The sequence below is a fragment of the Schistocerca serialis genome, chromosome 1, assembly GCF_023864345.2.
Source record: "Schistocerca serialis cubense isolate TAMUIC-IGC-003099 chromosome 1, iqSchSeri2.2, whole genome shotgun sequence".
NCBI lineage: Eukaryota > Metazoa > Arthropoda > Insecta > Orthoptera > Acrididae > Schistocerca > Schistocerca serialis.
The window spans coordinates 240,842,766-241,084,123 of NC_064638.1; the positions used below are offsets into that span (position 1 = coordinate 240,842,766).

Consider the following 241,358-nt stretch of genomic DNA (forward strand, 5'->3'; position numbering starts at 1 on the left):
CACTGGCCAGACATTACAGCGTGATTTTCTGACTACACTACGTTTACTCACTGTGGCGCTGTGAGGCAGCATCTGCAGTTTCATTTGTATCTACGCATGGCAATATGTTAGTGGTATATCATTTGCAAAATGAGGTGGCTTAAATGGTAAATCTCTCTGCAGTGGCTGACGAGATCAGGATTTGTAATACACCCATTTGGCTTAGTCGGTTTGTTCTCTCGGGACTTCACTGTTCCTACCTTGTGTCATAGTCAATAACAACGTAAGTACGATCCTGAACCTAAAAGTACTCTTTACCGCCATGTAAGCTAAGCAATTACATGTACGACGCAATAGCCATATTTGCGATTAAAATACACGCATCGATATCTAAATCAACAAATTCCCCGATCCCTTACAAATATCCAGTGCAATACACAGCTAACGTTGCTTCAGGATATTAATTCAATTGAGTAAACAACAGCGAGAGAAAGCACTTTGTGTCAGTGGTGGATACAGAAAAACTTCAAGGAGAGGGCGCTCAAGACATTTTGAGCGACCTTTACTTTTACCGTTATAAAAAAATAATGTATTAAGTCACATGCAAAGTCTAAGAAAATTTTGTTTAAACTGAATAAATACATACGCAAGGCAATGCCATCTTATGATATAAAAAAGTTACAATTGTGGTTCTCTTCCTCAAATGATGAATTCTATGCACCTATTCTTCCTGGCAAATTGTCTAATTACATCGTCAATAGGACAATCAATGTCAGGGTGAGTGTTCAACAGAGCTAAGCCGTTCCTTTCTAATGCCTTTGACAGAGAGTCTATATAGTAACCATGCGGTTTTAAGAATCTTCTCGAAAGTCACTCTTACTGGAGATATATGCATCAGTAGTTTTCCATACCTAACTCGTATACAAGTTAGGTATGGGAAACTATTGTTACGACATTAGTAAAAATATTGTTATGAGTCTCGTAACAATATTTTTACTGAGATATTACTATGAATTACTGTTATTAATATCACACAATCGCCGGCCGGAGTGGCCGTGCGGTTCTAGGCGCTGCAGTCTGGAACCGAGCGACCGCTACGGTCGCAGGTTCCATTCCTGCCTCGGGCATTGATGTTTGTGATGTCCTTAGGTTAGTTAGGTTGAATTAGTTCTAACTTCTAGGCGACTGATAACCTCAGAAGTTAAGTCGCATAGTGCTCAGAGCCATTTGAACCATTTGATTTTGAACTATACAATCAACTGATCGCTCTCACTCTTGACTAATCTTCACACTAGCAATTGCAGCAACTAGGACATTTTACTTATTCATAATCAGTCTTAATATTTCTACTTCTGAATGTAAACTAGCTTCGTATTCGGCGAATAGTCCTTATTTGTAACGCTACATATCGCAGGTTCTATGACACAGGTAAACAGCAGAATATTCGTAACTTTTCTCGAACGAATGCCAGACAGAATAACGTATCGAGATCACTAGAATGGCCTGAGTTTTCTCATAGGCATGTGTTAACTACTGTATCTATGTGCCAGACAGAAACGTATAAGATACGATGACGGGAGCGCGCGTGCTACATGGGAAAGTATAACTACTCGATAACTCGATTCAGTCGAGTCGACTGACAAAAGAAACGAACGAACAGCGTGTGGGCTGACTGGCCGGGGCGTCACGGTTGCCAACGCTGTTGGGCCCGCAGGGCGGTGAGGGACTGGTGGGGGGAGCGTTTGGAAGGCCGCGCCCCGCACGCCACCCATATGTATCCGCCACTGCCTTTCCTGCGGTGCTATTTCTATTCAGTACGACTCTACACAACTGGAACGAGTTCCCAACGAGTCTCTTTCTTCACAGACGGCATAAAATTACAGAAATACGAACCTGCAATGTTCACAGACAATATGTATGTTTAATTAAGAGAGAAAGATCGGTGGCACCATTGTAGCTGTGAAACGAAGCAATCAGTTTGATTATACGTGATGAAAGCACATGAATATCTTCAAAACCTATGTCAAGAGATCTGCCTCTACAAGAGAAGCACACAATTTTTGAAATCACATGGGAAGAGAAAACGATGAACTATTTCACGTGGCATCCTGTAACTAACTACATGTCTCCAAAATTACATCACGCTCGCTAATACATCCCAGTCATTTAAAATCTTGTAGTTACGTGCGATTCATTATGGTAAATGACTGGGTGAAAGTTTGGGCAGTGTGGTTTATATCTGTTTCGGGTATGTTGCACCTCGCCTTGAAAGTGGGTATTCGGTTCTTTAAAAGCTTTGAAAGCTCCCCAAGAACTTCAGAATGTTTCGTTAGTTGTACTCAAACACAAAATCCAACACTGCGATACTTCGATCAAAAGTGAGCCTCCTTTTACTCGGAAAGTATTCGTAACGATGCTTCAAGTACACGAGAGAATTCGGAAGTAACTGCTACGCAACGAAGCGCAAGGCGACATAGCATTGTTGTTCGCGTGGCCGGAAATCGACATTAAACAGCAACACGAATAGTTACTGTGTCAATAACTAATTAGCACGACGATAGCAAAGCCTAAACGAGCACTGAAGTAAAATTTAAATAATTGAAACGTTCGTTCGACGAAATATACATGTTTCGTGATTGAAAGATATCGAGCAGTATCTAAATGACGAAAACAATCGAGTACCTAATAAAACCGTATGATTTTAACAGCTAACGGTACGGCTGAAGGTGGCAGGGGTAAAATACAGGGAGCGAAAGTTTATTTACAATTTGTACCGAAAGCAGAAGGCAGTTATAAGAGTCAAGGCGTATGAAAGGGAAGCAATGGTTGGGAAGGGAGTGAGACTGATGATGGTCGAAGTAGAGAGGATATAAAATGTAGACTGGCAATGGCAAGGAAAGCGTTTCTGAAGAAGAAAAATTTGTTGACATCGAGTATAGATTTAAATGTCAGGAAGTCGTTTCTGTAAGTATTTGTATGGAATGTAGCCATGTACGGAAGTGAAACGTGAACGATAAATAGTTTAGACAAGAAGAGAATAGAAGCTTTCGAAATGTGGTGCTACAGAAGAATGCTGAAGATTAGATGGGTAGATCACGTAACTAATGAGGAGGTATTGAATAGAATTGCGGAGAAGAGGAGCTTGTGACACAACTTGATTAGAAGAAGGGATCGGTTGGTATAGGACATGTTCTGACACATCGAGGGATAACCATTTCAGTATTGGAGGGCAGCGTGGAGGGTAAAAATCGAAGAGGGAGACCAAGAGATGTATACACTTAGCAGATTCAGAAGGAGGTACTGGGAGATGAAGAAGCTTGCACAGGATAGAGTAGCATGGAGAGCTGCATCAAATCAGTCTCAGGACTGAAGACCACAACAACAACAACAACAACAACGGTACTCCAGGATATTAATTCAATTTCCTTAAGCAATAGGACAGGGAAATTTCCTTTCATACTGTGCCAGCGCTGCTAAACATGGTTCTACGCAGATTGCACCAATTTTCAAAGTGTTTTCTCTTTTACAGACGGAAGATAAACCAGATAGGACTCTACTGTGGTGCCGTACAGTATCGATACCACACCAGGCAGAACGCATCCCAAGGTTAGCAGTGGACCATGTGACAGCCTCGACAGTCCATGGCCGTCTTGAAGCTCCACCTGCGGCTGTAGGCGCACGTGGTGCCGCCGTCAACGTGGCTTACGAAGACTCCGCAACGAGGCCACCCAGTCTACTAGCGGTCTCCGAAGTTAGCCGAAGCCTCAGCAATTTATAGTAGTGTTTCTGTGTCGCGTTCCGTTACGACGACTAAGCTCCAATTAACGGACTCTCTCTCGAATCTGCAGTTCAAGTTAAGTTATTGTGCCATTCAGTTTACGTGTGCTGCTTATGGTTTTTGCATTCTCTCTAAGCCTCGACCTATTTCTCAGCACCCACCTCTAGAGGAGCCAACACTAAATGATCGCAGACAGTATGTAATTTTAATCGACAAGCGAGATAGATCGGTGACATCGCTGACAATGTAACTGTGAAACTAAGCAATTAAATCAGAATGTACTATGAAAGGATGTGACCATCGACAAAAACTAAGTAAAGAGGTCTGCCTCTACAAGTCAAACGGCTAATCTTCGAAACTGTACGAAAAATGAAGACAATACCCTGTTTCACGTGTCATGCTGTTATTAAGTACATGTACCAAATTCGCGTCACACTTATCAGTTTGAAAGTACTTCTCCACTCAACACGCAGTTACTTAAAATGCTATACGATATTCTTATTGCAGATTAATCTATATAGTAAATGAACAGGTCATAGTTTAGTCAATGTAGCTCGTACTTCTGGCAGGTATGATGCACCTCGTTCTTTAGCAGCGTGTCCGCTTCGTTCAAAGATTTTAAAACTCCATAAGAACATTCGATCGTTTCGTTAGCTCTACTCTCAACAAGAAATGCAATAACACACAACCTGAATCAAAACTGAAGTTTCTCTTACTCTGCGGCACAAATACAATATTCGAATCGATTCTTCGAGTAGTCGAGAGGATACAGAAGTAATTGCGAGCCAACACAGCACGAGAATTTAGACGAAGTAGCATTGTTGTTAGCATGGCCTGGGACCGAAGACAAACTGCAACGACAGTGACAATAGAGTCCATCACAGTTTAGCAACTTCGATAGCAATCTTTAAACCAGAACTTCAACAAACTAAATGCATGTACGACGAAATAATCTTGTTTTGCGACTGAAAGATATGCTCCAGTATCTAAATGCCGCAAACATGCGAACGGCTTGTACAATCCTAATGGATTTAACAAAATGTTTCAAATGGCTCTAAGCACTATGGGACTTAACATCTGAGGTCATCAGTCCCCTAGACTTAGAACTACGTAAACCTAACTATCCTAAGGACATCACAGACATCCATGCCCGAGGCAGGATTCGAGCCTGCGACCGTAGCAGACGCGTGGTTCCAGTCTGAAGCGCCTAGAACCGCTCGGCCACAGCGGCCGGCGGATTTAACAGCTAACGATACTCCAATACATTAATTTACTTTCATTGCTCAACAGGGGAGGAAAATTGTTTTCTTACGGTGCCTCCTCGACTCAACAAGATTATATGCAGTTGGCACCAGTTTCTAAAGTGTCTTCTCCTTCGCAGGCAGAAGAAAATTCCAAAAACACAACCCTACAATGATTACAAACAATATACGTGTGTAATAGACACGCAAGGATGTTCGTTGACTCTGTTGTCACTGTGAGACTAAGTAATTAGTCTGAGAATAGACGATAAAAGCACACTACCATCGTCAAAAATTAAGTAAAGGCATGTGCCTCTGCACATCAAGCATCTAATCTTTGAAGCTACACGAAAAATGAAAGCAGAGAATTCTTTCACGTGGCATGTTTTTGCTAACTTCATATTCTAAAATCAGTCTACCACACGCATTATTTTGGAGATACTCACCACTAAATGCACAGTCATTTAAAATCTTATACGATATTCTAGCTGCAGATGATTCTACATGGTAAATAAATAAATGACAGTTAAGTCAATGGCTCGTACCTCCAGCGGGTACAACGCACTTCCTCTGTGAAGTCGTATGTCCGCTTGTTTCAAAGCTTAAGGAAATTAAGATCTTTAGAATTTCTCGTTAGTTGGACTGAAAGCCAGCACTGCAGTACTTGAAACAAAACTGAAGTTTCTTTCACTCAAGAACACAGAACACGTATTCGTATGGATACTTCAAGTACTCGAGAGAATACAGAAGTACTTGCTACGCAACGGAGAACGGTGCTTTATTCGATGTAGCATTCATTGTTGGACATTCAACAGCATCGCCTGTAACTACAGAACCAATCACAGTTTAGCAACGTCGTCAGCAATGCGACCAGTTACTGAAATCCATGCCTCTTATAATAAAGTCGATGTTCATATGTATTATTGTGTACACTAAACTCTCGCCAATCCGACCCTCAGTACTCCGGCCTCTCAATAATCCGGTCCACATCAGCCTCCAGTCGCTCAAGCAGAAATGACGCACACAATAACGAATTCTCGCGTGCAGCATTGTAGTTAGTTAACTATAATGTTAAACAATGCTATACATGTTCTTTGCGGTTCGGTATCATGGCTTCTAAAAGGAAGCTTCTTATGCTATGTCTCAAGCAGAAACTCTAAATTCGAGATAAGCTGAACTAAGGTTCTTCAGAGAAAGCCATTGCTACTGAGTGCAATGCTGAACGAACATCAGTTTATGACCAAACTTTAACAGACGAACAGATAATCAAAAGCGTACAGGAAAGTTACGATGAAAGTGATGAAGAAGATGGCATAGGAGGAGACAACATGAAGATATCTCGCGCTGCTGGTGCTGAAGCTGCAGACTTCTTTCTGAAGTACTTTATGCAACAATCATAAACAAGTAGTACCGACGTAATGCTTGCAAAGCTGTTGTGTGTTGCAACATACTGCCATCGCGTATCGTCATTCCGACAACCAAAAATTTTGAAGTCTTCCATAGTGGAATAAATTTGAGACACTCTCCATAACCTGACAGTCTCGCTAATCCGGCACCCATACGCACAAGGAATGGCCGGATTAGCAAGAGTCTAGCGTATATTTATGTTTGTATATTCCGTATCTCCTTCTAACCCACTGGAACGACTTGAACAAAACTTGTTAGCCACGTTACTTGATGTTTGAAAAGAATCGCTGTGGGGATAAGAACCATGAACCAACTACATGTCAAAGGGATGTGGATAGAAGAAGTATAAAAACTCACGAGGCTCAAATAGCCACGATTATATTCATCAATTGGTTCAAATGGCTCTGAGCACTATGGGACTTAACATCGGAAGTCATCAGTCCCCTAGAACTTAGAACTACTTAGAACTAATTAACCTAACGACATCACATACATCCATGCCCGAGGCAGGATTCGAACCTGCGACCGTAGCGGTCGCGCGGTTCCAGGCTGTAGCGCCTAGAACCGCTCGGCCACTCCGGTCGGCTATTCATCAGTTATTTTATACTCTGCGCATTTAGTGAACTGCAGCAAACTTACGCACTTCAAACACTTAGGAAACTTTTTCTCACAAACAACCACACAAAATGATGAAACGAAAAAAGTTTAATGTTTACTAAATTTTGGCTGCTCAATCAGTAAAACTGCCTCATGAAGCATGACGTTTTCTTACTTCTTTACTACTAGCTTTGTTCCCGAGACGTTTGTGGATAGTATTCACATATACTATTAACGTTACTAAAAGAATTATATCATTGGATCGCACATATTGCAGGGGATATGATGCCATAAACACTAAGATGCGTGATAAACTGCCGCATCAGGTATGGCATATTAATTTATTACTTCAGCACTTATGACTAGTTGCGACACATTTCGCTGATAGTGTCCACATATGTCGTTAATTGTAGCTGCAAAAAAATATCATTGTATGACACATAGGCTATGAAACATGACGTCAAACACTGACATGCACGAAAAACAGTGGCATCTTGAATGACGTTTTAATTTAGTACCTCTATTCTTATAACTTTATTCACAATACTTTTCGCGTACAGTTACCACATATACCACTGGATGCGCCTGAAAAATTATATCATCGTGCAGCACATACACTCCTGGAAATGGAAAAAAGAACACATTGACACCGGTGTGTCAGACCCACCATACTTGCTCCGGACACTGCGAGAGGGCTGTACAAGCAATGATCACACGGACGGCACAGCGAACACACCAGGAACCGCGGTGTTGGCCGTCGAATGGCGCTAGCTGCGCAGCATTTGTGCACCGCCGCCGTCAGTGTCAGCCAGTTTGCCGTGGCATACGGAGCTCCATCGCAGTCTTTAACACTGGTAGCATTCCGCGACAGCGTGGACGTGAACCGTATGTGCAGTTGACGGACTTTGAGCGAGGGCGTATAGTGGGCATGCGGGAGGCCGGGTGGACGTACCGCCGAATTGCTCAACACGTGGGGCGTGAGGTCTCCACAGTACATCGATGTTGTCGCCAGTGGTCGGCGGAAGGTGCACGTGCCCGTCGACCTGGGACCGGTCCGCAGCGACGCACGGATGCACGCCAAGACCGTAGGATCCTACGCAGAGCCGTAGGGGACCGTACCGCCACTTCCCAGCAAATTAGGGACACTGTTGCTCCTGGGGTATCGGCGAGGACCATTCGCAACCGTCTCCATGAAGCTGGGCTACGGTCCCGCACACCATTAGGCCGTCTTCCGCTCACGCTCCAACATTGTGCAGCCCGCCTCCAGTGGTGTCGCGGCAGGCGTGAATGGAGGGACGAATGGAGACGTGTCGTCTTCAGCGATGAGAGTCGCTTCTGCCTTGGTGCCAATGATGGTCGTATGCGTGTTTGGCGCCGTGCAGGTGAGCGCCACAATCAGGACTGCATACGACCGAGGCACACAGGGCCAACACCCGGCATCATGGTGTGGGGAGCGATCTCCTACACTGGCCGTACACCACTAGTGATCGTCGAGGGGACACTGAATAGTGCACGGTACATCCAAACCGTCATCGAACCCATCGTTCTACCATTCCTAGACCGGCAAGGGAACTTGCTGTTCCAACAGGACAATGCACGTCCGCGTGTATCCCGTGCCACCCAACGTGCTATAGAAGGTGTAAGTCAACTACCCTGGCCAGCAAGATCTCCGGATCTGTCCCCCATTGAGCATGTTTGGGACGTCTCACGCGGTCTGCACGACCAGCACGAACGCTGGTCCAACTGAGGCGCCAGGTGGAAATGGCATGGCAAGCCGTTCCACAGGACTACATCCAGCATCTCTACGATCGTCTCCATGGGAGAATAGCAGCCTGCATTGCTGCGAAAGTTGGATATACACTGTACTAGTGCCGACATTGTGCATGCTCTGTTGCCTGTGTCTATGTGCCTGTGGTTCTGTCAGTGTGATCATGTGATGTATCTGACCCCAGGAATGTGTCAATAAAGTTTCCCCTTCCTGGGACAATGAATTCACGGTGTTCTTCTTTCAATTTCCAGGAGTGTAGTTCAGTGCATACGTCGTCATAGACATAGTTCGTCATGGTGAAGTTCGATACAGATACGAGTTAAAGTACAGTTCATTTCGGTCCTCCGGTCCTTCTCTTTTGGTGGATGATTTCATGGATTTCAATAATCGCGCGATATTCTGTGTATGGACGGACATATACTCAAAAGACACGAATTCGACAGCATGGTTTACAGACTCGTAGTGAAATGCCTCTTACTTCGAAGTGTATGGCGATTTCCATCCATCTGTAATGACTTTGGAGCCGTGCAAGATGAAGCTCTTAATAAGAGACGCTATTGTTTCTTTAGTCCTGGAATACACCTTCGCAAAGAAACATTCTCTTGGATCCCTTTCTGTGCCTCCGAATACTCAAATCCGTTCAGTTTCGTTCTTGAGTAGTCATCGTTTGTCATATTTTCGAGTGGTTATGTGCGACTCGTCTATTAACACAATCTTATTGACACATAAGTCGAGTGACATTAGTCACAATTATGTAACACACTTCTCTGTGGAAACCGTAACAGTCACAAACAGTATTAATCAACAGTCCAGTTTCCGAGGCTGTGTTTTCCAGTGCGTAATCTCTAATCCAGCAGGAAACCAAGATGATGTTCTGCTGTATTTTCTGTTTAGAATTATCAAACCGTGTTTTTCATCATATTTGTTCTTTACCGACATTTACTGCAATATAACTGAATGGGAACTCATAATATCTAATTTTTGAATCAAGTTTGACGTAGTTCTCTCCATAACAATTCATACAATTTCTAGAATCGTGTCTCGGCAGCTGATGGTATTCTCAACAGAAGTCCAAACAATTTTTAACGGCAATCAACCTGGGACTCAAATCACGCCACGTGAGATTAACGCTACTGCTGCTTCGGTCATCTCTACGAAACTACTGAAAACAAAGTTCTTAAACACTTATTATGTGTAAATGATATCGCTCGAAGTGAGATTCTTTGCCGCACATTACGTGTCATCGCTGTAACCACAGTCGATATATTGCTCCGTTACAGTTGCGTATTTGATATACTCATATATCGCTTGCAATCGTTCTTGTAAATTACCTAAATTTGAGATGCACAATGAAAGCGCATGAACATCGTCAAAAACTAAGTAAGGCAGTCTGCCTCTACAACTCAGGCACCAAACAACTGAGACTACACGAAAAATGAAAATAGTGCCCTCTCTCATACGATGTGGTTACTAATTACGTGAGCTACACCACATTACACTCCACCATACGTATCAATATGAAAAAAAATTCTCCACTACACACACAGTTATTTAAAATTTTATACGTCTTTCTAACTACAGATGATTCTCTATGGTAAATAAACAGATGACAGGTAAGTCAATGTGGCTCATACCCTTGAGGTTGCGATGCACCTACTCTGAAGCTGGATGTCCGCTTCTTTCAAAGTTTTTAAAGCTCAACAAGAGCTTTAGATTGTTTCGCTGGTTGTACTCTAAACACAAAATCCAACAAAAAATACTTAAAACAGAACTGAAGCTTCTTTCAACTGTAACACAGAGAGCGTATTCGTAACGATACTTCAAGTAATCGTGAGAATACGGAAGTAATTGCTAGGCAACGGAACATGTCACTTCAGACGATATAGCATTGTTGTAAGCGCTGCCAGAGATCGTCATTAAACAAAACAGCAACGCCACTAACTATAGAGCAGTATGCTGTTTTGCTACTACGTGGTTTCTCCCTCAGGGTACCCCTTGTAATGTCGAAGCTTTCCCAAAATTTTTACTCCACGTGATCTCCTCGAACTGGACAGAATTACGAACACGTTATTAAATATAGGGAAATACGGTGTAGAAAGTAATGTAAACTGAAGAAAGCTTCAAAGAGACAGTATGAGCGGCCGTCTACGCAGCAGGAGCAGAGAATGAGCAGACGATAGAGAAAGGAAGTCTCCATGTCACGGTGCCCTGCCTACCCCGTCGCCGTCCCAGGGCACCAGTTTCAAAGGGGCAACAACTGATCACAGCTGGGGCCTCTCGCAGTAGCTTACGTAAATCTGATTGTGAGAAAGTCTCATGTTTCAGTAGTGGATGTAGACACTGCTTTCTGTTATGTTATCTGAAATGGCCTTTTTTCCGGTTGAAACTAGAAATCGATGTTCCTTACTTGCGATCTCGGCAAATAAAAAGTTATCATAAAGGAGACTACAACACTAACATACTTACCACAAACATGAATTCCGTGTTTAATTTTAAACAGCATTTAGAGAACAGGAATTGAGATTTGCGTTCGCTAATCAGATCATACAGTCTGACACTATCTTCAAGAGACGTGCTTTGAAATTTACATTTTGTGCTATTTTTCAACCAGCGTTAAAAGACGTCCTCCCAGTGTGAACGATGTTTGATTATATCATTCATGATGCAAAATTATTATTCATGATACATAGTGCGTACACAAATCATTATTTACATGAAAAACAATGCCCATCAGTTAAAGTTTTCTCTGCGCAGGCTGTGTTGAATAGTATAATTTACAGTACGGCACTTACTTGATTCATACTAAACAGCAACTAAGATCTGTCAGTGCCCACAACTGTTAAAAAAATTTGGAATTTTGGCAGTAATAAAGGGCAGCACCTGGATATTCTCCTGTCATTGCAGCAGTGGGACCACGATTTCGTCAGCGCTCGTGACCACGACCTCAAGCTTGCAAAATAGGTCTACAAAAGAGACCAAGGGGCTGTGAGGACATTAGTTGACATATCTGTTTATCGTTCTGGTTTTTCTCTGTTTGTGCGATTCCAATTTTTTTCAGCTAAAAACAAGATGATCAATAATACTTGCAAACTTTTTTACTGGTTTTGCACTTGCCTAACACTTCAGCGGTTCAGATCAAGTATTTTTGTTTATCTACCAGTGACAAGACATTTTACAACATCTCTTCATCAGCGCTAATACGGGGAAATATATTCACGTAACATACCGTTACTTTGCGTACGGAATCATAATGTATGAGGAATGCACTGTCGAATTGCGGGGGCAGCAGTGGTGCTGCACAGTAATGCGATAACATATTACTCTTATCACCTCCACAATGAAGTGGCAGTCTGCTGTGGAATACATTAAATTGGGTACAGAAAGGTGTCAGCACACATCGTAACGCTGCGATTAACAAGCGTGAGTATCGGTTGCGGCATAAAGGCGCGCAGGAACTGTGCAGCTATCTGTATACTGAAAACTACTTTCTCACCACGTTATTAGCTAGCTAACAACGACACTGCATTTGCCAAACATTTATTTGTTCACGCGTATCCGGCATAGTCCACCATCAGAACGTCATATAGAAGGACTTGTGCCTTGTCACATGATTTCAGTCTTATCGTTGGTGCTTAATTAAGATTGAAATGACGTGACACGAACTTATGGTTTGTGATTAAAACCATCTGGATCATTCTATACATCGGACATTCGACAGTTAAAGAGACACATAGATGTAGAAAAAATTGTGCATTTTTTTACAAAACGAGGCTTTTTCTGCTTCTACACATAATGTTAATACACTTCTCCTAACGCTGAACTATTTTTATATACCTGATGCAAAGACGTTTAGGTTTTTTTTAGTCACTTTCCATAAATCATTGTTTCATGCTTTCTCTTTTGGACCCTGGTTCGAAATGGTGAACCGCAGTTTCAGCACACGCTAAAATTCTGTTTAGAGAAGGGTCACATTACCTTTGATAGCTTTCTTCTAAGTCTCTATGGTTCAAGCCTTGATTCCTTGTGTTTTATTCATTCTATCAGGCCCGCCTTGCACGTCTTTCGCTTTACTTAAGTTTGTTTCTTGTGACGTTAGGAACTGTGCCAACCCCTACTGTCACGGTTTTGGCTGTATGTTCAACCTCAGCACGTCAGTATTCACGAATAATGCCGTCAGGGCAGGTTTCATAATAAGGAGTTGACACTTCTACTGACCAGTCGGGATAGGACGTTGCTAGTAAGTCACTGAGATTAGACCGTTTGTAAGCTGTTACGCCAACTTACAATAATTACCGCAGTACATACAACTTTCATCATAATATAAAAGCATTTGAGTACAGATTTAACCCAGTTTTCTTTTTTTTTTCAAAAAGTAAACAAAACGAATCATTGAACGTTACTCACGTAATGTGAAAAGTTTTACGTCCACGCCATCGTTAAATGCAATATTGGGGTTAAAACAAAACAATTTTCAACGGTCAGCTGTTTTTAGCTCATCTCCCTGATGAAAATCGACACCCATGGAAGTAAAAAAAAAAAATTCCTTTCTACATCAATTTTTCTCTTTAATTATTGAATGTCCCTCGTTCACGAGGATCACATCATTATTCAGCATATCTTTTCGGCTATTGCCGTCGTGAAAACAAAAACTGTATATGAAGCTCTTTTAAATGATGTTTTGATGATGGGCTACCTCCTAACTGCGTAAACAAACAAATTTTTAACAACTAGTAGACAGTCATCATTACCCACCGAATAAAGCAGTTAAATCCAACTCTTTAATTACTTTTCTTATTAAACAATGACCTACAGGATTCTCCCTGGCAAAGACAACTCAAACTTAACGTATTCATTTATTACCCACAAGATACAAGCCCTACGCAATCTGACTGCTACACATTGACAACATGACTTACAATAATTAACACAAAAATGACCCTGAATTTCAAGAAATCTTAACAATAATGCAGATCCAAAAAATATGAAATTTAAGAAATATGCGACTGTGCGTGTGCACATTCACAACTGAAGAGTCTTGAGGATAAATAGCAAGTCATTGCTATGCTACCAATGTGTAGTCAATATTGATGCATATTTAAAGTCCTGAGCCTCCACTTGTGCACTCACAATTTTTTTTTTGCAATGACCTTATAACCAGTCATGCTTTTAACCAGATCCTTGCTAAATTGTCAACAGACGTGCAAGAACTAACACAATCATATAATCTCTAAGATTTGGTACATATGATATGACCAACAGACAAATATCTGCAGTAAAAAGAATCCCTACTAGTTACCTAACTTGGAAAACTGGAGTCTATACAATTGCAATTTCACAGCATAAGAATACAATTACAAATGTAAATAAAACATCAGTATAGTAAAGAACATGATAATACAAATAACATTTGTAGTAATACAGGCTTCTCAAAAAGAATAGAAATAAGCATCTATCTGAGTATTACAGGAATTATGACATAAGTAAACAGGTAAAAAATGAGAATATCAGTACAAAAATTAACTTGACACATGAATATTAAAAGAAAATATAACAGAATAAATAATGTCATCCTAAAGTAAATAACATGGTACAAAACCAGAGATTAGGTTTGAGGATAACAGTAACCTCATTATAGTGAATGCAGCCTAGTAGTAGGAAAAGAATTCTACCAAATTTATCTTATCAGTTAAACACAGACAGATAGGAAGAACACAGACACACACACGTACACAAAAACATATCAAAATAACACAAAAGGAAAGGTCACTATCCTTTTCAAGTGATAATGTGTCAAAGTGTAAGTGTAAATTTAACATTTGATACTATAATACGTATAATGTGCATTTTGTAACTCTTTTTCATTTTTCTCTTTTTAATAATATTCTTCATGCTCATACCGGCTTTACTTTCAACCAAAACTACGTCATTTCCAACCAAAACTTTGTTTACTTCTCGCAGATCTCTCTTACTTCAACATTTGTTTCCACAAAAAATACTATCTAAAAGCATGCTATCTGTATTTATATTTTCAACCAGTGCTTCTACTTATATATTTTCCAAGAAAATCCTATCTAAACCTGTTGTCACTATACCCTACTTACATCTGTTGATGTCCTCTTTCAAAATAATTGTTCTTCACTATACAATACTCTTTGGCCAGAGCTTTTCCTTACAGTTCTCAATGCATTTCTTCCCAACACATCACAACCCATTTTCTTATACAGCACACCCACTCCTAAGCTACCTTAAACCTACTGAGCTCAGATATGTAAACTAGACAATGAGGCAATGCAGCATCACAAAAAATTGAGACAAACAACAATGACAACAAAAGCAAACTGGCAAAGCAAGCAGCAGCATATCTAAATTTGCAAGGCAAATGCAACATTACAACTAATATAAGACAATATGCAGAAAACAATAAAAATAAATCAATGGTCAAACTGGCTTAGCGTAGTAATACAAAGTAAAATTCAGTAGAATACTGCCTGACAAATGGCAGCAGCAAATACAATAACTTATACCAAAACATGACAAAGCACAAGCAGAAAAAATATTACAGTAAATACAGCAATGCAGATAAGGGAAATATATGTGTAAGGTTACAATAGCGTGTGTGCATCTGCAATCATCAAAACTATGCAAGGCGCCAGCACAAGAGACAAGATCTATAGTATCTCTCATGTGACATGCAATGGTTCTATTTCACATCTTAATAGTGAAGTGGTGTCCACAACGAGGTCAACGGCCTGTCTTTTTTACAGCTGTGCAAGCGCTTGCGGGTGTGCGGTGAGCTTCAAAGCGGCTGAAGCGGCACCAGTAAAGTTGAAACGGAACACAACAATGCGTATATTTCAACGCGGATAGCGCACAGCCCAGCACAATAGAACATTAAGTGAAGGTCACATATACTCTTTAACAAAATATTTACGACAGCAGTTTCTGCTACAATGACAGTTTCATACAAATAAAAGAATTTCACAGGTTGGAAAATTACAGGAGAAATTTGTAGAAACGAAATCTCATCAATAACAGCGTCCAAAAATTTCCGTCGGAATTCTAGTACTCACATTCATGCATGTGTTCATGTTTCATAACTATTAAAGTACAATTCTTGGCTTTCAACATTCTTTTCCACAAACCAGAGTCCCTGACCCTTACTCATTACTCATTACCTCATTACACATATACATACTCGTCGATACTTCTTCAATATTTCATCATAATAAACGTGTATGTAGCATAATCATATCCCTCATATAGTATTACCTTATTGATCATAGCAGTATCTCAACATCATAATAGACACTGTCGTCGTAATATCATCATAACACATCAATCAAATCTCAGAAACGTCGTAGGTTCCTTCAGTAACCTCAAATCCTCTAAAACATGCTCTCTGCTCGTTTCAAAAGTGTCATCTGCCTCAAACATACTTCAAAAATCATGATCCCATACAATATACTTCACTCAAAGCTCTTGCAGTATCAAAATGGTTCCGAAAATATATGTGAACAATTCACAAAATGAAGACAAAGTACAATTTCATAAATGCAAAGTAATCCACCTGCGTAATTATGTAGACATGTGTCAGTGACGTAGTAAAAATGTTCATTTCTCTCTATGAAATGACCAGAAAGCTATGAATTCTATGTTAGAGAAATATGGTACCGATGTGTAAAACTGTATAAGCAAATATCATATTAGTTAAAGCTCCATGAGCTTGTCAAACGCATGATACACACAGTAGGTGTACCCCCTTGAAGGATAATGTAAATAGATCTTATAGGCTAAAACTACGGAATGAAATGTATCACCGAAAACCTTCTCTGTATCATTGTAGGTCAAAAATGTTTCTAATAATGTCTCAATTAACAAAGTAATCACTCAAATACGTGTAATGTAGTTCTAAACTGTACTTCTTGTTGTAAGAAAATTACTGTCATTACGTAATGGTAAAAATGTGCCAACTGTCGCAGTTATCGTCGTTCATAAGCAAAGTTCTCCAAAAATCAATGTACAGTAGAACCCCTCTAATCCGTCACCTTCGGGACCGGGACCATGGCCGGAACGAAAAAAAGGTCGAATTATCCGAAAAATCTAATACTTATTGCAAAAAATATGAAAGACATTTAGTACAAAAATTAAACTATTTAAGAACTAAAAGACGTCTACTGTAATATAAAAAGATGTTTTTTTACAAAGTGTTAAACAATATATTAAATAAAAAACGTCTACACAGACTATAATATGTATTGGTTTTAAAAGGAAAAACGACAAACAAATTACAGTCCTGTACTGTACTTAATAACGTATAAACGATATTAACTGTAAACTAAGAAATGTTTGTAGCACTGTATATAAAGAAGAAATTTTTTACAAAGATATAAACTACTTTATGTATGAACTAAGAAATGATTATACTGTATGCATTGTTTTTACAGTAAAAACGAAAACAAATTGCTTGGAAAAAAAGTCAGTGATACATTTTTGTTTAGCAGATGTTATTCTAGATTTAGCTGCAGTGTACCTCCATTTTTTCATCCACAAAACGTCCATTGGAGATGAAGCTCGATTCTGCTCGATGTATTGAAGGGCGATGTCAAAAGCATTTTTTGCATCTTTGTGTGGTGGGTTTGTCTTCGCCGTCCGTGTCCCCATTCACAGTTTCCCAGCTAACAGCGGCAACAATCTGGTCGTCATTGAGCTCTTCAAAAGTGTCACAGTCTTTGTCACATTCGTTGATCTACTTTTCAACTTCATTGGCAGGGACGTTCGGCTTTAGAGTTTGTAGATCTTTAACGATTTCCAGTGTGTCGTTGTTTTGCTCATTTTCGGTATGTTCATTTTCAGTCTTAACTTGAGGCCAAGGCTTACGCCACGATTTCCGCAGTGTGTCAGGTTTCGATTCATCTCATGCTGCAGCGATTGTGTAGATAGCATCTTTGATGTTCAGGGATTTCATTGCCTCAAATAAGTTATGACCTCCTTCAGATTTTTCGAAGATTGAGCTGATATACTATCTGCGATATAGCCTTTTTAACCATTCGATAACGCCCTGATCCATGGTTGGATGAGTGAAGTCACATTAGGAGGCAGACAGAAAGCTTTTATGTCCCCTTTCACTACATCTTCTTCGGTTGAATTTGATGGTACGTTATCCAACATCAGTAGAGCACGAACAGGCAGATTTTTTTGCTTCAAGTCTTTTTCGGCCGATGGGACAAACTCGTCGAAAAATCAGGATTTAAAAAGGTTGCAGTCCATCCAAGCAGATTTTTGATTGCGGTAATAAACCAGGCAAGGAAGATAAGTTTATATTTTTGAATGCCCTTGGCTCCTTAAATTTGCCAATGACGAACAAGGGGACCTTGTGGGTACCATCTGCGTTGCTACAAGGAATGACTGTTATTCTATCTTTTATAAGTTTCGTTCCTACAACAGATTTATTTGAGGCTGCGAGCGTTTTTGTTGCCAATATTTTAAGTTCAGCCCTGTCTCGTCGATGTTATACACTCTGCAGGGTAACAGTTCATTTTCTTCTACAATTTCTTAAAACTTAAGAGAAAAATCCCTTAGCAGCTGCGGCATCGGCAGATAGTTTTTCACCGGAAATAGAAACAAATCGGACACCATGACGAGTTTTCCAACGATCAATCCAGCATCACTGGCAGGAAATTTGCTTTCGGCTTCCAGTTATTTTCTTTGAGAATTGACCTGGATATTGCAGTTCCTTTCCTTTTTTCTTGACAAAACCATATCCACAATCCGTTATCAAGTAGTTCAAGTTTAGGCTTTTTTAATGTTTTGCGATTCTTCAGCGTGTTTTCACCATCAATTGTAACTGTATGGGATTCAATGTCTTTCCGATTCTTCCTCCAATCCTTAATTGTCGTAACACCTACATTCAGATCCTTTGCAATTTTTTGTAGCGTTTCTTCTTCGTACAGTTTTTGTTGCACTGCTAATTTTTCAATTAGTGAAAGAGTTACATGTTTACATTTGAATCCAGACATGTTGAAAAACAGACAACTGTACACACAATGAATCTACAGTAATAAGTAATATAGGGAACACGGAATAAAGCAAATAACGACGTTTTTTAATCCCAACAAAGTATAAAACTGCACAATAACGTACAGTATAATAATATGCGCAGCGATAGACACCGCAACAATGGCCCGACAAACGTCCAATCAGTGACAAGTCGACACAGGCTCGCGAGTAGAGATGGGCAAACTCGTTCATCCTTGGGAACTAGTTCATTGTTGATCGTTCTTTTTTGGGAACCGTTCATTTTTACTCGTTCACCGTTCATTTGTGCTTGGTATATGGTTCTTATGAAGAACTGAAAACTAGTAGTGTAGATGACTGAACGATGGAGGGCACCAAGTGGGGGTACTTGCCTCCCCCTGGGAGTATAGAGTTTTTATTCATTACAGAATTCTTACACAATTTTAGAAGTAATTTCTGTGATTCTGCAGAACCTCTAGTTTAGCCAACTGTAGCGTTGTGTGGCTGATCGCAGGGAGATAATGTAGGGTGGCGCACGGATAACCGGCCCCGAGTACAGGCTGCTCACCAATTACGGACGATGTGTTGCCCGTTATGAGCAGATACAACAAACAAACAAACATGTAATAATTAGGCAGTGAAGAAATAAAAAGCTAATGCAAGCAACAATGGCTAAACAATCGATGACGATATGTAGAGAGCTGGAGAAGAGAACATGAAAATCTCACGCGACGCACATGGGCTATAGCACATGTAGTCTTGTAAGCCTGTTGGTGGCTGTTTCCTAACTTAATAGACCACAAGTGTCTTGTACAAAATTCTTCGTTTCGACTTCCATTACATAGCTATCCTACGTTGTAAACAATAATCGTTTACATTCTATATATACTTCACGTTGACTCAGAGTTCGTAGGCGAAGTAGACTTTGTGGAAGTATAAAATAAAATGTGATTTTCTCATCATACTTGCCTCACACGCTTAGTAAAAATTGGGTTTTTATGTTGCATTATTAAAGTTAATGCAGCAATAATAATAATAAATAGCAGTAATAAAGTTTTTGGTTTGAAAGCTCCTTCTGAACAAATTTTTTTGAGATAATAAGTATATACGATTTTATGGCAATCTATGTCTTTTCAAATGGAGAAGCACCGCTTTTGCTACTGAGCCAAAATGACCCACAACCTACTCTTTTTTTCTTCAAAGAAAACAAACTAGCAGGTAATGCAAATTGGAAACAACCAAACTTAAAAATAATTAGAACCTTCCTAAATGTAATGTTTTGCATATGGAAGATACACGAAAATCGTTTTATATGAATTTTCTTACACTAAAAATTAAGCAAATTATTGAAAGTTAGTCGCTGAATCAAGTCGATGAAACCAAAAAATATATGAATAACAAAAACCTTGCCTTGTTATAAGTAAGTCTTCTGCTGTTCATCGATATAATGAAGTGAGCTTATATGCCCTTTTGTTGCCTGAAAAGACATGCCTATTACATACAACATGATTTATATGTAATTTATGTAACTATAAAATACTTTTTGATTATCGGTCGTGGACGCTGAATAGCCAGACCCAAGTGGAAGAACAGTTTGGAACACATGTAAAATGGGCGAGCGCAGTGAACGAAACGAACAAATGGATACTGAACTAACTAGGAGCAGTCGGCAGTGGAATTGAGACAGGTGGTCATGCGAAAAACGACGAGTGCGGCCGAGGGAGAGCGAGACTGAGACGAGCACGCGACCGAGGCTGGAACGAGAACTGCCGAAGTGACCACCGCGACCGAAGTGAACTAGTGAACTATGAATCGATCGTTCCTCGTTCCCGGGAACTATAAGTAGAACGCCGCGACCGAAGTGAACTATGAACCGATCGTTCCTTGGAATTCCTTCCTCGGTCCTTTCGTTCATCTTGGTGAACCGTTCCTTTGCACCCGTTCGTTCGCTAATTACCCATCTCTACTCGCGAGCCTGAGCATGTTCGGACTAACCTGAGTGACGGACCATCCAAGGTCGGATTAGAGGGGTTCTACTGTACTTACCTCGTCATACAAAAAAGTGAAGTGCTATGCGAATTAATGTTGTAGTTATTACGTTCATTACCATGACCTTGAAGGTACTGTACTGTAACATATATTGTGTTACGAAAATAACTGCCTCATTGTAGCCATGCCACAAAAGTCATTACCAGAACAAGTTTTACCTTCCAGAAGAAGGTAGAAAAACTGTGCAGACATAAAACAGGTACAGCTTAAAAGCAATCACGAAAATTGTGTCACTCATTAGTAGCGTCGTAATTTCATCGTGTAGCTGTCAAACTAACCAGATACTGTGTCATCTGTGACCTCTCAGAAAGTACTTCAAATAAAAAAATATTTTTTCTCAAGTTAACCAAAATGCTGCAGTAAAATCTCATTTGCAGTGTAGGTTACAGGAATGTAGGCATTATAGTCGTGACGTAATCGTGCAACTAACAAGCGAAAATGTACTCACAGTAAGATAGTGTCATCCGTTTAGTATCTAATACGTCATATCATCCCTGTTAGTACTTGTAACGTGATCATTAGTATCAAATTCCGTCGAAAGCTGCAAACTGTGATCTGACAAAAGATAAAGTCAAATGATTTCCTTGTCATGGTTTGAAAGTCAATCTTCAAATTTCAAAGCTATTGACTTACGTCCTTTCTCTAAACTTATTCCAGCATCGTGAAAGTTTAAAATTGCTTTATACTCATTCAAAAAATCTACAACTAATATGATCTCCGTCGACAATAATGGAACAATAAGAAAATTAGTAATAAATCTGTGCTTTGACAAAAGAATTCTGAGTTAGTTTGCTGGTGTACATCTACACTTTTTCCTAAAATTGCACCTTGTAGTTTAATTTTACGCAAAGGAAATGTGTGACAATCATTCGATTTGTTGCATTTACTGAAAGCTGTTTCACTAATTACCGAAATAGGACTGCTGGAGTCGAGCACTGCCGAAAATTTTATGTTATCTGTTGTGATGTGAAATGCAGGATATACAGTATTGTTCTGTTTCATGTGATGTTCCTGGAGTAAAATGTCCCTTATGTCTTCCGTTTTCACATAACTGAAAGCCATGACAGCTATGTGGTCAGCCTCATAAGTATGTTTTGTAGTTAACTACAGTGTGAGTCATTGTCTATTATCTCTTTGTTGTCGCACGTCTTTACTGGGATTTGGAGATATAATTTCTACAATGTAAACTTGTAGAGAGTGCCCTGCCCAATTTGAATCACGCCAGTTCTGATTAAATTCATGTCTGTTATCATGGCTATAGCATCTGCCGTCTTGTCGGTAATTTCTGTGGTTTCTTTCTTGTCGATTAAGTGGTGGAGAATTTCTCCTGGAATCTTAATTATAGGGTGGACTCTTGTGTCTGAAGTTATTTTGTCTCCCTTGTTAATAATTATTCTGGTTCTCATATTGTCTCTGTTATAGTCATTAGCACGGAAATGTTATCTGTCTCTGTAATTATTGTTTTCTATTGGTTGTCATATGTGAGATGTCTGTTTTGGCCACGATTTGCGTTATAATGGTGAACTTGTGTGTATGGTTATTGTTTCTGTCATCACGAAATTCTGCGGAATATAACCTGTAACTGTCGTTATCTTCTTGTTTTCATGCCATTGTTCATGTCGATTTCCAGTTCTTGCAAAAGTCCCTGAAAAGCTTCGATATCTTCTTTACAACGTCCAGCCAAAATAATATGTCTTAAGTGTTCAGGCAGTTTAATTAAGCAAATGTGAATAAGTTCCGAGGGGCTGTAAAGGTTTGACAGATACTGAATCTTGTGTGATGTCTTCAAACTATTTCACAGGGCTGTAAACTTGAGACTTTTCGTAATGCTTCTTCATTATAATACTGTGTTTCGCTCGATCTTGTGTAGCCTGAGACCAATAAGCAGAAAAGAAGGCATGATAAAAATCTCCTTCACTGTGACAGTCGCGAATAACCGATAGCATTCATACAGCTGGTTGATTTTCTAAATAACCACACATAAAGCACACAAATTCTAAACTATGTTCTAATGACCGATTAGGAGGGAAACAAAGAGAAAATTAATGAAGTCAAGCTTGCGGATGTATGTCATTACTAGAATTCTTCAATTTTTGAAACGTACGTGCCGTGATGAAGACCTTATAGTCAATGTCATCGTGTCGGCAAGTCATTGTTACGTCGTGTCGGCGGTTCCATGTCAAGGTGCATCTTGCCGACTCCTTTCAAGATCTCGAAAATACCATGTATTATTACTGTGTGACTTTCCGTATTTCTAAATCCCTTTTCTCATGCCGGTGCGTGAGTATCCTCTGGAATATGTAATTCTTGTATCACCTATGCCTAGTGATCTTGTACTTAACGGTACTTCTCTTTTGTGTTGCGTATTAATTTGTTTCTGACTCTCTTTAAATTTCCTCATTTCCTCGTACTCCTCTGCGTCAGTAAAGGCTACCTGTCTTGTATCATTAAAGGCATCATCTACCTTCGTAGATAAATTGGTTAACTGATAGTAAAGTTCGTCAATTTTTTTAATTAACGTGCTGATTTCCTCCGTGTGTTTTTCTGAACCACGTTTTAGCGTGTCTATTTCTCATAATCTTATATACTGTATCCTTTTAAGTTTTCCTGATTTTTTACTAGCTGTGCAACCAGATCGGTAGATGCAACAGAGTCAGTTTTAGCCTGCAAGGTGTCATGATTTTTGTGTACAATGGTCTTCGTTTGTTTTATTGCTGCTTCGTGGTTCTATAATGTGTCTTCCTGTTGAGAAAAAATAGGCTGAAAATGCTCACAAATTTGTATTTTTAGGTCTTCATAAATGTTTTTATATTTCGATTCAGCTTTGTGTATCTCAGAGGTTAAATCTTCACGTTGTTTGTTCAAGTTTTTGTTTAATTTCGTCAGTTGTGTCTAGCTTTTGAAGTTGTTACTCTGTTTCTTATTTTGTTCCATTGTGTCTATCTTTTGAAGCTTTTGGTCTGTTTGACCAAGTTTCTGAAGTAATTGAAATAACAATGAATTAGTGACTTAAACATGTTCCATTGCGGTTTTCGTCATTGATTTTGCACCGGCAATATTCGGATTTTGAAAAGCAGAGAGTGAGTCTTGACTTAATTGAGAAAAGCGTATTGATGCAAAACCGGAATCTACGGTATTTGCAAGATTTTGTTCTATTATTTTGTATTCCTGAGGCGAACTGTTACCGACCGATCGATCATCAATAGTTCCCTGTTCACTGATTGTTTCAATTCCTACCCCACTATTTACTGTCTGGTCCATGTCCCTATGCAATATTACCAAATTACTGTCTTAAACAACAGTCAGTTCGTTACTAGGTGGTACTAACAAGCTACGCTCCCCTGTCACTGTGATTTCTCAATTTGCTTTGCAGTGCCGGCCGGAGTGGCCGAGCGGTTCTATGCGCTACAGTCTGGAGCCGCGCGACCGCTACGGTCGCAGGTTCGAATCCTGCCTCGGGCATAGATGTGTGTGATGTCCTTAGGTTAGTTAGGTTTAAGTAGTTCTAAGTTCTAGGGGACTGATGACCTCAGAAGTTAAGTCCCATAGTGCTCAGAGCCATTTGAACCATTTGCTTTGCAGTCTACTGTTACGCTTCCCACTAACCATGATTATCACACTATTTAACACAATAACACATAAAAAACAATTTGAAAAGCAAAAATAAGAAGAAACACTAATATTGCACGGAAAATAATAAATATCTAATCTGTTACAAAAGGGACTGCAAGATACTTAATGCAATCCCACATGTGTGACACAACTACTTTGCTCATGACAATACAGTACAACAATAAGAAACTACAACTACAAAGGAAATTCCATACATACAATTACATGCTATTAGTAAACTGTAACTAATTTCTTATCAGGCACTAATTATTCAAACTACAAAGAAATCAGATGAGTAAAGTATCCTCGGCTAAGGGTCGCCAGGTGAAAGTAACTCTTCAGTTATTGTTATCATTTAAACACTGACCTACATAATTTTCCCTGACAAAGACAACTCAACTTAACCTATTCATTTATTACCCACAATACACTGACGGCAGTGGAATCGTTGTGCAACCTCCTGCACATGCCTATTCTTTAAATTTTTTCAATAGCATTTCGCAGAAAGAACATCGTCTAGCCTCGGGATTCCCGTCCTAGTTTACGAAACATCTCTGTAACACTCTGTTATTTATCAAACATACCATTAACAAGAGGCTACACCCGTGGTCTAGGGGCAGATTCTTTGATTACTAATCAAAACATCCTTGATTCCGAGTTAGAAACCCGCCCCCGCTTAAATTTAGATTAATAATCGGCATTGGCGGCCGGAAGACTTCAGACATGAGAAGTCACCCTCACTCTGCCAACGGCCTTGTCAAAGAGGGTGGAGGAGCGGACAGAGATTCGGGGAACTCTCTGGTCCTTGTCGTGGAAAACTGCCCCTGAAGGCGGAATAATCAGCAATGATCAACAGCGTGAGGACGCAGAAAGCAATGGAAACCACAGCATTAAAGACACGTAACGTGTATCCAAAGGGCATGTGGCCTGAAACTGAATCTCTCCATTGGCAAAAGAATGAGGGATAGCCCCCATTCGATCTTCGGGAGGGTACTGCCAAGGGAGAAGGTGACCATAAGAAAAAGATTGAACAGCCGACGAAAGTATAATGTTCTACGAGAAGGGGCATATAAAGTCAGAGCCTATGGAAGCTAAAAAATCTGAAAATGGAAATGCAAAGGCTCAATCTAGATACGGTAGGGGTCAGTGAAGTGAAGTGGGAAAGAAGACAGGAACTTCTGGTCAGATGAGTATAGGGTAATATCAACAGCAGCAGAAAATGATATAATGGGAGTCGGATTCCTTATGAAAAGGAAGGTAGGGCAGAGAGTGTGTTACTGTAAACAGTTCAGTGATAGGGTGGTTCGTATCAGAATCGACAGCAAACCAACACCGACAACAGGACACACACGTCGACGACGCAAGCTGAAGATGAAGAGACAGAAAAACTGTATGAGGGTAACACAGTACGTAAAGGGGTATGAAAATCTAATAGTAATGGGAGAATGGAATTCAGTTGGAGGGGAAGGAGTAGAAGAAAAGATTACAGGAGAATATGGGCTTGGGACAATCAGTGAGAGAGAAGAAAGAATAACTGAGCTCTGTAATAAATTTCAGCTAGTAATAGCGAATAATCTGTTTAAGAATCACAAGAGGAGGAGGTATACTTGGAAATGGCCGGGCGATGCGGGAAGATTTCAGTTAGATTACCTCATGGTCAGACAGATATTCCGAAATCAGATACTGGTTTAAAAGGCGAATCCAGGAGCATATACGGGATGGTCCATTGATAGTGACCGGGCCAAATATCTCACGAAATAAGCGTCAAACGAAAAAACTACAAAGAACGAAACTCATCTAGCTAGAAGGGGAGAAACCAGATGGCACAATGGTTGGCCCACTAGATGGCGCTGCCATAGGTCAAACGGAAATCAACTCCGTTTCTTTTTTTAATAGGAACTCCCATTTTTTATTACACATTCGTGTAGTACGTAAAGTAATATGAATGTTTTAGTTGGACCACATATTTCGCATTGTGATAGATGGCACTGTAATAGTCACAAACGTATAAGTACGTGTTATCACGTAACATTCCGCCAGTGCGGACGGTATTTGCATCGTGATACATTACCCGTGTTAAAAGGGACCGTTTACCACTTGCGGAAAAGATCGATATCGTGTTGATGTATGGTTATTGTGATCAAAATGCCCAACGGGCGTGCGCTATGTATGCTGCTCGGTATCCTGGACGACATCATCGAAGTGTCCGGACCGATCGCCGGATAGATGGCAATCTAAATGGTGCAATGCTGATTTCCTACGTATTGTCCTACCGATGTTACTACAAGATGTTTCACTGCATGACAGAATGGCAATGTACTTCCAACATGATGGGTGTCCGGCACATAGCTCGCGTGCGGTTGAAGAGGTATTGAATAGCATATTTCATGACAGGTGGATTGTTCGTCGAAGCACCATACCATGGCCTTTCAACTTCCTCACAGAAAGTGGTTAGCACACTGGACTCGCATTTGGGAGGGCGACGGTTCAAACCAGCGTCCGTCCATCCTGATTTAGGTTTTCCGCGATTTCCCTAAATCTTTCCAGGCAAATGCCGGAATGGTTCCTTTGAAAGGGCACGGCCGACTTCCTTCCCCGTCCTACCCTAATCCGATAACACCGATGACTTCGCTGTTTGGTCTCTTCCCCCAAACAACCCAAACCGAACCAACGAAGACAGTGGTGATAAGTAGGCGCGGCCCCCTTGTAAGTGCGATGTAAACCGGCGTCTCTGCGCTGTTTAACGTTTGCGCGTCGCTGTGCCTCTAAGCTTTCAGTATCACATACAAGACACCAGAAGTCAGTAGAAGGCGATGTTTAGGTCCAGAATTCTACAATAAAACAATAAGGTCGTGTGACGGAAGTATCTGAAAAGTGTCTCAGAGGATTTTTAAGTAACGGCGGTGAGATTGTAATTACTGAATTCCTCCGTCTCATCAATCTTTTGTCCCGAATAATCTGATTTTCATTTTACATCAGGAGTTGGACGAAGAAGTTAAAATTAATTTAGGAAAGTAGTTGCCACTTCCAGTCCACAGGTATAACATTAGCCGTAGAATACAAGATGAGAGAAATTAGAAAGTTTTAATGAATAAAATGGTTCTTAGCACTATGGGACTTAACATCTGAGGTCATCAGTCCCCTAGAACTTAGAACTCCTTAAACCTAACTAACCTGAGGACATCACACACATCCATGCCCGAGGCAGGATTCGAACCTACGACCGTAGCAGTCGCGTGGTTCCAGACTGAAGCGCCTAGAACCGCTCGGCCACCGAGACTGGCTAGAAAGTTTTAGACTGTACCATATGTGACTGTCTTTTTGTTAATAGTCTGGGAACCTATGATATACTCAAGAATCATCAGCAAGTAAATATGCTAGTTTATGGTGCATCACATATGTTCCACATCAGAGTGTCTGCAAGGATTGAAACTTCTTGCCTAGTTTCTGTCTTGTATATAAATTCGCCATTGAAGCGTTACTAAGACCTGAAATAGACACTACTGACCATCAAAATTGCTACACCATGAAGATGACATTCTACCGACGCGAAATTTAAGCGACAGGAAGAAGAGGCTGTGACATGCAAATGAATAGTTTTTCAGAGCATTCACACAAGGTTGGCGCCAGTCTCGACACCTACAACGTGCTCTCATGAGGAAAGGTTCTCACCGATTTCTCATACACAAACAGAAGTTGACCGGAGTTGCCTGGTGAAACGTTGTTGCGATGCCTTGTGTAAGGAGGAGAAATACGTACGTACCATCACGTTTGCGACTTTGATAAATGTCGGAATGTAGCTTATCGCGATTGCGGTTTATCGTATCGCGACATTGCTGCTCGCGTTGGTGGATATCCAGTGACTGTTAGCAGAATATGGAATCGATGGGTTCAGGAGGGTAATACGGAACGCCGTGCTGGATCCCAACGGCCTCGTATCACTATTAGTCGAGATGACAGGCATCTTATCCACATGGCTGTAACGGATCGTGCAGCCACGTCTCGATCCCTGAGTCGACAGATGGGGACGTTTGCAAGACAACAACCATCTGCACGAACAGTTCGACGACATTTGCAGCAGCATGGACTATCAGCTCGGAGACCAGGGCTATAGTTACCCTTGAAGCTACTTCACAGACAGGATGGTGTACTCAACGACAAACCTGGTTGCACGAATGGCAAAACGTCATTTTTTCGGATGAATCCAGGTTCTGTTTACAGCGTCATGATGGTCGCATCCGTGTTTGGCGACATCGCGGTGAACGCACATTGGAAGCGTGTATTCGTCATCGCCATACTGGCGTCTCACCCGGCGTAATGGTATGGGGTGCCATTGGTTACACGTCTCGGTAACCTCTTGTTCGCATTGACGGCACTTTGAACAGTGGACGTTACATTTCAGATGTGTTACGACCCGTGGCTCTACCCTTCATTCGATCCCTGCGAAACCCTACAGTTCAACAAGATAACGCACGACCGCATGTTGCAGGTCCTGTACGGGTCTTTCTCTATACAGAAAATGTTCGACTGCTATCCTGGCCAGCACATTCTCCAGATCTCTCACCAATTGAAAATGTCTGGTCAATGGTGGCCGAGCAACTGGCTCGTCACAATACGCCAGTCACTACTCTTGATGAACTGTGGTATCGTGTTGAAGCTGCATGGGCAGCTCTACCTGCACAAGCCATCCAAGCTCTGTTTGACTCAATGCCCAGGCGTATCAAAGCCGTTATTACGGCCAGAGGTGGTTGTTCTGGGTACTGATTTCTCAAGATCTATGCACCCAAATTGCGTGAAAATGTAATCACATGTCAGTTCTAGTATAATATATTTGTCCAATGAATACCCGTTTATCATCTGCATTTCTTCTTGGTGTAGCAATTTTAATGGCCAGTAGTGTAGATTCAACAGAAAGTAACATGGTATTACTAAACAAACAAAAGTGTTAAAAACAAGATGAATCTATCTACGCAAGGGTCTAACAATTAGACAAGTCAGAAACACGCACTTTGAATGCTTATTCTACACATTGGGCTTGGCAGGCATCAAATTTAACTTATGGCTTATAGTATGTAGAACAACAAACTATTTGTAGATTTGCGACTACCTCATTCGAAAATTTTGAGAAATATAGTTTTAACAGTGAATTAACACTGCTGTGCTGCTCAAATAGTTAACCCATTACTGAAAAAATGTTACAACTGAATAAATAAGATACAAAACAGAAACTCATTTTACCGCATCCGATGAGGAAATCGCTCCCTGCACGACTATTGTGAGTTGTTCGGTTCACACATTGCCTCCCTGGTACTCCCAACTGTATCTAATGGTTTCAACGACCATGTCGAACAAAATAAACGATGTTCTTATTTCCCACATTTATATTATTAAATTAATATACATGTATATGTAGCCTACATTATTTTGAGAAGGCGATGATTTACAGCTTTTCAAAAAGAATTCAAAACTCATGAAAATTGGAAATTTGTGGTAAGTACTATGGGTCCCTAGGCTTACGCACTACTTAATCTAACTTTAACTAACTTACCATAAGGACACCACAGACACCCATGCCCGAGGGAGGACTCGAACCTCCGACGGGGAGAGCCCCGCAACCATGATAAGACGCCTCAGATCGCACAGCAAACCCGCGCGGTTCAAAACTCATGATTGTACATAGTTATATAGTTCCAAAATTTATTATACAACCGGTTTTAGTAGTTAACAGACCGCCGGCCGGGGTGGCCGAGCGGTTCTAGGCGCTGCAGTCTGGAACCTCGCGTCCGCTACTGTCGCAGGTTCGAATCCTGCCACGGGCATGGATGTGTGTGATGTCCTTATGTTAGTTAGGTTTAAGTAGTTCTAAGTTCTAGGGGACTGATGACCTCAGAAGCTAAGTCCAATAGTGGTCAGAGCCATTTGTAGTTAACAGACCATTCTCTTCAGTAGTACTCAGATGTGGTACAACAAGCCGGCCGAAGTGGCCGTGCGGTTAAAGGCGCTGCAGTCTGGAACCGCAAGACCGCTACGGTCGCAGGTTCGAATTCTGCCTCGGGCATGGATGTTTGTGATGTCCTTAGGTTAGTTAGGTTCAACTAGTTCTAAGTTCTAGGGGACTAATGACATCAGCAGTCGAGTCCCATAGTGCTCAGAGCCATTTGAACCTTTTTTTTTTGTGGTGCAACACATAAACATAAACATAAACATAAACATCATTAAGCGTCATAGCACAAAATAAATCTCTCTGTTTAACTCAATAACAAAAGTAGACATAGCATCGCGTAATTTCATGATGAAGCATAAGACACATGCAGAAGATGACTATTGCCATTATTATTTATGATGATTATCAGTTTCGTCACATCTGCTTATGATTTCAACATCCACAAGAAGATAGTTTATTAACGACTGAAATCGGTTGTATAACAGATTCTGGAGTAATAGAGGCGTGTGCAATCATCATTTTTCAACTAAGATTCTGCCTGAAACAATGTCCTTTGTCCTTCTGAAACAGTAATCGTTTCTTTACCTGTCACGGCAGACTTCTAACAAGCTGCAATACTGTCTTTACACACGCATACATTTGATCCCAAATAGCAGGTACGTCAACTTTCGCAATGATATTCCATTTTGTTTAAATACTGAGGCACTTCCAAATATATTTGGCTACAGACAACCGCAAAATTAAACAACGCGATAATGTGAACCGTCTATTGTCACAGATTACAGATTACTTGTGCGATTATCGTATACCTGAGGTATTATTGTATTGACATTTACTGAGCCACGCATAACTGAAGTTCTTCAGTTTCAGCAAGTGTTGGCAAACGGCTGGCACTCCGCACTCATTCCTACTGTTGACAACAGAAAGGAATAAAAATCGACTTAGGCACATGTAAACATATTTTGTATGAAGTGCTTATCCACACAAATCTTAAAAATTACTATGTGTATACAGGTGGCAGACGGCAGATTTAGTGTTACAGGGCTCTATAATTGTAAAACAAAAATTTGGAAAAAATAATTCGAAAGCACTTGAACAACGGAAAAAAAATCGACAAGTCATCAAAACGATGAAAATAAATAATTATGGTACTCTCAAAAGATCTGCCCTATCACGCGAAGTCGTGTGCTGCGAACTGGTTATTGCAACTACAGTAGACGGATTTAATTTTTTGTTGCCCTTGTCTTCAGACACAACGAAAACTGGTATGTGGATCATCATCAGGAGTGTCGTATAGCATAAATGTCATGGACTGAAGTTTCTAGTGTATACTGATTCCATCTGTCGCTAGTAACAAGAGACTTACCATACATAGAGTCTGTACCATTTCTTCACGAATCAGAGAGTTGTTTTCCCCATGCTGATGCGTGTTAAAGAGACGTTTGTAACCTGAAATCTGGATCTCAGGCAGCTGTCTACAGCAAGCCAATCTTTGGACTGTAGACTACAACAGCAATATTGTTGGGAGTATGGCAGCGCGGCCATTACGATGTTGGTAGGAAACCAGCACTAGACTGCTTCCGGAACTATTGCCGATGGAGCACATATACGTAGCAGTTACCTCACCATCTGCTGCGCTTGCAGTCTCCCCCTCCCCCCCCCCCCCCTATCCGAACACATGGCCGAAGCAAAGAGACTTCCTGTGTTGCAGAAAGACGACGATTTCACCCTTGTATCCATCTGAATCAACTTGAGGACCTCACAAATTATTTGGGTTTGGGTGGTTGGATTGTGACTTGAACATCTCCTCCATCCAAATGACAGTCCACAGTCGTAAACATTGAGCCACCTCGTTCGATAGTGAACGAACAGTATTGCAAGTTAGAATATTTGTTGATTGTGCCTCAGAATGTGATACAGAACTTATTAAAAGGAACACAAATTTCATGATTTCTCGATTTAAGAAATATATTATCCTTAATTAGCTACGTAGCTTGTAGAAATGGATGTAGCTTTTTCCGAAGTCTGCTATTTTTTAATGTTTCCTTGACTTCGAAGTTGCCAGGAACGGAGCACTATTACAGTAAAAAAATACCCGAGCATATACAGAAAATGGTCATCTATTGTTGAAAAAAAATTTCTGAATTAGCACGAAACGAGTTGAAGAAAATCGCAAGAAAATGAAAACCATATTTGCTTCAGAGCGATTCGTAGCCTGCACCTCCTGAAAAGGCAATACAATGCCTCTCGACATAAAACGCCACATTCTTATGCGACCTAGAAAAATGCATGCGCACAATACATTCAATTATTTATTCATCTTCGCTTTGAACCCCCACTTCTATCTTGCGGTTGCAAGTAACAGGCTGTCCACACACGCTGACTAAAAATTATTTGCCCGACACAACAGTGTTCAAGATAAAAACCAACACAGCAGTCATACATCTCAGCAGCAATGACAAATACGTTCAATTTACACGCTATACATTGAGGTATATCGTATCGGACATCCTTTTTTCCGGCACAATGCAGTAGCTCAATGTGGAATGGACGTAACAAGTCGTTGGAAGTGCCCTGCAGGAATATTGAGCCATGGGACCTCTACAGCCGTCCGTAATTGCGAATGAGCAGTGGGAGCTCATTTCTCCTTCTCACTATCGATAACTCTTAGCTAGCGTTATCGATGACTCGCTAGTCTTCAAAAGCAGTCGCTTTAAGTCACGTCTAGCAAAGACGTCCGAAAAGCGCGGCCCAGGCAGTAGACGGGTTGTTTTGGCACAGTGTGGAACCAGGGGCAGCAGCAGTGCTATGAGCATGGACGCGCGGAGCAGATTGGCAAGACGTCTTTCCGGGTCGTCCTACACTCTTCTTCGCCAGGACTGGGCAGAAGGCAAAGATCTGGTTCGCTTACGTTGTGCCCAACTAGCTGCTCAGCCTTGTGAGCCGATTTCCCGCTCCACATACTGTCTGTACACATGCTCATATTTATGTTCACTGAGTCATCGGCACGCGTTGTTATTTGGCCCCTACGCCTAATCTAGTTTGTTTGTTTTATTTTTGTGGTGTCACCGCCAGACACCACACTTGCTAGGTGGTAGCCTTTAAATCGGCCGCGGTCCATTAGTATACGTCGGACCCGCGTGTCGCCACTGTCAGTGATTGCAGACCGAGCGCCACCACACGGCAGGTCTAGAGAGACGTACTAGCACTCGCCCCAGTTGTACAGCCGACTTTGCTAGCGATGCTACACTGACAAATACGCTCTCATTTGCCGATACGATAGCTAGCATAGCCTTCAGCTACGTCATTTGCTACGACCTAGCAAGGCGCTATTATCAATAGATATTTATCATGTGAAACATGTAAACAAGAGCGATGTTCTCCAATTGTGGATTAAAGTTAAGTATTCCAAGAACTACGTTCTTTTCTTTATAGGATAATTTCTTTACCTTGTTCCAGACCTCACGCCAATGTACGTGAGCTTAAAAGCTTGCATTTCGGCCTCCTCTAGCAACACGGTGTTGGCTCTTCTGCCAACAATTCAATTTTTAAATTTGGTTGTTTTTCACGTTGTTTTAGAACCTGGTGGGCTCTCTGCTATCACTATTATCCAGCCCTTTTAAGCATGTTGTGACCTCCAGCCGATGGTAAGACCCTCGCGAGTTGTTTATTGTATTCTATCCTGGAAGAAATTACAGCTCCCTTTCTGTAGTTCTCTGTCAACGAAACTTATTTCCTAGGGCATATCAACTTACTGAAAACCCTCTACAAGTGCAATCGTGATTAAATTATAACTTTACTCGTAGTATAATCCAGTCAGACACTTATCTTTCTCTTTTGTTAACACCCTTACTGAGTTGCTGGAAGAGTGTTCGGTGTCGGGAGCTTCTTGCCGCGTGGGCCTGGCTGGTCTGGTCTCACACGGAGCAAGGTTCGCCGCAAGTTGGCGAGATGGCGTGCATGCCTGCCGGCTTGCAGGGAAGGAGCCGACTATCTTCCATGCCGAAGATCTCCCACGGTGCAAGATCGGCAGCTAGTTGTGTTGTGATCGGCTGCATGTTGTATCGAACGAAGATGGCTGCTTCCGGTACAGATGTTCAGAGCAAACTGTCGTTATTAGCTGTTTTGGTGCTAAACGATGCAGAAATGCATGCTAATGAGAGAAGAAGAAAGAAAGAATGGACGAAAAACTGGATTAAGAGGAGAAACGCTGGAAAAGGAGTGCTCTCCATGCTTCATAAAGAGTTGAGGTTAGTTCGTATAACACCTACTTTTGTTTAAAAAGTATCACCATTTCATTACTGTTTGACTTTATAAATATGACTATTATATACGACTTTATTTTATAGGATAGAAGATCGTACATCCTTTGCAAAGTGTATACGAATGGATGTATTGCTATTTGAAAAACTGCTTTTCGATAATTTTACTTTGGCGTACTCCACTTTAAATGGAGTACGCAGATTGTGCATTTTGCTATAGCACTCCTTGCTCGTCGTGTATGGTCGAACAAGACACACCGCACTTGCAACTCTTTCGAGTGCTTCTGCACGAAAGAGTTTATTATATTAGTTTGCACTTTTCACTACGTACAGACACTGTTCTTCCCTGTAAGTACATATCAATGCTTCAATCGCTTCCTTGGACCACTGCGGTGCCATTGTTTGATAATTATAAGAACATCCTACCGCTCCTCACAACAGCAGAAAGGCGACATCAACAAAGGCTTCCCGCCCAAGCTTTCCGCGTCTGACGTCACAAACGAAACGTCCCATGATTCGCCAACGTACGCACAAGAAAAACAGCACCGGACGTATCCTGTAAATCTTACAAGGTTCCCAGCAAGGGTAGCCCGCTAGCAGACGACGGAGCCCGCAAGGTAGCCGTCGCGCGAGCCAGCAAGGAAACTTAGAGCGAATCTTGCTCCGTGTGAGAAGGGCTTTACTTGCGGCCCTGCGCGCGGCCCTCGGCATTTCCTAGCGCGCCGGCCGAGATGGCCGAGCGGTTCTAGGCGCTACAGTCTGGAGCCGCGTGACCGCTACGGTCGCAGGTTGGAATCCTGCCTCGGGCATGGATGTGTGTGATGCTCTTAGGTTAGTTAGGTTTAAGTAGTTCTAAGTTCTAGGGGCCTGATGACCTCTGAAGTTAAGTCTGGTCAAAGCCATTTCCTAGCGCTGCTTGCTGATTGTTTTCAGTCGCGCGCCGTGGCTGTCTGCGCTCAAACTTAGTATCTTTTATTATCTGACTTGCACTGTAAACGACATTTTGCTGTGGGCCGAAAGGCATTTGATTAACTGGCTTTGCACAAGAAGCTTTCCCTTTAATGTTTAGTATATATTATATCCTTGTGCTAAGCTTTATTGTAAGTTTTTTGATGTAAACCTATGGGTGGTCTGCTTAATGTTTTGAAGAAATTTATTTAGAAACTGTTTTAATTAGTTTAATTGACTGTTTTTTAAGTATTATTTAATTTAAAATTTTTAAAAAGGCTGATATTGTTAAGGTCTTATTTCTTGAATTTGTTTGTTATTATTATTATTGTAATTCAACAGCTGCCTCTTTCACCATTTTGAACGAATTCATCCTTGTAATGGCACATTAAATTCAAGTTTACCTAACTGTTTTTCAAATGGGACCTGTTGTTATCTTCCCTCCCACCCAAAAAGGTATAAAAGTAAATGTTCTTGTCCAAGAATAAATGATGACAGCTAAAGCGGCCTAGTCCTTTCATGTATGTGATTTCCCTGATTCTGGTAATTCCGGATTTCAGCGAAAGTGTTGCCAGTGCAGGATTTTGTGCACGAACATGCCTCTCGATTACGTTCTGAGTGGCCACATCGTTAGCTCGAATTGTCCAGAATCTTCTTCAAACCAATAGTGAACGATTATGGCTCGATGACTTGTCGCATTGTCATCCGTAAAAATTCCACTGTTGTTTAGGGAATGAAGTTCAGATGGTCTCCAAGTAGCCAGAGATGACCATATCCAGTCACTGATCGGTTCAGTCGGACCAGAGGACCCGGTCTACTCCAAGTAAACGAAGCCCAGACCATTATGAAACCACCACCAGCTTACACAGTGCCTTGCTGGCATCATCGATCTATCGCTTCAGAGGGTCTGCGCCACACTGGAAACCTCCCATTTGCTCTTACAAACTGAAATCGGGACTCATCTGACGAGACCACAGATTTCCAGTCGCCTATGCTATAACGGATATGGTCACGAGCCCAGGAAAGGCGCTACAGGCGATGTTGTATTAGCAAAGATACTCGCGTCAGTTGTCTGCTGCCTTAAGCTCATTAACGCCAAATTTCGCGGCACTGTGCTAACGCATACGTTCGTCGTACGTGCCACATTGCTTTCTGAAGGTATGTCACGCAGTTACTTGTCTGTTATCATTGTCAGCTCCACGCAAACGCCGCTGCACTCGGTCGTTGAGTGAAGGCTGCCGGCCAGTGTGTTGTCCATGGTGAGAGGCAATGCCTTAAATTTGCTGTTCTCGGCACTCTCTTGACACCGTGGATCCCCAAACATTGAATTCCTTAACGATTTCCGAAACAGAATATTCCATGCATCTAGCTCCAACTGCCATTGCCCGTTCAGAGTATGTTAATTGCCATCGTGGGGCCATAATCGCGGCGTAAACCCTTTCACATGAATCAACTGAGTGCCAATGACAGCTCTGCCAATGCGTTGTCCTTTAATGACTTGTGTACGCGAAACTATTACCACCTGCATATGTTCATATCGCTATCCCATGACTTTCGTCACCTCAGTGCAATACTACAGTGTGCTACATGTAGGGTCCTAAATTTCTAGATTCGATTATCGTAAGTTCTATATTGGTCGATCACAGAGAATTATGGCAGCTTACGTGACGCAAATGCGGGTAACTGCTGATAACTTATTTCTGACTCTTAGTTTGTTGCGCATGCATAGACTGGAGGTCACTGCTGCATAACACAGTCTCATATCAGCCATCTAGGAAAAAAGCGTGAAAACTAAACCTGCCGGAAGACTCTGACGACAATAAACATGCTGTACAACATTGACTCTTGATATTAAATGAACAAACTGTGGCTGTCCCACCAACTCTCTTAATCACTTATTTTACTTCAGTGTTTCAATGTCTTCTAAATTAATAGCTCATAAGTTTTAGCGTACACGCATCTGTACTACTGTCCTGCGTTTCTTCTTGCGTAAAGGCTTCTAGGGACCATGTTCCATTTTCAGTTCCTTATCCTATTTTGTTCTGTCCTCCGCTTCGATTATTCCTTTATTATTTCACTGTGTTTCTTTTCCGGTCTTCAGACTACTTTTTGACATTTCTTTTTCGTCCAGCCTTGGAATCCTTCCAGTTTTAAAGCTTATTCCTTAAGTCTCTCTTTCCAATACTACTTCTAACCTCTTGAATCCATATAGTTGTTAATGTCCCTTCCCTGATGCACCTGAAGACTTGTTTGATGAGTCTATTGCAGTCGGTCATCATTTGGATCGATTCACTCGTAGTTCGATTGAAACGTATATTTTAATTGTTCTCAAGTGAGATTGACGTCCTGCCTTCTCTTTACATTTATGCGCTGTTCAGTTTTAACGTTATTTATTGTACCAAGCTTTCACTGTATGGGATAATTTTAACTGCGCAAGTTGTCACCAGTTCGCTTCGGCTGTTGTATCTTCGACAACACTGTTCACCAACATATTATCTTAGTCGGCGATAGTCGTTGTCTCATAATGGAATTGTAAGGAGAAGACAGATTAACAGGATATATTACTGTAAAACAACAGCGATTTCTTTTTCATTAATATTTATAGCAGAAAAGTTTAAAAACTAACTTCCAGGCTATAAATAAAACAAATGTTCAGAAGCAGGGGACCAAGATTTGGTGCGGTTACAAACCAAAATCTGTCTCCTTTTTTTTTAACAAAAATGGCTAAAAATCATTCCAGAATTAGCAAGGATTGCATTTATGAAATTAACAGAAAGTGACAGCTTTTTACTGGTAAGAAAATGACTCACCAAAAGTACATTACATGAAACGGTGTGTAATCAACGAATGCGATGTGAGCGGTTTTAGACTCGTTGCAATAAAGAACAAAGTGTACTCTGTAGAGAGAATTAATATTTTATTATCAGTAAAAACGATTGTGAACTACACGTGACAATGAGAGTATTTAATTTTTACGCAGTGTTGCCAAGTACAGTGTACAGTTGTGGAGCATGCTGCATTGTTTGAACTCGTCACAATCGTCATACGTGTGTCTGGCTTTCGACAGTTGTATAGCTTTCTCTTGCGTTCCTTACTGCAGCAGCGGAGCTACTGTAGATTTGCTGTCACCTTCCATGTGAGCGGTTGTCTTCTTTCGCCAGGCCGCTATACCATAGACTGGTCATGGAACTGCAGTGGTGTGAGGACAACATACGCCGAGGAAACTGGAGAAAAAGGAAATACTGTTTCAGACACATCTTAGAGATACATATCTACAAACGGCTCAGGCTACAGCTTGCAATACTGAAAATCTAAGACAGATAACACTCTTTCCGTGGCCTGTGGCAAGGGCGCCCATATGATAGTTTATTGGAGGGGCGGGAGCAAGACCTGTGGCAATGGAGTATTTTTAATTTTTTGGAAGACAAATCTAATTTGCAAGTAGGCACAAAAAGTTCCATTTCCGACCATGTTAAAAACCTGCGTAATACCGACTTTTCAGCCATTTTCTTGGCAGAAAACACCTGTCTACACGGTATTTTTTTCTGTTCCTCGAGAGCTAGGAGGGGGGGGGGGGGGAGGCTACGGGAGAAATCTTTGCCCTGGGTGTGGGCGCCCTTGCCTGTTGGTCTTACCATTTTTCACTTCAGATCACACAAACTACTTTTAAGAAATCAAAAACCCTCAAACGTAAAATAATTTCTTCTTTGTTATTTGTTTCATTTTGACAGAGAGAATATATCATGGGGCTGTAACAAAGAAGGAATAATATAAATTGACAGCGTTACCAGTGCCCATGGACAGAACAGTTCCGAAATTTGTGTGATTTACAAAGGCTGGAGTTAGATATCTAGCGGGCTGAAGTTTCCACCTACCAGTACACACAAATAGTAGCGGTTCTGGCTGTGTCTGCTCCCACTGTGTCAACACTTCTGCTGTGCAAAGCATAATGACTACCGAGCGAGGTGGCGCAGTGGTTAGCACACTGGACTCGCATTCGGGAGGACGACGGTTCAATCCCGTCTCCGGCCATCCTGGTTTAGGTTTTCCATGATTTCCCTAAATCGTTTCAGGCAAATGCCGGGATGGTTCCTTTGAAAGGGCACGGCCGATTTCCTTCCCAATCCTTCCCTAACCCGAGCTTGCGCTCCGTCTCTAATGACCTCGTTGTCGACGGGACGTTAAACACTAACCACCACCACCACCAAATGACTGCGACTTTTCATCGAGCGGTTGCAGTAGGACATTCATGCAACGTGTAGTAACGTGCGGATTGCTATGTGAGAAGAAGAGTTGAAAGAGGGGCATATGGAGACACTATAGTGATCTACACCAACAGTGAATTTCAGGATTTTTACTTGCTTAGCCGAGAGCGCTAATGCGCTGCTTCCTAGACTCGGGTAGGCGCGCCGGCCCGGATCGAACCCACCCGTCAGATTAACGACTATGGCCGGTGTGTCAGCCAGCCTGGATGTGGTTTTTAGGAGGTTTTCCACATCCTTTTTGGTGAATACCGGGCTGGTCCCCACGTCCCGCCTCAGTTATACGACTCACAGACATTTGAAACACATCCGCACCTTTCAATGATTTACTCTGGACGCAGACAGATGGGGTACTCTGATTCCGTCCCTGGGGGTACAGGGTGGCGGCCACCCCTTCACATTAACATGCCAATTCCGATTTAACCTCGCCAACCCCAGGCAAAATGCGGGACAAAGGCGCAAGCGATAGAATAGACTTGAAACTTCATACTTGTTACAAGAAGTTAATTTCGGACAAAACGGTCAAAACAAGCTGTTACCCGACATAGAAAATACAAAATACGAAATTTTGTAAATGTCCATTGCCGAGCATGCTATTTTGCTATTCCACGAAAATATATAGCTTTCAGTGAGTTCGATAGTTTCCGAGGTAGAGCCGTAATTCTGAGGCTGTTTCCCCGTCGGTAATATTTCACTACTTTCAAAATAAATTAACTTCACTCTATCTCAGATTAAGATCAAGAACAGATTCAGACATACTTAGAGGCGCTATAAAGACCTGTACCAGTCGTTATTTGCTGACTTTTTACATGATTTTAGCTTCTCTAACACCAACGAGGGTCGAGTGCCTTGGCGGCGCATTTCAAACAGTAACCGTGAGGGCGTTGCAGCTTTGAAACTTAAGGACCTGCTGTCAAATTACACTCCTGGAAACTGAAATAAGAACACCGTGAATTCATTCTCCCAGGAAGGGGAAACTTTATTGACACATTCCTGGGGTCAGATACATCACATGATCACACTGACAGAACCACAGGCACATAGACACAGGCAACAGAGCATGCACAATGTCGGCACTAGTACAGTGTATATCCACCTTTCGCAGCAATGCAGGCTGCTATTCTCCCATGGAGACGATCATAGAGATGCTGGATGTAGTCCTGTGGAACGGCTTGCCATGCCATTTCCATCTGGCGCCTCAGTTGGACCAGCGTTCGTGCTGGACGTGCAGACCGCGGGAGACGACGCTTCATTCAGTCCCAAACATGCTCAATGGGGGACAGATCCGGAGATCTTGCTGTCCAGGGTAGTTGACTTACACCTTCTAGAGCACGTTGGGTGGCACGGGATACATGCGGACGTGCATTGTCCTGTTGGAACAGCAAGTTCCCTTGCCGGTCTAGGAATGGTAGAACGATGGGTTCGATGACGGTTTGGATGTACCGTGCACTATTCAGTGTCCCCTCGACGATCACCAGTGGTGTACGGCCAGTGTAGGAGATCGCTCCCCACACCATGATGCCGGGTGTTGGCCCTGTGTGCCTCGGTCGTATGCAGTCCTGATTGTGGCGCTCACCTGCACGGCGCCAAACACGCATACGACCATCATTGGCACCAAGGCAGAAGCGACTCTCATCGCTGAAGACGACACGTCTCCATTCGTCCCTCCATTCACGCCTGTCGCGACACCACTGGAGGCGGACTGCACGATGTTGGGGCGTGAGCGGAAGACGGCCTAACGGTGTGCGGGACCGTAGCCCAGCTTCATGGAGACGGTTGCGAATGGTCCTCGCCGATACCCCAGGAGCAACAGTGTCCCTAATTTGCTGGGAAGTGGCGGTGCGGTCCCCTACGGCACTGCGTAGGATCCTACGGTCTTGGCGTGCATCCGTGCGTCGCTGCGGTCCGGTCCCAGGTCGACGGGCACGTGCACCTTCCGCCGACCACTGGCGACAACATCGATGTACTGTGGAGACCTCACGCCCCACGTGTTGAGCAATTCGGCGGTACGTCCACCCGGCCTCCCGCATGCCCACTATACGCCCTCGCTCAAAGTCCGTCAACTGCACATACGGTTCACGTCCACGCTGTCGCGGCATGCTACCAGTGTTAAAGACTGCGATGGAGCTCCGTATGCCACGGCAAACTGGCTGCCACTGACGGCGGCGGTGCACAAATGCTGCGCAGCTAGCGCCATTCGACGGCCAACACCGCGGTTCCTGGTGTGTCCGCTGTGCCGTGCGTGTGATCATTGCTTGTACAGCCCTCTCGCAGTGTCCGGAGCAAGTATGGTGGGTCTGACACACCGGTGTCAATGTGTTCTTTTTTTCCATTTCCAGGAGTGTATATCAGACTCTTGTATCTTAGATGAGTGTTAAGGATCTCTGAGAAAGCGAGCACCTAGTTATCAGGTCTTTAATGAGCTGCAGGTAAGACGCAGGTGTATAACACATATGCCAAAATACAATTTGCCTTTGAAGGGGACATTTTAATATTTTTGATTTATGTATTATAATACACAATTTAATTAACACATTCGTATAACTGAAACATAAAGGCACTATTAAACGTAAAATCTGTATTATAGTTCATTATGAGGAATCTTCAACAAATTACCACTGCAACTTTTATAAACAAACGCTCTGTTAAATAGAATATGTAAAAGTGACATATTTTTTGGAGGTGTGTACCAGTATTGTTAACTATAATGAACATGCACAAAAATAACTACGGAGTCAGTGACCTGCCATGAGATGAGTCTGGCATGTCTGCCTGTGCAGTGTCAAGTTGTCGAAATTATGATATCAGTATTTTTCACTGCCGATTAATACCATTCGATGAGGTTGCGATCATTAATCTGAACGCATGGGGCATTTCTTTGGGCGACGATGAGAGCGCTTGTCATGATGTAAACGCGGCACCGGAGCTAAAATAGCGCCGATTACACTAATTCCGGTAAAACTGTAACAGCCTGTAATTCATTCACCTCAAAGCAATTACGTTAGTTCTGTATCGCAAAATGTTTTTGCCCACTAAATCATTTTTTCATTCATATTTTACACTGATATTTTATAATACACAGTTGAACACTGCTAAAATTTCACACATAGAAAATATCAGCAAAAATAAACTCTCTAAGAGAACTGATATTTGACTACCTGAATTGTAAAACTACTGTGTATTTCATTTAAAACATGTAAATAGATACTATAATTGTTAGTTGAAACTGTTGGTTGCTGTTAAATAGATGTATTTGATTAATGTTGTAACATGTAATTGTTAAGCATGAATGAGGTACGAAACTACTATTTAAATGTACACACGTCATGGTGATTCCTGGTTAATGATAGCCGTTGCTGCCGTGACCAGCTCGTGACAGGTATCGTAATCATCGTGGAAATGCCTTGGTATTCTCTCATACCAAACACTGCTTTTGTTTCAAAATCGTGTTTATGTTTTAAAGTTCCCCGATAGTTAACTTCGGTTCTTTAATTGTCAGTGGGGACGAATTTAATTTAATGAGGCCATTTGTGAACATTTCGACAACATATGAAAGACCAAATCCGATTGTCGCAAATAAATTGCGTGCTGAAAAGTAATGCCTCCGAATTTCTTCAGCGCAAAAGTCTTAAAGCTTTGATAAATAAAACTAACGTTATTAAGAGTCTACATCTTTATTCTACACGTCTAAATATTTACTTTTGAAAATAAGTCACCGTTGTGACGAACGCATTTCTCCCAACCAGTCTGTTGATAACGTCACTGCTGAATGTTTAATTTTGTTGACGGAGACACAACCTCATCTCTGCCTCAGTCACTGTCAAAGTGAAGTCTTCGAACATATTCTTTATGTTTTGGAAATACATGAAAATCCGTTGGAGCAAGGCGAGACGGTATAAACGATAATCGAAGACAGTGAACTCTCAAGGCGTCGGGTTGTCGTAGATATTGTAGCGCTCGAGTGTTATCTGGACCGGACGGAGTGGCCGAGCGGTTCTAGGCGCTACAGTCTGGAGCCGCGTGACCGCAACGGTCGCAGGTTCCAAATCCTGCCTCGGGCATGGATGTGTGTGATGTCCTTAGGTTAGTTATGTTTAAGTAGTTCTAAGTTCTAGGGGACTGATGACCACAGATGTTAAGTCCCATAGTGCTCAGAGCCATTTGAACCATTTTTTTGTGATCTGGCACTGTCCTGCTCCACGCATGGACGAATTCTTTGAGTAAGAAACTCGATTACAGCAAGCCGTTTCTTGTGCACCAACACATTTATGTTTCGTACCAGCACGATACACGCTACAGTTAGGAGATCTCAAGCGGCGGAGGGCTGCCAACGTGTTCACACGAAGAAGATACATGTAGAATGTTAATAACGTTTGTTTCATTTAAAAAGCTTTAAGAATGTTGAGATAAGAAATCCGGAGGCATTATTTTTCAGCACGACCTAGTATATTGAGTCGTTTACATTAAATATCCGAACCGGTATGTTATACTGGGACGAAATGTTGAGCTTAAATCAGACTGATACATTGTATTCCAATGTGCTGCCTTTGGAAAGGACGTTCAACAATTAACTACTGTTTTGTTGCTTAGATAAGACAATATTAATGGCAATGCCATGCCTTTCGTTTCAGTATAATCATTTAGAATCTTATCTGGCAGTTGATAAAATAATACTGTTGGAAGTTTCACGAGAGAGAGAGAGAGTCCTGTTTATTTTCTTGTTTCCACCCGTGATTACTGTCGTGTTCATTTCCTCCAGTATCGTGTAGCTGTATCCAACTTGTAACAGCACCGAAGTGTACCTGGAGTACACATGCATGCATGTCCGAAGGAACAATACACGTACTGCAATATCGTATTTACCCGCCGATACCAGGCACCGACTGTCAGTTAAAATGGCCTAACCTTTATGGCAATTGCAAACTGTGTGTACAAGGTGTGACGTAGGACCGACGAGATAAGGAAATTTAGGTCTGGCCGTGAGTAGTGCTGCCGGCACGGTAGCTCAGCGTGTTCGGTCAGAGGGTGAGCTACCTTCTATAATAAAAAAAAAGAGTGAACGGATCAACAAAGAACCTGAACGGGTGTCATCGGACGACGGCACCGAACAAATTCAACGAGCAATATAGAAAAAAATGAGATAAAAAAAAAGTGCGTGGACAGCCAAAGCCGTTAGGGCGAGCGCTCGCGTAACATGGAAAATTCGGGTTCGAGTCCCGCTTGGGGCACAAATTTTCATTACTGTCCTTCCGTTCTACAATTGAGGGTTTTTTTCATTAGCAACATCCATGCTCTCTGATAAAATGGTGATGTGGGTAGAGACTGTGGTTTAGGAGGGTCGCCTATTGAGAATGAGAGGTATCAGAGCTGTGGTTGTCATTTCCTTGAGATCTGTTAAGACAATCCTGTATGCTGACGTGAAAGTGCGATAAGTGCTCTCCAGGTGGGCGCCATGAATTCTGGAGGGCGACTTCAAGGTTGCGCACGTGGCAGCTTAAAATCAAAATGGTTCAAATGGCTCTGGACACTATGGGACTTGACATCTGAGGTCATCAGTACCCTAGAACTTAGAACTACTTAAACCTAACTAGCCTAAGGACATCACACACATCCATGCCTGAGGTAGGATTCGAACCTGCGACCATAGCGGTCGCGCGGTTCCAGACTGAAGGGCCTAGAACCGCTCGGCCACACCGGCCGGCCCGTGGCAGCTTACGAGGCGATGTTGGCACATGATGAAATCATGACTGGGACTTCCTTTTCGACACTGTGACAATGGATGAGGCATGGATGACGTTTATAACTCCTGAAACGAGGAAACGTTAGCTCTGTGGAAGCACACAGATTCGCCACCACCAAACGAGACACTGTTGAAGAAATGAAGATTGCATGTCATAGAAAAGTGTTGGCATGATCTTTATACATAGTGTTTCTCAAAGGACAGTACGATGACAGGTACGAGCTACTAAGGGGTTTTGAAGAAGAATCTCTTAGAAACATTTCGAGAAAAATGTTCTGAAAGTGCTGTTTCACTAAGACAATGCACCAGCGTATCGGGCGCTCGTGATGCAGTAATTTCTTCATGAAAACGACTTAGAGATGGTTTCTCATGCTACTTACTCAAGTGACCTGGCTCCTAGCTATTTTGTGACTTATTACAACGCTGACACATAACCCGCGGTCGCGCATTCTCCAGCCGTGTTGTTGTCATAGTACCAACTTCCCAGTGGTAAAAATATACTCCGAAAGAACCATAGTGTCGATTTTGTGAAGGTATGTGCATTTGCCGGGAGATTACTTCGGGAAATGACACAAGTTTCAAATGTTTTGTGTGACTAGTTTGTGAAGAGAAAGTCAGAGGACTTAGAACTTGAACTCTCCTTCTATGGGGAATCTAACACAGCAGACACTCGCTTAATCACTTTCATATTTGAGATAATAGCCAGTCAGATGGTAAGCATGACACTGTTTCCCATTTTACATAAATTAAGCTTAAAGTTTTGCCGGCCGCTGTGGCCGAGCGGTTCTAGGCGCTTCAGTCTGGAACCGCGCAACCACTACGGTCGCAGGTTCGAATCCTGCCTCGGGCATGGATGTGTGTGATGTCCTTAGGTTAGTTAGGTTTAAGTAGTTCTAAGTTCTAGGGGACTGCCGGCCGTAGTGGCCGTGCGGGTCTAGGCGCTACAGTCTGGAACCGGGTGACCGCTACGGTAGCAGGTTCGAATCCGGCCTCGGGCATGGATGAGTGTGATGTCCTTAGGTTAGTTAGGTTTAATTAGTTCTAAGTTCTAGGCGACTGATGACCACAGAAGTTAAGTCCCATAGTGCTCAGAGCCATTTGAACCATTTTTCTAGGGGACTGATGACCTCAGATGTAAAGTCCCATTGTGCTCAGACCCATTTGAATTTTGCAACGACACGAAGGGACTCGAAATTCAATACAACTACGTATTGTACGTTTACCCCAAGACATATTCGAAACAATGTCCATGTAGACGAAGACAGTGACGTGCTCGATATCTTTGTGCTCTCGGCATGTTGCAAGCTACGTTCATCTCTTTCTGCACAACGGAGCACAACGAAGTCAATTAAACAAAGGTGTTTCTTGCCAGAATCAACCGAGGAGTGCAGAGAGGTGTACAAAGCAACATCAGTCGATATGGAGGCGATTGCGATACGCCAAAAACATGTGCTGGCCCACGATGTAATGCGTACCATAAATGACATTGTGCGTCGTAATTCGGAAATAAAGCAGTTTCAGACAAAACTTTACTTAATATTTTACTCTTATTTCGATCCATACATCAGACCTACTACGTTTGTACAGTTACTTTTGAATCATACTGTAGACAAGTTCTGTTCCAATGTCGTCAGTTGCACATTACTACGATGTTATCTTACGCAACTTTACATTATTAATAAATGTTATCTAAAATCGTTTGTTATCATACGACCGAACCAAACGACGTAGGGTGCTCAGAGAATACTCTCATACTCTGACAAATTTTGTTTGAATTAAGATTAACAACAAGCTTGCTCACGTATAATTAATGTTCTTGCGAACTTATTTTACGTTCCTTCAACTAATTTTAAGTTAAAGAGTAGTATGTCTTTGTAATATGTTTGTCTACCAAGTTCACAGCATTTCTGTAAAATTTTCGTGCATGCCAGAATGAATTTTCACTCTGTAGCAGTGTTTGCGCTGATTTGAAACTTATTAGCAGATTAGCACGTGTGCCGGACCAGGACTCGAACTTCCGAACTTTGCCTGTGCTATCAAAGCGTAATCCAGAGTTCAAGAGCTACAGAAGTAAAGCTGTAGGGGTAGCTCGTGAATCGTGTTGTGGTTGTCAGACGTTCGAGTCCCAGCCCGGTACACGGTTTTAATCAGCCAGAAGGTTTCTGGTTATCGTGTACGCTTTAAAGCTCAACCCTTTCGAACAGGACAGTACGCTTATCCTCATCAACCGAATGTTGTACTGTTAGGTGAGCAGCTTCCACTGCTAAGCCCAATGTGTGTCGTGACTTTTTACTGTGTATCATAGTCCTATGGCGTGCGTTGTTAAATTTTGTATTCCCAAGACGCCTAAACAGGTTTCTAATACTACCTCGAGACAGTGTACATGAGTCAGCATCTGCAGTTGTCCTTGCCGGTGATTCTAGTGGTGCTAGAAATCTCCATTAGTGCTTCTCTTATTCTTCCCACGTTGTGAAAGCATGAGTAAGGACACACAAGTGATTTGTCCAGTTTTCGCTGTACACGTGGCCTCAGTAGGGAGAGGTATTAAAATTTTATTTCCAAATGATGAAGGGAGCAATTATTCCTTGCGATGTGTACGAAACTAATAAGAGTCGACTGTACGTTTTGTTTCAGTGGCTTCAAACATTTTCCTTTCATTGCTAGGTTAATCAATATACAATATAAACTATAAAAGTGTACAATGTACGTGACGCTACAACTCCGAAACGATTCTCGGTGCCATCAAAGAGTCAAATGGTGTGTTAGCCGTTTAAACCCCCCCCCCCCCCTTCCCTCTCCATCCATGAATGAAGTCCTGTTTTTACCTGAAGGGCGGGCTTATGAAAATGTAAGAGCCGAAAGTTTCGCTCTCCAGAACATTCGAGAGTATTGAGAACATTCGAGAGAATTAGAGAACATTCTGCTACATTCCAGAATCGCTGCGGTAGTATTAGTCTTTAAAGTTAGTCGTAAGAAAGCTGAATTTTGTTAAAATTCAGTAAAGGCGCGATTGGGCGATGAATTTTGGGGCCGCTGGCAGTGTGTGGTAAGTCGGCCGCCACTAGGCCAGCCGGAGTAAACAGGGCCCGGAGATGCGACGGCGTATTGCACTTACGATTTGTTTGGAGCGAAGAAACAGCAAGGCAGGGAACTGCAGCGTTGCTTGAAGTTATTGCGATGTATGAGGCGAAGCAGTAGGCCAGAGCCGGGAGTGACGATGTGTAAATTGCTGACGTATGGGAATTTACCCCTGTCATAGTTTGTCTCTCTCTGACACTACGTCAGAAGCGAAGGGAAAAGCAGTATAAATAGTCAGGCACTTTTAGCTTGAGGGGTGTGTCAAGTCAGTCGAGAGTCAGGTCGGACCTGTGCTGGTCTACACTTATAGGGGCCAGCTTGGCAGCGATTTTATAAATACTCTGTGTAAACGTGTACTTTGTTTCTAAGTACTTGTTCGGGTTGTATTCCGTCCCTGGGGACACAACACCAGGGCGGGACGGAACGGCAGCCGGGTACTTGGGGATTGCACGGTCTGCCTGAAGGTGGGCGGTGACAGTGGTCTGCAGCGGGTCCAGGACACGGCCACGTTCGCTTCCCACCTGGTGTACCGGGGTCCAGGCGCCGCGTACGCTGCGGGGAAGGGGGGGGGGAGGCGGAGAAGGGGGGTCGGCAGCGCTGCAGCTGCGCCAGAGGCGGCGGTGGGTGTTGCCATCCAGCAAGCACCACTAGCAGCAAGTTGTGGCACAGCATCCAGGAGAGTGTGGATTCGAGTCCGGTCTTGTCCTGGGACCAGCAGTGGCCGAGAGCCATGGGTGACCAGTGCAACCACCTTCGTTCCATGATCGGACAGAGCAGACCAAACGGGGCGGAAGGCGGCGGGGACCAGGGACTGTAACAGTCTCCGGAAACGCGAGCAGTTACGCGGCGCAAGATGCGACACTTCGATGGGCGGCGACCGGGCAGGGCGCAGCCGACTACCTGCTGAGCGGCCTTGATGACCGAGCAGTGGCGTTGGCATACCAGGAGCTGCTGAGCCAGCCGGACTCTCGGGACAACGCTGCGGGCTGCACGCCGGCACTATGCTGCACCCATCATAGTACTGTAAATTATGTTTCTAAAGCAATGCTACCGAATTCCGCTGTATGATTCTGCTCTGCCCCTTGACGCTATTGAACTTGCTTGGCCTCCTGACGAGATACGGCGCGGTGGGTGCTGGCTTCAGCTCTACCATCTGGAGTCCCGGGTTCGACCATCGACACCCCACAACAGAATGTTCTGGAATGTTTCGCAATGATCCGGGATGTTCTAGAATATTCGGAAATAGTCTGGAACATTCGAGAAAATTCCAAAATGTTCGGGAACATCCCGTAACGTCCCAGATCATTGTGGAACTTTCTCAAATGTTGTGGAATGCTCTTGAACTTTGTGGACCACTAGAAGCCTTTTTGGTATGTTCTGGAATTGGTCACTGGTGGGGCTAATCATTGGTAGGCGTCTAGAAAGCAAGACCTATCGTGGTTTCAAACATCAGTTTTTTATCAGAGATGAAGGGAGGAACGGAAAAAGTAGTGCAGTGAGTGCATAAAAACAAACAGTGAAGTGTCATTAGTTAAAAGTGATACAGTGACTGAATATAAACCGAAAGCAAAGTGTGAAAAAAGTATAGAATATGTTTAGTGTATTGGTTACTAAAAAGTTGCTTTGATTAATATTTTAGACAATGTCCAAACGTAAAACAGGCTGAGATCTTGACAGTTCTGAAGCAAAAGGGGCGAAAACAAAAAGAACACCGAAAAACGAAACAGACGACGAGCGCGAACACGTTTAAGTTCCCAACGAAGAAGAATCAGCACCATGAGAAACAGAGAAATCGAAGAACAGCGAAATGAACGGACTGAAGGATCAAGAATTGTGACGCAATCTTATAATAAAAGACTGTGAACTCAAGCCAGCCATGAAAATATCACCCTGCGAGAAGTGCGGACGAGGACAAGTAAACAGTACAATCTAACAAATGAAGCATCCCACCGCGACCTGACGAAAGAATATAACAAACGCAAGCACTTAGTGATCGGAAAAATAGATAACATCAGGCATTTTTGAAACGCCAAAAATTCAGTAGAGAAACACCAGGATTCTGTTGCATGAGTGGAAAAATTCGATTACTAACTTCTTGAGCGATGCTGGGTACCCCAGCTAGTTGTTTTATAAATCCAGGAACATGGTTTCTAATAGTGGTCAAATTAGTGAAATAAAATTTTATGATATGTCACTTCCGATCTTATACGGATGTCAAGTTATACATCTAGTAATACAGTTAAATAGATCCCAACAGTTTATCAGTGTTACGGGTTCACCCGACCTTAAACCGGCCCTGAACACAATAGGTGTACAAAGCCAGTCTCACCTTCCCGCGACGACGCACATCCAACCGGAGAGGAAGATGTGCAGCTTCTCCTTGAAGTCGCGCAGAACACAGGCGGCCAGGTGTCGGCAAATGCCAGACCCGCCGGGGGGCGTGGTGCAGTTCTGGAAGCTGCCCTCCGTCTGGAACACACAGCCCAGGCTGCAGTCAGTCAGCCGCCACGTCTTGCACGAGTGTGTATCTGAGCAATTCTAGTATGGTGGTCAATTTGGGCTATTTTAGCATGATATAGAGACGGAAATGGTAAGCATTGGAAGAAATGCCGATGTAGACACAATTTGAAACACATATACAGGGTGTAAAAGGTACAAGTGCAAATGTCTCTGTTGATGACTGGGAATGGCGTACTGAACATTACATCAGTATTTTCGTAATTTGCAGACTAATAACTACTGATATTACAAGTCCTATATTTTTAGGTTCAGTAGTGCCTCCAAGAAAATGTGGCAAGAGCTAGCCATTAATGCTTCCCCCCCCCCCCCCCCCCCCCGAATCCCCAGGCAGCAGGTCAGGTGTTGCAGTGCGGATGCATAGACGCGGAACGGCTAGTTAATACTGGCAGGCATACGCCACTTAGTGGTGCTGTAACGACCATGCGGAAAACATCACGTCATAAACTTTTTGAGGTGTTTGTGGGAAGACTGTTAGGTGCAGAGGAAAAACGAACAACGCACTGATGTGTGCACGTATCAATGTGTCACGTATAAAAATATCTACAGTTGTACCCGTCACACCCTGAATGAGAGTTTCACTTTGCAGCGGAGTGTGCGCTGACGAGGTACTGGCAGAATTGAAGCTGTGAGGATGGGTCGTGAGTCGTGCTTGGGTAGCTCAGATGGTAGAACACTTGCCCGCGAAAGGCAAAGGTCCTGAGTTCGAGTGTTGGTCAGGCACAGAGTTTTAATCTGCCAGGAAGTTCTGTTACACCATGTATACAAACAGTGGATGCGTCAGTGCTTAGGGTTGTAGTGATCTGTGGCAGTTACAATGGCCACCTCACTGGATTAATATAGTCATCATATGATCATGTTATCATGCCTTAAAAGATAATCACTGCTGGCCATTAAAATTGCAACATCATTAAGACAGGGTTGAACAAACATAAAACTGGCATGCAGTGTAATAGATACTTGCATATCCCAATGGTTAGCATCTCAATGAAAACTCACAAAGTAGGTTGCAATAAAGGTGGAAAAGATTCCGGTCAACACGCTCCTGATGTTTTTCCTTTCAAACATATTCTTGTTCACTAGCAGAACTGTGGTCACTGGCGATTGCAAAATCATCGTCTACATCTTCATCTATATCACTCACATCTTATTCTATCCGCTGCCTAACAATTTTATCGAATTTAGGAGCGTTAAAATTGACAAGCTCCTGCGAACACATTTTGTAGTGCGCTGCACAAAACAGGTTCGTAGACCATGAAGCGCGTTCTAAGAAACATCAACACGTGTCAACAATAATCGAAGGAAACAGCAATGCAACCGACGGTAAAACATTGTTGGGCTTGTGATTTAAAGAAGGTAGGGATGACACAGCAGCATTCCCTCAAAACTCTATGCGCGGAAGCGCCGTCCTACGTGACGTGGGCTTTAACCTTGCGCAGTGAGTTAGAAAATTCTCCCGCGGTCTGAAAGACCACGCCTCGTGTGTTAAAGGTTAAAAACGCGAAGATTGACCAGTACTGCAGGAGCGACAGCACTGCCCTGGTCATTGCTGGCTGCTAGCGCCACACAGCAGCGCAAATCAGTTGGTGGTGGAGTATTTGTTAGCCTTGGTTTTTAGTGCGTCTGTGAGTATGTATCAATAAAACGAATGTCGCAGTAGACTAATTGCCGGGCGCTCTATCCAATGGGCACGTAAAATTCTTCTGTAAGAGAAACGTTCTTTGTAATGGGAAATAAACCAGCGCTTTCCGTCCACACTGGTTGTGCTAATGAAAGACGTGATCAGCAGAATTTGTTTGGGCTGAAACCAGCTACTTAAAAAGAAACACTAGCTGCTTCCATAACACTAAGTTCAACAGATGTGGTGTCACCGCCAGACATCACACTTGCTAGGTGGTAGCCTTTAAATCGGCCGCGGTCCGTCAGTATACGTCGAACCCGCGTGTCGCCACTATCAGTGATTGCAGACAGAGCGCCGCCACACGGCAGGTCTAGTCTAGAGAGACTCCCTAGCACTCGCCTAGTTGTACAGCCGACTTTGCTAGCGAGGGTTCACTGTCTACATACGCTCTCATTTGCAGAGACGACAGTTTAGCATAGCCTTCAGCTACGTCATTTGCTACGACCTAGCAAGGCGCCATATTCGGTTACTGAATGTATTCTGAACAGATAATATTGTGACTCATTTACCGTCAAGAGCGACGTTCCTCATTAATGGATTAAAGTTAAGTATCAGACTAATTATGTCCGCTTTCTGAACTCTCATTCCTTGTCATGTTCCACACCTCACGTCAGTATAGTTCTTCCCTTCTCACGCCAGCCTGAGTGAGCTAAAACGCATGCATTTCGGCTTCCATTCTTTGGCTAAGACAACAACAGAGATGCCGACCAGACAGCATAATTGTATGAGGCATTCAATAACAGTTGGAATACTTTTTTTCTCGGCCAATATCTGTTTAAAAAATGCGGAATCAGTTGTGAGACATCGTGTAACAAGCCCCTTTAGCCCCTTTAGTTTCATGAAGTTCCGATAGGTGTGACGCTGCTTCTGTAATGGAGATGCGTCCAAAGCAGAGAGCTGTCATGTAGTTTCTTTTGACAGTAAACGAAAGCACCGCAGATATTCGTAAGTAGAATGTCTCAGAGACCTGGCAATGAATAAAATCACGGTGAGTCGTTGAGTGAGACAATTGGCATCATCGCAACAAGGTCGCGCAAACCTGTGCGATCTCCTGCCTGCTGGCCGGGCTCCCACACAACTGACTTCTGCAGTGTTGGGATGTGTGGACACTCTCATTCGAGGCGATCGACGGATCACAATCAATCGCCTCACTACGCAGTTCGGCATCTCTGTCGGTAGTACTGATATACTCGTACACCATTTGCGTTATTCATACATGTGTGCCCGCTGAATTCCTCTCCATCTAACATAAGACCACAAAGAGCAATGAAGGACCTCCTGTGCGGAATTGTTTGTGTCTTATAACGCTGATGGTGACAATTTTTGTCGAACATAGTTACAGACGATGAAACATGAGTTCGTCACTTCGAACCGGAAATAAAACGGCAATCCATGTAGTGGCGGAAATCCACCTCTCCTCCGAAGAAAAAGTTCCAAGACGCACCCTCCCCCGGTAAAGTCATGGCGACGTCCTTCTGGAACTCTGAATGGGTTACTCTGCTCGATGTCCCCCCTCATGGTTCTTTGTGCTACTATCAGGAAATTGAAGAAACGACTTCAGCGTGTTCGTGTCCACAAATATACAAACGAACTTGTCCTTCTCCATGACAACGCAAAGCCTCACAGAATTCTGCGCACTCGAGAGGTGGTCACAAAACTATATTGGACTCTTCTTTCTCGCTCACACTACAGCGCGGATCTCGCAGCTTCCGACCTCCATCTGTCTTGCTCTATGGCGCAATGACGGTCAAAGTTGGCGGGAAGCAGTACGTGGATAACTGGGAGATTATTGATGCAGCAAGATGATGGCTCGGACGTCGACTGGTAGAGTGGTACCATGCCTGCATACAGGCCCTTCTTGTAAGTTGTCGTAAGGTCGTCGCATTGAAAGGAGATTTTGTTGAAAAATGGGTTTGTATATCTAAGAGGGTGGCAAATAATGTGGTATATTGGAAACCTGAATAAAGCAAAACTGCTTTTAGAAAAATGTGTTGTATTACTTATTGAACTCCTTCGTATGTGCCCCTCTGGGTACTATCGTTTACCGGAAACTTCGTTTCGATGTCTTGAACCCTTTGCGAAATAAAAATGATGCTGTATAACAGGTGCTTTCAGTGAGCACACTGTGGGGACAAAAGTACAGTAGACGAAACGCAGCATAACTGGTCAACTTATGATTCACGTACTTATGAGAGGGGACACTATATGGAACACTGTGGACAGGTCCCATAAATCACTGTGCCACTAGTGCCTATTTAAGCCTTCCATGAGGTTGGCAACGAAGCGTCCACTGAATGATATTGAAACACGTCGTGGTATTGCACACAGAAGGTGCACTATTATAGCGTCGAGTGCTAAAAAAACTGGCACTTTTGGCTCTCTCTACGACAGCCACGGTGTGTGCCGTGGCAGTGTACTACACGGAAAGAAGGAAACTGTTACTACGGGTGATAAAACGAGTGAGCGAAAGGGAAAAGAAGGAAAAAATTAGGAAATTTGTGGTAAGCACTATGGCCTCAAATTGCTGAGGTCATCGGTCCCTAGGCTTACTCACTATTTAATCTAACCCAAAGTAACTTACGCCAAGGACAACAAACACACCCATGCCCTAGGGAGGACTCGAACCTCCGACGGGGGGAGCCGCGCGAACGGTGAAAGACGCCTCAGATCGCACGGCTACCCCGTGCGGCAGGAAAAGAATGGAAGCTGCACGTCTCTTCGATGAAAACTTCTTCTAGAAAACGAATATTCATTTGCGAAATTATTTGAGGATGGGCGAAGAGATTTTCAATTTCTACTGGATATTGTGCAATAAAAATTAACGAAACTGGTCGTCGTGCTGATAAAAAGTTTTAATCTAGTAGAAGTTGGCTCTTACTCTCTCACTGTCATATTTTTGGCACGTAAACATCCTTTCCAGAACCATTTCTCTTTCAGACTTTAACAGAAAATTTTTCTCGGCAGCTCTGGACCTCAGAGGTTTTCTTTTCTTTTCAACTTCATCCATTGCTGATTGTAGCCTACACACTTTTAAAGCAATGCAGACTTCGTTTAGCGCTTACTACAGTTGTGACAAAGTTAATTTTTTGTATAAAAATATACGGCTTCAGTTAATGCTGTTCAATTAAAACTTCCACTTGATCTTTGCACTAGGTTGCCATAATCTTCTTCCTCTTCCTTTGAAATTAGTTTGTCAGTGAATCCGCAAGCTGTGAAGGCACAGTTGCTGACTGTCTTTCCTCTCCATTCTACTAGAAAGGAAACATATCAGGCAAAGCTTGCATTGGTGTATCATCGCATGTAAGTTCAAACTCATATGTACAAGGTGATTTAGGTGCCCCTCAGTGTGGGTTTAGTGCAACCCGTAGTGCGTTCAAAGAAATACACATGGAATGTTTGTATCTCCCGCTCGCTGCTGACAGACAGTTGATCCTAAAGAGAAAATGAACAAGAACTTTTTATAGGAACTTTAATGTAGTTAAATTTTGTACAGAGATACGTTCTCACTAGAGGCCACTGTTTTCAAATTAATCAAGAAAAACATACATAAATGACTTCCAAACGCGTTTTTCTTGAATGTCTCGAAAACCGTTGCCTCTACCGAAAACGTGTCCCAGTACAAAGTTTAACTAAATTAAATTTACTACAAAAAAGACCTGTCTTTTTTCTGTAGGACTAACAGTCTGCACGTAGCAAGCGAGAAAATGTGATAATTTGGCACGTGGTTTCTGAAGGCGTCGTGGGTTGCATAAAACGCGTGGGTAGGGGCACATGAACCATCTTGTCCTGTATATCTGCTTTCAATTCCGTACAACGGGCGCAAACAGGCTGGGATTAGCAAGTTTAAACTGCCTATGCAACTGTATATCCTCTGTCGTCAGCTAAGAGGAACATGTTTATATGCACATAGTTTTCTCAGTACATGCTGTTACGCATGTCCATTCTCTGTGTAGCAGCCGTAAATTTATGTATGTGCCATCAACATTGGAATGTTGCCCGTTTTAGTCACAAAATACTCTCTATTCACGTAAATCCCAAAAGAAAGGAAAGGTCACCAGCGGCATTTGGAAGGATTAAAAGGAACCCGCCATTCATCAACATCAATGAACATTTCACCAAGTACAGCTATCGTTGTCTTCACAAAATTGTTTGTACACTAACATGCCACAGCACTATCAGAGAACACCGAAACGATTGAATCAGTAAGTAGTGCAGCAGGAGTATTGGTATGGAGACGATCACAGGTTTCATCCTTTGAAAACTCGTCGTCGTATTCACAATTGGGCACTTTTATTCACTGCAGAGGGATTATGCATCAACATCAGCGTTGGCAGTCTTGCTAAGACAGCACGCTGTAAGCGAGGACTTACCTGGCTGAGAGCGAGCTGGAAGTGTTGGTCGGTGCCGTTAATATTCAGTGTGACCTGAGGTCCGTTCCGCAATGGGCCCAGCCACGATATATCAGCCAGAGTAGGGAGTGCCTCTGGAAAACAAAGACCACAAAGCGAATTCAACTAGTCAGCTCTCTAGCTACACACATAATATATATAATGTCATGCATATCTCAATGTTATTCCATTTCCTATACATGACGTCGTTTCAGTGTTGCTGAGTGACAAGAAATGAATTTTTTCTTTTACTGTTGCTTCGACCACTCGCATCATAGACGTAGGGGATGAGCTTTCAGCGACATAACCATCCTGCTCTTAAGCCAAACGCATTAAAAATACATGGTGTTTCAAAAAGATTCACTGCCTTGCACAAGACTGTCTCTTCAAATTAATAAAGATAGAAACTCGAGGTAAATTTTAAATTACACAGCGAAAACTAACAGTTTACCTGATTGCCAGTAGGGATCTCCCTGTGTTGACTACCTCCCTCACTTCTTCATTACAGAATTACGAGAGCACGACGAAAATATCATTTCTCCACAATAGGGAGCAAAACCTCACTGTCACCTGTATACAAGAGCAATAATTCGAGAGGCTCGCTGGGTAGGGGCATGACTTTCAAGTACCACCACATTGGGACATTGCGTGGCCATAATCTATCCCAGTTATCCACGTATCGTGTCTGGCGACTGCTGACATTGTTGACAGGCGAATGCTAGATTGAAAGTGGACTGAAAGTATTCGCCGGTTGCACCATTGGGCTACAAGATGGCCTGACCTCGAGATATGCCACTTTTTTTGGGGGGGGGGGTTGTGAAAGACCCCGATGGTATGCCTACCGTTGTAATTTTGAGGAAGTGCATCACAGCATAACAACAGCAATGATTACATTAACGCCAGACCTGCGAAGAAAAGTGTGGGAGTTTACATCCGATTGGATGTTTGTTGTACATCTGGTGGAGGACGCATTGAATACACTCTAAAGACAAAGAAGAAGCGTTTAACAAAAACGAATTATACCACTGGAACGGAAATGAGTATATGTGTAGATGTGATCCACATTAAAGACAAACGACTACAATTTCAGGAAAATTAGGTAACCTGTTCAAGAGTAAAGGCGTCAAAAATTGACCAAGTCAATAAAGTGTTGGCCCACCTCTGAAACTTTTGCAAGCGGTTATTCGACTTGGCATTCATTAATAGAGCCGTTGGATATCCTTTTGAGGGATATCGTGCCAAATTCCGTCTGCAGGTATCCAGTAATCTGCTAGGAGTGAGATGTCCGTTCCTTTTAGCTACCAGGACTACTTATCGATGCTCGTCGGTATGATGTTCCGTCTGCAATCTGTGGCATGCTTTCGCATTGCATTTCCACCTTCAGCGACCTGTTTTAATAGCCAGATGACACTTCTGGACGCACACATTACTGTGATCACAGTAGCGACACTTGGGCGGACCGCGAACCGTTCAACTGCTCGTCCACGATCTGAAACACTCAAACTCTTGCAGACATGTTGCCGCACCACACGGAATGTCACACTAATCGGTTCCACAACAACCATCATCGCACACCGAACTGCATGAACTGTCGTGTGGATATAGAGCTTTCGTGCACAGGCGTCGTTGCAGTTAACACGTCCCCCCCCCCCCCCCCCCGCTCTACATTTCCTTTCACTACTAATGGTCGGGCGTGCCAATTGTCGGCTGTTCTGTAGCAATTGATCGTAGTACTTTAGCAAGTGTCAGTTGTTCCTTGGTAGTGGTCAAGCAATGTGGGTAAGGTAACGAGACATTAAAGATAGCAGACGAGATTTGTTATTCGAGCGACGAGATAACTGACGATGGCCGAAACAGACTTGCATTAGCTGGAAAACGATTTCTCACAGAGATAAATTTGCTAACGTAGAATATAAATTTAAGTATCAGGAAGTTTTTTCTGAAGGTATTTGTAGAGAGAGTAGCTTTGTACGGAAGAGAAATGTGGACAATAAGTAGTTCAAACAAGAAGAGAATGGAAGATCTGCAAATATGGTACAACAGGAGAACGTTGAAAATCGGGATAGTTTGTGCAAAGTATGTAGAAGCATGTATAAAGACAATTTCGATGACACAGAACAAAATCTATTGAAAGACTGGTGAAGAAATAAGCCATATCAGGCGAGAAGAAAAGCCAACAGTCGGAATGTCTTGTGACTAGCGAACAGGACAGACACGCTCTCTCGATAGATAGGGTGGACAGAGACTGTCAGAGCTGATTCTCGAATGTGTGAAAGAGAGCCAGTGCAGGACTTCCTTAATTCCGTGCCGGCCGCGGTGGCCGGGCGGTTCTAGGCGCTCCAGTCCGTAGCCGCGCTGCTGCTACGGTCGCAGGTTCGAATCCTGCCTCGGGCATGGGTGTGTGTGATGCCCTTAGGTTAGTTAGGTTTAAGTAGTTCTAAGTTCTAGGGGACTGATGACCACAGCAGTTGAGTCCCATAGTGCTCAGAGCCATTTGAACCATAATTCCGTGGACAGTCGTGAAAATGTGTCCGACGCATTATTGTAAACGGTTGACAAACAGTGAGTGAAGAAGGATCGGTAACCTGTAAGCCCGAAACGTAAGGCCTAACACGGAGTTGCATTCGGAAGAACTGTAGTTCCCTTAACAGATATCGGTTCTAAACGATTTCTAAGATAACCATGAAAGGTACGTGGCAGTGTTAGGTGGCAAAACATAAAGCGAAGACGTTCATTAAATCAGCATCCGGCTCACTTCGTCACACTGACCATTAGATATTGTTTATGTATTGATGGGAACTGCGAAAGGGAGCAATATATTTGCTTCGAAACTCTGAAACCACTTGAATCTTTATCATTGCTGAATCTGTCATTAAAATAACTATTGACTTTGCCATTCAGAAGTGATTTACTGACGTGTTTCGGGTTCTGTTCATAATCAGAAATATCAAATATAAGAACAGTATATGGACTCCTGTGTATGATCCCTCATTATCGGAACTAAACAATTTTTCACTTACCATAAATCTTACTCCTACGTCGTCCAAAAATTTCCAACTGCATTTCCGTCACCGAAACAGCTCAGAACACCTTTAAGACATCGATCTTGTGGAAGTCAGCTACCGATATCGAGAGGACGTCACTTGCCAGATCTTCGAAAAGTGAGTAACCACAAAAAGACTTCCCAGTGGCAATGAGTCCACACATAGTACATTAGATTCTTAAGAATAAAATGTAACCTTTAATCGACGTGACTATCAGAACAGCAGCTCAAGTTACTTTCTAAATGATGAGCTAAAAACCACCTGTTACGAGGGGTATTCGAAAAGTAAGGAACGATCGGTCGCGAAATGGAAACCACAGTGAAAATCTTCTGAAGCGTTGAACAGATGTGCTGGGCAGTGTCTATTATACCTGTAGATCGCGCCATTTCGCTCTTCACAGTTCTGAGCGCACAATGAGCGCGTAAAGATGTCTAGAAAACAGTGACTGCCGCCAAGTATGGGTACTTTCCGTGAGAATTTGCTGGGTTTTATGCAACCCCACATAACCTAACTGTCATAGATTTTCTTTTTCATGACATTTCTCGCCCACACACTGCAGGGGCAAAGAAGACTTCCTTGCAGGGTTTTCGTGTTTGATCACCCACCACATATCTCGGACTTGGCTCCCTCTGATTTTCATCTCTCCAGTGGATCGCTGGTACTGAAGACGTTTTGGCACAGGCAAGGAGTTGCAGTCCAGTGTAGAAAATTGTCGCAAAGCACAGGAGGCAGCCCTAAGACAAGGGTATGGAAAAGTTGCAACAAAGCTACGACAGATGTCCGAGTTGGGGCGGCGACTATGTGGAGAAGTAACTGGAAGGTGTAGGTAACTGTTTCCAAACAAAACAGTTTTGATTTTCCCTGCGGTTTCCATTTCGCGACCGATCGTTCCTTACCATCCGAATACCCCTCGTATATTTAAAAACTCCTGACGACAGAAGCAGTTTGTAGTTTACTATATCTTAGTATTCTTAATATGCAGGGTGTCCTACAACTGTGACAAACTTCGAGGGATTTCGGAGCGTGACTTGAGGAACAAATCGGGGATAGGAACTCGTCTACAAACGTCATCCAACGACACTACAGAGCGTCGAAGTCATAGACGTCGTCGTCTGCCACTTCACCACCCATTCGACAGCAAGCGTGACTTTGTACGCTGACGAACCATACGCGGAAAATCTCGTAGCATTGTTTGTTAGTCACTGATTGCAACTGGTGCCACGATCGCCAGTGGAGAAGATGGAAATAGCAGGAGCGTGTCCTATGAATGCGATGCTCTGTTGCCTCGGTGAATGACGGTTTCGGGCGCGGGTGTCAACCCTTTCATTCCCAACTGAAGCCATTATCAAGGTGAGCACGAAATAAGCGAAGTTTAGGAATTCTGGTACCTTGGAAGTAAAATCGCACATAAAATAACACACAGCAGATGAGGCTTCCTTTACTTTACGTCTGTGGTCACAAAATTTTTTTGTCATGAGACTACCGGTTTCGGTCTATAATGACGATCTTCAGATCTGTTCTATGAAAACATGTCCTAATGTACTGCAGCCATAGTGGCATCGTCAAATGTTAAACACAAAATCAGCCGCCGACAAGATGACTCTTGCATATGCTGCCGTTTATATATATTTAACGGTGCTGGTGCTAATTTTGTGTTTACCATTTGACGATGCCACTATGGCTGCAGTACGTTAGGACATGTTTTTGTAGAACAGATCTGAAGATGGTCATTATAGACCGAACTGCCGACCGGTGTGGCCGTGCGATTCTAGGCACTTCAGTCTGGAACGGCGTGACCGCTACGGTCGCCGGTTCGAATCCTGCTTCGGGCATGGATGTGCGTGATGTCCTTAGGTTAGTTAGGTTTAAGTAGTTCTAAGTTCTAGGGACTGATGACCACAGATGTTAAATCCCATAGTGCTCAGAGCCATTTGAACCATAGACTGAACTGGTAGTCTCGTGACAAAGAATCTCTGACCACAGACGTGAAGTAAAGGAAATTTATTGTGTATTCGAGTCTGTTTTATTCGCGACCATGTCGCAGCTTGTGAGACATAGTAGATGTATCATGGAAGGCATGAAAGGTTAACTAGCAGAGACAAAGCGTGAATGCCTGTACAAGAGAGTTAGTTTCATATTTCATAGATCATTTTGCACAATAAACGGTCATTTTACATTCACATTACAGGTTAATTAGTAAATATACCTGCATACTCCTTGCAAAGTATCTTTCAGTCTACCGTGTACGACGACGCCTTTAATTTTGTTTGTGTGAACCTTCGACAGGAAATAATGCAGCACCACATGTTATTACAAATCCTCATCTCTAGACATTGAGTAACAGTCAGTACAGCAAACAGCGTCGCAGACGAAGCAAATACACTGCATAAAATGTTGTCGCCAGTGTGGAGAGAGAGAAAAGAAAAAACCAGAAACATGTTCCAATACAACGCAGGAAACATTTACAATTGAAACAAGTTTCCAGTGTATATGCACCTTTTAAAAAAATACAAATGTTAGTTAGTAATTCGTACCCACCGCCTTTTAACATTACAGTAATTCAAATTCTTCTACAGAAGAGAAGGAGTTGTTAAGGAGAAACTTCTCAGTTTCTTTTGAAAGTTTACTTTGCTGCCTATCAGACGTTTTCTATCTCCGGGTAAGTGATCAAAATGTTTTAGTTACAGCAATGTGCTTCTCTTTTTATGCTAAATATAATCTTAATGTGGAATAATGAATGCCTTTTTCATTCTGGTATTGTAATTTGAACGGAAGTGGATTATTTGCAACGAACTTCATGTGGAAATAAATACACTGTTAAGCTGTAGTCAGGACGACCAACTCCTTAAAAAGACAATTACAAGATTATCGTGGGTGAGAACGACAATTATTCTTAAGCATATTTTTGAGCTTTGAAGACATTCTGCCTTGCCCCCAGAATAGTATTTCATATGACATTATTGAATGTAAATATGCAAAGTATGTCATCATAGCTACTTATCTCTCCCCAAAATTTGCAATGATTAAAAGTAGGAATGTGGCTGAACTACGTTGTTCTAGGGGTTCCAAAATATGATTTTTACAGTTTAAAATCTCAGCAAGAAGGGCACCTATAATTCTGTAGATTCCACCCTGTTTATCATTGCATAACCATGTGTTACACTTACCATTGGTTTAGTACTCCTGGACGTGCAGAACTGAGCATATCGTGTCTCTTTGAAAGTGAGAGTGAGACAATTCGCAGAAAACCAATCAATGACAATTTTAAGAACACTGTTTACCATTTCTTCTGTTTCTATTACTATAAAACACTGACACTGATTTGAGGAAAAATATTCCGAGTATGTGTATTTAGTAAACAGCACTGTAGATAGTGAATTGTGGACTATGAGAAAACCATAGCACTAGAGAATTACCTGTTGTGACTTCAACTGCCTGAGGACTGTGCACTGAAACACATGGAATTGTCATTAGCATCAAATCGAAATTAATATGTTCTAATACACATCATGCACTGAACTACAATATTGCTTAACTATGTTACACCTAACTTTCTCGTCGCTTTTCAGAACACATACTTTTTACTGTTTTTAGTACAGAAAGCAGACTGCAGTTATAAGAGTCGAAGGACGTTAATGGGAACCGGTTGTAGCGAAGTAAGTGAGAATAGTTCGTAGTCTATCATCAGCGTTATTCACTTTGTGCAATTAGCAAATAGTAAAGGATGCAAAGGATAACGAGGAGAAATTTGGGAAAGTTCAGGGAGAAGAAATAAAAGTTTCCAGTTTTCTGGTGACACAGTATTTCTGCCAGAGGCTTGTACGAGCAGCTGAACTATAGGGATACTGACTTGAAGAGAGGTTATATGATGACTATCAACAAAACTCGGATCCAGTGGAATTAAATTAGCTTATGTTGACAGGGCTGATGTAGAAACTGAGCCTCCTAAAAGTAGTAAACGAGTCTTGTTATTTGTGTAGCGAAACAAATGACAATAGTAGAAGTGGAGAGGATATAAAATGCTGGCTGGCTATAGCTAGAACAGTGTTTCTGAAAAAGAGCCACTTGTTCACGTAGAATATATATTTAAAAGTTACGAAGTTTTCTCTGATAATATTCACGGAGGACTTTTGGACAACAGACGAGAAGAGAGTAGAAGTTCCTGAAATGTGGTCTACGAAAGAAGTAAATGGACACACCAATTAACTAACGGGGAAGAGCTCGAGCGAGTACGGGATGAAAGAAAAGTGAAGCAGAACTTGATTAATAGAAGTTATCGGTTGATAGGACACACAATGAGGCATCAAGAAAATTTTCGGTTTGGTACTGGAAGGAAGTGTGCCTGACAAAAATTCTAGAGGGAAACCAAGACAGTAAGAAAGGTTCAAATATATCTTCGTTTCATTAGTTATACTAAGGTGCACTGGATAGAGATGCAAGGAGAGCTGCAACAAATTAGTCTGCGGAGTAAAGACAACAGATAAAAAAAAACGGAAATTTGTCGTAAGGTCTTATGGGACCCAACTGCCGAGGTCATCGGTCCCTAAGCTTACACACTACTTAAACTAACTTACGCTAAGGACACCACACACACCCATGACCGAGGGAGGATTCGAATCTCCGACGGGGGAAGCCGCGCGGACCGTGACAAGGCAGCCTAGACAACAGATGAAACAATTTATAATCATAAACTTATAACGTGTATGTGTGTCGCGCCTGTTCTGTCGGACATATCCGACAGAAGAACCACTACTGTTTTTTCCTACACATCTGACGTAAATATCAATATTTTGAGAGAGATGCCAACGTTAGCCGCAGTTGGGCATAGAGATTACTCAGTGGCAAAAGTTGAAAATTTCTGCAGTACCGGAACTCGAATCCAGATTTCCCGCTTTACACGAGCAGTCATTTTAAGCACTTCGCCTATCCGTTCACACTCTCTGCCAGGCCCCAGATTTCACGTCATCGCATACTACCAAGCATCGACCCCGTCGATTTACCTATTTGCCTCATCTGCTTGCAGAGTTTCTCGTATTTCCATAAGAGTTCCAAACTCTATTGTGTATCTGTACTGAGGATAATACAGCAGTTAACAGTTATACTATATGTGTGTGTGGGGTCTGTTCAGTCGAACATGTCCAACATAAAAGATACCACGTTACCTCCCTCGAAATACTCATGTTTCGCGATCTCTGTAGAGTGATCATGGAGGACGGGTGTGCAACATTGAGACAATCGTGAATAAAATAACCTCTTCCCCTCCCCCCCCCCCCCCCCCCCCACACTCTGGCAACGCCGTCAGCGACATATGTGCATGTTTGTTGAACATTTTAAAAATCTATCTGTACTGTGACAGCCCTTGACCGATTCTTAGGTGCCAGCAGGTAGTCAGCCCCTCGACTGCCTTCAGTTAAGTGGCACTACGCTGCTGCTCTATACCTGCTTGCAGGGTTAGATGTTCGCAGGCGTCTAGCAATCGGTCATGGCCTGTCTCCATAAAGGCACATTTTTAAAGCGCTCAACAAAAGTGTGTGCGTGGGACCGAGATTGTTACTAAACTGGGAAGGTGAGAGGGCTCTTTTCCAAGCACGCGTCAATGTCATAACCCCCTTTCCCGCCCCTCCCTCCCTCGTGATCACACCACAGGAAGACACAATACAGGAGACGTGGAAAAGCCTCAATGTCCTTTGATTCTTCACATAGTGTTCAAATTTTGTTAATGTTTTTGAACCGTCCTTAATGACTTAGTTGCTGTTGTGCCACACTCCAAAAAGGTTTGGTCACATCCATTGGTGCTGCAGCTCCTCAATGTTCTTAGAGGAGTGCTGAACCGTCCATAAGGTGTCAGCAGTGACAAACGTTGTCACGATCGTCGTTCTGTTGCACATCGCGCTGTATTCTGTATTATTTGACGACGGATATGTGTGAATGGACGTCTCAAGAAAAGTGGTGGTCTCAGTGACACCCTGTGTACCATCTGCTGAGGCCTTTTCGTGTCGATTATGAGCGATGGTATGTCTGAGATGTCAGACACCCATAAAAATTGCATGGTTTGAATGCTGACCTCCATCGCAGAGGCGCCAGGAGAAGGGCTGAGATGTGAGTAAGGAAGGTTTGTGGACCTTCCCATTGTGAGATACCTCCACGGTGGCACTGACCAGATACGTGGGGTAATTTGGTGGCAATGTCACATCATCAATTCACCTTACAGCTTCCATGAACTTCTGATCTCTGGCCTTCTAATTGCATGTGTCGACACCTCGCCGACCGCAATGCGCGACGTCGCAGGACAGGATTTATTCCGAATCTCGTTTAGCTGAACATTATCTCTACTGTTTAACTGAAAGAATTTCTATACATTTTATATACAATGTATTGTATTTCAGGCTATAATCTATAAAAAGAAATTAATTTGTTACACTCAGTACGTATGAACGGTTAAAATTATTCTCCTTTTAGAAATATTTGAAATTAGAAATTCTGGCATATTTAAATTCATATTATTAATTGCACAATCTAATGTGAATTATTAAGTTTATTTCTGGACTCATTTATAAAATAATGATATAACTAGACGATTCTGCTTTTGTCTTGAAAGTATTTAAACTCTTTCGCTTTGTAAATTCTTTGGAATACAGTGTGTTTCAAAGAGAATATACGTATTAAAAAGTATTATTTTGTCCAAACTATCGCTCGCTGCGCCTCGGCTCGGCTATTGGAGAAACGAATACATAATCTAGTTTATATATATTGGAATTTGCGCAGCTGAATAAGTATTAAGGAGAAAAAAAGGACATTTTACTAATAACTATATTTACACATTCAAGAACAAATAAAAATTTACAGCGAACACAACAGAATAATTAGCGCACACAAAGAGTGTTAGACAATGCCAAAGAGGTCTATTTTACACAGTGCGCTTTGCACCGTCACACACGAAATATATTGTTCACACAATTCCAACACCCCTCCTTGAACTTATTTTGTGTGTTGCTTCCACAAGATAAACCAAATAGTCCCACAATCTTCTCAAACTTCTCCCTTTCCAAGGGTTTGGTCAGAAGGTCAGCTAACATGTCTTCTGTGCGCAGATAGTCCACGGCAATGTTCTGTCGCTCTATGTGGTCCCGAATGAAATGGTGCCGTATATCAATATGCTTTGTCCTAGCACTAGTAACATCATTTTTAGCTAGGTTTATGGCTCCCTTATTGTCACAGAAGATGGTTGTAGGTTCCTCAATTAAACTGGGTTCTATTTCACTTATTAATGTTCGTAGCCATAATGCTTCCTGTGTTGTGTAAGATAGTGCCATATACTCGGCCTCTACGGTGCTCAATGCAACAGTTTTTTGCTTTTGACAGGACCATGATGTGGGGCCCCCCAGTAATTTAAAACAGCAGCCAGTGGTGGAGTATCTGTCTCCCAATTCACTTCCCCATTCCGCATCGCTATATCCCTCTAGTTTTGCATTACCATCTCTATGCTATTTTAACTCATAGTTTGAGGTTCCTCTTAGGTATCGGAATATCCTCTTTACAGCTCTCCAGTGCTTTTCCTTTGGGTCTCTGCAATATCTGCTCACTGCATTGGTGGCAAAAGCAATGTCGGGTAGTGACGTTTGAGACAAATATGACAGACTCCCTACTGCTTCTAAATAAGGAACATTCTTGTCACATTCCACATCAGTCTCATTTACACTTAACTTCACTCCTACTTCCATTGGAGTACTTATGGGTTTGCAATCACTCATGCCAAATTTCTTTAATATTTTTTCCGTGTATGATGATTGATTTATGCTCAATTCTTGTCTTTCTTCATCCTTAGTAATATGCATACCTAAATAACGTTTGACTTCTCCCAAATCATGCACCTTAAACTTGGTTTGCAGCTGTTTCTTGAAAATTCTCATTTGGCCTTCACTTTCAGTCAGGATAAAGAAATCGTCCACCCATATCGCCATTATTATTATTTCTTCTTTTCTCCCATTATAGTAAATGCTGGGATCTGCCTTGGATTGCTTCATATTCATATTTATTACAGTTTCATGTAGACATCGATTCCAGCAACGTCCACTTTGTTTAAGTCCATAAATACTTTTTCTCAAACGCCAGATCTTTTTACTTTCTGATCTGGTTTTTATGGCTTCCCTTGGTGGAATGACATATACGTATCTCCTCCTCCAATTTCCCATTTAAATATGCCGTTTTAACATCCATATGATGAATTATTAAATTTAGTTTTACTGCCAAGGCTAATAGATATCTCAATGATGCATACTTGACTACAGGTGAAAAAGTTTCTTCGTAATCTACACCTTGTTTTTGTGAATATCCTTTTACCACAACTCTTGCTTTGTATTTTGGTGATGAGCTTTCAGGGTTCTTCAAATTGAATACCCATCTTGCCTGCAGTGGTTTCTTATCTCCTGGCATATCTACCCATTCAAAGGTTTCGTTCTGATATAAAGATTCTAATTCTCTCTTCATCGCTTCTTTCCATTCTTGAGAGTTTAGGCCACTCATTGCTTCTTCTGCTGTTCTTGGCTCATCGTTAAAAGACTGTGCTGTATACATCTCAAAATCCGGATATTCCTTTTGTTTTGGTACACGAGAAGAACGCCTTACATTGTTTTCTTCATTTTTTCATCCTCTAACTTATTGTCATCATAAATTTTATCCATTTGTCCTTGGCTGTCGTCTTCCTCTTCTTCACTTTCTATTTCCTCACACAAGGTTTCACCTTCTGAACTAGGTGCTGTTGACTTAGTGGTTTTGCTCTCTTTTGAGTCCTTTCTGTTTTAAAAGAATATTACATCTCTACTTGTGACAATCTTTTTAGTCAATGGATCCATTAATCGGTAGCCCTTTGAATTTTCACAATAGCCTATAAAAATATACTTTTTAGCTTTCGGATCCCATTTTCCTCTTAGCTGTTATGGAATATGTGCCATTGCATCACACCCAAAAACCCTTGTATTGCTTAGATCAGGCTTCTTTCCTATCCATATCTCATCAGGGGTTCTATTCTTTAATGCTTTTGTAGGTGATCTATTGTTCAAATATACAGCTGTTGACACTGCCTCTGCCCAAAAATCTTTGGATAATTCAGCGTCAGTCATCATGCTCCTTGCTTTCTCAACAATGATCCTATTAGCCCTCTCAGCAACCCCATTTTGAGATGAGCTGTACCTTATGGTAGTTTGATGCCTGATTCCCTTTTCTGCCAGAAGTTTCTTCAATTTCTGGTAAATATATTCTCTCCCATTATCAGACCTGATGATCTTGATCTTCTTTCCCGTCCACCTTTCAACCATATTGCAATATTCCTCAAAGATATCTCTCACTTGGTCTTTAGAACTAAGAAAATAAACACGAGTATATCGAGAGTAATCATCAATAAACGTAATAAAATAATTACTCCCACATATGGATTCACACTTCATCGGGCCACATACATCTGTGTGGATTAACTGTAAGACTTCTGTGGATTTACTCTTACTAGTCTTGAAGGGTAACCTTGCTTGTTTTCCCTTCACGTCTCACAAGGATCCTCGGACACACTAAAATTCTGTATTCCCTTTACCATATCCTTTATTATAGACATACTCTTTCTATTTAGATGTCCAAGCCTCTGGTGCCATAAAAACCTTCTGCTGAATATACTGAATCACTAACATTTTTATGTTTACTGTCAATGGTATCCAACTTGAAAATACCCCTTTCGTTACTTGCTGTAGCTATAACTTCACCACTTTCACTGATTACTCTTGCACCCTGCATGTCAAAAGTGACTGTATTTCCTTTCTTGACAATTTCCCCTACAGACAGCAGGTTAGTTGCCACATTTTTCACATAATGAACATTGTGTGCTGTAACCATATCTGATTCACCATTTACACTTACATGTAGATCTAGTTTCCCAGCCAGGTGACACTGGAGCGTGTTGCCATCAACAGTAGATATTCCCATATGAGTCTTATCTTTGATGTCATAAAGAAGTGATTTATCTTTAACAATATGCACAGATGCACCTGAGTCTAAAATCCATTCCATATCACGATTACTCATCCCACCAAAAGAATAAAAACATGAGAGTGCCTTACCTTTGTTATTGGTCCTTCTCTCTGGGCTATCAGTAACATACCTCTTTTGCTGAGTGTCTGATCTTGGGCTTACTTTTTCCTTGCACTGAGACGCAATATGTCCCATCTTCTGACATTTGTAGCACCTCACCGGTTTCTCCTTTGTGTTTTTTGAGTAGAGAGCAGACGCACCTTCCTTCTCCAATGTACAACAGCTTGGAGCACTCTTTACGTCCTGCAGGATTTTCACCTTAACACTGTCGCCTGTGATTGGTATACCCGAGCTTTCAAGTCCCATAATCACAGGTGCATACCTTTCGGGCAGTCCTGCCAACAGCAATGTTCCTATCCATTCGTCAGAGATCTCGAATCTGATGTTTCTCAGTCAGTTCGACGTGGTTATTATTTTGTTAACGTATTCGTCTACACTCTTACATTTGTCCAGACGAGTGGTAATTCACTCGCGTAATAATCCTACTTTTCTCGTAAGACCACCATCCTCGAATGCACTTCGTAAATTGTCCCAGACTTCTTTCGCTGTAGCAGCTTTTTCAACGTGAACATAATTCACCGAATCAATCAGTAATTTCAATTTTGATTTTGCTTTCCTATCCTTATTTGAATAATTCTGATCTGTGTATTTCATTGTCCCATCTACCACGTCCCATAGGTCGTCTAAATGTAAATACGCTTCTACTGCGAACTTCCAGGTTGCATAGTTTTCGCGACCTATGAGTCTTTCAATCTGTGGAATTTGTGCCGCACTCATTCTTAACGGTAACTTGCTTTTTATTGCCGTAAAGAACACCGAAAAATAATGCGGAAAAAAAATTGCGATCGTCTTGTAAGGATAACTCGCACTTCACGTAAATTGGAACTTTTCCAATACTTTCTCCCTACTATTTTATTGATATACTTATTCCAAATGCAGCCTGGGCCCATAACCTATTGGAATTTGCGCAGCTGAATAAGTATTAAGGAGAAAAAAATAACTATATTGGCACATTCAAGAACAAATAAAAATTTACAGCGAACACAACAGAATAATGAGCGGACACAAAGAGTGTTAGACAATGCCAAAGAGGTCTATTTTACACAGTGCACTTTGCGCCGTCACACACGAAATATATTGTTCACACAATTCCAACAATATAAATAATCGCTAGATGTCAGCTGTCTTCTGTTTCGATTGGTAACCGTCATATGATTAAAATGGCTACTCCACAGCACAAATTATTTTGTGTTCTCGAGTTTGCGAAGTGAAATTCCGTGGTTACAGTGCAGAGACGTTCCTGGTTGAGGTACCAAATTGATACTCCGAATGGGTGGAACATTCCCTGATGGTATCGACAGTTTCTAGATACAGGATGTGTATGTAAAGGAAAGAGTACTGCCCACCCTCGTATTCCTGAAAAAAAATGTTGCACGAATTCAAATTGCTTTACAAGGTAGTCCTTCAAAATAAATCATCGTGCCAGTCGGGAGTTACAACAGCCTACAACAACAATTTGCCATATTTTGAGACGTCGGTTGGTTATGAAGCCGTACAAGTTACAGCTGTTTCAAGGTCTGCGTCCTGATGACGAACGCAAACGTATGGCATTTTGTAACGAGATTCTTGATGCTACTGACAATATCATCAGTTTCACACAACGCAACATATTCAGTAATGAAGCGACTTCCATATTAGTGGTGAGGTAAAAAAACATATTTGAGGCCTACAGAGCCCACATGCAGCCACTGAACATGTACGAGATTCGCTCAAAGTCAATGTGTTTTGTGTGATATCGCGATCATCTATTTACGGCTCAATATTTTTTGATGGAAACACGGTTAACAGTCAGCAGTATCTCGCTATGTTACAAAACCGGTTGTTTCTGAGGCTGCAAGAAGACAACTTCATTTTTCAATAAGACGGGGCACCCCCCCCCTCACTGGAATCACCAAGTGCGTGAATATCTGAATGATACTCTAACGAACTGTTGGATTGTTCATCAAAGACCTGGCGACTTAGCATGTCTCAGCTGGGCTGGACGGTCACGGGATTTGACACCTTCTGACTTCTTCCTGTGGGGTTTCGTTATAGACAACAGTTATGGACCACCTCACCCACAGAACCTGGAAGAGTTGAAGAATCGTATCCGTAGTGCCATAACATCAGTGTCGAACGACATGCTGGGGGTGATATTATTCGTGTCTTTGATGGAGGACATATTGAACATCTGTAATCTGAACTTGAGAAGTTCGTAAATACGTGGGTAAAGTTTCATATTGGTTTTTCTTAAAGTTTAATAAATATAAGCATTCGAAATACATACATTCTTTTTGAAGCACCCTGTATTGTGAGTAACACAGGATGTGAGTAGTGGTGGGCATGCCTCTGATGGAAGCGCACGTGTTTTTTAATTTTGTCTACAACAATGTAAAAAAATTGTGCAAATGGCTCTGAGCACTTCGGGACTTAACATCTGAGGTCATCAGTCCCCTAGAACTTAGAACTACTTAAACCTAACTAACCTAAGGACATCACACACATCCATGCCCGAGGCAGGATTCGAACCTGCGACCGTAGCGATTGCGCGGTTCCAGTCAGTAGCGCCTAGAACCGCTCGGCCACCTCGGCCGGCTACAACAATGTAATTGACGGCTTTATGAAATTAGAGATTGTGAAGTCTGTGTGGTATAGAAGAATGGGATAAAATAATACGATATTATAGCAGCAGAAAGAATTTCATCATTTCTACAGTTCAACAACAACCTACAAAATTAAAATTTCAGCTGCAAGAGTGTACCCCTAGCCTCAAGATTTGCAGCCGACAACAAGAGAAAATGAAGATAAGTAAAAAGTTTCTCTTTTGTATATTTTACGCCTCTTGAAGCTTTCAAAACTTGTGCAGAGACAGAGAATTTTAATATGATGTGTGGGAGGGAAAGATTACAAGTGGAACGATTTAGGCAGGTGTGAGCCAAATGTCAAACATTTGCGCCGCAATGGGGGTAAATGGGATTTAAAAAAAGTGACCATTTAATTATATTGCACAGTGTTTTCATAATATGACTGCACACTCAGAATAAGCGTACTGGAGAAAATATTAGTTGCTGTTCTACTGCACACAGCAATGTAACTCGGCTGAGGACAGTGTAGCCGACAGGGAACTCAGACAGAAGCCATCCGTCGTCAATGACAATCGGTTTCAAACCAGAAAGGAATTGTTGTCAGCGACTACAAGTCCACATCAGTAAGTTTCCGAGCGAACATTGCGAAGGGAACTGTTCGCAGTTGATGGTTGCTTAGCAAAATGTCTTTTGTGACAGCGGCATAAAAAGATGCACGTATTGAGTGGGTCAAATAACACAGATATTGGACAGTAGCTGGAGGCGTGTTCTGCCAGCTTGCCTCTTCTCGAATGTCATAACTCATAAGGCATCGAGCGCACCTAGGGTCCAATGGGGCGCTTAAGTTCCGCTATGTGAAGGACGTAGCTCAACTCCGAGGAGGTTCTGTGATGTTTTGTGAGTGCGTCTTCTATAATGGCTACGTCCATCCTTTCAGGTTACTATGGGCAAGTATAAGAATTTTTTTTTCGTATTGTCGGTGACTACGAGTTGCCCTTTATCTCACATTTTCATGTCGAGTATAAAATAGCTAGCCGAACTGAATCCGTTACCAAAGCTAGAGATGCGCTATACCAAAACTGTAGTAAGGCAGTTTTGATACAGTACATAAATGACGTAGCAAGAATTACCGATAGTATTGACAGCATTGGTAGGAAAAGAAAGACAAATGAATCTGTGCGAGAGAATCTAGGAGAGGACGACATCTGTGATTTTTGTTTGTTTTCTTACACATAATTAGAACCGCACATCGTTCAGTGTTAGTGCAATGTGTATTTTATGTCCTTACAAAACATTTTATAAGTAATATGAATTAGTTGACCAAGTAACTTTTGCAAACTCCCCCTCCATGAACCATGGACCTTACCGATGGTGGTGAGGCTTGCGTACCTCAGCGACATAGATAGCTGTACCGTAGGTGCAACCACAATGGAGATGTATCTGTTGAGAGGCCAGACAAACATGTGGTTCCTGAAGAGGGGCAGCAGCCTTTTCAGTACTAGCAGCGGCAACAGTCTGGATGACTAACTGATCTAGCCTTGTAATATTAACCAAAACGGCCTTGCTGTGCTGGTTCTGCGAACGGCTGAAAGCAAGGGAAAACTACTGCCGTAGTTTTGCCCGAGGGCATGCAGCTTAAATGTATGGTTAAATGATGGTGGCGTCCCCTTGTGTAAAATATTCCGGAGTTGAAATAGTCCCGAGTACGTCGTTATAAGGAGAAAGAAAACTGCCGTTCTACGGATCGGAGTGTGGAATGTCAGATCCCTTAATCCGACAGGTTGGTTAGAAAATTTAAAAAGAGAAATGGATAGGTTAAAGTTAGATATAGTGGGAATTAGTGACGTTCGGTGACAGGAGGAGCAAGACTTCTGGTCAGGTGAATACAGGGTTATAAATACAAAATCAAATAGGGGTAATGCAGTAGTAGGTTTAATAATGAATAAAAAATAGGAGTGCGGGAAAGTTACTACAAACAACGTAGTGAACGCATTATTATGGCCAAGATAGACATAAAGCCCACACTTACTGCAGTAGTACAAGTTTATATGCCAACTAGCTCCGCAGATGACGAAGAGATTGATGAAATTATTCAGATAGTGAAGAGAGACGAAAATTTAATAGTCATGGGTGACTGGAATTCGGAAGTAGGAAAAGGGAGAGAAGGAAACGTAGTAGGTGAATATGGGTTGGGGGTAAGAAATAAAAGAGGAAGCCGCCTGGTAGAATTTTGCACAGAGCACAACTTGATCATTGCTAACACTTGGTTCAAGAATCATAAAAGAAGGTTGTATACATGGAAGAAGCCTGGAGATACTGGCAGATTTCAGATAGATTATATAATGGTAAGACAGAGATTTAGGAACCAGGTTTGAAATTGTAAGACATTTCCAGGGGCAGATGTGGACTCTGACCACAATCTATTGGTTATGAACTGTAGATTGAAACTCAAGAAACTGCAAAAAGGTGGGAATTTAAGGAGATGGGACCTGGATAAACTGACTAAACCAGAGGTTGTAGAGAGTTTCAGGGAGAGCGTAAGGGAACAAATGGCAGGAATGGGGGAAAGAAATACAGTAGAAGAAGAATGGGTAGCTTTGAGGGATGAAGTAGGGAAGGCAGCAGACGATCAAGTAGGTAAAAAGACTAGGGCTATTAGAAATCCTTGGGTAACAGAAAAAATATTGAATTTAATTGATGAAAGGAGAAAATATAAAAATGCAGTAAATGAAGCAGGCAAAAAGGAATACAAACGTCTCAAAAATGAGATCGACAGGAAGTGCAAAATGGCTTAGCAGGGATGGCTAGAGGATAAATGTAAGGATGTAGAGGATTATCTCACTAGGGGTAAGATAGATACTGCCTACAGGAAAATTAAAGAGACCTTTGGAGAAAGGAGAACCACTTCCATGAATATCAAGAGCTTTGATGGAAGCCCAGTTCTAAGCAAAGAAAGGAAAGCAGAAAGGTGGAAGGAGTATATAGAGGGTCTATACAAGGGCGATGTACTTGAGGACAATATTATGGAAATGGAAGAGGATGTAGATGAAGATGAAATGCGAGATATGATACTGCGTGAAGAGTTTGACAGAGCACCAAGACCTGAGTCGAAACGAGGCCCCAGGAGTAGACAACATTCCATTAGAACTACTGACAGCCTTGGGAGAGCCAGTCCTGACAAAACTCTACCATATGGTGAGCAAGATGTATGAGACAGGCGAAATATCCTCACACTTCAAGAAGAATATAATAATTTCAATCCCAAAGAAAGCAGGTGTTGACAGATGTGAAAATTACCGAAGTATCAGTTTAAGAAGTCACGGCTGCAAAATACTAACGCGAATTCTTTACAGATGAATGGAAAAACTGGTAGAAGCCGACCTCGGGGAAGATCAGTTTGGATTCCGTAGAAATATTGGAACACGTGAGGCAATACTGACCCTATGACTTATCTTAGATTAAGAAAAGGCAAACCTACGATTCTAGCATTTGTAGACTTAGAGAAAACTTTTGACAATGTTGACTGGAACACTCTCTTTCAAATTCTGAATGTGGCAGGGGTAAAATACAGGGAGCGAAAGACTATTTACAATTTGTATAGAAACCAGATGGTAGTCATAAACAGTCGAGGGGCGTGAAAGGGAATCTGTGGTTGGGAAGGGAGTGAGACAGGGTTGTAGCCTATCCCCGATGTTATTCAATCTGTATATTGAGCAAGCAGTAAAGGAAACAAAAGAAAAATCGGAGAAGGAATTAAAATCCATGGAGAAGAAATAAAAACTTTGAGATTCTCCGATGACACTGTAATTTGTCAGAGACAGCAAAGGACGTGGAAGAGTAGTTTAACGGAATGGACAATGTCTTGGAAGGAGGATATAAGATGAACATCAAAAAAAGCAAAACGAGGATAATGGAACATAGTCGAATTAAATCGGGTGATGCTGAGGGAATTAGATTAGGAAATGAGACACTTAAAGTAGAAAATGACTTTTGCTATTTGGGAAGCAAAATAAGTGATGATGGTCGAAGTGGAGAGGATATAAAATGTACACTGGCAATGGCAAGGGAAGCGTTTCTGAAGAAGAGAAATTTGTTAACATCGAGTATAGATTTAAGTGTCAGGAAGTCGTTTCTGAAAGTATTTGTATGGAGTGTAGACATGTATGAAAGTGAAACGTGTACGATAAATAGTTTAGACGAGAATAGTATAAAAGCTTTCGAAATGTGGTGCTACAGAAGAATGCTGAAGATTAGATGGGTATATCACGTAACTAATGACGAGATATTGAACAGAATTGGAAAGAAGCGAAATTTGTGGCACAACTTGACTAGAAGAAGGTACCGGTTGGTAGGACATGTTCTGAGGCATCAAGGGATCACCAATTTAGTATTGGAGGGCAGCGTGGAGGGTAAAAATCGTAGAGGGAGACCAAGAGATGCATACTCTAAGCAGATTCAGAAGCATGTAGGTTGCAGTAGGTACTGGGAGATGAAAAAGCTTGCACAGGATAGAGTAGCATGGAGAGCTACATCAAACCACTCTATGGACTGAAGACCACAACAACAACAACATGGAACTAAAGCAATTCCAATCAATCAACGTTATTTTGTACTCACTATAACGTTCTCCATCATGAACAGTGGCAGGAGTTTCCTGTTATTACTGATAAGTATGAAAGTTGTATATTTCATATGAACTCGACAACGTACTGCAGCGATGTGTGATTTGGCTTTGTTTTGCGATTTTAGTTTTTAGTTTTATCTCATTTTGAGAAAATTGGGTTTTCTAACGCTAATGTTAAATCTATACGTTTCTATTAGAACATCCGTTTGTTTCTATTTACAACAGTTTTAGAATAAAACCTGAATTAAAGATTGACAATTTCAGTTTTGCTGTAAATATTATTTGCTTTTAAGAAACAGACAGGAGGATAGCTTTGTAGAACAAAGATATTCCTTAGGCTGCGGCAGCTCTTTGTATATCGGTTTCTAGACGGCTCACCGCTTCCAGTCTCTAGGGATATCTAGTGAGGCACTAATCGCATACACAAACAACGGAATCGTAGATAGACATGCAATGCAGCTAACTTACACATAATGTGATTAATGTCTTAATTGACCAAAGTTATTAGGAAAACTGCGATAGACTAGCTAGCTTATGGTAGTGTTCTGTACCATACGCTACGTTTACTACTGTAGGTATCTGTCTGCCCGGAATCACTAATTGTATATGGGGTGCATAATTTTAGTGAATGCTAATAATGTTCTACTATAATGTAACACCTTCAGTGGAAGTAGTCTATGCTGCAGCTAGTATTAGCAATACTTGTATCGCGTTTTATCCTACTCGCAGGACGTCATACTGTTAATAAAAAAGAACTCCTTCTGTAAGTTTGATTTAAGCTCCCCAGTGCTTGAATAGGCATTCTGTTATAGGAGGTGGAGTGTTTATGCCCTTCGTTGGGCCTTTGAACTGGCTTGCTCATTCAGATATACGACAAGATACAATTTAACATGCACTCTGGACTATGAGATGATGCGTGCTACGGCGAAACACTTACCTGTTGTGGCTTCCTTGGTTGACATACGCCTGCGTGCTGAAACATATAGAACTGGAATTAGAGTCACATCGAGAGTACTTTGTTCTAAGGCATATCATACACTGAAATGCAATTGCTGCTTAACGATATTGTAGCTGACAGTTTCGTCACTTTTCATAATACGGACTCTTTTCTTTTCGTCTCCTAGGATAGCCATCTTACTTTTTTATTTTTTTAACAGTAGATGTAGAGAAAATACCTGAAAATGAGGCGAGAGCAGGGTAGGGGACTTCTATTCGAGCATCATTTTGCCACATAACCACAGGTCTAAATGCACCAGCGTGGAGCTAACGATATAAAACGACAGTTAATCAGCGTCGATAGAGCGCAAGTGTGTGGATTTAAACCAACCTAAACCGGCCCAGCAAATGCATGTTATCTTAAAGAGCGCAGGGACTGGTCGAATTAACTTAAGTTTTCAAGCTAAACTGTCAAAGCGAGGCAAACTTTAAATTCGTACCTACGGTTGGTTTCCTACCTACTGTTGGTTTTGTTAGACGGGACTTTGTTGTTGTCTTTACTGGAGAATGCCTACCTATTATGTCAATTACAACATAAGTACTGCAACCCTATTCAATTGTTAAGGTGAATTTTTGCTTCTCATAACGTGGAGTTGTGAGATGCAATTCTACGCCCATTGTATCATATAGAGAATAAATCTAAAATTGTATATAATGAAAAATAAACTTTTATATTTCCCAAGTCTCTGTTTCGAGTGTTCTTAAATTTTTTGTTAGTGATTGACTACAATGAATTTGGTAGGTTCTGTTTTAAAAGTCAGAAACAAGTAATTTTAGTGAGATGTGCATGTAGGTGACATCACGGCATGAATCGTAGTAATGAAAATTTTTAATTATTCTTAAGTTTTAGAAAAAAGTCACTCTTTCATTTTTAATTTAAAGCCCATTAATTCATAATAATATGCATTCCTGTATTTACATATATCCTTTATTTCATATATATTCTATTTTATTTTCAACAACTGAGACGCAGTCCGAGAACAATGACCGGTAAGACTGCGGGAATTGATGCTACTCAACGATAACACTTACCCACATTGACAAACCTACCTTATGCACCTGATCATGCGCCCTCAGATTTTCACCTTTTCCACTCTCTATCGGAAACTCTTAAAGGAACTTCCTTTCCGGATGAAAATGTGTTCCGAACTCGGCTCGACGGGTTATTCGCCTCAAAACCATGTGGTTCTTATAGTTACGAAATCGAGAAGTTACCCCAGCGTTTGCAGACTGTTGTAAATAGTAAAGGAGAATATATTATTCATGACCAGAGTCTCTGTTATGTGTGTTTGTTGTGTTTATCAAACTTATGGAAAAACGTTACAAACTTAAGCACCAACCTAATATTACCGTTTTGTGTGTGTGTGTGTGTGTGTGTGTGTGTATGGACTGTAGGATGGAAGTGAAAAATGGACGATAAACGGTTTATATTGAGAACAGAGGCTTTCGAAATGTGGTGCTACAGAACAATGCTGAAGATTGGATGGGTCAATCAAGTAACTAATGAGGAAGTACCGAATAGAATTAGAGAAACAAGAAACTTGTGGCGCAACTTGACATTATGAGACATTAAGGGATCACCAATTTAGTATTGGTGAGATTTGTGTGTGTGTGTGTGTGTGTGTGTGTGTGTGTGTGTGTGTGTGTGTGTGTGTGTGTGTGTGTAGGAGGGGAGGTGGGGCGGGGGTATAAAACGTAGAGGGAGACCAAGAGAAGAAATCAGTAATCAGATTCAGAAAGATGTGGTTACACTAGTTATTTGGAGATAAAGCTTCCACAGGATAGAGTAGTATGGAGAGATGCATCTAACCAGTCTGGGGACTGAAGACCATAACAATTCCAGTAAATGACGACCCTTCCATCTGAATATGGTTATTTATCAAAATCAGATCAGTAAGGACTCAGCTTCCAGAAATATGGCTTTTATTTAATGCGAAAAATAGTGTTTACACCCCGCATATTTTATATTGTGGCCATCGAGAACACAGAAGTGAACGATATATTAGCACTGGAAATTGTTCAGTTTCATATTACAGCTAATTTCTCCGAGGATCTGGATGTATACTATATAGTTAGAATTGGCAGATGTAGTGCAGCTGTTAGACATAAAAGTTCTGACAGTATATTCGCTTACACTTAGCACTTCGACAGTCAATAGAAATTGTAGTTATTATTGAACATACTTGAAGGTATTAAAGGTACATGGTAGGTAGTGGATGACCCATGTTAGGAGAGTGTATCCAGAGTGTGGCAAAAAGTTTCAGATGTTTTTGTCGGAGGTGTAGACTGAGCTGGCAGGTCCACCTGGCTAGTTGGGCTAGCCAGTGGCCTGTACATGTCCGCAGAGCCCGGGACACAATCTGGATGGACTGGAACCTGCCACCTGCATGACTCTGACCAACACTCTCAACAACTTTACACGAGACTCAATTCTGTTAGCTGAGCGTACCGGCTACTGTGAAGAAAACTGTAGTCTCCTTTTGACAAGCACCATAATCAATGTCTTATTAAATCTAGAATTTTATTGAGGTGGGCATGTAGAGTATATGTGCAATACTCACGTGGTCGCAGCCATGAGGGTCTTGGTCTCAGCCTCGATGACGACATCCTGTGACGTCCGCGTATATGGTGGAACCCTAGAGGCAGTGATGCTGCAACACAAGATCAAATGTTAGATCGCAACAAGTACTGATACCTTGCGTCCTACTCACGAGATGTTCAGTCACACGTGGCAACCAGGACCTATCACTAGTTCTGTTGGAGACAAAGATGAGGAAGGCCTCAATGTTCAGTTATTGTTGCAAAAGCAGCTGTGTCCATCAGATCCCTATTCAACGGCTTTTGAAAGGGATTGCTTTTGATGGAGTAACTATCATACTTTGACCATACTTAATCATAATTATCTACCGACCTTAGATAAAAATCTTTGGCCTGCAGCCTCGGAACATGGACCATAATGATACAATTAGGTCGCGAAGCAAAATGCAAGCCTTCTCATAGTGATTTTCTCCAGTTTCATCTTGATGATGACAGAAATATGTACAGCTCATAATGTAATATTAGACGGTCGGCTTTAATTATGAATTGGAATAACTCCAGTCTTTATAACGAATAACTAAATCTTAATAGATACTCAGACCTTCCACCACCTCCAACACTCACGCCCCTAATAAGTACCATAGTACATGAAGAATAAGGCAGCACAACACCTACCGTCAGATCTGCTAGTTTTCTGGAAATATGTTAATCTCCTATCTAGCTGAAGGCCTAAATAAATCGTAGTGTCACTTTGCTCAAAGTAACGGATGCCAATAGATATATGGCTGACATCAGTCTAAGTTTCTAACTGACTCAACATCATCTAATCCAAACACATTATAAAAATGGATGTACATATGTACACTCTAAGGCAAAAAAAGGCTCACCACGAAGGAACTTTCCAAATGGGGTGAAAATCGCTAGATGGGATGTACGTCTACAGAAAAACGAACCATTACACTTTCAGAAAAACTGAATGATTTATTCAAGATTAAGAACTATACAAGCAGAGCAGGTCAGTAACGCGCTGATGAAACCTCTGGCCTTTATGAAAGCATTTACAGACGTGACACTGATTGACAGAGTTTATGCATGTCTTCCTAAGGGTTATCATGTAACATTCAGTCCAACTGGCAAGTTAGATCGTCAAAATCGCGAGATGGTTGGCGGGTCCTGCCCATAAGTCTTCAGATACTCTCATGGAAAGAGATCCAGCGCTCTTGCTGATCAAATAAGGGTTTGCTAAGCACGAAGACAAGCAGTAGCAACTCTCGCCGTCTTTGGGCAGGCATTATAATGCTGAGATTAAGTCCAGTGTGGTTTTCCATGAAGCGCAACAATGCGGAGCGTACAATAACATCGACCTTCCGCTGTGTGTATGAGTGCCGCGGATGACAACCAAAGGGGTCCTGCTATGTAATGAAATGGCAACCCCAGACGACCACACGTAGCTGTCGGGACGTACAACTGACGACAGTGAGGTTGGTATCCCACTACTGTTTGGGTTGTCTCCAGACACGTCTTCCCTTGTCATCGGGGCTAAAGACGATTCTTCTCCGGTCAAAGAGATTGCAGATCGAAAACGTGTATGGAGAAACTCCGGACAGAGGGGGGATACCAGTCTGAATGTTACCCGCCGTACGGCCTGTCGACTGGGAGTGGTGGTGTGGGATGCCGTTTCTTTTCATAGCAGGACCGCTTTGATTGTCATCCGCACCTCCCTTACAACACAGCGGTACGTTGACGATATTCTACGCTTCGTTTTGTTGCCCTTCATGGGAAGCTGTCCTGGGATTACATTTCAGTATGATAATGCCCGCCCACACACGGCGAGAGTTTCTACTGCTTGCCTTCGTACTTACCAAACGGTACCTTGGCCAGCAAGATCGCTAGATTTCTCCTCAGTTGAGAGCGTTTGGGGAATTGTGAGCAGTGCCTTCCAACCAGTTCTCGACTTTGACTCTCTAACGTTCGAATAAAATGTGGCACTGTATCCCTTAGGAGGACATCCAACAACTCTACTAATTAGTTCCAAGCCATTAATTACTTTTATAAAGGCCAGAGGTGGGCTAACGCGTTATTGACTTGCTCAGCTTGTGAAACTCTTTCTCTTCAATAAGTCATACAGTTTTTCTGGAAATGTAATCATTTGTTTGTCTCTACGTGTCTACCGATTTCAGCTACATTCGGATAATTCCTTCGTGGTGCGCCCTTTTTTTTTGCCTTAGAGTGTACGTACGAATATGTGTTATCTATGTTTGTACGTTCCACATCTCCTCCTAAACTAGTTGACCGATTCTCACCAAAATTGGTGGAAATATCTTATTGTCCAGAAAGAAGTTGGAGTTAAAAACCACATTCCTATCAAAGAGGTTGAGTGTGGGTGAAAAAGTAATGCAACTCAAGAAGGGCAAATAGTCAGGCTATATTCATCCAGTATTTGAGACTGAGAGAACTTAATTACTGACAACATACTTGACACATAATTTCAAACTTTACAATCGCCAACAAAAGATGGAAGGCAAAAAGTTAGCTGTTCATGCAGTTAAACTGCCGCATCAGGTATTTCCTTTAATTTACCACTTCCTTACCACTAACTCTGTTCGGAACATACTTCGCATACACTATTTACCTGTACCGCTGAATTGACCAGTAAAATTATATCAATGTACAACACACGGCTCAGGAGATATGATTTAATGAACACTGAAATGCTTGAAAAACTGCCGCATCATGCATGAGGTTCAAATGTATTATTTTTTTGTTATTAACTCCATTCGCAATACATTTCGCAGAAAATATCCATTAATGCCGCTGAATGTACGTACAAAAATATATCTTTGTATGAAACGTAATTGAGGAGGCATGACGCCATGAACATTGAGATGTGTGAAAAACTGCAAAATCGTGCACAACTTTTTAATTTAGTATTTCGTTACTACTAATTCTGTTCGCAACAAATATCACATGCCGTATGTAGATATACTACTGGATGTACATGCACATTATATCATAGCAAGGCTCTCAGTTCTTGAGATATGACGTCATAAATTGGGCTGCGTGGAAACGAAATTGCAATTTCCATACAGACACAGGTGAGATATATGTATAAATAAGCGTGAAATATGTTAAATACATGAGACATCTGCGTACGCTGGTAAAACCACAGGAAAAAGCTCTTCATATTCCTCTGGCTCAAGTTCAACCAAATTTGGAATACATATTACTCACTATCTGGAAAGAATTACTGTGGCGGTAAGAATCAGCACCTTCCTGTTGGGATAGGGGAGACAACATGAAGAGAGAAGGGAGGACGTCGACAGACGCAGAGAGCTAACAAGGAGATGGAGAGAGAAAGGGAGAGGAGGTAATGGGCAGTGAAAAGAGGGAGGAGGAAATGCACAGAGAAAGGGAAGAGGAGATGGATAGAAGAGGGGATAAACAATGGGAGGAAGAGGAGTCAGAAAGTGAGATGAGGGAGGAGGAGATGGATGGATGGAGAGAGGAGGAGGAGAAGATGGACGGAGAAAGGTTTGGGAGGAAATAGATGGGAAGTTGGGAGGTGGATGAGGTGGACAGAGAGAGAGGGTGGAGGATATGGACAGAGTGGAGGGGAAGGAGGAGATTTAGTGCGAATTTTACTTACTATGTATAAAAAATGCTATGTGACTTGGACACCTCTAGTATTCCAAGGGGTTAGTGGAAATAGGGTAGTATAGGTGACAACATAGCATAACTCCGGAACATGTGGAGGGATTTCAACCAAACGTAGAGTACATATGCATTAGTATCTAGGAAAGATATTGTATTGTAAGACAACTACACGACACCTGTTAATGGGGACATGAATGATATGGAAGACAAGGCGAGGGTATAAGTGCGGGTAGAGAGGTGACAGTCAGAGAGTATTGGGAAATGCCAAGTGTGAATGTATACTTGAGTACCCCTCAATGCTCTAGATCTTTATTTATTGTCTGTCAGGTGTTCACGATGCATCACAAATGAAGTATAATCATAGAAATTGTGCTTAGTACAGATGTACAACAAAGTATTACAGAAAATCTGTACTAACTATAACTAAAACATACACATATGCTCGTCAAAGCTAAGCACAAGCAGAGATTTAGGCAACGTGTTGTTAGAGTCGGAAAAATAAATGGCAAAGAAAAAGCAATAGGTTTACAAACGTAGCTTGAAAGTGTTCCATAGTTTCTGCATAAATGACCTTAAGGCCTGGAAACATTGTCAATTGCCCTAAGTCACTCTGATCATGTACGTAGCGCCTCATCTACGTCCCAAGAATAAACAGTTCCCGTTCTTAAAGGACCCCATATTTTCTACATGCATTTTATAGGCATCATAATAATTTGCATTCGATATCTCTATTGGGTTTAGAGCTTTGCGAGGGCGTTTCTCTTCGTGGCGACAAGAGCCACACTTCAGTTGCCGCTCACAGCCATACTATTTGTATGTTTTGGACATCATTTTATCGTGTTCTCACGTATTATTCTACGTTGGCATCACTAAATGGCTTCCTACTACGTCAGACAGAAGGTGTGTCGAAAAATATTGAATGTGGAGCTATGGAATGCAACGGTTTAGCGATTTATCACACTCTGTAATTGCTTAGTGACGAAATTCTTAGCATTATACTTCTCGGTTCCATATGTTTGATCTTCGTTCATCCTCAAGAAAACTATGACATTTATCGCAAGTACTTACTCTGCACTTCAGAAGCACTAGTAATATCATACCGTTCACTACTTTAAAAACGAGCCCAATGGTTTGGAAATATGTACAATCAAGATATAAATATTAACTGCAGGTGAAAGCTGTTCGAAATCTTTATACATTCAACGGATTGATTGGTAGCGCACACCCACATTTCCGAAATTATCTTGTACTTGTGCCATACAAATGTTGTCACAGTCACATAAATTAGTCTCGATGTTTTATAACACACAATGCGCCTTCTACTGTTATGACTACGTTGACTAGGTGTCTGTGGCAGTTACTTACGATAAGTAACTTTTCCTATTTTTACGTATCTTCGGTTTCCGTTCGCGGCAGCAACAATAATTGTTTTCATCATTATTGTCACTAATAATGTGTGAAAACAGCTATACTCCAAAATGTAGACCAGGCGTCTCCAAACGTTTTAGTCCGCAGGCCACATTGACTCCTCCACGAAGTCATAAGGGCCAAGATCTACCTAGTGGGATTAAAGCAACCTAGCACTCCATGATCATCATAATGTAAGGCTAAAGGAAAGATGAAATCGCAAAAATCTAAGGTTGTGGGAATAGCTAGCACTGAAACGAACTACGTTTTTTATTTAATTACATAATTTTAATTGGTGGACGCACCTGATCGAAATTCTGGCGTATTGTATTCTGGCGAATTTCACCGACAAAGAAGCATGTCACTGCACATTCTTCACGAAAGCGTCCTGCAAAGTTAACGAAATCTCAAAATCATTGTTAGCAACACTATTACTGCAAGACGTAACAGAGGTAGAGAATATCAACACATTGTTATTTCAAGCGGCGCAACAATAAGTTTGGTTATGTGGTCTTGTAGCGCGCAGCAGAGCCAGAGCATATATCTGATAGTTCTTTTGCGTGATTGTTTCTATGCTGCGAATGTCTCACGAGTTTTCTAGTGTTTTATGCGCTGTACTAGTAGGTGAGACGACTAAGTGTTCCATTACTTAAAAAAGTTAAAAAAATTTATTTATTATTTATTATTTAAAAAAGTTTGATTTCGTAGAGACAATGAAAATCTGAAAATCGAAATACGTATAGCACGACTTGAGTATTTTTTCACTGTATTTTTTAGTGAAACTACAGTGTAATTGTGAGTATTTAATTTAGTAACCTTAAAAATAAATTCATTGCATTTTGTTTAGGCAAACTAATCCCCAGTTTTATTAGTATTAAATAGCACAATTTTATTTTCAGGTTACAATCTTTTGTGAAGTTCTGCACAAATATGGAAAAGAAACGAAAGGTTGACAGTGAATGTAGAATTTTTAAAGAGCAGTGGGGATGTCAATATTTCGTGGTGGAGTCAAGCAACAAACCAATGTGTATTATTTGCGATGAAGCATCAGTCTTCAAAGAATATAATATAAAACTTCATTATGAGACTAAGCACTCTCAGAATTACTCAAAGTTTGCAGGATGCGAACGATTATAAATGTATGAGTCGCTGAAACGCCAGCTAAAAACCCAGCAGTCGCTGTTTAAGAAAGTAAATGCTGAACAACATGCAGCAACTCGTGCTAGTTTTCGTGTGGCTCATTTAGTAGCGAAACAGTGTAAGTCATTTACCGACGGTGAATTAATTAAGAATTGCATTAGTGCAACAGCAGAAGAAATGTGACCAGAAAGAGTTAATTTATTTAAAAACATAAGTTTGTCGGCAAACACTGTGGCTCGTAGAATAGATGACATTGCACAAAATATATCAGCACAATTGCGTGACAAAAATCAAGACTTAGACTGGTTCTCTTTGGCCGTGGATGAGTCAACAGATGTATCAGATACTGCTCAAGTACTACTATTTATTCGAGGGATTGACAAAAATTATGAAGTGTATGAAGAGCTCCTTGATATTCACGGGACGACCACTGGCGAAGATATTTTTAAAGGAGTTGAAAGGGCAGTTCAGAAAAACAATCTTCAGTGGAAGAAATTAAAATGTATTACAACTGATGGTGGCAAAAAGATATGGGAAAAATAAAGGTGTTGTTACTCTCCTTTCTAAGGCCGCAGAAAATGACGGTGGCTCAAAACCATTAGTAGTGCATTGTATTATTCACCAACAGTTTTGTGTGGAAACATTTAGATATGTCAGAAGTTTTAAAGCCAGTTATTTCAGTTGTTAATTTTATCAGGTCCCATGCACTCAGTCATTGCCAGTTCCGCGAGTTTCTTGAAGATATTGAGGAAAGCGACTTGTCATATTATACTGCAGTGCGCTGGCTTAGCTGCGGTAAGGTTCTGACCCGTTTTTTTGAACCCCGAACAGTAACTGAAATTTTTTTGAACGAAAGGAATCGCCCTCTGGCTGAGTTACGGAACGGTGAGTGGTTATGAGAGCTAGCATTTTATACAGACTTAACTAAACATGTGAATGACCTTAGTTTAAAATTGCAAGGTGAAAACAAGCTTCTGCCTGATTGATACACGCGTGTTAAGTCCTTTCGACAAAAGATTGCTTTGTTTCAATCTCAGTTGAACAGAGTGTGCATCACGCATTTTAATACATGCCAAACATTCAGTCAGCAAACTGAGATTCCGTTTCCTGTAACTTTCGCAGTTGAAGCTTTGGGCGCTTTAAAAATTAGTTTTGAATCACGTTTCTCATATATCGATGCAAATTTAAACGAGATCAAGATATTTCAAAATCCCTTTGACGTCGATATAGAAGCGTTACCCGCAGAACTTCAGTTTGAAATTATTGATTTGCAATGTAGAGACTTTTTTCAAGAAAAACATTCAAAGTCAACATTACTGGAATTTTATAAGCGTCTTCCATCCACACACATTACAAATTTACATAAATCTGCCCGTGGCTTTTTTTTTCGCTTTTGGCACTACTTATTTGTGTGAAAAAACTTTCTCCAAAATGAACATGCAAAAAGTGTTTACAGATCAAAATTAAGTGATGAGCATTTGAAGTCACTGATGATTATCTGTACCAGTAAACTTGATCCACAACTGGAGGTAATTATGAAAGGAAAGTTACAGCTACACAAAAGTCACTAATTATCACTAAGATGTTAAATTTTGTTAAATTTCTTTACGTGACTACTTTAACACTGTGAGTGTTCAAGATATAAATTAATTACAGTTATTTTTATCCATCAGTTACAACTAAAATATCCAATATCATTATGTACACCAGGTATTGTATTTTCCTTAAACTGCCTTTAAATAAAAATATTTTATACGATTTACTTGCTATGTGTATTTTACAACGTAATCAAAAGAAAGTGAAACCTCACTTAAGAAGCATCTTCCATAATGATTGATTACTAAGGCTAGTCGCCGAAGTGTCGTCTATTTTTTTTACTTAAAATGTTTTCGCCAAACTAGTCTGTTAACCGTTCTTTTTTTTCCACTATCGCACGGAGTCTGTCTGTTTATTGTGGATAGCCACAAGTTTAACCATGACCTTCCGCTTTGTAAAGATAAGAGCTCCGACAATGTCGCGGTGTATTGGTCGCGATAGGCCTCGAAACTCAATTGTTGGCAGTATAGGTACCACATCAAATATTTGGCGGGCCGGACACCCCCAAACGAGGGCCGGCTTGCAAGCCCTCGCGGGCCGCTTTCGGCCCGCGGGCCGTAGTTTCGAGACCCCTGATGCAGACAAACAACGATGTTCGCAAGTCACGTGCCAATACCGGTTTCGTACTGGCGACACGCGCAGTACGTACTCTGTCCACACTCCATAGACATTCCTTTTCTATGATTGACACACTGTGTATTACAACGAAGACAATGGACAGTTTAACCGTTCCACACAATTGTTTCACAGAAGAATGCTACATTACGCTTGACTTTTCACATTAGTGTTTCAAGTAAGTCATTGAATAAGTTTAAGACATAGTGACGATCGAAGTAGGCTAAAGGAGTAACAGGGAATTATACATTACTAGAAAAAATCGGATAGCATTTATTCCGTTACAAACACCAGAGATCAATGGGTGATCATTACCTAGTCTTGGGGCAGCAGATCCATCGAGGTTGACTGCAGACGTAGCGTTTGGCTTGACTACCAACAGTGACGTAACAGGTGTCACGTAGGAGTACTGTAAGAAAGAAAATAAGAACTAAGCGACTTACTTACATAAGAGATCAAAAGATTACTTGGATACATTGTAGAGATGATGTGCTATTCTTACTGCTTACCTAGTCATTCGTAGGAAACTACATGTTGTAACCTACGTTTATAGATAATCAGGCATGAGAAACGTGTACATGTACGTCATTCCAATCTTCTTTATCCATCCAATTGCACGGATGGCTATGATAAGAGCTCGGACAGTGGTATTGTGTTTGTAGTTGTGTATGCAAATCAAAAAGTGCAGCCGCGCTGTCAGGGGCGTTCTGTTACGGTTCGCGCTGCTCTCCCCGTCTGAGGTTCGAGTCCTTCCTCCGGCATGGATGTGTGTGTTGTCCTTAGTGTAAGTTAGTTTACGCTTGATTAAGTAGTGTGTAAGCCTAGGGACCGATGACCTCAGCCGTTTGGTCTCATAAGATCTTACCACAAATTTCCATGTTTCCAAAAAGTGGAACGAACCCAGTCTCGAATACCACTAAGGATGATACCGACCTTCACGTCGCCTTTCCACAGATGAATCATCCTTGTAACATGCCATCACTCCCAGACATTTGAGGCGTCCGCCCCAGTAGCTGAGTGGTCAGCGTGACGGATTGCCGTCCTCTGGGCCCGGGTTCGATTCCCGGCTGGGTCGGAGATTTTCTCCGCTCAGGGACTGGGTGTTGTGTTGTGTTCATCATCATTTCATCCCCATCCGGCGTGCAGGTCGCCCAATGTGGCGCCGAATGTAATAAGACCTGCGATATGGCGGCCGGACCTGCCCCGCGAGGGGCCTCCCGGCCAATGACGCCAAACGCTCATCATCATCATTTGAGGTGAGATTTATCTCAGAGCGCTGTGGCATAATCTGGTGATGAGGCGCCTCCTCCGCTACTACTGGTGGAAGAATAGTGTTGATGGAAATGTCTTTTGCCACCAGGATCAACAGGCGCTACTGCACTATCGTGCGTCAGTGGCATCAGCTACGAAGGACTGTGAACACTTACCAATACATTTCAGAATATCGTATTGCAAATAGAAATAATTTTTGTCTACTAGTGACGTAATCTTGTATCCTATTTTCTCACAATACACCTCTGTCCGTCATATTTTCTCAAATAATAATCCACATGTATTCAAAATGGCAATATCATTCAGTGTCACATCCTCCTCATGTAGGGTCTCAGAAAAATTTCTGATCTGAAACGCAATGAGTCATGTCCAAAGGAATGACCACCTCAATGCCAACTAGTATGGATTTTTAAAACATAGTTCATGCGAACCACAACTCGCGCTTTTCTCGCGTCACATCCTGAAAGCCAGGGATCAAAACAGTCAGTTTACTGAAAAGGAACTTGCGAAAAGTACGATTGGAGCAGATAAGAAACAAAAATTGAAGTGGGTTGCGGATGTCTTGCTGAGGACGATGCTTCGGCTATATAAATACAGCTCATCAGCCGTGCGTTGCAACGATGATTCTCTTCCAGCATAAACAAGCGCCAGGGAGAATATTTCACGGTATTAGAGAAACTTTCGCTGTGCAGTCAGTCAGTATTGACCACTCTGCGAATTGGAAACGCCACTGAAAATCAGTAGCGACAGTGGGTGAATCCAAACCGGACAGTTGTCGACGGCAATGTAAGGTTTATATCAATTTAGCTCAAACACGTAGCTAGTGATTGAATCACGAGACAGACACTTTAACAATTTCGGCAACAAATAAATTGCGTGAATTTGTACTCACAGTAACCAACTAATGAACAGCCTTGCCATTGAATAAGTAGTAGGCCATTTGGAACGAATTAGCAACACCCAGCAACTAGGGGAGTTAATACCAACAGTCTTTAAATGTCTTGCTCCCCATTAAATAAACAAACTTACAACAATTAAATGAATAACAAATCAAACACACTACGCTTCACTCAAACTCTTCATTGGAAGCCAAGCCAAAATGAAGATTCTATTAACTGACTAACATTGAAGTCACACTAAAGCTCATCTCTGTGTTCCCAGACACATGGCGCAAACTTAACCAAGACAAGATTTGGAAGGGAACACATCACTAAAATCGGTAGTGGAGCTAACTCGTGCCACTGAAAATTAAGGTACTAGACCGGGGCACAAGGTGGTATACAATGAGGTTGCCTTAGTGCTATACTGCGCTCCAAAATATTAATTCACATGGCCAATTCAAAATTAAGTACACATAAACCAGCATTAATTAACGAGGAGTGACACCAGGTCGCTCGAAGCGATGGCAACACTTAATTGAAAAGACGAATACCGGAGGCGGCAGTAACATCAAATACCTTGTAACCTCCCCCTCACTTATCGACCTTAATGACAGTGAAAAATGAAACCGCGTGTACCTAATGGGAATTTTGGAAAAGCAATCGTCACCGAAGTTAACCTGTCGATAAAGAGGGAGGAAAGGGTTACATCTAAATGAAAGGAAAAATGCAAGTGAAACTGGTGGAAATTAATTTTGAAGTAGGGATAAAGTTAATAAAGAAAGTAAATGTGCGGCCGTTACGTTAACAATCAACTAGCGGTAATTAGATATTTGAGATTTGGGGGAAATTACGGTCGCCAGTCCTATGGACAGTTACTATAATAACTAAAAAAAGAAAGGTTATTACACATATAATTAGCACTAGAAGCGTGGCAACTGAAGGTTGACACGTGTAGTGTGAAAACTGAAAGTTTGTCAGAAGTAATAAATTTCGCCACACTTAATTTAGCAAAAGAATTAATGAAACCGGAAAATCGAAAGTTAATTTAGTGACTGAAGTTAATAGTGAGCTTTCTTTCTGAAGCACATCGAAATACAGTTAGTCTTGGACTACCTCAACAATCATTTCTAAAGCTACTTGAATCTACGCAATTTAGAAAGAAGAGATTGAACTTTGAACTTGAATTAAACGATTCTGAACAATTAACAATAGTAAAATTTAGTACGTACCAAGCTGAGCTGCAGTCACAGGTAAGCTAAAATACGGTAACAAAACTCGCACTCTTAATTTGTGCTTGTGTAATCTAACTATTGTAGCCAGCTATGAATACTTAAATTGAACTTTGAAATTAAAGCAGTGAAATGGAATTATGCTAGCGTTTGAATTTCAACGACACTCTGGTTCATTTCGGAAAAGGAAGGGACCCTGCTTGGCAATGCAATTGGGACAATGAGCAACAAAGGTTCATGCTAAGTTACTGTAATTTTGCGAGGCAAATGGAACAATTTCAAAAGCTGAGGTCTGCCATACAGTTCTGAAACTTTACGTGCTTTTAGTCTTCCTTGTTGGTTGATTGAAGGTATGAAGCCGTCGATCGAGGAGGTGGCGACAGTCACTCATTGTCGGCCGTCGCTGTTGCAGAAGCTGGATGTTGGCGCGCCTTCTTCTCGACACGGTCACCAGGCGAAACGGGCTCTTGATGTGCGCCAGCTAATGCTTCCCGTCCGCGACACCATGTCAGAAACTATCATCGCGAGTCGAGCGCAACTACATGCTGCCAAACCCCGAAAGCGCGGCAACTCGCGGGAGCGTCACACAACACACCTGCTCCACTCGCTACTCCAGCCAGACTCTTTGTGCCCGCGCTCCACGCGGCAGAGTTAACACTACCAAAGATCCTACACACTTTGATTCTTCACACGACCCATCGATGTAATCGTTCGATAGCAGTTTTCCCTAGGCAAGACCCAGCGTAAAAATACAAATAATATTTACGAAACAAACCAATTATACATCGACATAAGTGCATAAATATATATATACAAACAGTACAACAATTACAATATATAAAGAGACAGAAATGTCATATCTTGAGGTAACAAAACAAGGAAAAAAATAATAGTACAATAGATGGAAATAGGAGGATATGCATTTCCGGCGTTACAACCTTCTCCGAGTTTTAACCAGGAGTCACTTCCCGCTAGACAAGTAAACATCTAACCAAGCACAAGGAAGGAACCCCAAAGAGAAAATTCAAATAAAACCCCCAAAAGATTATAAAGGGCAGGGAACCCCAACTATTTAAATTTAAAAGAATTAGCTCTCCCTAAAGGCAGTGTAAACGCTAAGGCTACACTTAAGTGGCGACCAAAATTGGTTACAAAAGGTCTTATACATTTGCTCCTATTCTTTAAAAGAAACACAAGGCTGCTTAACTTCTGCTGGACGTCCGGTTTGGCTCGTGTAGGATACACCAGGCAGCAACCCAAGCTAGGCGGTCGCAAGGCACGGAGAATCAGGAGAGCAGACAGGCAGGTAGCCAACACATATCCTCCATCCTGAACCGGCAGACCGCGTACAACCAACTCCACATATACGTGGTTGCTTCCCACCTCGTACCTCGCGGCGTCTCAGTAGGTAGCTCGAGCAAACGTCAATTGCCCCTCGCCCCGCGAATGCGGAAAACAACAAGGCAAGCAAAGATAAGAAACATCGAAGGATCGACAATGCACATCCAAGAGACTGGAGCGCCAGTAACGAGCACCACGGCTGAGTACCTTTCGTGAAAACACACTCTTTTTAAAAGTAACAATGCCTATTGACACTAAGAAGGTAAAAGTAGGGTAAATTAGAGTGTCATTGGTGTTTGTTGCAGGATTCTAGTGCAAGTCGTTTACGAATTATCGTATTTTGAAAAGTTCCTACAACATCACCTGAACGATACCTGTCGTAGCACACTCTAAAGAATAACACAAGTGCATACATTAGTTATTTGAATTCTGACCGGTAAGTAGAAAACCATCCATCACAGGTTGTATTCAAAATGACGATCAGCAGAGGGCAATACATACTTTCAATCTGGTATGGTACGACTGTTGCTAGCATTTCAGCGGAGGTGTTCGAGCAGGCTGCAGTAATACGTCGTTGCATACCATCGAGTGTAGTTGGTAAGTTGGTATGCACTTCTAGATAGCATCTTTCAGCTTCATCCGCAGAAACAGTCTACAGGCGTCAAATCTGGGGAATGGGCCAGCTGAGGTACAGGTGCTCAGCGTCCAGCCCAACGAATTGGAAACTATTCGTGAATACGTGCTGTAGTACTTCGTGCACTAATAGTTGGGCAGGTTCCTTCTAGTCCGCAAAGGCACGTTTTCTAACATCCATGGAAGATGGTCTATTAGCAGGCTGTGATAATTGTGTGCGTTCAATGTTCCGTCTATGAGCTGATGGTTCACTATCCCACACCGCTCATTTTCACTCCATAGACATCTCCGTTCCACCTGAAGAAGCCAACGGGGATGGTCAACAGACGAACAGTGTATGTTTTGGCGGTTTATCTGGCCATGATTGATAAATGTGTTTTCATCACTACACAGGATACATAATGATCTGGAGTACCTCCTTTTAATTCCCGTGTACAGAAGTTCACACGATTCTCATAATCGTTTCAATGCAGCTCTTGATAGAGAGAGATGTGATACCGATGAAATCTATGTCGATGGAGAATGCGTAGGACAACTGCCTGGCTCATGCCACTTTCCCGTGCGGATCAACTGCAGCAGCAGCAACAACATTGATTCTGTTGTGGCGTAACAAGACAGCTACGCCACACTGAAGTAGCCGAAAGGCACGCGTAATCTCAAGTAGGCTAGGTAGAGGTCTGAAACAGGATACTTATTAATGTTATAAAGAAAAGTACGTAGCTGCTATTACTTAACTTTTAATCCTTGTTGTATACATTGTTCTTGATGACACATTTCATACGATAACTATCAAACTATGTAAGGCTAATGGCGCCTTGCTAGGTCGTAGCCATGGACTTAGCTGAAGGCTATTCTGTCTCTCGGCAAATGAGAGAAAGGCTTCGTCAGTGTAGTCGCTAGCAAAGTCGTCGTACAACTGGGGCGAGTGCTAGTCCGTATCTCGAGACCTGCCTTGTGGTGGCGCTCGGTCTGCGATCACACAGTGGCGACACGCGGGTCCGACATGTACTAAATGGACCGCGGCCGATTTAAGCTACCACAGATTCCCCTTCTTCTGTCGTCATATGTTTCCTTCCGTTACATTGTCTAGGTGTCCGCCCCGACAGCTGAATGGTCAGCGTGACGGACTGCCGTCCTAAGGGGCCAGGGTTCGATTCCCGATTGGGTCGGGATTTTCTCCGGTCAGGGACTGGGTGTTGTCTTCCTCATCATTTCATCCCCATCCGGCGCGCAGGTCGCCCAGTGTGGCGTCGAATGTAATGAGACCTGCACCAAGGCGGCCGGATCTGACCCGTAAGGGGCCTCCCGGCCAATGATGCCAAACGCTCATTTCCATTTCCATTGTCCACGTTTTCACATAACTGGTTGAAGAGGTTGATAAATAACTGCCGGCATGGTTGACGTGTATTGGGATATCTTGCCGCATACACCGCACGAGAACGAACTGTATTCTTCCTCTTCATACAGCACAAACGTGTCGGCTTTTTCTGCATTGCTAATTCCTATAGTCCACTCACGACCAGCTGCTCAGACTATTACACGCTAACTAATTAGCAAGTCGCAAAGCACCGAAAGAACACACAAGCACACTGTAAACAAATGCCGGCCGAATGGCCGAGCGGTTCTAGGCGCTACAATCTGGAACCGCACGACCGCTACGGTCGCAGGTTCGAATCCTGCCTCGGGCATGGATGTTTGTGATGTCCTTAGGTTAGTTAGGTTTAAGTAGTTCTAAGTTCTAACGACAGCAGTTAAGTTCCATAGTGCTGAGAGCCATTTGAACCATTTTGTAATCAAACGTAACAATATCGTAGCTAGCAACTACGCAGGCTGAATGGCACAAGCAAGTGTCGGTGAGGAAGCTTTCCAAACTACGATAACATCTCGTAAACTACTCGGACGAGAATCCTACAAAAACACAACTGACATTCTAATTAACTCTGCTTTTGTTCGTTAAAAACGTGTATGTTCCACAAAAAATACATTTTTAAGTATTATTACAACCTGTTTATCGTCTAATGATGCGAGCCCCTGACTACCAACCCTTTCTGTAAAACTGCACATCTATAGCTCTTTCCATTTCCGCAGTATTTGCGATGCTGCTTTTAGACAATTCACCCTATATAGGCCATGTAGAAGGGATCATAGACTATCACATGACGCTGGCTTAGAGACAAACTCTGGTAGTACAAACATTCTCACGTGAATTTGACACCTTCCTCTTACAGATCGCATTGGCAAAGTGTCGGGCAAGAATGCAGTTGAAACTGTTTCAGGAAGGTAAAAGAATATTAATAGCGTTAAAAGATACACGCATTCTGTGGCGATACCGGGTGTATATGTTATTGAAAAAGTAAGATAATTGTAAATTCTAGAATTTACAAGTAAAACCTAACATTCACCACCACCGTATGGTAACATTCTGAAATTTCTTATTGTATGTGTTGCGTTGGCAGAAATGTACGCGTTTTAGCTCACGCAGGCTGGTGTGAGGAGGGAATAACTATACTGACGTGAGGTCTGGAACATGACATGGAATTATAATTCAGAAAGCGGACGTAATTAGTTTGATACTTAACTTTAATCCATTAATGATGAACGTCGCTCTTGACGGTACATGATTCGCAATATTATCTGTTCAGGATACATTCTTGAAGATAGTAATTATAGTGACTGAAGATGGCGCCTTGCTAGGTTGTAGCAAATGACGTAGCTGAAGGCTATGCTAAACTGTCGTCTCTGCAAATGAGAGCGTATGTAGACAGTGAACCATCGCTAGCAAAGTCGGCTGTACAACTGGGGCGAGTGCTAGGGAGTCTCTCTAGACTAGACCTGCCGTGTGGCGGCGCTCGGTCTGCAATCACTGATAGTGGCGACACGCGGGTCCGACGTATACTAACGGACCGCGGCCGGTTTAAAGGCCTAACAAGTGTGGTGTTTGGCGGTGTCACCACTGTATGCATAGATTTCAAACTTCTACCAAGAGTTGCTGGTAACTCTTAAGATCTTCACATGCAAACTGGTAAACCTACATCGAAAATTACCACCTCCATGGTGCAAGTTGAGACATGTTTCTTTGTTGGCAATTTATTGTTCTCAGTCCGCCCACCGCTGTGTAGCTTCAGTCTGTGTCAGGCTCTCACGTTTGGTCATCTTCGCGACTCGTTTTAATGATGTTGTTTCTTGTGCAGCTTTGAATCAGAATGACTGATGTTACGTGTAACGGATTTTATGAAATGTTAAGTGAATCTATGAATAAAAAGGAGGACAACAACTAACTATTGAGTAATATAATGCTGCGTTAAATGAAATGAAAAATTAAAAAACCATTGTCAATAAAAACTCTTTTCACCACAATCGTTAGAAGCGTTATGATGTTTTCAGCGTCGGAGGTGAAGGTGAGCTCACAGCATCAGTGTTTCTTGTAAAAGAAGAAATTCGTTACTACGTTTGTTTTGATGAACTTTTTCACATAATACAGGAGATCCACATTGCTAAACGTCATGGTGGCCGAACTCGGATGATTATGGAAGTAAAACCGTGACTGTTGAATCAAACGTTACTTGTCTGAGGTAATACCATGTCAGAAAAAAAAAATACTTTGTAAAGGGGTGTTGTAGTGAAACACGTCGTACATACTGAAATGAATTCCCGATGCCAAATTGACTTAATCGACGTGCTGGCGAATCCAGACGATAATTCGAAGTTCATAATTATATACCTACCACGCTCATTTGACAAAATTTGTTATTTATTGACTACTAATTTTGAAAAGAGCCGTTGAAGCATCATTTCACCTTTTGGATATTTTAACCATCTTTGGTGCCCCAAATACCCTTCATTGCAATAATGGTATAGAGTTTTGCAACCAAGCCATCCAAAGTTAATGTGTATTGTGAACTGACGTCCATGGGAAGCCGAGGCATAGCCAGTTCCATGAAACTGTCGACAGAGTAAACCAGGACTTTGTATATACGTTATCAATGTGACTTGAAACAAATAAAACTGCAAAATTGTCTGAAGGGTTAAGATTTGTACACACAATGAAAAATAGGGCTTATCATGATGGAATACGACGGTCACTATATGAAGACATGTTCGGTGTTCCAATGAAAATGGGCATTGGCAGCTCAATTGTTACATGTTACTTAATAAAAAAAATGCCAACGCTGGAGAAGATTTGGAAACGACGTTAAACATTGCAACAACTGACTCACAAGAACAGGAAGACCACGTTCAAAGAATTGATTCAAGTGAATCAAATATTGGAACAGAAGGAACGCAGGTAGAAACTGCAGTTGTACTGGGTCAAGAAGCACCAGAAACACTTGATTTGACAACAGTTAATATCGAAACACTGGCTCTAATTGATGGTTCTGACGAGACGCTGACAAACTCCAGCAGTCCTAATAAAATTATGCGGATCCAAGAGGCTACCAAAGCTCCTGTGATGTATGTCAATTTGACATAAGACATGGCTGCCACTATTCTAAGACATACTGTTTCTACAATGTCACTGAATAATTTCGATATTGTTCACCTTCAAAGAATAGGGGGTGCTTTTAATTAATCTGTTGTGCCCTACATCCTGGATGGTGGTTAATAACCGTAACCTGTAGATGACTAATAGAACAAATAAACAGCTGAGGCTTAAAATACGTTTTATAAAATACCAAAAAAGGTCTACATTTGCAAATAAAGAAATGAAAGCTGCCTCATGTATCCAAATTCCAAAATCTTCAGCTGAACAGAATCTGAGAATTAAAGTACTGTATGTAGACCAGGCAAAAACAGATGCAAAATCAATAATAGCGGTGCTGATAAATATTCAGAATGACGGATTTTATCACCTTGGTACCAAAGTTGGCAAACTGAAGTCATTATAAACTAAGAACCAATTTACATTTTGCAAGGAATATTTCATCAGCATTGAAGAAGTAGGAAGAGAAGAATTTAGTGTATGGGAAGTGATTGCCAAGCTATCTTCCGTTGGAGAACAAGGTTTCAGATTAGATTAGATTAGATTAGTACCTGTTCCATAGATTACGAATACGACGCTTCGTAATGATGTGGAACGTGTCAGGTTAATAAAAGGTGTCTATACAAAATATTACATTACACAAAATATTACACGACACTTAATTTTTTTATGGGGATGGGGAAATTACCCACTTACTATAACCAAAAATTCATCTAATGAGTAGAAGGAGTTGCCATTAAGAATTTTTTTTAATTTCCTTTTAAATGCTATATGGCTATCTGTCAGACTTTTGATGCTATTAGGTAAGTGACCAAAGACTTTTGTGGCAGCATAATTTAACCCTTGTGAGCCAAAGTTAGATTTAACCTTGAGTAGTGAAGATCATCCTTTCTTCTAGTGTTGTAGCTATGTACACTGCTGTTACTTTTGAATTCCTTCAGATTGTTAATAACAGATTTCATAAGTGAATTCATATATCGTGAGGTTACAGTGATGATTTTAAGCTCTTTAAATAAGTGTCTGCAGGATTATCTTGGATGAGCTCCACCAATTATTCTGATTACACGCTTTTGTGCAATGAACACTCTTTTACTCATTGATGAGTTACCCCAGAATATGATGCCAAACGGAAGCAGAGAATGAAAATTGGCGTGGTAAGCTAATTTACTCAGATGTCTATCGCCAAAATTCGCAATGACCCTAATAGCATAAGAATCTGAACTCAAACGTTTCAGCAGATCCTCAGTGTGTTTCTTGCAGTTCAACCCCTCATCAATGCATACACCTACAAATTTTGAGTATTCTACCTTAGCTACCGATTTCTGATAGAAGTCTATATTTATTAATGATTTCATCCCATTTACTGTGTGGAACTGTATATACTGTGTTTTGTCAAAGTTTAATGAGAGCCCATTTGCAGAGAACCACTTACTGATTTTTTGAAAAACGTCATTTACAATTTCACCAGTTAATTCTTGACTGTTGAGTGTGATAGCTATACTTATATCATCGGCAAAAAGTACCGGCTTTGCATCTTCGTGAATATAGAATGGCAAGTCATTAATATGTATGAAGAACAGCAGAGGACCCATGACTGAATCTTGCGGCACCCCATTCTTGATTGTTCCCCAGTTTGAGAAATCACCAGTTTTTTGCGTATTATGTGAACTGTTTATTTAAACTTTCTGCACTCTTCCAGTTAGGTATGATTTAAACCATTTGAGCACTGTCCCATTCATACCACAGTACTTGAGCTTATCTAGAAGTATTCCGTGATTTACACAATCTAAAGCCTTTTATAGATCACAAAAATCCCAACGAGTGACTTCCGGTTACTCAGAGCATTTAATATTTCATTAGTGAAAGTATATATAGCATTTTCCGTTGAAAAACCTCTTCTGAAAACCAAACTGACTTTTTGTTAAAACTTCATTTTTACAAAGGTGTGAAGCTACTCTACAATACATTACTTTTTCAAGAATTTTGGATAAGGCTGTCAGAAGAGAGATTGGGCAGTAGTTGTTGACATCAGACGTATCCCCTTTTTTATGCAGTGATTTAACAATGGCATACTTCAGTCTATCTGCGAAAATATCCTGCTTCAGTGAGCTATTACATATGTGGCTAAGAATCCCACTTATTTCTTGGGAACAAGCTTTTATTATCCTGCTGGAAACGCCAGCAATTCAATGTGACCTTTTATTCTTGAGAGAGTTTTTATTTTTCTAATTTCAGAAGGAGAGGTGGGTGGAATTGCAATTGTATCAAATGGTGTGGGTAAGGCCTCTTCCATTAAGTGCCTTGCTCCTTCTAATGATCATTTAGATCCTATTTTCTCTACAACATTTAAAAAATGATTATTCAAAATGTTTTCGACTTCCAGCTGGTTGTTTATCAAGTTTCCATTCTCTTTGATGGTGATGCCATCATCCTGTACTCTTGGTTGCCCTGTCTCCCTTGTAATAATATTCCAAATTGTTTTCATTTTGTTATCAGAGGTATTAATCTCAGACATGATGCACATGCTTTTGGGCTATTTAATAACCTTTCTTCATGCAGGACAGTAGTTTTTATAATATTTGGCTGTTCCTGGGTCATTACTCTTTCTTGTTGTTAGATAAAGTTCCCTTTTGTGGTTACAAGATATTTTTATTCCTGTAGTGAGCCAAGGTTTTTTGCATGGTTTCTTATAATTAGATGTAAATAATTTCTTGGGGAAACAGTTTTCAAATTCTCTTACAAGTGTATCATGAAATATGCTATATTTTAAATTAGCATCGGGTTCCTTGTACACCTCATCCCAGTCTAATTGCTGAAGATTTTCTATTAAATTTCTAATTGTTGAGTCATTAATTGAACGCACAACTTTGGAGGGTAGTTTTGAATTACTGAATGGAGCTATGTCATATACTGTAACTAGCTAAGCATAGTGATCAGAAAGGCCATTCTCAACAGGACAAGAATTTATGCTTTTAAACCTATCTTGGTCTATAAAAGTGTTATCTGAAGTGCAATTGTTTAAAAAGTGTTAAACCAAGCAATGCTTGCGCAGATCATCTTTCATATTATGGAATTCTAAAGGCCACAACAGTGAAACTTATTGTAACCAAAATATCTTTCTCACTAATTTCTCACTAATTTCAGTGTGGGATATTGTTCATTATAATCACGTTGGAATGGAAGAATGTTTAAATAACGTAATTTTACAATCAGTACAAACTATTTCAGTAACTGCTAAGGTGATTTTTTTAAATGGATACTGTTTCACCAGTTCCCATGGATAAAGCCTATGTTTTAGCAACGTCTCTCGGTAAAAGTTATAAATCTTGGTATATAATAAGAAATTTCGGACTATTGTCTTACTTTTACAGTAACTTATATAAAATTCGTTGTAGTTGTGGTCTAGCACATAATGTTGCCACGAAAAGAAATGTAAACATCTGTTTACACTGAAGTGCCAAAGAAACTGGTATAGGCGTACGTATTCAAATACGACATCCGTAAACAGGCAGAATACGCCGCTGCGGTCGGAGACGCCTGTATGAGACAACAAGTGTCTGGCGCATTTGTTAGATCGGTTACTACTGCTACAATAGCAGGTTACCAAGATTTACGAGAAAGTGAGTTTGAACGTAGTGTAGTAGTCGGCGCACGAGCGATAGTACAGAGCATCTTCGAGGTAGCGATGAAGTTAGGATTTTCCCGTGCGACCATTTCACGAGTGTACTGAATATCAGGAATCCGGAAGAATATCAAATCTCCGACATCGCGGCGGCTGGAAAATATCCAGCAAGAACGGAACCAACGACGACTGATGGGAATCGTTCAACGTGACAGACGTGCAACCCTTCCGCAGATTGTTGCATATTCCAGTGCTGGGCGAACTATTCAACGTAACATCATCGATATGAGCTTTTGCAGCCGAAGGCCCACTCGTTTACCCTTGATAACTGCACGAAACAAAGCTTTACGCCTCGTCTAGACCAGTCAACACCGACATTGGACTCTTGGTGATTGGAAGCATGTTGCTTGGTCGGCGAGTCTTGTTTCAAATTGTATCGAGCGAATGGATGTGTAGGGATATCGAGATAACCTCACGAATCCATGGGCCCTGCATGTCAGCAGGGGACTGTCCAAGCTGGTGTGGGGCGTGTGCAGTTGGAGAGATATAGACCCCCTGTACGTCTAGATACGACTCTGACAGGTGACACGTACGTAACTATCCTGTCGATCACCGGCACGCATTCATGTCCCTTGTGCATTCCGATGGATTTGGGCAATCCCAGCAGGACAATGCGACACCCCACACGTTCAGAATTGCTACAGAGTGGCTCCAGGAACACTGAGAGTGGGCCATCCAACTCCCCAGACATGAACATTATTGAGTATATCTCTGATGCCTTGTAACGTGCTGCTCAGAAGAGATCTCCACCTCCCTCGTACTCCTACGAACTTATGGAAAGCCCTGCAGAATTCACGGTGTCAGTTACCTCCAGCACTACTTCAGACATTAGTAGAGTCCATGCCACGTCGTGTTGTGGCACTTCCAGGTGCTCACGGAGGATGAAGACGATGTTAGGCAGGAGTAACTGTTTCTTTGACTCTACAATTTAGTTGAAGATGAATCTCTATCTGGAACACATTGATAAATCGGACGTAGCGGAACACGTGTATCAGGAGCGTCATATCGAGAACATCGCACTGTCGTGCGCGCTTGTGGAGAGAGGCTATTGAGATTTATAAACAGCATCATAATTTTAGCAGAGAAGAGATAGGCGACAAATTAGGTAAAATATGGACGTCGACTTTGAAGCGACGATCGGTAACTTTCTATCGAGACTGTTGGCGCTGTCAGAGATAGTCTCGTAGTCAGCGTCATGTGATGATGGACTGTGGCGCCCTCTATAATGCCTATATATTCGGCGCTCGCACGAGTTCTATTTCAGTTAACTGCTTCGCCTCTGAGGATGTTTCCCGCAGCCGTCGATGAAACTTACTGGAAAAAATTTTACACATCGACCACACACTGTCAATCCGGAAGCTTTTAGTGACGTCGTCGACTGCTCATAACAGAGCACTCCACCAAGCTGCAGCTCCTGTGTGGTTCACGTGCTGATGTCAAAGTGAGCCCTTCTTTTCGTCTTTCGCAGCGCAAATCCGATGGCAGTCATATGTATGCCACAAATGAATGTTCGAAGCCGTACAGCCATGTCACTTTGCAACTCAACTTCAATCATCGACGTGAATTCGTATAGAGACTCATTGTCTCCGACGTGCTATGCCCGACCGCTGGAGTTCTATCTATGGCGTTTCACCATACAATGACTTCTTTCGTCAGTTCCTGAAGTCGCCCATCCGTCACCACTCCAGCACCAGGATGACACTCAACTGTACTTCATATTATCACCACGCCAGCACCACCATGTCGTGTACAGCCTCGTCGTCTGCCTCCAGTTACAACTGCTTCTGCCCGACAAGCACGATTCAACACCAAATATCGTTGACACTTGTCAAGGAACATCGTTGACACATGGGAGGGAACAGAGGGATTAATGTGGAAACGTAACTGCCTATTATATTTTATGTACAATGTAGATTCTTTGCTTCTACATGTTGTCTGAGGACTTTGCACAAATAAACAACATATGGCGTCATTTGCAGCTGACTTTCGTACAGTGCAACTAACTGTTACTTGCTGTGTCGAATACATTGTATTTTCATACGATACTTACAACAGATTGCTTGCGCATCGCTTGGTATCACGAAAGTGTGTCTGGTCTAATAGCGGATGGCTGTAATTTATGTGTAGCAACTCACAGAGATCCAGAGTGGGCTTTAATTATTGCATTGCAGCGAAATTTGGTAGATATTATAATACGTTAATACAGAACCGATTTAGCTAGGAATAAAGTTTATTTCCAATATTACCCAACAGGTGCAAATCTGTCTGTGAATGCAAGAAAAACGTATAGAAATGTTTCCGTATATAATGGATTATGAATGGGACTTGGGCAGAAAATACCAAGTAAGTGAGGAAGGCATAATGTTGATTTTATTACTAAACGCAGATTACACAATTTGTTCAATATGAACACCGATTGCGTCGAGGAGAAGCCACATCCATACAACGACATGATCAACAGTTTCCCAAAGGAGTTCCAATGGAATTTAAGCAACTTGTTCCTGTATGCTGGTCTTCAGATCAGGTAGAGACAGAACGTCTTCCTTGTAAAAGTCACACTGATTCAGACCAGGTGGTCTTGGAAGCCATAAATCTGGGAAACCTCTGTGGAGATAAAACGTTGTTGGAAGGTTGCATTTAGAACATCTCTCACTGAGCGAGTGACATGTGTTGCATCCTGCATGAAAACAGTGCTTTCCACACACATACTCTCTTCCAAAGGAGCGATGACATGCTGCACTAGTAGGCCTCGATAACGTACAACTGTCAAGGAACACTTGACGGAGTGTGATGTTTTCAAGAAGAACGGACCGAGGATAAGGTGCTTATGATTCCAGACCACACAGTCACATACGGAGAGTGCAATGGTTCTTCGCGCGCAGTACCCCCAAATGAGGCAGCTCTGTGTATTCACAGCATCCTGTAGCGTAAAATATGCGTCGTCACTCCTTAAAATATTTCCCGGCCACATGCCATCTACAGACCGTGGCAGAAACCGAAGAGAACGTTGCTGCTGATCATGAGCTTTCAGTTCCTGCACCGTCTAGGTCTTGTACAGGTACCAGTATAAAATAGACCGCAAAACTTTCCGTACTACTGACCAAGAGATGGACACTTCTCGTCCAACTGCACGAGCACTAACGCTACCCAAGGCACGTGCTGCATGGTCAGTTACAGCAACAGCAACCTCGTCAGTAACTTCCACCGGAATAGGACGCCTTCTTCTAAAAGGTATCACACCAAACTCAGCGTTTCTTCGAATTTCATTACCATCTTCATTAAACCATATAATATTGGGCTTCTCCTCAGATATTTCCGTCGGCGACAATCTCTCAGTGCAGCACTGGAATTTCTGCCGTTCACGTAAAAGAGTTTCACAGACAGCTCATGGTTTTTCTTCTTGATAGCCTTACTGTTCACTCACGTTATGGCTTGTCAGATGATAGCAAGGATGCCATGTCGTCAAACAAAAAGTCTGCACCTCGTAGCCACAAGTTGAACTAATTTGTTTCCCAGCGTAAATCGGTTCCGCATTAGGATATTATCATATTTACCAAATTTCGCTGCCTTACGTTAATTGCAGTTCACACTGGACCTCCGTGAGTTACTCCGGTTTTTATTTATAATGTAATCTCTCTTTATATTTTACTATTTATCCCTGCACAACTCTATGAGTGAATTACGTTTCCTACTTGACCTTCTATATACTCGCAGAATCCATGCGCAAAGTAGTACAGGACTATTACAATTCCATGAGTGCATAATTACTCTTTGTAATATTCTCTCTGGTGTGTTGAATGGGCTTCTAGGATCTTCTCCGTGTCGAATAGCCGCATTAAATAATTGTAATTTTGCTATCGAGATTACTGGAAGAAAGAGATTGAAAATATGTTGTATGCTACTCAAGAAAATATATACTGACCATTTACATCAAAGGTGTGTAAGGAATTTCATTATATATGTATTCTCTAATTGGAAATTTGCACGGAGGTGTCGTTTCGTTGGTACTCAGAAGGGAACTTCCGATGAATTGGAAACGAACCTGCAATTATTAGACCCAAGACCTCCATTATTGCATCGGATAATTAAACTCCATCAAAGCAAACTTTCCGCTTGATCTGAGGTTTCCCGACTGATTACGCAGCGCAAGAAAACCAAGACATTTTATTTACACAGGATTGCCGATCGCTTCGAATCATCGAGACTGCGGACTAGGAGAGTCATCGTCCGATTCTGATTAAACAAGTAAAGCTTAATTATAACTTTCTTGAGCGACTGTGATGACTGTGATATTGATGCTTATGAATGAGAGCATTAATAAAATACTAATAACCTAACTTTCCTCCTCACCAGCAACCAGTATAAACACAATATTAATTAAGATTATAATAATCACCCGTTACTTGGGAAGATTGCTGTAATTAATATTTTATACAAAGCAGGATACCAAGTAGGAGCGCGTAAGTAGGATGCTGCAGTGCCAGTTAGGTATTCAGCTCGCATTGCCGGGAAATACCAGTCACGTTTGTAGATTAAAAAGTTGATGCTCTAGACCAGTGGTTCCCAACAGCTAGTCCGCGGACCCCTTGGGGTCCGCGAGCTATGCCAGAGGGGTCCGCAAGATTCTATTAGAATAAAAAATATATTAAATACATTTCGTATGATACTCAACTGTTATTTTTTAAGGAGTCTGTTACACTAAACACCCAGATTTGAAGCAAAGATTTTGAGCAAAAATCAAAAATTTAACAATAACAATGACGGCTAAATTGGAAAAGTTTTAAGCTCAATATTTTTTCAATGACTGTCTTAATTTTTTTCTACTTACCAAAACGACAAAACGTGTAAAAAGAATCTTAATTTGGCTTTTTTAGGTACCTGATACTGTGATGTGACAAGGTACCAATCATGCTCGATGAGGGGGTCCTCGAGAAAATTTTGTTGGGAACCCCTGCTCAATACTATTGACCGGCGTGTTACCCTGAGAGCGATGTCCTTGGCCCTGGTGCGGAGTTTCGATGGGTGTGGCGGCGTCCTGGTCCAGCAGCTGGCGCACCGTCAGGTAGGCCCACAGCCTCTCTGCTGAAGCCACGTTGACGGCAGCTGGCTCTGGTACGCGGTCCGTCGTGTTACGGGACGTGCTCAAAACGACACAGATCAGCCGTCTGGCCCAGGGGGCAGGCGGCCCGCCACCACCAACTCCCCGTCGTCGAACAGGGTCGAGAACTTCACCTTCGTCAGTGCGTCCTCATCCACCTGTTAAAAAACTCATTTTGTTAACCAACTTACGTACACTTCTACGTGTTGGGAATTTTATATACCGATTCTGACGTTGAGTACGGGAATAGTCATAACATTTAATTTTAACCTCCAATATCTGCACCAACATGTCTATACACTTGGAACTCACTGAAATCCTTGTGTTTCAGTATCATAGCACGCCACTAGAGGAGGCTAAACTAAATGGTGCAGCCCGTCTATAATTTACCAAAAAACTGGGCCATTTTCTTTTGGCTCTTGTAACTGCTTGCTACGGTTCTGTGGTGCGGGTAGCCGGCCGATGTGGCCGAGCGGTTCTAGGCGCTACAGTCTGGTACCGCGCGACTGCTACGGTCGCAGGTTCGAATCCTGCCTCGAGCATGAATGTGTGTGATGTCCTTAGGTTAGTTAGGTTTAAGTAGTTCTAAGTTCTAGGGGACTGATGACCTCAGAAGTTAAGTCCCATAGTGCTCAGAGCCATTTGAACCATTTTTTGTGGTATGCGGATTTCAGTGCGTACCAGGACTACAACAAGTAGCTGAAATCCAACAAAAATTTGATTGCATAACTTTATATACGTACCAGCTACGTTGCCAGTTTAATGATACAGTCTAATGATATTGATTATTCATTTTAACAAAAGAACTCCTTTCATCAGCTATCGCTCTCAGTACTCATGTGGTTATTGTGGCGTATGTTGACGGATAGCAGAAAATCTTAGCACCAAGAAAGAGTTGAGGAACAAAAAGGAAAGTTGGTAGGCGTCTTTTTATATCTCAAAGACGAAGTCTATTCAAATTTCGCGCCATTCGCACAAGACTGGTGTTAGTACCTTACTACGACGATACAAAACAGTTTTGCGATGCAAATCATTTCTGCTTGAAATACACGCTGTAATTGTCGTGAGTGTTATTACCTTTGATTAGTGGGTTGAAGTCAGTGAAGAATGCCTTTGCCGCGCGGGATTAGCCGAGTGGACTAAGGCACTGCAGTCATGGACTGAGAGACTGGTCCCAGAGGAGGTTCGAGTCCTGCCTCGGGCATGGCTGTCTGTGTTTGTCCTTAGGATAATTTAGGTTAAGTAGTGTGTAAGCTTAGGGACTGATGACGTTAGCAATTAAGTCCCATAAGATTTCACACACATCTGAACATGTTTTTGAAGAATGTCTTTAAGGCGACAAAGACACCATTACCAACATCTCTCCGAGATTGAAAAAGTCGCATAACAGGGCTACGAGAAGCTGAATGTTGTTTCTGCGATATTGCAGAATGACTTGGCAGGGACTCAACCCACGGTACATGACTGCTAGCGGTGGTGCTCGGCTTACGGCTCTGGCGCGTCGTATTGCAACTGCAGCAGCAGTTTGAGCAGCAGTTGACACCACATTGACACGACGGACTGTTACAGATCGATTACTTCAATGGCAGCTCCGAGACAGACGCTTTAGCATACATTCCACTGACCCTAAACCACCACCACTTGCAATTTCAGTGGTGTCAAGTGAGAGCTCGTTGGAGGGCAGGTTGGAGGACTGTTGTGTTTTCTGGTAAGAGCTGGTTCTGCCTCGGTGGCAGTGATGGTCGTGTGTTGGCTAGGCGGAGTCCAGTTGAGCGTCTGGAACAACCTGTCTGCATGCTAGATGCACTGGAACTACGACTGGAGCTATGGTCTGGTCTGTGAATTTAGTATGACAGCAGGAGCACTCTCGTTGTCATCCCACGCACCCTAACTGCAAATTTGTACGTCAGTCTGGTGATTCGACCTGTTGAGCTGCCATTCGTGAACAGCATTCCAGTGAGTGTTTTCCAGCAGGATAACACTCATCAGCATATCGTTGTTGTAACCCAACGTGCTCTACAGGGTGTCGACATGTTGCCCTGGCCTTCTCGATCATGAGATCTGTCTCCGAATTAACACATGTGGGACGTAATCGGACGCCAACTCAGTGTCATCCACAAATAGCATTAATCGTCCCTGTATTGAATGACTAAGTGCAACAGCCATGGAACTCTACTCCACAAACTGACATCCGCACATGTACAACACAATAGATGCACGTTTGCATGCTTCCATTCAACGTTCTGGATTCTATACCAGTTATTAATGTATCAGCTTTCCGCATTTGCAATTTCTTATCTTGCGCTTACATTAACTTGTGATCTTCCATTGTTAATCACTGACATATTTTACCCAGCTAATTTACTTACTTAATAACACCAAAAGCTCTCTAGCACTTTATTGTTACACAATGTCATGAGACGATTCAAGCTTCCCAGAGTGGAAAGCTAGCAACAATGCTCAGGTGGCAACAAAATCCTTGAAGATTACATTTACCCTTCCATTCTTTGTACTTAGTGAGCACAGGGGCAGAAATTAGCCAAAACATATTGTGCTCATTTATTGACAGGCTAATGTCAGATCACGGCCATTGGGCACCACTACTAGCTATGGTTAGTGTGGATCGGAACAAGTCCAATCTAGAATCTTCCAACGCATTAAAATATGTAAAATATTCTCGCTCCTGACCACACATCAACAAACATTATGCTTCAAACTCCCACATCGACCGCTGCAAAGGACTGAGTTCGGTTTTCATGCTCTTTTATCAGTGAATTCGACGTGCACCTCTCTCTTCAACTTACGCCAAAGCATGTATTGTGTCTTACTGAAAAAATATCGTGACATCAATGTTCATATCGTGAAGTCTGGTTTGTATAAAGTAGGCTTTTCTTCCTGCACGATTATTGAGCGCTTTATGGATATAATGCAATCTGCCATTCCACAGCTATGCAGTCAGAAACAATGCCTTTGAAGCATGGATCTGGAGACATCAATATCCCAAATTCTGTTCGTAACTCTTGAACTCCATAATCTGCATCTGACATCCTCTGTGGACTCTTGGAGTACACTCTCAGAAGCACGTGGAAGTTTAAAGAAAGTGCATAGCGTTATTAGCTTCCAGAAATAGCGCTGAGATAGGGTGTGGAGGGGTCACATCCTTTAAAACACTTTCTACAATTATCGTTCCATAGCTTTCTTTTATTTCCGATGTTAGGAGACTCTCATCCACTACACAAATAGTTCTGGTTCCATTAGCGACGTATATTTCCTCATTCCTTGTGCTGTATAAGTTGGGAAAAGTTTTCTATTCAGCCAAACTGCAGTGTGTAAATTGGTTTTGCATTTTGGCAGCATCTGAATCTTGTGGCATTAGAGGAAACTGCCACCTCAAAACTGGAGAGCTGGGACGCATGCACCATCGACTGTGTGCTGAAACTGCATCCTGTATACACTGTTGAAAAGCACAGATGTAGCACCTTGCGTTGCATATCAGCACCATGCGTTTTCTTGCTGACATGGTAGTCAAGTGCAGCATCAACCATGCCTCCTTCTCGTTCCCCTCCTCTCCCGTCCCTTCCCTTCCCTCCCCTCCCCTCTCATCCCCACTCATCGCTCTCTGAAAGTATGACTGTGGCACCATGCTGGCAAGGACACTTTTCCTGCCACATCTCGTAGCTCATGTGTCTTAAAGGCTGTGCCAGTCTCAGCGCTAATTACAGTTTGTAACCGCTACTCTTTTATAACGTCCCCACACCAATGACTGTGATACTGGTCTGCTATGAAGCTATGCTTATCTCTCATTTGTATGATATCACATTAACTGACAGTGGATTACTGTTCGACAGCTCGCAGTGTGACAAAATCACGCCTACTACTAAGTTTTCTAAGTTTATTCTAAAGATAAGGCTAGGTCAGGCTGTTTCACATATTGCCAGCTTATGTCACTAACAGACTATGCTTACAGTAACGCTTCGAATTTCTGTTTCTACCCTCTTGATCATCTTTCTTTTAGGCATGACTGCGGAATTTCTATGCAAACAATGCTTCTTGTTCTTCTCCTTCTTCGTCTTCTCCTCCTCCTCCTTTAGCATTTGTTCCAATAGGCGGCAGGGTGCACTCAGTGGAGCCGTTGTCTCAATTTTGTTTGATCGTGGGCCATGTTTGAATGAATCGGGCCATCAGTGTCTTGATTGCCCCTTGGGTCTCTTTCTCATGAGCTACACTGTGTAGGCTGCCTTTGCTACAGTATCGTCCTGTGTGTGCACCACATGTCTGAACGATCATGGTACGCTTTTTCATATTTTCTTCTGGATCAATCTGGCTCCAAAACGTTTCCTGATACTGTCGTTCGAAACGTGATCCAGGTGTATGTCGTCACCTGGACATCTAAACATCCTCTTCTCCATGACTCCCAGTCGTCGTTCTGATTCTATTGTAGTTGGCCAGAAATCAGTGCTATAGAGAGCGATAGGGTGGATGATGGCAGATCTCTGAATTCACATAATGCTGCATCTGATAATAGCAGGCGATTTTTGTTGTTATTTGTCGCTTAATGCAGTTCAGACAAGAAGAGAATAGAAGCCTTCGGAACGTGGTGTTACAGAAGAATACACAAGAAGATATACAGAGATGAAGTGGCTAATGGGGCTTACTGAAACGAATTTGGGAGGAAACAAATGTGTGCCACAACTAGCTAAAATGGTTCAAATGGCTCTAAGCATTATGGGACTTAACATCTGAGGTCATCGGTCTCCTAGACTTAGAACCACTTAAACCTAGCTAACCTAAGGACAGCACACACATCCATAGGCAGGATTCGAACCTGCGACCGTAGCAGCAGCGCGGTTCCAGATTGATGCGCCTAGAACCGCTCGGCCACAACGGCCGGCAACTGTATAAAAGGAAGGATCAGTTGGTAAGATAGACGCTGAGTCATGAAGGATTTCATGAATTTCATAAAGGAGGGAGACATATGGAAGTACTAAGTAAGAAGTTTCAAGTAGTTGTGTATTGCAGTAGAAGTTAGGAGAGGAAGAGACTTGCAAACGACAGATTATCTGGAGGGCTGCATCAAACCAGCCTTCCAACAGCCTTACAACCTGAGTAACAATAGTGACGAAACGTCCGCAGAGAGTGCGCAAGCCTACCTGCTCGCCGTCGTAGTTGAACGTGACGTCTGTGAGCAGCGGCGAGGCGATCTGGCGGTAGAAGTTTCGCAGCTGCAGGTGGGCGTCGGCGGCCTCGTAGATCCTGCGGCCAACGCCGCTGTTGCGCACTGCGAGGCGGCGCAGGAAGCCGTAGTCGGCGCCGGTGCCGAAGGCCAGCGTGAAGATCGCGGCCTTGGTCTTCGAGTTGCACTCGGTGATGCGGTCCACGAAATTGTCCCCGATCCTCACCCTGCCATTCGGCACGCCGTCCGTCAGCAGCAGCAGCATGGGCGCGTGCCGAAGTCGGCCTGACGTCGAGCTGCCGCCCCCGCTGGTCGACCTCGCTTCCAACACTCGCAGCGCCGTCTTCAATGCGTTGAACATGTACGTGGCTGCCCAGCACACACGTGAGTCAACTTTTAGCATATAGGTTCCTAATCACTGGCAGCTAAAGAACTACACTACTGGCTATTACTATTGCTACACCAAGAAGAAATGCAGGTGATAAACGGGCACTCATTGGACATATATATTATACTAGAACCGACATGTGATTACATTGTCACGCAATTTGGGGGTATAGACCCTGAGCAATCAGTACCCAGAACAACCACCTCTGGCCGTAATAACGGCCTTGATACGCCTGGGCATTGGGTCAAACAGAGCTCGGATGGCGTGTACAGGAACAGCTGCCCATGCAGTTTCAACACGATACAACAGTTCATCAAGAGTAGTGACTGGGGTATTGTGACGAGCCAGTTGCTCAGCCACCATTGACCAGACGTTTTCAGTTGGTGAGAGATCTGGACAATGAGCTGGCCAGGGCAGCAGTCGAACATTTGCTCTATCCAGAAAGGCCCATACAGGACCTGCAACATGCGGTCGTGAATTATCCTGCTGAAATGTAGGGTTTCGCAGGGATCGAATGAAGGGTAGAGCCATGGGTCGTAACACATTTGAAATGTAACGTCCACTGTTCAAAGTGCCGCCAATGCGAACAAGAGGTGACCGAGACGTGTAACGAATGGCACCCCATACCATGACGAAGGGTGATACGCCAGTATGGCTATGACGAATACACGCTTCCGTCGTGCTTTCACCGCGATGTCGCCAAACACAGATGTGACTATCATGATGCTGTAAACAGAACCTGGATTCATCCGAAAAAGTGACGTTTTGCCATTCGTGCACCCAGGTTCATCGTTAGGTACACCATCGCATGCACTCCTGTCTGTGATGCAGCGTCAAGAGTAACCGCAGCCATTCTCCGAGCTGATAGTCCATGCTGCTGCAAACGTCGTCGAACTGTAAGTGCAGATGGTTGTTGTCTTGCAAACGTCCCCATCTGTTGACTCAGGGATCGAGACGTGGCTGTACGATCCGTTACAACCAAGCGAATAAGATGCGTGTCATCTCGACTGCTAGTGATACGAGGCCGTTGGGATCCAGCACGGCGTTCCGTATTACCCTCCTGAAGCCACCGATTCCATATTCTGCTAAGTCATTGGATGTCGGCCAACGCGAGCAACAGTGTCGCGATACGATAAACCGCAATCGCGATAGGCTACAATCCGACCTTTATCCAAAGTCGGAAACGTGATGGTACGCATTTCTCCTCCTTACACGAGGCATCACAACAACGTTTTACCAGTCAACGCCGATCATCTGCTGTTTGTGTATGAGAAATCGGTTGGAAACTTTCCTCTTGTCAGCACGTTGTAGGTGTCGCCACCGGCGCCAACCTTGTGTGAATGCTCTGAAAAGCTAATCATTGCATATCACAGCATCGTCTTCCTGTCGGTTAAATTTCGCGTCTGTGGCACGTCGTCTTCGTGGTGTAGCAATTTTAATGGTCAGTAATGTAATTAATCAGTTTATAACGTAATACAGGGTGCTCTATAATTCCCCTTATAAACTTCTAGGGCTTGTGGAGGAGACTTATTTGATAATATTTTGATCTGGAACACCTAAAACGTACCATTTCTGGGTTACAACTTTCCGAAAAGAAGTTAGTAGTGCGACTATTTTTACGAGTAATTTATTAGGCGTCACCAAGTACATCACTTTTTTTACAGTTCCACTCATTAGAACCAAAGAAGAAAAAAAGTAAACTTAATAGGTTTTCTCAAACACTATTGTTTATAGTAAAATTTAAATCGGTTTTGTCCTTCTCAAAGAAAGATTAGCATTCAGATCCGCTGTAGGTAAGGCTCGATTTGGTGACCACAAAGTACTGTGCACATGCTGTACCTACGAATTATTTTGTGACACACACGTTCCATCACAACTGATTTCTCTGGAATCCGTCCTGCACTGACCACAACTCAGTCCACCAGTTTTTTCTGTCTCTACAGGAGTCTAATAAACCAAACTCTTCATTCAGTCCCATAGGAAATAGTCCTGTAGAGCCAAATCCAGTGATCATGGTGGCCATATGATTGGACCTCCTTGGCCTATCCAACTGTGCAGATCGTTGGTCCCGATATTCCCGAACATGACTAGAAAAGTGAACAGATGCGCTGTCATGCTGAAGCCACACGTCGTGACCGACGTTCAGTCTCACAGCAACCATCAACACGCCCAGTAAATATTGAAGGAAGTACATAGGACCTGTTAGCTTGGATGGAAGCAGGTACAATACAGCCACAATACCTGCCCACACGTTGATACCAAATCTGTGTAGGATCCCTGGATATGTGTGGAATGTGGGTTTCCGACTGCCCAGACCGGGATATTTCGAGAATCGAGGGCACAATCCCTAGTAAATTTACGTTCATCCGTGCACCGTGAAAATACTAGGGACTCATTGATACAGCGGCGCAGAAACTACATACAGTACTCAATGAGTCATGGAAAATCGGCTGTCATTATTGATTGTACCCTTTGGAGGCGGTATGGATGTAGTTATTGGTCATACATACATACCAGACGCTCACAAACTATTTTATATTCCGGGCAACCGCAGCTGTTGAAAGGCATGATGTTAGGAAGAACTCCGCTTACAGCTGGTAAAATTGTTGTTACTTAAAACACGACCGGTTTCGCAGCTACAATCCGCTTCATCAGGGGAACCTACATACTAAAATTAGTAAAGAAATGTCTGAAAAATACTCACAAAGTATAGAGATACTAGGCACACCCATTGGTCCTAATCAAAATTTACTATTCAGAGAACATCATCAATACTATGCATTCTGGCTAATTTTCATTGTTTGTATGATTAGGTGGTAGTATCTAATAAAATTCTGTACTATTCTCTGTGGTAAAAGTAACGGCCTAGTCATATGATGTCACACTGTCCACATGGATAGCTTCCCTTCCGCCAGCCAGCTAGTCTCTCTTTGTCGTTCATGCAGCCGCTTTTACTTTTCCCTGTAATGAGCTGTCACACTGTAGGGAAGCAGCCTACTCACGCTGTTGTAAATTCACATCAGTTTCCATTGTGTGCCAGCCAGTCTGCTGTAACTAGCTCTGACGTCATAAATGTTGCGCAATACCTTAAAAATCAAGCAAATGAACTAAAACTTTTCTAGCAGGTCAGAAATAATACTAAATTAATGTGTGTTAAATATCAGTTCGATAACTTCAGCCATTTCCGAGATTTGGACGTTTTTCTGGAAAAATCATTGGCGCAACAGAACAGAGCTAGAGACTTCAAAATTTATATTTAGATTCATCTTTCATAATGATTTAATAAAAACAGTACTTTGGATTTCACAAATTAAGACTTTAGTGGAAATTCATGATTTTCTGGTTTTCGTCTCAAAACTGAAGGAAGCAAGATAGATTAAGTAGGCTAGTAAATAAGGCTAGGATGTTTAGATTTAAATAGGTTGGAGGTCCGCTATGATTATGAAAATATGTAAAGTTTCTTTTTAATACCTATAAAATTATAGCGATAGCGGATCTCAACAGGGCCAGTTCAGAGCTCATCTAGTGCGTGCAGGGCAATTAAATTAATTCTCTCGCCTAAAGTATTTAACTTAGCCACGTTAAAATTTTATTATCAATACTTACCTGCGTGCTGAATGCACGTTTAAATTAAGAGCTTCCGCGGCCATCAGCCAAAGAAGCTATAAATTATTATGTAACTTGAAGTGGTGCGTTACTAGCCCAGCGGCTAGTCGAGAGAGCCGGAAAGATCAGGCGATCCCTCAGCCGTCCGCACCGCGGCTTTATATATAAGAACACTGCGCGAGGAAGCAAGGCCCCAGTTCTCTCCAGACACTGAATGACACGCCATCTGTGTCGGTAGTCGCGTCGCATCAGTGTATCTGCTACAAACAGCCTCGGGTGCCGTATTAAGTTACTAGAGATACGCGGAACTATGAAAACATTTTATGTGAAGTGTTAATTCTGGAATGATTTTCATTATCTAGCTTCAGTTTGCGTAGTGTCGTATTTTTCACGTGCCGTCGCGGGACAGACATTCTACCAAAAATTTAGCGTGGCGTTTGATGAAATATTTTCATCAAATTATGGCGAGCATTTCTTTTTAACATTTGATTCGGACATTTATAGTTGCATCAGCGCATTAGACTCTGAACTGTTCTGTTAGTTAGGTTGTAGGGATACTTGTGGTTTTTATTAGTGAATTTCAGAATATACTCAACTATTTTGGAAAACCGTTTTTGATTAGAAATCCCGGACAATCTCCTAATTCCTCAGAACTATAAGCTGCAGCTATAATAACATTCTCAGGGAAAGTGGGCACTAGGATATCTATTTACTGGCTCCAAGTTTTATTAAATCACTTTCTGGGGGTCACGGAGTAAATAGAGAGCCAGTGTTGAGAACGGCAAAAGACAGCAGTAACAACATTCTAAAAGCTAGAAACTGATTCGACACGCAAGAGTTTATACAGTAGATTAATTTTACAAAACTCATCCGCCGCCCCACATATGGTGCATCGGCCGGGAAATCAACTAAGTGAAAGTGATTTTTAACTATTCGGATTCGCGAGTGAAATGAGACACGCAACTGAGTATAAAACAGTGAATGTGTTACGTGTGCATGTGGACGACGCAATTGGATTAACAACGCATCTGGATTGACGGAGCTGGCACTGAGTCTAGCGGTGCTGCCGGCATCGCGAGAAGCCAGTCTTGCCGCACCGCAGTCGTCTGCTGAAGCAGCCGGCGCAGAGCCTGCAATTGCGGGCCACGCAAACACACAACAGCCGTCGGAGAGCCGTCCGCAGCTCAACGTGCCACGTCGCATCAGGAATCCTGGTACGCCACGCCGGCAACGCCATACGTCGTGCAGAAGGAACTAAGTTAAGTGAAAAGCTGTTAAAAGTTTTACTAACCTGCACTAAAAGACTGTTGGCGATGGAACCGCCAAAAGAAACTGAGGTTAAACTTAAATTAGAACCTATGTCTGTTGAGGGAACTGTAAATACAGACAACGGTTCGAGTGTAAATATGCATGAAAGTAGTAATGTTAAAGTGAAATATGAAGTGTTGTCTCCTGACAGTAGTGTGGGAAGGGGCAATGATTCAATAATAGAGACCCCTGTAGTAAAGCGGAAAGTAGAAATTGTAAATTTATTGGATGATAGTTTCTCTGATGAATTAAAAACGAAACAGTCATCAGAAATGGTAGAGTTTAAGAAGGAGAAGTTAGAAATGACTAACCAATCAGAAGTTTCATTTGATTTTGATGATTCTGGTATTGGAGCTAGTTTTTCGTCACCTGAGTGTGATAAAAAGCCAGCTCGTGAGCAACCCAAAGATGCTGGGGCTGTGGATCTAAATGTTATATTACAAGCAATAGCTGCCAGTCAAACAAATTTTAATATGCGGTTTGAGGCAATGAACAATAAATTAGAATCCAATAATGCTGAAATGTCAGCCAGTAATGCTAGAATGAATTCTGAATTAAAATCTAATATAATTGAGGTAAATAACAGGATTGTGGCCAGTGAAACTAATTTTAATAAACGATTGGAGGTAATGGACGATACCTTCAAGGCTGGTTGCAACAAGTTGAAAGAGGATCTAGACAGTTTGAATTATAAAATTGTTTGCAATCATGAGGATATTAAGAAAAAGGTTGCTCAACAGTTTTCTGAAATGTATAAAACAGTTAAATCCGAAGTTGCTGAGGTTCGCAAAGACTTCCAAATGGAAGATGCGAAGCTGGAGCACAAGTTAACAGAAAAGATCGAGGCGGAATCTGAACTGTGCTCAGATAGATTTAAAGATGTTAATATAAAAGTAAACATATGTCAAGCAGAAGTAGATGCAATCAAAAGTGATACTACTCATATTGTGCAAAGAGTAGATAATGTTGAAATGAAAGTAGAAAATATTAGTACTAACATTGCTAACATTGAGAGTAAAGTAGCTTCAGTAACTTCTGGTAATGGTAGTATACAACAAGTTGTAGCTGCAAATGCCGCTTTTATCGGGTGTCGGCAGTTCTTGCGGTTTGATCCAGATAAAAATATCCATCCGCTAGATTTCTGGAACGATTTTGAAGATGTGATTCCACCAACTTGGTCTGAGCGGGAGAAAATCTCATTTATTAGAAGCCATTTAGCAGGTGACGCCATGCGTTGGTCAGCTGATGTTATGTTGAAATGTAAAACATTAGCGGAATTTAAAACAGCTTTTATTAATGAATATTGGTCTAGCAATAAGCAAAATGAAGTGTTGAGAGAATTTTGGAGTGGAAAACGCTTCAATGCAGGAAAGGAGTCCATTAAAGAGTTTGCTAGGTCATGGATTTCACGTTTGTCACATTTGGCGGAAAAGCTAAAACCAGAAATGATTATACTAGGTCTGGAAGCCAAACTGCCATGGTACTGGCAAACTAGAATTATATCAGCCCCTAGAGACAATCTGGATCGTTTCATTGAGTATTTGGAACGTGTAGAACGTGTTGCTGCCAATGAGGAGCAAGCACGTAATAACAGAAATGTCAATTACAGTAATAGTAGTAATTTTAGGAACGAGCAAAATGGCAATGTAAACATCAGAACAGTAGGTGTTCGTGATCCTAAGAGAGGTAGGAATTGGGGAAATAATTATCAGACCCAACAATGGCATCCAAGGGATAATAATTTTGTTCCAAACAGAAATATGCATGTAAACAACAGTACGGAAAGTAATGCTGTGCCAGTCAACTATAATGAAAATAAAGGAAACAGTAGTAGACCTAGGCAGGAAAACTAGTTCCCGTCTATGAGGACACTGGCGCTCACCAGGCGGTTACTTTTCCTAAGCCAGTAGTTAATGGAATTGGTAAGACAGATCAGAATACTCAAACTGAACATGTGGATGAAGAGTCGGTAGCACCTAAGGATACAACAGAAATATTAGATCACTCACAATATTTGATAGATACCGTGTTAGAGACGCTTTCTAAGTGGGAAGAGAAAGAGAAGGCGCAGCAGTGTAACAGTAGGGATGAGCTGCAAAATACTGAGTTGACAGGTGAAGAAGCAGAAGAAATTCATGCTTATATTTACGATGAGGATGATGTGCTCTTATCTAAAGTGCCTGTGCAGGATGTTGATAATGTACTAATAGGTTTAGGACAGGAGATAAGTAGGAATGTAGAGGGTAGGCTGTTTGGGGTCGATGAACCCAGTAGCTGTGACCAGTTGTCACTTGAGAAGGAAACCGACGATAATGGTGAAAGTTGTTTAGCTGTAACTAGTGTTATGCCCGGTCTGGAGACGCAGAATCGCTCAGACTACAGTAATTTGGGTCATGTTCAGCAAACCAAATGTAATGAAGTCGTGCGGTGTTTCGATTTAAAATTAATAGACCGACTGGAAAAGGCAGCTGAAAATGTAATTCAGGAAACCCCTACTCACTGTGACCTAAATGTAATGAAGACAGATGTCGATCACTTTAGTTGGAGACAAATCCAAAAGGAACTACTAGATGAATGTGAGGAACCACCTGTACAACCTAGAATAAGCCACCCTATAATAATAGTGAATATGTTGGGTATCAATGTACGTTGTCTCTTAGATAGTGGAAGTGAGGTGAGTGCAATATCTCAGTCCTTCTTTGATGCATTACCTGGTAAAGACAAGCTTACTGTAATGAGGGTATCAGGACTAAGAATAATTGGTGCTACTGGCAAGGTGTCAAAAACGGTAAAGCAAGAAGCTTTACTACCCTTTAACATTAATGGTAATTTAATTGATCATCCATGTTTAATTGTAAACAATCTCAGTATTGAGGTTTTAATTGGCATAGATTTCTTGTCAAAATATCAGAGTGTTGTTGACTTTGAAAGAAGCCAGTTAAAAATGGTCTTGCCAATAACCGGAGTAATTATAGTACCTTTTAGTGATAAACATGTAGTAACTGATCATGAAACTTGGGAGCTGCCTATACGAGTTCTGAAAAACAGGAGATATTGGGACGAAGGTGTTAATCTTAATAACAATAAGCTGAACACAGAAGAAGAAGAAGAAGCAATTATTTTAGACAAAATAGAAGCTAAATTGCAGGAAATCGATAGGATTTCAGGCAATCAAAAGGAAGAACTGAGACAGGTTCTAAAAAGGCATCATAAGGTATTTTCGGATCGACCTGGCATAGTCAAGGGTTATGAATGTCAATTATAAGTGAAACCCGGCCAAGTGTTCTTCAGGAAGCCATACCAAATACATGTAGCTAGGAAGGAGGCAGTTCGGAAGGAGATACAGAGAATGCTAGAGTGGGGTGTGATTGAAAAAGCGGTCAGTGAGTACAATAATCCTCTTGTTGTTGTACCAAAAAGAGACGGGAGTGTCAGATTGGTCTTGGACGCTCGTTGGTTGAATGAAATTGTGGTTAGGGAAAGTGATAGACCGCAGAACATGGACGAGTTACTGCAAAAATTCCGGGGAGTAAAATTCTTAACGTCCATGGACATCACGTGTGGGTATTGGAATTTGCCACTGGCGGAAAGTTCAAGGAAGTACACAGCTTTCTTGTACGAAGGAGTTTGTTACCAATACCGTGTGGTACCTTTCGGACTTAATATCTCTGTTTGTGCCTTCGTACGTGTGATGTGCCATGTTTTAGGACCAGCTTTAAGCAATAAAATAACAGTTTACGTAGATGATCTATTAATAGCAACTCCTACCTGGGAAGAACACATAGCTTTATTAGGGGAAGTGTTAGAGGCTATTGAGAGAGGTGGCATGAAACTAAAGATTGAAAAGACAGAGTGCGTTAAAGAAGAAATAGGTTTCTTGGGATATAGGATAAGTGGAAAAGGTATTCTGCCTGACCCAGGCAAGCTAGCAGTCATTGAAAAATTTGAGGCTCCCAGAAACAAGAAGCAATTGAGATCAATGTTCGGTCTTTTCGGCTTCTATAGACGTTTTGTTAGTGATCAGGCTTTTAATGCTCCCTGTCTTCACCTCCTGCTGAAAAAGAATACCCCTTGGGTTTGGACAGCAGAATGCCAACAGGCGTTTGAGGTACTTAAACAATCTTTAATTAATAGTCCAATTTTGCATCATCCTGACTTTGAAAAACCATTCTGTATGTCTGTTGATGCTAGTGGCTATGGTATAGCTGTGGAGATATTCCAAGTAGAAATAGAGAACGAACGAGAAGTGCACAAGACTATAGCTTTCGCAAGTCGATCTTTACAGGCAGCAGAGAGAAATTATGGCATCTCAGAACTAGAAGCGTTGGCAATTGTATTTGGGGTACAGAAGTTTGAGCAGTATTTATTAGGTCACAAGATAATAGTTTACAGTGACCATAAGGCATTGACCTTTTTAAAGACCTGTAAATTGAGGAATGCTCGGTTGGTAAGATGGTCATTGTATCTCCAGCAGTTTGACCTTGAGGTTAGATATATTCAAGGGAAAGACAATCTGGTAGCTGATGGGTTATCTAGAAGTGCGGAGCTCTGTGATGACGCAGGAATTACAGCAACAGACCCAAATGAAATTCGAATGTTTGCATTGCACGAAGTAAAGGAAGAAAGTGCATTAAAGAGAGTGATTAAGAACTTGAGACGTGAGCAGAATGCAGATGACCAATTGAAATTAGTGAAGAGCTATTTAGGAAATGCGAACTATCCTAAGGTTTCACAATACTATTGTCTGCATAAAGGTATTCTGTTTAGAAGGAAAAAGGTAGGTGTTTCTGAGTGGAAGCTGTGCTTTCCCTCACAACATGTAGACTTGCTAATCGACTATGTACACCTGAGGTATGGGCACTACGGTGCAAAGAAGTGCATTGCAAAATTACAAGAGAAGGTTGTATTTGACAACATGTACCGCCGTGTGGCCAAGCGTCTAGCATCGTGTGTAGTGTGCCAGAAAGTCCGTGCTGCCAACACGAGAATACAAGGGGATATGCATTCAGTAGAGCCAACTGAAACCCTAGAATTACTGGCTTGTGATTTGTTTGGCCCTCTTCCTGTTTCGAGAGGTGGTTGCACCCATGTTTTTGTTGTGGTGGATGGATTCAGTAAATATGTTAAGCTATACCCAATTAAAAGAGCAAATGCAAAAACATTGGTTGAAAAGTTGGAAAAAGATTTCTTCGTGAACGTTGGCGTTCCGAAGAATTTGCTGTCTGACAATGGACCTCAATTTACTTCTGATAGATTTAAGGAATGTCTAGATAAGGCCGGCGTGAAACATCTGAAAATATCTGCGTATTTCCCCCAAGGAAATATGAGTGAACGTATTATGAGGGAATTGAATAGGCTTTGCAGAACTTATTGTGCTCGGAAACACTCAAATTGGGCAGAGCACATTAAGTATTTTGAGAATGTAATTAACAACTTAAGACATGATGCAACTGGTTTTGCACCTTGTGAATTGATGTTTGGCCAAGAACCGCACAATGTGATTGCAGATATGGTAGAATTCCCTATTCTAACGCAAATATCCACAGATGAGAAGAAACTAAAGGCTAGGGCTAATATGAGAAAAAGAGCGTTGGAAAGGAAGAAGCGTCATGACGCAAAAGCTGTACCTACTAGCTTTGAAATAGGTCAATTAGTCCTTGTCAAAACCAAAGAAAAATCAAAGAAAGTAAATGCAGAAACCAAGAAATTCATGTTCGTATACCAAGGACCTTTCAGGATAATAGGAAAGCCACATGCCAATGCATATAGGCTGGAGTACCCAAAAAGTAAGAAGCTATTAGGTCTCAGGAACGTGATTGACCTAAAGAAATTCATAGGTAGTAAATGAATGCTGTAGGGAGGAGGTTGTTCTTTAACCTCTACACAGTGTGGCAGCTGTGCAGTCCCAGCTGTGTGAGATCTTCTTTCCCATTTCAGGTCTCACTCAATCTTCATCTTTTCTATCCACCTAAAATTTCTAACTCTTCTTTACAGCATTAAACCAATGAATGCTGTAGGGAGGAGGTTGTTCTGTAACCTCTACACAGTGTGGCAGCTGTGCAGTCCCAGCTGTGTGAGACCTTCTTTCCCTTTCAGGTCTCACTCATTCTTCCTCTTTCCTGTCCTCAAAAATTTCGACCTCTTCTTTCATGCATGAAAATTTTCTGTCATGGCTATCAAGCCACGAGTTATGTAACCATTCTATCTACCGATTAGTGAAACAAAATACCTAATGTGACAAACCTAATAGTGACAAACAATAGAGAAGTATGACGTAATTAAGATACAAATGTATTTGAGTAACAAGTATGTATAGAACCCTGGTAATATAGTAAGTACAAAGTGTTGTTTTATTGGAAATGGTCCCACAATAATATTTTAAAAAGATGTACTAATTCATGTTCAAGCAGGATCTGAAGTGGTAGTGAAACCTAGTGTATGCATTAGAGCTAACTAATAAATAGTAAAAGAGATTGCTTAGTGTTAGGAAAAATATGCAGATAAGTTGTAAGATTAAACTCACCTGGTATAGCAAGGAAAGGCAGTGTAATAGAATTGAGCAGTGTTTGTGGTTGAGACGTGAAGGACACGTCCCTGAAGTATTTATAAGGTTGGAGCTGGCCATTATTTTAGTGTAGTGTGTGACAGGATACACCTACACGTATTGAGGTTATGAATTGGAGGCGTGAATGCGACCATAGGTACCCTTATGTTAGATGAGACAGAGTAGCTCATGGTGTCCTATAGGTTTAAGGGATTTAGCGTTACGTTCGTCCATAAGTATTTGATGCAGTTTAGTGGTAGGTCTGAGAGAGACTACCTGAGGTTTCAGCGTCCGATCGAGTGGAAATGGATTGTCGCGTGAGCAAACTAATCAACTGCAGTACACTATGAATATTAAATAAATGTGCTTTCCTATGCTTTAAATTTAAATGAAGTGAGTATTACCTAAGTTCATACACTAGCCAAGTAAGTAAGTACATAATGGCAGACGTAAAACATTATTTTAGCTCAGCATAAATACACTTCAAAGTAAGTAAATACGTAATTGCAGATGTGGAACTGACAACAGCAGTGGACCAATAAGTGGGTTTTGTAGTCAACTAAACGTAGTGTGTTTTGAACACTCAAAACTGTACTATTACCAAAAGTTACTCACATGTACAAAGAAGCTGAGAAAACAACCACTAATCATACTCATACTATCTCTAAGAATAAAGTAATCAAAGATGAGCCAGTTAAGTAAATAAAATGCAGATTTGTCAGAAATGTACCGAGCATTGGTTCAGCGTTCCGGCCTAGAAATAAGAAATTCAGATTAAATATGATTTATGATTGTATGCCTTAGGAGCATAAATGTTCCCTAGTAAATGACTAAAGGCGTTTTGAGCCATTTGTTTAACGATTTTATGACAGTTAAGTAACCGCGAGAGTAATACTGAAAAAGTTCTGTTAACTTTGTTCCAGCAACATACTGAAGGATAAAATGTATATATCCCCATTTCATTGTGACCCACCCTTAGATTTTAAGTGAACAGAGTCTGAGGCACTCTTTTTGTTTGTTCTACAGGACAAACCAGATAATGGCAGCCTGGTAGCTGCGTGAAAGCGTGGAGTGACCTGGACACAACTCACAGTGACCCCTCCCCTTTCCCCCATGTAATTTAGAGAGAACGTGAAGGACGCACACCATAGCAACTTCCCCTCCTCTACCCTTGTGAATGGAAGTGTAGGACGCCAGCCAAAGCGGCTACAACCACGTGTGTAAAAATTATTTGTGAACTTTTTCTTTCAGGTTTAGAAAAGACTGTTAAGAGATAATCATCTGTTTATGTGTCATGTTATTTTCTTTGAATTTGTGTATGTAAAAATGTATTTAATGTAGTTAAGATTTTCATAATTTTTCACTTTATATGTGTTTGTTTGTCTAAGGCAATATGTATGCCCAAAATATTTCGTTGACTTTGCTTAAAATTTTGAGTAATGACATTGGTTAAAAGGCAGTGAATATGCCTACAATTTAAATAATTAATGTAGGTAATCAGTTTTCTTTAATGTTTCTACCGGTTTATATTTCAATTTTGATTTTTCATAGGGAGTTAAACTGTACTCTTGCTTCCCTTTTTGTAATTAAATTTTTTTTTTCATTCATTAACATTCATAAACAAAAAATTTAAGTAGAGGGTGATGTAGGGAAGCAGCCTACTCACGCTGTTGTAAATTCACATCAGTTTCCATTGTGTGCCAGCCAGTCTGCTGTAACTAGCTCTGACGTCATAAATGTTGCGCAATACCTTAAAAATCAAGCAAATGAACTAAAACTTTTCTAGCAGGTCAGAAATAATACTAAATTAATGTGTGTTAAATATCAGTTCGATAACTTCAGCCATTTCCGAGATTTGGACGTTTTTCTGGAAAAATCATTGGCGCAACAGAACAGAGCTAGAGACTTCAAAATTTATATTTAGATTCATCTTTCATAATGATTTAATAAAAACAGTACTTTGGATTTCACAAATTAAGACTTTAGTGGAAATTCATGATTTTCTGGTTTTCGTCTCAAAACTGAAGGAAGCAAGATAGATTAAGTAGGCTAGTAAATAAGGCTAGGATGTTTAGATTTAAATAGGTTGGAGGTCCGCTATGATTATGAAAATATGTAAAGTTTCTTTTTAATACCTATAAAATTATAGCGATAGCGGATCTCAACAGGGCCAGTTCAGAGCTCATCTAGTGCGTGCAGGGCAATTAAATTAATTCTCTCGCCTAAAGTATTTAACTTAGCCACGTTAAAATTTTATTATCAATACTTACCTGCGTGCTGAATGCACGTTTAAATTAAGAGCTTCCGCGGCCATCAGCCAAAGAAGCTATAAATTATTATGTAACTTGAAGTGGTGCGTTACTAGCCCAGCGGCTAGTCGAGAGAGCCGGAAAGATCAGGCGATCCCTCAGCCGTCCGCACCGCGGCTTTATATATAAGAACACTGCGCGAGGAAGCAAGGCCCCAGTTCTCTCCAGACACTGAATGACACGCCATCTGTGTCGGTAGTCGCGTCGCATCAGTGTATCTGCTACAAACAGCCTCGGGTGCCGTATTAAGTTACTAGAGATACGCGGAACTATGAAAACATTTTATGTGAAGTGTTAATTCTGGAATGATTTTCATTATCTAGCTTCAGTTTGCGTAGTGTCGTATTTTTCACGTGCCGTCGCGGGACAGACATTCTACCAAAAATTTAGCGTGGCGTTTGATGAAATATTTTCATCAAATTATGGCGAGCATTTCTTTTTAACATTTGATTCGGACATTTATAGTTGCATCAGCGCATTAGACTCTGAACTGTTCTGTTAGTTAGGTTGTAGGGATACTTGTGGTTTTTATTAGTGAATTTCAGAATATACTCAACTATTTTGGAAAACCGTTTTTGATTAGAAATCCCGGACAATCTCCTAATTCCTCAGAGCTATAAGCTGCAGCTATAATAACATTCTCAGGGAAAGTGGGCACTAGGATATCTATTTACTGGCTCCAAGTTTTATTAAATCACTTTCTGGGGGTCACGGAGTAAATAGAGAGCCAGTGTTGAGAACGGCAAAAGACAGCAGTAACAACATTCTAAAAGCTAGAAACTGATTCGACACGCAAGAGTTTATACAGTAGATTAATTTTACAAAACTCATCCGCCGCCCCACAACACTGGTAATATAATGCCATCTGATACGTTTCACATAGTAATTTGCGTGTGCCACGACCAATCATGATAACAATGACAATTCTTTAACACCAATCCAGTCTCTTTTAAAAAAAAATTGCGTTCTCTCACTATAAAAATTTTTCTTTTTGGATTCGGGCAAATTTTTAAGAATGGTGCACATCTTCTTTACCTTTCTCTCACCATAGTATTGAGGATATTCTATGAATAGTAAATTTTGTTACGAGTATATTTTAGACATTCCCTTGCTAATTTTTGATATCCACAAAATGTGGTGACATTTTACACCAATGCTCATAAATTAAGGATAATTGCAGAATGTGGTGCCACACAACGTGGCACTACACAAAACTGGCGCTAATAGCATAGGCACATAGGGAACACACGCAACACAGATCTGTAAGTCCACGGTATTGGTGATAAGTTGAGAAAACCGCCACTGTTTCCTGCGCATGTACCCCGACATCAGTATGGGAGATGATCACTGTGCGCAAGTACACAGGCCGCATAACGGGTTGGCATACTCTGGATCAAGTGGTCGAGAAGCTGCTGGATTATTGCCTCTCATTATTGTACCAGTAATTGTCGGAGTTCCTAAAGTGTCGTAGGGGTTAGAAGACGTGCAGCGATACGACGACCGATAGCATCCCAGACGTGCTTGATGGGGTTTAGGTCTGGAGAACAGGTAGGCCACTCGATTCGCCTGATAGCTTCTGTTTCAGGGTACTCCTCCACGATGGCAGCTCGGTGGGGCCGTGCGTTATCACCCATCAGTAGGAAGGTGGGATCCACTGCACCCCTGAATAGGCGGACATACTGGTGCAAAATGACGTCCCGACACACCTGACCTGTTACAGTTCCTCTGTCAAAGACATGTAGGGGTGCACGTGCACCCCACACCATCAAATAACGACCTCCATACAGGTCCCTTTCAAGGACATTAAGGGCTTGGTATCTGGTTCCTGGTTCACGCCAGATGAAAACCCGGCGAGAATCACTATTTAGACTATACCTGGTCCGTGAACATAACCTGGGACCGCTGTTCGAATGACCATGTACTCTGTTCTTGACACCCAGCTTTACGGGCTCTCCTGTGACCAGGGGTCAGTGGAATACACCTTGCAGGTCTGAGGCGAATAAATCATGTCTGTTAAGTCGTGTGTAGACTGTATGTTTGGAGACAGCTGTTCCAGTGGCTGCGGTAAGGTCCAGAGCAAGGCTACCTGCAGTACTCCGTGTCCGTCTGCGGGCACTGATGGTGAGATATCGGTCTTCTTGTGGTGTTGTACACTGTGGCTGTCCCGTACTGTAACGTCTGGACACGTTTCCTGTCTGCTGAAATCGTTTCCATAATCTTGAGATCACACTTTGTTGCACACGGAGGGCCCATGCTACGACCTGCTGTGTTTGACCAGTCTCCAGTCGCCCTAGTATTCTACTCCTCATAACGTCATAAATATGTGTTCTTTGAGCCATTTTTAACACACAGTCACCATTAGCATGTCTGAAAACGTCTGCACACTTACTCACTGCACCGTACTCTGAGAGCGCGGTGGCGCAGTGGCTAGCACACTGGACTCGCATTCGGGAGGACGACGGTTCAATCCCGCGTCCGGCCATCCTGATTTAGGTTTTTCGTGATTTCCCTAAATCGCTCCAGGCAAATGCCGGGATGGTTCCTTTGAAAGGGCACAGCTGACTTCCTTCCCCGTCCTTCCCTAATCCGATGAGACCGATGACCTCCCTGTCTGGTCTCCTTCCCCAAAACAACCAACCAACCGTACTCTGACATGCACCAACACACCTCTGCCTAAGTGGACTGCTGCCAGCGCCACCGTGCGACGACCACAGGTCAAATGCGCCGCATGGTCATACCCTGGGGTGATTTAAACCCGCAAACCGCCCACCAGAGCGTTGTTTCACCAAGTATCAGCACTATCCTTAATTTATGAGCATGAGTGTGCTTCGCTTTTCACCGTGTAGGTTCATCTGACGGTGCTATAAGCGGAGTTCTTCCTAACATCATACCAGATGATGATGATGATGATAATTGTAGCAATACCCATCGCTCGAGCAATTACTCGTACATTTATTGATGGGTGCTCTTCAACATGATGTAGTATGGCCTTTCCCAATTGGAGTATGAAGCGTCTCCTTTGAGCACCACAGTCACGCCTGTTGATGTTGAAAATATCCCTTTCTCGAAGCTGTTGCGTAACTGTGATGAAAAGAGTATGCGATTCAGTCGGACGTTGTGGATAACCATCTTGATAAAGGTGACGAGCAGTTCTTCCATTACCGTGAACTTCCCGTACAGAACGAACATGTCGGTGTATTCAGCAGACGTGTACCTAACCATGTTTCTCTAAGACTCAAACACACGCAAATATGGCTCGAACCAGATCTGAAAGGTAGGATAGACGTGAAATGACATCATCCTATCCGACGTACTACCCTACTGTTTACCTTCATGTATGTTTCCGGACATGAGCTCCGAATAAAAATATTGCCTACCCAAATTTCATTCAAAATAACATCATTTTATTCTAATAACTATTTGCATGAAAATGCACAAAAAATTTAAATTTCTTGCCAGAATGGTAAAATGAAACAAAAAATTAAATAATTTTTATTTCTACAGGGTTTAAAAAGGCATTTCGTATGCCTGTGTCAGATTTTAATTTATTTTCACACTGCCAGTAACTAAAATTGTGATTCAATATTTGTTATTTAAGTTATTCACTTGCTAGTAAATAAGGAATTCTAAAAAGTAAACAAGTATTAAACGCCCAATCCATGATTACAGTCTGATGACTGTACTTGCTGACCTACTGAAGAATTTGTAATTTAATTTCAAAAGTGCTAGAAATCTTTCAATTTGGAAGGCTTGTATTTTACAGTTTTTCTGAGAATTACATGTTATTCCTTTAGGAAATCGGTGTCCAGTGTGTGATCTTCATATCAAGAAAATCGGAGAGGGCAAGTCTGCAATGTCCCCTTGTTAGTCATATTCCAGTGCTCCTGACAAATGAGGCTAAGCAGTGAGCGAGGTTGCGCTCAACAGGCACACGCTCTGGCTAGCTGGAGGTGGTGTTAACATCAGAAACGGGCCTGGAAAGATCTGACTGAAACAATAAACTAATTATTTCCCACCGAAACTGAATGTTTGGTGTTTTTTCGTGATTCAATCCCTTTTGACTTTGACACTTTACCCTGTTTCGTTTTCTGGAGATTATTGCTGGGAGTTACTAGAAACCAACTCAAGGCAGTTTAATGACTGGTTGGATCCGTTTGTCTTTCTTGAAGTAACTGAATTTGTACAGGGTATTTATTAATGGCATGGGAGAAATCACAATTCTAGCCGAGTCTCGCACGTAAAATCGGGGATGGTGACCATTCCTTGGACTGATTTAAAAGTGTATTAGCAGAGAGGGATAATTGTGGTCCACCAATAAATGTTTGCAAGTATACCTGCAGAGCAATACGTTGTTGCATCTGTCTCGCAACCTACACATGCCAGTCGCTATGAAATACTCTCAGTCGATTTAAAAAAAAACTATTTGGTAAATAACATCGATTTTTTGCGTCTTATACCTTCAAATATTCACCAAGGTTGTAGGTCATACATTGCAGTCTATGAAATGCACCTTTGCTCTTTTTTTTTTTTTTCGTCAGTCTTCTGATTGTTGCTTTGATGCGGCCCGCCACGAATTCCTCTCCTGTGCTAACCTCTTCATCTCAGAGTAGCATTTGCAACCTACGTCCTCAATTATTTGCTGGGTGTATTCCAATCTCTGTCTTCCTCTTCACCTTTTTCTCTCTACAGCCCCCTCTAGTGCCATGAAAGTCATTCCCTCATGTCTTAACAGATGTCCTATCATCCTGTCCCTTCTCCTTGTCCACGTGTTCTTTTCCCCTCCGATTCTGCGCAGAACCTCCTCATTCCTTGCCTTATCAGTCTACCTAATTTTCAACATTCGTCTGTAGCACCACATCTCAAATGCTACAACTCTCTTCTGTTTCCCCACAGTCCATGTTTCACTACCATACAATTACGTGCTCCAGATATACATTCTCAGAAATCTGCTCCTCAAATTGAGGCCGATATTTGATATTAGTAGACTTGTCTTGGACAGGAATGCCCTTTTTGCCATTGCTAGTCTGCTTTTGATGTCCTCCTTGCTCCGTCCGTCATTGGTTATTTTACTGACTAGGTAGCAGAATTCCTTAACTTCATCTACTTCGTGACCATCAATCCTGATGTTAAATTTCTCGCTGTTCTCATTTCTAATACTTCTCATTATCTTCGTCGTTCTTCGATTTACTCTCAATCCATACTCTATACTCATTAGACTGTTCATTCCGTTCAGCAGATCATGTAATTCTTCTTCGCTTTCACTCAAGACAGCAATGTCATCAGCGTATCGTGTCATTGATATTCTTTCACCTTGTATTTTAATTCCACTCCTGAACGTTTCTTTTATTTCCATCATTGCTTCCTCGATGTATATTGAACAGTAGGTGCAAAAGGCTATGTCCTTGTCTTACACCCTTTTCAATACGAGCACTTCGTTCTTGGTCGTTCACTCTTATTATTCCCTCTTGGCTGATGTACTTATAGTATATGACCCCTCTCTCCCTATAGCTTACCCCAACTTTTTTTTCAGAATTTCGAATATCTTGCACCAGTTTACACTGTCGAACGTTTTTTCTAGGTCGACAAATCCTACAAATGTGTCTTGATTTTTCTTTAGTATTGCTTCCATTATTAACCGCAACGTGAGAATTGCCTCTCTAGTGCCTTTACCTTTCCTAAAGCCAAACTGGTCGTCATCTTGCACATCTTCAATTTTTTTTCCATTCTTCTGTATATTATTCTTGTAAGCAACTTGGATGCCTGCGTGCATTAAGCTGATTGTGCGATAATCCTTGTCAGCTCTTGCCGTCTTCGGAACTGTGTGGATGATGCTTTTCCGAAAGTCAGATGGTCATGTCGCCAGACTCATACACTCTACACACCAACGTGAATAGTCGTTTTGTTGTCACTTCCCCCAGTGATTTTAGAAATTCTGATGGAATGATATATATCCCTTCTGCCTTATTTGATCTTAAGTTCTCCAAAGCTCTTTTGAGTTCTGATTCTAATACTGGATCCCCTATCTCTCCTTCTGTTATATCATACAAATCTTCCTCCTCATAGAGGCTTTCAAAGAATTGTTTCCATCTATCCGGTCTCTCCTCTGTATTTAACAGTGGACTTCCAGTTGTACTCTTAATGTTAACACTCTTGCTTTTAATGTCACCGAAGGTTGTTTTGACTTTGCTGTATGGTGAGTCTGTCCTTCCGACAACCATTTCTTTTTCGATCTCTTCAAATTTTTCCTGTAGCCATTTCGTCTTAGCTTCCCTGCACTTCCTGTTTATTTCATTCCTCAGTGACTTGTATTTTTCTATTCGTGAATTTCCCGGAACATTTTTGTACTTCCTCCTTTCATCGATGAACTGAAGTATTTCTTCTGTTACCCATGATTTGTCAGCAGTTACCTTCTTTGTACCTATGTTTCCCTTCCCAACTTCTGTGATGGCAGTTTTAGAGATGTTCATTCCTCTTCAACCATACTGCCTACTGAGCTATTCCGTATTGCTGTATCTATAGCCTTAGAGAACTTCAACCGTATCTCGTCATTCCTTAGTACTTTCGTATCCCACTTCTTTGCGCATTGATTCTTCCTGACTAATGTCTTAAACTTCATCCTACTCTTCGTCACTACTATATTTTGATCTGAATCTGTATCTGCACTTGGATACACCTTACAGTCCAGTGTCTGATTTCGGAAACTCGGTCTAACCATGAGGTAATCTGAGATCTTCCCGTATCACCCGACCTTTCCCAGTATACCTCCTCCTCTTGTGATTCTTGAACAGAGTGTTCGCTATTGCTAGCTGAAACTTGTTATAGAACTCAATTAGTCTTTCTCCTCCCTCATTCCTTGTCCCAAGCCAATATTCTCCTGTAACATTTTCTTTTACTGATTCCCGTATAGCTGCATTCCACTCCCCCATGACTATTATATTTTCATCCCCCTTTACATACTGTATTACCCTTTCAATATCCTCATACATTTTATCTCTTTATCTTCAGCTTACAACGTCGGCATCGTTGACGGTGTTGGTTTGCTGTCGATTCTGACTAAAACAATCTTGTCACTGAACTGTTCACAGTAACACACTCTCTGCCCTACCTTCATAATCATAACGAATTCTACTCGCGTTATACCATTCGCTGCTGCTGTTGGTATTACCCTATACTCACCTGACCAGAAATCCTTTTCTTCTTTCCTCTTCACTTCACTGACCCCTACTATTTCCAGATTGAGCCTTTGCATTTCCCTTTTCACATTTTTTTAGTTTCTCTACCACATTCAATGTACCTAACATATCGAAACTGTATTGCAAGCTGAGAGCAGAATAATATCTGTTTCCATTCTCGAGATAATGATTTGTATGTCAGACGAAAAGTCGCACGCAGTGTGCACTGTAATGTTCACGTGCAATGTGAATGATATAGTGATAACAGGTCTCATCAAGGTTTTTGCAAATTACAGAACACAAAGACGCAATTATCTTGTTGTATGATTAACACCCAAAATTTTATACGTCAAGTAACAAGAGGTACCTGTAGTTTGTTTTGCTGTAGCGATACACATTTTTAAAAGCATTTAGTATCTAGTTCATCCAGTCAAAAAGAGTATTCAATAAAATTTTCTCGGTTTTCAAGCTACATCAAGTCGAATTAAATATTAAAGATTTCGATGGCTATTTCCATCAGTGAAACATCACTGACTGTCAGTGACGACGATGGCGAAAATAGCCACTGCAACTCGAGTGTTTTATTCGAATTGACGCGGCTTGAATACTGAGACGATTTTATTCAAGCACGCTACAGCGAAAAACTAGAAGGACAACGAAGAGCACTGTGGTATGGGACATGTTAATACACAAAAAAAGATGCACAACTAAGTAGTTATGTAAATTGGTCAAAAGTTGATATTCATACAGGTATCGACAGAAAATGCAAAACTGAAAACTTCGGAGCCCTATGGATAAATATGTGACGCTGCAGCGCAGTTTCTCCACACAATGGGCAAGGATAGTAAACAAGCGATATGTCGATACCAGAACAAAAAGTATCTGCGAATTTCATGCCGTGGCTTAGTTGAATAGTAACTTCGCAGACAGGCGCGAAAACAATATATGCATTTAAAAGAGGACGAGTAATCGGGTTCAAGGAAGCCGGTTAGAGTAATCGGCGAATCGGTCGACATTTCAATACCGTCGATGTCACTATTCGACGATATTGGCAGGGATGGGCGAACCGTTGAAAGGTGGCTACACTGAGCCACAGCGCCAGAGATTGCGCCAAAGAGTATTATTCAGCCGCCTCCACTGGCAGTTCTTGTCGAGAAGTCGTAGTAGGCAGTGCTTATCGAGAAGTCGTGGTGGAGAGTGCTTGTTGAGATGTAGCAGTGGTGAGTCGTTGTTGAGAAGTTCCCTTGGAGAGTGCTTGTTCAGGTGCTGACATATTGTTTTGATGGGCTAGACACCAGATATTGTTGGATTGGGGATCCTGTAATGATCAGAGTGTGCTTTTTGTCAATATATATGAAGGTAAAAAATTCCTTTTTTTTATTATTTCAATGTCTTAAACAATAATGCCTCTTGGTCACAGGTTCAGTCAACAAAGCATCTGGCTTGTGTTCTTGTATTAGACTGTATTTCTGGTTTCCATGGGCAATTATAGTATTTCTGTTTATTTTTTTTATTTACTTCAGTATAATTGGTATTTAAAGCATCTTGTCGTATTGAGGAAGAACCGTGCCACATGTGTACGTTGAATCACACTTCCACACACAGAACAGCTACACTTGTGTTTTGTTGTTTCGTAGGTTTTATAGTTGCTGGGGACTTAATTAATTAATTGTGTTAACGGAAATTTCGTTTCATTCTTTGTTGTTGTTCTATGCAGTCATATTGCGTACAAATACCAGTCAGGGCCAACCGTTTACGAGACTGCGTAGCCGGACATACAGTGACAAAAAAATTAAAATTATTTGCATAATATTTAATTAAGCCCCCATGCACGTGGCGACCGCTGCTTCGGATATCGTCCCTTGGAATTCTTCTGATTGTAAAAATAGCAGACAGTAGTATTGTTGTAGTAATTTGTAGTTTAGTAATTGTAGTCTATATTGCATGTGTAGATTTGGTAATTGTCATTCTTCTAATGGTATTTTTTGCAGAATTTAATTTTTGTTGTCTTGTATACGGGTTTGACAATTTTGTGCAGTTATGAAGATTTCAATTGTTCGTTAATCGTGTTTGAGGGAAGCATTTCGTATGAATGGTATTGTTGGAGATAAAGTCTCATTGTGTATAATTTTCGTATAGTGACGAGTTTTGTATGTTTTGTAAATGATTACGCGATCAATGAAAAAGGCAAAAATGATGAACAGTGAGAATGACGAAATTGTTAACATGGCGAACTCGCCAACACAGGAGAATAGTATGATGAATAATGAAGCAGAAAGCAATTTAGTGAGTCGGGAAAATAGTCCGGAACCAGTTCAAAATTTTTCACAATCAAAAAATTTTCAGAATACGAGATTAACGACAGAAGGTATGGAGCAGTTGATGAGTGCAATATTAAATTTGGGATCTGAATTAAAAACAGTGGGATCACAGATACGATCTGAATTTAAAACAGAAATAGGAAGAATTAAAACGAAGATGGAAACTTTGACAACACGATTAGACTCACGAATAGGGACATGTTTCAAAAATACGAAAGATGAATCAAAGAAAGAAATTAGAGAAGAAGTACAACCGATTTTGAATGCTCATAATAATAGTTTAATTTCAATAGTAATTAGACAAGAGGAACAGGACAGAGAACAGAAAGAAAGAGATCGCGTGACAGTACAAAAATTTTCAGAGCTAAATTTACAACGTGCACACGATAAGGAAGAAATACTTGAAAGAATCGAAGAATCCGTACCAAATGACATAATAAATAACCTAACACAACAGTATGAACAATTAACTACTAAATGTGTCAATGCTGAAACCCGAGTCGCAACACTTACGAAAGATGTATATAAACAGAAAGAACAAATAGGTGACTTATCGGAAAGAGTTGAGGAGATTGCAGATAAATTGACAAGTCTTAGTTTAAATGGGGACAGAGATTCAGATGATACAGCTCCATTGCCATTTTCAGAAACCGAAGAGTAACAGATCATAAATAAGCATGTTGAAAATCAGGGAAAATTTAATGATCGCGTTAAAACGGAATTTGAGGCATTACAAAAGCAAGTCAAACAAATTGAAGGCGAAATCGTAGGAAAAGACAGCAGAAGAAATTTAGAATCACAGATAGCAGAGGGCTTTGAAGACAATTATTTGTTTCATTTACGAGATCCAACAAGAGAGCGCCAGGCGCACGAACTTGACAATAATCGACATTCGGACTGGGACAGACGTGGTAGGTCTTTGTCGCCACGAGGAGAAAACTTTGACTATAAACACTTTTTAACTGTTCGGAAATTTAAGATCTTTCGCAATTCTAAGAACGACATACATCCATGTTCGTGGTTAGATCAATTTATGTACGCACTTCCACCAAATTGGCCACTAAGTCACAAACTGGAATTTATGTGCGGCTATTAAAGTCCTCAGGGGATTCACTACACTAAGTGAATATGTGCCGTAGCGTGCACAGGGCCCTGAGCTGTAGTGGTGCTATTTCCCTTTTAGTTTTCTGCACCGCTGCCTACTCTTTTACTATTCTTTGTATCTATCAGAATAACTCTTCAACTATCAATCTATCTAGAGAGTCAGTAAACAATAACCGGATATGACTATTTTACCCAAAAGTGATTTCGGAAATTACCGTCTGGACTTACTGTATCTTCAGCAGCATTCATTCGTAGTTTAAACGAAATTTTACCTGTTTATCTTCGTGACAATATTACTTCATATGTTGACGATACTCTTATTGCTAAGCGTTCTTGGAGTGAGCACAACAAAATTTTGGATTCATTATTACGTATTTTTGCAAGAGTTGGCATTACAGTGAACTTGGAAAAATCTGAATTTGGTCGTTCTCAGGTAAAATTTCTTGGTCATATTATTTCTACAGAAGGTATTCTTCCTGATCCAGAGAAGCTAGACGCTATTCATATTTATGCTGATCCTACCACAAAACGTGATGTTCGTAGTTTCCTTGGTGTCTGTAATTTTCTTAGACGCTTTGTTAAATTGGACGATTTGACCACACCTCGTTTATGTGAACTATCTGGAAAGAAATCTAATTGGTGTTGGGATGAGGAAGCTCAATCAGAATTTGAACAACTTTGTGATGCTTTAGTTGCTGCTCCACTTCTTTCACATCCGGATTCATCTAAAGATTTTTGTTTGGCGACGGACTCATCATACAAAGGCCTAGGTGCACATTTATTTCAAGAGATAGAAGATAACGGCGTTGTAGTGCAGAAAACTATTGCCGATCTGTTCTTGCCAAATGCAAATTATGTCAAAAGGCTAAGCCGCCAACTATTTCTCACAGAGCACCGTTATTTCCTATCATTCCAGCGAAATTAAAGGACATGGCTGCAGTCGATTTGTTTGGTCCAGTGGTTCGTTCTACTAATGGTTTTGCGTACATTTTGGTAGCAGTGGAATTGACATAAAAATATGTGTGTTTTACACCTTTACGCAAAGCAACAGCCCGTTCAGTATCTAATGCTTTCATCAAACATTTTCTTAAAGAAGTGGGTCATGTTAATAAGGTTATATCAGATAATGGATCACAATTTCGTTCTAAAATTTGGCTTCATACTCTACGGCGTCGTAAGATTAAACCAATTTTCATTTCACTTTTTCACCCTCAATCTAATGCTTCAGAGAGATGGATGAAGGAAATCAATAAATTGTGTCGACTTTATTGTCATCAGAATCACAGAACTTGGGATCAGTATCTTCATATTTTTCAATAAATTCTGAATGAACTCCCTAATGATTCAACTTCTTTACCGCCTATATTGATATTAAAAAAATAAAGCACCGACAAATCGCATTTCTGAAATCGTTCCTTTTCCGCCTTCACGAAAACTGCGGCATTCTGAAGTTGTCAACCTGGCTCTACGAAATATTGCATCTGCGGCTGCTAGAAGAGAGAAATCAGCTAAACGTTCTGGTCGTTTAAAAACCTTGTCAGTTGGTCAAAAGGTGTTAATTAAGTCCCATCGTTTGTCTCACAAAGGAAAAGGCTTGTGTCGCAAATTTTTTCTGCTTAATAACGGTCCATATAGGATTCGCAAAATTATTCATGATAACACTGTCGAAGTAGAAACTCTTAAATCTCGACGCACTAAGGGAATACATCATATATCTAACGTTATAATTTTTGTGGAATGACATACTTTTGCGAAACTAACAGTTATACGTAAACACACGGAGAATACAAGGATACCGCGCCGTGTTCCGGCGGCGGCACAGACTCAAAGCAACAGTCAAGTCTGCGCGCCGCACATGGCAGTCGTTGACCGCAAACAATTACTTCCTGCGTCACGCGTACCTACAGCTGATCGAGCGCTCAGTGCGAATGCACTGACAGCCGTAAACAAATACACAGTCTAATTTCTCTGATTAAATTCAGTATAAAGCTATAGTGACTTGGTAAATTATGTTATTAACGTTCAGAATTTTTCAGGATACGGGTGTATAAAATATTTAAGAACTTCAGGTAAATTCTGTGTGCGTTCGAGGTTAAGAAGACTTGCCATCGAGAAAATTTCAGGAAGAATGTCATTTCGAAGAAGAAAGTAATAAACTAAAAAGGTAACTATTAATTGAATTTATTTTGCAGGTAACATATTTCTACTTAGGTACGTACTTTAGACGTAATTTGCTTCTCGCGATTACGTGATTTATACTTTGTGCTAATTTCATGTTCTATGATGTGCTTGCGTACAGTTGCTGATTTTGACAATGTTTTATTAATGAAAAGGGTTGTTACTCGTGTATATTATGCATCGCTTGGCGGCTATGCTTTCTCACTGATGTCACATTATTTTTTTTATGTGCCTGCTGTGCTTCTTTATTTAAATTATAATTGTCACATGATTAATTGTGCTGATATGGTTATTTATACTTTGTGATTTATCTGCTTGCGCCTTCATGTTTACTTATTAAGATTACATATGAACATTTATTTGCTTATGCTGATATGATGCTAATGACCTGTTTATTATGTAAGATATATATTTGCTGCTTGCGCATGGATTGCATATTTACACATTTCTGCTTTGTTGTCATAACTACTCTTTAATTTGGTATATAGAAATGCTGATATACTGTGTGGAGTTTAGGTCACACTATGGTACTCATTATAGATTGTTCGCTTGGCAGAGCCTCGTTGTAGGGATTGTGCTACATCCAATTGTTGACATTGTGTTCTCTACTGGTATATTTACTCGCTATTGCATGTTTTGCTTACGCTTAGTGCCTTATATTTTAAGATAGGAAAATTAACACATGAGCTGGAGGTTTTATGGAAGCTGTATAAATTTATGCTAATAGGAAGGAAGCTAACGACATGACATACCACCATTAGGTTTAGACCATTGACAGTTATTACACTGCATTCTTCGTGAGTAATTGAAATAGCAAGTTACACTTGACACAAGAAATACTCCACATGTTTGCTTCTGTTTTGCCATGTTTCTTGAAGTGGTGTACACACTGTGAAAAATTATGATTATACATACTCCGTACTCGTACTTACTTACTGAAAGTTATTCGAACTAAAGGCTGTTAGAGGTCATGTATGCATTTCTTTTATTTAATGATGCACACGGTAACCAAAATGTATTTTATGATTCATAATGAGTAGAAGATATGGGTGAGATGGATTACACAGAGGTTGTGTGTGGACATTGTGTCTTCGAATTGTATGGGATGATGAATTGAAGTTTCCACTAGGATTTTATCTGTAATTTTTCGAGGAGAGTGACTAGAGGAAAGAGTTGTTATGGAAGTGAAATTATATTGGCGATAAGGTTTATATGTGTCGACGAATTGAAGAGGTATTATTGAGGTATTCAGATTGTGTGAGTTGATGATTATTGGAGATTTGGTGGACAAGAGGTAAGGTAAATGATATTGATGATAAGGTTTATATGTATCGACGTAAGAGGTATTATTGAAGTATTAAGATTATGTGATGCTTATGATTATAGGAGTTTTGGTGGATAAGAGGTAAAATAAGTGAGGAGCATATGTTTTTTGTTGGTCTATATGTAACAAGGAGAATGAAGATGGCAGACTAGAACACTCAAGTGGAAAGAAGATTGTCTACACACACACTTTGTTAAATCACTAAGCAGTATTTACTTTTTTTTGGAGAGAGGGAGTAATTGCATATCTTGGCACACTGACAGTTGTTCAACAACCGTATATTTGATTTGGCTTGGCAGACATTGGTCTTGACATGATGACTATGATGTTGACTAACTATTATTGACTGTTATACATTGCTGCCAGTACTACTTGATACACATGTCGAACATCAAATCTTTGACAGAATTGCATTTACACAGTTAACACTATTCAACTACACAGTAGCACTTAATGTGGATGAAAGATGAAGTGAGTGTGTTTTGCGTGTTTTCCTTTCCTAATCCCAAATAGTTGGTACCGACCTATCTCCTAAATATTATTTTACTTGTTTGTTGTGGCTTGCACTGACACCCATAAATATTATAGGTTTACTGTTATTTGTGTATTGTAATAGTTAATATGATAATTATCTGATATCATTTGTGTGTTTGTTATAAATTGTATGTTTAGTGTAAGAGCATTGATGATAATTTAGTAAAAGCAATTGTGTGTGCATTCAAACTGTTGTTCATACCTGCACCAGTTCAACATTGATGTGGGCCACTTGGAAATGTTTAATTTCTGCTGATAAACTCTGATGAACTGTCTGATTAGTGATAGTGAATATTATGGACTGTTATATGCACCTGTTCAACATTGCTGGGTGCCACTGTTGGAACTGTTTCTACTGAAATAATGTCACTTGTTGCTGTCTGCACCTGCTCAACATTGCTGGGTGCCACTGATGGAACTGCTTCTACTGAAATGATGTCACTTGTTGCTGTCTGCACCTGCTCAACATTGCCGGGTGCCACTGATGGAACTGTTTCTACTGACATAATGTCACTTGTTGGTGTTTGCACCTGTTCAACATTACTGGGTGCCACTGTTAGAACTGTTTCTACTGAAATGATGTTACTTCTTGCTGTCTGCACCTGTTTAACATTTCTGGGTGCCACTGATGGAACTGTTTCTACTGAAATAATGTCACTCGTTGGTGTCTGCACCTGTTGACCATTTCTGGGTGCTACTGCTGGAACTGTCAACTACTTGTTTATTGAACTATGGAAAGCATTTTACGTGAATATTTGTATAAACTGATTTTTTTGTGTGTTTACTGTTTATGAAATGTTATGAGGCTCTTACCGGTACATATTCGTCATTGCTGACGCTATTGATTGAATGGTTTAACCACATGATACTTGTGTAAACTATTATGTAAAATGACATGTATGAAAACATTTGTATTCCTTACTGTATTTTATATATTAGGATATGGAACGGTCAGTGCAAAGCCAAAATTTTATCTAGTTATGTGATATTTAATTATTAATATTATCTTTTATTTTTGTTTGTGTTTTTTTTTTTGCACGAATTTGGTGGTATTTTCACCACCAATGCTGGCAAAAATACCATCAAATTCTGACCCGTGGAGGGGGGGCATATGAAAGGTGGCTACACTGAGCCACAGCGCCAAAGATTGCGCCAAAGAGTATTATTCAGCCGCCTCCACTGGCAGTTCTTGTCGAGAAGTCGTAGTAGGCAGTGCTTATCGAGAAGTCGTGGTGGAGAGTGCTTGTTGAGATGTAGCAGTGGTGAGTCGTTGTTGAGAAGTTCCCATGGAGAGTGCTTGTTCAGGTGCTGACATATTGTTTTGATGGGCTAGACACCAGATATTGTTGGATTGGGGATGCTGTAATGATCAGAGTGTGCTTTTTGTCAATATATATGAAGGTAAAAAATTCCTTTTTTTTATTATTTCAATGTCTTAAACAATAATGCCTCTTGGTCACAGGTTCAGCCAACAAAGCATCTTGCTTGTGTTCTTGTATTAGACTGTATTTCTGGTTTCTATGGGCATTATAGTATTTCTTTTTATTTTTTTTAATTACTTCAATATAAATGGTATTTAAAGCATCTTGTCGTATTGAGGAAGAACCGTGCCAGATGTGTACGTTGAATCACACTTCCACACACAGAACAGCTACACTTGTGTTTTGTTGTTTCGTAGGTTTTATAGTTGCTGGGGACTTAATTAATTAATTGTGTTAACGGAAATTTCGTTTCATTCTTTGTTGTTGTTCTATGAAGTCAGATTGCGTACAAATACCAGTCAGGGCCAACCGTTTACGAGACTGCGTAACCGCCCAGACAGCTACTAAAAATTAAAAATATTTGCATTATATTTAATTAAGCCCCCATGCACCGTGTCCAAATACATACTCAAGATGGAAGCACTCGACACAGGGAGACGACGGAACGTGATGACCGAGCAATCGTCAGAAAGACACACAGAGCCCCGAATTCATTATTATGAGCGATCCGACACCCCATGCATCTGGTGCTTCAGTAACCACAAGGGCCATCAATAGGCAGCTCCCAGACAGGGTCCTGAGTAGAGTCCTGCACGACCGAGTACGCGAGCACAAAATACGAGATGGGGCGAGCACACCCTAACTGGATAGGCTGCCCGCACTAGTTCTCGTGACCGAGCATAGAAGCCGTGACCGAATACGTAGCACGTAAATTGAAACACATTACACGTGTCATAATCCGTGTGAGACTGCAGCCAGTACGGGCTTCTCATTTGTGGTGTGTCTCTCTCTGTAATCATGCAGCGCGAGGAAGCCAGTGCAATAAGACGTAAGATTGAAACCAATGTTTACACATTGAAGAAACGAGAAGTTCTAAAAAGCCAAGCATGGAGTACATTTCTGTTGGTCGTAGACGAAAACAGCACGTCTACTGGGTACGTATCGTGCATAAACAGCTCCACATTATTGTGTTACCAGTCGGGAAACACTCATTTAAAGAAGCACAGCTCCTTCAGAGATATAGGCAGTAATAAAAAATAGTATTACAGCAAAGTGTGTTGCAATGTGTGCTAAAGATCTAAGGCATTTTAATGCTGTTTCCGGTGAAGGTTTCAGAGAACTAGGCCAAGAATTAATACATCTAGGTGCGCATTATGGAGAAGTTAACGTGGTAGATGTCATGCGACATCCATCAGTAGTAATATCTAGCAAACCCCAACGTGTTCTGGCAATAAATCGCTGTCTTTAGTTTGGTTTACCCGCAGCGTTATCTGTGTGACAGCTCGAATTTAAGTTATTCGTAATTGTACTCCCTAAAAATTCAGTTGAATTTACAGCCATTAGATTTGTGTGATTTAACGTGTAACCGAAACTTAGCGGAGATGTTTTAGTGCTCAAGCTGATGACGTCACACTTCTCGTTCTTTAGAGTTAATTGCCATTTTCGCACCATATAGATATGTTCCTGATCTTCATAAATAGGCGACAATCTGAGCTGCCCAATTAGACTGTTTGCAGATTAGGCAGTCGTCTTTTAAAGTCGTCAGCTAATCAAACCAAATTTCAAAATGATTTAAACAAAATATCTATATGGTGCGAAAATGGCAATTAACTCTAAATAATGAGAAGTGTGACGTCATCAGCTTGAGCACTAAAACATCTCCGCTAAGTTTCGGTTACACGTTAAATCACACAAATCTAATGGCTGTAAATTCAACTGAATATTTAGGGATTACAATTACGAATAACTTAAATTCGAACTGTCACACAGATAACGCTGCGGGTAAAGCAAACTAAAGAGAGCGATTTATTGCCAGAACACTTAGAAAACGCAAACAGGTCTACTAAAGAGACTACTTACACCCTGCCTGTCTGCCCTTGCCGGCCAGAATGGCCGAGCGGTTCTAGGCGCTTCAGTCTGGCACCGCGCGACCGCTACGGTCGCAGGTTCGAATCCTGCCTCGGGCATGGATGTGTGTGATGGCCTTAGGTTAGTTGGTTTAAGTAGTTCTAAGGGGACTGATGACCTCAGCTGTTAAATCCCATAGTGCTCAGAGCCATTTTGTCCGCCTTTTCAGTAGTATTGCTGTACGCTGTGGTATGCGCGTCAGAGGGGACTGACGGAGGACATCGAATAAATTCAGAGAAGGGCGGCTCGTTTTTTATTATCGCCAAGTGCGGGTCAAAGTGTCACGGACATGATTCGTGAATTGGGGTGGCAATCATTAAGACAAAGGCATTCTTCGTTGTGGCAGAATCTTCTCGTAAAATTTCCGTCACTCTCTTCTCCGATTGCGAAAATGTTCTGTTGACGACAACCTCCTCAGGAGAAATGATCATCATGATAAAATAAGAGAATTCAGAGCAATACGAAAGACTTAAGGGCTCTTTTTTCCCCGGAACCGTTCGAGAGTGGAAAGGTGGAGAAATAGCTTGATGGTAGTTCGATGAACCCCTTGTCAGGCACTTAATGGCGAGTTGCTGAGAAATCATGTACATGTATATGTAGATTACCAGTTCGTATTGTATATCCTCTCTACATCTGTCTTTTCAATTATTGTCTCCTTCATGACATTCTGTTCTTAAAATTGAGGTTATATTTCAATACAAGCTGTAAGTAATTTCTTGCGTCCTGTGTTTTATTCTTGGTACCTTTATGAATTCAATGAATATATTCCAGTCAAATTTTCTAAAAGCTTCCTCAAATTTACAAATGCTGTAAACGCAGGTTTGACTTTCTTCAGTCTGTCTCCTAAGATATGTTGTAGAATCAATATTGTGTCGCTTGTGCAGATATTTGACCGGAATTTAAAATGGTTTTCAAGTTCGTTCGATTAACTCCCTCCCTCCTCTATACAATTCCGTTTTCCAGGCGTTCCTCTTTTGCTTCTATATGGCTTGGCATCCGAGTTTTTCTTTATTTAATTATCCAATAATCTGCATCTATTCTTTCCTAGCAAACTTCTATAGGCTTCCACTTTTCTACTGGCCATTATGCTTTACCAGTTTCCAGTTTCAGTGTACCTCATTCTTAGACGTATGTATTCCCTTTGCCTTGTCAATTGTATTCAATACCTCATAGGTTATCAAAAGATTTATACTGTACTTTTTTCCACTTTCACCCTCTGCCACCTTCACTATATCATCTCTTAAGACTACCCATTCGTCTTGTAGTGCATTCCTATCTCCAGTTTCAGCCAGTCATTATTTAATGCTCTCTTTGAGATTCTGAATAACTCTGCAATTTATCCAGGTCCGATCTCGATATATTAAGTGTATGATCCTTTTCTCACGATTCTTAAACCAAGTTTAGTTATGAATAAAATCGACTCGCGGCAAAAAACCATAACACGGTTACCTCTTTAAATCCTTTCCCTCACTACAGTTTTTCCTTCCCGTCCTTGTTCTACTATTAAATTTTAGTCCTCCACTAAAATTAATTTTTTTTCTCTGTTAAGGCCTCAGTTTCTTCTGTTGTCTCGTCATAGATTTTTTTCATTTTCTTCATCACCAGTGGTGTTAATAGGCATGTAAACTTATATTACTGTGGTGGGTGCTGGTTTCGTTTCTATCCTGCCTATGATGATACATCATACGTTAATGAAAGTTTGAGTAAAGACTTGAGCATAGTAGCACTGCTTCATTGACTGTTTTAATAAGTAACACTAGCTGAGTGGCTAAAATGTGTGTGGTTCATACAACAAAAATTGAAAAGCAGCTATCAGATACATAAATTCTGAACAAATACCTACCATATTAAAGCTATGCACTATTTATTGCAACCAACTGAACGCACATACTGCACATCGGAACATTAAAAGCTGTACTGTGAGTCATCGAAAATTTTTCTTCTAGAGTGGTCAGTTTTTTAAATTTTATTACTGTCTAATGAGACAGGGTACAGTTACGAATGATAAATCACCAGTTGCATTAACGGTAAACAAGGAAACATAAATAACGAAATACACACATCAAAAAAAGTTATGCATCACCTCAGTTTCGAGTGTTACGGAACCTGTACACAAAATTGGAATAGAGATTAACATAAACATCATTTCCGCCCTTCTGATTTCTCATGAAAACCGCACATTGCAAGTTGTACGGCCATACAGCGAGATCTTCAGAAGTGGTGGTTCAGATTGCTGGACACACCGGTACCTCTAATACCCGGTAGCACATCTTCTTACACTGACATATGTCTGTATTCGTCGTGGCATACTATCCACAAGTTCATCAAAGCACTGTTTGTCCAGATTGTCCCATTCCTTAACGGCGATTCGGCGTAGATCCCCCAGAGTGGTTGGTGGGTCACGTCATCCATGGAAAGACCTTTTCAATCTGTCCCAGACATGTTCGATAGGGTTCATGTCTGTAGAACATGCTGGCCACTCTACTCGAGCGAGGTCATTATCCTGAAGGAATTCGTTCACAAGATGTGGATGATGGCGGCGCGAATTGTCGTCCATGAAGACGATTACCGTGCCAATATGCTGCCTATATGGTTGCACTATCGGTCGGAGGATGGCATTCGCGTATCATACAGGCGTTACGGCGCTTTCCATGACCACCAGTGGCGTGCGTCGGCCCACATAATCCCACCTCAAAACGGCAGGGAACCTCCTCCGTACTGCACTCGCTGGACAGTGTTTCTAAGGCGTTCGTCCTGACCGAGCTGCCTATAAAACACGTCTCCAACCATTGTCTGTTTGAAGGCATATGCAACACTCATCGGTGAAGAGAACGTGATGCCAATAATGATCGGTCCGGTCGGCATGTTTATTTGGCTCATCTGTACCGCTCTGCATGGTGTCGTGGTTGCAAAGATAGACCTCTCCATGGAAGTGTGGAGTGAAGTTGCGAATCATGCAGCCTATTGCGCACAGTTTGAGACGTAACATGACGTACTGTGGCTGAACGAAAAGCATTATTCAACATGGTGGCGTTGCTGTCAGGGTTCCTCCGAGCCATAGGTAGCGGTAATGCACTGCAGTAGTAGCCCTTGGGCGGCCTGAGCGAGGCAAGTCATCGACAGTTCCTGTCTCTCTGCATCTCTTCCATGTCCGAAAAATATCGCTTTGGTTCACTCCGAGATTCCTGGACACTTCCCTTGTTGAGAGCCCTTCCTGGCACAAAGTAAAAATGAGGACGTGATGGAACCGCGGTACTGACCGCCTAGGCATGGTTGAACTACAGACAACACGAGCCGTGCACCTCCTTCCTCGTGGAATGACTGGAACTGACCGGCTGTCGGATCCCTTCGTCTAATAGGCGCTGCTCATGTATGGTTGTTTACATCTTTGGGCGGGTTTAGTGGCATCTCTGAACAGTCAAAGGGACTCTGTGTGTGATACAATATCCTCAGTCAACGACTATCTTCAGGAGTTTTGGGAACCGGGGTGATGCAAAACTTTTTTGATGTATGTATATGAAATAATATATATTTAAAAAATGAAGAACTGTGTGTCTTCTCCCAGCAATGTCTTTCATTCATATAGTCTCATGGTATTGTGAATCACATAAACTGTCACACTTGCAGCAGTCATTAACACAATATATTCGACCAACATGATCGAATTTACAATTGCCATAGCTACACGTTCTAACTCCCCATTCTGAACTATACTGTCGTGCTTACCTATGTTTGAGAGGTCAGTTGTTAACCGCGTGTCACTGATTCTCCACTCACAGCTCTGTTCCGTCTATCACTGGTTACCACTGATTGCCGTTTCGGATGGGAACGCCAATTCCGGGTGCTGCTTTGAAGCTACGGAAAGCGTTTGCTGCAGTACGCCATCGCACCGCACTCTAGTGTGAACCGACCGTAAGTGTGTGTGGAATCTGACCGGGAATGGGACTCCGCCCGACATCATGGAAGCTTTAAGGACGAGATGCAAGAATCGTTTGAGGCGAAATGAACCGTTTTTAATCATTGAAAGCTCCACGTTTGACATAGAGACAATGGGGTTTCTGTCCTGACTTTGTGTATTGTTTATTTAATGAAAAGCATGTTTTGACAAAAATTTAATAGTGAAAACACAGTAGGCGATATCTGAGAGTTAAGTGAAATTGCTTCATTGTATCCTGATTTTTGTGTGTTTGAAATTCTATACTAGACTAGTACATACCCCCATTCGCTTCAAAGGAGTCAATGCAGCTTTTGGCCTTGGCGATGTTCTCACTCGTGGCTTCGACGATAGCACTGGAGGTGAACACGGGGTCCAGAATCTCCTGGGACGTAGCTTCAAATGTGAGCGTCACATCTGGATGCCATACCTGCAACCGAGGATCACCATCTGAGTCTCACCCCCAATAAGCGTTTACAACATTCACTCATAGACCCAAAATACAGGGCTATTACAAATGATTGAAGCGATTTCATAAATTCACTGTAGCTCCATTCATTGACATATGGTCACGACACACTACAGATACGTAGAAAAACTCATAAAGTTTTGTTCGGCTGAAGTCGCACTTCAGGTTTCTGCCGCCAGAGCGCTCGAGAGCGCAGTGAGACAAAATGGCGACAGGAGCCGAGAAAGCGTATGTCGTGCTTGAAATGCACTCACATCAGTCAGCCATAACAGTGCAACGCCACTTCAGGACGAAGTTCAACAAAGATCCACCAACTGCTAACTCCATTCGGCGATGGTATGCGCAGTTTAAAGCTTCTGGATGCCTCTGTAAGGGGAAATCAACGGGTCGGCCTGCAGTGAGCGAAGAAACGGTTGAACGCGTGCAGGCAAGTTTCACGCGTAGCCGCGGAAGTCGACGAATAAAGCAAGCAGGGAGCTAAACGTACCACAGCCGACGGTTTGGAAAATCTTACGGAAAAGGCCAAAGCAGAAGCATTTCTTAAACAGGAGATTGGAAAACCGATGGATCGGTAGTGGTGGAGATCATGATCAACAATTCATGTCAATGCCTCCACGCTCTCCCAACTTAACCCCATGCGATTTCTTTCTGTGGGGTTATGTGAAAGATTCAGTGTTTAAACCTCCTTTACCAAGAAACGTGCCAGAACTGCGAGCTCGCGTCAACGATGCTTTCGAACTCATTGATGGGGACATGCTGCGCCGAGTGTGGGAGGAACTTGATTATCGGCTTGATGTCTGCCGAGTCACTAAAGGGGCACATATCGAACATTTGTGAACGCCTAAAAAAACTTTTTGAGTTTTTGTATGTGTGTGCAAAGCATTGTGAAAATATCTCAAATAATAAAGTTATTGTAGAGCTGCGAAATCGCTTCAATCATTTGTAATAACCCTGTATGTATATATTCACACATGTATAACGAGAACAAACCATAAAATAAACATCAAGAGAAGTGGAACAATGATATTGAAACGCTGTAAAATTGCTTTCGGCGATGCTGAGAGTATTATATTAGAAAGTGACAGAATAAAATCTTGGCGGAAAAATACTTGATATAAGCATAAATAAAGAGGACAGAAAATGCAGATTGTTCTTAACAAGAAAATCATTTCTGTAAAGGAGATTTTTAAATATTAAAAAGTGTTCTCTGGTGAGACTTGTATGTATTGTTCCCTGACACCGAGTAAAATTTCACGTTCAAGGTATCATTCATGCAAAACCATACCGTCGTTTGAAGTGGCACTGACTTTAGCATGGAGGACATAAATATAGATATCCCTGGCGTAGAGAAGCAACTGTAAGAGTTGAAAACGAATAAGTTGCCATGTCCAGTTGGAATCCCAGTTCAGTTTTACAATACCTTTCGACGCTGATCTCTTACTTTGCTTGCCTTTGTTGCGAATCTGCCGCCCAGGCGAAGTCGTAGGAGGTGGATAAAAGCGCAGGTGATGGGGCCCACACATTTACCAACCAGTATCCTTAATATCGGTTTGCTGCAGAATTCTTGAACATATTCTCAGAATATAATAAATGTCCTCGAGAAAGAGAAACGTCTGTTCACTAGCCCCGGATGTACGACATTTTCCGATTTCCTGTGCTTGGGCAGAAACTTTATGGTGACACTTCCCCCCCACCCGAGAGTTTGAGACAGGATGATAATGATTTTAAAAAGTCGGTTTTTCAAAAATATGTTCATTTTTAGGGCACATCTTTCTAAATAGTTTGATATACAAGACATTTTTGTTCGAGGAAATTTAAGACATTTATTTGGTCTTAAGTGTACCAAAGTGCAGTGCCGAGCGTCTTCACAAAGCATTCTTCTATCCCATGTCACTGTATTTCGCTCTATGGAATTCTACCGTGTATATCTTGTAATGGAAGCCATCAAATCTATATTTATGACGGTGGAAATTAAATTGTCCTGTGGTGTCTCTCCTGCTTCCAGTTGTCCGGTTTGACATCCAGCCCCCTCTTTAAAAAGAACTCACAATTAATACTGGGTGGGATTATTTGTGACTGGTAGAATAAGAGCTCTTGAGAAAATTTGCACTCTTTGTTGCCTATTAGCTCATAAATTTCTCTTTTGTGTGTCATGAAATTAAATGCAGGAAGCATAAAACCAGTAAAGACAAGAGAAAAGCAAGACAGTACACATTTCGTCAATCCTTAGGTCGCAACATTTTTTCCTCTCTAACCTTAATACAGCTTCACATGGCGTGCTTTCCTTTCTGCGAAAAAATGTATTATCTCGTCAAAGTTCGTCAAACGTTTTGCTACATTAAAAGTTAAAGTGTAATTGACTAATACCGAGAAAGCTGGTTAATACGAATAATATGCAACACTGGTATGGTTTCTCGATTTGATTACGTCCCTTTTTTAACTGTCTGCCAGATAAAACGAAATGGGTCTTTCTAATATTACAGTAATTGTAACACACTCCAAATAAACGAGACTGTTTTGGCACAAATGGACATTTTTATCTACCTCATTTAAAATAATACGACAGAATATAATTCACGAAGTACCAGTGTCAAATGCCTGTTAGGCCCATGACAAGCAAAACGTTTTATGTTAGAAAACAGTTTTACATTTCATTCATGCGCTCCAGTTTCTCAAGCATGAGATCGAAAAGTAGCAGTATGAAATTTTATATAAATTTGGAATCGTCATATTCTTCCACATAATATCTGTGCAACGAGTTTGCCGCTCTATTCCGAGAACAGAACTTAAGTGGCTGCTAACCAGGGACTATACAACTGGCCCTTAGTAGTGTAGCGATATGGCAAAAATTTTCCGACAACATTTCATTTTTTTGAATACACCGATAAGACTAATATGTAATCTTTCTTACCTTTTATTCCTGTTAGTCGTTTATTTCACTCTGGTAGTCTGGCTCCATGGATTTCGGTAGTAATTATAACAACGCTACTCATTCCCACACCCATTCAACCACATTAACAAACAGCGATTGGCATTCACCCGTTCCGATTTAATCGGCTCAGCTTGTTTAGCCCCGCCCACTTTTGTCTGCGGGAATGTTTTTCATTTCTAGATAGCCGGCCGTGGTGGCCGAGCGGTTCTAGGCGCTACAGTCTGGAACCGCGCGACCGCTACGGTCGCAGGTTCGAATCCTGCCTTGGGCATGGATGTGTGTGATGTCCTTAGGTTAGTTAGGTTTAAGTAGTTCTAAGTTCTAGGGGACTGATGACCTTAGAAGTTAAGTCCCATAGTGCTCAGAGCCATTTGAACCATTTGAACCATTTCTAGATGCGACAGGGATTCCCCTGACAGAGACATCACGTACACTATGCGCGCATTCAAAAATCAACGTATTATTCGTTCAGAAATTAACTTAGAATGTGTTCAAAAATATTCAAAAACCAACGGGGATGCGTTTCAAAATCATATGAATAATTGATAGACCAACGTGGGCTGGATTCTAGGCGCTTTGTGAAACAAGGTTTTTTTCTTCGAGAACATAAATTTGGCACCCCCTTAAATTGCCCCCCCCCCCCCCATCCTATATCCCGGCCTACTGTTCACAAATCAGCACGGAATTAGAAAGCGTCGCTCATGTGAAAATCAACTCTCCCTTTTATCACGTGATATGCTAAAAACCATGGATGGAGGGTAACAGACAGATCCCATCTTCCTAGATTTAAGAAATGCCTCCCACGCAGTGCTCCACGGCAGACTGTTAACGAAGGTCCGAGCTCACCCACAAGGTTCCCAGGTTCATGAGGGCTCGAAGACCTTTTAACTATTAGAGCTCATTTCGTTGTCCTGGAGGGTGAGTGTTGATCAAAGACAAGAGTATCGTCAGGAGTTCACCGAGTAAGTGTGATAGGTCTGCTATTACTCTTTATATAGATAAATGATGTAGTAGGCGAGTGAATAACAATTTACGGCGGTTCGCCGATGAAGCTATGGTGTATTTCCAGGTGGTGTCGTTGAGTGACTGTAGGGAGATACAAGACGACTTAGACGAATTTCTACTTGGTGTGATAAATGGCAACTTTCTCTGTCTGTAGAAAAACGTAAGTTAATACAGATGAACAGGGCAATCAATCTTGCGACGTTCAAATACAGCATTAGTAGCAAGCTCCTTGACACAGTCACACCGATTAAATACCTAGGCGTAACATTGCAAAGCGATATGAAATGGAATGAGCATGTTATGTTGGTAATAGGGAAGCCGCATGCTCGACTTCGATTCATTGGGAGAGTTTTGGGAAAGCATACCCCATCTATAAAGGATACGGCGTACAGAACGCTAGTGCAACCAATTCTTGAGTATCGCTCAAGGGCTGGCTCTGAGCACTATGGGACTCAACATCTTAGGTCATAAGTCCCCTAGAACTTAGAACTACTTAAACCTAACTAACCTAAGGACATCACACACACCCATGCCCGAGGCAGGATCCGAACCTGAGACCGTAGCAGTCCCTCGGTTCCGGACTGCAGCGCCAGAACCGCTAGACCACCGCGGCCGGCTTGCTCAAGGGTTTGCGATCCTCACTAGGTCAGGTTAAAGGAAGACATCGAAACAATTCAGAGGCGTGCTTTAAATTCGTTACCGGAAGGATCGATCAGCTGGCAAGGAGTAAAGAAATGCTAAGTGAACTTCCTTGCAGTGACGACGACGCTCTTTTCGTGAGGCACTATTGCGGAAATTTAGAGAATCGGCGTTTGAGGTCGACTTCAGATCAATTCTACTGCCGCCAACGCACATTCTGCGTAAGTACCGCGAACGTAAGGTGAGAGATTAGAGGTCGTACCGAGGCTTATAGGCAGTGAAGACAGTGGTTCTACCTCATTCTATTTGAGAATGGAACAGGAACTATGTAGATGACGATGTAGAAACGTGGGCGATACGTCGCGTGCACTAAAGGTCAGTTGAAACTTTCTGAAATGTGGTGCTACAGAACAAAGTAGAAAATTAAATGGAAATTTTGAACAACTAATGAGTAGCTACTTAACTGAACTCGAAAGAAAAATGTGTTTCTGCACAGCGTGAGTAAAAGAAAAGATCGGTTGATAGGACAGAACCTGACATATTATAACACTAGGACTCTATTCACGGATATTACTTTCACTTTTACTTTTTCAGAATTATGTTTGCTGTTCCATCTATTATTTGTTTATGTAACTCGTTGAAATACTTAAGTTTAAGAATTTGTAAATCGGACATAAACAAATGAAAGTCTTTATACTGAAAAGTTTATTTTGGAGTGGTCTATAGAGAATTGTAGAACTTTGGAAGTAACAGTATGATGTGTTACAGATACGGGGCAGGAGATGTGTGGCTAGATAGGAAAACTAATGAACGTGTGACAGAATGCTGAGCATCTGTAAATGAGCAGTACCATTAGTATTATTTGTGTGGAGAAGATGCTCAAGGAGATGCAACGCAATTAAGCAACTGAGGATTTGTTCAACGACGAAATGGGACGCGCTGATAACATCTTTCTACATACCAAGAGCTACAGTAACACGCTGAAGAACTACCGTACGTCAGCTATGCCCAATTCAGATTTCGAGACTGACCACTCACTAACTTTGTAGACATTACATGTGAGCCTACAGTGCTTCAAATTACGGTTAGATGTGTTTTTATTCGTAGGGAACATTTTATCCCGAACTTAAATTTGTTTCCTTTGTCATGAACTCTAATCATGAATTACGAGCCACTGTTGTTTCAGAAAGATCCATTTACATAATTAGTGGCCGATAACTATGTCAAAAGTAATTTGTTACACCTGGTAACTTGTACAGTCAAATGACGGTACATTTTTGTCATTTCCTTGCACTTCCGTAGGTCGTGTTGTTCTAACTATTTATTATCAGTGCAGGACGATTGTGAGCAAATGGATACAGTGTGATTTGCTGTCTCAAGTGTAAAAGTGAATATACTGCTACATTTCGTTAGTTGTGTTGTAAATAAATTGGTGTGATGAATCGGCATTGCAAATTTGTATCTACTAATTACTAAATTACATTATTATATAAAAGTATTTTATAAAATTCGTTTGCTTTGTTTTTATATGTTCTCGTGCACGTTATGTTTGAGGAAATAATTTTATGCAATTTTTGTGTTTTTTGTGTGATCACATATTATTAATAGATATCGACGCCCCGATAACTTGACTGCATTAATTGAGCTTTCGGATGAGAAACAAACTCAAATGTGTTCCTATACACTGCAATAATATAATTGGACATTTTTATAACAAATTGCAGCAATCGCACACGATATTTAAATTTTGAGGCATTTAGCTTTACTTTAACATGGTGTTTCTTATATTCTGATAACTATACTTTCCAACAGACATTTCTGGAAATAGATCGTGTAGTATATTATAGACGGTCGAGTCACATTACCACCTATGTTCGACATCCACATCCAATAACCACTCACAGACGGTAGGTGGCAGCACTAGCAGTGGAGGGTATCTAAAGCTTGACGGGAGGGGGGACGCGGAAAGCAATGCAGCCGTTGTCAAACTGCGGAAACGGAACGATTTATCTAACATAGAAAACTGCCTGATCTATCGGGTCCCACCTCGGTAGCTACTATGTCCGTGCAGCGTATTGCTAAGCGTAGGTGCCCGCGTTGCATTCCTGGCCAGGTCAGACTTTTCTTCCTCTCGGTGACTGGGTATTGCGTTGTCCTGTCGTTCGTATCACCATAAATGACGTTTAACTATTGAGGGACTGAATGGGCACATCTCGAAAGACAATTAAAAATAATTATCACTGTCATTCGTACCAAGGGTGAAAACATTTTCGATACAGCTAAGTTTGTAAATTGATAGCGTGGCGCCATGGTTAAAGAATGCCGTGCATTGCAAAATGGCGCTATCCAACACCGCCGGCAAGGTAACTGTGGTGCACCACGAGCCACAAATGACAGCGCTGAACGACGGCTGCGGAGATGTGTACGGGCGAGTAGAAGTGCAAATGTTGAGCAACTGAGCCTCCCGAGTAACCGAGCGCTGCCAATAGTGTCACCTAACCAATCGTTCAGCAAACGCTTCGGCATCTGAGCCTCTGCAGCAGCCCCTGGTTCATAGACCCATGCTGACTGCTGTTCATCTGCGACGAAGCGTGGTCTACGCACGCAGTTAACGCAACAGGACGTCCGCTGAGTGCCGACAGGTGGCCTTTTCAGATGAGTCACTTTTTATACTCCATCGGACAGATGACATGTACAGCATAAAACGGCTGAAAGCAAACACTCCTGCAAGAATCATCGGAAGTGTTCAGGCCTGAGGAGGGAGTATTACCGTCTGTGGAATATTTTCGTGGCATTCCCTGGGTGGTGGCATTCCCTGGGTGATCTCGTCATTCTGAAGATACACTGAATCAACAAAAGTATGTATCTATTTTTGGGGATCATATCCGTTGTAACCTCCCCACAAAAATTTTTACATGACAGAAATATTATTTAGGAATGCCAATGGACATTGCGCTAAGTGTAACCTCTCCACTGAAATTTTAAAGACAGAAATAATAAATGAATAGGAGCCAAACGTAACCTCCCTACCAATTAAATTTAATGACAATAAAAGTGAGAATCGCAATCCGACTCAAGTATAAGTTCTTCATAAAAAAATTAAAGTCCATTCAGTGATAAGAAAATCTCAGTGATAATAATGATTCAATTAAACCGAAATATCGGTCTTTGGCCCTGTGCAAAAAATCAAAATTAAAATTCTTACCTCATTACAACACCTAATCAAATTTCTGCTCTTGTTCTTGCGCACCGCTTGGAGGAACTGCATTGCAAATAATAATATTCCTTTTTTTTTTGTGTGTAATCTAATTGAAAACTGAAACTTTTGTTTAAGGGAAGTGGAACGAAATAGTTACTTCAATTAAATGAAAATTTTATGTAAAATTGCTTTTGAAATCAAAGTTATTATTGGGGGCACTTGTTGAAAATTAGTTACAATAGTTAAACTTTACATTATCCGATGATTATCTTAATTAACAGTATTCCTCATTCAGCATCTTGACCAGTGTTGTCGCCAGACCACATCACGCAACCCCACTGGGCTGCTACCACTGACCGACCGCTCTGCATGACGACTACTAGCGTACTGCACGCGACGACTACTGACAGAGTACTGCTCTCAACTAGACAGAGCTACAGACTCGCAACGACTGACCGACAGACTGAGAACCGCTCACAACACTCGCGCGGTCAAGCGCATACTCTCTGGTCACAGATGCTACAATGCCTCGCCATCGCTTCTATGTTACATACGTGTTTCATAACCCTCCACTGGGCGGGCAAAAATTTGGCAGCGATGGTGAGTCATTTGGACTTGCCAAGCGCGGCAAAATTTTTCTTTAATTAACAAAATTCTACAACTTACAGAATATTTAAATGTTGTGCACACGCACTAAGTACAAAATATATCAGACATAGACAAAATGTGAGTACAAAACATAGTAGCAAATCAGAAAAATGTATATACAAATTATTTGACAGATAACAAAGTGCACAGGCACTGAAAAAAAATTCTTTAGCATATTCAGAACAAATAAACAGACTGGCAAAATATTATGTTGACAAGTGACATGAGTGCACATGCACTGCAGTTGAGAACATATCAGTAATTGATGAAATGTATGTACAATTAGTAACAAATGACATAAGTGCATACGCATTAAAGTATTGAATACACAGAATTGTAGAAATCATATTGAAAAATGAGAAAAGTGTACAGGCACTGAAGTTCAGTAGAAAACATATTAACACCTAACAGAAGTGCATATGCACTGTAGTTCAGAAAATAAAAATGTATATACAATATAAAAGACAAAAGTGCACATATACTGTACTTCAGAACAAATCAAAATGTCTTTAGCATTTTGGCAATAAATAAACATAATAGCAAAAAAATATCATGTCGACCAGTGACATAAGTGTACTCGCACTGGAGTTTAGCGAATTGAAAAAATGTATAGCCATGAACATAAATAATGTTAGCAAAAATGATTTTCACTATGTGACAAGAATAAGGATAGGAAAGGGAAGGATTGCATCATGTTTGTAGCACTTTAGATTGCACACAGCTGTTCTGAAAGTCCATATCTTTCCACAGAAGTACAACACCAAGTGACACAACTTGAAGTTCTTTTCCCCTCAGAATTTATCAGTGTAGCCAAGACACTGAACTGTCGTATTAATGTTTCATGTTTTCATTTTGGCAGTACATTAGGTACACCAAACAGTGGGACCATAATAACGTCTTCATCGCTCACGGTGGTGGACAGCATGTCGTGTCAACACCACGCTCTTACAAGGCACGTCAACGTAGAATTAGTGCAAAACCAAAGATAGTGCTCCATGATCACTAGGATAAACAGGACAAATGGACATCGCAGTAATTCAGGGTAGTTAGCTCATGAGGTGAAGGACATTTAGTCACATAATATTGTCAATTACAGTAGTAGTTTGCGGCATTCATAGCCCAGTTATTGAACATTTCTGTACCATGTATGTAGTATTACAGAAAAATGTTCATTAATTGTTTTACATAGAATCAGTAATCTTCTTTTCATAGTTACAAAGCATTATTAAATAATCGCATTCTTTTCCAGTTACAAAGTATGGCATAATTAATTAATCATTTGTCTTCCAATAGTAATAATCATTAACTTTTTCCTAATCACAAAGCATTATGAAACAATAGCATAGTTAATTAATTATGTGTCATTCCAATCTAGTAAGAATCATTAGCCTTCTTCTAATTACAAAGCATTATTAAACAGTCACATTCATTTCCAATTACAAAGTATGGCGTAGTTAATTAACCATTTGTCATTTGAATATAGTAAGAATTATTAGCTTTTTCCTAATTACAAAGCATTTTCATTTCCAATTACGAAGTATGAACATTGAAAACAAGAGCTAATTAATGGCATAATTAATAACAATTCATTAAGTGACACTAATTATTGGCACTCAGTGGCCATCAGGTATCGAATAGTATAAAGCATTGTTCCTCATTCAGTATTATTCAGATCATTACGAAGTCATTATTAAAAATCAGTTAATTATAGTCATAGCATTAATAATCATGGGGATTATAAGTAGTCTCATTACAATAACAGTGGCAATTACTAGCCAGTTACTAAGCATTATTTTATATATATGTGTATATTTGTTGTCTCATTAAGAAGTCATTACTCAAGTGACATACTATTCAGAGCTAATCAGTATTATTCAGAATTTTCTCAAACTGGTATCACTATTTGGGACTGTTAATACATTTTTTTTTTTGTTAGCAATGCATTGCGTTGGGATCGATAATTAATTGCTGAGGCATAACACTTTTTGCTTTTGACCTATTGCTGCCAATGAGGATAGGTAACGTCATTCGTCATGAGTCAGCTGTAGCAAGGTTATGTAACAAGGCAGTATATGTGATTACATTTATAAATGGTAAACACAAATGGGTAAAAAAAAAAAAATAAAAATGCAAGTACTAGAACAGGTATAATAAGTAACAGTTTTAGTAAGTATCATGACAAGCATCTCCTGGAAAAAATACAAAATGGATTATTGACCTGAAAGAAGAAACGCACACTATGCTGAAAAGTAGTGAACTTCGAATTAACAAGTAGTGAAATGTGTATAAAATGTGTTCCATAGCTGTCCTTTCCAAAACTTTCCGTCATCCTACTATGCAATATAACACCTGCTGTCAAAACAAACTGCAACAAATACTTAAATAACTACATAGCATAAATATAAAACTCCAACATTATCCTCATCTGTAAAGAAAAAACTTCATTATCAATCACTTCATTATCCATATTATCATAACTTCACTATTATCATCACCTGTAAATAAAAACTTCATTATTCATAATACCATATCCGTCATCATTATTCATCAGTATTCATTATCATCTGCAAAAAATATCACTTCATTACTCATTATACAACTATTCCTTATCTCTAGCATATTTCATCACTAAAACTAAGATGTGTAGTTCAGTCTGACAGCCTGCATCAATCACCTTGTATTCTGAAAGAAAAAATTAGTTAAGACTGCTATTCTACGATGAGTATAGTATATTCTTGTTAATGCTTGTTAATCCTGATCCATTTACTCTTCCTCATAAAGTTATCGCATCTTCTTTCGTTTATTCCGTAGGTGAAATTCCCATTTTTGTTGAATTTATTTCTTACACGCATCATTTCTTTCTGAAATTGATGAACAGAGATTAATGTCTTGCATTTAAATCATATACCCACTAAATAATGACTGGTTTATGGTAACATAATTAACCATACAGCATAACATGACAGAAAACGTAATATGTCAAAGGCATTGACAGTGTTCAGAGGCAAAATGTACAGATAATATCACAATGCAGCAGCAAAAATGTAAAACAGTCACGATGTTGAGATGTCATAAGGCAAAAAATGTCAAAGTCAACAGGTGTGTTATATCTTAACTATTTCACAGTGCATACAAACAAAACTGGAGTACAATCATACACACAAAAAAGTGGAAAATGTGCACGGTCTGATGTGTAACGACAAGAAAAGCGACCTGCTAACCTTACCTTGCCGGGCACTTGCCAAGAAAAAATGCGATAATCATCAGTAATTAGTCAAGTGAAATAATTGCATTAATAAATGACATCATAGTGTGTTGAATCATAAAGTGTCTTCATTCAATAAACGGTTTAATGTTTGAGATATGGTGGTTGCCTTTCGATTTTCTAGTTCTCAAAGTTTCGACGTGTACAACATTGGGGTGAGGGATGCTGCGAATCCGATATGGACCTGCGTATAGAAGTTCAAATTTACTGCACTTACCTTTTAATTTACTGGATAAATAATGTGTACGTACTAATATTTTCTGTCCAACGTGAAAGTCTCGGCGTGTACAAACCTGTTTTTGCTGTCTTCTCCGGCGCTCTGCGGCACGTTTGATGTTGTTCAGCGCAATGTCAATTATTTCGTGGTGTCTTAGTCGACAACATTTAGGGAAGTTTACTAATTCTTTAATTTTGTTTGGTGGTTCAACGTTTTTCAGTATAATAGACGGAGATAACATAGTGGATTCATTTGGAATGGAATTAATTACATCTTGGAATGAGAGTATGTGTGTATCCCAATCAATATGTCTTTTGTGGCAGTATACTCTACACAGTTTACCAATTTCTTTCATTAATCTTTCACAGGGGTTCGAAGAAGCGTGGTACTTGGATATATAAATCGGAGAAATGTTTCTAGCTCGTAACATGCGTGTCCATACGCTACTACGAAATTGAGATCCATTGTCAGAAATTACTTTCATCACATGCCCTACATGAAATAGAAAATGTTTTACAAATGCTTTCGAAACAGTTTTAGCAGTAGCTTTACGTAACGGAGTGAAAGTAACAAATTTCGAAGTGAGTTCAACAGCGACAAAGATGTAGCAAAAACCTCTGTTAGTTCTCGGAATCGGACCAAAAATATCTACTGCGGCCATGTGTCTTAATTTAACAGGTATAATGGGATATAATGGAGGAATATGTGAAGTGGTGTCTGATTTAGCTTTCTGGCAAATTTTACAAGACGCTAAAACTCGTCGTATACGTTTCTCCATGTTAGTAAAATAAGAGTTCTGTCTCAGTATAAGAAAACATTTTCGTGCTCCGTAATGTGCGTAACTTAAATGAGTGTACCAAATTAATTTGTTAGCCAGTTCGTCAGGAATGCATAATAAGCAATTGTTGCTGTCAGGATGAGAGCGGCGAAACAGAATGTCATTGCGTACAGTGTAGTGGTTCCTAATCGTAACATTTTTCCTATCTTGCCAAAGGTGTTTAATTTCTTTCCACACATTGTCTTTATTTTGTTCTTGTGCTATGTCCTGTAATGACGATGAAATAAAGTTTTCAAATGCAACTTGCTGAATGTACATGACACTGAAATTTGTTTTGCAGAAGTTGGTTGCTACGTCTTGCTGATTGTTGCCGAGAGAACGCGATAGTGCGTCTGCTATAACATTTTGTGTGCCGGGAAAGTGAACAATCGTAAAATTAAATTCTTGCAAATATAGTTTCCATCTGCTTAATCTGTCGTGAGTAAATTTAGCTGAAAGCAAAAATTGTATTGCTCTGTGGACTGTGTAGACGGTGGTATGTCTGACATAAAGAAAGTGCCTAAATCTCGTAAAAGCCCATACAACACATAATGTTTCAAGTTCTGTAACAGAATAATTTCGTTCAGCGGGTGACAAAATGCGGCTTGCAAATGCGATGTTTTTAATAACTGTTGAACCATCTTCTTCAATTTCCTGGAAAATATGTATGCCTAAAGCGGTGTTAGAACTGTTGGTGGCAATGGAAAAATTTCTAGTAAGATCGGGGTGCGATAAAAGTGGAGCATTCAACAAAGCATGTTTCAAATAACATTCTCGTGAGCAAAATTCTGCGTGTCAAAAGTAATGTTTGCGTTACTGTAATATGCAATCTGTGCTGTATCTGGTTAAAATCTATCGTATGTGTTATTATTTACGGGAGAATGTTGTGGCATATCCACTATATGAACTGTTCTGTTAACTCTTACTGACGTGTTACGCTATGGATGACACCTATTGTCTGGATCATTCATGATTATTTGTTGTTGCTGATGTTGTTGCTGCTCACAAGATCGACTGTTATTAAATGTACGCTGAAAATTGTGCTCATCATTTTTTTACGTCTGTCATGATAGTAATTTCTATACGGCGCATTGTGATACGAGTTGAAATAGTGTGTTATCTGTACGTAGTTATTTCTTTGCTGCCATGCGTTACTATTTGTTGGAGCTGGGACTATACATGCACGCGGCGAAACATTAAAGTTTGGTTGACCTTGTAGACTGCATTGTTGGTTACGTATGCTAGGCGGCTGACTTTCATGCTATTGTGATGGAAAACGTCTATTGTTACCAAAAAATGCGTTTGCTGTTAATTTTACACATACTGATGATTACGATTTTTATCTGTTATTTAAGTTCTCGTGATTCTGGAGTGCCTAATGAAAATTGTCACATTCGCTAAAAATTTGTCACATCGGGTTTTCTTTACATATTCTTAATCCTAGATAGAGCAATAGTTGAAGAGCAGTTTTGATAGATATAAAGGATAGTAGAAGAAAAGGCAGCAGTGCAGAAAACTAAAGATGAAATAGCACTACTACAGCTCGGGGCCCTATGCTCGCTACGGCACATATTCATTAAAGCGTAATGAATCCCCTGAGGTCTTTTACGCACTGCAAATAAATTTTAGCTTTTGCGTTGCAAGCAATAGCGGTAAAATTCCAAAAGTAAATCGCTGTATTCTTGCTAATTCCAGTTTTTGCATAATACGTAATGCTGATGAAAATACAATAGCAAATTGTCGCCTCTGGTTGAAAGCTAGTTTCTGCATTACAGGCAATAGCGGTGAAAGCATAAAAACAAATTGTCGTATACAGCTCAAAGCGTGTACCTGTGTTCTGTCATTATTAAATTCTTTACATTTTCTTGCGGATAAAAATTGCTCATAATCTATGTTCTCGTCACCGAATTTGAGAACACGTTCAGGTTTGTATGTGAATCTGTTCGTCTGTGTCATTTCGTACTTCAAGTTACGTAGCTTTTCAGATTTTAAGTCGCGTGGCTTTTCGGATTTAACGTCTCGTAGTCTCTGTAAATTGCTCACATGATACGCGCTGCGTGAGTCTGACACATGTTCATAAAGTGGCGTCTGCTGTATGTTATTAACTGAAGTGTTTTTCATTTCTGTTACTTCTTGTTGTAAACTTGACAACTTCCTACGTAACGTGTTGTTAGACGAATCGATCTCATTAATTGCCTGCTGTAAATTTTGAAATTCAGGTGTTTGGTTAAATGAAACCGGTGCAGTATCGTCTGATTTATTGTCATTAGTATTTTCGATGACATCAATACGACTGGCCAATTCATCACATTTTTCAGACAGCATTTTAACCTGATCATCGGTTTTAGAATCAGACGCATTAATCTGTTTTTGCAACTTACGCGTAGTTTCGCTCAGTTTTTTAACATCAGCTTTGATGACATCGCAATCCTGTGTTAGATCTAATTGTTCGAATCTGTCTGTCACTGTTTGAATATTTACTGTGTGTGTATCTGTTTTTGATTTAAGACCAGAAATTTCATCCCGTAATTCCGCGTTCAATTGTTCTATGATATTAATTTTGTCGGACACTGTAGTAATATTATTGTCTACATACGTCTTCGCTTTCGCGAACATTTTACGTTTGTCCTCTTGTCTTTGTGCAGTGATTGTTTCCATGACTTGTCGTTTTGCTTTGTTTTGATCTTGAATAAATTTGCGGAAACGCGCATCACTGTTTTGTATGTGAAGATTAAAGCGCTCGTCAATCTGAGTGTTCTGCTGTTCGAATTTCGCGTCTATCTTTGCGTCCATTGTGCACGAAAGTTCTACCGTCATTGCTTTAAACTCGTCCCGTAATTGTGTAGCTTTTTCATAGCATTGTTTAGCGACTCCGCTAATTTCGTCTCTGAGTGTTTCTGTTGCGGCTGTCTGCATTTCCCTTAATTCTTGCGCAACAGACTTAATTTCTTCGCTATTTTTTTGAGAACAAGCCTCAATTTCCAAGCGCAACTGTTCCTTAGTGTCATGGCACTGCGCGGCAACAGCTTTAATTTGTTCACTAAGCTGCCTCGAATTGTCGTCAAATTTTTCATTTTGTTGTCTGACCTGTTCACTAAGTTGCTTGAGGTTTTCATTCTGTTGTTTGTTATCTTCCCTAAGTTGTCTGAAATCTTCACTCTGTTGTTTGACCTGCTCATTAATTTGTTTGAGATTTTCGTCATTATTGTCAAGTTTCTCATTTAAGTGTTTGATATCTACTCCAAGATCGTTCTTAAACTGTAGCATTATTGTCATAAATTGATCCAAACTTAAAGTAGCTGTTGCATTCTCAGTACTCTGTGATGGAGTACATGCAATTGTCCCGATTTGTGTGACCATTTGGTCATTTTGCAACTTACAAAAAGGATTATCAGTCGGATGTACACTGTCAGACATTATTTAGGAATTAAATAAATCCGTCGTACTTTCAGTATCCTGTTCATTTTCATTAGACAAATTTGTCTGTACATTACTTGGATTTTCTAAATCGGGTGTGTTAAGCTCGGCAGCGCTCATTACTATAGACCGCTCCGCGTCATCAATTGTCATCAAGTTAACAGACGAGACAATTGAGTTCGTTTGTTCATCATTAAGGTGAAAGTCATCATTAGTGGTTGGAATGCACTGATTGTTAGTGGACGCAGGATTGTCATGATTACACTGCGTGTCACTAGTACTATTGGTGAAGTTATTTAATTCGCTTATTTCGTTCATAATACCTCGCGATACACTATTCACAGTCTTTCGCGGCATTTTAACAACAGTCACAATTATTCACAAAACAATAAGCACAAATGCGAAAGCAACACACAAATACAATAGAGCAACGAATTGCCGTTGACCTGTAGAAAGAAAGTCACAAGATTAATAAAAGCGTTGCGCCAAATCCTAATTATATCTAACCAAATAAGAGCAGATATTTGACTGTTCCTCAAAAGACTCTCAACGAAATACGATCCTGGCAGGGTCGCCAAGTGTAACCTCCCCACAAAAATTTTTACATAACAGAAATATTATTTAGGAATGCCAATGGACATTGCGCTAAGTGTAACCTCTCCACTGAAATTTTAAAGACAGAAATAATAAATGAATAGGAGCCAAACGTAACCTCCCTACCAATTAAATTTAATGACAATAAAAGTGAGAATCGCAATCTGACTCAAGTATAAGTTCTTCATAAAAAAATTAAAGTCCATTCAGTGATAAGAAAATCTCAGTGATAATAATGATTCAATTAAACCGAAATATCGGTCTTTGGCCCTGTGCAAAAAATCAAAATTAAAATTCTTACCTCATTACAACACCTAATCAAATTTCTGCTCTTGTTCTTGCGCACCACTTGGAGGAACTGCATTGCAAATAATAATATTCCTTTTTTTTTGTGTAATCTAATTGAAAACTGAAACTTTTGTTTAAGGGAAGTGGAACGAAATAGTTACTTCAATTAAATGAAAATTTTATGTAAAATTGCTTTTGAAATCAAAGTTATTATTGGGGGCACTTGTTGAAAATTAGTTACAATAGTTAAACTTTACATTATCCGATGATTATCTTAATTAACAGTATTCCTCATTCAGCATCTTGACCAGTGTTGTCGCCAGACCACATCACGCAACCCCACTGGGCTGCTACCACTGACCGACCGCTCTGCATGACGACTACTAGCGTACTGCACGCGACGACTACTGACAGAGTACTGCTCTCAACTAGACAGAGCTACAGACTCGCAACGACTGACCGACAGACTAAGAACCGCTCGCAACACTCGCGCGGTCAAGCGCATACTCTCTGGTCACAGATGCTACAATGCCTCGCCATCGCTGCTATGTTACATACATGTTTCACCGTATCAACATGCAGTCTGCTCTTCCTCGGCACTATGGCATCTACAAGCAGCATAACGCAACGTGTCACACAGCTCGCCGTATACGTGTGTGGCTTTAAGAGCACCAGGATGAGTTTACCTGCACTTCTCTGGCTGCCAGACTCCACAAAATGTGATTTCCCTAAATCACTCCAGGCCAATGCCGCGATGGTTACTTTGAAAGGGCACGGCCGACTTCCTTCTCCGTCCTTCCCTAATCCGATGAGACCGATGACCTCGCTGTTTGTTCTCTTCCCCCAAACCAATCAACCAACCAACTCCACATAATTAAACAGAATCAAGTATTTTTCGGACCACTGTTCACGTAATGGATTCACAACTGAGAAAACCAGCGCAGCTGGCCACGCCACTGGAGTAGGCGTGGCTCCACGTCCCTGACAGTATCTTGCAGAACCTCACTGACACTCTTACTCCAAGTACTGCTGCAGTCCAAACTGCGTCACAATAATGTGATTGGACAGTGTACACTGTTTGAGAGCTGTTCTGTTACAGCTTCAAAGAATAGTCAGTTTGGTAATTTATTAATGTGTGCAGGATAAATATCTTAGAGGAAGATGAAGGTTTCAATAAACAGATTCAAACTGATGTACATTACAACCCAGAGCTGTTCATAAACATCTCTAGAGTTTCGGTAGACGACTGCACTAAAAAAGACAAGCAGAATAATAGCATTTATGAGTGGAATATCGCTTAGTAGTACATGCCGTGGCGGTAATGCAGAGGGCACTACGAGGGGACAGCAGTGTGAGAACATGCATACAACCCTTGTTGTTGTATCGAATCATTTTTTTCCTAAAGATAGGCAAACAAATGAACATATTGACAAAGTGCACTTCTGTTGTTGTACCTTCCAGGGCAGCAGCAGTAGTAGTAGTAGTGACTTCAGTGAATTGCACACGTGTACTCTCACTTGCCACGTCACAAACAATGAGCACATGTAATGTGAGTTAAAACTTGGAGAGGTGCTCTGTCCGTTGGTATTTGTCTGTTTTATGTATTTCTTGTAATTTTCCCACAGTTGTCTTCTGAAACGACAAAGGTACTTATGAATAACCGTGTAGTATGCAAAGACTGAAAGGATCGCTGATATACAGGTCTCAAACCAGTCTTCAGAATGGAAACCATAACAACGAGTACAATAGCAGAATGAATGTATAGGAGGCTTGCTGAGCAGCGACATTGCGTGTGTATTTATTTATTCCGATCTTTTATTAGATCATCTCATCCTGCTCCACTCTCCACTCATTTCGTCATACCGCAAATTAAAATCCACCTCCTCCTCTACCCTCTGCGTCATCTCATTTTCTCCCCTCTTCTGTACATCTCCTCCTCCATCCTCTCTTTGTCCATCTCGTCCTCCATCCCCTCTCTCCGTCCACCTCCTCCTTTTCTGTCCATGCTCTCCTTGAGGCTCTATCTATCTATCTCCTACTCCCCATATTTCAGTCCAACTCCCCCTCTCTCCTCTCTTTCTGTCCATCTCATCTTTCCATCTCTATCTGTTCATCACATCCCTTCGTTTCTCTGACTGCCTATCTCCCCCTTTCAGCTTTCTATCCATCTTATCCTCACCTCATTATCCACCTCCTCCTTCTCCTCCCCCCCCTCTCTCTATCTATCTGCTCATCCATGCTCGCCATGCTCAATGCTCAGCAGTACACATACTCTCAGCAAAGCTTTCCAAAACTACCTGCACAAGAAGCGTGACGTACAGGACGGGCTAGATGTTCAAATGGTTCAAATGGCTCTGAGCACTATGGGACTCAACTGCTGTGGTCATAAGTCCCCTAGAACTTAGAACTACTTAAACCTAACTAACCTAAGGACATCACACACATCCATGCCCGAGGCAGGATTCGAACCTGAGACCGTAGCGGTCGTGCGGTTCCAGACTGTAGCGCCTTTAACCGCTCGGCCACTCCGGCCGGCAGGGGCTAGATGTCACAGGTTGCCAGCTCATTCCATCTCCACCCTCACCCCTATGGTAGCTAAGTGGTTCTTATCCCCCCACAGTAGCCCTTCCCATATGTGTGTATCAAATTTGTAGAAATGTATCCACTCATACAGTAGGAGGTGTGGTACAGACACATACATACATATATTTTTATATATGATAATTTTCATTGATGATGACTTCCGTGTAGATATTGTGAGAGCCTCCCGTGCTTATGTAAGGACATGAGATGATGTGTCTAATAAATTTAATAAAATAAAAATAAGGTGCACGACGCCACTGCCATGAACAAACGGAAGAAAAAACGTTCTAAATCCAGTGAATGTCGACTGTTGCCGTATTAAGTATTACATACTTGAAAATAAAATTGTTAGAGGCTGCGATTGGGAATGGGAAAGTCTAGACAACATATTAATGTTGGATACTACAGCTTAAAATGTGTCCCTTCAACAATTTATCCACATTCACTTGCAAAAATTTTAATTACAGCCCTCGGAAGCGTACTGTAAGCATTCAGCCGTCCATCAATAGCTCATAACGTAGTTTTGCACCATCTGTGACTAACTGCTGGCGATTCGCCTTGCCTGGACTTCATTAGAAAATGGGATCAGGGAGAAGACATCACCCTCGTTGAGCTCGTCCAGGATGGTGTGCATGCCCGTCTTGAGCTGCTCGATCTTGCGGCCGTGCATGGAGCCGCTGACGTCGAGCACGAAGACGACGTGTTTGGGCAGCGGCGGCAGGCCGGGAGGCGCGTAGAAGTGCACGAAGTAGCCGTCCTCGCTCACCTGCACACGAGTGGGAACGGGCAGGACAATGGCAAACTGCTTTTCGTCGATGTAGCACTTTATTTTTGAGCGCTATGTTACATCAGTAGCAGAGAAGTCCGCTGCTACGAAGTGATCATCAGTTTTGTCTTGAAATGTGGCAAATCGATTGTTTTTTCAGTTTAGTGAGCGGGAAACCTTCGCGTACACACTATACCGTGTACCTCGCAGAATAATGTAAATTTTAATCTTAATGTAAAATTGATATGAGTTGTCTTATAAGTGTAGACGAGAGGTGATATTTTTGTGAGGTGAAATTTAAGTAGTATACTAAGAAATGGAACAAGTAGTCTGTGCAATGAAACTTCCTGGCAAGAGTATGCCGCATCGAGACTCGCACACTGAGTCACTACTGCCCTTTGTGGACAAGTACTTTACCGACTGAGCTACCCAAGAACGAATCACCACCCTTCCTCACAGCTCTATTTCACCACTACCTCATTTCCTACTTTCCAAACTTCACAGAAGTTCTCCAGTGAAACTTGCAATACTAGCGCTCCTAGAAAGAAGGATATTGCGGAAACATGCCTTCGCCACAGCTTGATGGATGTTTCCATAATAAGATTTTCACTCTGCAGGTAGGAGATGAGGTACTGATGGACGTAATGATGTGAAGACCTCTCGTGATTCTTGCCTGGATACCTCAGTCGGTAAAGCACTTGCGCACAAAAGGCAAAGGTCTCGAATTCGAGTCGCGGTCTGGGTCTGGCTCACATTTTTAATCTTTCAGGAAGTTTCTTATTGGCACCCGCTCCGCTCCTGTACCATAATTAAAGCAATACACCAGACGTCATGATGAAGAGTGGCACGTGATAAACCACTTCGTTTGCGCCTTGAGCAGGGAACAAAATTCAGAGAAAAATCAGGGGATGGTGTAAGGGTGCTACGTTGAAAGAATTTGTTGCCTCCTTAGTTTCATGGTATAGCTGTAGTCTATTTGTTATGAGTTGCTTATTATTTATTTTATTGCAATGACATTTTTCAAAGAAAATATTTTTGTATTTGTAAAACTGAGTCCCATTTGTAGTACAATATTATTTAGCATACAACTTTATAACAAACCTGCTAGTTGCCACCTAGGTAACAGGCATTTTAAGTCAGTCCCCGTATTTAGATGAAATTACCTTGCAGATTAAAACTGTGCGCTGGACCGAGGCTCTAAGGGACCTTTGCCTTTAGCGGGCAATTGCTCTACCGACTGAGCTACCCAAGCACGACTTATGACCCCTCAGCACAGCTTCAATTCCGCTAGTTCCTCGTCTGCTACGTTCCAGAATTCAGAAGCTCTCCTGCGAACTTTGAGGAACAAGCGCTCCTGGAATGCTGATTTTGCAACGTTCGCAGGAGAACTTCTGTGAAGGCAAGAGACTAAATACTGGAGGAGTCCTGGGTCCTGCTTGGGTAGCTCAGTCGATAGAGCACTTGCCCGCTAAAGGCAAAGCTCCCCAGTTCGAGTCTCGGTCCGACACACAATTTTAATGTGCTTGGAAGTTTCATATCCGCAAAAATTCCGCTGCAGAGTGATAAATTAGTTCTGGACAAATATTCAGATAATACGTGGAAAGAACGGTTAATGAAGTGAGTTTTCAGTTTTCTTTTTTAATTGGTAGGGATTCCCAATTTCTTGCCCGATGTTAGAAAGGAGCTTGTTGAATACCTTACCACTAAAGTATGTAGCTCCAGTCTGAAATCTGAACAAGTGTACATGAATTTTATTGGTGTTGCCTGTAGAGTCTCTGCGCATCTATGAAAGGAAGTGGGTACGAATATGTTGTGTCATATTACGCGACATGACAGATTTCGTGTTGGATGATGGCATGTGTCATATACCTTGTTACTTTTACTTGACACGATGCATTATGTTACGTTGTATGTGTCTTAATACTAAGAAGTATAGTGGGATGTAACATGACAAGATTACTTGGGTTGCGAACCGTCGTACTTGGAAATCAGTGAAGTAATTTCATACTCGATTCATGTCTCTTACTTAGCATCAATTTTCGATTTCCACCTTCGTGGGTCTGTGATGTATCTTCAGAAAAGAGTAAGTACAGGTCGCATATAGCGAGCAGGATGAGGCGGAAACATTAAATTAGATCTTGAAGAGCAGGTACTTGAGTTTTCTCTTTTTCGGTTGGAGTTGTGAGACTGGTATGGGACAAATAGGAGTTAGCAACTGTCAGCGGGTATTACGGAGACTCACGAGTATCTGGCTGGGGCTGGCGTCGCGGTCCACGTCGTAGCGCACCACCAGCTGACCGGAGATGCCCTCCTTGCTCCGCTGCTGCTGCTCCTCCTCGGTGGGCGACCAGCGCACGAAGGCAGACGAAGGCGTGGGTCGCTCGATGCGCGCCAGGGGGTCCGCTGCAACAGGCAACACTCAGGCGATTTCGGTCTTGGCCCTTCCTCGTCTAAAACATGATGATGTCGCAATTGGTTATACCCTGATCGATTGCCAAACAAAGATCACTGACCGGAATCGCGCGCAGTCCAGGGGTCTGCGGCCTCGTCCATGCAGAACGCTTACACTCGTATGTTGCATGTCTAACGGCTTGTAGTGCAACAGAGGTTTGATTTTCAATAATAATTAATACCGCTACTGACAGAATTTGCATAATTTAACTGCTCTGATAATCTGCTCATCTAGAGCTGAAATCTTGTGTTAAATGTTTTACACAAGAAGTCAAGTACTACAGTTAGAATCTGTATATGTCTTGAGACAGGTTAAGTCACGGAACACAAATTATCCAGGCTATATTCATGCAGTATTTCACGTCCAACTCTCTCGCGGATTGTAAAATTGTTGCTCTTTGGTTTATTTATTCTCTTTGTAACAACACATTTACGAAAAGAGTTACGTGAAATACTTTTAGCAATGCTGTGCTTTGCTTTTCTTTATCATCATTACCTTTTAGCGGAATAAAATGTATATATGGAAGTCTTATTATTCTGTATCTGGCCTACAATTTAAGGAACGATTTTTCATAACTGCAACTCATGCTAAGAATCAATATATCTTCCCTACTTCATAGTGATTAAAAGTTGAAATTACTTTGTTATGAACACTGATGTTACAGTTCGTGTGATCGTTCAAAAACACAAGTTCGCAGTGGATTTTATTTCTCGTTAAAATGCTATTTCATACCACGACTAGCCCAAGAACATGAGACTCTCATTAAAAAATACGTTGTCACTATAAAGTTTGCCAGATCAGAACGGAGCACAGCAAGATTCCTATCAGATTCTGAAGGTACATTAAATTATTTGCACTGTAAATTATATCCTATCAGCAGCCCGCGTCAATCTGCAACACATCATAAAATCTGCTGATCCTCACTGCCAGTCTGGGAGCTAAAAGAAATAATATTATTTTACTATTATTTTACCGCTTCCTTGCGGTATGCTCGACTATATTGTAAGTCGTTTAAATACGCCGCGGCAGCGGCTCTTCGTTCTCCACGCAGCTCAGCACCACAGATAATATTTATATAACTGAAAAATGTCTCAACAGGATGGGATAATATGCAAGCAAGCTTAACAATAAATAATACAAGTTTTCATTTAAACACCTCTATTAAAACCTTTAAATATCTCAGTGATTACAGACCTTTGTGAATTCACACGTAATGGCGTACATTGCTTAGTCTCGACAAAAGAATGCTACATTGGCGTTCTCTACGACAACAACAGGAGATCTTACTCGCACAACTTCCAAATTAAGACGACAAAGACATTCATATTCAACACGTATTATATACTAGTTCCTTTTTTAATCTCTGTTTAACATTTATCTTCTGTGTCGGTTTTATTACTCGCCGACGCAGACGTTTTCAGAAATAAATAATAAAAAAATACATAATTTTATACAATGACACAATATGATACATCTAATTCTCTAATTACTACATAATATATTGTTTTTGTTTCTCTAGACGTTACAAGTACTTGAGAATGAGCTCGGCTTCCAACAAACTTCACATATAATTTCAAAGATTTATGGAACATTTTCTCCCTCACAACTCCTTTCAAACAATGACATGAAAAACGTTTATCGCTTATTACATTTTAGCTGTTGATGCAGTAAAACTTCAGCTTCAGACACGACTTTTTAATTTATTACTTCTTGTCTACTGGCACTATTCGCAATACACATCTCATACAATATTCGCGTATGCGACTGAATTTACCTGCAAAATCATATCACTGTACGACAAAGAGTTCGGGAAACGTGACGTTTTATAGACGGAAGTTCGATTGTTTAAGGAATCAGGGACTGGGGTTTCCTAGTACTGCATAGAAGCCAGGCCGGCTGGTTCGTCGAGCTTTGGGACTGAGTGCAACCTGCCAGGCTAGCCCTGCGTGTGGACACAATTCGCAGCACCGGTACTTCTCCAGCCAGGCGTGTTGTGTGCTGTGGTTACTTAATGGGTCAGGCTGTTGTCTTTGTTGCATTACCTCCTGTGGACATCTTCAAAGCTCTGTATCTGTCCATCTGTATTTTTATTTCCGTCAACTTAGCAGGCGAGAATATATTTGAGCTTCACTGTAGTATTTGTTTTCCCATATTTTAAACTCTACCCACTTACAGTATGCTCTTAAGTGTTTCTAGGGTTCTGTACCTCAGTGTAATAGGTATAGGATCACTTTGTTCATCCCTGTCGTTGTCTGTTAAGATTCCTTTTTCTCTGGAACAGGTAGAGGAATCAAGTTGATATTTATGACAAATTCTTCGGCCCCTTTACGGTGTACGAAATTTAACCTGCTGAATCAGATAAGGGCATTTCTATTACGTATTTTGATACTCGCAAGCCCATTTATCAAGTACACTGAAGAGCAAAAGAAGATGAGACACCTACCTAATATCGTGAAGGGCCGTCGCGAGAGCGCAGAAGTGCCGCAACACGACGTGACATGCACTCGACTAATGTTTGAAATAGGGCTAGAGGGAACTGACATATCCTGCGCTGCTGTTCATAAATCCTTACGAGTACGAGGGGGCGAAGATCTCTTCTGAACAACACACCGCGAGACATCCCAGATATACTCAGTAATGTTCATGTTTGGGAAGTCTGGTGGCCTGCAGAAGTGATCCTGGAGCCCTCTGTAGCATTTCTGGACATGTGGGGAGCCTCATTGTGCTGCTGGAATTGCCCAAGTCTGTCGGAAAGCACAATTGACATGAATGGATGCAGGTGATCAGACAGGATGCTAACGTACATGTCACCTGTCACACTCGTATCTAGATATATCAGGAGACCATGTTACTCTAAATGCACACGTCACACACCATCACCGAGCCTCCACCAACTTGAATAGTCCCCTGCCGACATGCAGAGTCCATGGATTCATGAAGTTTTCTCCATAATCGTACACTTCCATCTGCTCGATACAATTTGAAACGAGACTCGTCCGACCCGGCGACATGTTTCCAGTCATCAACAGTCCAATGTCGGAGTTGAAGGGCCCAGGCGAGGCGCAAAGCTGTGTGTCGTGCAGTCATCAAGGGTACACGAAAGGGCCTTCGGCCCCGAAAGCCCATATCGTAGATGTTTCGTCGAATGGTTCGCACGCTGTCACTTGTTGATGACCCACCACTAAAATCTGCAGCAATTTGCGGAAGGGTTGCACTTCTGTCACGTTGAACAATTCTCATCAGTCGCCGTTGGTTCGGTTCTTGCAGGATCCTTTTCCGGCTGCAACTATGTTGGAGATCTGATGTTTTACCGGATTACTAATATTCACGGTACACTGGTGAAATGGTCGTGCAGGAATATCCCCACTTCATCGCTATCTCGGAGGTTCTGTGTCCCATCGCTCGTGCGCCGACCATGTTCAAACTCACTTCAATCTTGATAACCTGCCATTGTAGCAGCAGTACCCGATCTAACCACTGCACCAGACACTTGCCGACCGCAGCGCCGTATTCTGTCTGTTTACATATCTGTGTATTTGAATATGCATGCCTGTACCAGTTTCTTTGGTGCTTCAGTGTACATACAGATAAGCTACCTATGTACCTGAATATTATTGTACCGAATCCTCAGAGGATGAGTCCTACTCGCAGTTATCTGTTCTTTTTTTTAATTTTTTTAAATAATTGGTACAGTATATACGACAGCAAAAAAAATACGGAATATATTTACTCTTAATACATAATTTTAATTATATTGCCTAATTGCTAAATAACACGTAAGAAACATCCCAAGTTAACAAACCAGAATCTCTGTTAATGACAGTGAGAGAACCCATGGAAATACAATGGGAATGAAATTCTACACTAAATGAAAAGTCGTACTATCTTCACGAAGTTGCAGACAGAGGCCAGACGCGAGGCAGCGAAGACAACGTGCTGGAGTAGTGAATACCGTGAGCAGAGCTAGCTTGCAATAGCAGCCCACTGTCCGCAGCACTAGCCCGTGGGCCGTACAGGACAGTGCGCGAGGCATGGACTCGTTGGGTATGAAACCTGCCATACACATGACACTAACGAAGAAAGTGATGAAACATCGCACAATACAATTGTGCCTAAGTGCTATACCTGTCAGTCAGTTCACACAGGTTCCCCAATCTGGATTCCCAGATATTGTGTTTGGTTTATAATGTCACCATTCAATTAGCTTATTTGGAAATAAGGGTTTTACTGCCGGATTTATGCTCTCGCAGTCGGTTTTCCTTCCATGTAAAACCTCTACCATAATTGAGATGTGATTGTGCTCTGAGGTTGTGCTAGCTTTTCCAAAAATTGGGTTAATGTGTATGAAGCGATCTCTTGTGGAGTAAAGTAAATGGTGGAGTATTGAACAGACCACGAAATTTTTCATTTCCTTTACTTGAATGAGGAAAAGAACATTTTATCTTTATTAAATGAAAACTGTAATGCTGATATACTTTGTTTAGTGGGTATAAGTGCAGATATTTTTATTTGTGGTCCCTTGAGATGTACATGTTTTTTTTTTTCTCTGCGTTGAAGAGTCTTCTCACAAACCTTACGACATGATGTCGCACCATTAAGTGGACAACAGCTGTCAATATAGACTAGCTGTTTGGCAACCACACAATACCTGACCTCCAGGCTACGGTAACATAAGGATTAATGGCTTACTTTTGCCAGATGTACTTGGAGGTAGTAACCAACCTAAAAATATAGCAGTCCCAGTAGCTATAATCATCAGTTCTCAAATTATGTAATGTTATTCGGTACTCTCTCCCTAATCACCAACAGCAACATCTGCTTTTATACCCAATATATCGTATATTTACTGAAGTACTAAAATCAGACAAGTTGAGAACAACTCTATATCCTGTGTTCCTGGGAAATTTATACATTCCTGTATCTTTTAATTGCAAAGGCTTTCGTATGCAATCAGTGGTTGGTAATTACACGTTACGTGCACAGGTATAGGAATGTGCCTTTATCTTTATTAATTCTGAACTTTTCTGGCCAATAAAAAAACTCAAAGTGTTAGAGGGCAATAGCATTCCACCGAAAATCACTACATACTTTGGCCATTATGCACGCCATCTTCGTCTAGGTAATTGCAGTAAAACAAGTCCTACGCTATAATTGTCTAGGATAAGATCTTTAAACATATTCATGAGCAGTCTTCGCTTCCTTCTCTTAACGAAAACAGATATCGCTAAGGAAACTGGAAAGTTATTGATAACGTCACCACCTTGTTGAAGAAAACCAACAGCTCATTTGTAGGCACCATTTATGCAAAACGTCTGAAACCGAGCTATCGATTCAGGCCTAAAACTTGAAGGTATGAGTGCAAAAATCAGTTTACCAAATTCTGTTTTCGTCTTTCGCAGTTGTGATTGTAGAAGACTGTCGAGATGGGAGTCGAAAGCTGCAGCGAGAGGGCTGAAGGGCGTCTCATTACACTAGACGGTCGAGGTCCACAGCTATGATTTCGTAAACTGCTTAACTGAGGGTGTACGAGGGGATGTGGATCATTCTACGGTATAAGATAAAGATATAGATTTTTTTCCGTGTGAACGCAATATGCAGGTGAGCAAGTATGTAGGTTAGACGTAGTAATCCATAATCAGAACAAGAAAATCAGATAATGCGAATGGTTAAGGAATGTTTAGGAAAACGAAATGGTAATCTGCTCTCATATATTCCCTTAGCAAGCATATTCCTACTGATTCCACAACTGTTAATGAATATTGTATTATATATTGTCACCGCAGCTGTAACGTTAATTCTCTGTGGAAGTCAGAGCTTTCGACAATATTCACTGTTGTCTTCGTCAAGAAATCGACTGATTATAGCAGAATACGGAATCGCACAGGTGCATTGATGTACTAGTACACACTGCGACTTTAGCTGACACCGGCAGCAAGATCCAAATGTCATCTGCTGCATTTTTGTTTCCACAGACACATAATACGTGATATGCTTCTATACTGTCTCTCGATATCGAGTACCAGCTCACCCACACTTTGAATATGATTCTCGTATCCCTATTCGTATATAAGAACTTAATAATTTCCATTCCAAAGAAAGCAGGTGTTAACAGGTGTGAAAAATTTCATAAGTAATGGCTGCAAAATACTAACACGAATCCTTTACAGGCGAATGCAAAAACTGGTAAAAGCCGACCTCGAGGAAGATCAGTTTGGACTCCGTAGAGATGTTGGAACACACAAGGATACTGACCCTACGACTTAAATAAGAAGACAGGTTAATGAAAGCCAAACCTACGTTTCTAGCATTTATACAATTTAGAGATAGCTTCTGACAATGATGCCTGGAAGCCTCTCTTTCGAATTCTGAAGGTAACAGGGTTAAAATACAGGGATCGAAAGGCTCTTCACAATTTGTACAAAAACCAAATGGCAGCTACAAAAGTCGAGGGAAGCGCAAGGGAAGCAATGATTGAGGAGGGAGTGAGACAAGGTTGTAGTCTATCCCCGATGTTATTCAATTTATACAGGGTGGTCCATTGATAGTGACCGGGCCAAATATCTTACGAAATAAGCATCAAACGAAAAAACTACAAAGAACGAAACTCGTCTAGCTTGAAGGGGGAAACCAGATGGCAGTGTGGTTGGCACGTTAGATGTTGCTGCCATAGGTCAAACAGATATCAACTGCGTTTCTTAAATAGGTAACCCCATTTTTATTACATATTCGTGTAGTACGTAAAGAAATATGAATGTTTTAGTTGGAACACTTTTTTCGCTTTGTGATGGATGGCGCTGTAACAGTCACAAATGTAATAAGTACGTTGTATCAAGTAACATTCCACCAGTGCGGACGGTATTTGCTTCGTGATACGTTACCCGTGTTAAAATGGACCGTTTACCAATTGCTGAAAAGGTCGATATCGTGTTGATGTATGGCTATTGTGATCAAAATGCCCAACGGGCATGTGCTATGTATGCTGCTCGGTATCCTGGACGACATCATCCAAGTGTCCGGACTGTTCGACGGATAGTTACGCTATTTAAGGAAACAGGAAGTGTGCAGTGATATGTGAAGCGTCAACCACGACCTGCAACAAATGATGATGCCCAAGTAGGTGTTTTAGCTGCTGTCCCGGTTAATCCACACATCAGTAGCAGACAAATTGCGCGAGAATCGAAAATCTCAAAAACGTCGGTGTTGGGAATGCTACATCAACATCGATTGCACCCGTACCATATTTCTATGCACCAGGAATTGCATGGCGACAACTTTGAACGTCTTGTACAGTTCTGCCATTGGGCACAAGAGAAATTACGGAACGATGACAGACTTTTTGTACTCGTTCTATTTAGCGACGAAGCTTCAAAAAAAAAAAAAGAAATGGTTCAAATGGCTCTGAGCAATATGGGACTTAACATCTATGGTCATCAGTCCCCTAGAACTTAGAACTACTTAAACCTAACTAACCTAAGGAAATCACACACATCCATGCCCGAGGCAGGATTCGAACCCGCGACCGTAGCAGTCGCGCGGTTCCGGACTGCGCGCCTAGAACCGCTAGACCACCGCGGCCGGCGACGAAGCTTCATTCACCAAGAGCGGTAACGTAAACCAGCATAATATGCACTATTGGGCAACGGAAAATCCACGATGGCTGCGACAAGTGGAACATCAGCGACCCTGGCGGGTTAATGTATGGTGCCGCATTATGGGAGGAAGAATGATTGTCCCCCATTTTATCGATGGCTATCTAAATGCTGCAATGTATGCTGATTTCCTACGTAATGTTCTACCGATGTTACAAAAAGGTGTTTCACTGCATGACAAAATGGCGATGTACTTACAACATGATGGATGTCCGACACATAGCTCGCGTGCGGTTGAAGCGGTATTGAATATCATATTTCATGAGAGGTGGATTGGTCGTCGAAGCACCATACCATGGCCCACACGTTCACCGGATCTGACGCCCCCGTATTCCTTTCTGTAAGTTGAAGGATATTTGCTATCGTGATCCAGCGACAACGCCTGACAACACGCGTCAGCGCATTGTCAATGCATGTGCGAACATTATGGAAGGCGAACTACTCGCTATTAAGACGAATATCGTTACACGTATTGCCAAATGCATTAAGGTTGACGGACATCATTTTGCGCATTTATTACATTAATGTGGTATTTACAGATAATCAGGCTGTAACAACATGCGTTCTCAGAAATGATAAGTTCACAAAGATACTTGTATCACATTGGAACAACCGAAATAAAATGTTCAAATGTACCTACGTTCCGTATTTTATTTTAAAAAACCTACCTGTTACCAATTGTTCGTCTAAAATTGTGAGCCATATGTTTGTGACTATTAGAACGCCATCTATCACAAATCTAAAAAAGTGGCCCAACTAAAACATTCATATTTCTTTACGTACTACGTATATGTAATAAAAATGGGGGTTCCTATTTCTAAAAAACGCAGTTGATATCCGTTTGACCTATGGCAGCCCTATCTAGCGGGCCAACCATAGCGCCATCTGGTTTCCCCCTTCAAGATAGACAAGTTTCGTTCTTTGTGGGTTTTTCGTTTGACGCTTATTTCGTGAGATATTTTGCCCGATCACAATCAATGGACTACCCTGTATAGTGAGCAAGCAGTAAAGGAAACAAAAGAAAAATTGGGAAAAGGAATTAAAATCCACGGAGAAGAAATAAAAATTTTGAGTTTTCCTGATGACATTGTAACTCTGTCAGAGACAGCTAAGGATCAGGAAACGCAGTTGAACGGAATGGACAGCATCTTGAAAGGAGGATATAAGATGAAAACCAACAAAAGCAAATCGAGAATAATGGAATGTAGTCGAATTAAATCAGGTGATACTGAGGGAATTAGATTAGGAAATGAGACACTTGAAGTAGTAGATGTGTTTTGCTATCTGGGAAGGAAAATAACTAATGATGGTCGAAGTAGAGAGAATATATAATGTAGACTTGCTATTTTTAAGGAAGTGGGGTACAGCCACGTATGGAAGTGAGACGTGGACGATAAATAGTTTACACGAGAAGAGAATAGATGCTTTCGAAACGTCGTGGTACAGAAGAATGCTGAAGATTAGGTGGGTAGATCACGTAACTAATGAGGAGGTACTGAATACAACTGAGGAGAAGAGGAATTTGTGTTACAACTTGATTAGAAGAACGGATCGGTTGGGAGGACAGGTTCTGAGGCCTCAAGGGATCACTAGTTTAGTACTGAAGGGAAACATGGAGAGTAAAAATCATAGAGAGAGACCAAGAGATACTAAGTAGATTCAGAAGGATGTAGGTTGCAACAGGGCTAAAAATCGTTTATGCTCTAACAATGTGTTACGTTTATTAGTGAGGCAACTGCAGACTTTTTTTGGATTCCTGTACGTGATTTACGACGATGCTGGGAAACTAGAGCCAAAATTATTCTTCATGTGTTAAGCCCAGTTACAGATAGTCAGTATAGAACTGCTCAGCGACAAGATACCTTACATCTGAAACACTTTGTGTCAATATTCCCGAACACTTCGTCCAAGCTGAGCTTGCAGTTGAGTGATACTTCGGTTAGTGCACTTCATGACGACTTACAATCATTGTTCAGCGACTCCAGGACCTCGTTGCTCTGCCGGAGTGTGGGCACCTCCACCAGACGCAGAGGCGCTTTCTCCTCTATATGCACCTCAACCGCCAGATCATCTACTAGCTGCAACAAGAAAATGTTGGGAGTCATTATTTAGTTACGCCGAAAAACACTGATAGCTATACAGAAACGCTGAAACTAAAATTCGTTAGTACTAGAAGCTGACATTATGATAACACCCACTCTGCAGTTTCTTGAAATAAGGGAACGGAAATCATGCATCGAACAAGGTTCTTAAGGCCGGAGAAACCATCCTTGTCAAGTATTCCGACAATTTACATAGTCTGTGGTCATGCAAAATCCAAGGTTTTACGGCACTGTTACTGACTTTAGGGGCTAGAGGGATCTTTATACTGGAAGATCTCTTCCATTATCTCATATCTCCTCCATCGCAACGGGCAGAGCTTTTGCTGTCACTGTCATTGTGATTCAGGTAGTAGCCACAGGTCTGAACATGGTCGATGATAGAGAATTTTCTGTATCTGTTTAGGTTCGTATTATCTACTTGACTTTATCAACAAGCAAGAGGTAGTACTCTCTTCTCGCTCTATAGTCTCCCAACACTCTTCTTTGACTCAGGTATAGGAGGAGTTGAGTCCAAATCTCCATCTGGCTATATAGTTTCCCTACATCAATCAAAGCAAATGTCGAGGCAATTCATGAGGAAAAAACAAAAACGGTTTCGTTCCCTGTCACTAACTTATGTGAGTTTGAACTCTGCATCCAATAACTTCCTTGTCAAGGGGACGTATTCTCCTACCTTACTTTATCGGTTACGTGTCTTTTCTGTACTGGGTGTGTGTGTGTGTGTGTGTGTGTGTGCGTGTGAGTGAGCGAGTGAGTGAGTGCGTTAGGGTGTGAGAGGGGGTCAAAGAGAGAGAGAGAGAGAGAGAGAGAGAGAGAGAGAGAGAGAGAGAGAGAGAGGGAAGAAAGGGGAGGGATGATGGTGGGAATGTCTTGATCAGCTACTTCTTCACTCATTCTTAAGCACATAGTCTTGTACTTAGATCTAATTATGAATGCGTACCTAATGAGGAGGTATTGAATAGAATTGGGGAGAAGAGGAGTTTGTGGCACAACTTGACTAGAAGAAGGGATCGGTTGGTAGGACATGTTCTGAGGCAGGGAGCAGGGTGGAGGGTAAAAATCGTAGAGGGAGACCAAAAGATGAATACACTAAGCAGATTCAGAAGGATGTAGGCTGCAGTAGGTACTGGGAGATGAAGAGGCTTGCACAGGATGGAGTAGCATGGAGAGCTGCATCAAACCAGTCTCAGGACTGAAGACCACATCAACAACAGCCACCTTCAGTGAAGTGCAAGTAGTGCAAAATCACAATACTAGTGATGAATGACAAGGTCTCAGGATGACGAGCAAGTACACGTAAACCAAGATCGGTCGAACAGGTGTTTTGTAAACCAATTCTTTCATGGGCGATTAATTACGTTTACTTAAGAGTCTTCTAACAAAGAGCTATATTGTATCCTATTTTCCTACAAGTTATATTACGTGATTATTCTACTCAAGCTCAGTCAGGACAGTTACTCAATGGTATTATATTTTAGTTACTGATTCTGATGGCTTATTACCAATAGTGTAATTGACTTGGACCTATTCGCCTCATTATGCACAATATGTTACATGTATTTACATCCAGTATCTGTATCAATCGTCAATCCTCTTCAGTTCGCTACTATCAAAGGATTGTTGTGAGGCATGTTATATTTGTTACCACAAAGTCTCTGTATCTATCGATAATCCACTGCAATTCCATGCTATCAAATGGCTATCTATATATACCTTTGTACGTGTACTTACCTCTTTTGTTGTATTATTATGATCGCTAGGTCTCTTGGTTAATTTAGAATTATTTGTATAAAGGTTGTATCACCTTTCGTAACGTTATTTCAGCAAATATTGGCGAGGATAGCTTGTGATGTACAACGGAATGATTTCTTTTTCTCCCTCGATAAGACCAGTTCTGGCGAACTGCTTTACCTGACGGTAAAAGTAGACATCACAGGTTTGCACTAGCGGATTGACTTTAGAGGGAATCACTTTAATACTGCACGATGGCCACCATTCTTCAGCTTGAAAAATCTCGCAAGAAAGAGAAAGTAGCATAGCAGAGACAAAATGGATGATCCTGGCCAAAAGAAGTCTCCTAGTATAAACATGGGCCTTAATTTGAGAAACAAATTTCTGAAAACATACGTTTGGAGCACAGAATTGTGTGGAAGTGAAACATGGGCTGTGGAAAAATTGGAGCAGATTATAATGGAAGCGATTGAGATATACAGAAAAATGTTGAAAAGTAGCTGGATATCAAGGTAAGGAATGAGGTTCTCCGAAGAAAAGAACGTATGGAAAACACTGAACAAGTATTGACAGAAGTACACGGCATGTGTTAAGACAGCAAGGTACCAGAGAGAAGTTTTTTTGTATGCCAACCTATTCATCTCAGAGTATCACTTCCAACTTACGTCCTCAATTGTTTGCTGCCTGTATTCCAGTCTCTGCTTTCCTATACAGTTTTCATCGTCTAAGCTCCCTCTAGTTCCATGGAAGTTATTCCTTGATGTTTTAACAGATTTCCTCCATCCTGTCCTTTCTCCTTGCCAGTGTTTCCCACATATTCCTTTCCTCGGCGATTCTTTGGAGAGAATCTTCATTCTTTACCTTATCAGTCCATCTAATTTTCAACATTCTCCCGTAGCACTGTATCTCTAATCCTTCGATTCTCTTCTGCGCAGGTTTTCCCACAGCCCATGTTTCACCAACATACGATGCTGTACTCGAAGCGTACGCTCTCCGAAATTTATTCGTGAAATTAAGGCCTATGTCTGATACTAGTAGACTTCTCTTGGCCAGGAATGCCCTCCTTGCCAGTACTAGTCTGCCTTAGATGTCCCTCTTGCTCCGTCCGCTATGTGTTATTTTGCTGCCTAGGTAACACAGTTCCTTAACTTCATCGCTTCGTGATCACCAATACTGATTTAAGGTTTCTCGCTGTTTTCAGTTATGCTACTTCTCATTACTTTCGTCTTTCTTCTATTTACCCTTTGTCCATATCCATATTCTTGTTCATTAGACTCTTCATCCCTTTCAGCAAATTCTATAATTCTTCTCCACTTCATAGCAATGTCAGCACTGATATCCTTTCACCTTGAATTTTAATTCCGCTCTTGAACCATTTTTTTTAATTTCCGCCATTACTTCTTCGAGGGAATTGCACAGGGTAAAAACTGTAGAGGAAGACAGATATTGGAATACATCTGACACAAGTAATTAAGGTCGTCTGATGCAAGAGTTACTCTGAGATGAAGAGGTTGGCACAGGAGAGGAATTCGTGGCGGGCTGCGTCATACCATTCAGAAGACTGCTGTCGCAAAAAAGAGCGGCTCCCCCTGTCGGAGGTTCGAGACCTCCCTCGGGCATGGGTGTGTGTGTTGCCCTTAGCGTAAGCTAGTTAGATTAAGTCTTGTGTAAGCCTAGGGACCGATGACTTCAGCAGTTTGGCCCCATAGTAACTTACCACAAATTTCCAAATTTTCACAAAAAAGAAGTTCACTCTAGTACCAAGGGAGTTCTCTTACTCTTCTAGTACAAACATAGTTCTACATTAGAGGTAACACGGACAGTATAACAGAAGTAACAGTCGCCTGTGATACGGCATTTGCGCCCCCGTTAGCCAGTGGTGGGCATACCTGTCGAGGATTGATGTTGATGCGGAGGTTGTAGGCGCCTGTTTCTCTCTGCAACAGCTCCTCATACGTCAGGTTGAAGGTTACTTTTTTCTGCGCCTCAACATTCACCAACACGTGTACCACTTTGGAATCGCGTGCACTGTAACATTCGATAGTAACATTACGCTAACAAATAAAAATAACGTAAGATATTTGTAATATGGTGAATGAAAGTCATAAACTCGTTCATCAGCGCCCGCGGACGCTCGGAAAAACACACACACACACCACACACACACACACACACACACACACACACACACACACACGAACACAAGGAAACACATATATCCATAAACCTTTTATATCCCTCTTCTAGGTAACTATTAGGAGAGATATCAGTAAATCTGGATTCATTTCATTGTCAATTTCTTTCTCCAAAGTTCGGAAAACGTGACCCACTTAAGAATGGTTTAACATATCTGTGGAGGAGATTAGTGTTTAACGTCCCGTCGACTACGAGGTCGTTAGAGACGGAAGACGGAGCAGAAGCTCGGATTAGGGAGGAAGGGGGAAGGAAATCGGTCGTGCCCTTTCACAGAAGACATCCCGGCATTTGCCTGAAGTGATTTAGTGACATCACAGAAAACCTAAATCAGGATGGTCGGACGAGGATTTGAACCGTCGTCCTCCCGAATGAACATATCTGTAAATTAGATTCTGTGTCACTTACAATGGTGGTTTCAGAAGTGCCTCGTCACTGAATATACCACGTACCATGTCTCTTACCATGTATTAAGACATCTGATTTCACCTACTAGGAGTTTTTGAGATTTATCTAAGGAATTTGCCTCTGCATTTCGCAACACTATTCTGAAGAAACTCAAAGTTTAAGGCTTTCACGGAAAAATGAATAAGTGGTTCACGTCATATTTAACCGATAAGACGCAGCGGGCTATTTTACATTGCTCATGCAGCTTTTACGATGAATCTTCCGAGTGAGAAAAATTACTACTGAATAGTTAATTTTATTTTAGTCTACAATTTAAAAAAAAATTGCTCTCAGACTATCGATTTCTGTCAGTAGTGACCGTCTTCAGATCTGCAGAAAACAAGGAAACCAAACACAGCTGAGGGACAGTCTATACTTTGTAATCAAGTATTATGTTACAATGAAAAGAATTACTGTCATACATATGAAATATGTGCTTAAAATGTGATGATGCACGCCTGTTCAGAACATTTCCTGATTAATAAATTCGGTGTGAAATCGTCAAATAAATCTATTTAGTTTATAGTCTGGTGATGATACGTTGTTCACGACTGGTATTTTAATCTGAAATAGAAGGTGGAGAAGTTCCGCATTCATCAGTTTCAGCGATTTCTTTTCGAATCCTTTAAGAAGTTGGTAGCAATGTATGTTTTGCTGTTCAGTTTAGATATTCCTAGTTGGGTCTCTGTGTACAATTATTTCATTTTTTGCAAATAACTCTTCTGTTTTATCAATACAACCCCGTGTCTGCTCTAGTGGCCATTGTCTCCTCTTTGTCTAACTTCCGACTAACATCTTTACTGGCTGGATGCTGGATAATTTCCAGTTTCGGCATCTTTGCTGCTTAACATGTAGTTTTAGTCTGAACTAAGACGCGCCTGACTCTTTTCTTCTTAACATTTATTCAGCAAAGTAAGTTCACCATCATTCAGCTTGATATTTGTTTAGTCAGTTACTTCGTAATTAAAGCAATGTTAATCAAAGGCAAACTTAGTTTTTGCAATATTTGAAATCTGAAATTTCGACAGTTTTCTAAAATTTTTGTTTCACTTTTTTTCGATTTTGTAACATTATTCTGAACCCTATCAGAAATCTCTTGTCACAAAAGTTGAAATTTGTTACAAAAATATTCTTTACTTACTTGTAAATGTTGTTCAAAATCTTCTCTATTAAATACCTTTTTTCGATTCATGTAACTAGGCCTTCATTCTGTTAATCTCACATTTGGTTTTAACTGATAAAGAAAATGTTGAATCCTGTTTAATTTTCACCTTAGCTTACGACACCTGCTGCAATACATTGCTTTTTGGTCTTAATATTGATTATCTCGGAACTTATTTTCTGCTTTAGTTCACGGAGCCTTTTAACTCTTGTGTAAACAAGACATGGCGGTAGTTTCACAAGCTGTAACATAATGAAAACTTGTGATCAAGGATCTGCAGTATTTGTTTCGTTTAATCCAGTCCCTGATCATAACAAAGAAAGATCTTCACCTGAGGATAAAAAAAGATTTTGTGATCAGTGACTGGAATAAAATAAACATAATATACACATCCTGGATCTCTGTTTTTATTCACAACAATGTCGCGGGTAGTGAAATTATTACTGGCGTTTTGCAGGGCTTGATTCTGGGGCCTACTGACCCTCCGCGTTAAAGCGATGAAGCAGAAATAGTGAACTTTCGTGGTAATACGAGCGGCATAACGAAGCTCACTAGAGCTGCAACAGCAGAAGAACCAATAAATGAAAAGTTCAAATGTATTATTGATTGGTTCTGGCCAAATAGTCTACTACTTAATTCATAAGCACCGTTTATTCAATTCTTTATGAGGCAAATCATAAATAACAATACACTTGAAGGAAAGTAAATACGGAAAACTGATTGTTCTAGCCATGAGTTATAAATCTTCTCAAACGCTTGAGTTCAGCGACAGTTTCTCTTGGTCTAATTGCTGATTTTGGATATAAAAGCATTGTAAAAGTAGCTTACTTTTCTCATACGTTTTTTCATTAACGTCATGTGAAATAATTTTATGGGGCAATTTCGCGTGTAGATACAAATGATTCATTGCAAGGAGACAACCTGTAATCATAATATATGATGTTGGCTCTCATATTTCATTTAGGTAAGTGTTTAAAAACTAGGAAAACTAACAACTTACAACAGATTTACTTGCTTAAGGAGTTTTTTGTTAACAGTTTGGGGCAATTGGAAGATATCATACCATCTCCCTTGTCAGCTGAACTTGCCGTGATGTAATGAAAGTTCCAGAAAAAACTTGAGATTATTTCTGCCTGACAGCTCTTTCTATTCAACAGATGAACTCCTGGGCAGACACTATCCGTATATGATTGGGTTGTACTTACGAAAAATAGTTATAGGACTATAAAAAGTTTGTTTTGTGAGTGGCCAGCATGTACATATGACTTCACAGAGAAAAAGTATCATGTTTGTGAATGCACTTGTATGTTCCACATCGTAGAGGGTGGTCATGAATATGACAACTAAAGTACACATAGATATGTACACACACACACACACACACACACACGCACACACACACACACACACATTTATGACAAGACCCTAGGTTGCTTTTTTGAAGTGCATTATTATTGCAGTTGATTATTAGATGAGAATCTGGTAGCTGCTTGGCTGTTGGCATGTGCCGCTGCCTCTGAGACGTTACTACAGCTGCGTGTGTGTGTATACCCCCACCTGAGAGCGACGTGTGCCGCGCCTCGCCCTTCCGCCACCGCTGCCTGGTACTGCTGGCGGGCCTCCTCTTTGCCTCGCACGAACGCCTCATACGCCACGCCGTCCATCTCTCTGCAAAAACAGTCACCCACGTCATTCACTTTCCTCCTACAAAATTTGCAGTCAGTGGGTGTGTCGAATCAGTCATTCAAAAACAATAGCAGAACAGCACGGATACACGATCTCATTTCATCAGTACGAAACCCCTCTTCACGCACAACGTAAAGGCACAGTAAATTCTCATTACAGATACACCAATTTATTTTCTTTCTTAATTTGTTATAAATTTGCTTCAAATCATCTTATTTGGTGTACAAGCTGATGTACAATCACAATAGCAACGTGATGCCACCGATGAGTGGCGTGTAAAACTAACCAACATTGTGCAAAGAACGTAAAATATCTGTATTAAATAGTACAAAATAAAATTCTGTATTCAGTAGTACACTGAAGTGAAAAAGTCATGGGCCAGCGAATGCACATACGCAGATGGTGGTAGTACCACATACACAAATTACTAAAGGGTAGTACGTTAGCGGAGCTGAAATTTGTACTCAGGTGATTCATGTGAAAGGATTTTAGACGTAATTAAGACCTCACGGCGAGAATTAACAGACTTTGAACGCGGGACGTAAATTGGATCTAGACGCATTGGACACTCCACTTCGAAATTCGTTAGGGAATTCAATGTTCCAAGTTCCACAGTGTCAAGAGTTTGTCGAGGATACCAAATTTCAGGCGTTTCCTCTCAACACGGACAACGTAAAGGCCGATGGCCTTTACTTAAAGACCGATAGCATAGGATTTTGTGTAGAGTTGTCACTGCTAACAAACAAGCAACATTGGGTGAAATAACAGCACAAATCAATGTGGGACGTTCGACGATCATATCCGTTAGGACAAGGAGGCGAAATTTTGCACTAATGGGCTATAGCTGCAGACGACCGACGCGAGTGCTTCTGTTGACAGCACGACATCACCTGTAACGCCTCTCCTGGGGCCGGCCAGTGTGGCCGAGCCGTTCTAGGTGCTACAGTCTGGAATCGCGCGACCGCTCCAGTCGTAGGTTCGAATCTTGCCTTGGGCATGGATGTGTGTGATGTCCTAAGTTTAGTTAGGTTTAAGTAGTTCTAAGTTCTAGGGGGCTGGTGACCTCAGAAGTTAAGTTCCATAGTGCTCAGAACCATTTGAACCTCTCCTGGGCTCGTGGCCACATCGGTTGGGCCCTAGACGCCTGGGAAGCCCTTGCCTTGTTAGATGAATCCCGATTTCTATTGGTAAGAGCTGATGGTAGCGCAGACCCCACGATGGCACGGACCCCAAGTTCTCAGCGAGGCACTGTGCAAGATTCTTGTATCTCCATAATGGTGTGGGTTGGGTTTGCATAGAATGGACTGGGTCCTCGGAATGTTCGGCTACTTGCAGATCATTTGCAGCCATTCAGGGACTTCAAGTTCCCACACAACGAGGGAATTTTTATGCATGACAATATCCCATGTCACCAAGCCACAGTTGTTCTCAGTTCGTTGGAAGAAGTGCAAGTGAATGATTTGGCCACCCAGGTCGTCCGACATTAATGCCATCGAACGTTTATGGGACATAATCGAGAATGCTCGTGCACAAAAACCGGCACGGGCACACATTCGTTTCTCTGGATGGCTGTAGAGGTAGCAGGCCTAATTGTTTCTTCAGGGGACATCCAACGACTTGTTGGGTCCATGCCGAGTTGCTGCACAACGACGCGCAAAAGGAGGTCCGATACATTTTTATGAGGTATCCCATGACTCACTGTGTGCGACAATTCTTATTACATCATTCATACCCAACTAGTGCGAGCAAGACGGGTTGTCGTAGAACTTGGCTTTTTCCACACAAATATCGGACGGGACAGAGCTAATCACAACTGGAAATGTTTGACAGGAGATTTCCAGTTCCGTCATTCGCTTGATCACTGAGGGAAACTTTCCTGAACAATGGGTCGACACCGCAGATTGTAAATGAATTTGTTTCTGTGGCAATGTGTTTTAAATAAAAACTGTCTGTACATGTATTGTTTGTGAATATATGATTGATTGTATATGATGTGTGTATGCGTGTGAGATGACTGAAGCCACTTCATCACATGGCAAAACCTATAGAGTCATTGACAGTACTGTTACAGAGGTATCTATCAGTGTGAGAGTATGAACTTTGTTCTGGCTAACGAAGGTCAATGAAATATCCTACAATTGCTGTTTGTTCATAACGTCCTGAATCAGGCCCTCCTAGTCCTAAATCGGCTGAAGTCACTGGACTTTGCCCAACTAATATTTTATGTCCAGCCATTGCCGATGCCGAAGATCTGACAGTACTGTGCCTTTATTTGCCACAACTGTTACGAAGTGACTGTTGTACCGTACGGTGAAAAACCAGTAGGCACATGTGCAGCATTGCCTGACGAAAGCGGCCTGGTTATCCCCCTGCACCACCCGGCAGCCAAGCGCTGGGAGGTGCTGTCCCCTGAGAATTTGTTCAGGATGTTGTGAACAAACTGAAAGTGACATTTCAAGTCGGCCGGAGTGGCCGTACGGTTCTAGCGCTACAGCTTGGAACCGAGCGACCGCTACAGTCGCAGGTTCGAATCCTGCCTCGAGCATGGATGTATGTGATGTCCTTAGGTTAGTTAGGTTTAATTGGTTCTAAGTTATAGGCGACTGATGACCTCAGAAGTTAAGTCACATAGTGCTCAGAGCCATTTTTTTGACATTTCAAAAAAGGCACAAGTCTCTCTGAATTTTCATTTCACTAAAAGTGAAGTAATCAATAAAATGTACTGTTCTGACTATTATTTCAAGATGTTGACTATACTTGTTTTCATTTGCAGTACGGGAAAAGAGAGACTCTCCAATGTGTACATTGTTGCAGAGTGGATTATAACAAACAATCTCGTTATCGATAAACATACAAGAGGAAAAAATTACTTTATTAAAAAGGATGCACTTCAAACAGAGGTGACTGAAACTGACCATTCTTTTCAGTCGAAATAGTTAATTCATCTGTGATTAAATTGTGAAAATTTAACTGTTGAAAATTGTGAAAAGATTTCGTATGAATTCCACAAAAGAGTAAATAAATATTTCTAGTAGGAACTCTTGTAGTCCTTTCTAAATAACTATTGGTCCTAAGATTCATTTTGAGGAGTGATTATTTTAGATTGAGGTGATAAAATTTGAGTCAGAAAACCATCACAGTCTTTCGTAACACTACAAATACTACAAATTATTTTAATTACTATTTTGATTGTGAACTCTGCATTTTTGTTTTTATTTTGTTTCCATAGTAATTATTCCGAGTGCGTCTGGGTGAATGGGTTCAGCGTTTTATTGGCATGTTATTTGTTGCACAAGGTATTACATGAAATAACAGTATTGTTAGGCCTCATTGTAGCTTACTGACCACACATTCGCCAAAGTTGCATCAGTTATATATAAAAGTTACTTGAACAACATGTGTTTGCATTTTATTTGCTATAACACGGTGTTGGGTGGCTGTTTCACCCACGATCAGCATTCGTTATTCGAAGAGATGCTGAAGTTATAAAACACGATATCTGCATTATAACTGATATCAAATAAAAATGAAAACTCTGAAGCATTAACCATTCGGTGGATGCGCCTTTCAGATTTCTATGATTGGACATCTAGCGATCCATTTAGCAATTCAAGTATTTTTGAAATTTTAAACGAAAATTTTTTGACTTACAGTCATAAATATATAACAGTTCAAATCTGTCACATTCGTGAGCCCATTTGAATATCCGCCCAACAGATCCGTCACGTCTGGCGCACGTGCTGAAATAATTTAGACCTTGGTCAAACCTAAAGAGGTGGCGATCCATGGCTTCCATGGCTTCTTCATTGGTACTATCTTCCTCAGTGGCCTTACTTCCTGCTTAGTGGTCAACGAGCTAAGGTAGAAGCGACAACCTGCGCAGGATGAGCCTGCGCTGACAGAGCGAGAAGTGGGACCTGCACACGGACCTACACACGGATTTTGCAGCCAGCATATGATTTCGAGCAATGGTCCAACCTATTTTGTTCAAATACAGATCAATATAAAGTGTATCATACCAAATTGCACTGAGTTATGTGTACTGTTGTCGAATAAAACAAAGTGAATGTGTTTACTAGTAATGCTTGTCATTCATTATTAATCGGCATTAAGGGACCTTTAGGTACCTTGTGTGGCCTACCGAGATGACATTCAAACTAGTGTTTTACCACACTTCTTTTCGGCCGATCCGAAGTTCATTTGGTGTAACTGCACGTTCCATATTCGAAATTCGAACGTTATAAATGTATTTGCTACTGCTGATACTTTTGTAGGAATGCAGATGCTAGGCTACTTCTTTTAATTCTGTTCTAGGTGTTTAACTTTCTTAAAATAATTCTAAACTTGATGGCCAACGATATAAGTGGTGTTGTCTTACATTCTTTTACACAATTTTATAAATTGGGGTTGTTATAGATTGTGATGGTAAAACTGTAATTTTGGGTTCCGCTCTTGATTGAGTTTTGGATGCACATGAATGTTTTTGCGCTGATAATAAAAAATTCGTTATTATTGCAATGTTGTTGTGCATACCTTTTGACCACTCCACTCACTACCATCACACTATGGCAGCAGAGAGTTGTTTAGATCTACAGTTCTCTGGGTTTTGGGTCCAGCGCATTTCTACTGGATGTAACGGTTCAGTTCCATCACGACGCGAGACTGTGGTGTACTGGAACCTTTTTACCACCTCTGTGGCAGGTTAGCTACTAAGAACCAGGATCCCTTCGAAATTCACTGATATCTCAAGACAAATGGGCTTCAGAAACGAAGACCAGTCTTTCCTTCATTCCTATCGTCGTGTCCATTTTTTATTGGAACAGAGCGAGGAATGACTAGCAGTGGTAGAAGGTACCCGCCACCGTGCACCATATGGTAGCTACTGGAGTATATGTGTAGTATATGTGTATTTGTTGATCGAGACGTACTCTCTCCACATGGCAAGTCTCATTCTTCTGTTCTGAGCAGTTCGTCAGGTTGTTCTCTCTTGATTCCATGAAAAGTTTGAGCATGTTTTGTTGAAGAGGCAAATTCTCATTTTGCAACACGTCATCGACGGAATTGCAATAAATCTGCTGCCTCTCTTCTACCGTCATGGTTTCATAAATCAGACACTGTAGTATGACGTGGAAAAGTGTGCTAGTGGCTCTGCACACACATCTGAGTTACTTTTTTTTCTCTCTATACTTTATAAATATTTCTGGATATGACCATGTACTGTCAGATAATGCCCATGGCCAACAGTTCGTTGAAGGCAAATCATTTGTAATCTCTCCCTGCCATTTAATAGGAAATAATTCTCCATCTTTCAGTACAAATTCAGTCTGGTCTATTGACGTACTTTATCTGTGCTGTGCATAACTGGTAAGAAAATCAAGGTTTTGTTCTTTTTAGTGACAGATGTGGTCACACAAAAATGGTCTGGAGAAGCGAAAAGACAAGATCAGACATTCCTGATTTTATATTATGGTAACGAAGAATATGAAGCCTTTTCCAAGGATTATTTCAATCAGAGGGTAACTGCTACAGTATTTCTTTTGAACAGTAACTAAAAGCCTATCATTATAAAACGTATTCTCAATACAAGTTGCGTAACGACAGGACACTCAGTTTACCGAGTTCAATAGCGAGTCCACTGCTACGGGAAATTGAAGTACGTCGTCCCGAATACGCGTCCGAAGTGTTACTACTGTAGTTATCTATCGATGTACGGTCGTTGTTCAGCTGGAAGATCTTACGGCCATTTAGTTATAAGAACAGCAAGACAGTGGCCTGGATGATCCAGAATTACACTGCACTATTCGGTGTTTCTTCTATGTATTCGTCCTAAATAATACCAAAAAGTGATGCAAACTTATGAAGAATGTTTCTTTCCTGTTGGCGGTAAGTTGCTTGTTTAATTGATGAAGAAACTGTGACACGTTACATCAGAGAGTACGCAGTGTATTTCGGTACATCTGATGTGCCAGTCATATTTTGACTGGGAATGTCTTCACTGAAAAATATGGTAAGTGCACATCTAACAAGACCACAAAAAGAAACTGCACGACAAATTCCAGAAGACAGGGAACGTCACAGGTACAACCAAAAAGCGATCGGCGGAATGTGTCGACCCCAGAAAGTTTGATCGACGTGTAAGCTAATTGTTCTTCGAGACCCATTAAGTCTGTGGGTTGCAATCCTGGCCAGTCTGACCTTCCTGCTGGTAATGGCCTCAGGACATTGTGGAAGTCTTCAACGATGCATCGTAACAGAAGTCCTACTCTTCATGACTTGTTACCCAAAGACAATAGAAAATTCGTAACTTCCTGTCAGCGTTTTATGTGATCTGCTACCGATGGGTAAGATATCGGTGATTGGTTTCCATCTAACGAGTACGATTTCGCCTTGACGGATATGTAATAGTGCAGGTTTCATACATTTGAGCGACTGAAAATCACAGTCAGATGCGCATGCCCTCTGTGTACGCCCAGTACTCGAATGTTTGGTATACGATATCACATAGGTGAATCCGGGTCACATTTCCTCGTCGCATTCTATCACGTCACAGCGAACATTGAGCGCTACACACAGATGCTGCAACAATTTGTTAACGCTATACATGGTTTCAACCGGACGAAGCATGTTCAATTTCTGCTTTTAAGCTAACATTGTAAATTAAATTATAGAAAGTGTGACATACGAAAGATGTTATACGTGAGCGTACTAAAAACAAATTTACTGCAGGACCATACTCATTTACAAACATTAAGAAAAGCAGCAATTAATACTGCAAGCAGAGCTCACGATAAAGTGACATTGTGAACCGGCAGGCTTGGCGGGCTAGTCTGCTATTCTCCACATATCAAATTTTCCATAACCTCAGTATTTCTAATTTCATAGCACAAAGAAAGAAAAACTGGCTCTGATATATGAATACATATTCATTTGCAATATGTCCAGGTCACCAGGTCAAAAAAGGAAACGAGAAAAAAATGTGTAAAGACAAAATCGAATGTTTCCAATGGGCGTTTTTTACATCAATTCTGAGCAATGCGTCAACACGTAGTGAAATGTCATCTTACTCGAGCGCTGGCTTGAATCCGTCGTGGCATACCATCGATGCGACATCTAACCAATCCTGGTCCAAACTATCCCAGTCTTCAACGCCGATTCTGCATAAGTTGGGCAGCCTGCGTGGTCGTTGTCGACATGCAAAAACAGCTCGTTTCAATCGAGCCTGCAGATGTTCGACTGGATTCGCGTTCGGGGAGCAGGCTGGCTACTCCGTTCCGGTGATCCCACATGCTGGAGCAACGAGTTCACGAGTACAGCACAACGTCCACGCGAGTGATCACCCCTCAAGATGAAACTGTCACCACAATTGTTGGCGATACGATCGCACTGCCGGTTGCTGAGAGTCTCGTCCCTGTACCGTAGAGCAGTGCGGTTGCTCTCAACAACAACGAGAGGCGTACGGTGACCTCATGCAATGCCACTACAGAACATCACTTGTCTACAACGTTGTTGCACATGTCAGACAGGGTGTTGGAGTCGGTCTATATTGCTGGGTTCTCTCCAGACATGTCTACGTTTATCAGGGTGCAAACAGATAACGAGATGCACGATGCGCTGTTGTCTGTCCATGCTAGATTACGTCCCAAACCACCCCTCCCCCATAAATAAATGCCCATTTCCCATACTCGTTTCCTTATCGCCTCCTTCGCTCTTCCGTAAGTAGCGCGTAAATGCACAAGACGGTTTAATTCAGTCTCGTTTGCAATGTGGCGGAAAGACACACACATATTTTATTTACATGTTTTGTACGATTTTTATGATATTTAGTGTGCAAGAAACTAGTGTTTATAGATCATGAAGAAATTACTTGTAAATTGCTTTCATATCTTAATATACTATTTAACGTGCACAAACCTATAATTTAAATATTTATCAGTTATAATGTTGTGATTCTCCAGTTTCTCCCACGGTATTTCTTGCTCGAAGAGTCCACGGGTGTATTGCCGGTCCATGGTGTCCAACGGACACTGAGCATCTTTTTAATAATACTCCATGCTGACTGTCATGCGTTGCTGAAGTTATAGCCGCAATCTCGGTTGATTAGTCCGTCCCTGGTACCAATTTCGATAGTGTCTCTAACGACGCTGTCCCAGTACTTAGCTGTCTGTGCCAAGACCCTGGTATGTTGGTAGTCCATTTCGTGATTTTCGGACAAACAGTGCTCTGCGACCGCCAACTTGTTGGGGTATCTAAGTCGAGTGTGCTTCTGTTGTTCTCGGCAACGACCTTCGATGATGCGCACTGTAATGCTCTTGTTTTATTGGTTGGCAAAAGACATAAGTGTTTCCTCAATATTCGTCCTATTTTCCCCGATAGTGCGCCAGTATAGAGTACATAGGCTGTCTCTTCCTCCGTGACTTCTTTCGTCTCCACACGCTGTACTGTAGAGATCGGGTGGACAGCGCGTCTGATCTGCCATTTCGAGTACCCGTTTTTCCGGAATACAGGTTTGGGGTGTTCCAGCTCACGGGCAGACTCTCTGCATCAGAGATGGTGCGCACCCTGTGCACCGGTGTTTTTAACACCCCATTCCTCTGCGAAAGGTGGTGGCAGCTATCTGTCTATAAGTACAGGTCTGTGTGCGTTTTCTTCCTTTATACCCCGTGGCCCAGGGTGTCATCCGCTCTTCTTTTGACCATGACGTCCAGGAATGGTAATCTTCTTTCTGCTTTGGTCTCTAAAGTGAATATGATGTTCGGATGTATGGAGTTCAGGTGCATATGGAAGTCTAGGAGCTTGTCCCTTCCAAGGGGCCAGATCATGAACGTGTCATCCACATAACTGCGAAAACAAGCATGTTTCCATTTGGATGACGCCGAAGCTTCCTCCTCGAAGTACTCCATATAGAAATTTGCGACCACAGATGAGAATTGGCTCCCCATTGCGACTCCTTCTGTTTGTTCACAGTATTCTCCATTAAAGAGAAAATACATGGAGGTCAGAACGTGCCTGAGAAAGTTAGTCGTCTTCTCGTCAAATTTCTGTGCAATAAGCTCAACTGACTCTCGGAGAGGCACACTGGTGAGCAATATTACAACGCCAAAACTCACCAGGATATCTGAGTCTTTTAACTTGAAGTTGTCGAGACGTTTTACAAGATCCACAGAATTACAAACGTGATGAGGGCATTTACCCACATAATGGCTTAGTAATTCTGCCAGGTATTTGGCCAGCAAATATGTAGGTGCCTAATGTTGCTGACAATTGGGAGTAACGGCACCCCTTCTTTGTGGACTTTAGGGATTCCATAAAGTCTTGGCGGTACGGGTCGTTGAGGTGTCAATTTCTTGGCGGGCGTGGACCGCGGAGAAAACGCCTCGCAGGAGGAGGGGATTTAAGACAGGCGGCCGCCCTCAGGAACTCAGCACGGACGCACACATTCACTTCGTTACAATCCCTCGCCTACGCCACTAGCCGCTAGATTGGTCACAAGGGAAGAAAGCTGGCGGCCGTACTGGCGCTACTCATCGACGCGATGGGGAGCATCCGCGGCAGCAAATGGCATACGAGGAGTACACAGAAGAAGGTGCAGTGCTAAAAGTGCCAGAAAACGGAGCACACTGCGAATGTTTGCAAGAACGCCGTCGCGTGTTTGAAGTGCGCGGCAGTGCTCGATACTCGTAATTGCAACAAGCCATGAGAAGTGGCTTGCAGATGCGCGAACTGCGGCGGCTCACACGCCACAAAGTCGTGTAGCTGCGGCTACCTAAAAGGGTTCCGCCGCCAGCACCCCGCGACACGCCCTGCGGCGATGTCTGGCGCCACGACAGCCGCCCCGGCTCCCCGCTCTGGCGAGGGGTGCGAGTCGCGCCACATCTAAGCTGCCACTGGTGACGCCGTGGCCTGCTTCCACGCCGCCTTTGCAGCCGAAAGAGGTGCACTCAAGAACGAGCTAGCAGTTGTCCATCACCAGCTCCAGCAGCTGCCTCAGGAGACCAGGATCTCAAGAAGAAGGCGCCTGTCTCCGCCCCTGCCACCCCTGTGAGGCATCCGGTGGGGGTGGACACCGCCACACAGATGGCCATCGCCTCACCCCCTGCAGAAATGCAGGAGGCAGTGCACCTGGAGATGGACGTCGAGACGCCTGCTCTGCCTCCCGCTGTGGAGACAGCCACAACAGCCAGCGAAGAGACGCCGTCTGCTTCCTCCCACGACGAGGAAGAGGCATCGGAGGACGAAGAGCTGCCCCTGTGCCTGCCGCTCCCAGATGAGCGCAAAGTGCAGCTCTTCCTCAAGAAGGCTGCGGCGTCCATAAGGGATGGGTCGTACCCACACTGGGACAACCCTTATCCCTTCGCGCCAACAGACATCCCCAAGCCTCCGCTTCCTCACCACCCGTGCGACTTCCGCCATCCCCGTTGCACGAGGTGGTGTACCGGAAGGAGCTGCGACTGATTAACGCCATCTTGACCCCCCCCTACCACCACCACCACCGCGCAACTAGCAGCATGTCTACCAAGTCACGGAGAAATGGGTGAAGGAGCAGCGGCGTTCCGTCAGACGACAGCCTGCCACTGAGGACCTCGCAGCGGTAGCCTGCTTTCAAAATCTACGGAAGTAGCATGATGACCATTCCAAAGAGAGTCAACACTACCACCAGAGAGGCCAACGGAAGAACAACAGCTAAGCTGCTTAGCTTCCTTTGACGCTGGATTCGATGACCAGTCCGTGACCTAGTGAGAGCTTGAAATCAGGGGCTCAGTTCGTCAGTGCACCTGACGTTGGCGACATGTCTCATCGCAGAAATATTGTGTCCGCTGGACACTATGGACCGGGAGTATACCCGCGGACTGTTCGAATTATAATTTTGACATAATAAATTAACGTCCGAACATTAAATATCACATACGTCTTTCCGCCAATATACCTATTCCTGTAACATACGAGCTGAGTTTTTCGTACCTTGCTTATTCTTAGTAATGGAACGCCAGAAATCTACAGGAGTATCAGCTGTAATGAGGCATGTAATGGAAATTACTGAGTCATATAAAATGCACCATACCTGTAGTGGATTTTTTGATCCATCGCAACTGTGGAAATCAGTAATACCATTTCCCACATTTGTTATTTGTCAAATATTTATAACACCAGAAAAGGTAAACAACAGCAAATTTCAGTCGGATTTGGTTGCCAACTATATGAGTGCAATAGAAAAAGTTTTAAGAGTGACAGAACTGTGACGGAAATATTTTGAATTTGCCAGAAGTAGCTGAGCAGTATCTTTGTAATGGCTAATTGTGTCGTACAGGATACAGTACTTGTGACGGAAGAAAGGAAGGAAGGGTAGGGTTTAGAGTCTCATCAATGATGAGGCTACGAGAAGAGACTTAATGGCGTATCTACGAAAGCGACTTTAAGGATTACATTGTCTCTGTACGCACTCGTTACCCTTGTACATCTCTCATTCCAAACAAATCTTCCTCGCATCCCAAGTATTTGCAGCCGATGCAGTCTCCTTAAATTTCCTTTCCTCAGACTTCACCATATCAGAAAACGTCTATTTCGTTCATTTATAAATGCTTTTTATATCTTCCGCTATCATTATTGTTATTATTGTCATTATTTTTATTATTACTCTTATCATTAAGAGTGCAGAAGTACAAGCACTGCCAGTATTAACTTTATTAGTTCATAGTCAGTACTACTTAAACTGCCACTTCAGACATTCACATCACTTTAATAGTAGTTGTCATATTTAGATCGTTATTTGTTGGGTAACTATGATGTAAAGCATGTACAGTATGAGTGAAACACTTGTCCGATGTAAAAGAGCCTGATGGCCCTAATCAGATCAGGTTAAACACGTAAATAATTAAAGTGAATACTGTAGGTGTAATGTGGGAATAACAAGGGTGACAAGGAAATCAAGTGTTTCCTCTTCAAAAATGTGTTAGGTAAACTGCGGAAAGCCTAAATCAGTGTGGGCACTCACATACGACGCTCAGAGACCTTGAAATTTGGCTGCAAGCAATTTCAGCATACTCCTCAAGGCCTTGATTTGATATCAGGTGATTTTCACTTCTTTCCATAATTACAGTGATAGATGGAAAGAATGACATCAGTAAATACAATAGCACATATCATCACGCCCAACAACCTTTTGTAGCAGCATCTCATAGAAAATAAATTGCACTGCAAACTATTTTGGTCTATGTGAATTGAAGTATCTGAAAAATTACACAGAATTTCTCTCCGAAGAGCCACCAGGCGCGTTATTTCTGGAATTTCTTCAGATATTTGCAATTGTATTTCTTCAATTTGCGGAATGAATCAGCTCAGACCTGCTTAATGCGTCATCCAGTGTCAACACACTGCTTCTTCAAAACTTATTAAGTAAGCAAAATAATAATGCACTTTATTATTACTGTGAATAAATCTGGACCATATCTCGAAACCGCTTATTGGTCTCAAAGTAGAGAAAATGTGTAGCACTCTGTTGCTACTATTCGCCCAGGTCTCTGCGTACTCACATAACGAAGAGGGAAATAAAGGCGTTCTCAGGCAGCACAGCGTCGAAAGATACTTCTTGTGCTTGATTTGCAGGGTTGCCAATCCTGCTGGTAATAAGCGTTTTAGCATAACGGTTGCGGATCTCGGACGACACATGCAGTTTGTACACCCTGGGTTGTTGAAGTCCCTGTAAAATAAAATTCAGTCAGTGAAAGTTGTCTTGCGGCTGTACGCAGACAGAACGACGTTATTGATACTGCTATCACACCCTGGGAGTTTCAACCCTACTCCAACGACATCGTTGGATTGCAACCTCAGAGTGTGGCAGCAATGTCCAAAGTTGTCAATATCGTCGTCCTGTTGTTCATGGCACTGCGAAATGTCGTTTGATTGAGTCAACACCCCAAGCGAAGGGATGACTTCATTGAGGTCCTCTGTGCCGTCCTCCGAGGCTTTCTCGTGTTGTGGTTACGCTGTTTACGTCTACAGAGCAGTCAGTCTTGCAGACACAGATGTACAGCAGGAGGTCGCAGTGCCCCTTGGATAACGCATTCGCAAAACTACAAAAAAAAAAAAAAAATAAATAAATGAACTGCACTGGACTATATTTCGAAAGTTAGTCAGATTGGTAGCTAAGTGTGTATACGAATAGGCACGACTAGTCTAATGTGAAAAACAACAAAATTTTAATTTAGATAGATGCGAAATGGGAAACCCTTTACCCTAAGACCCAAGTCCAGAATGACGAATAAACCTTTCTTACACCTCAATCGCAAATGCTAGACAGAAAAATAAAGAACGAGTTGTGGCAACAGAAACTCAGAGTTTCTACGGAGGGTTATAAGAAACATTCGATACAATACACTATTCAACAGGATCATCGAAGGAAGCTGAGAACATCACTTTCCTGTCAGTCATGAATTTCCGGAACTCTGCGGGTAAAATTTCCCCGCCTTTCCTAAGAAGTTCTGTTGATTCAGGGGACTTCCTTTCTTAATGTTCGTCAGTTGCCTAATAGAACTGGATGCCAACTCGATCATCAAACCGAAAATAAAACGAGGTTCTACATTTACTACACTGGGTCAGAAAACATTCCTCTAGAGATAATTAAATTTGGTAGCTCACCTCCAATAGGCAAGTATGTCTGAACCCATCTGAAATCATCATATTCAGACTTCAACATCCATCCTTCAGAATAAGATAACTGTAATTTATTTTCATCAGCCCTAGGTGTCCCTCGACCGACACACACACACACACACACACACACACACAGTTCCTTCCATTACCAAATCGACAATTTATTTGTCTGCTAGCAAGTCTCGCTGCTTCCAGATAGCTAGATGCTACACTTGCGTCTCTCCTCCATTCCATTCAATATCTCCTCGTTAATTATTAGTTGCGTTGTGGTCTTCAGTTCAGAGACTGGTTTGATGCAGCTTTACATGCTACTCTATCCTGTGCAAGCTTCTTCATCTCCGAGTAACTACTGTAACCTACATCCTTCTGAATCTATTTAGTGATTCATGCCTTGGTCTCCCTCTACGATTTTTACCCTCCATGCTTCCCTCCAGTACTAAATTGGTGATCACTTCATGCCACAGAACGTGTCCTACCAAACGATCCGTTCCGCTACTCAAGCTGTGCCACAAATTCCTCTTCTCCCCAATTCTATTCAGTACCTCCTTATTAGTTACACGATCTACCCATCGAATCGTCAGCATTCTTCTGTAGTACCACATTTCAAAGCTTCTATTCTCTACTTCTCTAAACTGTTTAACGCCCATGTTTCACTTCCATACATGACTACACCCGATACAAACACTTTCAGAACAGACATCCTAACACATAAATCTATACTCGATGTGAACAAATATCTCTTCTGCAGAAATGCTTTTCCTGCCATAGCCAGTCTACAGTTTATATCCTCTCTTAGTTATTTTGTTCCCCAAACAGCAAAACCCATTTACTCACTTCCTAATCTAATTACCTCCCATCACCTGATTTAATTCGACTACATTCCATTATACTCGTTTTGCTTTTACTAATGTTCATCTAATATCCTCCTTTCAAGACACTGTCCATTCTGTTCCACTGCTCTTCCAGGCCCTTTGCTGTCACTGACAGAATTACAATGTCGTCGGCCAACCTCGAAGTTCTTATTTCTTCTCCATGGATTTTAATTCCTACTCCTAAGTATTCTTTTGTTTCCTTCCTACCCATCTACTCTTATAACTTCCATTTGGTTTCTGTAAAAATTGTAAGTAGCCTTTCACTCCCTGTATTTTAAACCTGCCATCTTCAGAATTTGAAAGAGAGTATTCCAGTCAACATTACCAAAAGCTTTCTCTCCGTTTACAAATGTTATAAACGTAGGTTTGCCTTTTCTTAACCTATATTCTAAGATAAGTCGTAGGGCCAGTACTGCCTGGAGTGTTCCAACATTTCTACGGAATCCAAACTGATCTTCCCCGAGCTCGGCTTCTACCAATTTTTCCATACGTTTGTAAAGAATTTGTGTTAGTATTTTGCAGCTGTGGCTTATTAAACTGATAGTTCGGTCGACATCCGTCGACACCAGCTTTCTTTGAGATTGGAATTATTATATTCTTCTTCGTTCAAATGGTTCAAATGGTTCTGAGCACTATGGGACTTAACATCTGAGGTCATCAGTCCCCTAGAATTTAGAACTACTTAAACCTAACTAACCTAAGGACATCACACACATCCATGCCCGAGGCACGATTCTAACCTGCGACCGTAGCGGTCACGCGGTTCTTGACTGAAGCGCCTAGAACCGCACAGCCACACCGGCCGGCCATATTCTTCTTGAAGTCTGAAGGTATTTCGCCTGTCTCATACGTCTTGCTCACCAGGTGGAAGAGTTTTGTCATGGCTGGCTCTCCCAAGGCTATCTGTAGTTCTAATGGAATCTTCTCTACTCCTGGGACCTTGTTTCGACTTAAGTCTTTCAGTAACCTGTCAAATTCTTCAGGCAGTATCGTTTCTCCCGTTTCATCATCAATTACATCCCCTTCCATCTCCATAACATTGCCCTTAATTACATCGAAATTTTATAGACCCTCTACATACTCCTTCGACCTTTTTGCTTTCCCTTCTTAACTTAGGGTTGGTTTCCCATCTGAGCTCTCGATATTCCTACTGGTGGTTCTCTTTTCTCCAAAAATCTCTTTAATTTTCCTGTAGGCAGTATTTCTCTTACCCCTAGCGATATATGAATCTACATCCTTATATCTCTCCTCTATCTGCTTCCCCATTTTGCTCTTTGTGTTGATCACATTCTTGAGACGTTTTGTATTCCTTTTCGCCTGCTTCATTTACTGCGTTTTTATATTTTCTGGTTTCATCACTTAAATTCAATCTCTCTTCCGTCATCTTACGATTTCTACTAGACCTCGTCTTTTTACCGACTTGATCGTCTTCTGCCTTCACTATTTCATCTGTCAAAGCTATCCAGTCTTCTTGCATTGTATTTTTTCCCCTGTTCTTTTCAACCGTTCCCTAATGGTCCCTCTGAAACTCAACAAAACCTCTCGTTCTTGCAGATTATCCAAGTCCCGTCTCCTTGAGTTCCTACCTTTCTCCTGTTTCTTCAGTTTTAATGTACAATTCATATCCAATAAATTGTGGTCTGAGCCCACATCTGCCACTGGAAATGTCTTACAATTTAAAACCTGGTTCCTCTCTCTCTTACCATTACAAAATCTATCTGAAACTTTCCAGTGTCTCAGGTCTCTTCCAGGCGTATAACCTTCTTTCATTATTCTTAAACCAAATGTCAGCCATATTAACTTATGCTCTATGCAAAATTCAACCAGAATGCTTCCTCTTTTAAATATTTGTCTCCCTTAACTATCTGAATAATTTATTTTATCGCATCGTACATTTCTTCAATCGCTTCATCTTCTGCGGAGCTAGTTGGCATATAAACAAATGGGTGAAATGGCTATGAGCACTATGCGACTTAACTTCTCAGGTCATCGATCGCCTAGAACTTAGAACTACTTAAACCTAACTAACCTAAAGACATCAAACACATCCATGCCCGATGCAGGATTCGAACCTGCGACCGTAGCGGTCGCGTGGTTCCAGACTGAAGCACGTAGAACCGCTAGGCCACAACGGCCGGCTGGCATATAAATATGTACTACTGTGGTAGGCGTGTGCTTCGTATCTATGTTGGCTACAATAATGCGTTTACTATATTGTTCGTAATAGCTTATCTCCATTCCTATTTTTTATTCATTATTAAACCTACTCTTTGAAAAATAGTTCAAATGGCTCTGATCACTATGGGACTTAACTGCTGTGGTCATCAGTCCCCTAGAACTTAGAACTACTTAAACCTAAGGACATCAAACACATCCAGGCCCGAGGCAGGATTCGAACCTGCGACCGTAGCGGTCGCTCGGTTCCAGATCCTACTCTTTCATTAGAGTTATTTGACTTTGTGTTTATAACGCTCTATTCACCTGGTCGAAAGTCTTGTTCCTCCTGCCACCAAACTTCACTAATTCCAGACAATATCTAACTTTAATCTACCCATTTCCCTTCTTAAATTTCCTAACCTACCTGCCCAATTAAGAGATCTGACATTCCACGTTCCGATCCGTAGAACGCCAGTTTTGTTTCTCCCGATAACGACGTCCTCCTGAGTAGTCCCCGCCCGGAGATCCAAAAGGGGGCTTATTTTACCTCCGGAATATTTTACCCAAGAGGACGCCATCATCGTTTAACCACTCAGCAAAGCAGCATGCCCTCCGGAAAAATTTCAGCAGTTTGCAGCACCAGCACAGCGAGGTCGTTTTGGTTGCTGTTACAAGGCCAGATCAGTCAATCACCCAGACTGTTGCCCCTGCAACTACCGAAAAGGCTGCTGCCCCTCTTCAGTAACCACACGTTCGTCTTGCCTCTCAACAGGTACCACTCCGCTGTAGTACGGCTATCTGTACCATTGTGGCACGCAAGTCTCCCCAACAACGACAATTTCCATGGTTCATTTAACGTTCAGCACACTTATGCCTCCGTTCTCTTCTTGTATGAATTTTTCGTGGTCCACATTTCGCTTCCACACAAGACTACAACCCATATAAAGACATTCAGAAAAGTTTTCATAATACTAAAATTTATATTCAATGTTAGGAAATTTCTCCTTTTCCGAAACCCATTTCTTGCTATTGCCAGTCTGAATTTTAAGCCCTCTCTGCACTTTTTATGACATAAAACGAAATTAATCATTTCAAAAAAATGTTGAATTATAGTAAACTGAATTAATATCATAAATTAAATTACTTCTGATTTTTTGTAATCGGTACGCGATGTGGTTAGCACTTCATTTGATTATCCTATACGCTCTGAAGCTAGTAATCCTTGTGCAGTTGATAATACTACACTACTGCCCATAAAATATCTACACCACGAAGATGACGTGCTACAGACGCAAAATTTAACCGACAGGAAGAAGATGCTGTGATATGCAAATGATTAGCTCTTCAGAGCATTCATACAAGGTTGGCGCCGGTGGCGACACCTACAGCGTGCTAACATGAGGAAATTTTCCAACCGATCTCTCACACACAAACAGCAGTTGACCGGCGTTGCCTGGTGAAACGTTGTTGTGATGCCTCGTGTAAGGAGGAGAAATGCGTACAATCACGTTTCAGACTTTGATAAAGGTCGTATTGTAGCCTATCGCGATTGTGGTTTACCGTACCGCGACATTGCTGCTTGTGTTGGTCGATATCCAATGACTGTTAGCAGAATATGGACTCGGTGGGTTCAGGAGGATAATACGGAATGCCGTGCTGGATTCCAACGGCCTCGTATCACTAGCAGTCGAGATGACAGGCATCTTATCCGCATGGCTGTAACGGATCGCGCAGCCACGTCTCGATCCCTGAGTCAACAGATGGGGACGTTTGCAAGACAACAACCATCTGCATGAACAGTTCGACGACGTTTGCAGCAGTATGGACAATCAGCTCGGAGACCATGGCTGCGGTTACCCCTGACGCTGCATCACAGACAGGAGCGCCTGCGATGGTGTACTCAACGACGAACCTGGGTGGACGAATGGCAAAACGTCATTTTTTCGGATGAATCCAGGTTCTGTTTACAGCATGATGATGGTCGCATCCGTGTTTGGCGATATCGTGGTGAACGCACATTGGAAGCGTGTATTCGTCATCGCCATACTGGCGTATCACCCGGCGTGATGGTATGGGGTGCCACTGGTTACACGTCTCGGTTACCTCTTGTTCGCATTGACGGCACTTTGAACAGTGGACGTTACATTTCAGATGTGTTACGACCCGTAACTCTACCCTTCATTCGATCCCTGCGAAACCATACATTTCAGCAGGGTAATTCACGACCGCATGTTGCAGGTCCTGTACGGGCCTTTCAGGATACAGAATATGTTCGATTGCTGCCCTGGCCAGCACATTCTCCAGATCTCTCACTAGCTGAAAACGTCTGGGTAATGGTGGCCGAGCAAGTGGCTCGTCACAATACGCCAGTCACTACTCTTAATGAACTGTGGTATCGTGTTGAAGCTGCATGGGCAGCTGTACCTGTACACGCCATCCAATCTCTGTTTGACTCAATGCCCAGGCGTATCAAGGCAGTTATTACGGCCAGAGGTGGTTCTTCTGGGTACTGATTTCTCAGGATTTATGACCCCAAATTGCGTGAAAATGTAATCACATGTCAGTTCTAGTATAATATAAATGTACATTGAATACCCGTTTATCATCTGGTTTTCTTCTATGAGTAGCACTTTTAATAGCCAGTAGTGAATTTACAACGGTCCACTAGTAAGGATTCATTAATGCAGAACGAAAGCTTACACCAGCAGTGTTACTGTCACCAATGTTACAAGGTAACAAAAGTTCAATATGTGTTTATGATGGTTCAAATGGCTCTGAACACTATGGGACTTAACATCTTAGGTCATCAGTCCCCTAGAACGTAGAACTACCTAAACCTAACTAGCCTAAGGACATCACACACACCCATGCCCGAGGCAGGATTCGAACCTGCGACCATAGCTTTGGCGCGGTTTCCAGACTGAAGCGCCTAGCACGTTTATGATATCACATGCTTATCTGTCTGACATTCCTTAGTAACTTTCATACAGGTACAGGCGGTATGGACAATGGTATTATGCGATCTAAGATGGTCTAATACTAAATTGTTAGTATCCACTCGTGTGTTCCATTTGTTTTGATAGCCTTGTGTACTTCAAATAACTGTACAAAGCAGATTTGACGGCTTGCCAGACGATCTTTCCCAGCTCCAGTAGTCGGTGCAGTAGCGTTTTCTACAGGATACTTTCGATATTTTGTAAGAGTGTCCATATTGATATGGGTAAACTATAATAAACTAATTGATATAAATGGTACTGCTGTCGCTGCCTCGAGGACACAGCAACGAGTAGTGTACTCTCAAGGGCTTTTCCCTTAGTTTATTTTTTTTTTTAATTTAGTTCTTTGAGAGTCGTGGCTACTGCCAAACGAGGTGATAGAAATCGGAGCCTAAGTCAGCTGATAACCTCGCTCCCATCATCTATGATAGAACAGGACCTTGAGTTACGAAAAACATTTTCGAGTGAAGAAAGCTTCCGTTGCATTTTAGAGTTAATGTCAGCGTGTGGAAAGAGTATTAGAGGATCATTGCTTACTGTATCATAATCAGTGACAGTTGTTTAGGTATCTGCAATGCACGTATGGAACACCTATCGGAACGTATCCTCTTCAGCGGACGGGTTCTTACTCAGGTTTGGACAGAATTTCCAGTTATTCTGATTCACGTTATTTAAAGCCATATATCCGTTTCAAAAATGTGGAAACTAGGATAAAATTCGTCGGATTTTGAAAGGTGCCACTTAATGGAATAATGCTTGTGTGATATTATTTGCAAAATAACATATAGACTATACAGTATAGTTTTAGGTTGAAACTTTACATTGCGTGAAAATATCATTAGCAGTTAATAACTTCGAACAATATTGCCAACTATACAAGGGATTACGCGACACCTTAACGTGGACAAACGTATCGAGTAGGAAAACCAGACAATATACCGTTTAATGTATATCCAGAGACGCAGGCCAAATAATGCAGTAGCTTTCCACAGTCACAAAATAACCTTGTTAACACGTCAAATAAATTTGACACAAATGCAGTAGGCACATTTTAACACCGTCCATGGCTGCTATCGTACCGCAAGCCGAAATTACTTGGAAAGATCTATTTCTATGTAAAGACAGTCATCAGATTCAAAACTTTTATCCATTTTTTAGGACAGACTACTCGTATAGTTTAAAATAAAAACAACAGGCCGACATCCAAATTTTTATTCCGTTCCAAAAAATACTGAACAACGTCGATAATAGCATTCCACTATTTGACCACTGCACATACTCAGTAATGGGAGGTATTGAAATAAGCACCTCTGCTGCTGAGAAACGACAAAGATCATTCTAGTCGAACAAGACAGCATGCTGATCTGATTTTATCTGCATAAAATTCACACCTGATACGCTGCGGTGCTAGATCCTTTCCCAGGTCGTGTTTACCGAGGACGTCCCGAACAACAGATAGTCCCGCGTGACTAATACTGTAAATGTGTAAAAAAAAGGTAAAAAACTAATGTATAGAATTAGAAAGCAATTTCGCTGTGTTGGAGGATAAATTACTTCTTGTACAGTAATATAATTTTCCAGGTGCGTTCAATTGTATACGCGTATGTGGACACTGCAAAATTTCTTGCAAACAAAGTTAATAGTAAAGAAGTAATAAATGAAAACTCATCCTCAAATATTGATTGAATATACTCACAAGAAGAACACGGCAAGTGTCATCATAACCAGATTTCTCAGAAACTTAGCTCATTTAAAGAGAGGCCAGTATAAGCTAACATGTGTCTTCGGTTATTCGTAGGTATTCGACAGTTTCTGAGAAAACATCAGTCAAAATTTTCCAGGTGCTTTATATGCAAAAAAATTGGAAATTTGAGGGACGTTCTATGGGACAAAATTACTAAGTTCGTCGGTCCCTAGGCTTACACACTACTTAATCTTAAACAAACTTACACTAAGGACAACACACACGCCCATTCCCAAGGGAGAACTCGAACCTCCGACGGAGGGAGCTGCGTGAACCGTGGGAAGGTGCTCAGACCGCACGGCTCCCCGCGCGGTCAGCTTTATGTAGCTTTTACCAAGTGACTGGTGACGCAATAGCAAGCATCGGAGCTTCTTGCTTTTGCGCACCGTGTTCGAATCCTAATTATTATTTTTAATTTTTCTACCCACGTCCGTAGAAGATTACTACTAGAATGTTTTCCAATGTATATTGATATATCTTTGTCCTCGTCTACTAATTATACGCCTGGCGAATGAACTTAAAATAAAGAAATAACATATACAGATGATGTCGATATTTCTGTTTTAGCACTCTATACGAAGACTGTTCAAAAAGTAACCTACTTTACTGTCTACTGTTGAAATCAACCACGGTACTGGGCGCGTATTCTGTCTATGTTTGTAGACATACTCTGTGCGCGTACCTGATTTTCTTCATGGCTGCGGGAACAGCCCGTCATTGGCTGGCTGTTGACAACTGAACGAGTATAGGTGGTAGTCGGCGGGTTTTGTATTGTGGTCAAAATGAGAAAGTTGAACAACGTTATTGCACCAAATTTTAAGCTTGACGATTCTCAAGGTGAAACAATCCGCAGGATTCGACAAGTGTTTTGAGAGAAACAGTGGCTACTACTGAGTGGTACAACAGCTTCAAAGATGGCCGTTCATCAGGGAAGAGTGAGGCACGTTTAGGTAGGTCCTCAACATTCGCAAATGAGGTCGTGATGCAGGATAGACGAATCACGATCAGAGTACTCGCAGACATGTTTAAATTAGTACTTGATTCATTCATTTCATTTTAATGGAGCATTAGGACCTCAGAAGGAGGTTTGTGCCGAAGTTGCTAATAAATGAGCAGAAATAATTTCGTTCCAAGATCGCTCAGACGCTTGAATTCCCATGTTTCATATGTTTGTGCCATCGGTATCACACAAGGGAAGGCATCAAATCTCCCTGATGAATAAATATAAGAATTCATGTAAGAGTGAAATATAAGAATATCATAATTTAAAATGATTGTACCCTCTGAAAATACCACACATACATATATTATATAATAAACATATAACACTTATTGTGCAACGTACTTGTAATATTATAATTAATATAATTAATAATCTGTATATTGAGCAAGCAGTGAAGGAAACAAAAGAAAAATTCGGAGTAGGTATTAAAATCCATGGAGAAGAAATAAAAGCATTGAGGTTCGCCGATGACATTGTAATTCTGTCAGAGACAGCAAAGGACTTGGAAGAGCAGTTGAACGGAATGGACAGTGTCTTGAAAGGAGGATATAAGATGAACATCAAAGTAAAACGAGGATAATGGAATGTAGTCGAATAAAGTCGGGTGATGCTGAGGGAATTAGATTAGGAAATGAGACACTTAAAGTAGTAAAGGAGTTTTGTTACTTGGGGAGCAAAATAATTGATGATGGTCGAAGTAGAGAGGATATAAAATGTAGACTGGCAATGGCAAGGAAAGCGTTTCTGAAGAAGAGAAATTTGTTAACGTCGAGTATAGATTTAAATGTCAGGAAGTCGTTTCTGAAAGTATTTGTATGGAGTGTTGCCATGTATGGAAGTGAAACATGGACGATAAATAGTTTGGACAGTAAGAGAATAGAAGCTTTTGAAATGTGGTGCATGGAGGGTAAAAATCGTAGAGGGAGATCAAGAGATGAATACACTAAGCAGATTCAGAAGGATTTGGGTTGCAGTAGTTACTGGGAGGTGAAGCAGCTTGCACAGGATAGAGTAGCATGGAGAGCTGCATCAAACCAGTCTCAAGACTGAAGACCACAACAACAACAATTAATATAACACACTTGCATCCCCTAACGCGGTAAGAAACGTTCATGTGTGATAACATTCTATGTGCAGGAGTATAAAGATAAAAGAAATATAGGAAAAAGTGATCGGGTTTCGGGCACGGCTTGCAAAAATGAGACACCGCAATGCTACAGCGCCATCTATCACAAAGCGAAAAGAGTGGTCCAACTAAAACATTCATATATCTTTACGTACTACACGAATATGAAATAAAAAATGAGGTTTCCTATTTAAAAAAAAACGCAGTTGATATTCGTTTGGCCTATGGCAGCGCCATCTAGCGGGCAAACCATAGCGCCATCTGGTTTCCCCCTTCAAGCTAGACGAGTTTCGTTCTTTGTAGTTTTTTCGGTTGATGCTTATTTCGTGGGATATTTGGCCCGGTCACTATCAATGGACCACCCTGTATATAAATGATATAGTAGAAAGCGTCGGATGCTCTATAAGGTTACTCGCAGATGATGCAGTTGTTTATGCCAAAGTAGCACCGTCAGAAGATAGTAAAAATTTGCAGAACGACCTGCAGAGAATTGACGTAAGGTGCAGACTCTGGCAGTTGACCCTTAACGTAAATAAATACAACATACGGAAGGAAATCCACTACTGTACAGCTACACTATTGATGACAAACAGCTGGAGACAGCGTCTGCCGTAAAATATCTAGGCATAAGTATCCAGAGCGACCTTAAGTGGAATGACCATATGAAACAGATAGTTGGAAAAGCAGACACCAGACTCATATTCATCGGAAGTATCTTAAGGAAATGTAACTCATCCCCGAAAGAAATGGCTTATAAGGCGCTCGTTCGCCCGATTCTTGAGAATTGTTCATCTATCTAGGATCCCTATCAGGTAGGACTGATAGACTAGGAGATCCAACGAAGAGCGATGCGTTTCGTCACGGGATCGTTTCGCTGGCGAGAGAGTGCTACGGAGATGTTAAACTAACTCCACTGGTAGAAGTTAGAAGAGAGGCGTTGTGCATCACAGAGACATTTACTATTGAAATTTCTGGACAGCACTTTTCAGGAGGAGTCGGTCAACACATTACTCACCCCCACATATGTCTCGCGTATTGACCACGAGCAGGATATTCGAGACATTAGAGCCAATACAGAGGCTTACCGACAATCATTCTTCCCACGCATTATTCACGAGTGGAACAGGGTTGGAGGGATCAGACAGTCGTGCCGAAAGTACCCTCCGCCACCCACCATTAGGTGCCTTGCGGAGTATGATGTAGATGTAGATGTAGACGCGACTTGCCTTGTGAGCGGTTATTGACAGTTGCCGTCGAACATTGGCGTGGTCACATAAACATGATTGGGCAATGTAATTAGAGAGGTCTCTCATAACTGCTTCAACAATAAGCTTTACGAAGAATGTCTAACATACCGTCGACGATGAGATCGTTAGAGACGGCCCAAGCGTTGGTTTTGAAAAAGATGAAGGAATAGACCATACCCTTCCCAAACAAACCATCCCGATATTTACATTAAGTAATTTTGTGGAAAGCTAGGAAAAAAGTCTGATGCGATTTCATCGAAGTACTGAGCTCGGAGTCCACCTGAAGCGATTCATTAATCCCAAAACAAACCCATATACGGATCGCGCGATTAGGATTCGGTCAGACATTCTTCCTGAATATGTCTTACCCACTCGTCGCCATGTTTATGTTATCCCTTGAAATTTGTGTCAACAATGATATAATTTTGATGGTACATTCAGTAAAAAAAAATGTAAATGTCGTGTGACTATGGCCTCCCGTCAGGTAGACCGTTCGCCGGGTGCAAGTCTTTCGTCAACTTGCGCGTCGATGGGGATGAAATGATGATGATGAGGACAACACAACACCCAGCCCCTGAGCGGTGAGAATCTCCGACCCAGGTACATTAAGTGGTATATGTGGATACTTTCTGCAAAATGAGTTACAAATCAACAAAAGCGATCTCGTTGTTCGGGAAGTCACAACGAATCAGCACAAGTATGCACATATCCTTGGAGAGCGTGTCTACCCCTACATGCAGTTTGTTTTCCCTCGGCACGATGGCCTCTACCAGCAGGACAATGCAACATGTCACACAACTCGCAACATACATGCGTGGCTTAAAGAGCACCAAGAACAGCCTACGGTATTCCCTTGGCCACCAAACTCCCTGAATTTAAGTCCAATCCAGAATTTGTGGCACCACATCGATCATGATGTTCGTGCAACGGGTCCTCAACCGAGAAACGGAGCGAAGCTGGCAACGGCACTGGATCGGTATGACCCCACATCCTTGTCGGTACCTTCGGAAACCTCATTGACTCTCTTCCTGCTCGTCGTGTCCGCCACGATAGGTGCCGGCATGGTAGCTCAGCATGTTCAGTCAGAGGGTTTAGCTACCCTCTGTAATAAAAAACTGAGTAAATGGATCAACGAACAAAGTGAGCGAGTGTCATCGGACGTCTGCCACGAACAAATTCAACGAACAATATAGAAGAAAAATGAGATAGAAAAGGATAGGTGACTGGTCAGCGTGACGGACTGCCGTCCTAAGGGGCCCGGGTTCGATTCCCGGCAGGGTCGAAGATTTTCTCCGCTCAGGGATTGGGTGTTGTGTTGTCTTCCTTATCACTTCATCCCTATCCGGCGCGCAGGTCGCCCAACGAGGCGTCGAATGAAATAAGACCTGCACTGAGGCGGCCAGACCTGCCCCCGTAAGGGGCCTCCCGGCCAATGACGCCAAACGCTCATTTCCATTTCCTGCACGTCTTGGAGGGGTCCCTATTGTAAAAGGTGGTTATTCAGCCTTTTGACAGGTCTTCAAATTAATGTGACTGGACAGAGTATATATAGAACAAACAAGTATACCGAGCTGCTGTTTTCGCTAAGTGAAGCGGAAAATGAGGAGAAAATTGTGGTTTATGCAAACAGTAGCTGCCGAATTATAGTACTGATTATTTTTTTAAAAACGATACTACATGATTTTGGCTATGATGATGGAAAGGTCACTCAAAGAGGGCTTCAACGAGATGATGTACTCCAAGAGGGCTTCAACGAGAATATGTCTTCGGAACTTGGTGAAATACTAACAACCACTTTCATTAAAACATCGAACTCCAGTGTATAAAACAGCTTCAAACGTCTGATTACTTTACAAATGAGTTAATAAGTTCAGTGTTTGATGTTAAGCTTGTAAGCGAGAAAAAATTCCGAAAAGGTTCGAAATTATTTGTAAATTGTCATGTTTATGGCCTCATACCTTCTGAACTATGTATCGACAGTGATGTAATTTTGCTGATACATTCAATGGTATTTGTCGATTTGTTCTGCAAAATATGTTTCAAATGGAGCTAGCAGTAAAAAAAAAAAAAAAAAAAAAAGTCTTCCCTGGTGCTTGAGTTTTACTGCGTGAACAGCGGAAACATTCCTTTCATCAACTTGTGAGGAGTGTAAGCTAGCAAAAGTTAAGATTTGCAGTTTTGTGCAAAATTCGTTGAAATTCGCTAAATGCTCTCATTATCAAACACTGGCTGAGTATGAATATCGACTACGTGATTTGAACATCATGAGTTACGTTGTCTCAAGACATGCAAAGTTTGTCGTATTTGTCTTGTATTAAAAGCTTAACGTTAAGACTGTATCTCCTAATGACCTGATAACGAAAGCGTTTTACAGTTGTAAATTCGGCCAGAAATTCATTGAAAGACAAAAATAGATTTCTTGTTGTCCCTGGAAGACTTTAGATAGGCAACCAGCAACTAGGGTTTGCACCGTGCCTCGTGCACCGTGTTAGCCGTTCGACAATACAGACAAAACAGCACCGCAAACCACTGTCTTGCCGTCAGGAGGGGATGTCCCATATACGCCGCCCTGCTGCAGCACACTCGTAATTTAGGTACAGTTAGTGTATTCACTAATGCTCATGAAGCCCATCAGTTTGAACCCTTTTGCTGTAGCGGTGAGACAATTCGCTCCAGAAGACATTGAGAGTATCACATTGTATACCAAGTGGATAGGATTTTCTTTCCTGGCGATCATCGCTAACCTGTTAGGGCAGCGATGAGGTTGTTCGCTGCAAGGTACCGTGATCGTGATAAGCCCTCACCATCTGTCGTTACAAATATTACTAGTAACTGGAAGAAACTAGAAGTGTGAAAATAACATAACACCACCTAAAAAGAACAGTAGAGGCCCCCCCCCCCCCCCCCCCCCCTCGGTAGTTCGAGTCCTCCCTCGGGCATGGAATGTGTGTGTTTTCCTTACCGTAAGTTAGTTTAAGTTACATTAAGTAGTGTGTAAGCCTAAGGACCTATGGCCTCAGCAGTTTGGTCCCACAGGATTATTACGACAAATTTCCAAAAGTCAGCGCAAGGAGTGCTCTACACATACTAACCTAGCTGACAAGCCCAGCAATTCCAGGTATTCATTCTGCTAATTTTCTGTTAGAAACGAAATCTGGCCAGTATTCCTGTAGTAGACTTGGAGTGAGACGATTCCGTACGGTTTCTGTACGCTGAACGTAGCTGATTTGAGCTTTGAGAGTCTACAACAACTTTTTCTAAAAGCCCCTTTGGCAACGCCTCTTTGTATCTCTATAGACGGCTATTGTTTCGCCTACAGCCGTTTCCACTCACTCGTTGAAAGCTCTCAGAAACGCTGTCGCGTGTCAGGGATTTCAATAAGTTGACTCAACTGTAGGAGTATCTTACAGTAAAGAATAGATGTATTAAAACTTCATGGATGATGCGACATTTTTTCACACACCTCAGTGTTTGTGACATCATATCTCTTGTACTATGTGTCGTACAATGACATATTTTTGTAGATATATTCAGCGCTATATGTGGCTACTGTCTACGAAATATGATACGAACAATATTAGCAGCAAAGAAGTAATAAATATAACGCCATGTTTGATGGGGAAGTTTTTTACGCGTTTCAGTGTTTATAATGTGATATCTCCAGATCTATGTGTCACACAACGACATAATTTTGTAGGTATGTTCAGGGGCATATATGCATACTGTCTGCATAATGTATTGCGAATAGAGTTATTAGCACGGAAGTAATATATTTGAAACTCATGCATGATGCGGCAGTTTTTTTACGTATCTCATTATTTATGACAGCATATCTCCTGAACTATGATAAACAGGTGGTTCTTAACCCACAGCGATTATTGAATGACATTAAGGCATACTTGTACAAAGTTTAGTTGAAATTTGTGCGGTGGTTTAGGACATACACACATTCAAACACCCGTTTCTACAATATGCATGGAATCCATCTGATTTCATTTTGGTCCATCAACAGCTTCATGCTAATAACTTTCAAAATCGACTACAGTTCTCCGAATTGTATCTACAAAAACTGCTAAGTGATGTGGCGTTTCTATGCACGATCTTGCTTACGGATGTGACATTGTCTACGCCGTGCGAAGTGGTAGCGTGGTTTCAGGCGCCATGTCACGGACTGCGCGGCCCCTCACGCCAGAGTTTCAAGTCCTCCCTCAGGCATGGGTGTGTGTGTTGTTCTTAGCATAAGTTAATTTAAGTAGTGTGTAAGAGTAGGGACCGATGACCTCAGCAGTTTGGTCCCTCAGAAATAACCACACATTTGAAACATTTTTGACATTGTTTACAAATGATGGGCAACTCAGTCCTCGCAGGATGCACTACTGATCAGTTGAGAATCAACACTGGCTGGGAAAACTGAATACACGACGATCTGCTATTATTAACTGATGTGACACTACGCATAAGATAAGAATGGTATCAATACCTCACATGTGCCCCTGCCCCCCCCCCCCCCCCCCCCGTTGTGAAGCAAAAACCTTAGCAGAGCACTGGAGTTCGTAGTCGGTTGTATCAAAATGGTTTGCCCGCCCCTCAGCCTTATCCGCTGTGCACTTATAACTAAAAATGCCGTAATGATACAGGGTCGTACTGTGGGTGAAGACCAGATGAAATGTAGTGACAGTTATTTTCTGCTTAAGGGTTCAGTGCAAATTTAATCGAAATCGACGTAGCGCTTTAGTCGGGTAAAAGTAACAGAGTTACTTCCGCGTTTAATAATTTTAATATGGAATAAAGATTCAAATAAAAACGGAGCTTACTTTGCAAAAATGGCTCTGAGCACTGTGGGACTTAACATCTCAGGTCATCAGTCCTCTAGGACTTAGAACTACTTAAACCTAACTAACCTAAGGACATCACACACATCCATGCCCGAGGCAGGATTCGAACCTGCGACCGTAGCGGTCGCGCGGTTCCAGACTGAAGCGCCTAGAACCGCTCGGCCACCAACGGCCGGCGCTTACTTTGCAAATGTGGAGCTCTTTAGAAAGAGTCTTGCTAGAAGAAATACAAAACTACCAATATATAACTCCCTGGTCAGCTCATTTGTCACATATTGGACAGAAGTATGGGCAGAACATGACAAAAATGCAATAACAAGCTTTCAGCGGAAAATACTGCGCAATATCTGTGGTGCAACAAGGGAGTAAGAAAGCTGGTGAATACGCTCCAACGCCGAATTACACGTATTTACACAAGGTAGGAGCATAGTGAATTTTGTGAAATCACAGCGAATACGACGGTTAGGACACATGGCGAGAATGGCACTGGATACAATTCAAAGAAAAATGATGAAAAGTGTGATCCATTTAGCTAGGAGAAAATGGAGACGTAGAAGAAGGTGTACTGACGAAGTGATAGTGGATTTCACCAGTATGGGAGTCCGATGGTGCAAAAGAGCAGCAGATATCCGAGAAATGTGGAGGAAAATCGTTGAAGAAGCCGAGGTTCACCAAGGGCTTTAGCGCTACTAAAGAAGAAGAAGAAGAAGAAGAAGAAGAAGAAGAAAAAGAGAATGGGTTCAACACGTTGAGGATGGTATAGGCATTGTATTCATTACGTTGAATCGCATTACGTGGAACATTTCATCCAATAAAAACATTTTCGCAAATACGATAAAGCGATAAAGTTCAAAAGTCAATGGATAAAGAGCTTTCTCGAGGAAGAAATGTTTTTACGCATTTCGCGTAAAATTTTTCAAATCACTGAATGTCTTGTACTGCACACTTCCTAAAGTAGGCCATGTTCTTCCTCGGCTTCAAGCTATCTCTGTACCAAATTTCATTAAAATTTGGTCAACAGTTTTTTGTGAAAACATATGAGAGACAGTTACTTAGGGTATTTACAACATTCGTATACAAAGCACGGACTATACAATTGCCGAACGATCACTGAAAATAGTCGCATTTGTTAAGTATCTGAGAGTACGCGTACTGGGCGATTTAAAGTAGAACAACCACATAAAACTAAGCGTAGGAAAGCCATATGCCAAACTGAGATTCATTGGAAGAATCACGAGGAGGAACAGACCACACACGAAGGAGGGAGGTTACAAAACACTCTATCTATGGTGACGTGAGCATTTCTTCTCAGTCTGGTACCCTTATCCTCCTGATAGAGGAAACAGAGAAGATTCGAAGAAAACCGCTAGCGTTTCGTTACCATTGCGCGGAAGCCTCACACACATTCTCATCGAGCTCCGGTGGCAGACGCAACAAGAGACACTTTGTGCATGACGGTGTGGTTCGCTGCTACAATACGCAGAGCGGTCGTTCCTAGGAGAATAAAACAACATTTTTTCCTGTTACCTCGGGAAAAGACTGAAGGCGAAATTAGAGAGAATCGAGTTCACATGGACGTTTTGCACAAACGCCTCCTTCTGTCCACCTATATCCACTCAAACAGGAAAGGCAGCAAGTTCCAGTGGTACGCGAAATACTGTCTACCACACACATTGCGGCAGCTTACGAAGTATGGAAGTAGATTTAGATATAAATGACTAAAAAATCACCAACAGGTGCAGTAACAGTTAAACGTAGGCTATGAATGGTGTGCGTGATACGTGAGGTAACCTGAACAGAGACGGCGACCAGCAGCGCCGCCGACACCACGACCGCCCTGAAGTCCATCGCCAGCTGCAATTGAGGCTGCAGGCCGCGCAGCTGACCCATCGCCAGCCAGCCGCCCAAACCGTGTGACGTCAGCAAGGGACTATCACCCGACCGCGAGCCTCCCTGCTCGCTCGACTTGTAGACAGCTATCGTTAATCAAGGGCACCACCTTCCATCAATCTGAGCAACATATAAATAATGCTAATCTGACTCACCGCATGTACACTACTGGCCATTAAAATTGCTACACCACGAAAATGACGTGCTACAGACGCGAAATTTAACCGACAGGAAGAACATGCTGTGATATGCAAATGATTAGCTTTTCAGAGCACTGAGAAAAGGTTGGCGCCGGTGGCGACACATACAACGTGCTGCCATGAGGAAAGTTTCCAACCGATTTCTCATACACAAACAGCAGTTGACCGGCGTTGCCTGGTGAAACGTTGTTGTGATGCCTCGTGTAAGGAGGAGAAATGTGTACCATCACGTTTCCTACTTTGATAAAGATCGGAGTGTAGCCTATCGCGATTGCGGTTTTCGTATCGCGACATTGCTGCTCGCGTTGGTCGAGATCCAATGAGTGTTAGCAGAATATGGAGTCGGTGGGTTCAGGAGGGTAATACGGAACGCCGTGCTGGATCCCAACGGCCTCGTGTCACTATCAGTCGAGATGACAGGCATCTTATCCGCATGGCTGTAACGGATCGTGCAGCCACGTCTCGATCCCTGAGTCAACAGATGGGGACGTTTGCAAGACAACAACCATCTGCACGAACAGTTCGACGACGTTTGCAGCAGCATGGACAATCAGCTCGGAGACCATGGCTGCGGTTACCCCTGACGCTGCATCACAGACAGGAGCGCCTGCGATGGTGTACTCAACGACGAACCTGGGTGGACGACTGGCAAAACGTCATTTTTTCGGATGAATCCAGGTTCTGTTTACAGCATCATGATGGTCGAATCCGTGTTTGGCGACATCGTGGTGAACGCACATTGGAAGCGTGTATTCGTCATCGCCACACTGCCGTATCACCCGGCGTTATGGTATGGGGTGCCATTGGTTACACGTCTGGGTAACCTCTTGTTCGCATTCACGGCACTTTGAACAATGGACGTTACATTTCAGATGTGTTACGACCTGTGGCTCTACCCTTCATTCGATCCCTGCGAAACCCTACATTTCAGCAGGATAATGCACGACCGCATGTTGCAGGCCCTGTACGGGCCTTTCTGGATACGGAAAATGTTCGACTGCTGCCCTGGCCAGCACATTCTCCAGATCTCTCACCAATTGAAAACGTCTGGTCAATGGTGGCCGAGCAACTGGCTCGTCACAATACGCCAGTCACTACTCTTGATGACCTGTGGTATCGTGTTGAAGCTGCATGGGCAGCTGTACCTGTGCATGCCATCCAAGCTTTGTTTGACTCAATGCCCAGGCGTATCAAGGCCGTTATTACGGCCAGAGGTGGTTGTTCTGGGTACTGATTTCACAGGATTTATGCACCCAAATTGCGGGAAAATGTAATCACATGTCAGTTCTAGTATAATATATGTGTCCAATGAATACCAGTTTATCATCTGTATTTCTTCTCGGTGTAGCAATTTTAATGGCCAGTAGTGTAATAAGACATGTTTTATTAGTTACTAGCATTTTTTATCGTTTTTATTTTAAACACTAGCCACTACCCACACAATGCACCTAACTAAATCATTAAAATATCTCCCAGTACACTGAATGAGACACTAACCTGGAGCCCTAACCATCTAACCACACTAAAGGAAGTCCGCAATAGATTAAACCATCTGGCCGAATACGGGGGTTAAATTTCATTAACATCATCCGCGCATCTTATCAGGCCAACCTTTATCAACAATAATATAGTTCTGACTGCTGCTCCTCTCATTGTTTCTCGCACCCTCCAATTCCTTAAACTCCTCAGACATTTAGAATACCTTCACCCCTCCCATTGCTCTCTCAACTTGCGTCCCAGCTCCCTATAGTCTCTCTCATCCTCGAGAACTCTGCCCTGTTGCCACACCCCCATCACCCCACCTTCCCTCCGTCTCCAGTTGCTGACCCTCGAATCATGAAACGACGCGACGCCACACCCCCATCACCCCACCTTCCCTCCGTCTCCATACACTCCACATCCTTTCCTAGCGTAATTACAACTGCCTTACCCTTCCATACCATGAACTCACCTTTGAAAGTTACCCGTCTTTCCCCACTTAACACTATCCATGCCATCCCAAATGGAATGTCCCAATAAACCTTAGTTGTCCCACCGAGCGAGGTGGCGCAGTGGTTAGCACACTGGACTCGCCTTCGGCAGGACGACGGTTCAAACCTGCGTTCGGTCGCCCTGGTTTAGGTTTTTCCGTGATTTCCCTAAATCGCTTCAGGTAAATGGCGGGATGGTTCCTGTGAAAGGGCACGGCCGATTTCCTTCCCCATCCCTCTTTAATCCGAGCTTGTACTCCGTCTCTAATGACCTCGTAGTCGACGGGATTTTAAACAGTAATCTCCTCCTCCTCCTTTCGTTGTCCATCCCGTTCATATCGTAACAGCTATTTCGCACCTATCAGTTCCTTTCAGCATAAGACATCCCACTTCCTTTTCCGCATCATAATATCTTCTCCAGTACTTCATTATAGCCCCTGATCACACTTACCACAGGCTCCACCACATTGTTTTCATAATGAAAACACTGTAGCCTACATCATGTCGCAATCATTCGTTTTGACGTCTTAAATTATAAGAAATTTGTAAGTACATTATCAAATGCCTAAGAGTAATCTGGCCGCCACCAGCCAGCCTCCAGTAGGGGGAACGTAAATAACTTTTAAATAAAAACTTATTTAAAAAAAATAAGTGTCAGTTTTTAAATATCGTATTATTTTGTGAAACCTAGACCTTAATCAATTTTTCAACATAATTTCCACCAATATTAAGCATTTATCATAACGGACAAGTAATGTCTCAATTCTATGCTTATCAAACTTCACCTTGAGTTGTCATCCACTGTTCAAAGGGCATCTTCAGCGAGACATCATTGTTGTTGCGGAGATAGCATTTTCTTTTTGTTGGAAGAACAGAAGGTTTAATCAATGGACGCTAGAGTATTGCTATACAAAGGGTGATCAAATTGTTCCCTGCCATATGAAAAAAATGTGTAAAATCTTATGGGACTTAACTGCTAAGGTCATCAGTCTCCAAACTTACACACTACTTAACCTAAAGTATCCTAAGGACAAACACACACACCCGTGCCCGAGGGAGGACTCGAACCTCCGTCAGGACCAGCCGCACAGTCAATGACTGTAGCCCCTTAGACCGCTCGGCTAATCCCGCGCGGCCCTGCCATACGACTCGATGAGATATTGTGCTCTTTCATCCGTATGACGACGGGTATTGTCATGGAGCAAATATAAAAAAAAGTTTAATGAGATTATCATGCCTTTTGTCTGGGATTTTTCGACGCAGTCTAGTTAAAAATCTCAAAATGTTTCTCAGGGTTCACTGTGGTAAAATAAGGCAATAAATTCGCAATCAACGTACACCGCCTATCAAGAATCGCAGTGTACATAATTTTTTGCGGTGAAATTGCTTTTGTTTGAACTGCACTTCTTTGGTGATGTTGAATGCCTTCATTTCATGCTTTGTCGTCTCGATTCTGGTGTAACGTGAGCCATCATTGTTTCATGTACAATGACAGTTAGGCTTAAAATTCACCACCTTTATTAGTGCACCGCTCTAGAAAACTCCAAGCATTGGCTAGTCAATGATATTGTGCTCCTCAGTCATCATTTTCGGTATCGAGTGTGGAGCACGATTCCCGGTAATTTAAGGATTCTGAATGAATTTCATAAAGAGCACTCCTTGAAATTTGAGAAAGCTAGCTGAATAAGGACTAAATCATAGAGCGTTTGATTTTTTTTAAATTTTTCTTCCAACTTTCTGGAACCTTTCCGTATTGAGGATAGGTGTCCGCTCACTTCACGCCTCATTGTGAACATGGGTATGGTTATCTTTATAAATCTTTAACGTAGTGTAGCGCTTCAGCAATCGTGAATTGTCCAGAAATTAAGAGATTCAGCCTTCAGTGCAAGGTAAAATTTTATTAATTTACCTAGGTGTCTATGCCAATGATGGTAACTTCTTGAGAACAAAAATTAAATTATTTTTAGGGCCAAACGTTGGCCATGTCACAGAATAAAACTAAAACAGAATAAAGACGCATTGTCATAAGATTTTGTCCCTCAAAACTACAAAAATTAAGACAAACGGAGACGTAGCTACGCCGGCCAGGAATAAGAGTCACACGTAAGCAAGAAGGAAAGGAGCATAAAAGAACGACAGATATAATTCATAATCATTGTCGACGTCAGAGATCAAGATAAATTTGAAAATTTGTGGTAAGGTCTTATGGAACCAAACTAAGGAGTTCATTGGTCCCTAAGCCTACACACTACTTAATCTAACTTCGATTAACAATCGCTATGGGCAACCCATGCCCGAGGGAGGACTCGAACCTCACACGGGGGGAGAAGAGATGGAGGAGAAATGGAAACAGTCCACAACCTTTAAATTCAAAATGAGGAATAAACAGGCAATAAAATGCCTGTTAAACTCATTACAGTCTGTTTGATTTATTCTTAGATTCAGAGATCGCATTATCTTTTTTCACAAATTCTGTAGTAGCAAACAACAACATAAAGATGTTTTTCTAAATTGTACATAACAACGCATCGATAAATTTATATATTTTTTAGAGATAACAACTTTAGATGTTTTGATCATTTATCGAAGTTTCCTGAAGATTAAATATCAGTTTAATAAATGACAGTGAGTATATAATCAAGAGCGAGTAGTTTAAGCTTTTGTAGCTTAAACATCTTTAGTATTTTCCAGCTAATTGATCAAACTTACATGTTAAATGTTGTCGTTCCGACAGATCTAAAGAGATATAATAATTACATCTCGTTCAAGATTCCGTGACAGTTACTACAGGAAGAATTTGCTTGTAGTTGTTCCACGAGCTTGGCCATTATAGACAGAAACCGTCATACAGACCATCGGCCCAGCAGGATGTTCGAATTCTGTGAATAGATATCTTAACAGTAAGAAAAGTATTGGTTCCTCATAACATTTATCGCTATGACATGACCACACAACGCCATCTTGACCTTTTTCTGTGGAAGAGTGCACAGAGGTTGAACAACAAGGAAAAGTAACATATTCGTTAAGGAAGACTTGATACAGCGCACGAAAAAAAAATCTTGACATTGAAATAAGTAAACGAGCTAATTTGCAGAATGATTAACTGACAGCTCGCAAAGCTTTGACTCATGAGATATAGTGCAATCTTTATCGGCGGCAAGTGGTATAAACAACCAACGCTTTGAGTTTGCGAACTTGACAATGTTTCACAAAGTTCGACGGAAATGGATGAAATTCAAAGGAGATTCATATCAACATGACGACACAATGTCTTCTTGGAATAACAGGATGACGATTATTTGTACCGATGCTGTTTCGCGCACATATTGTGAAAGAAGTGGATTTTACATTTTCAATACTGCAAAATATGAAACAAGAAGAAATATCCTTACATTTATTTAAATGTTAAATATTTAAAAGAATATCTCTTCGGAGTTAGAGTCATTGAGTTCATTAGAAGTAGAGCAGTAGTTCACTTAAAAAGGGGATCATCTGACAGATTTTGCCCATCGAGGGTCGTAACTCTGCAGCTACCGCTACCCTAAGAGCGTTGGGGCAACAAGCGCCTCGCTCAGTGTCTAGACATGGTTGAGTTAGACTGTTGAAACATGATAATAGGAACGAACTTACTGGAGTACATGGAATAAAAACGTAAATTACTTCTAGACATTTTTGTCGAGGTTCTTCGAACAGCACTTATTAACGTTTATAACTACTTCCACTATTTTCTGTTCCGGAAACACTGATATCCTTAGAAACAGACCCCTTATCAGAGAATATGATTATTATAACCGGTAGTAGAGTAAATGTGGATAGTGGATAACGCTGAAATACTGCCGAAGAGTTTGCAGCCAACACCCAGGACTCATAAGCCTGTATAAAGAGTCTCCTCCACATCCTGTTAGGGGTAGAAGTACGGGTATTTTTCGGCAACATGTGCCACATATACGGGAAAGCGAGATTAGGCTTCCCAGTAGGTGGAGTTTCCAAAGCAAGAACCACTAGCATTAGGTCGGACTAGGTCCAAAATGAATCCTATTGCAAACGCACATGGACTAAAGTAACCAGCATCGTCAATCTAATGCGTTATCAATACCTCCTACAGGTAGCCAGATTTAGATACAGCCGACGCAGTGTCATTTAAAGCCAGCCTGAACACCATCGCATATGAATAAATTGAACATACCGTAGTAGCATTGGGTGATTGCAAGGTTTCAGATATCGAATGCAAAAATCAAGTGTACATTAGGGTCGTCATGGATAAGTGTTTTTGCGAAGTAGTACCAAACTCATTATCACTCAACTGCGCCGAATAACTAATTCGGCTACTGACAACTATCGCTACAAGCTCATATGAGCTACTTAAGACTGTCACCGATGAAAAAGGGACTAGTGATCGGGATGCTATTAGAGGGACGATGAACACCAAAAATAAGTTCATCAGTAAATTTGTGAAACGAAAGCTTTTATCGTTGTGTCGATGTTGAGTTTTTCAAAGACGTACCACAAGGTACGATGAGGGGCGGACAGGAAACGAAATCAAACTATGACGACCCTGAACCCACTACCATATCGCGTTTAGTTGAGAATGGCCGGTCACGCCTGCTAATCTACGTAACCTTGCTGCAATCCAGGCTGTCTTTCGTGGCGTCTAACTTCGGACTTGCAAATAAAAACAACTCCCTTACGATAGTTAACTACGATTGTATGTGTCTGAATATTTACTAGACCATTGCATTTCATCCCAAGCGTCTACCGGAAAAATTGGTTCCTTATATCCGGAAACAAAGTATACATTTTACGTCTTATTATTAATAGGTTACAAATGCCGGCCCTGGCACATTCTATAAAGTAAGGGAGTATCAGATTACACATTCGGCTTCAGGTTACACACTTGGGTTCCTTTGTCACCTCCACTTCACCCCCTCTGGGGAGCAAACAGGAACTGATTAAGGCCACTCAGAGGAACCTCCCTCACAAAAACTGTAGGGAGCTGTGTGTATTATCGATAGTGATCATGATATATAAAATTGTTGTGAAAACCCTCCCTATCTCTCACAGCCAACGGGGAGACAATAAAATGGTGGGAAACCTAACGGACCAAGGAACTGAGCTGTCCCCACCCCTCCCGCTATTGTGTTATGAATCCTGACGCCCAAGCACCCCTCAGTCGAGATCTAATCTTCAGAGTGAGAAAATGATGAAGAGCCAGCAGCAGCAGCAGCAGGCACAAGCCGGCATCCCCATGCACATAAGGAACAGTTACATATGAAAGTAATTATCTACGAGGGCAGTTCAATAAGTAATGCAACACATTTTTTTTCTGAAACAGGGGTTGTTTTATTCAGCATTGAAATACACCAGGTTATTCCCCAATCTTTTAGCTACACAACACTATTTTTCAACGTAATCTCCATTCAATGCTACGGCCTTACGCCACCTTGAAATGAGGGCCTGTATGCCTGCACGGTACCATTCCACTGGTCGATGTCGGAGCCAACGTCGTACTGCATCAATAACTTCTTCATCATCCGCATAGTGCCTCCCACGGATTGCGTCCTTCGTTGGGCCAAACACATGGAAATCCGACGGTGCGAGATCGGGGCTGTAGGGTGCATGTGGAAGAACAGTCCACTGAAGTTTTGTGAGCTCCTCTCGGGTGCGAAGACTTGTGTGAGGTCTTGCGTTGTCATGAAGAAGGAGAAGTTCGTTCAGATTTTTGTGCCTACGAACACGCTGAAGTCGTTTCTTCAATTTCTGAAGAGTAGCGCAATACACTTCAGAGTTGATCGTTTGACCATGGGGAAGGACATCGAACAGAATAACCCCTTCAGCGTCCCAGAAGACTGTAACCATGAATTTACCGGCTGAGGGTATGGCTTTAAACTTTTTCTTGGTAGGGGAGTGGGTGTGGCGCCACTCCATTGATTGCCGTTTTGTTTCAGGTTCGAAGTGATGAACCCATGTTTCATCGCCTGTAACAATCTTTGACAAGAAATTGTCACCCTCAGCCACATGACAAGCAAGCAATTCCACACAGATGGTTCTCCTTTGCTTTTTATGGTGTTCGGTTAGACAACGAGGGATCCAGCGGGAACAAACCTTTGAAAATCCCAACTGGTGAACAATTGTGACAGCACTACCAACAGAGATGTCAAGTTGAGCACTGAGTTGTTTGATGGTGATCCGTCGATCATCTCGAACGAGTGTGTTCGCACGCTCCGCCATTGCAGGAGTCACAGCTGTACACGGCCGGCCCGCACGCGGGAGATAAGACAGTCTTGCTTGACCTTGCGGCGATGATGACACACGCTTTTCCCAACGACTCACCGTGCTTTTGTCCACTGCCAGATCGCCGTAGACATTCTGCAAGCGCCTATGAATATCTGAGATGCCCTGGTTTTCCGCCAAAAGAAACTCGATCACTGCCCGTTGTTTGCAACGCACATCCGCTACAGACGCCATTTTAACAGCTCCGTACAGCGCTGCCACCTGTCGGAAGTCAATGAAACTATACGAGACGAAGCGGGAATGTATGAAAATATTCCACAAGAAATTTCCGGTTTTTTCAACCAAAATTGGCCGAGAAAAAAAATGTGTTGCATTACTTATTGAACTGCCCTCGTAATAAGATTATTAATGAAATTATTTCTATTGTCCCCAGAATGAGATTTTCACTCTGCAGCGGAGTGTGCGCTGATACAGTTTTAATCTGCCAGGAGGTTTCTTATTTATATTGTTATTAACAAAGATATATTCGAATGCGTAGTTGTGGCTTGTTATTATTCCAACAGGACAACACGTTACTGAACCAATGGCAGAGGAACTGCTGGATAAGGACAACCACAGACTATTAGCTGCAATGCCACACCTACAACAGAGCAGCAGCTGGTCCACAAATAGGCTTCCTCAGTTACCGGAGCTGGCGTGGTTCAGCTATAGTGTACCATGCCACAGCCACCTTCCCTTTACTGCCCTGTAACTGCGCTGCAGCCTCATCAGAAAGAGCTCACACAACTGCAGGCAGATCCCCCGTCAAGAGAGTTCGCCAGCGCACTTAACGTTACTACGTGTGGATCTGAACGAGTAAACGTAGCTCTGTCACCGGACGATGACTTTGCCCTGGTTATTGACGTTGGAAACGAGCAACGCATCGGTACATGAGTTCAATATTCATGGTATATGTGGGAACATTTGTGTAATATGATGGGTTATACACCGAAGCGCCAAAGAAACAGGTTTAGGCATGCGTATTCAAATACAGAAATATGTAAACAGGCACAATATGGCACCGGTCGGCAACATCTATGTAAGACAAGTGTCTGGCGCAGTTCTCAGATCGCTACAATGGCAGGTTATCAAGATTTAAGTGAGTTTGAGTGTGGTGCTATACTCAGCGCACGAGTGATTGGACACAATATCTCCGACGTAGCGAAGAAGTGGGGAATTTCCCGTACGACCACATCATGAGTACACCGTGAATATCAGAAATCCAGTAAAACATGAAATTCTTGACATCGCTAATGCCGGTAAAAGATCCTGCAAGAACGGAACCATCTACGACTAAAGAGAATCGTTCAACGTGACAGAAGTGCAACACTTCCGCAAATTGCTGCACATTTCAGTGCTGAGCCATCAGCAAGTGTCAGCATGAGAACCATTCAACGAAACATCATTGATCCGGGCTTTCAGAGCCGAAGGCCCACTCGTGTACCCTTGATGACTGCACGACACAAGCTTTACCCCTCGCCTGGGCCCATCAACACCGACATTGGGCTATTGATGAGTGGAAATATGTTGCCTGGTCGGACGAGTCTTGTTTCAAATTGTATCGAGCGAATGGAGGTGAACGGGTTGGGAGACAAATTCATGAATCCATGGACCCTACACGTTCAAGCTGGTGGAGGCTCTGTAATGGTGTGCGGCATGTGCAGCTGGAGTCATATGGGACACACGATACGTGTAGATACGACTCTGACAAGTGAGACGTACGTAAGCATCCTGTCCGATAACTTGTATCCATTCATGTGCATTTTACATTCCGACGGACTTAGGCAGTTCCACCAGGACAATGCGACACCCTGCACGTCCAGAATTGCTACAGAGTGGCTCGAGAAACACTCTTCTGAGTTTAAACACTTCCAGGCATGAATTATAGGTATTTTTTACTTTGCCGAATAACATTAACGAAATTATATTTCTTTCCCTTCTATGTGTTTATGATGCACACCTTAGGTAAAGCCACAAGCGTCAAGAGAGGAACGGAAATAATGTAGTGCACATATTTGACAAAAGTCAGATTTATTTCAATAAAAAAGTTTCTCTAATAAAAATTTTCGTTTTCTTTTTAAAAATTATGCTATAAGGCCGAGTTTTAAACTCATACATATGACAGCTTTCTTCAAGCTTTTGTGATGCCGCTGTGCAATGAAACTTGTATAAATTTTTTTGTGATGCCGCTGTGCAATGAAACTTGTATAAAAAATAATGAATAAAATATGTAATATTTCCTCAAACCACCAATATTCTATTCAGCTACCTTTTAAAAGAATGTAGAGACAAGATCAGGCTGTTCCTATTCCTTAATAACATTGTCATACCACCCGATGTATGTTTGTTAATAACAATTTAATATTTCGTCATGCGAGAAAACAACAGAGAACATACCCAGGCAGACATGTAAACTTCCACAATTTTAAGCATTTTATCGGACTGCTTGAGTTCTGTCTCGATGTCACGTTAACGTCTCGTTGCATCGACGACATGATGCCCTCAGACATTCACAGTACAGCACGGGTCCGAGTTATGTCTCATCTTTAAAGCACTGCGACATTACTAGTGTATGTGTGACGTCGATGTTATGTGTTAGAAACGAACATGACCGTAGAAATAATGACGTCACGTTATATTAATGAAGTCGTAGCAAATTCTATAAGCATTACCGATCTCCTACCAACGATGCTGTATTTACAACAAATCCAACCACCACCATGTTACTAGATTGTGTGACGTCATATCAAAGTTCTTAACTTTCAAGCAAAGATACTGTGTGTGTAGCACAACACTACAAAATACACAACTGCTATATCAAGGATATAAATATACATCTAGTCAACCAGGCCCTCCTCAGCGGATTCGCGGAATAACGCAAGTCAAACGAACCAAACGAGATGCCGGTAGGGTATCGAACTCATCGAGTGACCATGGCCGTTACTGAATCCCTGGCGTTTTAATAATGGGAACTAACCTGACACAACACGATATTTATGCAAATAAATCTTGCAATATAATTAGTTTGTGGCGATGCTATAAGGCAACCCTACAAGTGCACTGACTTTAGACGAGATCCACCAGGACTCCCAGGCAGAACATAAATACAAGCAACTCTCGAAATATTAGTGTGTGACGTTACCGTAAGACCAGTAAATAGATGCGAAAATAATCTGAAGTATATACGTCGTCGCCGAATACAAATGAAACTGAGAAATGGGCACTTTTCTGCGTACACAGTGATGGACTGACAGAGGTCACAGCACCTATCTTGCAACTTGATAAAAAGTGACCTTAGAGAGAACTGCAGAGATTGAACACCGTCTGTGGATACGACTATTCTTCAGTCAAATAACAGTTAACCAACACCAATATTATTCAAATTGTGAACAAAACACACACAATGAATGCTGAAAAGAAAGGGGCTGCACATACCTGATAACAATAGAATCAAAACCATTTCTTCTCGATTTCAATGACCGCCCACAAGGCCCGAGGTAGCTCAGAGGTGTAGTCAGAACATTAATTTTCGTGTAAATGAAACGCCTAGTCCTGGGACCAGTAGCCTTAAGGCGTGGACATTCGCTGATGGCAACTGCGAGAAAACGTCCTAGAAAAAAACTGATAAATGTGGGGGATCACCGACCTGTGTGTGCGTGTCGCTAACGTTAACGATCAAGAAATTCCTTCCCATCACTGCATGTGAATCTCCATCGCACATTCCATAAACTGCTCTGCATTCATTAAAGAAACAGGATCCGAGGATACTCATCCCAGGTATGCAGTCGCATGATACAGCCATCTTAACACAATATTTCAATAGACCATCTGGCCACCTTCTTCAGCTGAATGTGCTGATGCACAATCTCAACGGAAATGAGTTTCCAACAGATTCGGCTTCTCCTTAGTACGCCGCGGCCGGCCCCTATGCATTCTCTAGCAATAGCCCTGCAGCCGGCAAGCGCAAGTGAACTGATGGTGCACTAGTGGAAGAAAAGATACATCCTAGCAGACACTAATTAAATGAATCCGCTGGTCAAAGTAAGGGACTCCCTTGTCCCTTTCAATAATTTTGTTAGATAATCGAATTTCGATAGATTCCTTTAGAACACATTCCTTGTAGTGGGAAGTAGGAGAGATCGTTTACTTCTTATTATACAACATATTATTCCCTCATTAGGACGGTGTTCTACTTCTGCGGATTTCTCTTCCTGGAACAAACGCGTGTGACGAAGATGCTCTATACACCGAACCTGAATGGTACGGACAATTTGGCCAATATAAGCCATGCCACAATGACAGGAATTTTGTATACTTTGTATACTACGTGTTTCCTCAGGCCCACATCTTCCTTTACCGATCCTAGAAGCCCTCTAATCTTAGCCGATGGCATAAAAATACTTTTAATGCCATTTCTTCTTAAAATTATTGAAACTTTGGGCATATACACCTAGCAAACGGTAAAAAATGCAACAGATTTACAAGTAACCTCTAGTGGTTCACCCAGCGATCCGAACGGAAGAGCACGACATATTTCTTGGTCGGTATAACCGTTAAGCATAAAAACAATTTTAGGATAATCCAATTCCTGTATCAAGTTTTCTGCGTCGAAAATGGCGTTAGCTTTCTTCAGCGAAGTCCGCAAGACCCCCGTGCATTTGTGTTGTAAGTGACAGCTAGTCACTTGAAGGTGGGTTTAGTATTACACTATGCCCCAAAGTGCCCTCGCCATTTCTGTGAACCAAAACACCAAGAAAAGCAAGTTTTCCATCCTTTTCAACATCCATGGTAACACTGATACTAGGATGGAGACAATTAAAATGCTCTAAGAAAACGATTCAAAGCATGTGTTCCATGAGGCCAAACCATAAAAGTATCGCAACATATCTTCAAAAATTGGTGAGTCTAAGAAACGAAGTCCTGAATGCCATGCCCTCAAAAGCTTCCATAAACAAAATGGTGACTAGAGGAAAGAGGACTCCTCATAGCCACTCCGTCAGTTTGCTCAAAATATACAGGGCTATTACAAATGATTGAAGCGATTTCATAAATTCACTGTAGCTCCATTCATTGACACACTACAGATACGTAGAAAAACTCATAACGTTTTGTTCGGCTAAAGCCGCACTTCAGGTTTCTGCCGCCAAAGCGCTCGAGAGCGCAGTGAGACAAAATGGCGACAGGAGCCGAGAAAGCGTATCTCGTGCTTGAAATGCACTCACATCAGTCAGTCATAATAGTGCAATGACACTTCAGGACGAAGTTCAACAAAGATCCACCAACTGCTAACTCCATTCGGCGATGGTGTGCGCAGTTTAAAGCTTCTGGATGCTTCTGTAAGGGGAAATCAACGGGTCGGCCTGCAGCGAGCGAAGAAACGGTTGAACGCGTGCGGGCAAGTTTCACGCGTAGCCCGCGGAAGTCGACGAATAAAGCAAGCAGGGAGCTAAACGTACCACAGCCGACGGTTTGGAAAACCTTACGGAAAAGGCTAAAGCAGAAGCCTTACCGTTTACAATTGCTACAAGCCCTGACACCCGATGACAAAGTCAAACGCTTTGAATTTTCGGCGCGGTTGCAACAGCTCATGGAAGAGGATGCGTTCAGTCCGAAACTTGTTTTCAGTGATGAAGCAACATTTTTTCTTAATGGTGAAGTGAACAGACACAATGTGCGAATCTGGGCGGTAGAGAATCCTCACGCATTTGTGCAGCAAATTCGCAATTCACCAAAAGTTAACGTGTTTTGTGCAATCTCACGGTTTAAAGTTTACGGCCCTTTTTCTTCTGCGAAAAAAACGTTACAGGACACGTGTATCTGGACATGCTGGAAAATTGGCTCATGCCACAACTGGAGACTGACAGCGCCGACTTCATCTTTCAACAGGATGGTGCTCCACCGCACTTCCATCATGATGTTCGGCCCTTCTTAAACAGGAGATTCGAAAACCGATGGATCGGTCGTGGTGGAGATCATGATCAGCAATTCATGTCATGGCCTCCATGCTCTCCCGACTTAACCCCATGCGATTTCATTCTGTGGGGCTATGTGAAAGATTCAGTGTTTAAACCTCCTCTACCAAGAAACGTGCCAGAACTGCGAGCTCGCATCAACGATGCTTTCAAACTCATTGATGGGGACATGCTGCGCCGAGTGTGGGAGGAACTTGATTATCGGCTTGATGTCTGCCGAATCACTAAAGGGGCACATATCGAACATTTGTGAATGCCTAAAAAAAACTTTTTGAGTTTTTGTATGTGTGTGCAAAGCATTGTGAAAATATCTCAAATAATAAAGTTATTGTAGAGCTGTGAAATCGCTTCAATCATTTGTAACAACCCTATATGTCGTTAAATACGACATACGTAGATGTCAGCACATGATGACGTAACTTAGTTGTTTTATCGTCAAATTTTTCACCGATTAATAACAGGGACTCTTCAAGAAGAACCAAGGTAAAAAATTACATAACATCGAAGCTAACAAGTTCAATGCACATACTTAAACGGCTCGATGAAAGATCTGAGAAGAGCCCATGCGCTACGAATCAAAAGAAGCCGATTCCTGATAAGATTCGTTGTGTACCACCTTTCGAAAGCGCTGTGCATCAGAAACCTTATGAACGAAAACGCAGTAAAAAAAATTCTGTTACATGGCTCATGTGTGTGGATGAACACATCTGTAGGCAGTGTCTTTACCCACACAGAGTTTTATTTTATAGTAGCAAAAACACACCTACGTGAATTCGGTGCAATAATATCATCAGCTGTAATGTGTCGGACATGAAGGATTTACCAGAAATCCATCTCTCTCCTGGTCCCTATATATCGTTAGAGATCAGACTATGCCCTGTATACGACATTGTCATTGATGAAGCATAAATCAGGTACTACCACGGCGAGTTCAGAGTCTGATGCCGCCGAGAGGAGAAGATTATAGATAGGAGGATAATACTAAATCTTTTATTTCATTCTCTTGCAATTCGGCAAATATGACAACTCGTTTGGAAAATGCCCATAACCTTTACATGTGATGCTTTCCACTTTTTGCACTCTGTTACATAATTTGTTCAGGGGCCATATGTTTAACATAGGGAGCTTGATAATCTGTTAACCCCACCTGATACGGGTCTCAGACTCACGACTAAATCCTGTAATGTGGTTTTATAAGATTACTGGCCATATTTTGTTGCAGTCAATCTTTTATTGCTCATTAAAATGCTGTAACACACTTGTTATTAAGTACACACATCAAAAGAAAGTTTTGCATCACCTCGGTGTAGAGAGATACGGAACATGTACGTAAAATTGGAATAGAGATCAACATAAACATGATTTCCTCCCGTTTTATTGCTCATGAAAGCCACACATTGGATATTGTACCACCATATAGCGAGACTTACAGAGGTGGTGGTCCAGATTGACCTTACCACAAGTTTTCAATTTTCCAGATTTCTTTACACACCGCAACCTCTAATACCCAGTAGCACGACCTCTTGCGTTGATGCATGTCTTTATTGGTCGTGGCATACTACCCACAAGTTCGTCAAGGTGTTGTTGGTCCAGCTTTTCCCACTCCTCAACGGCTATTCGGCGTAGATACGTCAAAGTGGTTGGAGGGTCACGTCATCCATAAAGAGCCCTTTTCAATCTATCCCAGGTATTTTCGATAGGGTTCATACCTGGAGAACATGCTGACCAATCTATCAAATCAAATGGGTCAAATGGCTCTACGCACTATGGTACTTAACATCTGAGGTCATCAGTCCCCTAGACATAGAACTAATTAAACCTAACTAGCCTAAGGACATCACACACTCCATGCCCGATGCAGGATTCGAACCTTCGACCGTAGCAGCAGCGCGGTTCTGGACTGAAGCGCCTAGAACCGCTCGGCCACAGCAGCAAGCTGTCGTTATCCTGAAGGAAGTAATGCACAAGATGTGCACAATGGGAGGGCTAATTATCGTCCACGAAGACGAATGCCTCGGCAATGTGCTGCCGATTAAGACGTTTTTGTGTTTCGTATATTCTTTCGTCGGGTCATAGTGGAATTCTTCATTTGTTAGCTTGTAGGGTGATTTTTCATGGCTGACTTGAGTTCGCAGTCTTTTATCGTAAGATTGTGTCGCAATTCTTGCTTCTTCAGTTCGTTCATTTCGTTATTCTTCGGTTTCTCCGCTTCTCACGGTTCTCATTTCGTTGGGAACTCAAACGTGCTTCGCGCTCTTCGTTTCGTTTCTTCGCTGTGTATTTTGTTTTCGCCGTTTTGCTTCAGAGCTGCCAAGATCTCCTTCTCTTTTACGTTTGGGCATTGTCTAAAATATGTATCAAATCAACATTTTACTAACAAGTACGCTAATTACACTTTAAATACTTTTCATTCTTTATTTTCAACTTATATTCAGTCACTGTATCACTTCGACTACTTACAGACCACTGCTCGTTTTTATTCACTTACTGTGCTACTTTTTCGGTTCCTCCCTTCGTCACTGATGAGCAACTGACGTTCGAACCCACGTTCTGTACCAGTGAGTAGCCCCACAAGTGTCTAATTACGAAACATACCAAACAAGTTTAGAAAGGTCCACAAAGTTCCAGAACATTCTACAACATTCTGGAATGTTCCACAATGATCTGGGATGTTCTGGGATGTTCACAAACTTTCTGGAATCTTTCCGAATGTTCCATACTGTTCGCAAACATTCCACAACATCCCGAATCATTGTGGAACATTCAGGAACGTTCGGAATGTTGTAGAATGCTCTCTCAAACACTCCCGAATGTTCGAATGTTCTAGAATGTTCTAGTAATTTCTAGAGGGAGAAACTTCCCAGAACTTCTTCAAAAGCACGTCCTTCAGGTGAAAATGGGAACCTCCTTCATGGATGGGGGATAGAGGGCTTCCACACCATATAACTCCGTTGAGCGTACGTTGACTCGTTTTAGCGGCACGCATACTGTACACTTACCTTTGTAATATATACTGATTTCCTGTTCCTGGGTGCTAAAAATATTTCCATTCATATCTTTGGTTTCTTTTGGTTCTATTTTGATTAATATATATTTATGTATGCCATTTGGGCGCAACAAGATGGCTGCTGTTTCCTTGAGCACAGTTGAAATGGTGTGAAAACCATTCCTATTTATATACTAGTTTTCGCACAAATGTTGATGCGAAAAATGTTAAAAAAATTTAAGCTGCTGAAAGGAAAGAAAACAAGGATCTCTTATCGTTGAATCTATCGACATAATGACTGTTCAAAAAAATGTTCAAATTTGTGTGAAATTTTATGGGACTTAACTGCTACGGTCATCAGTCCCTAAGCTTACACACTACTTAATCTAAATTACCCTAAGGACAAACACACACACCCATGCCCGAGGGAGGACTCGAGCCTCCGCCGGGACCAACCGCACAGGCCGTGGCTAAAGACTGTGATAACTGATATACTTGGTCGTACCTCGATTTCCGCTGATGTGCTCATTTACAATTTATATAAAATTTTCGTTTTTATTTTGTATTTCCTTTTCTTATTTTATTCCAGGTTTCCTTCTGCGCTTTTGTTTTCCTTCTTCACTTTGATATTTTCATTTTCTTGACGGTCTCCTATCATACAGTGAAGAAAATACACATCACTATTATGTGAACAATCAAATTCTTTATAATAGTTTTAAGAAATTGTACTTAAAATGCGATAGGCACAGTCCTTGTAAGTTCGCCACTTATAGTGTTAATGTTGCACTATTTATCAATCAGTAAATTGTTTAAGGTGCCCCCTACAAAATCTGAAAGAGCAATGAAAAATTTTCTACAAAGATTTTTATACAGTGCTAACGTATGTATGAATTGTACTTTTAAGTGTAGTTAAAAGTGCTGTTTCTTCTGGAAATAGTTAAAATCGACGTTTCACCTCTTCATTGTGAGGTCTTCCAGTCTCCGTAATTTAGTGGTGGTCCGCCAAAACGAATCTTGTGTTGTTCCCGTGTAGCCTTGATCCATTTCTGGTGTCGGGTTGATGAAGAAATCAGTTGAATAATTCTGTTTTCATAAATACTCATATATTATCCCTTTAAAAGTGAGTTCTTGCTACAGAGTCTCAATATGGCTGACTCGCTCAACATATTCGAGCAATGACTGGTACTAGAGAGAAGAAGTTAACCAAAAAGAGTTGGATGCAGCCCAATCTTCGACTTTCGTGTTTGGCTACAGATATATTATGTTTTCTTAGTTCCTTTAACTGTTTACAATTTATTGTAAGTGATAACAAAATAAAGTATATCGTCCAATTTTTTTCACGTCCTTCCTAGATACATTATATGGAGTATGTATTCACATGTAGATTTAGAAGTATAATGTTCTTTGTAATCTTTGCACCCCATCACACCACTTACATACTTAAAAATACAGCCGTGTTATATGAAATGAATTCAGCACCGAAGGTCAGTAGTAGCGAAGGCGAAAATAAGACGTGTATGTTTTAGAAGGTTCCTAGGGAAAGTGCGATACCGCTGAAAAGGAAATCGTACGTAAGAAGCTAGGGTGACGTATGTAAACTGTTCGGTATCAAATAGACATGACAACAGCCAAGGAACTAATTAAAAGACGCGCAGCCAAGATGGTAACAGGTCGTTATCGTTCATACTGAAGTATATCAGAAGTGTTGAGGGGTCTTAAATGGTATGTCTGGAATGAAGGTGATGATTGCGTAACTTTGAGAATCGGTGGTCGAGGAGATTGTGCGACACTTCTGCTCCCACCATGACATCTGTCGAGTGCGGATACTTAGAAGAAGGCGAGGACGAGTACAGAGGCTGTGTTGTGTTTCTCCTGTATTCTGGTACTATTAGATTCTTGGTTTTAGTTTTCCTCTCTATGTAGGCGTTTTAAATGTTTCTTTTGTGCGCTTAATGCAAGCATTCGTACGTCTGTCGCAGAGAGTCCAGTGTATCTCCATAACTGACTGGTCACTGCGGAGCAGTCGTCGTCATTTCTTGGTACTGCCAGGAACTGACAAGGCGACTATCAGACTTGTTAATCACGGGTATTTATGAGTATTGGGTATGTTGTAGATGGAACTGTACTGAGCATCTGCCTAGCGTATTTTCATGCAACGGCCTCTAGTTTACGAGGAAAATTTTATGCGTCTCCCCTGTAACTGTAATGTTAATATAACTTCGAGCAAGGTGCATGAAAACCACGCTGACACTACGACTCTAAATCCTGTCTGTGTTCTTTTTTCAATTCTACAGAATATCATTCCAGAGACTGACGAAAATTCTCATCTGTAATTTTGATCTCGACTATGTAATTAATACCGATCAAATCGGTTGCCAGTACCAATCAAGGTACTGTAGACCCCTTGCCGAACAGGGAGCGGTACGCGTCCCCGTGCAAAATCAGAGCGAAGCAAGATTAGTCATTCCTTCACAACACAGTATACCATAACTGCTTCAGCGAAGACATACATTTACCTTTTCTTATGCATGTAAGAACCGTCTGAGAATTTTGGTAGATTGTTGAAAAAAGAGTTGACGGAGTTGACTAATTAAAAAATGTGATCGTGACCTGCTCGAAACCGAGGTTCACGAAGGTGTTGTACGAGAAGTTATTAAAATGTGTCATTCTGTTTTACACGAGGGACAAGAAAAATTTCTATAACT

General features: G+C 41.6%; 1 protein-coding gene across 1 annotated transcript; it reads right to left on the reverse strand.

Annotated features, from left to right (window-relative positions):
- Window positions 1–51,124: 51,124 nt before the first annotated feature.
- Window positions 51,125–221,311, reverse strand: LOC126463248 (inter-alpha-trypsin inhibitor heavy chain H4-like). The gene is made up of 16 exons (XM_050096144.1): window positions 221,157–221,311; window positions 202,266–202,432; window positions 189,610–189,720; window positions 186,140–186,278; window positions 182,381–182,495; window positions 172,559–172,719; window positions 170,113–170,316; window positions 149,760–149,907; window positions 113,277–113,735; window positions 108,076–108,342; window positions 89,893–89,986; window positions 81,189–81,278; window positions 78,569–78,604; window positions 63,726–63,758; window positions 57,248–57,360; window positions 51,125–51,148 (listed from the first exon to the last, which is right to left on the reverse strand). The coding sequence occupies exons 1-14, from the start codon at window positions 221,253–221,255 to the stop codon at window positions 63,737–63,739; spliced, it is 2,112 nt and encodes a 703-aa protein (XP_049952101.1). The 5' UTR covers window positions 221,256–221,311; the 3' UTR covers window positions 51,125–51,148; window positions 57,248–57,360; window positions 63,726–63,736.
- Window positions 221,312–241,358: the final 20,047 nt, after the last annotated feature.

Coding starts and splice junctions, on each gene's coding strand:
- LOC126463248 (XM_050096144.1), bottom strand. CDS start 221,255: ATGGGTCAGCTGCGCGGCCTGCAGCCTCAATTGCAGCTGGCGATGGAC. Junction 89,987..108,075: donor CCAAGGACATCGCTCTCAGG/GTAACACGCCGG, acceptor TCTTTCTTACAG/TACTCCTACGTGACACCTGT. Junction 63,759..78,568: donor AACCAAGGAAGCCACAACAG/GTAAGTGTTTCG, acceptor CATGTGTTTCAG/TGCACAGTCCTCAGGCAGTT.